At 28.1% G+C, this 243793-nt stretch overlaps 8 protein-coding genes across 10 annotated transcripts; 4 read left to right on the forward strand and 4 right to left on the reverse strand.

Annotated features, from left to right (window-relative positions):
* Window positions 1-55457: 55457 nt before the first annotated feature.
* On the forward strand, window positions 55458-56591 carry LOC123298272 (nuclear envelope phosphatase-regulatory subunit 1). Its single transcript, XM_044880233.1, has 4 exons — window positions 55458-55618; window positions 55676-55747; window positions 55820-55954; window positions 56290-56591. The coding sequence occupies exons 1-4, from the start codon at window positions 55591-55593 to the stop codon at window positions 56436-56438; spliced, it is 384 nt and encodes a 127-aa protein (XP_044736168.1). The 5' UTR covers window positions 55458-55590; the 3' UTR covers window positions 56439-56591.
* A 4472-nt stretch (window positions 56592-61063) lies between these two features.
* LOC123297590 (CYFIP-related Rac1 interactor B) lies at window positions 61064-63507 on the reverse strand. 2 transcript variants are annotated; one of them, XM_044879318.1, is made up of 5 exons: window positions 63491-63507; window positions 62615-62826; window positions 62280-62543; window positions 61709-61980; window positions 61064-61504 (listed from the first exon to the last, which is right to left on the reverse strand). In XM_044879318.1, the coding sequence occupies exons 2-5, from the start codon at window positions 62795-62797 to the stop codon at window positions 61240-61242; spliced, it is 984 nt and encodes a 327-aa protein (XP_044735253.1). In that variant the 5' UTR covers window positions 62798-62826; window positions 63491-63507; the 3' UTR covers window positions 61064-61239. The 2 variants fall into 2 exon arrangements, with proteins under 2 accessions (XP_044735253.1, XP_044735252.1); XM_044879317.1 differs by lacking the exon at window positions 63491-63507 and having other exon boundaries at window positions 62615-62901.
* Window positions 63508-70472: 6965 nt separating this feature from the next.
* LOC123298366 (protein FAM135A) lies at window positions 70473-81101 on the reverse strand. Its single transcript, XM_044880352.1, has 11 exons — window positions 80986-81101; window positions 79252-79394; window positions 78267-78746; window positions 77094-77123; window positions 76538-76859; window positions 75479-75905; window positions 73198-75435; window positions 72258-72618; window positions 71529-71740; window positions 71293-71452; window positions 70473-71020 (listed from the first exon to the last, which is right to left on the reverse strand). Exons 2-11 carry the CDS (start codon window positions 79326-79328, stop codon window positions 70747-70749), a joined length of 4581 nt encoding a protein of 1526 aa, XP_044736287.1. The 5' UTR covers window positions 79329-79394; window positions 80986-81101; the 3' UTR covers window positions 70473-70746.
* Window positions 81102-86483: 5382 nt separating this feature from the next.
* On the reverse strand, window positions 86484-225522 carry LOC123299247. 2 transcript variants are annotated; one of them, XM_044881574.1, is made up of 5 exons: window positions 225391-225522; window positions 158813-159232; window positions 96520-96623; window positions 87291-87399; window positions 86484-87220 (listed from the first exon to the last, which is right to left on the reverse strand). In XM_044881574.1, exons 1-5 carry the CDS (start codon window positions 225497-225499, stop codon window positions 86976-86978), a joined length of 987 nt encoding a protein of 328 aa, XP_044737509.1. In that variant the 5' UTR covers window positions 225500-225522; the 3' UTR covers window positions 86484-86975. The 2 variants fall into 2 exon arrangements, with proteins under 2 accessions (XP_044737509.1, XP_044737508.1); XM_044881573.1 differs by having other exon boundaries at window positions 86484-87223.
* LOC123299244 (FAD synthase-like) lies at window positions 210065-234138 on the forward strand. Its single transcript, XM_044881571.1, has 4 exons — window positions 210065-210161; window positions 232042-232817; window positions 233393-233749; window positions 233807-234138. The coding sequence occupies exons 2-4, from the start codon at window positions 232056-232058 to the stop codon at window positions 234077-234079; spliced, it is 1392 nt and encodes a 463-aa protein (XP_044737506.1). The 5' UTR covers window positions 210065-210161; window positions 232042-232055; the 3' UTR covers window positions 234080-234138.
* On the forward strand, window positions 228465-230104 carry LOC123299246 (tRNA (guanine(37)-N1)-methyltransferase). The gene is made up of 3 exons (XM_044881572.1): window positions 228465-229821; window positions 229893-230009; window positions 230073-230104. The coding sequence occupies exons 1-2, from the start codon at window positions 228522-228524 to the stop codon at window positions 229949-229951; spliced, it is 1359 nt and encodes a 452-aa protein (XP_044737507.1). The 5' UTR covers window positions 228465-228521; the 3' UTR covers window positions 229952-230009; window positions 230073-230104.
* A 2078-nt stretch (window positions 234139-236216) lies between the features above and the next one.
* LOC123298181 (opsin, ultraviolet-sensitive-like) lies at window positions 236217-238993 on the forward strand. Its single transcript, XM_044880110.1, has 4 exons — window positions 236217-236316; window positions 236375-236569; window positions 236727-237246; window positions 237971-238993. The coding sequence occupies exons 1-4, from the start codon at window positions 236276-236278 to the stop codon at window positions 238361-238363; spliced, it is 1149 nt and encodes a 382-aa protein (XP_044736045.1). The 5' UTR covers window positions 236217-236275; the 3' UTR covers window positions 238364-238993.
* Window positions 238994-240815: 1822 nt separating this feature from the next.
* On the reverse strand, window positions 240816-242754 carry LOC123298041 (glucose-fructose oxidoreductase domain-containing protein 1). Its single transcript, XM_044879915.1, has 2 exons — window positions 242033-242754; window positions 240816-241476 (listed from the first exon to the last, which is right to left on the reverse strand). Exons 1-2 carry the CDS (start codon window positions 242676-242678, stop codon window positions 240947-240949), a joined length of 1176 nt encoding a protein of 391 aa, XP_044735850.1. The 5' UTR covers window positions 242679-242754; the 3' UTR covers window positions 240816-240946.
* Between the last annotated feature and the right edge of the window lie 1039 nt (window positions 242755-243793).

Consider the following 243793-nt stretch of genomic DNA (forward strand, 5'->3'; position numbering starts at 1 on the left):
AGGAGCAACTTGTCATTTTATTTATGGGAACAATACAGAAAACGCTGAACATTTATCTTCTACTTTTCTGAGTAGATCACATTTTCCGAATCTACTGAAAAATATTTCAAGTAACAAGTAACGGCAACTCTATATAAGGTGAAGATGTAGTTTAATTGACACAAGGTTTCTATTCTTTTAGTCTTGAATTGTTTTATGGTTAATTGATTTGTATGCAATATTATTTTTTTTTAATTAAACACCTTACTGAATAACGACAGCATGCAAAATTTAATTAAAAATTGTTACACAACTGTTCATTACAACATGTAATATGATTACGATTCAGTTTTCTTAATTGTAAATGTAAAAAGCTGAAGTGACATCATTGTTGTCATTCTTATCTTAATTAAACGATGTTAAATAGTTAAGGTAAATGTATTTGTAATGAAATGTAATTATTAGTAATAATAATGAAATTAAAGACAGAAATTTTTTATTTTAAAAACGATCAAATTATTGTGGTTCGAGAAAATACAAATAAATGACGTTTTACATTAAATGATATTTCTTAGTAGTAGGAATTGTATTGGAATGTAATCCCATACAATATTGTACAACGTCCAAAAATTTTTCTGGCATATGGCATTTTTTAGCAGTTTGCAGTCTAGCTTATGTACACAAATAATTCGCTCAATTCTGTCGCTCAAGGACAAAATTATTTCTAAGATCTAATATCCAGCTAGTACGAAAAGCTAACATTTGTAAATATAGTTAGTGTTAGAGAAATAGTTTTTTGGAGCGTCAACTATCTCTCCTCTGTCCCATTCAAAAATTTTGTTTGGTTTCGCGGTTTTTATCTTTTTGATCATCTCTGAAACTATTCCAAATTAGTGTCGGCTGAAAAAGGTTATACAAGACTGCGTAGACAAAAGGTGGCAAGTTTATTGACGTCACATAACTGTTTTACGAAAAGTTGTACACATTTAGGCGACTGATGAAAATCGGATAGCTTGTTTAATGCAACAAGATATTCTGAATTTATTTGAGTTATATACAACCACAAAAATCAAACCAATAAATCCTTAATAAATTTTTTCTATTAATATTAGTCACAAAACTTTTATAAGCCAAACGTCAAACTGCATTGAATCCAATAAGTTTTATGTGTTTATCACATACAAAAATTTAATTTTCTTCTGACTGTCATTTCGATGTATTGAATTTGATACTGATATTTGGTACAGCAATCACGTTTACATTTTCTTTCGATTTGATAAAAAAATCCCATGCAGTCATCGCACACACAAATTTATTAGACTGGGAGATGCTGTCACAAAAATCTTTCGTTACAATTATAACAACCCTCAAAAGTCCATTTCTCTGAAATTCTGAAATATAGGTACAGATAGTTTTTAATATTCTTTACAGCCAAGTATTCATAACTCATGAGTAAAATTATTTCAACTCACACATTCTCATTTGAAAATAAGTTCACTTTGAGTAAATTAAATTTCTCTTTCAGGTGGCTTTTAAATTAAAAATTTGAAAAACATACAGGGGGAATGGAACACATTGGATCAAGTGGTACAGCGGAAGATAATATAATATCTGAATCTTATTCCAAGAAAATATCGAAAAGTATTATATAGAATTATTAAATTAAGATTGTACCTTGATATTTCTGATGTGTAATTTGTTATGAAATTTTCTTGAAATAAGACACAATTATTATCTCTTATCACTATTCCCCTCATACTCTTCGTTATTTTTGTTATGCTCCAAATGAGAATAACGCCCTCCTCTGGAATAATGAGTTATTCTCATTAATTAATTAAATTAATTAAATTATTTTCTCATTGTAAAGGACCAAAAATAGCCAAGATATAGTATGAAATTCGTCTACAAGCTATTTTCGAAGAGTCTTTCAAGAAAATCATCAAATCATACTTCCTAGACGACTTAAACTATCTAAATATATCGCTTTGAAGCTTTTGACTTCAAAATTAGTGGTCATTCACATATTCCAACATTTAAAGTTAAGCTCTTTGTAAGCTTTAATTACCCTGCCATAACAATCCGACGACTAGCACTGTGACCATTACTTTCGTCTTAATATTTCGTAAATTGACCGATTAATGAGCATCTCCAAGTCTATATCCATCTTTATTGACAGTACACTGCATATATGATCTAATAACTTCACTTACACATTGGTTTTCTATTCAATGTACGACATACATATTATTTGACAAGGTGAATCCGAGAATTGATTTTGTTGTCACATATTATTAGTTTCAATATTATTATTTTGCAGCAATCTTGGAATGTTAGAAAAAAATGTTTACATAAGAGACGCATGTCGTTTTTTTCTCTAGAGAGAAGATAATTGAATACATGCATATTTCTTTTGATCGACAAAACAGCGTGTAAATCACCCGGTGCCAATGTTTAAGGCCTCGGCTTTTAAACCTATAATTTGTCGTGAAATAAATGGTCATATCTTGTTGGTAATTATCCTCTGACCAACGGTTAGCGTGTGAATATTTAAGAAGTGAGTGCGTGTTTATAAACAAGAGCAATGTCATTTCTTATTGTTGTTGTTTACATTTAATCATGCACACGATATTTATAATTAAGAACAATGTCGTTAATTTTGGTAGGCAGGTTTGAATACCGCCCAGTGCATCAGAACACTCAATGCTGGGGGAAGAGTAGATTGAGCTTCTAAAAACTACATACTGAACATGACTGCCAGTGTTAGGTAGTTAAATTATATGTTCTAGCTTCACAAGGCAATTAATTTGACAATATTTTTTTCAACATACTGCCCACCAAATCACTCTTACTACCCACCAATTCAGGAAAATTATGATTTCAACAACAGTTGCAACTGTTCTACTAAGGACCAAGTTGACCAAGGACCAAGGAAAAATTATTTTGACTGAGACCCAAAAAAAAAAAATAGTTGCAAATAATTCCATGTTAAATGCAGATTTTTTATTAATTCCTAAAAAGTAATTCCAAAATACAAACCAGTAAACAATTAATTTTACTTTATTTATCGGCTCTTTTCGTCGAGTTTTTCATTGAAACTAATCGCTAGGGCAATTGAAATCGCTCAAAAAATTATCAAAATTGCGGAAAGTATTCAATATTCAAATCTATTTTTAGTTAACACGAATTATTATCTACGGAACCTTGAAATAGCAAAAAATAAAGTGTGATAAATGAAGTATAAATCGAATGTCATGTTACATCAATTTAATTAACTTGGGTGTATTTTCAAAAAGATCAATTTACCGTTATATGTATGACGATAAAGATAATGCCATCATATCATTCATGGTTTCTACTTTATAAATAAACTTCTATATAACTTTCGGTTAGATGGTATATTCTAGTTAGTAGAAAACAATATTATTAAATTTTAATTGTTTGTCTTAGATTAGTTTACTCGTAGTGTGGGAGACATCTTTATACAAAACTTTTATATTTACTTAAAAACAAATTATAAGGTTTAGTATTTTATCTTGGCGACGATATACAAGTAACCACGCTATTTTTTTAACCTCCGAATCAAACAAGGGATGTTATGAGTTTGACCGTTATATATGTCTGTCTGTCTGTCTATGGCATCGTAGCGCCTAAACGGGTGAACTGCTTTGGATTGTTTTAATTTCGTTTGAATGAAAATTTGATGGGGAGTGTTTAAAGATACGTTTCTAGGGCAGGCTTAGGATTCCGTCCCCAAAAAATTTTCCGGAGTTTTTTTAAATTTTGAAAATTTCACTTGTTATTCACCTTTTTCGAAGGATATTTCTGTCTATAATTTCAAAACTATATGAAGGCAAGATTTACTTACTAGACTGGCTTTTGTTTTCAAATAAAATAGAAACAATATTTTATGAGTAAGAAATTTACAGGTTCACACTATTGTGAACTATGTTTTAAATCAAATTTTGCCTTAATCGCAACTGTTTTTATATGTCATTTTTTAGGTTTTAACATGACGTTAAATATTGAAAAGATTCAACTTAATGCTACAATTATTTTGACCACATTCATTTGTTATTGCACATAGATTAGCGTAGTACTAGAAGAAAAAATATCCTGATGCTCGACAATCAGGGAATACAATATCTTAGAAACTCGTACCGTTTTCAATATTTCAATCCAATACGTTCTATGATGCTGTTCTCCAAAAGGATTTTTGAATAGTGTGTACACACTCATTCATTAGGGTGTGATCCATGGTTCAATATGATCTAGTACCATATTTACGATGTTACAAAATTATAAAAAAATATTTTTTCCCGCATGTTTTAATTTAAATTTTCAAAACATAGAGCGCAGAAAACAATAATGCTAAAGAGAGCAGTTATTTTGAGTACTATGTCAAATAAGGCTTTAAAAGCATATAGGTATAAATTGTGATCCGAGGTACAACACTCTATTATATATTTACTTAAAAACGAATTATAATGTTCGAATATAAATAGGCACTATGACGTTAGTTTTTGTTGTTTATATCATTAATCTTTTTTTGTCTTCATAATAAACAACGAATTTTACCTTAGAATATTTTTGTATTTGCTTTTTTTCTCCATCCTAATAATAATAAACACTAGAAAGTCAGCGTCGTTTGTCTAGACGGTTGAATAAACCAAAAATAAATAAATTTTTTTCTAACTTATAGTTTAATTTGAGGTATTTATTTCGATAAATTTTCATTAAACTTGTATTATCGTTATCATCATTTCAAAGTTTTCAAATATAAATACAAAATTCTAGTTTATTTAAAATACCCTCAAGTAATAACATCTACCAAAAAGTTTTCTTAAGCGAGAATTGGAATAAAGGTAAATAGCACTTTTATCATTAATTCATAAAATAAATAACTTTTTCGTAATATTCACACAACTCAAAATGAAGTATGTCTAATTAAACTTAGACCGTTAGTTCAAAATGACGCAAAAATTGAAAGATTCTTGGCACGTGCATTTTAGTGAACAGTAAAAAAAATCAACTTCTATCATTGTTTTATTTTTCGACTTTTACTATTTTCTCTTTATATACATATATATATATTTTAGAAAGTCAAAAACTGACAGGAAGTTTGCTACTGTCGGAAGAGTTGGAAAATAATTTTAATTCTTACAAAAGCCAGGTAAAAAGAATAATACAATTTTCTCTCGGCAGTGTTTTTCAAGCGAATAACCTCTCTAATGAAATATGTCTACAATCGTGTTTGTGACGCAGATTTTTAAACAATGTTAAGCAATACGGTGTTAGATCTAGCAATAATCAAAAAAGTTGATGTTAAGACAACTGGATTCTGAATATTTCTTTTCTTTTTGGAAATGCATTTGGATGAAATACGCCTGGCTCCTGAAAACGATTGCCTTACCTCAACAAGACGTACCTACTACATCTACACGTTAATTCAATAAAGAAAGACAATAAAAAATATGCGAAATTGAGCAAATTTAGCCGTCGTCAAAAGAAAACTCATTAACGTTACCAGCTCTCATTCTAATATTTTTCTTTGATTTTTTTGTAAATATCAAATTCTTATTGATCGTATAAGTTTTTTGCAACCCTCCAGGCACAAAAGTAGGATAAGTAAGATGTATAACATTATAAAATGTAACACAATTTTTATATTAGGATAGACTTGTTTCTGCTCCAAGTTTATGATTAATTATTATTTACAAAAGGGTTTTTAATTATTTTATAAGAAAATTTACTTATTTACAAAGCAAAAGATTTAGAATAATGTTTGTGTGGTAAGATTTGGAACCGTCATAAAGTAAGTAACTTAATCGTAGTCTTATTAATAATATAAATGGCTTCAAAATATTAGTTAAAAATGAAACGTTCCATAGAAGATATATTTTCATGAAAATCATTTGTCTTGTAATCCAGTAAACATATTATTATAAAACTAAGATTTATGAACATGTTTTAATACTGTCAGATGTAAATTAACACTCTCACGGATTCAGCAGCCATCATAAAAATACAGAGTTTTCAAAAAGTATAGGAACTCGAAAAAAATACTATGTTTTGAATAACGATCAAACCATCACAAAAACAAATTTTTTGCTATTACAGCGTTAACTAACGCGGATCTGAACTAATTCCTCTTAACTAACGTGAATGAGTAATTTTTCCAAAAATGTCGCGACAAATTTTGTTTGCGATTATAGCAATAGCTAACATGAATCGAAAAAATTTTGTAAGCAAATCTAACTTTTTTTAACAAGGAGAATCAGAACCTGGATTAAAAAATGAAGTTTTCTATTTAAGATTTCAAAGTTAATCCCTACCCAACTCAGAAATTGGACGTGATGTTTCAATGTTCATTGCATTAGATCGATTTTTTTAAATATTGAACATTTCAAAACAAAATGTTTTTCTAGAGTTCTTTGACTGTTCCCATACTTTTTGAAAACCGTTTTTAACACGAAGCTTCAAAATACCACATTTCCTGATAGATAATTAGTTCTCAAAATAATATATATATTCCAACTTGATAATAAATAGTATAATAATAACTGCAATATCAAAACTATGCAACTAATTATTCCAACAAAGGGTGGTAGCTGCAGCAGGTTCCAACTAATATACACCACCTAATATCGGAAATGTTCAATTTATTTACTTAAAGCTAGCAAATAAATTACAATACGTTCTAATTTAAATGAATGGATTTGTTTTATTTAACAAAAATACAGATTGGTTCAAAAACGAGTATATTATGTATCGAGCGTCAAAAGATGCACTTCAATTTTATTCACTTTTTTTTAGCCAATCAATAGTTAATTGCCCATTAAGAGCCGAAAATTTACTTGCCACACGCAATTAATAATATTAATTGCGTGTGGTTGAATATTACAGGTAAATTTGGCGCACGCAGTTGGAAAATGGCATGTTGTCTCACGGAAAACGGTACAGAAAGAGAGTATTTATCTCGCACGAGTAAAGATTATAATTATTATATTATTATATTATTATTAGCAGAAAGTTGTCATAAAAAATATACTTCAGAAATTAATTTCAATTCGATCCACTTCTATCCGAAATCTTTCAACGAAATCCTGGAGAAAACCTACATGAAGAAGAAACCCTTTTTTTGGATGCTCCCTTCCAGTCTCTTCCTACTGTTTCCTTATAACCTTAAGAAATCAAGTCAATCATTTGGGATATCAATAATAAAAAGGCTCTCGGGTATGATCAAATGTAGCTGTTCTCATGCAAGTATTTTAAAATAAATTTTTTGTTTCAACATTAAAAAATTTACATTTTAAAAGACATCTTTTCGCGTTATGATTTCATATCTACAATAAAGTAACAATGAGTATATAAAAAGCAGATTTTTCTCGAAATTCTACCCACCCTCCCTAGAATATTATGAAAACTCTCGGTATATATAAACTAGTTTATATTATACTTGTGCATCTGATTGAAACTATAATAGAGAAGTAGTGTGTGTATATATAGAAAATCAGTTCATTAAATTCAGAACGAACACAATTGGTGCAAATTACAATTTAATTACATACCACATAGACAAGACAGACGGACAAACAGACAAGCAAGCGCACATAAATACATAGAGTTAATCTAAGCATATAATAATATAAAATGGAAATTGATAAAATTTATTACATTATTATAATTAATGTTTTAAACATTAAAGTTTTCATACGATAAATCGAAAACAGTGCGCTAAGACTTACTAACACATAACACTTTAATACATAATAATTAAGTTACAAATCCTTCAAATGTTTTGTGTGAGTGTGTGTGCATATAAACGAATCAGTCTATTAAACATTTCACACTTGTTTTTAGGATGATGTACCAATGATTTCTTCGAGAATGTTTTTGTGTTTTATGTTTCTTGCATATGTTTTAGATCCAAGCAATACTTTTGGAACTATTTACCTTAAAACGAGTTTAACGAATGAAGAATGGATGGACCAAATTAGCAATGAGTAACATACAAAGGGTAGCGGGTTCAATTCCCGCCGTCAGAAGGAAAATAAATTTTATTAATTGTTGTGATAGGCTAGTGTAGTGTATGGTATATCCATGAAGAAGCAGCACTAAGCCAATGAAAATAATTGAGGAGCTGATAAATGAAATTATCAGCTATAGCCTAAGTGTCAACCAATATAACCTAAACTCACCAAACATTTAGCTATTTATAGCTTATTCATACTGATGATAACTACTTGGTAGTCGAAATATGTATTTAAATAGTAAAAAAATTAATCTAGGAAATTGAGTCAAAAATCGAAATTTATTAAACAATTCTGATTTTGTACTTTTTAATATTTTAAAAGAAAATAAATTATAAAATCAAACTACTATCTATTTAGATAAATAAAAAAAATAAACCACTTAACAATTTCCAAGTACTAGGGGTATAATTCCGATAAAAATAATGGGAAACACTATTAATATAATAAAATATATAACGCAATATTGTTAGATTGATAAGGTTTCATATCTTGACTGTGATTTATTTATTGTTTTACTATCAATATTAATAGTCAGTTTGTTGACATTCATCAAGTGAAAATTTCAATTTAAAAAATTTGACTGGCATAGGTTCGATATCGTAAAAAAAAAAACAAAGTACATTTAAAATCTTCGATATCTGGCAAAGAAATGTGTTATTTTGAATACGTTGAGAAAAGATTACCATTTAATTTTCTTCGTCATACAATTTTTACGTTACAAGTTTTAATACGAGTTTTATTTTCGGGGAGTATGAAAAAATCCGTCTACTTTTTTTACCGAGGGCCCCATTTGGGTCAAACAGAAGTGAACGTCGTTTTGTTAAATTAAACTACATACTTTTTGTAGTCGATTCTGGTTCTTTGTTGCAACAAAAGCAACAAATCAAGTACCCAAAAGCCCTAGGAAAAAACTTCATACAAAAGTTTTTTTTGCTACAAAGAACCAGAATATTTACCAAAAAATAAGTAGTCCTATTTAAAGAAACGAAGTTGATCCCTGTTTTACCCACAGAAAGTGCTCTCGGAAAATAAAACTAGGCATGTTTTTTTTCATTCTCCGAAAATAAGACTTGTATTTTACCGTTTTTTTATATTCCAATTCGGTTTTAAAAAAATTAACTGAGACTTTAAACAAAATCACCTTGTATGTAAAAGCTTCAGTCGTTCTGTTTAATATAGCCGTTATGTACATAAGCTTATATACGGCGCAAAAAGGCTGGAGGTTGGTCATAAAAACCAAATAGAAAAGCTTTGTGCGTTCTATGCTCAAATTCAATATACAAAATAAAAATAAAATTTATAATAAAAGAAAATATTATTTTACTATTATGTTACTCTTGCTGCTCGCTCGCTTACTTATGGTAAGGATGTTCTACATACCATAATACAAAACTATCACTTAGAATGGCTCATATACTTACTTCATATTGTAAAAGTGTATTTATTATTGTTATTGCAGACGTATACTTACAACAGTACAACCCAATTCAGTATTTTATTTATCTTCAGTCTTTCAAAAAAGAAATCAACATTTTATGCTAGTAGTTCTAAGGCCAGAAATGGTCGGTGACTCTGAAATATCTAAAATATCGAATAATAAAAATCTAAATTGAAAGAATGAATTTTATTACCGAATGAATAATTTCTTATATAACATGTAGTAACCATGTAAACATAATAGAAACAACAACAACTCACATGGTATACCATAATATGGTAGACCATATATACAATCAATTATTATAATTCAATAATAGATATTATGGATAAACGTTTAAAACAACTTTTTTTCGGAGAGTATACTTTTTTTGAACGAATTTTCATAGTCAGAACAAAATTCATTGAGGACGATACTCTAGGAAGACAAATAAAAAAAAAAAAGCATAAATCATTTTATCCGACATTCCAAAAAGTACACGGATTCAAGTTCCGAATTCGGTTGTATCGTTTCTTCTGTTTTCTTAAATAAGAATATGTGATGTGCCGTTAATTTATTATAGTTTACAGTCTCGTCCTCATATCTTATGTGGTTTAATTTGGATCGATTTTAGTGCGTATCTTAAAAACTATTCGACCAGTCAACAAATGCACCCGATTTTTGTACTTTTTGGGTCAAAATTACCTTATATACTGAATTTTATCGATATTAGAGATAATTTCAATTTTTTTATTTTTTTCAAAGGGTAACCCCATTGAAAAAATCAAGAAAAACGCAAAAATAAATTTTGTTTTGCAATTTGATGAAACTCGGTCGATGGGGTAATTTTGATCCAAAAAGTATAAAAATCAGGTTATTTTAGTGCTTGGATGTAGAGTTTCTGAGATATCGCAATATTTGGATCGATTTTAGTCCGTATCTTAAAAACAATTCGACCAGTCACACCATATATGTACTTTTTGTGTCAAAAATGCCTTATATACTGAGTTTCATAGATTTTGTAGATACATTTTTAAATCGATTTTTGCAATTTTTTAAGAGGGACCCCTTTGAAAAAATCCAGAAAAACGATGATTTTAAATCATTATTTCATATAGAAAATATTGATGTTCGTTGTTCGACACTTTGAAAATTACAATTTTCAAGGTGCTGGACATCTGACAAAATTATTTGAATCGTCTGAAATGAAAATTCATCAAATTTAAGCCTCACGTGGAATTACAAATATTCTTAAAGGGAAAAGTTTTTGCCACGATAGCTTCTCAAATTTCAAACGCTTATTAAACATATACTACACCTACATCTAGCGCTAAAATTATATGTTGGTATTATATGTGTATACTAAAAATATTGTAGCGTCATACTTATGTACAAAGTGTAAAAACATATCTGGCATCTAAAGCAATAAAATTTTAACTCCAAATTTTAACTTATAAGAGATGGAGAAAATTTTTAAACTAAAAAGTTATTATGCAATTTTCTAATTGAAGGTTTTCCTCCAACCAATTAAAAGTTACAGCTCAATTTTCAATGCAAGGGGTATAGAAATTTTTTTTACACACTGTATATATATACTATAGTAAGTAGGTAAGTAAGTAGATGATACCCTCGTGATAACCTACTACATTGATCCATTTTTATTATAAAGAGTACCTAGTTGAAAATTCAATCGATTACAAACACATCAAGTGTAAGATATATAACAACGTCTGAAAACAGATATCAATCAATGTACCATATATTGTACGAAATATGTTACAGCTTATTAATTGTCGAGAGCTTTACTTTGTAGAACTTCATAATTTAGGATTTGCAGAAAAGAATTCCAATTTTCTTTGCTTAGTCCACTTTAATATTATATATAGATGTATTTTATTTTAATATTATAGTAATTTAAACATGGCATGTGTCTTCTAATATAGACATTTTCAAACTGTAAAGTATATTTCAATATTTTCTTTGCTTAGCCCAATTGTATTTTATTTTAATATTTTACTAATTTAAACATAACATGTTTCGTCTAATATAGACTTTTCCAAACTGTAAAGTATATTTCAGTCAACCTGGTTTATATATCATAATTCTGATAACGTATTTTTCAAGAATGTGTTACCAAATTCAGCAAGTATAGTTTTTTCTTAAAACAAAACATAAAATTGTAAAAATCGTTAAGTAAAGATAACCTTGCTTAACAGGTTAAGTAAAGTTTAACCTTTCGTTGCAGCTTATTTACTGTTAAAAATGTTCACGTAATATGAATCTAGACGGTGCTAGTAGTTACTAAAATCGTGTTTTAATTATATTTCTCGAGATATCAGCATTACAATTGAAAAAGCAACGAACTAACAACCGATAAAAACAGATTCCAAAATTTTTAGATTATTATTTTAACAAACGATTTTCCTTAATATTAATAGCATTTTAAGATAGCCAAAACAGGCAAATTTTTTATTGGACGCTCGGATAAGAAAGTTGTTTCTTAGCTGGAGCTGTAAGGATTACATTGAGTGAAAGTGAATGAGCTTTCAGTTACAATAGGTGAGCTCTGCAATACCAGAAAAGCATATAGAAAATGAACTCAATATAATATTCACTGATCTACACTTCTTTTCATAAAGATGGCTACTCTGGTTGGCTCCTAAGAATAATTTAGAATTAAAATAATTTTTTGACGCAATTGCTATCAAAAGTGCATAATTCTCAGGAACCTGTCCTTCGAACAAAATCTAGTAAAAAGTTTATTGAGATTTATTTACTACGACATTTATATTATAAATTAAACAAAATTATAATTTAGATTTAGTATTTTTTCTTGAGATATATTATAAACAAAGAATAACACCTATCTTTTTGACGTGTTGACGTGTGAATAACACCTAGCGTGTTGTTTAGTCAGTCCGAGATAGTCAGTGGAAGAAATCACATTTTAATCAATCGAGGTCTGAGAATCTAATAAATATATTTATTTACTTGCGAAACAAATAAATAATTAATATAAGTAATTATATCGTTTTGACATGTAAGATGATCCGTAAAGCATTTAATAAAATTCGATTCAGTCGTTTAGAGACGGTCGAGTTTTTAGTTTTTAATAACTTTTTATTATGTTGGGAAGTTATTCATGTGGACCTCAAGAGTCGTACCAGACTCTAATTTCTTTGAATTGGTCATAAATCTTAAACTTTAAATTATTTTGACTCTTCCACTTACAATGGCTAAAAAACGTTATATTCTTCATATTAGAATGAGTAGAGTATTATCGTTGGTCAAATATAAATCATGAAATTTGAAAAGAGTTAAAATTTATGTAAAAATATACTTAAATATTCTGGTTTCGAGTCATAAAAGCACATTTTTCTTTTAAAATATTAAAATAAAAAATTGTAATTTTTAAACTGTATATAAACTGTATATCACGTGACCAAAACGCGGGTAAGCTTTGCTGTGATGTCATAGCGATATGAGCCATAAACCATCAGTTGGTTCAGTGTAGACAGCTGGGTATAATATATACATAGATAATATGTATTTATTTTTATTATAATCAGATGTCTATGAATATATCTGTCAAACTTATTTGTGTTACTTCGTATAGTGATACCCATATTACGTCATCAAATTGGATGCCCGCGTTTTTGACAGTTTAAAAAAGGTTTAAAATTTAATTTAATTTTTGGCAAGAAATCGTCTGTATTTTTCCGAAATAAATTTTTGGTGGCTTTTTATTACCAAAATCAACATTTTGAAGTACTTTTTCTAAAATAGTGGAATATCCTATTTCGCAACTGGAATATACAAAAAATATCTAGCCAAAATTAGACTCATTTTCTTTCTAAGTTTATAGAACAATCTACAAAGATATGGGTTATGAAACCATGCACTTTGAAATTGAATGATATTCACACTCCACCAATAAGACCATGTATCTACGTAGATATCTGATAGATAGGTATAGCTCGTTTACAGATATTTCATACCTATAGCTATGTGATGTAAACACATATGTTATAATGTGTATTCATGTGCATCAAATGTATATTAAATGTGTGTTGGAATTTTACAATATTTTATTAATTTAATATTATTATAAACATATTTTTTTCCTTTTTCTGAACATACAGGATGATCAAATTTAGTAAACTCTCTTTGAAATATGTTATAAATTGTATAGAAATCAAACATGAACAATAAATAATCATCCACTTACATCGTTTCACTTTATCCCATTCAGGTTATTATGTACATGTCAGTCACACTGGATGCTTTTTATATCCTGTATCCTGTATATACTAAATTTATATCGAGGTATACTAATTTTAGGCCCAAGTTGGTTACGCTTAAATTAAAACAAAAGGAGATATAAAAACGAAAAATTTTATATGTATATATCAATAGTATTCAGGGCGTAAAAAGTGAGGTTGAGTTCGCAAATGAGCAACATTGGGTCCGTAGGCCCTTGTAAATCGTTAAAGATAGAACAAAATGTAAAAAAATTTCTTATAAAAAAATAAACAACTTTTGTTAGAAATATTTTTTTGTAACCTTTAGTGGTCATGGGAGTTGAAAATGGCAGGCAGCTCCAAATAAGGACGCATTGTCGAAAAAATATAGAAAACATAATAACGTCGGTTTCTTAAACTCTTCTAATTTACACAAAAATAATACAAGCAATGGCATTTTTCACTTGTGCTCAAAAGCAGTTGGGAAATGTTAGTTTTAGCTCATAAAAATAACAAAATAATTTCAAATTTTTAAGTTTTTTAATCAGTTTTTTAACGCCGGTAAATGTAATAGTATAAGATAAAAATACGATAATATAAATTAAATCAGACGAATCCAAGCTCGAAAGCAACAAAGCAACCCAGAGGTTTAATTTACTCATATAGCCAGGCTAAAAGATAGTGCATAACGGTTATATAACTATTAAAATCGAAGGATGTTAATAGTGATGAGTTTTAATGGGCTCAGTGCTAGATATGCCTGTATATGCGCTAAGCACCCCTGCCAATCACCGTGGTGTAAAAAGGTATTTTTACATAGGCAAACTGGTAAGGCAAACAGCATTAAAGGAACATGTGAAAATTTTTAAGTTTATCCCTATCATTGATTATATCGCAAAGATGAACAAATAAAATAAAACAAAAGAGCGATGGTCCGATCAAGTGTTTATGTCATAGTTCGAAAGCTGTGGCTGCAATTTGATGAGGCAACGTGACAAATCATCAGGAGAAACTTTCCTATATATGAGAGCCCTAATTACAATCAATCTCAAATGAGGGATAAAAATGACAAATTCTGCGGTGATTGCGGTTTAGGAGAAGAAATATTACTATTAAAATCTAGGCATCCCAAAATTATAGACAGAAATGTTGAAAGTATTTGAGGAATATCAATGTATATTTAAAAAAAGTACCGAACAAAAGGTTCAAATATCTCAGAATTAATGTCAGCAATTTCGACTAAGCCTTGTCAACGGTCCAATCCGAAATACTATATACAAAACGAACGAAGTACAATTTGTGGAGCACTCAATATCTCTTGCTACAAATTTTAAATATAATAGCTATAAATATGTATAAATACTATTTTCATATTAAAAGGGAAAAAAATATTTTACGCACGTAAATTATTTTTGTACATATACAAAAGAAAATATATTCAAAATAAAAATGACAATATCGTCATATGAAAAAAAAGTTCAAAATAATCATGACAATATCGTCATATGAAAAAAAAATTCAAAATAATCATGAAAATCTCGCCTGGGTCGTTTATATCATAAGGGAAAAAAATATTCTGCTTTAATAATGTCAAAAAAATAAAATGTACTTTTAATGATATCTCCTTGCCAACAAAAAAAAAATTCATAGCGCAGGAGCTGCGTTAGCTAAACGAATTCTCTCGGATATTGAAAAAATAACACATTTTTCTTTAAATCGAATATTGTATTTTTAATTTTAATTTTTCAAGAATTTTTATTTCGAAAACTAAACGTCTAGATAAACATCACAGGAATCATTTTTAACTTAAAACTGAATACAAAAGTATTTTTTATTTTGAAAAACTTTGTACTTTGATGGGTATTACAATCTCCACACAGTCATCTCGCACTAATTTTTCCCTTGAAAATTTGTTTGAAGTTTGATACATCTTCTGTACAATAATAAGAGGTAAAAGAAAAAACATTTAAAGCTATTAAAAGCTTGCAAATCAAAAAAAAACTGCAAATTATTTTTTATACTTTTAATTTCTCCACTCTATAAAGATCTAATTATTAAAAGAAGTAACTTGAAAACTTTACCAAATGTCTTTTTTTTTAAATATGTTCTTTAATTCATTTGTATAAATAGATTAAACAAATTTTTGAGATACAATGCCGAAAATTTTAATTTAAAGATCAAAGAGGTGCTATCAGTGATGTTGTTGAATCAATTTCTACGAAAATCTTCTTTCTCTTAGATAAACTGTTAAATTTAGATAACGTCTTTTATGTTTATATCTTAACAAAGAACACATTTTCAGATTATCACATTGGTCTATAACATTAATAACTTCAAGAATACATCTCCGCATTGTATAAGATATTCTTAGAACATAATAAAACTAAAGCTTTTGCAGATGTTTTTCTTTGATATTTTTTCATTTTGGTCGTATTTTCTCCGATAATATAGACTTATGCACTATGCCAAACAACAATGGATCATTATTCTATTTCATGAACTCATTACAAATTAATGAGTTTTTGGGAATACTTATTCTGCTACTTTTGGACAAACCCAACGACCCCCTTAGTATAAAAGGTTGTTTACTAAGTGGGTCAACTTAAGTACAACCTAACCAAACTAGATCGCTTAAAGCCGGTTTTTAGGTCGAGATTGCCTTTTAGTTCGATATCCTTGAACAGCTGTACCTCCTCTCCTATTTAAACTAGATGGTTGAATTTGATATGTTATTTCAGCTAGTCGTAAGATTGTGTCAATCGGAGTTAAAAACTTTCCAGTGCCTGACACAATGCATGTCAATGAAAATTAACTTTTAACAAGTGAAAACATACCATTGACTAAGTTAATTGTTGAAATACCATCTATAGACAGTGTTGATTACGGAATCGTTTGTTTTTTCACGTCACGTAAGTAAAGAGAGATAGCCAGCCATACATACATGCCACACACACATGACTGATATTCCCATATAATACACACTATCCAATATTCGAACCTAATAGGGTTTTATCGTTAGTCAAAAATAAATCATGAAATTTAAAAAAGTAAAAATTTATGTAAAAATATACTTAAATATTCTGATTTCGAGTCATAAAAGCTCATTTTTCTTTTAAAATATTAAAATTAAAAATCGTAATTTTTAAACTGTACCTATATCACGTGACCTAAAACGCGAGCAAGCCCAGCAGTGATGTCATAGCGGTATGAGTCATAGACCATCAGTTAATTCAGTGTAGACAGCTGGGTATAATATATACATAGATAATAAGAATTTATATTTATTATAATCAGATGTCTATGAATATATCTGTCAAACTTATTAGTGTTTATATAGTCATACCCATAAAAAGTTTAAAATTTAATTTAAGTTTAGCAAGAGAGCGTGTGTATTTTTCCCAAATAAATTTTTGATGGCTTTTTATTAGCAAAATCAACATTTTGAAGTACTTTTTCAAAAATAGTGAAATACCCCATTTGCGCCTTAGCGGGTAAACAGTGATGTTTTCGAAAAAATGTTTCAAACAACAATTGTTTATTTTTTATAAGAAACATTTCTTACATTTAAACTTTTGTTCTATCTCTAACGGTTTACAAGATGAATCCTAGGGACCCAAGACCCAATTGAGCTATGTTGCTCCTTTACGAACTCGATCTCACTTTTTACGATCAGAGCATGGTGAAAAATTTCAACTTGATATCATTTTTTCTTTTTTGAGTTATCTTGATGACAGACAAACAGACAGGCAGACGGATTAAGTGATTTTATGAACCTCTACACCAAAATTTTGTTCATAGCATCAATATTTTTAAGCGTTACAAACTTGGGACTAAACTTAGTATACCTTGATATATTTCATATACATGGTATAATTAGAAGTATATATTGAAGGGGAAATATTAAATGATGGTACTCCGCTGCTCAGGACTTTTTTTGTGCTGTTTTATTACAACATATCCTACAAAATGAGACGTGACTTTATTTTTGTTTGATAATATTCGTACTTTTCTTACGTGATGATACGCACTTACTATTGTATTACAAATTATATTAGGTTGTTAGTTCAAGCATTAAACTTTCATTAAATTAGACTTTAACTTTTTAATGTTTGCCGTTAAAAATAAAATTTCAATGTCACGCCATAAAATAAAACCAGGCAGGAGCTATGAAGTGCATTTTCATGAAAAAAATAATTTATAACAAGAGGTCTGTCAGAAAAAATGTCAGCTTAGCAAATTTTTTCAAAAATGGGAAGTTATTTACTATACAGGATATGTTTCGCGCCCTTGTTTTGGAGAATAAAACTTTTTTTTTAGCTAAATTTAAAACGTTAAATAAAAAATAACAATAACAAATTCTTAATAGTCTGACGGATTGAACATGTTTTTCATTCATTTTCACATTATAATTTTAAGGTGTTTTATAGGTACCTTTTTTGTTATGGGCTCTTATACCAACAGATTCTTGATTTTGGTTAGAAGAAAAATGGTAAGAATTCAAATACGTTTTTTCGAATACAAAATTTGGAATAACTTTACGATTGGGCATACAGATACTGAGATGACAAAATTGTTTACAAAAGGCGATCTCTTGATGGTACCTTTTCTCTGTATTTTTCAACAGGTTTTATAAATTCGCAATAAATTTCTAGTATAATATCCTACTCGGCTTGTTGCCATGTGATAAAATTTGAATAATTTTAATTAAACAATATGAAAATATTTATTTAAATAAATGTTTATTTAAGTTAAATGAAATACCACAAAACGTATCGATACGATACCGGAAATATATATTGTATTTATATAAATTGTCATAAATCTTTAATTAAAATATTATAATTAATTATAGAAATATAATCAAAATTGATTATGAAACATTTAATCGATTTGTTTGTGCAATTATATGAAATGCTGTAAGGTCACGCATTTTACTATTAATTATACTTGATGGGATTTACTAAGACTTTTTATACGTAAAAACTGTTTTATGAATTTAGGTTATGAAGAGCGTCCAATTAATATTGTTAAAATCTAGTATAAAACAAAGTATATATAAAATAAATTGACTAGATTTATATCTAGTCAAAGACATTTGGTTTTCAGTATAAACGGTGGTAAAGTTTCGAATATAAATAAGCAAAATAGATAGTAAAAAAACTGGTAAATATCTTTTTTTAATTGCATCTGAAATTATTTTCCTAAATATTAGAAATCATTTACGAGATATTGGATGAAAATATTAATTCAAAACAATATCATCGTTTAAGTCAATTTTTTTTATATGTACTTTTTGTCTTATTTTCGTTATAGGTATCCTCAAAATAAGAAACGGAATGGAGTCCAACCGTTAATTAATATTATTATCAACGAGGGTGTGGTCCCTTGGTTAGGAAGGTCGCTCCTCATGCGGAAGATCGATATATATAATATATATCGTCATCTTTCGCAGTAAATGCGGAAAAAAATTATATTATTCCAGTTAATCAAAAGATAACGTAAAATGTAAAAAAGCTGAAAAAAGCTTTTTAAAAAGAAAAATTATTTAGCCGAAAGTTGTCAAGGGCAATAGACGACATCACCTGTACCCATGATTTTGACCTTCAATTGATAAACTTTAACCGTATTTTTTAGTCGCATTTCCTCCGAAAGCTAGCGTTTTTCGAAAAAATGTTTAAAGAAAAATTGTTTAGTTTTTTTTTTATATTAGATCAACTTTCTTATCTAAAGTGTTATTCCATCTCTTACAATGTAGGTTCTAAATTGGCTTTTAAAGAAACCCGAATAACTAGGGCTAATGTAAAAAAATTATGCTTCCGATCAAACTCTGCAACATGGCCCACCATGTATATATTTATATATCCACCTTCGTAATACATTTTTACAAAATAACTTAGCACAAAATAACGAAGGCGTTATTTTGTGGACATTTCACTCATTCTAAAAACAAAGAAAAGGTCACAGAGTATTAATTAAATTTTAATGAAATTTCTCTACTTATTTCACTTATCTGTATATCTGGAATATATATTAGAAAAAAACAATTTTAAAAGAAAAAGTGGAAAAAGAAAGTTGGTATTGTTACAATACTGTAATGGAAAAACTTGCATTCCAATATCTAAATCACTAAATATACTATTTTACGGTCCTGTATAAAAAACGGAAGGAAGATTTTTTCATGTTTTTTTTTTCCGTAAATTTACAAAGTTTTTGTAATTTAACGAAAAAAAGCAAGATTTTCGTATAATAAAATATTGTCAATTTAAAATGAAAACAAAAAAAAAGAAAGTTAGAAAGTTAAAAACATAATATTTTAAAAACTTTCACATATATAATTACCCTAAAACTTTATAATGAATTTAATAGATTTTTACCATCTACTCACATTTGTGAGTTATATTCTTAATCTTGTTTTAAGCATCGTACAAACGCAAATCAATACAGACATTAAATTAAAAGTCGAAACTCGTTGAAAAAATACGCATGCAGGTAATTATATATCTGTTGAGATCAGTAAAAGCGAATGATTTTTCTGCAAAAACAAAATACGCATATTGGAGGTTCTGTTTCAAAACTTATGTAAAATTGGGGTTTTGGAACCTGACGAATAGATACAGTTTACGCCTTAATAAATCATATTAGTATGATTAGTTCCATTTAATGAAAAATTAACGCAGAGAAAGATTACTCTTTGTACAGTAGAGTGTGTTTATGTTACCGTATCTTCACCACTTAGGTACTATAAAAGAAGCTGAAAAGAAAATCCTCCTTTCGAAATTATTTTAATAATTATGACTGTCACTGTAATAGAAAAAGGTCGTTTAAAAAGTTTTTGTGATCAATAAAGAAATATAATAGAGCTTTTCGGGTAAAGCCAATAAAAATTTCAAATTTGCCATGCGACCTTTGGGAACTAGAATAGTACATATTTTTCCATAAAAATTCCATTTTTAATAACCGTAGGTAAAAAAAATTCTTTTTTTCTATATTTGTAAAAACAAAACATTTTGGCCACAACATTAATTTTTACAAAATATCGCAAGGATAGAGACAGGTCTCTAAAGAAACACGATCTCCATATGACACATATTAAAGACATTATCACTTATATTACTGGATGCGTTTATTGAATTAGATAAAAAAATAACAGGATTTACGTAAAAAAAAAATAGAAGAAAGAAATAATCTATCACTTGAATCGACATTTTGACACAAATTCGAAAAATTACCCAATACTAACACCAAAAATATAATTTAAAAAGTGTCAATTTATGTAATAAGAAAATACCTTTATCATAATAACATTTATGAAAATTTTTTAACTCGACCACTAAAACTAAACTGTAAAAAACAGATTCGATAAAAAAGAAAACTTTATTAAATTTTAGTTCAAATACATGTAAGAAGATTCCTGAAACGTTATTAATTTCAATTTTCAATTTATGAAATTTTAATTGTTCATTATGTAATTTATTAACAAATTAAAAAAACCCAATTATTCCAAAGTTTTAAGTTTTCACTTCTGCCGGAAGTCCCCCTGGCTGTCAATAAATTTTTTTGTCAGAAGAAAAGCCTTGTCTTCCTTTTTACACTCTCAAGTCAAGAAAATCATTATTTCTGTGATTCAATAATTTCACATTGAATGTTTTACAAACTAAATTATTTTTCATAGTAAGTATATTCATGTTTGGCGAATTTGAATAAATCCAATACGAAATTTTTTACATGTGAATAACTTCAGATATTCAAATTCATCATAATATTTTTACTATCTGTCGGATTGTTATGAATTATTTCTTATACCTTATACATACGAAAAATCAATAAGAATCCCCTGATAAAACCTTTAAAACATGTAGATATTTGGAAAATTTTATTTTAAAAGTAATTTTTAAAATATATTTTTGTATTATTTTATACCTTTTTTATTACCTTTTATACCTGACGTATTCTAGAAATTCAGGCGATTCTACACAATAAAATTGTGCAACAAATTCATCTTGGTTTATTTTATAGGTCATATTCGAAAACGAGCTTAAAATTTTTCATGTTACCAATTAAATCGCAAGAAACGCAAGAAAGTTATTAGGAAATAGTTTTCATAATGATCAACACACGTGCAAAAACGTTAGAAGTAAGTAAGTTGAACCAATCATAGGTCTAATGTCCTGCGTTTTGACAGTTAAGAAGATAAGATACTTGACTCTGATTGGATAAATGTTGATATTTATTTTCACTTCGTCTGGGATAAGGACATATATAATTCAAAGCATCGCAAGCACACTTTGCAATTTTTTAGTAGAGGGTAAAATAGTTTTTTAGTAGAGGGTTGTCATACACACGGTGTTGAAATCATAAGTGTATATTTTTAATTTTATGTTATTTGTAAGTTGTGTTTGCTAAAATAAAGTTCACGACCGATCACTTAAGTTAAACAATATTGGGTACAGTCACTACTTGGATTTATAAAATTTGGATTTGTAAAACTCGTAGTTAATCCAAGTAGTCGATGGATTGACTTGAAATTTTGACATATCGTTGCATTGATACCCAAGAATGTTTATACAAACTAAGCATCCCGAACTCTCACTGTAACAAATATTTAAAAATTAGTGAAAAGGGGTTGAAAGTCATATTTATATCAAACACATTGAAGCGTGGCCTGGTTTAACTAGTGTGTCAATAGTTTCAGTTTGCAAATGATATTTTAATGATTCATACTACAATTAATTTAAAAAAAAATCACAACTATTTCATGGTTTAAATTTGTATTTCTATCGACAGTTCCCACACCTGTTTATTTTTTTATTATAAAAGGGTTATTTCCTGAATCATCCTACAAAGAATATTCAAACTACGTACAAGAAACGTCGAAGACTAAGAGAGTAACGAAACCTAAATATAAGTCATAAGTATTGAAAATTGTATGTTAGGTAGGGTTTTGATCAGAATATTCGTTCAACAAAATGAAAACTTATTTCTAAAGTGTTTTGAACAGATAAATATTATTATTACAGATAAGTATTTAAACGTTCACTGAGACAAAAACTTAAGACTCTCAGTAAAAATGGCTGTTAACGTAAAATGCAACTAATTTATCTGAAAGTTTTGTGTCATAATATTCAAGTCATTTTCATCCACTTAGTAATATTAAAAGAGAATTGAATACGAAATAATTCCCATTATTTTTTGTAAGTTACATTTGTTTTTTTTTTTAAATAAATAAAAAAACTTTTCAAAGAAAAACAAATGAAAACTTTGGAGTGAAAAAAAATATATTTTCATACATAGACAGGTATTAACTCCTTTGGGTAATCTGTTTTTATTATGATAAATTCAATATTTTTGAAAAATTCTCCCAAAAAAATATGACATATTCACTGGAATCTTTCTCTCATCATTATGGAAAAGATACTTTTATTCAATGAATATAATACAAAAAAAAATAAAATAAATAAAATATAAAAAATACATGATGTGATCAGCACCACGAAACTTCCTTGTACGATTTTAAATTAGTTGAACTAATTCAATAATAACAAAAAATGATATTTTTGTCTAAAAAGCACAAATTTTCAACATCGCTAGAAAAGGAGTGGCACATCTAAATGTTACAACAGTCCTAAATCCAAAACGTATTCAAAGTTTCTATTATAACACAAGACCTGGCAACCATTAGTTAAATTTCGTGAATTTCTTTATTTATTGAACTTAGGTAGAAATGAAGCAATGTCTTTCGTCTGAAAGCGTTTGTGGTAACTAACGCAATTAAAGCACGCTTGCAAAGCAACCAAATTTCTTTCTGAAAAACTAAAATTATAAGGTACTTAATTAAAAAAATATTCATATTAAGATTAAAGCCACACTTAAATGGTTTAAAAACTTCTTTTTTACTTATTAGAATAATATTTAGCGCAATGTTAGCCATGCCAAAACTGCAATTATAATTTATAATGCTAAAAGGTTACATCAAAAGAATTAAAATCCTTCTAAATTTTGATAAGCATAAATATTTTTCGTGATTTATCCTTTATATCGTTTCTTTGTACAAGGAAGTAAAAAAACAGAAAACGAACAAAACACAACCCCAAGTTCATCAACACTGTTGAAATAATGGAAAAAAATCATTGATATCGCTTTCAAAACGTTTTTTTTTTTTTAATAAAAAAAGAAATAGTACCATCATTCAAAAATTTAATAAAGAGATATGGAAAAAAGAAATACAGAAAATGGAAGTTGCAACTTCGTATTAAATAGATAAATTATCTATTATTAAATATTAAATGTAGGCAGAAGGACATTTAGTCAATTCTCATTATGTTTTAAATAAGTTAGAACAATTTTTAAGGTCAAATTTTTGTGAAGAAATCTTTACAAATTCTTTTCAGTTTTTAAAAGCGGGAAGAGATGGCAAACCGAAAATTTTAATATGGTATTTCAGACCAAAAAACTGAGCAAACAGAACTAATTTTAAGTCTACCAATTTTGACACCAAAATCAAATCTTTGAACCATTAGAGAATAGTGAAAGGAAAAGCTCAAAGACAAACTGGTTCTTATAAAAAATCACTTTTTAGTTTTTCTTAGGCTCATATTTTTCAATAAAAAATAAAAATTGATTTTTTCTTTTTGAACCATTTTGTCTTTAAGCTTTTCCTTTAACTATTCCCTAATGGTTCGAAGATTTTATTTTTGTGGCAAAATCGATAGCTTGAAAATCAATTTTACTCGCTCAGTTTTGAGATCTCTCATGCTTTCTGCTTGCTATCTCTTTCCGCTTTTAACTAAGTTTTCGTAGGAAAGGTATCATAATAACTAATTACATGAGCTACTTCTTTAAGTCTCCTGTTATGTTAATTTTGTGTAACTACGAGCGATATAGTTAACATATTATAATTTAACATTTGCTAGAAACATCGAAGTATCCTGTCTACTTATAGTTATATTTAGACAGATAGATAATAATATATGGAGAGATGAATTTCATCATTTGCCGTTGGCATCCATATACATTTGATTTGACGTCATCAAAATATTGAGATCACTGGAAAGGAAATATTATTTATTATTTCAATTTATTATAAAAATGATTCCTTCTTATAATAAATTATAAATCATCTAGCCTATGTTTATACTTTCCACTGATTGAATATGTAGGATAACCTAAAACGAATTCAATCAGAAGAAATCAATAGAATCAAAATTATCAAAGGCATGTCAATTTCTATACAAAAATTCATTAAAATATGATATTCTACGTAAAATGTAAAAACGTAACAAATGTTGTACACTTAAAATAAAATTTAAATGAAACACTTTAAAATTAAAATTTGATTTCTATGCAAATCCAAAAAATATACAAAATGGTCCTAGCTATAACAACAGGACTTCTGGGACTGGGAAAGCGTCTGTTCCAAATACAAACTGTTAAAATTTTAGAAAAAAGGATACTATTGTGGATATTGCCAAAGTAACTGCTAAAATGAGAATGCCCCATGCTTGAAGTTTTTGAATTTGCAATAAAGTCAGTGAAATATATTTCTAGAAACGGGGTGATGGCACATCTATATATCTACTACCGCTGGTTTTGGTAATTTACCACCAAAAGGCCCAACACATGAAGAATCCTTAGTTCATCCTATCAAATTCCCAATTTTTCTAAGCAGGCTTTTTGACAACTTTCACACAAGTATTTTTTTTCTCATTTTCTGCTGTATGTCTTAGCTTTTCAATTCACTTGTTCTCATTAAGTTTTTTTAAGTAATAAGTTATGATATTAAAATAATCTCTATACTAAAACTACTGAATGGATTTGTTAGCAATAATATAGCGCATACGTCAGTGTAACACAGCAAAAATTTATAAAGATATATTTTTTTTTAAATAATAATTAATTTTTAGTCTGACATTTTACTGCATCATCATTTTCATAAATTCAAATCTGTAAAAATGGTAAACGTAAAAATTTAAAAATGGTAGAAATGCAATTCATGGCTATCTGTTCTGATATACTCAATGAATTATTTCTATTTAACATTTAATAAAAAAAAATAGAAAACTGTACATATATTTTACCTGGGTAAAACAATCCCTATCCCTATTTCGAGTTTTTAAGGAGCATAAGTGAGAGAATGGGGGATGAAGGCTATAGCTAAGTGGTCTTTACCACTACATTTAAACCCAGCAAAACGGGTAGGTATCAAGCTAATAGGTTTTAAAAAAACTACATTTATTTTTTAAATAGATGGAACAAATCATATGTAGCTCCGTTGCACTTAATAAATAGCAAGGAGAGTTTCTACGAAAACAAATATTCCTTGTCAGGAATAAATGCTATATCTTGAAATAACATTAACGATTTCCACCGCCCTCAAAAACTAGATAAATATGTATGGCTAAAAAAGAAAAAAATACTGTAGAGAGAAGTGAACTAACCTTCCATCTAATGAACCTTCTTACTGAAATTATTCTTACTTTATACCTCATAAAGTTAATTATAAATCAAATAAGAAACAAAATTTTTCGCATGTTTTATTAAATTTTTTCCTATTTTTTGGAACAAAGACGTTTCCAATATTAAAACAATGATAAATATCAATCATTACTACATAAAAAATAAATTTGCGGATATCAATGAAACAAAAAAGTAATAAGTATTTTAGATAAAAGAAAAATAAAAAATAAAAATCACGATCACAAAAGTAACACACCATCAAAAAAAAAAAGAAAAAAAAATTGTAACATAAACATTTTTTATTAATTTTCAAAATAAACACAACATGACTTTATTTATTTATTTAGATCTAATAAAATTCAGTAAAATATTATAATTAGTCAAAACTTAATGTTCATTTACAATATAAATATTTAGTTATTTTAAATCATTTTATCGTTTTTTTCCTATGCAAGGTGTATAGTAATTCGATGACCACCTTGAAGAAGCTTTTACAGAAGGAACATCTCTCGAGCAATCTTTAAGTGTTTCCATATCAAAATTCAATCACTATTTATTTAATCCCTTTTACTTTTTTTTCAAGCAGTGTTTTGAAAGCTTATGAGTTGAGACAAGTTTTGGATATTATTCTTCGAAATATTCGAAGACTCGTATGATTTGTTGCCATATTTTACCCCAGCGTGTGTCGTTTTGAGGCATGCGTTATTTTTAAATGGATCACTAATGGTCTTCTTCATTAGCTTTTATATGCCCCAAATGAAATAGTTTTTGCACTGCTAACTGTCTTTTTGTAAGAAAATTTGAAACAAGAAATAACTTTAAAGTTGCTTTTACTGGAGATTTGTGCTGTTTTTGACGTGCACTTTAATGGTTTAAGAAAAAAATCCCATCAAGGAAACCATTTAATTACCAAACACCCTATATATAAATTTGTATAAACAATACGTTTTTAAAGCTATTATCATTGATATCCTGGATAGTTTTTTTTACATTACCGTACAAATTATTTGCGTGTGAGTATCCCATGTTTACAAGTACATTAAATGGCACAAAACAATAGAACAAAAAAAAAATAAAAGGTTTTTTCATACCTTTCATGGGAATTTTAGCGTTGATCCTTCGATATTACAGATATAAAAGCTACGAGGTTAATGAAAGTGTACACATGTACATTAGCATGTAATGCAATAGAAAAAAATCACAACTAAAATGGTAAAAAGATCAGGGAATAAATTTATCAATGTCATTTTTCGAATCCTCAAACAATTTAAAAAAATAATACTCAAACAATTTTTTCAGCACATTTTCAGTAAAAATATTTTCTTAGTATAGAATCCTTGGACTATTATTTTTCAGTTTCAGTAATTTTATATAATTTTTTTAAGTTTATCAGCAGAAAAATAGAAAGGTTCTTATGCTATCACTTTTACCCATCAAACATCTTAGGACACGAAACTGTATTCAAATAGTAAGTCACATTTAATTGTATCATTATTGGTGTAATTAAAATGATTCATTTAATCGAAAAGCTTTTACGCACTTTCTACTTAGAATTTCATTCACTATATCACTGTTTCCGAATGTGCTAAATTCAATTAATTTATTTAAACGTATCTAGGGTAATTATTGGGATTTCCATTTCGACTTTTACGGAATATGAGTATTTAACTACTAAACTAAATAAAATTACCAATATTTTTTCTTCGTATGCTCATTTATCAATTTTAACAAGTACCCATTTAGAAAATAGTAATTTGTATAATAGTAGTGGAAATGTCGTGGACTGATACGAGAAATCTACTTTCCCGTACTGTTATTTATTTCCTTGTCAGGGTACAATTTAAAATTACAGAATAACAAGATTTCTGGTGTCAAAACGCTATTATTAAACAATTTCAGAAGGTTTTAGGTACTCGGCAGCAATAGATATTTTTCGCAAAAGTTATTTTCGCTGTACAAAACTTGGTTTTTAATTTTATATACCGTTCAGTGTAAATTACGTATATTAATGTTTATAAATCAATATAATTATTGTCATAAATTTAGAAAATTTGAACAAAAATAATCAAATTTCTATCTAATAATAGACGAATATTTTTCTATTATAAATATTCGTCATAAGTTTCCAAAGAAAAATATTTTAATATTGATAAACTATCATTATTTAATATTTAATATTTCAGATCCCTTGAATATGTAAGTTATATTAAATAGCAAATTTAAATTTATTCGATACCTTGATTAAATTCTGATAATATTTTAATACAAGTGAAGTCGCTTAAACTTATATATATATATTCATTTTAAATAGCTATTCTAAAACTTATTTTGGGTAATTTTTAACATTATCACATATAACGGGTGTTTTTTTATAACAGGATAAACTTTTAATTGAAATTTAAATCAAATAATATCAACTAGATGACCCATGCGAAATTTTCGCATCCCCAAGTAGATACCACCGCAAAGGGCCATTGAATTTTCTACAGTCAATTTGTTAGATCTAAATTTCTTGAAACACAAGTAAATTTTTTACACAAATATTTTTAAAATTATAGATCTAGGTCTACCTAGCCCAAGCAATTAAAATGGGTAAAAGTTCTAATGAAGCAGCTTCCAGTTTTTTTCCTAAATCAAGCCGAACCACATATCTAAGAACCAGAGGCAGAAAAAAACAGTAATGTACAGAAAGAAATCGTGTTTGAGTAAAACTTGAGAAGGGTAATAGTTAGGCGAAATCTAATGCTTCGCGACAAATCTGTCCATCAAAACCTTTCATTTAGAAAAAAAATTAGCAATTCGGTTGGATAGAACTAGACGGATTTGTAATTGATTTCATAAACTTTATAAATTGCATAGATTGCCATGATATTTGGTTTACTAGAAAGTTAATTTTATTCCATCTGTGTTTTAATATTATTTTGATCCTATTGACACCGCCGAATCTTATTCTTTTTATAGAGCAGTTAGGGGTGTATTTCTTTTCAATACCATGAACTTTAAGGTTTCAATTAGTCTTTTAGACAATATGTGTGGTTTATTTGCGTAATTTAGGTATGAGGTCTATAGGCGCCTAAGTGCGAGATCACACAAAGGATGCAATTTTTCACATCTATGGTACGTTATTCTTGCGTAGGTGTTTTAACGGTGGAATAACAAAAGCACATTTAGAAGAAATCACCTGTCAGCTTTCAAATTGTCACTCCAACTAGAAACAGTGTGGACCAGAAAGTTATATTTTAAGATTAATATTATTTTTAAATGTATAATTTCGATTTAAAGTTTATTCCCTTTTCTAAGCTCGTTTTACAACCTTTAGCCCATCTCAAATACTTCTAAAACTGTTAAGAAAGCGGGCATATTCAAAATAAGTATTTTTTTCAAAAAAATTATCCATATGGATGTATGGTCAGCAATCTAGATGTATTTTGGAGATATTTGAAATCATTTTATCAAAAATTTGTGTAGATATGGTGTCACTGTTTTAGTTTCAAAGGCACTGTTAATTTGAAAGATATTGCCGAATTTTTTGGGGTAATATAGGGCAAAGTATGTGTTTTTTTCGACATCCCCTTAAACTCAATTATTCGATGGTTGAATATTTAATAATTTAATCCGGAATTATTTCTGTATAATTAATGGAAAATAACAATTTCTATTCCGAGTATAAATAATATATATTCAAAACAACCGTATTAATATTTCCGAGAAAATTGTAATCCCTTAACAACAAATCTCGTATTTGTGTTATACCTATAATTTTTTTTTCAACAACACGCTAATAATTGAACAGTTGCGATAGCAAAAAATCTCTAGAGAATAAACATCAACGCCAATATAAATTTATTGATTTAAACGCGGTATTAACATATTCTTGATTAAATTCAGTTTATTATCAGCGTATTTTTAGAATGTATTTATTTTAAAATCATTAAAAAACCAACCGCCACTATTTAGTATAATCATCGTAGAATTTCAACTCTAATAAAATACATACAAAAAGTTGTTGGCAACATGATTAATTTTATGAAAACCAATCAAAAATTACGAAAATAAAATTCAATTATCTTTCTTGTTTCATTGAGGAAAATTAAAACTTGTTGTGTTTTTAATAATAGTCAACACTGCTTTATCAAAATATATTATTTTTTAGTAATTTATGGTGTAAAAGAAAAAAAAAGTAAATAAAAAACATGCATTAACTTTTATATATTTGTTAATTAATGAGACTGAAACTAAAATAAAAATTAAGTACCTATGTATTACAAGAAGCAAAGTTTTTTTAGTGAGTGGAGTAAACCTTGTGCTTTGACAAACAATGGTCAATATTTGGGGTCAATTCACTGAGGTTAAATCTTTAATCTCCTCGATTTGCCCTGTTTGTTTCGTTTGGTGTCACGAGATGGGTAAACGAGCTGAAACCTTTTTTCACCAGATACAAAGGTGCAAGAGAAGCAATTAAATACTTTTTGGTAATAGTCCCTGTATTGTGGTAAGCTAGAGATAAACTTTTGTTTCTGTTGAAAATTTTCTGTTAAAATCCAGCTTGGTAAACGTTAAAGTAAATTTTTTTGTAGCAATAAATTATTTTCTTCAGAAAGCTTTATTTTTTTCTTAATTTACATTATTATCTTTTATTGATGGTATAAACCATTTTTCTCAATATGGACCTCAAAAGTCCACGATGATCTAGAAGAGGTTCATGTGAGCGAAAAAAGAAATGAGGGATCTGTGGGATGTAAATTGGGGCCCACAATGGACGCACTTATTTGAGCAGGTTACGACTTTAACTTTCATTTATCGAAGAATAACTTCCACGAAATCTAATTAACCGTCGAACAAAGACTTATGGCGATGTCTAAGCTATTTGGCGTTTCGTACCAAAAATATTAATTTAACTGCTTTTGATTATAAGATAAATTTCAACGTAAAATTTCTTTTTTTTTGTTTTCGGCAGCTGGTTGTTTTATTCCTAGTTTTTGTTGGCTTTCAATAATATTATAATACATTATGATAGACGTATAGTAAATTTTAAGGTAAGTTTTTATGAGGATATTCAAATATGTCGGGTAAAATGATCCCCATCATGTGAAGGGTCTTCAATATGTTGGTTAAGATGATTTTACCAGTGATTTTTGTGTTCGTACTAATCGTTGATGCAATGTAAGAGAGAAATTAATATTTTATGACTGTTTGGTGAATAAAATGGAATTATTGTACCCACAAAAAAACTGGTGAGAAAACTTGAATCATTTTATCAAAAGAAATATGCATGCCAATATAGCAACACATGAATAAAGAAAGCAAAAATATTCCTACGTTATACATATCTCGAATAGTTTGGCTATTACATTTTTTCTTAAGGGGATAGGAGTCCTTTCCCTAACTATTTTTTGTAGGGATTCCAACAATTGATGTGACTGGCGTAAAGATCAAAGTACTGACCAATTTTTAAGCTATGAACTGATCTTATACGTAAAGTTATATATGCTTGAGTTTTGAGAGATTGATGACGTAAACCGTTTTAAATAACTGAAGTATACCGGTCTAGTTCAAATTAAAATGCTTTTCGAAATTCGAAAAATTAAAAATTCAAAATCAAAAATGAAACAAATATTACGTTTCAGTTACGGATATGCATAATGCAAATATTCATTTCAAATTCACATATTAATTTTTATGTATCCGATACAGTATTTTAGTATTACTGTAGGCTATAGCAGGTCATGTATACAGAATGTTCGATTTACATCTAGGCATATAAATATCACGAGTATGACAGAGTACATGCGTTAAGCAATGCATCTAAGTAAGAGGTATTATAGGTGTTATATGAAATTGCAAAAGTGACTTGTTTCGTGGCCTATCTGTTCATCTATTCAACTAAAAAACTCCCACTCTCCAAACGTCTTACAACTATCTCAACGCATATTGAAGCTTCAACACATGTATATAATTCTTCTCACTTAGATGCATTGCTTAACGTATATATTATGTCATATTCGTGATATTTATATGCCTAGATGTAAATCGAACATTCTGTATATACCCACCCATATTTTATAGATATTTATTCCTATAGAATATTATTTGTTATCATTAAATCGGAGATTTATTCAGAGTCTCAAATTTATTGAATAGAAAATTATTGAAATTCGCAAATAAAAATTATCAGAGTAAACTGATATGAGTAGCGTCAAGAGTTCACGCTTCATTTTTTAAGAACGATCTTTTATGATAACTTTAAAAGCCTACGATAGCCTAATAAATCTTTTGATTAAGATTATTATATTTTTCCTAAGGTCTAAATTTTCAATTTAATAAAAGTTTTATTGAACTGGTTCTCTTTAAAATATACAACACTATAAAAATAAAAATATGTTATAAAAAACGGTCCTATATAAAACACTAATTAGAAAAGTAAAGTTTTCAACTTTTTCTAAGAAATCAATATGGCCTAAAGAAAAACTTTTTTCAAGGATAAATGATAATTCTAAGAAAAATAAGATAAAATATTTCCAGAGTGTATTAATTTCAAGCCGAAGCGAAGAATATCAGTTGTGTTACGTATAAATATAAGTCAACAGTGCTTTAAAAGTATAGAAATGTGTTGTGTAGCAAGCTACAGGTTATAGAACATATTTTGTTTATCACATAATAAACAAACATTTTAGATTTGAAGCTTTTAGAAAATTCAGTAAACAATTTTTTTAAATAAACGAAATAAAATGATTATTTGTTTGATAAAAATGAAAAAGGTAAAATTTTTAAAAATTTACCTTAAATAGAAGAGGAATTTATGTAGCGTAGATACAAAAAGATGATCATTAAGAAACATTCAAGCGATAGAAAAAAGTCCAAAAGCTGCCACAAACATATAATTTTAAATTATCTCTAGAAAAGTTAAGAAACATAAAAATACGTATATTATTTGAAAAATAATCACGTGTCTTACTTATGATCAAAAAATAAATAAATAAATCGCTTGAATGCTTCTCAAATAATAACAAAAAATATATATAAAAAATATTAAATAAATATAAAAAAAAGCAAAATAAAATAAATAAATTTTATTTATATAAAAATTAAATATACAAAATATACTTCATTTTTTTTAAAGGGAAAAATTTTTCTAAAAATATTGAGGGAGCATGTTGGTTTGTTTTCTAAAGCCAAAAAATTATTCACTACTAAAATCTATAAAAAAAATTATTTGAAAAGCATCCAAGGGATTTTGATTAGTTTTAAAAAATATTTACAAAATTTGTTTAGTGTCCTTTTATACAAAAATATTTTTTTATAATTATATTTTAAAAAGTTTTTTTTTTGTAATTTATCTTAAACACATTTTTAAACATTGATTTAAATTTTTAAACATTAATTTTTAGTTATAATAAAATAAAAATAAAAATAAATTATATTTTTTATACTTTTGACATAAATACGTAAACATTTAGTACAAATGATATTTTTGTTATAAATATTATACACAGTTTTAGGATAAAAACGTTATACACCCAGATTGTAGAACTGTTTACAACTGACAGTAACAACTAATATTTTGTTAAAGTACCATACACAGTTTTCCATGAAGAAGCGTTATTTGATTGGAGCGCAAGCGTCTCTCACACCTTCTATTATCTCGGAAAACTACATACAATAATTTTATTACAGCATACCTTGTGTGCTTGGCAATGTTTTGTTGTATATATATGTCACCGGGTTTTTGTAAGAATCGTTAGTTTTTAATAAATCTAGTCAGATTGTAACCCTTTGAAAAATTCGAGAACTCCAATTTCGATAAAAACTCTGCATCCAATCTTTAAATTAACCTGATTTTTATACTTTTTGGATCAAAATTACCCCACCCACCGAGATTCATCAAATTCCAAAACAAAAATTTTTTTGCGTTTTTCTCGATTTTTTCCAACCCTTAAAAAATAGCAAAAAATTGAGAAATTTTTTTTATCTCCAATTTCGATAAAACTCAGTATTTAAGATAATTTTGACCCAAGAAGTACAAAAATCGGGTGCATGTGATGACTGGTCGAATAGTTTTTGATATACGGAGTAAAATCGATCCAAATATTGCGATATCTCAGAAAGTCTGCATCCAATCATTAAATTAACCTTATTTTTACACTTTTTGGTCCAAAATTACCCCATCCACCGAGTTTCATCCAATTCCAAAACAAAATTTTTTTTGCGTTTTTCTCAATTTTGAATTTTTAGTTTTTCAAAGGGGTACTTAAAAAAATTGAAAAAAATCAACAAATTGTTTTATCTCCAATTTCGACAAAACTCAGTTTATAAGGTTATTTTGACCCAAAAAGTACAAAAATCGCGTAGAATAACAACTTCTTCAACCAATAAACATGCACTTAACAATAATTACAAAGCGCATTACAACGCTTAGTTACAATTTGACTGGTAAGTATCGTTAGTTTATAAAGATGTTAGATTGTAAACAATTTATCAACAGTTTACAATCTAACTAGATTTATTATAAAGTAACGATTCTTACAATAAAACGGTGAAATTTATATATTTTATGGGGAGAGAAAAAAGGAATCATCAACATCATCCTCGACGTCCTGTAACTGACGCCTCAAGGCAACATGTTAGATAATAATAATTCGAAAAACAAATTTATGAATTTTATTTGTAATAATAATAAATTGTACATCTAGACAATATCATTTTTCTCAAATGGATAAACATTCCATTCCATTCGAGATGAGTTATTAATAAATAGACCGTGAGCCTATGACAAAGCTAAATTTTTATGATACGTATATTTGTCATTTGAAGAATTGATAAAGTTAAGTAATTAGTAGAGAGTGTAAGTAATAGGGATTAAAAAATATTTGGGAAAAATCAAAGAATCTTTTCAACTCCTTTTACAGCAAAAACTTTCCTGCCATTTCTATGTATGTAATATTTCTGCTAGTTGATTCAACTTTCACGAGTCTCACGATTAAAACCTTGATTTTCTTAAGTCCCAAAAGTGAGCAAAAACTATACCACGAAAATTTTGTTTCATTGTGACCTCATGGTCTAATAAATGTTTCAATATTTATTATTATTGCAGTTAATTTCAGGAGTCTCATTTTCTCTGAGACGTTCTTTCTAATATTTTAATATATTTTATTTGAATTGCAGTGAATTAACTGGCTCGTTAATTATATTATAATGTACAAGTTACTAAGCTAGTCTTCTCGTCGCGTCCACCATTAGATATATTATTTGTGAGATATTCAAAGCCTTAGGGTGGCCAAAAACATTTTATTCCTAACATTTCGTACTTTAAATAAGAATTATACATAAGAATTATAAAAATTATAAATTTCCTATAAATCCATTTTATTTTATTATTAAAGAACATGAAAATTTGCTATGAAATACAATTATAGTAAAGGATGAGAACTGTTGCATACTCTTGATCGAGTCTTTTGTTAACTTCCCAGAGGAATCGGCCCCATTACATTAACAATGGGGCCGATTTTGAAAATCTCCAGTTTTACATATTTCCGCAGATTCAAGGCCGCAATATCCGAATCAAACCTTTTCAATGTGATGTCTGTGTGTGTGTGTGTGTGTGTGTGTGTGTGTGTGTGTGTGTGTGTGTGTGTGTGTGTGTGTGTGTGTGTGAGTGTACGTATGTGTGTATGCTCGTATGTTCGTTCGGATTCTTTCGCCTCGATTGTCTCGTGAACCTGACATTAACACGTGCCTGGGCTTATTCGACGCGTAATCGCGTATTTAACAACTGAAAGAGTTTTCAGCAGAATTAGTTGAGCCGTTTTTTAATGGTAATAAAAAAAAACTGGAAAATACTGATTAAACAGAACCTGAAAAGTGGATAAAACACAACATTTATCTATGGGGATAATGATCGTTCCAGGATAAGCTACAGTACATGTTCGAAGAATTATCTGTAAAGGCTAACAAGACCATTTTCTTAATGTTTTTCCCTCTCTGGGAAGTAAGTCGTGTGGACTACAGGGGCCGCACTCACACGACTTCAGTACTATACCAACTATGTACTGCCTATTTTAGTTTTAGATTCAACAGCTGATTAATTTGACTTTCGCAAGACTCGAAACTATTGTCTAAACTTATAAAAATAAATAACTAAAGCGTATCGATACTGTCAATTTTAGTTTTATTGTATTATAGACAAAATCCGTGAACAACATTTTAATGGATTAGAAAGTTTTGTGAGTAGTCTGTTTCAATAATTTCGAAGTGAAACAATAAAGTTTAATGTTTTACAATGAAGTAAAACTATTTAATAATAATAATAATAACAAATAAAACAAAAAGTTTTTTACCCGCTACTTTGTTTTTATGAAATACATGTGTAAACAAAAAGAAAACATTCATAGATGTCTAACAATGTATTTACAGCAATAGTTTTTTGTTTACTCTTATTTTAGATTATAATAATAAACTATTGTAATTCAATTAAAGAAAAACAGATCAAGTTCAAACAATTATTATTGAACTAGATTGATACCCGCCCGCTTCACTGGGCTTAAAAGTAAAAAAGCAGCCGCTTTATAGCCTCCACCCTCTCTTGATATACACAGTCATAATTCATTGAGTGTATCAGAAAAGTTGGCCATGATTTGTTTGACATTTACTATTTTAAATTTTTACAGAATTCTTTTATTTCTGGTTCAAAATGTTGGTCATATATCTGCTCCTTGTATAATCATTATTTTGATCCATAAATTAAAGATTTCTGTAAAAATTTAAAAAAATGGTAAATGTCAAATTAATTTAAATTTTTTTTAATTTTTTTTAAACATATCTATATAAATTATAGCTCATGTGCTATTCTGATATATCAGCAATATTGCTGTACATTTTCATTAAAAACCATTCGCTTAACCGTAAAAGCGTAACAAACAAACAAACAAATATGCTTACTTTCACATTTATAATATATATAGATGACTGATATTCAACTTACGTATAATATATGTGTTCTGCAAGGCTTACTTTGAGATTCTTGAATTAGTTGACGATTTCCTAGCTGATACCTCCAAGGTTACTGAAAGACATGTAAAACTATTAAAATTAATGTATAGATTTAGGAGCCACCATGTAACTTTCATCTAGAAAAGTTACTAATTTCACAAAATTTAACAGTTTTATCGGTACTATGCCTTATCGATTGTATCGAAAAACGTAAGACTAATATAAGATCAACTGATTACAAAACAATTGATGAAATAGAAAAATTGCATCGTTTAAAATTTGTGACAAATTGGTATGTCCGTCAGTTTTCGCCGATTGTGTATATTCCGAAGTCATCAAAAAAAATTTTATTTGCAGATGGCATGACGTCAATTCTACACTAGGTCTGTTGTGATTTCAAATTCTTACGAAAAACAGTTTCAGAGAAAACAATAAATTTTTGAAATAATTAAAATCATTACAACGAAACAAAAATAACTGATTGTTATCTATATATAGCTTTGCTCATCGATATATATCTTAGTACAAAAAGTTTAACTAACAACGAAAATTGCAGTTTGGCTTCGTTACAATACGTTTAGAATTATTCTAAATTTAAAAAAAAAATTGGATTAAAATTATTTTTAAATACTTATAAACTCTGGTGAAAATCTTTTGTAGTGTTTTTTATTTATAAGTATTCTCGACATTATTTGTCGCTTGTATGAATACATAATTTATTATCATGAGATGAAAAATATGTAGTAAGTTTTCACATCAATATTAATTTTTTTTTTTAATTTCTTAATTAAACTGTCCGTGTTTTAATCGAATTCAAAGCAAGAATTGGATTAATTTTTTTATTTATGAAACCATTTTTATATTTATAGATTCTTTTTTATAAAAAAAAATGTAGTTGAACAATTTTTTTCAACAGATATTTTCCGATGATTAAATAGACCAAATGATACTTCAAAAGGTTACATTTTTTGAAATATAAATACTTGATAATTAATAATTCAGAATATAAGTTAAGTTTGCATATCCAAGTTTTCACTTTTGGATTATTTAAAAGAAATTCTTTAATTTAGACAGTTATTCCTTTAACAAAACTTCTATTTTTCAAAAAAATAATAAATTTTTCTGAAATTAAGTATAGTTTTGACAAAAAAACGATCAATGATTCACTTCATTCGTAATCTTTTTGCTAGTTTAGATGCATGATCACATGTTATATTGTCAATTAAACCCTGTGTATATGTTATATATTTCAAGGTATACGAAGTTTAGTTCCAAGCTTGTACGATAAAGATAATAACATTTTGGTATAGTTGTTCATAAAATCACCTATGTAGTCCATTTCTGTCTTCCTGTAAGAAGTAAAAACGAAAATAAAGTTCGTAAATGAGCAACATTTGTAAAGGTCTTAGGCCTCATCTTGTAAACCGTTAGAGATAGATAGATATTGCCCATTTACGAACTCGACCTCACTTTTTGTGTCCGGAGCACGGTGTAAAATTTTCAGCTTTATATCATTTTTCGTTTTGAGTTATCGTGTTGACAGACAGACGGACAGGCGGGCAGACAACCGAAAATGGACTAATTAGGTGATTTTATAAGCACCTACACCAAAATTTTGTTCGTAGCATCAATAATTTTAAGCGTTACAAACTTGGGACTAAACTTAATATACTATGTATATTTCATGCATATATGGTATAAAAATAATGGAAGCATTGGCATTCAACACTTTCTGTACGAGGTATTTCAACAATTAACTATGTCACTTGTTTGCTTTCACCTGTCTCTCACTATTCTGAATACAATTGAAACGTCTGCTGAAAAAGAATATGAAATTAATTATCATTGAACAAGAAACACGCAACAGTAAATTTGTTTACATTTTTTATATTATTTACATTTTTTATTTATTTACATTTTTACATTCCAGTTTCAACTCAGATATTCATTTTTAATATCCTTGAATTCGTTTTGACTACCTTCGATACGTATGCACGTATTTCACATAACTAAGAATCTATTAGCCTTAGAATGTTCCAGCTATTGTACTTTCTTATACCAATCGTAAAGGACCTCGCACAAATTAGATGTAATCTGAATTTCGGTCAAATTTTGGCAAATGATAGTTTAAGTCATTCTAAAGAAGAGGTCTCATTGTCACAAGTCATGAAAATGACCGGATTTCATGTTATAGCTAAATTAAAGTTGGAAAATATACTTATTTGTATTATACTTATTTGTATATGCCTAATTGCCTATGTGTGTATAGGCAAATACATATGTTTTTTCATGTATGGGTGTTGCTTTTTAATTCTTGTTTTTTAAAGAATATGTTACGAAAATCAAAGAAGAAGGAGTGTTAAATGTTCAGTGGATCAATAATATGAATTGTTAAGATCAATATTTTCAGCTACGTATATACGTACATGATTTTTGACAATTAAACTACTATAATTTTTTGTATATAAATGAGTACATTTTCCAGTTTAGCGATAACTTGAAATTCTGTCATTTTCATGACTTGTGACCATGGGGACTTTTATTCAGAATGACTTAAACTATCATTCCCCAAAATTTTGACCGAAATGCAGATTACATTTATTTTGTACGACGTTTTTTGAAATTTTCGATTTTCAGAATTCAATAGATATATCTTTGAGTAGATTTTTTTTCTCCAAATAAATAAATATTGTTTAACACCAAATAGTTAATGAAAAAGTGTTTTATTGCATTACTTTTTGATTAAAAAGAAAGATATTCATTCAATATGTTTCATATATTTTATACTAAATTTGGCAATACTATATTATTTTTTATATTAACTTTTCATAAGAAAGATAAAATCGATGTGAATTATATGAAGTGGAAATATATGTTATTTCCAAATGATCAACTTGAATTTATGTTACTCAAATGCATTATGTTTACACTTGATCACGATCATTGTGGTCTTATAGGTGGAAATTTTAAGTTTTATTGATAAACTAAATACTAAACAAAAGTGTTTGGTGGTCTCAAAAATATTTCTACAAAATAACCTAAGGAATTGCATGTAGCTCTTAAGAATTTTATCCCTCTCTGTAAAATGTTAATTATCTTAGAAAGATAATCACTTATTTGAAAATATTTGAAATTTTTCTAAATTTATTCACCATTAATTACCATCACTATAACTTGTTAGTAATGAATATACACTAAAACTTTGTCAAAATGTAGGTATATGAAGAAATTTTGCAAAATTTGGCTAATATTTACGTTGCGTTATCATTGCTTTGGAGGCAATTTGAATGTTTCGAAACAATAAATGAAAAATTGCACAGAAGTATCACTAATCATATTCATGAATTTAATCACAGAAGACTATAGAAAGTTTCAAAATGTAATAGCTCTAACGAATGTTCCATAATAGCATTCCAATTTTTAAATAATTGTTTTCATATTTTTTTTATTCAAAGATTACTGAAGATCTGCTGAGAATCTGCTATAAAAAGATCCTCAACGAATATTTATTTCGAGGTAGTTTACTCTGAGACCGACATTGCAGATCCGACACCCAAATGAGATAAATTATAATTAAGTAAATATATATCTTTCATACATCAATAGATGCAGTAAATTACTCAAAAGAATGCAATGAAATTCAGTATTTAGTCAATGTTCGCCACATATGCATACTCAAGCATTTCCTTGCACTTCCACCATATTTAATAAATGTACTTGTTTGAAAAAAACCTAATTCAATTATTCCAGAATATTCTGGGAATAATATATTACACAAGACTGAAAATTGTTTAGAAATTTTTTCACCAAATTCCAGAAAAAAATCTTAATCTATTCGTAATGGTAGGTATTTTCAAAGTTAATCTTAATTCTTATATAATGTAAGAAATCAGGATATTAAGTGAAACAAACAATTGACTGAGTTAATTATTGAAATACCATGTTAAGACGAAGTGTTGATAACGCAATCGTTTATTTTTTACGTCATATAAGTAAAGAAAGATACCCAAACATACATACATGCCACTTAACTGATTATTTTTTTATAAAAAACATTTTTTACATTTAAACTTTTGTTCTATCTCTAACGGTTTACAAAATGGGTCCTACGAACCCAAGACCCACTTGGCCTATGTTGGTCATTTACGAACTCGACCTCACTTTTTATGTCCTGAGCACGGTATACAAATTTCAGCTTGGTATCTTTTTTAGTTTTTGAGCTATCGTGTTAACAGAGAGAGGACGAACAACCGAAAATGAACTAATTAGGTGATTCTATGACCACGTATACCAAAATTTTGTTCGTTGTATCAATATTTTTAAGCGTTACAAACTTGGGACTAAACTTACTATGATATATTTCATATATATAGATATAAAAAGAAACATTTTGAAACGGGTTTGCCATACATATCTTACAACAATCAATATGTTTCTTTTCAACCAGGTGTAAAAATTATTTTTAATTGTATGTTTTCCACAATTTCCTACATATAAAATTTTTTTAAACATTTCATTTAGAAAATTGAATATTTTATTAACATAATTGCTATTATCAATTTGTGTTTCGCTACCCCCGAGCCACCATCCCTTAAATTCTATTCATTGTTATATATGAATTTTGTAATATAACAAAAACTGAACAATAAAAAAATTATTACTCAGCATTTTTATTCATAAATCATTTAATTTATGTTCCAACGTGTCTAGTCAAATATATTTTTGTAATTCCGCACCGGCCTGTAAAAATTTGTCAATTCAATCTGAACAACTTTTCTGGCAAAGAATCAGTAATTGTACTGAATAATCACAATTTTGTGACAGACATGAAGTGCTTTAGGACAATTTTTAGAGAAAAAGCATTTATCGTTCTCTAGTTTCAATTACAAATTCTAAAACAGAAAATTTCAAATTGACGTATGTATGCATTTCATTGACCTTTTCATGAAATGTGTTAGAAACATTTGTGCTAGAAACTTTTAAAATGGTTTTAATTTGTAACATATAACTATTCCCTGATAAATTTGATTAATGAAAAGAAAATATTCGACTCAATAAATAGGAAATCAATATAGTATTTCCTATTCATTTTGATTGATTGATTATTAACAGGATTGAATCGGGCGGCTTACAGATGTGTTAAAACCTAAAAATTGCATATGCTATGGAACCTCAAATGAAGTCAAACAAAATGTCTTGCTAACATATTTCATTTTAAAATATATTTTTTTATTGTAACATACGTTACCGATAAATTTTGTAATATGTATGTACGAAAAAAAATTGAAAAATGATCATCTATAAAATGTTGTAATTGCGTCACATGATTCACTCTAATATATTATCCGGTATAGTCGATTTTGGTCAATTCTTTTACTTTTTACGTACAATGCACGATAGAAATCGAAATTTTTTCACAAAAGCCGTATGAAGAAAATTTGTCTTATTTCTTGTAAAATTTACAAAATTTAAAAAACCTCCGACAAATGCGTTTTATTCCTGAAAACCGATTTTTGGAAACTAAGCAATAAATTGTTCTCAATCAAGTCGGTTCGACCGTTTGGGGGCTACTGAGAAACACACAGACGCACAGATAAACACTTTAAACTTATAACACTCATTCTTAAATCAATATCAAAGTGATGGTCAAGGACATCAGATGAGATGAAAAGGATACTTAGAGAGCTATCATTTTTTGGGACTAATTTTTGGAAATATTTTAATTAAAATTGAAATATTTGACTTTTTTTTTAATTATTGTTTTGAATTACCTAATTATTTTTTCGCTTTTCGAAATGAATTGAGCCAGGTTTATTTGACCATTCATTTCCATAGTAATTATTAATATGTTCCAATTATATGTCATGCCTTTTCCAAACTGAATCGATTTTGAAGATCAGCGTCAATTTTTAGTTTTTCGGGTACGGAACCCTAAGCAGCTCGCACTTGAAGTAGAACACTCTTCGGTAAATTACTTTTCATATGAAACCAAAAAAATTAAAATTGGTTCATTCGTTTAGGCGCTACGATTCCACAGACAGACACACATAGCGGTCAAACTTATAACACCCCGTTTAGTTCGGGGGTTCAAATATTCTCGACAAATTACGAAAAAAAACAGACACTGTCTAAATTCGTTTATTGCAAATAATATAAATATTGTCACGTGCAATCACAATTTATAAAGTGGTATCGACGTTAAAAAATAAATTATTAATTTTTTTCGAAAAAATATAATATTTACAGTAAAGTCAATAAATATAATTTTCGCTTTTAGATTTATTATAAACTATTATTGCAAACACAAATTTTGAAATTAATTAAAATTATTAATACACAATTAATGTTTAATGTGTATCAATACATTGAATGAATTTGAAATGAAAATTAATTTTCACAGTTATCTTTAATCATATGGATAATGAATTTAATGTTTTGTTTAATTATTTCCGTATAATTAAATTTTAAATTATATAATAGGAATATAAAAGTTTGTGTATAGAATCTTAGAGAATTCGACTGTATTTTTTTAACCGACTTCAAACAAAAAAAGACAAGGTTATCAATTCGACTGTATTTTTTTTTTTATGTGTGTTACCTCAGAGCTTTCGACTGGGTGAGCCGATTTTGATGATTCTTTATATATTTGAAAGCTGATGCTTTCCGACTGGTTTTATATCATTTTGGTCCAGTTCTGACAACGGCATCCATGAGAAATTTTTATCGAAATAGGAGATAACAAAAATTTCTCGATTTTTTGCAATTTTTTAAGGGGTTAAAAAATCGAGAAAAACGCAAACAAAATTTATGTTTTGGAATTTGATCAAACTCGGTGGATGGGGTAATTTTTATCCAAAAAGTATAAAAATTAGGTTAATTTAATGATTAGATGCAGACTTTCTGAGATATCGCAATATTTATATCGATTTTAGTCCGTATCACAAAAACTATTCGACCAGTCATCAAATACACCCGATTTTTGTAAAAGGGAGAATAAGTGAGGGCTATAACGTGATATTCTTTGTTTTTAAAGGAGAAATTGTTCAGAAAAGCGGGCTAACTTTAATTAATAAAATTGCGAAAATTATTTATTTTCCTTCGGGAAAATGATTTAAAGATTACATTCTCTAAAACTAATAATTTCAGAGCTTAAGTATTTAAAGTTCAAAAAAATTCGAAAATGGTCACTTTCAATCCTGAAAAACAATATGAAAAACCAAAAATTTTAATGTTGCCAAAGTGCTTAAATTTTTCGATTACTTTTTAACTCTGGCGTTCTCTAGTTGCATAAACTCTTTGTTATACTATGAATTGTCATAACAGATCAAGTCATGATTCATGGCGCACGATTCTGAAGTGTTTTAATACCACAATTTTTTTTAAGCGAGTATATTTATTGCAAAATACTTTTAAATGTAAATATTTTATTATAAGAATTATGTTTTTGGTCCCTACAATCGATTCGACTTGTTTTTTGTGCATCGAAAAATTTGCTGGAAGTATCTATTTTGAAAAATTGATTCTTTTTAGGGCATTTTAAAAATCACATACTTCTTTGCCCCACCCAGTACACTTGATTTTTAACACTTTTAAAAATTTATGATAAATATTGTGGTTATAATCTTGAAGGTAAATTTATGTTTATTACGAATGCACTTGTTTATTCGACTATTTCCCTAGATGTATCGAATTTTATACACATTTTGCTACTCTTACATATAATTGAAATATTTTTTTAAAATTTCACAATTCTTTTTATTTCTAGATAAAGAAGACATTAGTTGAAGATGTCACATATGTTTTACACCCATACCGTTTTCTAAACAAATCCCGTGGGAAATTAATGAAAGGATGCGCTTAGAATTGCAATAAGATTCCCTATTTATACATTAAAATAAAAAAAAAGGTTCTCTACACTGAGAAAAAAGATATTTTGAGTCAAATGATTTTCTATTGTCTCAATTGCGTGGTAGAGTTGGATACGACGAAGCTCGCATAGGTGCTTACTCAATTCCCTGACGCAGTTGACCGGTCAATATTGTCAAATTCGTGAGAATTGAGATACGCCATTAGTAGTTCGTTCATCATAATAATTATTAATTAAGTTAGATTATTATAATTATTGATTCTAAGAAAAAAATATTTGGTTCAATTGCAATACAATAATTACTTCATTTTTTCTCTAAATTTTGAACTTTATTTAAAAATCCCGATTATATTCTGGCCATGCTTGTCTTTATATATAATATAGCGGGTTCTTTAAATCATTCTAACCAACCCTAACCAATTCCTATCCATATATATTTTATATGTTTCTCTATACAAGTCAATATTATAAGTTAATTATACTGCAGGAATTATTGCAATTTTACATATTTTAAATCAAAATATTTTTCATTTATGTTCAATGGTAGGTAATATGTTTCAAGCAATCACCCGTAAAAATTAGAATCAAATCCTTCAATATTTTAAATATATTTTAAAACAAATTGATTAAAATGTAACTACATAGTTACTTTCATTCCGACAAACTTGTGTGAATCATAATTCTATTGACTCATTTTCGAATTAGTCATTAATTTTTCTCAGTGTATGTACATTTACAGAAAAACTACTCAGTGATATAAAGGCATATACAGCATTGAAATTTAAATAAAAAATGATAAAAAAATACCTTACAGAGCAGACGATGCTACAAGATTAGTATCGAATTTAAAGTAGGATTTATTAACTTTGTATAATACACCATGTTAACGATAAAACCAGTCGTTTTTGCATTTAAAATTATAAACTAATTTGAAAAGAAATTTAAATTTCTACTTTCATGCGCAGTGTTTCAATATCAAAATAGTTTTGCATTAAATTTTCGAGATAATACTTAACTACATTTTCTCGCTTATACTTATAAAGCTGGAGAACAAATTCATTCCAGGCAAATTGCGGGAAAAAAAATTGGTCTGTGTGTGTGTCTATCTATGGCAGTAGCGCCTAAACGGATGAACCGATTTTAATTTTTTTTTTTTCATTTGAACGGTAATTTAACGAAGAGTGTTCTTAGCTATGTGAAGTGCGAGCTTATGATCCCGTACCTGAAAAAACTAATAAATTGGCGATGATCTTCAAAATCGATTCAGTATGGAAAAGGCATGACATATAATTTTAATATATAAATAATTACTATGGAAATGAATGGTCAAATACATCTGGCTTAATTCATTTCGAAAAATAATATGGTAAAATAATTAGGTAATTCAAAACAATAATTCCAAAAACAAATTCAACTCAAATATTTCAATTTCAATTAAAATATTTCCAAAAATTTGTTCCAGAAAATGATAGCTCTCTAAATATCCTTTTCATCTCATCTGATGTCCTTAACCATCACTTTCATATTGATTTAAGGAGGAGTGTTATAAGTTTAAAGTGTTTATCTGTGCGTCCGTGTGTTTCTCAGTGATTGTAGCCCCTAAACGATCGAACCGACTTGATTGAGAATATTTTATAGCTATGTTTCGAAAATCGGTTTACAAGGAATAAATCGTATTTGTCGGGGGTTTTTCAAAATTTTGTTAATTTTTACTTGTTACACATGAAAGTAACTGGAGGATTTGTACACCATATACTTTTTACATTCTTTTAATTTTATACACTAATGAAGATAGTCTATTCAAATTTGACTCTACGATGATGATAATACACTAAGTAATAAAATTATACACGATATTAAAATAAAACCATAAAATTTTTAGCACATCATCATATCACGTCATCATCTTTGTGTTATGGAACGTATTCCTCATCCACATACAAAAAAAAATTGAAAATGCCAAAGTAAAGAGCAAAAGACATTTTCTGTTCAAAGAATAATTTAAATATTATTATGTCTATTTACTTTTAAAATTCATTTACATAATATTATGCATGTACTAACAAGCCATTTTTGTTAATAGTAAATTTTGTAGGATGGCACATGCTGTATTCTAATCGGTTAAAGTGCCACAAACAAAGGTCAAAAATTTTGGCACGTACAGGATTGACAGTTCAATCGATAATTTTGAAAATTTTAAAGGCATTATAGTATTTATTGAATTTTAAAAAAAGTAGCAGAGAAAAGGTTTTTTTTGTGTACTTTTATTGTGTCATTCGTCAAACACTGCAAGAGTTTTGTTTCCAAAACCCAGTTTCCTTTCGATATATAATCACTAGTTCACTAGATATCAATGGTGACTCAATAGCCATTATCTCAGAAATCAAGTGTCGTACATAAAATTAAAAAAAAAAACTAATATGGAGCTAAAGCATTTACAATTTTTTTCTCAATATTTTATAACAACACATTTTAGGCTACAGCTTTTCAAAAATCACCAAAAATATGCTCCTTTAATTATTTGAATGAGTTTACACTTACCGGTACAGAATTTCACCTCAATAGGTATTCACTTTCAACTTTTTGTATACATGCAGTTCAATAGTTATTATAACTTAGTTATTAGCGCTTTTAGTAGAGAAATGTACAAGTTGGCCAGTAATAATATCGGTTTTAATGCAAGCTCGGTATTCAGTTTCTACCTTCAATAGAGAAGTCATTTTCAAAAAATGAAGGTAGAAATGCATACATTTGATTCAGATGTATGCGATAAAGGCCGGATCATTTATCATTGAAATACAAGTTTATGTAATTAAGTCAATTTGGTTCAGGCTGTTGTCTCGCTATGGGCACATTGAAAGAAATTTCTAAATTTGTATGCACTTATTAAGAATATAATAATACGTTTACCATAAAAATTGGAAGTTAATTGACCATCTCTAACTCGAGATAAATTCATTTAAAGTTCGGATTATTAACATGGTGAGCATAGGGAAGTTTGTGTTTATTCATGATAGAAAGCTTTAATTTAAGGTATTCCATAGTATTAAATACGTTATGTAAATAAATAAATTTAAACCCTTCAATTTTCGCTTGACCACTTTATTATATTTTATTTTTATATGATGCGACATGTTTCGGATATTACTCCATTTTCAACTGCAGAGTAATATCCGAAACATGTCGCATAATATGTTATACAGAATGCCTGATGTACAACAGTAAATATTCTGAATGATAATAGATTAAATCTAGTTTTTTTTCTAGAATTAAATAAATTAACTACTCAAAATTATCAATTTTTTAATATTGCCCTGTAATTCTTACGGCACTTTAATGACATTTTCTTGCGTACCACTTGTGGCATTTTAAAATACAAATTCTTTTTCATGTTGTAATATTTGCTTCGAAGCAATATCTTTTTAACCTTTGTGTGATGTTGTTCTGAATAATTTATAATGCAGTTTATTTACATTAATTAAAAACTGTTTAAAATTGAACAGTTCATTTAAATATCAAATTCTTCTTTATATATATATCTAGAGCACACAAGCAAAAAATAAGGATTTAACAAAATTTTATATTTGGCTTTAAGAAAATTACTATAAGATGTTTCAATGAAAATTAATTATTCTTCAAAGGTAATTTAAAATATTTTTAGAATATATAAACTTCTTAGAAGAATGAGGTTTTGTAGGTACATAAGAAAATAGAAAGATCTCTCTGCATGTGGTAAACGCATGTGATGTGTGGAAGAATTTTCCTGTTAATAAGAACAAAACAAAGCATTAGAAATTAAAATCTATAAAAAGAAAGTTCATAAACACGTCTACAACTTGCTCGTGATTAAAGGTTTTATAATCAATTATCCATTTTCCATTCATTTTTTTCGTGAAATAAGAATCAATTATTCATTTTCCATTAAATTTATTTAAGGTAATTCTTCAAAAGCTAGTGTATTATATTATTAAAGACTATCGATTCGAATTCTTCTGAAGAACATTGAAGCCTGATGTTATAAAGGAAATTATTATTCAATAGAAATACACTATTTAGCTGGCACAAATGAGATTCATATCATCAAAGATAATACTTCTTTATGAAAAAATAAAAATAATCGCTTATTGAACATAGTTTATGGAAATGTTATAATTTTCTTTACGATTATTTTATTTTATCATTCTACCATAAAATTTTCGAACTACTTGGTACATGAATCGTTAATGGATCTAATTACGTAGAGGAAGTGAAGCATATTTGAAATATCAGTTTTTTTTTTAATAACTAGAAAAGGAAAAGAATTAGCCTTATAAAAAATTCATAAATTTTTTGGAAAATTATTCAGCTTAATATAAACAATAAAAAAAGAAAACAAAAATTAGGAACCTTCTCAAAATTACCATCAAACAAAAAATCTACAAAAGCGTGATTTTACTTAGGGTGCAGGTAATTTGGAATATAGTATGCCAAATTATATTCGCCTTTTTCTTTAAAATCTAATTACTAAATCTAAGCACTTCTAATTACTAAATAAATATATTTTTGGTATGACTGTAATGGGCATCGAGAATTAAGCTTTAATTTATGAATTTAACAATGATTGAACTACATAATACCTGCCCATTAATTATTAGTGGTGGTTTAATATTTCGTTAATAATGATTTTATATATTAATTAAAATAAATGAATAAATTAATTTTATATAATCAATTAAATCAAAACGTAAACAAAGAACATAGATAATATTTTAAGTTTAATTTTACTAAAATTAAACGTGACTTGTTTGTATTATTTACTACTAGCTGTTACACGCTCGTTTCCTACTTTTAAGCAAGCTATTTATGAGTGTGACCCTTGGTCCACAAAGTCAAATTTCCCGACGATAAAATAACTTTCCCTAAATTATATATTAATTATTTAAAAAAAAAAACCAACAATTGATTAAGTTAAGTGTTGAAATACCATGTATAGGCAGTGTTGATTACGCAATCCTTTGCATTTCTACGTCACGTGTAACGAAACATAGCTAGTCTTACATAACCACACAAACATAACAGATATTACCATTTAATACATACTATATAATTTGCGCCTAATTTGCTAATTTGCACCCTCACAGGTAAACAGTGTGGTTTGCGAAAAAATATTTCCAACAAAAGATGTTTAATATTTTTATAAGAAACATACTTAAACTTTTGTTCTATCTCTAACGTTTTACAAGACCCAATGGATCTAGGTTGATCATTTACGAACTTGACAGCACTTTTTATATCCCGAGCACGCTATAAAAATTTCAGCTTGATATCTCTTTTCGTTTTTGAGTTATCTTGTTAACATAGAGATATCAGATATCATTAATATTTTTACGCGGTACAAACTTAGTATACCTTGATATATGTATATTACATATATATAGGGTATAAAAAATAAAAAAAATCAAACATAAAATGTATACAAAATACAAATATTTTATTTCTCAAAAATTTTCTACGTCTAAAAAGTTTTCTGGATCTACAAATAGGTACAACCCAATAATAAAATTCTAGCACATTACAGAAAGATCCAGATCAATACAGAAGTAGTCAATATATAAATAAAGAAAGAATTGATTTAGTCAAGACAGATTCATCAATATTATAGCACATGTAGATAGTTAGTAAACTATGTTCCAAAACTAAAAGCTTTTATCAAACCGACAAACTTTCTATAACAAAGTAACTTTTGAGTAACTTTTGGAACCAATGTTATTAGGTATAATAATCCTATTTTTAAAAATAAAGTCATTGAATTATTTGAAGCATTTAATACCAAAACTGTACATTAAACACAATAACTGTTTTGTTGAATTTCTAATTTAGTGTCAGTGATATGTGATAGCTAGGAGTAATTAACATAAAAGCTTTTATTGTGTAACAATATACAGGTATGTGTGTGTGTGTTATAGAGGGTGTCTTATCAGATATGACCAATCGAATTTGTGATAAAAATGAAGATCTCTCTAATAGCTCCCGGAATTAACTACATAAGTGATAGGTAGCGAAAAATTGACATCACAGCTGTAAAGAATGACACAAATAGAGTGGATATCAAAAAAAATTCTAATAAAATCGGATCCAATTCGCCTGTGTTATCAAAAAAATCGAATTTTTTTAACTTTATGACGTCATCAAAATCCAAAAAATTTAATTTTGCTCTGTCACATTCAAATTTTATCCAATTTTTATAAACCAAGTATGTAATCGTACTAAATTTTAGATACACTTTTCAAATTTGCGATCATAGTTAATCTAGCTCTAATAGTTTTCAAGAATGTGGAGTCTTGGCCCCTGAATTAACAACATAAGTGATAGCTAGCGAATAGTTTACATCACAGCTGAAAAGAATGACCCAAAATTAGTGGGTTTCAAAAAAATTCCGATTAGATCGGATCAAATTTGCCTGTGTTATCAAAAAAAACGAATTTTTTAACTTTATGACGTCATCAAATTCCAATAAATTTAATTTTGCTTTATCACATCCAAATTTTATCCAATTTTGATAAACCAAGTATGTAATCCTACCAAATTTGGATCATACTGTAGGCGCATACCCAGGACTGATAAAAATTCTGCTGAAAAATACACCCAAGGTTGTTTAGAATTAAGAAATTAATTTTCTGATATGAAAAATCAAAAACCTCACCCAACTGCTGAAACTTTATGAATTATTATGTTAGTGAATGGGAACGACGTTGCATCTGACATTTGCTAAGCGTAGTTAAACCAAATTTGTCGTTATTTCAAAACTAAAATAAATGCATTCCATATGCATAATAGTATTGCATTGAATTTTAAGTTGTTAAGTTAACTCATTCTTAAGTTTCGCGTACCCAAAGAAACACTCTCTATGTACGGGAGCAAATGTATAACATCTACATGCATACCTAGTGACATATATACAGAAGTTGTACGTTCATTTTAAATTGGTAGATAAATCGTTTCACACAATTCATTCATTATTCATGATTTGGCTGCCATTAATTTGGATTGAATTGTATTTTTTAGGGCTACGTATCCAAAAGCCTCCGATGAACCTTGTCTGTACTTACAACTTTCAATCTTCATTCTTTCTTGACTGAGTCGGCCATCGTCAGTTCTGAACTCTTAAACCATCAACCTTCCCCGGTAGACTTTACTTACTTCTTAATTATAGGGATTGAAATGATTTCTTCTCGAAATTCTTCCACTTAGTCATGCACTCTACATGTATAAGCCATCTAAATGCTATGAAATATTTAATAATTGACGATTGTCAATGAAAGCTTTGGATTGGCGTAGTAAAAACGTAAAAATCACTGAAACTGTTTTCCCCTTGAATGCAAATAGTTTTTTTTAGATTTATTAAAAAGTAAGAAATTTTGTACATTTGTTTATCTATATATTTAGTAATTTCAGATATGACATCTTAAATATTTCAGACCAGATTTAAGTGCGATATTCAAAAAAATTTATCTTCAATTAGAATGAAAATCATTTTGTTAGGTAATTACAGACCATTAGATCCCAAAAATCTTGTTCATTTGACTACGTGCCAGATAGATTTTGATGTATAACATCTTGATTATTTCAATCCAGATTACTGAAATTTTTGTATGATTTCACCGAAATCTCGGCAACATCATATCATGAAAACAATTCGATGTTCATTGGTTCAATTCTCGTATTAGGTAGGTTTTATGGATACGATCAAAACCAAGATAATAATTTTCTCCCAAATTACTTCAAAGTTCAACAAACACCGTAGTACAAATGGAAAAAACGAAAATTCAATATAATTTTTTTGAATGATTTTTTTTGTAGTAATACAGAACCACCAATTGAGAACTCCAACCCCTACTTACTATAAAATTTTTCTTTTTTTCAGTTATAAACACACAAAACCTTATTGGTAAATTCAGATAATTTTGTTTTTAATTAAAAGTTAAAATGGTTTATCATCACACAATGTTTTAGTTAATCCCAATATATTTTATAAATAAATGGACACACAAACAACCGTTGATTGTTTATTATTGAGATAATTTGCATTTAATTACATTTCAATGTGTTTATTATTAAATTAAAGGTTGTTTCATTATATATGGCGTGCACATACTTCATGCGACACGGTGTTTTTATACCATGTATATATGAAATATATCAAGGTAAGTATACTAAGTTTAGTCCCAAGTTTGTAACGCTTAAAAATAAAAATCACTCAATTAGTCCATTTCCGGTTGTCCGCCCGTCTGTCTGTCTGTCTGGATAGACACGATAACTAAAAAACGAAGAGAATATCCATCTGAAAATTTTATAGCATCCTCAGAACGTATGAAATTAGGTCGAGTTGGTAAATGAGCAACATAGGTCAATTGAGTCTGTCCCATCTTGGAAACCGTTAGAGATAGAAATAAAGTTTAAATATGAAAAAAGAAAAAAAAAATTTGTTTTAAATATTTTTTCGTAAACACCACTGTTCACCCGTGAGGGTGAACATTATGTGTATGTGACATATATGTGTGGCTAGCTAAGAGTGACTATGTTTCTTTTCTTTCATGACGTAAAACTATCCCTTTAAAGTTCTCGGGGACTGGGTAACAACTTCAAAAGGGCTGTAGTAAGTCAATTCGGGAGTTATCCGTTGTTGCTTATCGAAGTTTCTTTTTAGACCATTACCTAAACTCATGTACAACAAGTGAAAACAAACAATTGACTGAGTTAACTGTTGAAATACCATGCATAGTCAGTGTTGATTTCTTTATCACATTACACATACAAACATGTGACACATACATAACTGATAATCAAGTATAGTACATATGTAAATGACTTTATAGGTTTCTGCATTACCGACCGACATTTAGTGTATAGTTTGTACCATGAAGGTTATAGAACAGGAGAAAGATCGCTATGTACTAAAGCATTAGCGTATCCATGAAGGTTATAAAGAAGGAGAAAGATCGCTATGTACTAAAGCATTAGCGCACCTGTCCCTGAAAATTTGTAGAATTTATAGTTAATTTTTAAGCCACCAGCCGCGCTGTCATCAAGAAGTAGTATCTGCGAAGTGGATGAAGTTAGTTGCATAATGTACAAATTGATATATCATTTCAAATAGCGCACAACAGCCCGCTTTTATTGATACTTCTTAGCGGTCGCAGCGCCTCACTTATTTTATCCATATTTCGGGGACAATATTTTCTATAGCGATCGTTCTCCTTCTTATAAGCTTCATGAGCGTACCTGTCCCTAAAAATTTGTAGAATTTATAGTTCATTTTTAAGCCACCAGCCGCGCTGTCATCAAGAGGTAGTATCTGTGAAGTTAGCTGTTGTTGTTAGCATAATGTACAAATTGATATATCATTTGAAATTAGCGCACAACAGCCCGCTTTTATTGATACTACGTATTGATCGCAGCAGCTCACTTATTTTATCCATATTTCGGGGACAATATTTTCTATAGCGATCGTTCTCCTGCCTATATGCTTCATGGTTTGTACACATATTATAAAATTTCCGCCTAATTGGCGCCCTCACGGGTAAACAGTGATGTTTACGAAAAAATGTTTCAAACAAAAGTTGTTTAATTTTTGATAAGGAACATTTTTTACATTTAAACTTTTGTTCTATCTCTAACGGTTTATAAGATGGGTCCTACGGACCCAAGACCCAATTGACCTATGATGTTCATTTACGAACTTGACCTCACTTTTTACGTCCTGAGTACGCTGTAAAAATTTGAGCTCGATATCTTTTTTCGTTTTTGAGTTATCGTGTCCACAGACGGACGGAGGGACGGACGGACAACCGGAAATGGACTAATTAAGTGATTCTATGAACACCTATGACAAAATTTTTTTCCTAGCATCATTATTTTTAAGCGTTACAAACTTGGGACTAAACTTAATATACTATGTATATTTCATATATACATGGTATAATAAACTTAATTAATATACTATGTCATGGTATAATAATAAAAAAAAGTCTAGCGGAGGCTTGTCTAATCATAGATAAAATTTGTCCGTGGTCCCTCTATAATTTGATTTCACAACTGTTGCTAGAACGCTACTGCCATCTGTATTGGATTGTCTTAAGCATTAGCAAAATAAGCTACCTAATTTTATTATTTTCCTAATTAGGTAAATGTAAACAATTTAAATTTATTAAAATAATGTAAAAGGATGTAAACTACTTTATTTTAGTTTTGAAATATTAATTTTAATTCTTTTAAATATGTTCGTTTAAAGATGATACCTCTGATGATACTTAGGTTTGGTCAGATGGCGAAACGTTTATTGAAGAACTCATCTGAAAGTCCAAATAATTAATGATAAACATATAATTCATTGCAAAAACATTAAATTTTAAAATTTATAAATTAATTTATTGCTTAAATGATTAATTTTTATTGAAATTAATTGAAACGAATTTCCAAAACATACGATTCGTACATGGAATAACCACTATCGAGTAAAAAATGAACCAAAATGAATTGAACCGGCATTTTTTTAACATATTGTCAAAATTAAATGTAAACATAAATATTCATATCACAGCATAAAGTTCATCTAGTCGTTTAGTAATAATTACCATGTCAATGGAGCAAACAGCATGTGAAGGTATATTATTAGTTAAATAACTAAAAATTTTATAGTTACATAACCTTTAAATTTTAGATTTGAAAGCTTTTGAAAGACGATTAACTGAAGTTATTGCCCACTTACAACCTTCAGCAACTAGATGGAGAAGTATGTTGCCTTTATTTTTACATATTTGTTAAAATAAAATGCTCATAACTTATCATATGTTTTTATTTTTAGTAATATTGGTGATTATATCGATATGCACAGCAGCTGGAGCTTGGCACTGGCTTACAGATCCTGATACCGCTGCTGTACCGTTTATGCAATCATTATGGAATCATCCGTTCTTTGCAATTGCATCTCTTAGTTTAAGTAAGAATTAAAATTATAACTACGAATAATACTGGTTGTAAAATTTTATGCATATAAAGTAACAGCATATTGTCCCTTGGCGAAAGTTATGTTAGGTATTCTAATGGAGTAAACTTTTTGTTTTCATATATCTCAAGAGTTATAGGATAACTGTCGCTAAAATTTTCGTAAACATTAATAACTAAATTAAATATTGAATGCGACTTCCTTTAAGTGCCAATACTTGATTGCCAGTGTCTATAAGATTATAAGATAAATTATGCTGTTGCCTTATAATCCTAAACTTTTACGAATAGTTATTGGACTAAATTGAATAATAATAAACATTTTTCCAGTGGTACTTTTTGCCATGGGCATCCATAAACGAGTGATTGCACCATCAATTATAACAGCACGAACTCGAACAGTCTTAGGCGATTTTAATATGTCATGTGATGAAACTGGAAAATTAATTTTAAAACCTCGACCGACAGTAACAACATGACAGCTGTACATGGCTTAGAAAATTGTTGAGTGTTTGATGTGTATAAATTATTTTATTTCATTTAATTGTAGTTATTTCATTTTTACATATTGTATCATGATTGTTGAGACAACTATCATTTTGAATATTCGTACCTACTACATAAATATAATAATTAAGGAAAATTTAAGAAATAATTGTTGAACTTTGAATCGTGTTTTTTTTTTCTTTCCAATGATAGCTCAGATAATAAGTTTTGAGATTTCTAAATGGAAATATTTCATTATTCACCAAGAAGTCTTAAAATAAATAATCAAAATATTTACATTTCGAAGAGAATATAATTTATAGTATTACGAATTTAGAAAAAAAATATGTCAATGTCTAACCGGAAAAAAGGGTGGTGATTGTAATCTTGACGCCATTCATATTATCAATAAATCATTCATTTTTTCAGTTTCTTGTATTATGATAGGCATCTATTTCTTCAAGTATCACAAAAAACTACTTAACAGATATTGATGAAATTAAAGTTAAGAATATTATTTCGACACGATCCGGTGATTTTACACAAAGTGGAATAACGGATTATTATGATTACAAATGTTAATATTTTTTAGGTATAAGTTTGGGTAATGTTAGTTGTTATCCGCTAGAATCCCCATTCCCCTTCTTTCCAAAAATATAATAGTAAAAATATAGCTCAAAACATCGAAATAATTGTGAAAAAATATTACTCAAATTATGTTCTAAAAAAACACGTCTCACCCAATTAAGTGGTAACATCTTTCGAACAATGTGTCTTTCCCATTCAAGTGGTAACATCTTACTGAAAAACCTGTAATTATCTGAAAAATACGATAATAAAGTCCAGTAATTCTGGACACTTATGGAAATTTTAGGTATCAAAAGGAAATAAAAATTACTTAGAATTCTTTTAGAAAATTTAATACAAAACAAGAAGCATTGTAAAAAATGCAAGAGAGCAAAAATACAAATTTGTGATAAGTCTTATAAACATTAACTTTTGTAAATAGTTAAAACTTTAATAAATTATATTTTACTACTTAATGAAATCAATTAGACCTGTTTTAGGCAAAATACTTTTGTTTAAAAAAAAATTTCAAATATGTAGTTACAAATATTCAATAATTTTTTTATCGCATCCATGATTCGAAATTTTTAATACTTAATTTGTCTTTTATTATTAATTTACCGTAATATTAAAATAGTTTATTTTTTCAAAAAAAACAATACATGATTGAGATCGCCGTTTTCTTTTGAGTTCAATGATAAATTTAAAAATACAACAAAAATTTTCATAAAACAGGTAACCGTTTACTGTAGTTTTAACATTTTTTTGTTATTTTTTTCCAAATAATACATCTTAATTTAATACTAGTCTGAAAATTAATATCTAACTAAAAAAGTTTCGATTTTATATTATTATAATCCCAGAATGTGTGAACACATATATTATTTTATTCAAAAAGCCAACAAAATAACAAAATGTTGGGAAAATGGGATAAGTATTTTCTCAGTAAATAACCATAAATAAATACTGTTAATTCTCGCGATAGAATTAACAATTTTTTTTCAGTCAACGAAGAATGTATCAAAATTAAAAGATTGGAAGAATGAGTTGTATTTGTGCAAAATTAATGATGCTGTATAAGCTCAATTTAAGAAAGGGAGTAAATTATTGAGTGAATTAAACACAATAATAAATCATGATCCTATAAGTTTTTGGTATCGATTATGCAACCTCGATATTTTTCACTTTCTAAGACACATTATTAATTAAATGTCCATTTCTAATATCAATTTTCTTTCAATCCAAAGATTATTTAATCGATGTTCTAAAAATAATAATTTACAAAAATCCTATCTTTTGATACGCCAGTAAAATCAGCATCACTACGTGCTTTAAAAAAATTTCTAAAATCTGCAAACATCACTTTTATTTTTACATTGAAATGAAAGATTAAAGTTAGTCTCACTTTTTTATCTTGTGAGGAATAATATCAAATTTCAGATATTTTCAATTTTTAGCTTTTCTTTGATTCTTTGATGCTTTTAGCATTAATGATTATTAACAATGTAAGTTATAACACTTTTTAGTCTGCCATTCACCCAACCATAATAAATTCATGTTTTGACGTAAATGAACAGCAGCATTTTAAAAATTCTATAGGTAAAAAGAGGCAAACTTTAAACATATTTATTTCTATAAAAAAATAAGAATTCCTAGCACTATGAGAGTTTAAAGAAAAATCCTAAATTTACTGGACCATCAAAAACATAGGTGTGAAAAAAATTTATTTAATTCTTAACAAGCAAGAAGTTGAAAGACATCTGTGATGTAAACAAAGTTTTTACATCGTTTATGCATTAAATTATTATCATTATTATTACATTATTGACTATTTTAAATTTCCTAATCACGATTTTTCTATCTCAGCAACAAAACAATCTTATCTATGTGTGCTGATAAATAATATTCCATTTATTAAAATTGTGTTTAAATAGATTTGATTAAAGCATGCAAAATATTTACGTAGAGTTGTCACATCACATTTAAGAAATTCACGCACAAAAAATGTGACTGTATTATAAAAATGTTAGTACGTCAATAAATAATCGTTATGTAAACGGTGGGATATAAACGCAATCCTTTCCTATAAATAATGATATTAGGGCTGCAAAAGGATCTTTGGTTATGCGCCTTGCATCAAACTATTGAGAATCTTTTGTTCAAATCCAACTTAGTCTGATAATATTCATTCACTTTACTCTCTGAAATATTTTTATCGATAATTTCTTTAAGTGTATTTTCATTGCAAACAATTGCAATTACAAATAAAATGAATTGTAATTTTATGTTGAAACGAAGTTACCATCGAAAATTCCTGGTTAATTCAATGTAAAGTAATTAATTCTAAGTACATTTATAAATTCGTTTCAATTATGTATTCTTTTCGAATTATATTAATAGTGATCAGATCAAATTTTCAAAATACAAATCGTATTTTCAGGAAAGAAATGTAAAAGAATGTTTGATGGAATATGAGGCCAGCAAGTCGAAATATGAGGCGCATAAATCATTAGCAAAGACCTTTTTCAGACTAGATATCAGTCCATTATAATTTTCTACTGACGTTCGAAAATAATAGAATAGTTGCTGAGATAGCAAATGAAATAAGACGCTTCTCAATTTTATTCAATTACGTATACAATTTAATCTAGATCAATCTTTATCGGGGGATACACACAAAAATAGGGTCACTTAGAAGCGTCTTTATTATTGTTCTTTTTTGCTTACTATTCTCTATTTCGTTAGAAGTAATATCAATATAGTTAATTTATTTTTATTTTAGAAAGGTTATTTTCTAGTACAATATAAATAGACAATACTTTCTTCTATGAAAATTTAGGATTGTTTGTTATCCGTGAATATGTACATCTTAACAATAAAAATACTGAGACTAGCAAGTCTTAGCATTTTCAATTAAATTAAAAATATTTAAATATATAAATAATTATACAAAAATTATTGCAAATAAAAAACTTGTTTCAGAAAAAAACAATTTTTGAAACATAGTTTTATTTTTAATAAAACTTGTCGCTTTGCAACCCGTTTCAAATTTATTTTCAGTAACTATAAAAATGTGCGCAAAATTGATTGAACTATTAAAAAATTTAACAAAAATTACGCTAAAATAATTCTACTTACAATTATTTTTTTCGTGCCTTATTTAATACAATTTCGTTTTTTGGTGTTATTATTAAGGCTTTATTCATTAGAACGTTAATCAATATAAAAAATACTTCGTTGTTATGAAGACTGAGTTAATATTATTTTCTAATACTAGAAAATGGTATTAGAATTTTCCAAGTTAGTTCAACCAATTCCTATTAAGGTGTTTAGTAGGAATAAGGTAGCGACTCTTTTTCTTTTTTCGTTATCTGACTACTTTTGAACTTTACGGTAGACGTATAATTTCGATAACCGAATAATTAAAATGTGAGAAGCATTTCATAAAGAATTATTATACTTTATAGTTTAGAAGCATGGTGACTGAAGAAGGAGACCAAACTTCATGTAAATAAATGGCCGTTACAAATAAAATGTCAGTAGTTTTCCTTTTGCACTGAAGTGAATAGAAGATTTTTAAAATACTACATAGTTCATATTCACTCCTATTAATTATGCTAACTGTAATTTCTACGTTTACTTTACTAAGTTTGTCAATTCTCCCGCTTGAGTTCAGCCTCCTCTTCTAATCTACATGGTTTGGAATCTCTGCAGCCGTCATCAGAAATTGAACATGACGTACAGTCGTAATTTTCAGCCAAAGTATCAGAAAGAGATACAAAATCTAAAGTTGAAATTCAGTAGCCCATTATATTCTTAATTTTTAGACGTATTCCTAATTTTTAGATACAATAATGTTGAGTAGATTTTTATTACTTTAAACGAAGTAATTTTTATATCAGAATATCGAATGTTCTAAGTTGCACATTAATTTCAATTATAAAAAACTTTCAATAAAATTTAAAAAATCAGTAAAAAATTGTACAACTATATATAAAATATCTTCACAAAAATTTTTAAATCGAAGATTTTCCTTTTTTTTAATGCCAATTTGATTTTTGTTTTATAACTAATTTTTGTATTTTCATATAAATATATTACGATTACTGGCAGTGCTTTATGTTACGTAATATATTTGATTAAAATTATTTAAACGTGTGCATATTATTAATTTTGAAAAAATTATTAATTAAATAATGTCTAAAGAGCGATCGATATGTAAAACAGCTATGCTGCTAAAAGATTTTTAATATTCTTTGGTGTGTTTTCTTCATTTAAATGTTTTGTAGTGTATCGAAGTGCATTTAGAAGTGGTTCAGCGCGTGCAGGTGGCTGTGATTGTAGTAAACGTACACAGCCTTTTACATCGACATGAGCTCCACGTGCAAATGCTCCAACTGGATGAACATGGTCGTATAATATCACTAAACCGACCATCACCCGCAATACAAGATGATACGTTTCTTCATGTTCGAATTGACCAACTAATTTTCTGTAAACCAAAATTTAATTTACAATAAATATATTACATTTCTACAAATTCGCCGAAACAATCACACATTTCCAGTGACGATAAAAGAAAAAATGAGTAAAATTTTTTCTGCATGATAAAACTTTAAAATGACAAAGCAGAAATTCTATCCATTGAATTTTTTTTCGTCGCTGGGAATCTTCCTAAATGTGTAATTCAACTTACGGATTTTCTAGCATTCTTAAACAAACTTTGGCCATAGTTCCTAATGTTTCAGTCGTATTTTCAACAGGAATATCTGCATTATCTTTTACAAACGTAGAAGTTGCTTCACTGAGTACTTTTAACATAGGTGTCGGATGTGCATAAAATAATGACATTCGATTGGCCAAGTCCGAGTTAATAGTTCCAACGTTTGCAGCACTTCCAATATTTTGTTGCCTAGACACAGTTCGTCTATAATAACTAAAATCATTTTGTATTGCTGGAGTTTTCATCTGAAAATTTTTTAATTGAGATATTAGTTCTTTTAAAAGTAAGTATGAACATTAAAAAACCACCGTGGTTTAATCGTGAAAATATGTCTTGAAAGCATGGGATTTTTCTATTTAATATAATAGTTCAGTCGAAAAGACTTCTAGACTCAAGACAAGATTGTTTAATAAAACGAAATGAATTCTTTAATGATCCTCCATTTTATTTCTTAGGTGAATTTTTGGTTATTAGATTTCCCTAGTTACTAGACGTCTCGAATTTGATCTTTTAAAGTAATAAAAAAAATCGTTTAGGTATATACCTTGTATTCATCAAATTTTAAAACAAATTCTAGAATTTCTGCAAGTTGTTTAACTAGAGCTTGTTGAGTTTCTAAATGTTGAGTGGGACTCATACTTCCACCACATAATTTTCCTAACAATCTCGGTACAACTCTTTCTAATTCTCTTGAAAATTCATAACATCTACGAACTTTGGCCACAAGAGGACAGACTACACTCCAAGCACGCTGTTGAACTTCAGGTACAGGCATAGCTATCGCTTCTCGAATTTCCTTTCCTGCACCCTGTATATTAGATGAGATTTAAATAAATATTTTCTGACCCGCATTTGCTTAAACAAAAGAATAATGTTTACCTTATAGTTTTGAATTTCTTCAAGAACGGATTCGGAATCTTTAAGTACTCGTTGAACATCTTCATAAACATCTCGTTCCGTATCAGTTGGTGCAGCATTTTCAAAATCTAAAAACACTTCATACCTTTGAGGTGCACAACATGTTGAATCATCACGAGCTAATAAACTCAGCAATTTTCCCATGATTTTCAATTATTTTTTTTCAAGTGTCACTTTCATTTACAATCACGAACATAACCAAAAACAATAAATAAATAAATATTTTTTTACTTCGATAATCACAAAAATAAAAAACTGATTACAAAATAGAAGGTTTATTAAAACATATTTAATAATTTATTTGATTATTACATTATTTATTTATTAAAAATTTCAAATTTAAAACGATAGTGTTTACGCCTACTTTTAAAGATAATAAAACACTAAAAATAGCACCAATTGCACAGCCGTATATTATGCGGTTTCATATACATTATTATTTTACATTTGAAATTCCCCGTAATTATGGCATATAATCCCTAGTGATGACTATATTGTAGCAAATTGCTTGAATTAATCAACAATTAATGTCGAATAACACATTTATTTAATCAGTTGGAATAATTTTTATTAATAAATAACGTTTGTTGCTTCAAGGTTTTAATAGTTGACAGGATGTTTGGCTTTATGACAGTTTATATGAGGCAAGGGAACCATTCAATTCGTCACATTTAAACTGATTAATAATTATTTGAATTTTTACCAATCTGCATATTTACATATAAAATAATGAGTGCTGATCTAAATAAACTACAATCTAAATTTTAAATAATTCCAAAATTTAAATAGTATGTGAGATCATTATTTTAGTACCCAATTATAAAGATATTCACTTACACAATATTTATTGATTTCCAATAGCAAAACAATAATTGATTAGTTATTAATTTTCACATAATAACAATATTTGTAGATACATAAGTCTTACTAAGTTAAAATTATTGTAACAACAAAATACGTAAGAAATAACATGAATCATAGAAATTATATCCCACGTACACGGAAGAATTTACTAATGTTATACAATGTTCTTTTATCACTTTCAGAAATAATATGAATCTATGAAGTAACTTTTATTACAAGTTACAGGAATTTTTTGTAAAATTAGTTGTAGGTAAATGTTAAAAATTTGTCAATATTAGTCGGTCGTCTTTCATTTTTATTTCAAATCCATGTTTGGTTTTTGATATACCAAATTGAAAATTGGCGAATTCCCAACTTTTTTATAAAAACAAAATTTTAACATTCCATAGAACCGATGTTATATACTAAAAACGTATTTTATAAACAGCGTTTTAAACTTTGTTTTTGTATAAGGGTCGCGGTCATTTACATTTTTTATACAAATAATAAGAATGACTAATTATGAATGATCATCAAGAGCAAATTAAAACACCTACTATCCAAGAGAAATTTAGAAAATTTAAAAAAACCCCGACAGATACAAAAAAATCAAAATCGGCTCATCTGTTTAGGATCTACGATACACGTCTCATATATTCAAATAAAAAAGGCGCACTCGTTCGATAAACATAGAAAAATCGGAAGTGAATATTTTCATCCGAATTTTTTTTAAGGAAGGAAATTCAATCCAAACAGTATTAGTAAACGTCAATTAAAGAATTTTTATTTTTTTGTAGGTGTTAATTAAAAATTTTGGATTTCTATTTTTTCTGAATCCTAAAATCATAAAAATCTATCCATCTAGTTCATTTGACGACTAGATGAGTTGTTCTTGAGATATCGACGGAAATTCTTCAAAAAAATACGGACTTCGTATACGCTTCGGACCATATCATGAGGAGTATTCGTTTCATCACTAAATGGATCAGACTTTTATACCATGTATATGAAATATATCAGGTATACTAAGTTTAGTCCCAAGTTTGTAACGCTTAAAAATAATGACGCAATCGTTTTTTTCAAACCAAAGTTTAAATGTAAAAAATGTTCCTTATAAAAAATATACATCTTTCGTTTGAAACATTTTTTCGTAAACATCACTATTTACCCGTTTGAGCGCAAATTATACAGTATGTATTCTATGGAAATATCAGTTAACTGCGTGTGACATACATGTATGTATGTTTGGCTACCTTCCTTTACTTATATGACGTAAGCGATTACCCCTTCAGAAAATTGTAAACAAATCGAGACAAATTGATGTTTCCAATGTCGATAAAATTCAGTACACGAAGTAATTTTGATTCAAAAATTAACAAAAATCGCATTCATTTCTGCGTTACATATTCATAGCTGCGTTAAATAAATTCTGAGATGTTGGCCAAAATCCATTTCGAATTTTTTTTAACATGAAATAATTTTTAAAATAGGAAATCATGAGCCAACTTTTTGAATTACTTAAATAATAAAATAGATATACAAAATAAAAATTTAATCAAAAGTACCCACTAAAGAAGTTTTACTATATTTAATTATGAGTGGATGTCTCACACGATGCTTTTAAGCTAATTAACATAAGTACTAGTTGTATGACTCTAAAAATATTCTTATTGCGAAAGTAACTAAAAATTAAATTGTTTTTATAAAATACCTACTGTTAAAAACGTAGTTTACTTTTCGCAACAACAAAACTAATTTAAATATATAAAACTAAATTTATAGATACAATTTACAACAAATCCAGTTGGGAAATACTTACAAGAATTGTTTATCAATAAAATTCAAACCACAGTTTCCGGATATTTTCTAAGATAGTTTTTTATCTAATTAATATGTTAATAAAATATGAGGATTTTTTTTTTAGTGTACACCATATTATGTGATTGAATTTCCCATAATTAAAGTGATTAAATTTCCCATAAAGGGTAGAAATAGACGGAATGCAAGCGCGTTCGCTTTTTAAATTTTATCGTATAAAATTGTCGTGCCTAGCGGATAAATTCTTTACTTTGAAGACATGCCATTCGTACAACAATAATACTGTCTAGCAGAAGAAAAGAGCGACCAACCTATTGCTGAAAAAGACCAATAATGCAATTTAGTTAGCAGCACAAATCTATGATGATTAGAGACCCTCTTTTGATCACGCTCTAGCTAGAATGACCTCTTCCGATATATTTCAACATTAGTAATGCGAATATTCAACCCAAACGTTTCAAAATATGTAATTTAATACTGTTTTGTTTTAATTAAGAAGTTATTTTTGTAAAATATGCAAATTAAATTTTCTAATTTTGTAAAATATACAATGTTTGTGTTGGGATGACCTGAGCCACCAACATTTGTTTTTATTGAAGCAAAAAAAAACACACGTTTGATTATGGAAACAGTTCGGAAGTCATATTAGTTGTCATCTATGACACTAGGATACGCAAAAATTCGCTTTGGTTTGACGTCACCTAACGTTTTATGTCGCTTGACGTCTCGATTTAGCTAAGCCTTTACTTTTCTGAACATTCTTCAAGCATACGGCACCCCATATATCTTTAAGAAAAATGATTGTCGATTTATGGGGTGCCAGAATTAGCTAACCGAACGCTCAGCGGTCAAACGCAAACCACTGATCTCTATACTTATCTGATACTGTAAATCAGAGAATATTTCGGTAAAATCTGCTGTAAATTGTTGGCACTGTTTCAAAAGTTTTCATCAGCGCCTCTTATTACCGAAGAAATAACTAAAATAGATCTGAATGGGCTTGAGACTGACAGTTGACACTTTGACAGGAATTATTGAGAAGTTAATTTTTAGAAAAAAGTTAAATAGAAATGTTTAAAATCATTTTTTTAGGCAGATAATTTGTAAACTGTCTTAGGGTAAGTTAGTTAGTTAGGGTAAGTTGCCAAAAATAAACAACCAATATTTTACAAAATAGAAGTGATATATATTATATGTTATAATTTTTAATCAATACATTATTTATTACTTTTTCTATACATAATTATATTTATATTTTGAAATGAGCAAATTTGTTTGGACTATTTTATATAATTCTTTACAATATATATATTTTATTTATATATAATTTAATAAGTGTTGTTAGTAATTTGCAGCGATTTTTGTATTACGTAATATTATATATTTTTTAAGGGTAAAAGTTAAATGTAACATTAAATTTTATAAATATCACAAAAATGTATTCAGTCTATGAATAAATGCTTTATTTAACAAGTGTGTTTTGATCATCATACCTCCTTATTCTATATTATGAGGGTTAGTTTTGACTTTATGGGTGAGAATAATTTATGGTTTCTGGATTTCAGATTTGGATTCTGAATTAGATGTTGTGTGTAGTGTAGGTATGGTATAAGGTTTTAAACTGAGCGATTTTAACTGAAATATTAAATGGCAAAATAGGGTCTACCCTTTTGAATACTCAAAACAGAGAAAGTACACATCATTAATGCGGAATGCGGAACTGGTAGAAGATATAGAAAAATTTATATTAAAACGTTATTCTTTATAAAAGAACGGCTAACCTTTTGTTCGAAACATTTTTCCATAAACTTAATAAATTTCAGTGAAGATCAAATACAAAAATATTTTTTATACATTCGACTTCCGCCAAATTTGTTAAGTTTACGGAAAAATTTTCTTGACGAAAGTGATCTGTTACTTTATAAGATTAAATTTAAACTTATAAATAAATTTTGCTTTGTCTCTTACTAGCTACGAACATGATCTATTTTTAGTCTGCTAGATACATATCACTACATTATGTAACAACTACGCCCGCATAAAATTTCGAATTCTGCATTAAGAACTATCTCTATTTTTAGTATTCAGCAAAAGGCATGGACTTTTATTGCTATTCCATTATTTGTGTTACAATCGTTCGGCCTATATTGTTTTATGGATGATGTTATTAGGAAAATTAACAATGGCGTACGAATTTATATCAAAAATTTATTTCAAAATCTTATAAAAACATTTTACATTTTATTTTTATTCTGGGCATATCGAGATCAATATTTATTAAGTTCTGAATAATTTAATTTCCGTCCTAGGCCAATTTTATATTTATGTATATATTTAACATTTTAACGTTATCAACTTGTGCATAGGCCGTAGAATAGTAACTTTTACGAGTTTTTAATAGTTAAGCCTAATCCGGAAATTTTTTTGTTATTTTAATTATACACATAACCGCTCAAAGAGTGCCTTTAGTCTACTTTATGAAAATTTAAGAACCTCGTAACTACCTTTTTGAAAGCTAAAAAGAATCAATTCTGATAATTAAGACTCGTAGAGCAAAAGTTTGAAAATTCATTTTGCAATATTTTTTGTAATGGCTATGGACTTAAGTTAAAAAAACCCGAATTATTAACAACTTCAGCTAATAAAAATTCTCCGACTTCATAAAAAATGACGCAGATTCTTTTTTCAAGAAGACAGTTACGTAAAGACTTCATTAATTTTTTTAATTATACAAAATTCCAAAACTACAAATAATTGTTTATTTATATTCATGGCAACATTTATTTTGCAATTATTTATTTATTTCAATTATTCGCAAAATATTAAATTACCCTCAATCTCCGATTTTAGCATGAATACGTAAAAGCTATTATATTTTTGTTCAAAACTACTAAGTCGTTGTTGTGAACTCTAAATTTTTCTAATAGTTCAAAATATTCGTTAAATATTTATACATCTTTGAATTTTATTCAAAATAAGAAAAAAAAAACATTATTTTAATATTAAACCGGTTACACATCAGCGGATTTTTCTGGAACAGAAAATTTATTGTTGTCATCGTTTCAACAGTGCAAAGAGGGCTTGGACTGCCTGTAAGGTTCCAAAGCTTCTCGCGTAGAAGTTGCATCAAATTAGATACGTATTTCTCAAGATAATTACGATTAGCTAATTTATACTGATACTATCTACATTGTATTCGAAATCTCTAGCATTAGGGCGAATTTGCAAATTTTTGAAAGCAAATAGCTATGGTTTTCAAGAAATTTTTAATTCAAATCGTGGGCAGAAATAAAATAAACTACCAAAAACCAATGAACTGGCTTGATGATGAAACTATGCTTCGTAAATTTCCTCGTATAATCGTTTAAATTAAAGTGAGTGACGATAATCCTTTATTGTTGTCCACAGAAAAATTTACAGAGGGTATAACCTGTTCTATAATTAAAATTGTGCATTTATTTAATATATCGTGCATTATGTAATCTCTTCGTACCTACATATTTTTATATTGCTTCCGTTAAACTCGAATAAAGATTATACTACTAATTACCCTGAAATTCATAGAGCCGTGCTTCAATATAATATAGTAGTTAACATTTCAGATAATTTGTTTTCGATTTATATTTAACTTGGTACGCCACTGATAATGTATGGAGACTATTTAAAATAAATTATCTATCTACTTTGCATAAACTGAACTTGTATATAAATTTCTATCTTGACAGACATTTCAGACAGTTTTTTCAGTTCAAATTATGAAAAATAGATTTAGCATACAATAAATTGTTATTGATGGTATCTTAACAGGGATATTACGGACTCACAAGTTCGATTACCAAAGGTCTAAGATTTTTGCTCTGGATTGTCTTGAAACCATCCTCTGGATTTCTAATACTTAAAAAAAAAAGCATTTATCTAAAAATAAGGGAGTGATAAGGCGAAAATTGTGATCACTGCGTAAAGTGTGTTTATAGCAACTAAGTTTTATTATAAAAGTTGACAGTTTTTTAAATTTACGGATTTCTGATTTTTTACAAGTTTTTTTCTTTTATGTGTAAAAATTTGTTTCATAGCAATTTTAGAATTTCAGTTGTTGATATTGTTGCCATTTAATTGCAGAAGACGATTTTAAATTAAAAAAATTGTCTGGCTAATTAAGAGGGGTAGAGAAAATTCGGGTCGAATGATGAAATTCCTGAATATGAAAGAGTTGAATTCCGATTATTAAATTTTCCCAAAACATGGTAGTGGGGAAGCCGGCAAGGAGGTATAAGCCCAGTTACCTTGTTAGGGTGATTTTGCAAGGCCTCTCTCATTGCAAGGCCTAACAAGAATATTGAAGAACACTCATAAAGTACTTCTATCGTAGATAACTAAATCAAACCTTTTCCGTAATATTCCTGATTTTTAATGCTATTTTCGGTTATATCAGCTTAATTTATGTGGCTTAATTGTTAATAAAACGAGGAACATTTTTAATTTGATTTTTTAAATATAAATTTTTAACTCTCTAATGCCAATATTATGGTGCCATGATTACAGAACTCTTGCAAAAATGTCTTATATCACTTCTTTAAAATATCTTTGTGCCAACGATATCTTTGTAAAAACGATGTAGAAATAGCAAATTGTATATCTTAAAAAAATTTGCTTTACTTTGATTTATTTATGCTGAGAAGTATTTACTTTCTTTCCGCACGGTACTACAAATTTATGATTGCACGAAAATCGTGCAGATAAAACTAGATAAGATAAAACTAATACAATATTGGTTAAAAAAAGTTGTGTAAAACTCGTACCGATTGTCTCTTACATATTCGAGGGATTAAAGCACTTAGTTCGTGCTTTTAAATCCGCTTTTGTATGCAGTTGGTAAATCCTGCCCCTGTTGTACAATACACTAATATATTATAGTATCAAGTAAATCATTTTTTTGTTTAAAAATATTCTTACGAAGGGTTATTTTTGACTAAAGACATTTTTATAAGTATAATGTAATTTAATCTTCAGATAATTTGAATAAATCCAATTTTGTAACCAATTCCCACACATAAATTATTTGATTTTAATAATGGAAATTGATATTTTGCATAGTGCTAGAATGCCTAGATTTAGAAAGAGAAATTTAAATATCGACATTTTTTTAAATTCATATTTATTGCATTGGTACTTTCTATGAAAAAATTCCATGGAATTAGACAGCTTCATAGAAAATTTTATATATTGCTCAAATTTGGAAATAATTGACTTGAGTAAATCGGTGTACACAAACTATCTGAAAATTTAAACCCCATAATGTGTGATTACCGCCAAATACATTTTTCCATCAATAACTTTTTAGGAAATTATAAATTAGTAGTCAACATATAAACTATATCTGCAAATTCTAACAACTTTCATAAAAATCATAAGACTTTCTTTTTTAAATATATTCAGCGAAAATACTTCAATCCAGCAACCACCAAAAATTTTTCAATAAATAATTCTGAATCTAAAACAGCAATATGTGCTGCTCTTCCAATTAGAGCATTAGCCGTGTGTGGTAATGCGTGATGTACATCATATCGCACTAAAGTTAGTTCTCTTCGCGCTAGCATTGGTGCTACAATATTATGGACCATTTCTCTATAAGCTGTACCCAATAAGGATGTGTCTCTAATCGCTGCCTTACACAATTCTAACCTCGCTGAATGAAGTGGCACGTACCTGAAAATTTTTAATCAAAATTCATTACTCAAAATGATCAAAATTTATGGCTAACTAAAGATTCGACCCATTTAGGATAGGTACATTAATCTGAAACCTATTAGTATTTGACTCTACAAGACTTCTGAAAATCTGATCATTGAAATTTACTTTAAATATGTTTTAGAAATAGCTCTGTAGAAATCGACTATACAGATAGACTCTACGCAACTTCTGTTACATTAACGGAATTAGCTTATGGGTTTTAAATAAAAATCACAATAACATGTTACCTGTCCTGACTCGATCCACACAGTAAAACATTTTTAAAATGATGCAAAGTACTCTTTTGACTCAATCGATATAAAAATGTTTGTCGTACATCATTTGCATCTCGCATGCAAAGTTGTAATAACGATCCTGATTTTTTCCATTTTTGCATGAACCACATACCTAAAAATAATATTTGATGCAAAATTTAAATATTAGAAAAAAAATATAATCAGTATATTAAATAAAATATTTTTACCCATATTTACTAATCCGCTACTATTATATAATGTACCCAAATGTGGACCCGATAACGACAAAAAAGTATGCAGTCTTGATAAAAGTGGTTTCATTTGTGGTCGTGTTAGAGCTGAACGTATAATTATGTTACCCAATGAATGTCCAACAAAACTAATTCGCGTTGGATTCAAACTACATGTTTCTATTTGATAGAGTATTTCTGTAACTAATCTGGAAATGAAATACGGATGGTAAAAAAATATGAGAATTATAAATATCCAAAATTAACTGTCAAATAACAAAGTTTTCTCGAGCCCCCAGATAACAAGTTTTCGTGCTTAACATGTAGGTATGCATTTCCCTGATTAATTTTTCCAAAACAAAATTGAAGTATATAATGCCAATAATTGAAAGACAGCGCAAAATTTTCGAAACAAAAAATAAAAAAATAAACGAAATTTTGAAAATTCGTAATCAAAATTCAAAACACACAAAGCATTATCATCGCAAATGCTTCGCTGACCCTTTTCCTGTTTCACTTGTTGAAATAGGAGCTCTAAAGTTAGATTACTAAATAATATCCGACTATTTCCTCAATATTATGGAGGTATCAGTAAGAAGAACTAACAGGATGAATTGAGAGCACTTGGTAGAGGGATAAATAAAATTGAACTCATGCGCCGAAAAAATTTCGAGGTAATATATATTCACTCAGTCTTGTTATTTGAAAGTTAAGTATGATACTTACCGATCAGTCATTGTATCAAAGTCACTAAACGTATCACCTTGATTTTGTTCGGACATTAAAAATTCCAAATGCGCTCCCGGCAATCCTAATTCTAAATACGTTTTTACTAATCTAAGATCGGCAGAATTACCATCAAGGCCATGAACACAAATTATTAAATGTAAACCTTCTGGTGAAAACATTCGATATTCATCACTTATATGGAAGTAAGGAAGAGTTGAAGCGTAATATGGATAATCTGAATATAAACTACCAGAAAAATTTATCTGTCGTTTAAATTCACTTTTTGCTTTTGCAAATGCTTGTTCAGCCTCATCAATTAATAATTTTTTGTGTACAACATTTTGTGGTTCTAATGAAGCTAAAAATGAAAATAATTAATACATTTTAAATTGTCATAAATAATTATCTATTATATTAGGTAGATTTCATAAATTTGGATAATTTTCGAAAATGACACGGGGATGTTCAAATCCGTCATCGAAACTGTATAATTTATAATAGAAATGCTGTAATTGTGAGACTATAAGGGAAAAATTAGATTATAAATATGTATAGTATCACCGATTAGATGAATGCGTCATGGCTCGAATCTTGTGGGGTTGGCGGTAATTGAACCAAGCGACCCCTAAATATTATACAAAGACAGAAACGATTTCTCTATTATAAGGAATTAAATGAGGAAAACAAGATGATAGAACTAACACTATGATTCTTTTCCGATATCATTTTCTGAATTCTAGGGGAATGCTTTCAATTCTAAATATCTACATAAATTATACTGTTCCGACGACGGTTTCCAGTATTAGTAACATTTAACGAAAAATCTTTGTGAAATGAATATGACGATCATACAACTTTGAATATTTTTCTTCCACTGCTCCGGGACTTTCTACGAAATCTATCCAAACTACATGACTTCAGCGCAAATTGTATTTACCTATCCGATCAGTTAATTCATTTGTAGACTGAGATTTCATCATTTCAGGATGTTTTTGTCGACGTTCTCTACTTCGAACAGATTCATATACATGATACAATAAATTATCAACAGGAAGTGGTGGCGCTGGAGGTGGATCTCGGAATGGTTCAGGAGGTGGAGGTACATCTCGAAATTGTTGTGGTGGCGGTAGACGTAATTCTTCATACGCATGATCGAATTCATCGTCGACAATTGGATCTTTTAATTCTTCGCTGTTGAGTACTTCTTCATTTTGTAAGGGTGGTATTCGTACACATTCTTTTCGTATATATGGATGTAATCCAAGATTATTTATTGATGTGGGTGATTTTGAACTATTATTCCTATTATTTGGTAAACTCATATTATAAATGTCTAAAATAAATTCCTTATCTGTTCCTAAAATTGACTTTTGTTCATGTCCATTATAAATATTTGTAATTTTATTATCAACATTATTACTAAGTTTTGCGTTCAGCGAGGATTTTTGATTCGTACTGCGAGTTCGTTTACGAATTTGATGATGTCCAGCAATTAAATCTAAATTTTGTGTTTTATTACGTAATGTACTAGTTTTATTACTATTTTCTGAGGCCAACTTTTGTAATTTTTCACGTAACTTTTCACCATTTAATATATGATTTTGTTTGTCATGACCGTTTAGTAACGTGTTAAATTTTTGATTTTCAATTGTGTTATATAATAGGCCGCCATTTATAAGTTCCGGTATAGCATATTTATCACCGTTTGAAGCGTATGTACTATTTGTCGAACATAACGGTGTTCGAGTGGCGACATAAGGTGGTAAATCTGGACTTGAGGGATCCGAGCTACGTCGTGATGAAACCCAACCACTTTGTTCACTTGTTAAACTTGATGTTGACGCAGAACTACTTAGTGAACGATTATTTGAATGTAGCGGCGATGAAACAAATGCTGGTGGAGGTGGTGCTAAATTTGGCAACGATTCACTTAACGCTGAAAGTGGTGAAAATGAATCTTCTAAAACATTTGCAGCACTTTTTGCATGTCGTAATGCTGCCGCTTCATTATTAGCTCCTACTGTTGTTCGTGATAATTGATTTGGTACACTAATCGAACCTTCTAAACGTTTATACATACTATTTAAATGTGACTCACTATCTGTCGATGAACTATTCGGATCTGACGATATTAATTTATGTACTCGTTCAGTCAATTTTTGTCGATTTATCTGATTGGACGTTTTAAGTGAATTGCACTGGTAAGTATTAAATTGGTGTATTTCTGAAGTATCCTTACGGGATACAACACTATCTCTATGAAAATTACCCTCATTACTTAATTCTAATAAGTTATTAGCACTTTGAGGTAAAATATTCGATCTCTTATCACGATATGCTGATGCGGATGATTGTGAGTGTATATTTCGACGTGGTACACGTGTTGATAAGGTATTATTCTGGAATAGTGTATCCATATCAATAGATACAGTATTCGGGAATATATGGGTAGAATTTGAACGAGGAATGTGTTTGGTTTTGGGAGCACTATGCATAATTAATGGATTAGGTGCTGAGGATGATGCATAATGATGGCTACTAGTTGAAGGACCCTGTTTATTAGGGTGTATAGAGTATGGATTACACGGTGGCAGGATTGGACGTGGCAAGGTTAAATTATGACATTCACTCACAGCACTATTTTTATGTTCAATATTTTCCAATAAATTCGAACTACTTTTACAATAAAAATTTCTTAAATTTTGTTGCATATAATATTCGTCACTTTTTTTAGTTTTCTTATCACTGTCTCGTCGACTAAAATAATCACTATTGTTATAAACTAATGAAGTTTGTATATCATTGTTGCACATGTAGTCTTTAGCTTGATGTTGTTGATGTTTGTTATGAAACGATGCTTCATGATTTGATAGTATCGATCGTGGCAGTGTTGATGTATTCGATATTGCATTTACACGTAATTGATCTAATGATTTACTATGGCGGGCTGGTAATGTTGATGTTTGACGATTATTACCATTACTGCTGCTGTTACTTGGTGCTATAGTTAATGATGCTTGAATCATATGACCTTTACGCATTAATTTTGTATCGCTAACTTTAGCCATACTAGCCCTTGAATTTGAACGTGATTCCAATATTGCAGCTATACCACAGGAGCAATCTTCTTGTGCGATCAATGTTGGTTCTAAAATATAAGAAGATAACAATGAATCTGTGATTATTTAATACTTTTCATACCTTACAAAATATCTTACCACTGCCAGCTTTTCGACCTGCAGCTACTGAACGTCTTCTGGCAAATTCCAATGTATCTTGATATTGATCTTCAAATATAATTGGAATTGTATTGACGTCTCCATCAAGGGCAGCACAATATACAGGTAATGGTGGTAATAATGCTAAATATTTTGAACGTCGTGCTAATTCAGATACTGCCAAATAGTTTTGATAATTTGCATCATAACAACCAGCAGCGGAATGTCGTGGATTATCTAATAAGAAAAATGCCTCAGCAAAACGTTTAACTCTTAGTGTATGATGTTTTTTTGCTAAATGTTGATGTATTGCTGATTTACAACTAACTGCTGCTAAAAAATGTTGCCATTGAACTATATTTTCGGCACATAACTGTGCAACATCACTATTGGCACGTGCTATAAAATCTTCTTCAGCTTCCAAATGCTAAAAAAAAACAGTTTTTTAAGTTTTGTTATACTTAGCTTTTTTGAATTCAACCGGTGAAATAAAGTTCTAAATTTGACTAAAAAGGGTCTGTTTTCAAGTGCATCTATTTACTTAAAAATTATAAATGAAAGTTCGGAAAAGAGTTAATTGTTACCGAGGAGTTACTTGCTTACAAAAGAAGGTGATCCAAATATATAATCTCACTTTAAAATACTTCTGTAAGCAATATTGTTGTAGCTGTTACAAGATATTAGCTAGTTGGCAAACTAGTTGGACAACATTTGGCTCGATCTATCAGTGCACCACGAGTATTGATTTAGCTTTCACGAAACGATGACTTAGCTTATTCTGTCGTTGTCTAGCTTTTGCTATTAGAAGATTGTGTCATCAGCCAATCTCTGGCGTCAAAGCGTTCTCGATATTAATTAACTTAAAACGCTTCGCCAGCCATCCTATTTTCCTGGACCAAATTCCTCCAATGAAGATTTTATTGATCGTAAGACATGCTTCGTTTGGAACATCGTTAGCATTTTATTATGTCAGCAGAAATTATATCTCTTTAGTTTTATTCCTACAGTGTTGCTATTTTGGACGGATTTTTGTATATGATTGCTTTGTTAATAATTTACCTTTGCCATTTCACCAAGTTTTTTCAAACGATGAGTAATATCATTTGGATTTCCCAACTGTGATTGTTGCCATTGTGGTAACAGCAACAAATATTCACTAAATGCTACACGCAGCGCCTCGTACGATTCCAACAATACCTCGCATACAATTTGGTGTAATAAACGTGTTTGTGCTAGTTTCGAAGCACTTGTACCACCGCCACATTTTGCTGAATTTCCACCAAAAAACACAGCATCAATTGTTGAATGGACTGGTGTTTGTGGTGTATTACGAAAACTAAATTTTCCTGATCCTAACCACGGTTTTGCACTACGTGGAGTACTGAAAATTTTTAATAATGAAACCAAAAAATAAAAAGTAATTAGTAGGGTAATTTTTGAATATTTTTATTGAAATTTTGCACATATAGCATATGAAACTGATTGCGTTCAATAAATAAAAACTCTACCAAGTATTCAAAACGAAAATCGAGGATCATGAAAGTACTGAGTACTTCAGAAAAAGCGTTTTTACTAACTGAACGCATCCATTTTTAATGAGTATGGAAGCACTTACCAACTTTGAACATAATGCATTATACTTTTCCTGAGCAGCAAAAATATATTGATTTTGTTTAGCAATGCAAAAAATTATAAAACATTTTTATTAAATAATAATAATAATTTCAAAATTAAGGCCTGGAATTTCTCAATATCTAACAATTTTTTCTCAAAAAGATTTTTAAACTTATTAATTAATGAAATTTTGCTTTAATGATTGCTGGTGCGAACATCATTCTACAAACCTACTCTACAATGATCGCTAAAATGTTCTTATTTCGTTAATAATTAGGTAATTATTAACGGAAATAGTTTTATTAACTTTCCGAATCTTACTAGCAATTTAAATGTGTTTCCACTAATTTACTCTCCTACTATATTATAATATTTCTTATTGGCGGATTTCGACGGGCGGTGATGCGCCCTGTATCTATTAATAAAGCCACTAATATTTCGTATCATGATCAATTTTACGAGAAAATTTTTACAAGAACATGTTATGGCTTAATATAGAAAATACGAAAATTTAACATTAAATAAAATTAGTTTGAAATATTTCTACATCACCAAAAGATTCGGAAAGCCAAACTAAACGGACTTTATAAAACTTTAGAAATAAAGCCACACTTTAGAAACATTCAAAATTATTATTGAGTTTGTTTTGTGGAAATAATTTTAAAACTTTTTCGTGAATACGTTTCATTTAAATGAATGTTTTTAAAGTGTTTCGTCACCTAAAAATTTGGAAACAGTACCAAATTAGATGTGAAATTTTTGAAAAATTTTTTAGGGTATGAGTGAGTAATAATGACTTTTGTTTTGCATTTCAAAAATGTAGACAACAAAGAAAATATAAACAATTTTTGAATTATTTCCAAAATTCAAGGTGTTGTAATGATTGTTTAAAATTATTAGTTCGTGATCCCATAATGAAGTGAGATTTTCATGATTATTTTTCTCTCTTTTTGGAAATTAGAATTTATGAGAAAATAAACAATTTTTCAATCTTGTCCTGCCATTTATTTTCACATGTGTTGTCAGTAACTTTTAGGTAAAATAGTAAAATCGAAAAATTCGATTTCCACAAATTGGACGCTCAGTTTGGCTTCATAGTGAGATCACGGTTAATATCTAGAACATGAATTCTACTACAAAAATTTAAAATTGATTCAATTTGTTTGGTACTCACTTGATATACGGTTGATGTAGAGCCACAAGATTTGCATGAATTGATAATGATATTGCTGATAAATGAAAATAATCGAATAAAATAGGTAAATGATAGTGTAATCCTTTGGTTGGTGAAAAGTTTAATTGTAATAACCGTGTGGAAACCAATGCCATTCCAGACAAGACACCAACTAAACTACTATTTTCCATACCAGGTGGTAGCTGTTCGGTAAACCATAATTCTAATACAATTGAAAAATCAGCTCGTTCTAACGATTCCTTAAGCCTACGACTATCGACTAGCATATGTGCACGAAATAATATAACATCTTTTAATGATACTTCTTCATTACGATACAAAATTTGAAATGGGCGGCAAGCTCCTCCTGAGCCTGTAAGGCACGCTGACCCCAGGCCCCTTCCGGGTTCCGGAACATTGACTTCTATTTGAACGGGGAGTTTGGGTGATACTCGTAAGGAGCACCGTACTTGATAAAATCTTAAAAACCAAATATTTTATAATTAAATACTAAGAAGATTTTCATATTTATTTTATCGCGACATTAAAACTTCGTTCTTGAGTTTTCCGTTAATATATTATATCCTTTCTCAATTTAATTTGATTTAGGGGCACAACTCAAAATGATCCTCGTAAAATTCTGGGTATATCTTTGTAAAGATATACCCACCAATACCACACACGAAATAGTTTTCTTTATTCAGATTTATGACTCATTTGGTTGAAAAACTTTTACCATTTCCCAGTTAAACGTGCAAAAAATTGTGAGCCTTTTAGTTTCCCAAATCATTATAATATTGGAAATACATGGTAGGAATTGCATGGCGTTTATTACAATGCTGGTATGTCACAAGTTTTTTTTTTTAAATATTTATTTGCTATAATAAAACGTTTTTCATCATTGATTTGAAAAAGTAGAAAAACTTTTTTTTTGAAGTTTTACTGTCGCGATATTTACTTCATAATTGTTGTTTAAAAAAATTACCCTCTTTGAAATAAATCAACATTGTAGAACTTGTACAGTTCTACAGCAAATTCTAATGTTGCTTGCAAATCACTCATCCTGGATCAGGACCTACTTGAAAGCATCGATTTTTTTGTTGTAATGGTTCAATGATTTTTTCTTTTCTATAAAAAATTGGAAAGTTTTCAAAATTTGTAGAGTGTGGGCCATAATGAATCGAAAATTTTATAATACTTTTTTTTTTAAATCTGCTTTTAAAATAAAAATCATAAAATTTTCGTTTCAATATAAGCTCACGGTCTATTAATTGAACGATTTTTATTCAGAACAATGAACTTATAACAATGAGTCCTATATATTATATAGTCCTTCCTATAAAATTTCATAACTAGGAAAAGTAATCTTCATTATTATAATATGGAAAAAGGGAACATTCGATAAAGATATCAGATACCGGGTGTGTCACGTAAAATCAGGCAATAATAATGTGTGACTAAAGTTTCAATGAAGCAAATACAGTAGACATCCGGTAATCCGACAAATATTTTGCAGGGCAGTGTCGGACAAATGCATTATAGAGTAACTAAGATCCCCTATCCGAAATTTTGTACAAAAGAGTACCTTGTAATCCGATAAATCACAAATCCAATGAGAATATTCTATATGTTATACTCTGAAGTACAAATCATATCGAAATACGCGCCGGATTTCCCAGGGATCGCATTACCGGGGGTCCACTGTATTTTAAAGGTACCTATTTTACAGAATAACCAGCTAAATACATTTTAAAAGACAAAAAGATCTATTCAAGTTTTTCCACAGGCACCTACTTGCCTTCATTTTATAAATTCATTTTCCTGAACATTTCAAACTTAAGTGCTACAAGTTTATCTTCACATTGTTTTTTTTATATTAACATAATAACAGGTGCAAGTGGGTAAGAAAATAATTTATTTTCAAATTTTTAGTGCTCTAAATTTACTTTCAAGCCCATCGAACTGCGTAAACACTAAACGTTTGACTTTAAATTGAATTTTTTACTTAATTTTTTTATATTGGATAAATGATACCATAGTTTTGTATTTGTTACCTAAGATAAAGCTGTGTGAAAAACTTTTAAAGTCCCTCGCTAAATTAAAGCTAATCGAAATTTTGATTACCATCGTTTTACAAGTTCATATTTGGCTTGTGCAAGTTTCTTTTCATAAAATTCGTGTTGATTTTTTGATAAAGAAAACGGCGATTTATTTATTCATTGTCCTCGAAAAAGTCTTATTACCTACGACCATTATGATAATAATAAAATAGTTTTTAAACAAAAACAATTTCAAGTCTCAGATCGTCTATTACGAAGAGATAGCATATCTCGAAATTTACTTTATTATTCCATAACTTTTAAATTACGTAAAAATTGATTAGAAAATTTGAAGTAATTAAAAATTTTAAAGAAATAACTCTGATCTTCTTCTACTGAATATAATAATTTAGTCGTTTTGGAGATTAACGACAAAATTGTTTTGAAGCGAAAATTACTAGTTTTCATTTGTTTTTTCTTACATTTGCCTAAAAGTCATTTTTCAGAATGGTGATTGACTTAAGCAAATTTAACTGCAGCTAACATGTGACTATTTGTGACACATTTTTATACAGAGCTAATATTTTTTCTGATAAATATTTGTGATACTTGAAGCATTTGCTGTGTTGCCACATAAAATAAGCAAGTGTAGTACCTATCTAAAGATAAGGAATACTGACCTTTTTCGAATATCACCCAGTTTAACTTTGATCGTCCTAATATCTTTGAATACTATAAAATATATGTAGCACATTCTTCTTTTTCAAAATAAAATTTCAAATGGGATAACAAAAACATCACATTTAAGTATGGCAGTTGATGCACTTAAGAATATTTATTATTTTTTGCTTCACTTAATTTCTTTTTAATTATAATAAATTAATTATTTTTTTATTTTTTTAAATATATATTTTTTTAAAAATTTATTTCAGGCCTTTTTTTATAGGATAATATATTTTATATTTTAACATTTGAATAAAATTAACATTTGTATGCCCTAGTTTTTTTAACACTTTCACTACAGTTCGTTTCCTTTTCCGCATTATATCCCGCATTTAAAAAGCTCATTGCAATAAGCTCCTATAATTTGTTCTATATACAACGACATCACACACCCATTTGAAATGAGCTAACTGACACAAAGTATAACAACGCGCGTATATACAGACGTAGTGGTGATCCCTATCGATTATCACTGGCATGACATGTATATACAGTTCGTCGTATTGTTCCGTCTCGACGCCTTACGTTTTTTTGTTTTTCAAAACTCGCATTACACATGTCGTTTTTATAGTGCTCTCAGAAATAAAATAATTGACATTTCCTCATGTTGAATTTTCTAGAGAGTATTTTTCTTTAGTGGCTACGAAGCTCGATAAGTGTATGTATATTGTTGGGTTTAGATTCAAGTGTTGAAATACTCGAGACAGTTCAGACTGCAGCAACATGATTTTCCATTCTGGTTATGAATAAGAACGGCGGCGCATACTCAACACTCACACGGTCTGCTCGGTCGCCTAGAGACGTCTTCCTTATATTATAATTTTATAAATATACAATTTTCCTACTGTTGTCTAATGAAGTTCTTATTTTATGACAATGTAAATAAGGAACGTATGGAGTCACAAACCTGTCATTAACAGTGTTTTGTACGTGTTGGGTTGTAAATTAAACCAAAAGCTATTTATAGAAAGTATAAAAGTTTTTTTTTTTTTTTTTTATAATTAAGAGTGTACAGTTTTTCTTTTAAAATTTATAACAATAAACATTCAAAACATAATACGATACTGATTGAATTTCAATATATACTGAAAGGCAGAAAAAGTAGAATTATTAACAAATAATTAAAAAATATCCTCCCAACATTAATTCATATTTAAAAAAATTATTATACAAAAAAAGTATCTTACATCAAAAAATTCAAGGTAAGGAGCGTTCTTTTCACAGGACTCGGAAAAGAAATTTTGATTGCACTGCAAGAGAGATAATCAATTCTTATCATTCTTATAGAAAGATGCTATTATAGTACCCGAACTTGCTATTATTGAAGATGCTATTATTGACCGACAGCTTAGAAACTAAAAGTCGGTTTATCATCTTAGGGTTTCAACTTGGAATCTAACGGATTAAGCTGAATATTTGTACTAACCTTTAATAATACAAATGCTGTCTCAAAATTCACATATGATCACATGTGTGAGTCCTTAGATATTCAAAGACAAAGATTGAAAAAATCAGTTTTTTGAAAATATCAGGGTTCCCTTTGAGGATAAAATTTGCTATAAATTTGCCTGAAAGCTTTTTTAAAATTTGAGCCGTTTTTGAAATAAACGTTACCGAAGATGGAGTGCTCAGCTATCCGTACCTTAGTGCAGGGTCAATATTTATAAATACAAGGTATTAAATAATTATTTATGTAGTATTTATTGAATAATTATGTAAAAAAGTCGTTTAATAAACTGGGTAAATCGTGAAGCCTTGTCTATTTTGCGATATTTTTACTTGATTATTCATTAAATACTCCTTAAATAATTATTTAATACCTTATATTTATAAATGTTGATCCTGCATTAAGTATTTCTGAGCGCTCCATCTTCTGTGCTCTCTATTTCAAAAACGGTTCAACGCTTAACAAAAGGTTTCAGATAACATTTGTAGAAAATTTTATCCTCTACATCTTTTATAATAAATGTAAATAGAACTGAAGGTAAAGGAAACCCTAATACTATCAAAAAACTTATTTTTGCAACTTTGATTTTCAGTATATAAGGACGTGCACACATATCATCAGATCATATGTGAATTTTGAGACAACATTTGTACTATTAACAAAATTTTGTACAAATATTCAGCTTATTCCGGTATATTTCGAGGTTGACCTCTTTTCTTGACTGAGATGATCGAGTTAAACACCCTGCTATATTGATGGTCGAGCAATTATTATTATTTTTTGGTTATTCCACTATCTTACTATAAGAGTAACAAAAAAGGATAACCTTCCTTCAATTTGAAGCTTCGAGGCGCAATCCAAACCTTTCTCAGTTACGTGAAAAAGAATTCCTCGCAACCGAGAATTTTTCTTATATAGGTAAGTCGTTGATTGCTAGGACATAAAGAACACATGCATAGCCTCAACGGTGATGTTATCAGTAAGTTTTTTGAGCGTGTACCTGTGGATATAAACAAAAATTGTATTGATTGTTATTTATAAGCGTTTGTACATTCTTTTGGATTATTCACATTTTGTTGTTGCATACAAAAAATTTGCTTTATACTCTAGAAAACGATTTCGTTTGAAATTATATGTTTGTAGCTTTTTAAAAGCCCGCTGCATCACAGTGCGTGAAAATAGGAATTTGCATTCATTTGTTTAATTATAATAGACAAAAATGTATGGTTTAATTTTATTTGTACAGAAAATTTTCTGTACAAAATGACGAAAATAAAATGTAGTTAAAATTATTATTATTTTTGAAGTCGGTGTCAGCCAAGGAAACAACTCTGATAGAACAGTTCGCTACATTAGCTTGGCTGACACCGACTCCAAAAATAACAAAAATTTTAACTGCATTATATTTTCGTAATTTATTTTACTATTTAGTGCATATTAATTTGTTTTGGAAAAGTTTTTCTTTTGAAGTCGGTTTTCTTTTTGTTATAAGTTTTTTTTATTTTGTGATTTTTAGTGAATCTAAAGTACACTAACTAATTTGTCACTAAAAAAAGAATCATCAAAATCGGTTGGCGTGGTATTGAGTTGTTCGTCCTCTTTTCGTGCATACTTAATGCAAATTTAAGACTTTTATGGTTTTCTTATTTATGTTGATGTCAGAACTGGACAAAAATGAAATGGGACCACACGAAAAACACCAGCTTTCAAATAGATAAAGAATAATTAAAATCGGTTTACGAAGTCAAAAGTTCTGAGGTAATACACCTACAAAAAAAAAAAATTACAGTCGAATTGATAACCACCTCCTTTTTTGGTTGAAGTCGGTTAAAAACACATTTCTATTTGTGATTTTTCACATTCTAAAACTAGTATGGGAAAAATTAAACTCTTAAAATATCGCTCTTCATAAAATATTCAGGAATGTATAAAAAAAAATTCAGAGCATTCTATCAAATTTTATAACATTCTACCGTTGAGACTATTACTGTCGAATAGATAAGTATAGAATTTCTGCCGTGATCTGTAGATTATGGAAAGAATAGAAAACGTTAGAAAAATCTATCTAGTTTTCTTATTTCTTTTATCATGAATATTGGTATAAATGTATGTAACAAATACAGGTTGACTCAAAATGGTCTCACCCATTTAAAATTTAAATAATTTTCTATATTCCATAAATTATTCATTTTAACATATGAACTTCAAATCCTCAAAGCATAAGCCTGTGGAATGGTTTTTGGTACAAGATTAATTTATTCGTCTTGTTGCCCGAATGTAAAAGAAGGGTTTTGTTTTTTACGGGTATTCATGTGTATATAGTATTCTACATGATTATTTCACACGTAACATCCAAACAACTGAATAAAAATAATTTATTTAGATATCATTTGGCTCGTCTTAGCAGGGCAGGTGTCTTAGATTATTTCATTTAAAAACATAATGGTTGTTCTATTCCATTTTTTAGAGCGAATGAAATAAGAGCTTTTTTTTTCGCTTTAAAAAAATCTTACAATCGATATCCTTGTTTGTATTTTACGGAAAATAGCGAAAATATGTAAAATTCATTCAACCGTTACTATTTTACATTACTTACAAGCTAAAAACAAAATCTTTAAAATAAAATAGTTCAGCAACCATAAAATATCACAGATCTACGCTTTAGAAATTTGAAGTTAAAACATTAAAATTAATTGTAAAAAGTCATTTGAATTTTAAATGGGTCGCAGTTTTAGATCACCGTGTCTTACATCACAAACCGTTCTCAATGGTTTTTTATAACAAAACACAAATAGATGCAAAAATAAATAGAATTCACTCAACATTTGTCCTCATTTTTGAAGTTACACAAATATATTATTTACCACCATTGCTAAATGTTTTTTAAGAGTAAAATTTTCTAAAAACTTTTTCTATAATTCCACTTTCTATGCCTTTCATTACATTCAATTTATTCAACAATCAATTAACAAAGTAATTAATTCATTAATTATGTTTTATTTTATTTTCTTTACAACAGCGCAATACTAAATCATTCACACAGATTCAACATTTTTTTTAAATTTAAGATTAGATTTTTTTTTTACTACAAAAGAAATTAAAAAAATAACTACTTTTTAATTATTGTCGCGATTTTATTTTAAAAAATTAATTAATCCAATAATTGATTGATTTATACACTTAAAAACAAAAATTAAACATATTTTATACAAAAATAAAAATAATAATTAAAAAAAAAAAATATCGGAAGTGTAAAAGAGAACATTCACTGAGGTTTCTGAACTACTACTGGCTAAACATTCTTAAATTAATAATATAACGTAATCTTTGTAAAGTTGCCAAATTGTTATCATTACTGCCAAAAGGTGATAATCATTTTGTGTATAAACGAATTTGAGCAACATATTATAATAGTTCTTTAACTAGAGTCACAAACCTTGCAAATAATGTTTTTATGCTATGAAATTTGGTATGATTGTCTTTTAAACCTTCAATTTAATTTCTTTTTATTGTCATTGCCACGTCCGTTTAAGGGACCATTTACAGAAAAGATATGTGAAGAAAAAAAAAAAATTAATTTAAAATTCTTTAGAAAAATAATGCTTACCAAAATATTCGTAATTTTTAGAGGAATTGAAAAAAATGCGATTGAAAAAGTTGTATATATTTTACTTTTAGGATGTTTAAGGACGAGAACCAAGGCAATTTTAAATAGAAAGCTTGACTTTTTAAAAAATTGGACTAAGTCTAGGGGGAGGGGGGTTGCCCGATTATTTTAATAAATAAATGACTTCAAAAGTAGGCAATACAAGACAAAAAGTAAGAATAAAACTATTCCATATCTGGGGTAATTTTCAAAATATCGAAAATTGAAAATTTTGTTTTAGTTATTTAGCTTTCAATATTTCGTAAACCAAGGCAGATACCGAAAAATTTTATTTTTATTTCTCGTCTATATTCATGAAGTTAAAACAAAATGCTTAATCAAAGTTGAAAGTAAGGCACAAATAATTTCAATCCTAAATCTAAAATTGCCTTGGTGCTCGTACTACCTTAATGTGAACTAACTTAATGTTCTCGAATTCGATTTTTTCGTAATATTCAGAATTAACAAAAACATCTTTCTTAAAAATTTTCAATTTTTTTCCTCCCGAGTCCTGTAAAATCTGAATATAGTTGTCGATTATTTTTGTAAGAAACTTTATTGTCTTCGTTTGTAACGTTTGCAATCAAATGTTTTTAAGGGTTAAAGGTCTCTCGTCGAGATCTTCTCGAGTCGTTACCTTGGAAAATTTCTTAAAATCAATATAGAAGTTTAAAAGATAATCCTACCATGTTTCATTGATCAGTCACCATTTGCAAGGTTAGGGCTGAAATTGGTCATTAACATCCGTACTATAAGTGAGGCTACTATGTACACACAAATTGTTTTAATAAATCACTGTTCAGCGTTCGCACACAAAATTTTATATAAAAAACAATGTCTTTATTTTTTGTCTCTCATTGCACTTCGCATACAAAGTATGTTTCGAATGAACATGGTGAATCATTCCATCCTAAACCTTTACCATCACGATTCCATAATTCTAAGCAATTCTCTTCTTCTCCATTCTCATATCGGAAATTATTTGGTTCACCTGCATTCCAATTGGTGAATGTAATTGGACGACCGGTTGCCATCCAAAAGAAATGACCCTCATCGGCTAAATCAGTTCCGGATGTCCAAAAATGTTCGTTACCCAAACCTTCTTAAAAGAAATTCATTTATAATATTTTAAGAACTTTTGGATTTGATTTTCTTTTTTGAATACTTACCAAAATCGCGAATATAGGTTTCGAGTTTATCATTTTCTTCTTGTGATGAAATACTTGCTAAGTGCATACCATGGTAACGGCAGTATTGGTTCGCTCTAAACCAATTGGCCTGGAACAAAATAATAAAAACTATTAAAATGATTCCGAAATATAAAAACTTAATAATATTTGTTTGAAAAGTATCCCGAATTCGAAAATAATTCTGCCAAGAATAGTAAAATTAATTATTATACTTCATCACTATTTCAGTATCGAAGTGAACGCCATACTGTATACTGTATTCAGAGAACAGTAACATTGGCAGTGGACGAGTCAATGCAGTATGGGTGTCTCTAAATAATGCAGTTTGAGAGCATTGTAGTAAACGCCATGCATTTCTTCCCGTTAGGGTTGCCATCTCTCCAGTTTTGAACCGGAGACTCTGTTTAATAAAACTTTTCAACTTTTCTCCGTTATCCGGACGATTAATAAATTCTCCGAATGAAAAATAAAATTCAAAATAATTTTGCTTAAACAAAATTTCTGGTATTCTAGAACCGATTTACGTTTGCGTATTTAGAATTTCTAGGTAACTTTTGTGTTTTATTAAAGTACTAGCTTGATACCCACCCGTTTCACTGAGCTTAAAAGTAAAAACCATCGCTTTACAGCCTCTACCTTACTTGATTTTACTGATCACCCTTCCATAACACTCGAAGGGTTTATTTTTCACAGCAAAAATATATATATGTACAAGTGTTACTTTTTAATAAACCTTCCTTCTTTATTTATTTCGTCAAGCAAGAGGCACTAGATAAAATAATTATTTAAGTAATTGTTGTTTTTGGATTAGAAACGTATAATATTCATTCTATTTCAATTACTATTAGATTTATCTTCTAGCAATTAAATAATGCAAAATTAATAAATATTTTATTAATTAGTTTTAAATTATGAAATATATACCTTCTGTGTATAAATCAAGAAATAATTTAGTATTATAAACAAGAAAAATGGATTGTATAAAACAAAATAGAAAATTAGTTGACCATTGAGCCTAACTCACACACCGAGGGCTCCGTTACATATAAAAAATGATTATTCCTAAAATATTGATATCATTATCGTTTAGTGTATTTACAGCTTTTCATTTAAAGCATATCGGTTCTTTTAGTTACAATAGAAATGTTGGCCAGTATCAACTTGTATCGAAAGTTTTGACCTCAGATTGATAACATTATGACAACCTATCGGAAGTCTAGGACAACTAGATAATAATAATAATAAGAACCCTGTCTGAAAAGCAACTGGGGTAGTTTTAGGAACTTGGGGGAGGATCAAAAATAACAATTTTTACTAAGAACGTGCTGATGAAGATTTGGTGTTCCGCACTGATAAGTTGACGTTTTAAAGTTTAAGGTCAAAGATACGTAAATAGTTTCTATGTGGTAATATCGTGACAATGATGGCTTTACTATCAACGATACAAAGCGAAAGTTTAAAAGAGGATAATGAGTTTTTTTTTTATAAAATTCTTTACAATAGGCCTCATAAGGAACGCCAACATTGCTCTTTGAGTACTTCAATCTAATCTGAGGCAATTTACTGAGGTCCAGTATATTCTCACGGGTCTCATGGGTCCAGTATATTCAGATGAAGTTAATGTTTCTGTTCCTGGTTTCAATCAAACTTCGCTTATAGACAACAGGTATCAGACATATAACGGCCTATAGAGGATTCTTCAACATTTTATATTAAAACTAATTTTCAAGTGAAATAAATTTATGTTTAAGATAAAATAATTAATCAAAATGAAATATAATTTGAATATACATATTTTATACATTTCCTTTCTTTCATTCTGCAATTACCAATAAATTGCATTTTGCATTTTGCATCACATAGCATTGCACTACTACGTAAGTACGTATATGGACTGTGTAACATGGAGGTATCAATTGGATCATTAATTTGTTCAGTGATGCAAGACCAATACAATTATTTTATAAAAATAATAATATCGTACATAAACTATTTATAATAAGTCTTATTAAATTATTGAAAACGTGATTTACAAAAGACTTTTATTACTTATATATTGCGAATTTTTATTCTAATCTAAATCCGTTTTGTGAATTTTATGTTTTATTTAACTTGCAAACAGTTATCCGTAACCGATTAAGCTGAAATATTGTATACACGTTTAACTTGGATGCCAATGCATGTTTAGCTAAGTGACATCATTCTAAATTCAATTAAGCGGAATTTCGCTTCGATCATGTTTGTTATGTTTACCTTCCTTGGTTTTAAATTAAAAATATTAATAACAAATATTTTTTAAACGGCAAGGTTCTACTGTACTAAAAACTGATAATAATTATTTCTACATATAGTCTATGTCAAAAAAACGCTCGTTTTAAAACATTCCAAGTGTTACTATTATAACATAACATATGATGAGTACGCTTAGAATGTTTTAACTGTGGCGATTTTTATGGAATCAAGTATACGTGATTATTTAAAAAAAATGAGGTGTACCGAATCATCTATTTTCTCCTCTTTCTACTTTTAGTATAATCAAAGCTTGCGCTTTAAAAAGTATTATCTATAAATTTTATTTATTTATTAATTAATTCGTAATTAGTTAATTAGATTTGTTTGTGTATTATTGTGTACTACAACTTTGTTATCGACAAGCGTAATTTCAAGCATAGGAAAATGGTGGGAGCGCAGTGAAGAATATATATCAATTATAATCTACAAATTAGAACATCAGTTTTTGTACGAAATCGTGACTATTTAAAACTTTATTTACTATTCAATCATTGTTTAGTGTTATTTTTATAGAAAAGTCTATAATTAAGTGGAAAAAAGTACCACATTTGGTACTTTAAATATTAACGCCTCAAATGGTTCTTCATGACTTAAGGGCAAATTTATTTATGTTCATTAAAATTTGCTTTTTTAATTTACTTTTTATTCGGAATTTTTATCTTCCTGTTTCAAAGTTACAAAACTAAAAATTTGAAAAAGTGCCAGATAAGGTTTTTAAGAATTTTGCTTAAAAAGGAGTGTGAGGTCATTTAATATATTTTGAATAGTTCGGTTTAAATTCTACTTAAGTACTGGATTTATTTAAATACTCTGGAAAATATCGATGCAGTAATTCCAATTAAAAATAAATTTCTCTCCAATTAGCAAACGTCTGGTGTTTTGTTTACTACTAAAACTATAGACTACACAAGTATATGTTTTTTCTTTGAATTAATTTATTTTACATTAGGTTCGTATACGTGTATATTCGTATAGGATCTAAAATACTGATAAAGAATATAAATCATTTTATGTACAGTTTGAGCTACTAAAAAGTAAAAATGAAACACTAAATACAATTAATAGCTCGATTGTGCATAAAACCAAAATTGGTACAAATTTCGACCAATCTTTTTATTTTATGCATTAGTTATGATTTTCGATACATTAGTTAGGCCTTCTGTAAGTAGATTGAATTGAGAATTTCACGTTTTACCATGTTTTTTTTTAGCCAAGAAAATGCTAACTTTCGAGTTTGATTGTCTAGAAGTAGTACCCGTAAAATGTCGTGATACGGTAGGTGGAAACGGAGAAAATATCGAGACCTTAACCTAACCTGAACTTCCATTTAAAGAAGGGCAAAAATTTCTTTAAAAAATGTTTGTGCTAGAGTTAACCAATGTTTTTAAATACATTAGTTAGGCCTTCTGTAAGTAGATTGAATTGAGAATTTCACGTTTTACCATGTTTTTTTTAGCCAAGAAAATGCTAACTTTCGAGTTTGATTGTCTAGAAGTAGTATCCGTAAAATGTCGTGATACGGTAGGTGGAAACGGAGAAAATATCGAGACCTTAACCTAACCTGAACTTCCATTTAAAGAAGGGCAAAAATTTCTTTAAAAAATGTTTGTGCTAGAGTTAACCAATGTTTTTAAATAGGGTAAGGTATCTTATGATGATCCCCCTTAGAAAAAAATGTAATTTATAGCCAAACTATTCGAGATATGTATAACGTCGAAATATTTTTTGTTTCTTTATACAAGTGTTGCAATATTCCAATTTTTTTTTTATTTATTTGAGAATAGATGTCTCAACGTCTCAACGATTAGTATATAAAAAATCACTGCTAAAATCATCTAAATCAACACATCACTTTACGTATTATAATTTTTCGCACAAAATAGGAATCATCTTAACGTATATAAAAGGGATCATTTTACCCGTAACGACTTAACAATACCACCTAATAAAAGGAATTTTTTGTTGATTTCAAGTAGAAATATAGTTTCTTAGAGAATCTAGGTTCTGGAAATAACATGCTTAAACAAAATTTCTTCTTTTCCGCAATTTTTCAATTAAGAAGTGTATACAGCAAGAAAACTACAGTTTAAACACCTTTTCCGGCTCACTTTATATATTTTTATGATCATTATCATTTTAATAACATTCATTTAGGTATATTGATTTTAATTAGTAATGTTTGATTGTTTAGACAATTAACATTCATATATTTACTTCTAACTTCTTAGGTCCTGTATATTCATAACAAGTTTAACCTTGCTGATAGGCATAAATACATATTTGATGAATATATATTTTGTTCAAAGCAATTAATTTTATATTAATTAATAAATTACCAGGTATCATAGTGTATTGCTTACATTTTTTTAAACTGTCAAAAATTATTAGGAGTGTTTATTATTTACTCACCTGAATAAACATTTTTGAGTAGCATTGTGTTATTTAGGGGTGTGAAATTTGATACAAGGAACGCATAATTTATTTAGTTATATCTATAGCATTTCAATCTGGTGATATTATGGTATAATTTTGCAAGGTTTACGTTTCCTGCTTTCGTATAACGCTTCTCTTTCATATAACTCTTTTGCTTGGTAGGTTCTTAACTTTTGGTTTACTATCAAGTATTAAATGCCCATAGAAAAATTACAATTAGATATTAATATTTCGAATTGAAAATGATAAATGGTTTCAAAATAAAACTTTTTGTATTTTTACAATCTTACTTTCAAGGTCATGCACAAAATTTCGACTAATTCGAAAGATTTAAATTTTGTTTTCGAGTGTGGCAGATTTTAAATTTTGGACGGATGAAAAAGGTAAATTATTTTTGTAAAATAACGGAATCAATTCTTTCTTCTCTATATCCTGAGTATGAGTATGAAATAAAAAGGTTTACGATTTGGATACAACGAACTGTGACTCCATTTTTCGTCTTAATACAATACATGTATTTTTGGAATAGAAATTTTAATAGACTATTTAGTTCTAAATATTGTAATTGAATAAGCTTATACTAAAATTTAAAAAATAAATATTTTTTTAAATCACCTTCATGTGATTTAAAAGAAAGAGCTTGAGGTGACCAAGTTATAATGGGCATCATTAAATAAAATTTAAGTACATAAAGATTATTTAATTTTTCTGAATATATTAAACTTGAGTGCCTTATGCTTGCAGCTACGATTTTCTTGTTTTTAGTTCATCAAAATAAAGTATTTTTTTAAATATGCAACTTTATAATTTATAATTAGGTTAAAGTCTTGTACCTCTTAAATTTTAATTAATTTTGAAAGTGATCATGTTGGCTAAGTCATAGGCAATATACTAAGTCATGTAGATTTTATCCTCAAATCAAATTTAATTTAGTAATTTTATGATTACTTTTTATATTAAAAAAAAGTTAAAAAAAAATATATATTTAAGAGCTTGGGAAGGTAAAACGAGTAAGTTCATTGTCCCTTGCTCTAAGAATACATTAGAAATAGACGATGAAAAATGCTATGAATATAAAACACCAAGCCATAGGAAGACATGAAAATGACAATTTATAATGTAAACAATCAATCCATTATATTTTCTTGTCAATCTAACGGGTATTTTTTCATTATTTGATCCTTGTCTTACTTCTTACTACTTACATATAATATGTCAATAATGCCAATCAGTAACTAACAAATAGCTTGACTAACTAGAAAATAGCCTGCCGTTATAATTATTATTAAAACTTTGTAAATTACAATCAGTTGTGGGTCCAATAAAGGTTTATTAACATCTATTTACCATTCTATAAACATATGATTACTACGAATTCATGTTGATTGCAAATATATTTTTCTTTTAATATCAAAGGTTTCATGAACTTTCATTCGAGGAATTTAATGGAGATTTATTTTTAAGGAAATGTAGGGTGATTCACCTTTATAATATATAATACTAAATTAGTATCAAATGGTGTTAGAATGCGCAATTATAGAATTGGAAAATGTGCCCGAATATAAGTAATCGGCAGAAATTTTGGTTAAATTTAAAAAAAAAATGCATTTATCATACCAAATTTCTAATAATTAATTCAGATACAAAAATTAGGATTTAATTTTGTATATCACAGTAAGAAGTGCATGGCGTTTATTACAATGCTGGTATGATATATGCCGTTATTTACAATACACAATGGCGTTATTTATACTACTGTGGCAGTATTTAATAATAATAATGAGGTTTAATTTCCGTCTCTCATACCGCGTCTATAACAGAGGACACCCACATCATTATTTTTAACCCCCGAACTAAAAAAGGGACGAACGTTATGAGTTTGACCGCTATGTGTGTGTGTATGTCTGTCTGTAGCATCGTAGCGCCTAAACGGATGAACCGATTTTAATGTGTTTGATTTTGTTAGAAGGTAATTTAACGTAGAGTGCTCCGAGCTATATTTCAAATGTGAGTTTAGGGTTCCGTACCCGAAAAATTTGTCGGGGATTTTAAATTTTGTAAATTTCACTTGTTAATCTTTATTTATTTCTTGAACTACATTCGAATATACAATTAATTTTATGATGTGGGCTGAGTCGGTTACTTTGTTCTGGGGTAAATCTTCGTGGCGATATTTAAAAAACACTATAATGGCTTCGTGATAATTATGTAATAATATTATATGTATTAATTTAGTAATTTTTGATCCAGAAAAAAGACTGAAACTGCGAATGGCACATACTCCACTCGCGTTTTCATGATTTTCTTAAGATGTTCTTGAAAACAATTTTGTTATTTGGAGCGAGTATTCGTCTATACTTAATATACTGCTTCTTTAAGAGTTTTTAAATTTTTTTTTACATCATTTTGTTTACTTCAAAAACTGCATTGAACTGAACATAGAAGTCGTGTGAGTGTACAACATTATTTATTTTTCATTTTCTTTTTTTTTTAATGTTTAAGAACTAATAAAAATATTTGAAATAATTTAATTCAAATAAATTATTGAAGAGTAGGTATTATTTAATAATACATACTTACTTTTTTTCCCATAATAAAAATACACTAAGAAAACATTTAATTTTATTTAAGTAGGTATGTAATATATAAATGAGATAATTTACTTAATAAATAAAAAGCTAAATTACTGTATTTAAACATAAACATTTATACTAATGTATATTATTAATTAAATTACATTGAGGTCAAGTGTAGCAAGGTGTACCTAATAGTATTTAGTCTTTACTTACTAACACAAAATTACATTAAATATTTTATGTAAATCTCCATTAGACCACTATACGAGGATTTTAGTTGCAAATTTTTTAAATTTAATTTATACATTATTTATATCTATCTCTATATATTATAAATGCGAAAGTTAGGATGTTTGTTTGTTTGTTACGATTTCACACTAAAACTCGCGAATGGTTTTTAATAAATCTGTACACCATTATAGCTCATACTTCAGAATAACACATGAGCTATAATTTATAAAGATATATTTATAAAAAAAATAAAAAATTTAATCTGACATTTACTATTTTAATTTTTACAGAAATATGTAATTTATGGTTCAAAATGATGATTATAGATTAATAAATTAAAGTATTCTGAAAAAATTTAAAATACTAATGTCAAACTATTGGCCAACTTTTCTGATATACTCAATGAATTATGACTATTTTACATGTAACAAAACAGAAAACTGTGCACATCAAGAGAGGTGAAGGCTATAAAGCGGTGTTATTTATTTCTAAGCCCAGTGAAACGGTATCGTATCAGGCTAGTAAAAATATAATTAGAAGGAGTTATGCTCATTGCGAGAGCTTCTCTTAATTTTTATCCTCTGATTCAACTTTTCACTCAACAGAAGTTGTATATTTTTAGAAAATTTAATTTTCGAAGTAAATTTGTTAGGATACTTTTGATTTTTGCTCATAATCTTGTGTTTGCAAACTTATATAAGATACGAGACTCTCTCATGGATTTTGAATGTTCAAAATGTACCATTTTATTCCCTCGCAATAATCATACACATACACAAATTAGTGCATAAATCCAAGAAAGTATGCGGTATCGCTTAAAAATCGAATTAGATTTCAACACAAAACTGTATCGAATTCTAAGCAGAAAAGTCTATGAAGCTCTTTGATCTAATGTATCAGGCCAGGCTTTTTATTTGCCTACGTCTTTGATTTTCGTATAGGGGTTATTTGTAGCTGTAGGAGACAGAAAAAGCCTTCATTCTTTTATCATTTTATGTGGATAGAAAAAAATATTAAATAGAAACTTTTGGTTGTCAGAACTTTTTTGCTTATTTTTTTTCTTTATATAAACGTTGAGGAATGTCCGTGGATATGTGTGAAAATTCAAAATAAGCTTAGGAATAGCTATCTTTTTTCCACTTATTTGGACTCTACAAACAGTCGTTATTAAATTATTTAAATTTTTTTACTAAATTTTGTATACAAATTTTAAACGTCAAAGTCTTTCAATTATATATCGATTATAAGTGTTTCGTTTAAAATTAATATACAAATTTAGCAAACAAACATAAATCTGATATATATTATAATCGTAAAAGTTTGGATAGATGGATGTTTGTTTCTCAATCACGCCAGGAACGGATCTGGATGAAACTTGGCACAGAGATCGATTATAATCTAAAATAGCACATAGGCTACGAGTACAATTTTATCCCTACTGTTACATGTTTATCCCGGTAAAATGGTGGTATGACTCCAAGATATTTGGATGCGATTCCTAGTATGTATTTTTTTTTCAATTCTCTTTAATTATATTCTAGTCTGCACATGGAGGTATAAAACTATATTATCTTTTGTCTGAATTAATTTTATCACTTTGAGTTGACAAATTAAATAATAGATGCAAAAAAATTAAAATAGATTAACTAATAATTATGTATATTTGTGCTACTTACTTTAAAGAATATGCCAAGGTAGTATCGTTTTTCGCCCAATTTTAACAGTGGCATCGTCCATCGATTTGGTGCTGTCGTATTTTCATCTACACAATTTGGACAATCTGGAAATAAAAATGAATAAAATCAGCAAAGAGATTATATTAATCGAAAATGGCTTATTTTTAAAATAGGTACTAGATTTTTCGGTACAAGATAGATCTTCAAAATAGTTCCCCCCTTAATTTAATAAAAATTGTAATCTTCAGAGATATTATCGGCCTCAAGAGAATTATGAAATGGTCGTATAGCTTAGTTACCAACCGTTGTACTTGGTTTCCCAGTTAGTTAAATCGTTTGGATAAATTTAAATTATTTACAAAGATTTTAGCCAAACAGTCCCACCCACTCAAAGAAAATGCTACCAAACTTTCTTATTGTCGAGGGATGTTCTTAGCTATTCGATATCTGATAATTTTTCACAGTCAAAATTTCGTTACTCTTCAACTATTTGAGCATTTCTTGTAAACTTTCACTTTTATTTGAATAACTTATTTATCTTATGCAAATAATGTGTTTGGTGCGAAAGTTATTTCAATTATTTCAAAAATATGCAGATTATTTGCATATTTTTCCAAATATAAATTACCTTAAAACCACCAATTCAAATAACTTTATAGGATCAAACATAAAACTTATTGATTGATTATAACTACTTTTAAATTTTAATCTGTAACTAGATATATATTGATTTATTATGAAATAAAACGACATTCTAATACATTTATTATTATAAGAACCGCCTACAATAACTTATGTTTAGATAAGCTATAAATTTTAGTATTTAATGCTTACTAGCCTATGGATATTGATTTTTTTGCTTTGTATTACTTGAAACAAGGTACAAAAAATATCTTTGTATACTTCATACAAAACTGATATTTCAAGTACATTTCAATACTTAACAGTTATTAGGTCATTATTTGATCTTTACCTTCTAATCGTAATACATAACTTTATTGAATGTCCCATTTATGACAAACTTAAAATCTGAACGGTTTTCTTCCGAAAATTTTATCTAATCGTAACCACATTATTTTATAACTTACTACTATTATATTATGCTCTTAAAATACACGTCGCACCCATTTAAGTGGTAACATCTTGTTAGACAATGTATATCTCTACAATTTTAGTGGTAACACCATTTTGGATAGCTGTGTATATTCTAAAGGAATAGAGCTTGTGCTTGTTACAATATTTTATAATCTAGGAAATCTCTTGAAACTTTAAAAGTATTTAAAACGAGTAATATAATTTTATAACATTATACTTAACTTCCAGAAAAAAACAAGGATTGTCATAAATTTAAAACGTTTATTTGCGGTATTGTAGCACGTAAATAAAAAATAATTTAAGCTATGTTAGTTTAATTTGTTTATGTTATCAGCTTTTTATCTGAATATCAAAGAGTGGATATGTTTCTCGCGCGTATCTTGTATGTATTTATGTATGTGTATTTGTTCGTAAAACTCTTTATAACCTTGTATCGTCCAAATAACTTGATGGATTTCGATATTTAAGGTATCGTCATAAAAGCCCAAATGTTCTTAGGTTGATGTTTGAAAAAAATGACGGATTTTTATCGCAAAATAGTAATACGTTAATAAAAAAAATTAACCAAACCTATCGAGTAGGGCGTCAAAATAAAGGAAATTAAAAAAGGTTTACAAAAATAAATATAATACTTATAATAAGAAGTTATATTTAGGAATAGTAAATTGGATTAAAAATGTTAATATAATATCATAAGAGGAGTTTTTTATAGATTAGAACCGGGACACTAAAAAGTCTAAAACAATCGGGGCCCATTGTTAAAGTCGCTATGTAAACTACTGGACTTGTTTCTTTCTTTTCAAATTTTATTTAACACAGTCGGGTTTTTGATTTTTTTAATTATTTATTTTATTCTCATTTACGTTATTAGGATATCTGGAAATTGTATGGTATTGTAAAAAGTTGTTCATGGCCTTTGATTTCCGGGATTTTTGAAAATATGTGTCATTTATTGAGCCCATTTTTTTTTCTGTAAGTGTGCAAGAGTTTTAAGTGTTTTTGAGTTGATTTATGTTACATATTATTTCGAAAAATAGATGGTTTTTTTCGAAGGATGATTTAATGTGGAAGACTTTTAGGTCTTTTATAGATTCTTGAGGAACATCTAATTAGCCGTTTGAGAACGCTAGTTCTTATCTTATTTGGAATGATTATTATTAAAGTTTATTATTCAATTTGGAGTATTATTATCGTGAGAGGATTTTAAACATCCAAGATAAAAAAGGTATGCTCTTTCACATCAGTGGTTTGGAAATTTCACTTTTGCCCTTTGATCGTTACAATTTTTTATTAGTTTTTGATTGGAATAAATCATTGCAAATATTGATGGTTTGAATCGCATGTGTAAAAAATGACAGATTTATAGCTATCAAATCTTACGTGCTTAGAAATGATTACAAAATGCATTCAAGCATATAAATAACTAAATAAACTGATTAAATCAATCGAGTATATATTAAATTGATTTACGATTGTATGTTCTATACATGTAAATCGAAAATCGATTACTCACAAACAATTTAGAGGCTACACATATATTATAGCTAACGTAAATTATTCAATGAAAGTAAACTAATTAAAAACAATTTATTGTTTAATAAGTATGTTAAATAAAAATTCGATCAAATGTCAATATTATCGATTTTTTATTCTGAATAAAAATTGTATTTATTAATAAAATTTAAAATTTTAATTAAACAATGATAAAACTTTGCATATTGTAAAGTGTATTAAAAAATCATTTAAGTGCTCTGTCTTATACCTTCATAAAATGTACAATCAGAGGCTTATATAAGTTTCCAATAAAATCTATGTAATGTGCTTTATAACATGAAAATGTTAACTGATTTATTACATGAAAACTTTTAATTTTTAGTTTATTAATAATATTGTTTGAATAAACCTCAACTCAGTAGCTGTACAGTTATTTAAAACTGTAAAAATTGAGTGTCTGTTATCTTCTACGGTTTTAAAAAATCAAAATGACTCTTGATAAGTTGGTAACTTTTCGTGACTTTGTCATCGAGCTGGCCGAAACCAAAGTTATTAAGGACATTAAGTTAATATCACTGAAGTAATTGAAATTAATAAAATTCGATCAAAAATATTAAATGGTTTTTTTTAGTGCGATAAAGCGTCCTAAACTAAACAAAGTTATCTTTTAGTTCAAAATTTAGAACTCTTTGGATAACAAAGTAGAATAAAATAAAATTTATGAACTTGTATGAATTTCCACCTTACGACCTTCTGCATGAAGAGCAGGAACTAGCATCATTACACCATTTGACCGTACTATTAATATTTCAGGATAATATTATTACAGTAATAAAGATAAGATTATCAATCATATTTCATGGTGATACTATCCTTAAGTCAATTGAATATAAATCATGCTTAAGTAAGTACTTACAAGTTAGGAAAAATTGCGTTGAATGATTACGGTACATACATACATAATTTATAAACATACATGCCAAGCTAATAAATGCGTGTTAAAAATACCATGGTTCTGTACAAAATGAGATTAGTGCAGATTCCTCTTTTAATATAATTGAAAAAGGTAGGACTATATGACGCCACCCTTAAGTTCCCCTAAATATTTCAGAAAAAAATAAAATTCTGAAATTTATTTCCAGAAAAATCCACTTTTACAAAAATCTTTTATGTTATCTTTTTTTTTTAAAGATTTTATATCGATTTTTTTCGCGTGGAATATCATCATTTTTTTGTTAGGCGATGCTATTCACAGCTTTCATGGCTTATCTTCTGAAATTGAAGAAGTTTTTTGTTCGCAACCCGTACATATACACGAATCTAATAGCTAACTTAGTACTTGTCGTTAAAATAGTGTATTGATTTTATTTTCAAATACAATTACTATAAAACTAGATTATCTGACAGGGTAATAGCATATAATTTTTAATCGTTTATTGATTACATTATTCATCGTTTTAATAAAACTCTCTCTCTTCACATTCTTAAACAATAAATATGAAATAGGTAACAAGAAATATATCCTTGTACTAATTTTCATTCATTTTTGTTAAATATTCTGTGTATGTTTTATGATTTTTCCACGGAAGTTGTATTTATGCAAGAGATTAATAATTTAATATTTTTTGGAAATGAGTAGGTGTTTACTAACGGAAACATTTTTTTTTGCTTTATGATTTTTTGAACAAATTGACTGTCCATATTATTTTATTTTCTTGTAAAATATGAATCATTATTTTCTCACTAGTGGACTACTTCTGTGTTATTGTTTTAATTCCCATTATTCCTAAAAAATTGCTTATTGATAAATGTTTTTCTATGCCATTGAGTTTCAAACATAATTTAAAATGTCAAGGAGAAAAAATTAGAAAAAATCACGGTCATGTACCTTGGATCAAAACAACCAACCTTACGATTGATCAATGATCAAAGTTAGGCATCAAGTTAACAAATACTATAAGTATTTTTTCCTTTGCTATGGATAAGCATGCATGCAATTGTCCTTAAAAATGAAGAAACGATATTGCCAGATAGCTGAAGTTGTTACTGGACGTTCAGAGAAGGGTCTCTAAAGGGTTTTTTAATATTTCCATCACATACCTTTTATAATGCGAATCTCTAAAGTAAAGTGTAAAAATGACATGTGGAATAGAGCATCTTCAAGTATGATTATTGGAAATGATTCAAGGTACATTAGGGCATGATTTATGGTACATTGCACTATGACTCATTTATTTATAAAATATAAATGTAGTTTATATTAATAGCTGTCTCATATTCAAATCTTAAAAAATATTTAAACCGCAGGGATGATTGTGCTAAAAAAGATACTGTTTCTATTATTATTATGATAAAAATGGCTTTAAAAAATAATTAAATATAACTTTGATCCAAGGTACGACACTCTCATATAACCTTGTACTAATTCCATTATTTAAATTTCTTAAATTACTTTTTTTTTAAAGCAAAAATTACGATTTTTCCAAGGAAGTTTTATTATGAAAACAATAATGAATTAATATTTTTTGGAAATAGTGTAGGCGTGTTTATTAACGGAAACATTTTTATGCATTATGATTTTTTGAATAAATTTCTAATTTGTGTGAAGTACATAATTGTATTTTTATTTTTGAAATAAAAAGAGTATAAAATTGTTTTTATTTTGTAACAATATGTGTGTATGAACATGTAATAATTTAAATAAATTAATAATTATTTGTTTATTTTGAAATTTTGTTATTATTTGTAAATTTTTTTTAGTATTATTTAAATATATTTCACGGTCGACTTTATTTACAATTATCAGAATATGTGAACTAGATTAATGTTGGAGGTCTTCTTTATGCATGAAGACAAGCTAATGAAGTTAGCAGCTAAAATTATTTTATATAATTATACCAAAGGTATGATTTTTTATCTAACAATCCGTACTTCGAAGAAATTTTAGTCTAAGAATAGTTAAAATTATATGCTTTATGGCTTTATTTAATAATTCACGGTTCGAAAAAATTTCAGTATAATAATTGTTTTTAAATCGATGTGGATTGTTGTATATTTTGACAAATTTCAATAATCAAAACAGGGAATGACTATTAGCCAGTGGGATCAATTTTAAAATAATATCATAATCTAAACAGAAAATTATTAAATAGAGTTACAGTAGAATTTGATCCAAAAATTACAAAAAAAGTCTATTTATTTTCTTCAACCTCTACGCTGATATCTTGAGGAATATAATTCGGAAGGAATTTTAACAAGTAGCATCACTTTCGGCATGTTAGATTAAAACAAAGTTTATCAAATGTTAAAAACATTTATTTCCAATTAAATTTGACTTAAAAATTTCGATAATCCATTCTTTCCGTTTATTGGATTTTAAATTTGTTCCAAAGAAACTGATATTTTGTGACTTCAATTTACAAAATAAAAATTGGTAAAACATTAAAGCAAAAATTGATACAAAATTGATATAAAAATGAATATTTATAAAATTACAGATCAATTAAATAGATTGACCTGTCATAAATGGAAAATGACAATTTTTAAAATGCGAAAATATACCATTTTAAATACCGTAATCGGCAGTTGATCTGACGGAAAAAAATCAAAAGTAAATTAAATAATCATAATACAGTGAATTAATAAAACAGGTATTTCATTTATGTCTAGACTTTAGAAAATTTTTATATATTACTAGCAAAACAACTTTGATTACTGATGTGTAAGTAAATTAATATATTATACATTAAGCTTTTGTAAATATGTAATTTTTTTTTTTCATATTGTAGTTTTTAAAAGTTTCTTCACTTTTTTTTTTTGACAAGGACACTTCAGATTGTATTTATGACATTTAAATTTTTTAATAAGTTTTTTTTAAGTGCTTTAGGTAATTTTATTTTTATAAAATATACATTTCAAAAGACTTAAATGCAGATATTTATCACTGACAGAAAATTGTTATTAAATTTCAATTTTATATTTTGATAATTAACTGAGAGAGATTATTTTTAAATGCACTCTTTATTACAACATTCTTGAAAAATTCTTTTAAACAAAGTAGATCCAATTTTAACAAACCAAAGTTTTGTCTCTGGGGAGAGAATTATATTTCTAGTGACGTATGAGTGAGGATCCATATAACGCGTATTTTTACAAGATTTTGGGATAGGTTTAGGAGTACAACTAGGTATTTTTGGAGAAGGCAAAAGATTGTGTGTAATATTCTATTGGGGTGTATTTTCTTTAATTTCTTTTAAATTATACATGATTTATTATTTCCTTTTTTGGTGCCATAAATTCAAAGAGAATAATTTAATTATCATCTTGGTCGATTGGTTTTGGTCTTATACGGGAGAGTCTTGCTAGAGTCTTCGCATTTTCTTCATATTTGAGATTTAGAATTTTTCGAAGTTGTAAGCCTTGCAAATAGAGATCAAATTTTCGATTGTAACAGAAACACTATGGTGAGATATATGTCTGGTAACTGTGTAATAAGAAAGTTAATTAGGAATGCCTAGTTAACCTTAATTTGAAGTCTTGCTACCGTAGACTTAATCTTGATCTTAGACTTGCATTTCTTCCGAGGCCAAGACTAGGATTAATTTATATGTACACAATATACACTTAATGCTTTCATAAAAAACCTTAATAAGTAGAGATGATGACGTAATTTTTTTTTTTACTTCAAGCGATGCATTTTTTTCCACGCCCAGGAAAGTAAATTTGATTTCTGAAGATCTTTAGAAATACACAAAATATGAACGTTTAAAACTCTTAATTAAACTTAAAGAGGCAAACATAGTAAAATTGTAAAATGTTAAAATTGTGAATCATCGATCATCGATAGAGATTTGATATAATACCGTTTCGTAATAAAAAGGCGGGTATAAATCTTTGAAAGTTGATAATGCCTCTGTTGTCTTTTTGCAAAGTTTATATGGGGTTAAGACTAGTTTTACACTTAGAAGTGTAATGTAATTTTAGCTACACAAAGAGATGAAGACTTTTTTATAACAAATAAAGATGTTGATTGGCCATAAAATCATTTTTCTTATTCCTAGGTAAGTAACTCCATACATCTTGAAGCTATTATAAATAATAATTAATTTTATAATCTGATGTTATGATGATTGCGATAATTCAATGTTAATGATGTAACAAAAACATTTATGATTGAAATTAGAAATTTTTATGCACACAAAGGTCAAATATTAATAAAAAATTTAAGCAACATTTACATTTAAAAAGTAATAATGATACATACATATTTAAACGAATATTTCATGTCATTAAAAACAAATTTTTTGTTTAGAGCACAAAACTTTCTCACGTCGTTTTCATGCAATTTAGAAATTATCATAAATAAAAGACCTAATTTAATTTCGAAGGAGAAACAGATAAAAAATTATTAAAATCTAGAATTCCGTTCTATTCTCTTATACGTAACTACGAAATTGAAAATTACTAGGATCTATACAGTGCATATTTCTTAGAACTAAGAAATTATTTACTTGAAACGTTAAGAACGTTTTTTTTTCAGCTGGTATTTTTTATTGCGTAATTATTATTATTTTATAGTCTTCTAACTATGGAAAATATAATTAAAAAAAGTATTTTTTATATTATTGAAGAGTCTTTATTTTGGTGGGAGCGCATGTCAGTGCATTTAACATATACCTAAGTGGCAAAAATTGTGTGTACCCTACGCTTTCACCATAATTATATTAGAATAGCATGCGTTATTGTGGACCGATTTTTTAGCGTTTATTTTTCAATTTGAGGGCTGGTCTAATTGGTATGGTCTTTACCTATGTTTGTTTTTGCGTTTAAAAAAGTTTAGTAAATAAAAATATTTTTAGTTTTTGCTATTTTAGTCGGAGAAACAGAGGTAGTTTCAAGATTAAGGAATTTCATAAAAGAAGGAGATGCTATGCGTTTTTATAGATGAAGGTGGGCTCTTTTAGAATCCATTAGATTATCGGAAAAACTTTTTGAATAAAAATTGTTAAATGAGATACGTATTTTCATTTTAAAACTTTACTCACGAGGCTACATCTATTTGAAATATTTATAAAAATCCGAATTCGTAATTTTATATTTTATTCCTCAAGCATTAAATTAATAATGTTAAAAAGCTTTGCGTTTTGGGGATAAGTTCAGTGGAGGAGGAAATGTTTTTATATTCGTGAATTCAGAACCATATTTGTATTCAGTCAAGTGTATTGAGATCTTAAAGAACTATGTTTGGGTCAACTTAATAATTTGCAGATAGATTCGATACTGTAAGATAATACGTACTGTTAATTTATTAACGTGTATTTTTCGGATAATTGTAAAAACAGTTTACATTGAAAAACTTTATGTATATGTGAGTTTTATATTAAAACAACATATTAAGCAAAGAAGCCTTAAGGTATGTAGGAAAGTTTATGATAACCCCCAACTCCATGAACAAAAATAATAGGTTATGTAAGTTGAAATACAACACTATTTCTAAATATATTCTAGAGAAATAAATCTATATCACGTCAGGTGTCAGTGGCATTGACACCGTCAACCCCAAGTAAGTGGTGGCGAAATGCGCAAGTGATTTGTATATGATATTAAATGTAAATATTAAAGTTAAAAGCTTCTATTTAGAATAACAACATACATACAGATTATTCTGAGAAACCTTAGAAAAGCTCTCGTATTTATGTGGAAGATTTTAATGATTTTCGTTTAGTTTCTATTTTTATATTTTAATAAATATTTTTAAAAACATGTGAATGTATACTTAGTGAGTCCTTACGTTTTCCCAAATATTTGGAATTAATTTAATAAAAACTTTCTCTTAGATTCATGCATCAGATTTATGATCTGTAATCACCCAGATTTTTTTTGGTCAAATATGATATTAACACAAAATTAAATTGTTTGATCTTGGATTTTCCTACAAATTTTTACTTCATTGGAAAAACTAACAAATTTTTAGAAAAAGTCCATTTTATCTTATCTGAGTAAGGTTTACTTTGTTATAATGACTAGAACCAGCAGTAGATAACATCTTAAAAAGTTTGCGCAAAAATTATAATAACCACGACGATTACTTGTGATAAGACTAAGCATAGATAGATAATATGAAAATTGACATTGTTTCTTTCAAAAAATTAAGTTATAAATAATGAGTTTAAAGTTGAAAATAAGAATGTGGATAACTCTTGTTACGAAATCAAGGTGTCCAATAAACAAAGGTAAAATCTCCTCATTAATAATTAAAGAACCCGGGTAATTGTTTTACTTTTATTTCGGGTTAAACCAGAGCCCTGAGGCCTTTTATTTAACAAAGTATTCAAATTCTTAACATTCATTAATGGTTTTACAAATCAAAATACACATTCTTCACTAGTTTTAGAATCTCATAAACATAACTATTCAACAAGTATACACCTAGTTTCTCTATAATAGCAAATATAGACATATCTTCTATTTATGGTTTATAGATAAATAAAAAAATATAAGATATATAATGGTCCGGGAGGTGTATGGAAATAATACGTGGAAAATGGTGATTTTAATACCAGTCAAAGATATCGTATTGTCTGTTGTTTTGCTCCTAGGATCGGTCTCGTAGCCCCAAATAGGAGAGATCTTTCCGACACGGTTGCATTAAGAAACCAAACGTCCAATTAACTTCATTGGTAAGTTTAATATTTGTGAAAAACTATGCTGGGTGAAAAACTATATTTCCCCTACCCTAAAGCTACCTATCTGTTGCAATACAGCTATATTGAAAAAAGTCTCCTTGAAATATGATATCTGGAAAAAATATTGTCATAATTTGTGATAAATGAGCCAAAAGACCATAGGTTTAAAAATTTACTTGCTGTAGTTTAACAAAAAAATTAATAAATTATTTGTTTTAAAAATAAATAAATTTTTTTAGCTTCTTTCACATGATAGAATCGCTTCAAGAACTATTTTTTAAAGTTTAAGGATTTATATTCCACTCTTGATTAGGTTACGAATTCGAATTCTGGTGCAAAACGATAGATAGGACGACGTCTTCCAAAACTAGTATGCAAACCTCCACGCAATCATTTCATATGGATTATTACTCTGCACCTCCCGGACCAATATATAAATCTAAAAATGAATATAAAAGTGTAAAATAAAAAATAACAATAAAAAAATGTTACTTATTTTGCAATCATATTTGAATTGTAGATTGTACTTTAAGTAATATAAAAAAAAATATTCGTCTCTCTTAGGTATACTCGTACGAGAGATCTATCAACATAAATAAAATGATTTCCGTAATTAACTTGATTATTATTACATTGTTGTCATAAGGATATTACATAATAAATATTATATTAGAGATAAATAATAATTATCATAATAAAATATAAAATAGTAGATTTATTATTTATAAATATAGTGCGCTATCATTTTATATTTTGTAAACATTTTTTATGTTCATAATAATAATATAGTTTTTCTTCTCTACCTTCACTATATCGCACACTTTCAGTTTCCACACAAAATGTTAAGTATATAGGGACTTGTTTCTTCTTTGTGGAGTATGCGCTTTTTTTTGACACATAAAATTAATTCAATTTATCGGATTTTTTATATTTTAGACAGTCTATCAAAGAAAACTCTTTATACATAATAATTCTGGCCCATTTTAAAATCCGTTCCAAATTGAATGTAAAGTTACTAATTCATATGATGTTTATCAGTTTTGAAACCCCTCGAAAGCTGGATACAATAAAACATCACTAAGTGAATTCTTTTAAAACTCTTCTATACTTTACTGCTTAAAACAAAGGTAAATTAATTGCTCCACTGTAATTGCGCCTGTTCACAATGACTGTCCAAGGAGGATTAATTTAGTATTTACGCAGGACCCATAACCACACATTTTCATGTCTGCTGTTTACATTGAAACCATTTTTTATTTTTCTTATTCACACAGCCACCTTTATTGTCAGAATTAATGCCGTTGTCTTCTAGAAAAGAGCCTTTCCTTCCACCCACGGAAAAATAAACAAATTTTTTATGTATTTTCAGGTAAGCAAGAATGAAAACTATCGGAGTAGACTAGAGATCCCAACAGTTGAAATTAATTTGGTCTAGATCGATTTTTTGGCCTTGGGCACGCTCTGTTATAGGGCGTATATGTCAGAGAAACGGAGGTTATACTCCATTGTTATCCGTATGCTCTGTCAGGAAGTTAGGAAAAAAATAAAAACAGAATTTTGACTTCAAAATTTAACCACTTTATTCCTTTTTCAGAAGTTTCTTTCGACCCTGTTATTGTGCCTTCAGACGGCAGAATTGTTAGAAGCTGCTTACGAATATCGTGTGTTATCACATGGATGTAAATAAAGTTTATTTTGAAGTTCATCCATTAATTTGAATTTTTCCTTTAAACAATAAAGAAAATAAGAAAAACTTTTAACAAAAAGAAAACCGACTTCAAAAGAAAAACTTTTCCAAAACAAATTAATATGCACTAAAAAGAAAAAAATAACGATAATATAATGCAGTTAAAATTATTGCTATTTTTGGAGTCGGTGTCAGCCAAGGAAACAACTCTGACAGAACAGTTTGCTACATTAGTTTGGCTGACACCGATTCCAAAAATAACAATAATTTTAACTACATTATATTATCGTTATTTTTTTACTTTTTAGTGCATATTAATTTGTTTTGGAAAAGTTTTTCTTTTGAAGTCGGTTTTCTTTTTGTTAAAAGTTTTTTTTATTTTGTGATTTTTATTGAATCTGAAGAACACTAATTAATTTGTCACTTAAAAAGAATCATCGAAATCGGTTGGCTTGATATTGAGTTATTCGTCCTCTTGTCGTGCATACATAATGCAAATTTAAGAATTTTATGGTTTTCTCATGGATGGCGTTGTCAGAACTAGACCAATCGCACACGGGAAGCACCAGCTTTCAAATAAATAAAGAATCATGAAAATCGGTTCACCCAGTCAAAAGTTCTGAGGTAACAAACATTAAAAAAAAATACATTCGAATTGAGAATCTCCTTTTTTTGGTTTGAAGTCGGTTAATAAAACCAAAAATATAAACATAAAGGTTCACTTTCTTAGTTTAAAGGTTAATTTTTTTCGTAAACTCATTGTTCCACAGTTGATTATACTTACGAGTTTTGTACTGCGGTTTGTTTCAACTATTTTAAATATGAACATATTATTTAATACCTGTATAATAATCTTTTGAGCCATTCTTTAGAAATTGAACGTAATTATTATTTTTGAATATCTTCTTTATGTTAACAACGAAAGACTACACAAATGTATTAAAATCTTCTATCGACATTTATATATATGTGATAAGCACGTCATATTTTCTATACGAATACCTTCGGTTTAAGAATTCTTGATTTAATATAATGTCAGTATATATATAAGGGGAGACCGCATATGTTCTATTCAATCTTGATTTTAATAAAAATGTTAATACCTACTTTGTATACACAGTGGTTCATAAAACTGAAAAATGGCTCATAAAAATTAGTACAGCCTTGCAAACATAAAGGAAACTTCTTCCGTGCAGTACGCCACCAAATTAGCAAAGAGTAACATTCATTATAAGAGTAATCACGAGTAGCTAATTCTTATTGATGATAACTACTTGGTAGTCGAAATACGTATTTATAAAATACAAAAAACTGGAAAATTGGGGAAAAAATCGAAATAAAATATCCTAGAGTTCTTATTTATTATCTTCGATAATATTTATAATAAAGGGAATTTGTTCAAAATATTATTGTATAAGAAAATAGTTTAAGAACCGTATCTTCTTGAGCGTCTTCTTGTTAGAATAGCGAAAAAAGGATTATAATTAATTTCAAGATTGTGCGATCAATCAAATATTTTTGGGTGACCTGAAATACAACACCGTGCTATAATACCGAAAATCTTCTTATCTAAGAATTTTGTCTTACAAGACAACATAAATTATGTACACATACAAAATTTCAATAGAGAGGTAATCAGGTTTTCTAGTTCGTGTGCTCTTTCTGGGATTTCATTGATGATCATTAAACATTGGGACAGTTTTTAAAAAAGTTCTGTTTTTTCTATTTTTGTAAAAAAAAAGTTATAAATATTTTCTTTACTTTTTTGTTATTTTCTGGAGACAAGGCGATCTTGGGGAAAATTAATTCCAAAATAAGAACTCTTTAGTTTATATTGGTATTGTTACCCAAGTAGAAGTATTGATTTGGCGTTTCGTACACTTTTTTAAGAACTTTCACAAATAAAATGGTTAAGCCTCGTAAGAAAGTCACAGGCGAAATTATTGCTGGATTTTAGCATAATGAACAGCAGCTATTTGTCAAAATTGTGATTGGTTCATGTGATCAATATTAAACTGTTTTAAAACGGTGTTGTGAATGCAACCATTATTATATAAAAACATATATTTGAATATGTTAACACCTATAATTTAGGAATGTAATTGTAAAGTATTAAATTACAAATTTTATTTAATTTTAAATAACTAGGTGTAAATTATGTAAATTGTTTTATGCAATTATCTATAATTGTAAATTAACTGATTCTATTAAGTAGCTTTAGAAAAATTTATTTAAAGATATTTAAGATAAGCTACAACTGAAATTATTTGTGAAATATCGTTTTTATAAAAGACTAGGTGTTATGGATACGGTCTTCATAACGTGAATTTGGATTTGTATTTTTTTCTGGAATTCCATGGAAACCATGAAACTAACCATGGAAATCAATCCGTAACTTTGAACATTCATTTAAACAAAATGGTAGTGTTTATAACAATAAAGGCAAAAATGACATAAAAAGTCAAAAAGTCATTCGAAAAAATAATTAGTAACTAGAAAAGTTTTTCGATATAATTGTAAAGAAATAAAAAATTTGGTAAAAACACACATAATTATTTAAATCGTCAACGATAATCAAAAAATAAAAACTGGAAACTTTTTTTTCATAGTTATAATAGTGGTTTGGCCCGTCCAAAAATTGGTCTTTTATATCAGCTGAACTTTTTACAGCAGCCGGAAAATTGAAAAGCTAAGGGTAGTGGAAATTATTCAATATCTATACTTTTGCTACTCTAATAACAAATTAAAGAATAGCAATAATCACTAGTTAAAGAAAAATACATTGTATTTTCGAGACTCAAAATTATTTCAAGCTCGATGTAAGACTTCATGAAGCATTCCAACTAAAATATTATATTTAATTGAACACAGCGCTCATAGCACCTAGTCCAATACAATCCTAAAAATAAAATAAACGCACAAGTACCACATACGTGTAGACCAGAATAAAACAGCTATTACGAATTTCAATATCAATAAAGTGGATAGCCTTGATAAAAATTATCATAAGATCTAAATTTAAATTTATTTTTATTGCAAGAAGACTTCAATAAATTTGAATATTATTTTTAGCAACCAAATAAGGCGTTACTTGTCAAAAACTTTTGAGAAAATAATAAAAGGGTCTTGTGTGACACGTTTCGGCGAATTGGTCTTTTTTTACATTGCAGTCGATTCATACTATAATGAGCATTTCATAGTGTTCAACTATATATCCGTGTTCTAAGATACCATAGAAAGCAATGGCGGTTTAGAAGGTTGTGAAAATTACCTTAGAATATATAATTAAATGAGCAAAAATTGGATTTCTTCTAAGAACTAGGGATGTGAATGATATACAATAGATTTTATGTTCTATGATTTTTTGTTTGTTTTTACCATGGAGATAGATGTTTACACCCTTTTCATTTACCAAAGTGGTACCTATGGCATCTTGGAGTCGCGAATCGTGTTTCACTTTTCATGCACGAGTTAAAGGAACATTTTGGCATAGTTTTTTGTCCCACCTGGAAGTGCGCAAGTTTTCGATTTATTTATATTTTAAAAGATACCTTATCATAAGATATTTATAACAGTAAAATTTTAAGTTTGGCATATGCAAAAATAATGGACAACCTTAGAAGTTCATTTTTATAAAACTTTTTCTTTAATTTATAAAAATCTATCCAATGACAATCTCCACATAAAAAGGTGCGTAGGACACACAAAAAGCGATCCTATTTTGAATAATTTAGAAACGTTTAATTTTACAAAGTTATGAGCTTTATTTTGACCTTTAATATTTGATGAATTAATAAACACCCGTTATAAATTTTGTATTTCAATAAAAATATTTTGTATAGATTTACAAAAAAAAAAAAAAAAATATATACGTATGTAAATTTTCATAATTTATGTAAAACATCCGTTATATGCTTATTGAAGTCAAAAGTTAAATCGAGCAATTCATATTATGAGAAGATTATATGCCCATTTTAGACAAGCTGGATATATTTTAAAGACGATATAACGAAATATCATTTTGTGTGTAAATGACGACTATGTTCATCTAATAAATAAAAATTATACATTTTGTGTTAGATAAAAAAAAAGTTTCAGGAAATATTGTGAATTCTTTGCAAAAACTCAAAACTTGTTTTTTATACATAGATATGCAGACAAATAGACGTGGAATCATATAAGTAAAAGTAATTTTTTTACTAATACGTGGAGGTAGAATTGGGTACAAAAATTGCCAACTTTTTGTAACTTGTGGAATCTATTTAAAATTTTCATTTTCATTTTACTCTATGCAATAATGATCCTTTTTAATATGTATATATTTTTTTCAATTTTGATAGGGAATTATGTTATAACTTGATTACATAAGATGAAAAGTAAGAATACGTAATTTTTAAAATATTGAATATTTTCTTTAATTATTCACAACTTTCGATATTTCGAAAACCAAGGTAGTTATAGAAAAATTTTATTCTTACTGTTCGTCTAAATTCATGGAGTAGACGAAAATGATAATAAAATTCTTCATGAAATTTGAAAATAAGATAAAAATAACTTCAATCCTAAATCTACCCTGCTCGTATTCCCTTATTTGGATGGAAATACTTGGCTTTTTCTTTTCTATGTTATAACTAATATGTTTACTTTCTATTAAGATTTTTTATTGGTTTTCATTCGTTCCAAGTGAAAATTATCAAAAATTTTCGAAATAAGACGTTTTTTGAGATTTCTCCGTAAGATCAATGTATTTTATATCGATTTTTTCTTAAAAATTTGCATTTTTTGACTGAACGAAACAAGACCGAAAGTGAAGATGAAAGTTCTCTACTCTAGCGTGGTTTTCGAGACATTTGGACTGGAATTATATGTCTATATCTCGAAAATATAGAAACGCGCTACTTTAAATCACTCAAAAAATGAATAATTGAGACAGCACAAAGCAGATTTATGTCAAAAATTTCATCGGTAATAGTTATAAACAAAAAAAAAGTTTTTTGAAAATTTGCTAAATACAAAGGAAAAAATGCATTAATTAGAAAATCGTTCTTTCGTAATCATATTTAAACTTTTTCAAGAGCGCAATCTATCCGTTGAGGTACGTGATTAAGATGACGTCATATGTAGGTTGAAATATCTTTTGAGAAAGGCAGAAATGAGAATATTAATTGCACTTGAAATTATCGATTATAATTTTTTTTTGAAAACTTGAAGTAATCTACTGCCCTATTTTAAGTATTTTCACCCTATTGAGATGAATATCCTTTGAATCTATTCTCTAAAACATATCAAAAATTTACATTTTATAAAAATGGATAAAATTTCCATAAAAATTTTCATATTTTATCCATTTAAAAAAATAATAATATCATCATAATATCCTAATGATTTTTTAAATTAGTTTACAGTTTAACTTATAAATTAAATAGGTCGACAAACATTTAAGCTTTTAAGTAAAAATATTATACCTCGATTCAATGTTGAACTCGACGAATATGTATGTCCCGTTAATCCTGCTGTCTGCACATTACAGTCAAATGTCAACAACATTGCAATAATCAGAAGCACTAAGTACACTTGATAAAGAAAGTTTTCCATGTTTGTATTTAAAAAAAAAAAAAAAATTAAATTGTAAAAAAAAGAAAATTTATGTTTTAAAAATATTTAGAAAAAAAAATCACTGTGAAAAGTATGTACTGTCTTCACTTAACACTTTGATAAGATGGTACTCCTCATTACAACTAGTATTTTAAAACTAAGACCATTAACTGATATACAAATTGTTCATTGTAAAAATCAAATAAATTTAAATTTTTATGACATAATCATATTTTTTCAGGGGTAAAATATCCACAAAAAAAAATTAAATCAACAAAAAACACCATCGTAGGATGGGATCACACACGAAACAACAAAAAATTTTAATTTATTTTTAAATAAAAGAGATAAGTAATTTACTATGACTTATTATACCACGAATAAATGCATTTTCTATTCTTAACTGACAATCATCGAATACCACCTAATTTTTTTTCAATTATTCCCACCATTAAACTTGGTAAATAAAGATATTCATATGTAATAGTATTATTTCTCTCTTTATTTATGAAAATCATTTTGCATTTAATTAATAATTTTTAACAGTTTGATAGGAAGATATTATATTAATCTCGAAAATTGGATTTAAAAATTGATATTCTTACTATTACTTTTTGTTTTTGTTTACTTTTAATCAAGTACGATATTTTACATCATGGTCTCTCGATTATAATTGATGATTTGTAATATGATACATACAGCGTAAACTAAATATTGACAAATATCTTGTCTAGTAATCTTAATTAAAGAGAGTTAAAAAAATACACTCGAACTCGGACTTCTTGGATTCTTGTCAAGCGCCCTACCAATCAGGCCATTCGAGTTCTAGACACAGAGTGCAATTTTTTCTTACGTTTTAAGTCTTAAATGATTTTACATTGTTAAAAAAATATAATTCTATAACTTTTAAAGAGATAAAAAAGTGATTACTTTGAAAATTTGACTTCGATCACAATCGTTTAGAGAGAAGAGAAAACAGAAATTCTAGAAATTTTATCAATAAAATAGAAATAATATTAATTATAAATAATAAGTTTTATTATAATTTATAACTTATACTATATAAAATCGAAATATTTACCACAAGAAAAGTCGAAAGAAATAAATGTGACTTTAATTTACCATTTGATCATATTTTTCAAAGTCTAATACTTAATATAATAAGATATTTCCAACTGTTGTAAAACATTAAATTTAGAATTTCTCGATTAGTAAAACGGAAATACAGGGGCGCTATCTATTTTAGACTTCAAAATGTATTTTGTTTAAAGATTGACTTGTAGCAGAAGTAAAAAGAGAGAAAAATGAAAATTGGATTTCCATGTTAATCCATTTCGTGATTTTCTTCAGAACTAGCCAGCCAAATTAGAGCCTGGTTGAACGTTCGGCTCAGTTAGTGATATTTAAAAGAGTGGTAGGTATGTTTGTTTAATACAAAAATTCACAGTTTTGAGCGAAAATAATAAACAGAATTTCGTTAAACACAAGTTGAGCTTTTGATTTTTACGCAATAATTGAAGGCCCCATATAATACAAAATGTGCAAACATTGATTGATTTCAGTCGAAATAAAGTCAACACTTAATTTCTAGAGATAGAAATTTAACTTGGCTAAATCGTTCAAGCGATATAGCGTCGCTCGATTTTTATAACATGTATATGAAATATGCCAAGGTATACTAACTTTAGTTCCAAGTTTGTAACGCTTAAAAATATTGATGCTATGAACAAAATTTTGGTATAGGTGTTCATAAAATTACCTAATTAGCCCATTTCCGGTTGTCTGTCTGTCTGTCCGTTTGTCGTCACGTTTACTCAAAAACGAAAAGAGATATCAAGCTGATATTTTCATAGCGTGCTCAGGACGTAAAATGTGAGGTCGATTTCGTAAATGAGCAACATAGGTCGATTGGACTTACAGACCCATGTTGTAAACCGTTAGAGAACAAAAGTTTAATTGTAAAAAATGTTTCTTATAAAAAAATAAACAACTTTTGTTTGAAACATTTTTTCGTAAACATCACTGTTTACCCGTGAGATTGCAAATTATGCGCAAATTGTATAGTATGTATTATAGGTGTATATCAGTTATATGTGTGACATGTATGTATGTGTGATGTGATAGAGTAATCAACACTGCCTATACATAGTATTTCAATAATTAACTCAGTCAATTGTTTGTTTTCACTTGTTAATATAGTAAATAAATATTGGTAATTTATGAATGAATTCAATTAAATACTCAATTAGAAAGTAAGTGATCCAGCCTATGATGATCATATTCATTCTGGTTTGTTGATATTTTTAATTTTTTCATATATTAAATAAAGAGATGCATATATTTATACACAGTAAATCACTTTTATCGTATTCTTTTTATTTATTGTACTTTTGGTTTGGGTTTTGGTTATTGTATGTGATTTAAATATATTGGTATGTTATGTGTTCGACCTTGCTTAAGGTGTGATGTAGAGAAAGTAGTTTTGTTATGGTATAGTGGGTAAATCATTCGTCTGATGTGGTATACACAGTTTTTAATTCATCTGTTTTTATTTGAGACTGAATTTATTATTATTTGAATTATTGAAGAGATCAGTCAGTTGCTTAGATATCTCTGAGAGCAGTAATCAATTATTATCTTCACCTAGGACTTATTATGAAACAAATAGGCCTTGAGCTCATAATTAAACGTTTGTTTGATTCTTTTTGTCTGCCATTTGGAGGATTGATAAAGATAGGTTTGTTAATTAAGAAAAAAATTTTTTTTAATTTTATGGAAATTGAGTTTTTTAACTTTTGTTTTCTTCGACTTTTTGTATATTCTGCAGTATATGTCAAAAGAAGGTTCCAGCCAGGCCAAAGGCCGCAGGTCAGGCTAAAAACCGAAATCAGGCAAAGGCCGAAAGTCATGCCAAAGGCCAAAGGCTGAAAGAACAGATAGTGAACACAGTTATTCCAAAGTTTTAAGTTTTCACTTCCGTCGACAGAAATCTTTTATCAGAGTTTTATCAAATTTTATAAAATTAATAAAATCGACAAAATTGTGAACAAAAGAAGGATAAGTGACGACATATGAAATGAAAGTTATAACACAATAATCTTTGTATTAAAAATTAAAGTTTCCCAGCGAAGCGGGTGGTTCACAGCTATAGTTAGCTTAGTCAAAAAATACGAAAATTGAAAATCTCGAGTAGCATAAATTCGACAGCTGAACCACTTTTAAAAATTCATTTTTCTTTGTTACTTTAACTTTAATTTTATTAATCTGCTAAGTGGTAAACGAATAATAATCATAGATATTTCGCTTTATTATAAGCCCACGGTATAAGATAATCGAGGTAAATTAGAATGCATACCTTGTTATTATGTATGTGGTGTTATGTGTTATTATGTATTAACAACGATATGTGATCGACATATTAAATTATATGCCTCTGATTGGCAAGTTGCATATTGAAATATTTTAATGCGCGATTTTTAAAGACGCCGATTGAATTCTGTAAAAATATCTATCAAAAACTACTGAAAGTAATTATGGAGAAATTATAATTATAAATTTATAATTGTGGCAAATTAAACATACCCATTAAAAATGAAAACCTGTCCGGAGCGATTCTCTTGTGTATTTAAACACAACTTAGCTGTTGGAAATAACTAAGTCTAATAACTATAATGACTGAAGTATTTTTGTGTTTGTTTCATATTTAAATCGAGGAAATATCGTAAATACAATTTTTTCCGTGAACTGCAAGTTATTTAGGATTATTTATCAGAGATGTGGATTGAGTTTAGTGCAGTAAATGTTATACCTAAAGAAGAGAATTGTACTTTAGTTGTTAGTAGAAGTCATACAATTGTACTTAGCTGATGAATAGCGCTGACTTTTTTTTTTACAAGATATTTTCTGAAAATTTAAGGTGTTAATTTTAGAAGCCAAATACTTCTTTCATTATTTAAAGAACTCAATTTTATAGCTACCTTAAGTTTTTACTGTATGAATTAGTTGTAATATTAGTTTAAGAAAGACACACTTCTGATTTAGTAGTCAATCCAATATGTACGTACATTATGTTTGGTTTGATCAGGATATTTATTAGGACATAACATAAATATTTCCTTGTACATACTTTAAATTATCTCTATTATCTTTAACTTCTGATAACTTTCACAATTCAATCTCTTAAAATAATTAAATACCTGGATCAAAATGGTCGGATTTTGGTGTCGCTCAGAACGAAAACGTGCGATAAGGAATAGAGTAAGGAACTATAGTGATTATCACTACAGATGTTGTGACACAAAGATGAACATTAATTTTTTTAGTTATTTTAGAAGTCTGTGGCCACAAAGATGGGGAGGTTACATTTCCAGTTAAAAGGAGAGTTGCATTTCCAAATTATGTTTTTCCACAAGTAATTTAATAACTTAATTGGTCTTTTTCTTTAACCTACAATCCAAAGTCGACCTGAATGCTAACCATCTTTCTACGCATAAAAGTCAATTCTCAGTCTTGGAACTTAGAGATTTCAGCTCCATTTTCATTTTGTGCTTTTCAATTCTTAGATTTCGTATATTTTCCATACCCTACACACAGCGTGGCGATCCCTTTTATTAGCTAATAATAAAAAACGCTATTATTACTCAAGCAATGTAATGTTTAAGATTCGAGTCTTAATGGTTACCTTATTTGTACCATATAATAAATCACATAGTTTCACATATAAAGTACACACAATGTATAAAAAAAAGTCCTTCTAATATCCAGGAAAAAAATATAAAGAAGTGCATAATGCTATATCCACATTAAGATAAGTATAAAATGCTTTGTTGTTTACAAACATGCAGTAAACACATACATATATTACAAGAAATTGTAATAATATGCAATGTATTTTCCAACAACAGTCAGTCAGTCCTTCTTGCCACACTCACACAAAGTTCAACATTATTTAAAGATTGAAAAAATCCTGTACTACTAACGAATAATAATAAAAGTGTATATATAGAGTATGGAGTCAGTACAATAAAACGAGTTCACTGGATATTCATGTCAACAAAAAAATTAAAAGCATGACTTGAACAATAAACAGGGTGAAACAATGAAAAGAGTTCTTTTCTTCCCACAAAAATAATCTTTCCGAAACAGGAATAAAATTTCATAGAAGCAAGACAGTTGAAGATATGAAAATGAGAGTTAGTGTCGACCTTTTCGTATCTGATTAAGATTACGTGGGTGTAGGTTGTTGAGTTCAACCTACCTAGTTGCATGCCAAAGCTTGCTAGGATTATAAATAAAGGTTTACTTATTGAATTTTTTGTGATTTTGTTACTTTAAGAAAAAATTCTCGTGGATTATTAACCTTTCTGCCCTTTAAATCTCTCAAGAAATTGATCTTAAATTTTTAACGGAAATAAGAATTTTCAAACACCTTTTTTTTTGCCTACATCAATAGTCTTGGCAAAACCCGTCAACGAGCATTATTATTTTTCGCGTGGAAAATTTTCGCAGGATCCCGTTTAAAACATACTTCTGAACGTAAAAGTGCAGGTTGCCGGTGGGTACTAATTCGCATCGTATAATTGGTATCAAAATTAACAAAAAAATGTTCTTAGATGTCTCTAAGCCCTCCAATTTTCGAGTAAAATTTTTGAAGAAAGGTGATTTTCATCCCTCAAAAAGTGTATGATGATAAATCAGACCATTTGTCACCATTGCACCATTGCCCAAGAGCGGCGCTTTGACTAAAACCGGCTATGCGTCCGACTGTTAAAGTCGTTATGTGACTGTTAAAGTCGCTATGTGATTGCTAAAGTCGCTACTGTAATTGTTTTTTTCGTTTCAAATTTTATTTAATGTAGTCGGATTTTACTTTTTAATTATTTATTTTATTTGTCGTATTTTTAACCCCCGAACTAAAAACATAGGTGTTATAAGTTTGACCGCTATGTATGTGTGTTTGTCTGTCTGTGGCATCGTAACGCCTAAACGGATGAACCGATTTTGATTTTTTTGGTTTTGTTTAAAAGGAATTTAATGAAGAGTGTTCTTAGCTATGCGAGTTTAGGGTTTCATACCCGAAAAATTGGTCGGGAGTTTGTTAAATTTTGTAAATTTTACTTGTTTTGAATTCATTCTTAGAGTTTGACAACTCTTTTTTATTAGACTCTGTATAACTTTGCATGCTTTGTAGTAAAAGAAACTCTTTGCATTATGTGTAGTTTTGTGTGGGGAGGAATGATAACTGATGACTGACTGTTATTTAGTTGAGTGGGCTGGCGTTGTTTGTCAACTTTGACGATAATCGAAATGGATTTTTCTTTTTATTAAGACATTTTTTAAATGTTACAGAACATGTGATTTATGTTTTATGCGAATGAAAAATTAGCCAGATTAAAAAAAAATTGGAAAATAGTAGATTAACTATCTGTAGTTTGTGACGATTCACCACTTTTTCATCTCTTAATGTACTTCTTATTTATCTTATCAAAATTAAAAGTTTGTAAAGTAAAAGAAATATCTAATGGCGAGAAAAATCTTACGTTATTGAAATAATGGTATTGATAAGCTTAGGTATTAAAGCTTTTAAACTTTTCAATTTAACTTTAAAAATGATTTATGAACTTTTAATATTGTACGAAAAATGTATGGAATTATTTTGAATTTTGTTTCGCTTCTACAAATAGTAGCGAAATTTGTATGCTCCTTTTTGTTTACATTTTCGAGGATTGATAAAAATTAGCTTGTTAATAAAGAAAAACAAGTGAAAACAAACAATTGACTGAGTCAATTGTTGAAATACTATGTATAGACAGTGTTGATTACTCTGTCCCACTACACATACATACATGTCACACACATATAACTGATATACCCATATAATACATTTGCGCATAATTTGCGCTCTCACGGGTAAATAGTGATGTTTACAAAAAAATGTTTGAGACAAAAGTTTCTTATTTTTATAAAGAACACTTTTTATATTTAAACTTTTATTCTATCTTTAAAGGTTTACAAGGTGGGCCCTACGGACCCAAGACCCAACTGACCTATGTTGCTCATTTACGAACTGTACCTCACTTTTTACGTCTTGAGCACGCTGTATAAATTTCAACTTGATATCATTTTTCGTTTTTGAGTGGTCGTGATTACAGACGAACAGACGGACAAAAGACAGACGACAGACAGACAGACATCCGGAATATGGATTAATTAAGTGATTTTATGAACACCTATACCAAAATTTTGTTCATAGTATCAATATTTTTAAGCGTTACAAACTTGGGACTATACTAAGGATACCTTGGTATATCTTATATATATAGGAGACTTTCTATAGATATAGATAGATAGTCACTCATCACGATATCTCTGAAACTATAAGACCTAGAGACTTGAAATTTGGCAGGAATATTCCTTTTGCCAAGTAGAGGTCAGCTAAGAACGGATTTTACGAAATTCCACCCACAAGGGGGGTTGCGGGGGTGTTCATGAATAAAAAATTCATATTTTTCAATTATGGCTTTTAATAGTTCAAAACTTGCTCAGAATGTTTTAAATTACATTTAGAAATTTTTTTAACCTTCGGAGGGTAGAAAGGTGTAGCGAGAAAGTGGGAAGGAAATATCGAATATTTACAAATATACCTAAGTGGGGTATCAAATAAAAGAGCATGACGTGTACATTACAAAACTGTTATCCAACGCAAGGAAATGTGGAGGGAGGGGTGCAAGTAGGGATGTTGCCCAGCAAAGCGGGTAGTTCCCAGCTAGTCTTATATATATAGGAGACTTTCTATAGATATAGATAGATAGTCACTCATCACGATATCTCTGAAACTATAAGACCTAGAGAATTGAAATTTGGCAGGAATATTCCTTTTGCCAAGTAGAGGTCAGCTAAGAACGGATTTTACGAAATTCCACCCACAAGGGGGGTTGCGGGGGTGTTCATGAATACAAAATTCATATTTTTCAATTATGGCTTTTAATAGTTCAAATCTTGCTCAGAATGTTTTAAATTACATTTAGAAATTTTTTTAACCTTCGGAGGGTAGAAAGGTGTAGCGAGAAAGTGGGAAGGAAATATCGAATATTTACAAATATACCTAAGTGGGGTATCAAATAAAAGAGCATGACGTGTACATTACAAAACTGTTATCCAACGCAAGGAAATGTGGAGGGAGGGGTGCAAGTGGGGATGTTGCCCAGCAAAGCGGGTAGTTCCCAGCTAGTTTCATATAAATGGTATAATCAAGTTTTAATTGTGGAAGTATCGAACTTATGTAGATTGAGTTTTTCAATTTACGTTAAATTTTCGAATATTTTTATTTTGTCTACCATTTACCTGTAAAAAAACCGTTTATAAGGCAATACCTTAAAAAAATTGCAAGACGAAGGGGTTGAAGGAGGTCAAGATGAATATGAACCATATGACAAAGTCAGAATGGTTGCGTATGTGCTTTTGTTTAGAATAGATATTTTTTTATAATCCGATTTAATTCGGAATATATTTCGGGATAGTGAACATCCACATTGATTACATAATTTAAATCCAATTTGCATTCATTTGATTCTTATATTTAGCAGAATATGTAATCAAGTTTGCATGCTTTCTATAACATTACAACATTTAATAAAACTGACAATAATATTATAATGACAGAAATATGTTTATTGTCAATTATCACATAATATTTATTTATATTATGTAATTAATGGGATATTCTTAAAACAATCAAATATATAATGATAATAAAAGAAACTAATGTAATTTTAATTAATTTTTAGAGTGAGTAAGTACCCTTGGATATACATTAAAAATAAAAATATGAATTAATGAAATTACACAATTGATTTCTGATGTTAAAAATTTTATTTTTATAATTTTTTAAAAGCGTAATATAAAATTTGACAACGATCAAGTGGGTGTTCGGATGTATCCACCGATAAGATAAATGGTTATGTAGGTAAAATTTCAAAATTCCATTAGTTACCTCGCTAGAAGAAAATCGTAGTATCCAGATCTCTTGATCTTTTAATACCATATATATACATATGAAATATATCAAGGTATACTAAGTTTAGCCCCAAGTTTGTAACGCTTAAAAATATTGGTGCTACGAACAAAATTTTGGTATGGGTGTTTATAAAATCACATACTAAGTCCTTTTTCGGCTATCTGTCTGTCAATACGATAACTCAAAAACGAAAAAAGATATGAAGCTGAAATTTTTATAGTGTGCTTAGGACGTAAAAAGTGAGATCGAGTTCGTAAATGAGCAACATAGGTCAATTGGGTCCGTAGGAGCCATCTTGTAAACCGTTAGAGATAGAACAAAAGTTTAAATGAAAAAACATGATCTTAATAAAAAAAAAAAAACTTTTGGTTGAAACATTTTTCCGTAAAAGTCACTGTTTACCCGTGAGGACGCAAATTATTTAGTATGTTTTATATGAGAATTTAAATTATATGTGTGTGACATGTATGTATGAATGGTTACCGAAGAGTTTCTCTCTCTCTTTTTACTTACATGTAAAAACCAAACGATTGCGTAATCAACACTGTCTGTACATGGTATTTCAACAATTAACTCTATTGTTGGTTATTACTTGTTTCTATTGTGTACGAATATTATTAATGATGCAAATGTGAGAGCGCTTTAGAGATTCAATTTTTCGTTGATTATGCTCGATGATAAAAATATTTGACACTCATGACGTGTTTGCTAAAATAAGGCTAAACAATTGTACGAGTTCTGGGTTAAAATCGATCTAAGCAAATTAAGCGATCTATGAGTGAGGACAAAATGGATGCTAAGGGAAAGCATATGCATATGAGCGAAGTATGGTTCGTGAGGAGTTCAAAGGAAGTCAACGACGTATTAAAGATCTTCAAGAGAATGGAGCAGCAAGACAGATGGATAACGGCTAGTATTTATATAAATTTATGTTTATAATCAATTTAATATTTAAACTACTAGCAAAATAAAATTAAATTTGGAAAAAAACCCAAAAAATACTTTTTTATGTTTGGCGAAACCCATCCATGGAGCTGGTTTAAAAACAAGTAAAAAATTTGTATTATACAAGTTTTCGTACAGATAAAAAGCAAATACAAATTAATAAAGTCATAATTTCATAATTTGGAAACTCCGTCCACCCGAAAGGGTAAGAACCGAAAAACTTAGAAAATGGTGTTTTCAAGTATCTGTATACTTAGATATTTATCATTAATCGATTAATTTTACTTTGTTTTCGTCTGTGTTTATAAATTATTCGTACAAAAAGGATATGGTGAGGTATTCTAAGAGAGCTAACCTCGAGACACAAATAAGTTTTGCTTAATTTGATAAAAATAATATAAAAATCATCAACCCTCAATTCCGTTTAATCATTCTGATGAAAATTTATTTAAAAAAAAAGCCATAAAGAAAACAAACAAAAACATCTTATGAAATGTTTGTCATTTTATTAATAAAACACATTTTGTGAAAGTATATGTATATACAGAAAGGATGTTTTATGAAATAAATTATTATGATGGGTGTTCCTGAGTGAAGAACAGAAGTAATAATAAAATATTTAATTATATTGATGTAAATTACATTAACAATAATGCAATTATAGTCATTTATTAATTACTTTAGTAAAATAATTAAATTTTTCTCCGGTTTGATTTGTTAATCATATTTTTGTATACAATTTATTATTGTGCCAGGCCTAGTTTTACGCTAGCGATTATTTTCTGAATCAAGTTTTGAAGTAATCACGATATAAGCTCTAATTTCTTTGGCTAACGGAGTATGATCTTTATTATATGATTTTGGAAGAATTTATAAAAAATGGGGATGGTGGTTTTAGGAAATTTTGGATCAACAATCGAGAACAGTGAATTAGAAATCAAATACGCAGGCGAAATCACCTCGATAACTATTTTACGTTCAAAAACATGATTACCAATTCCATGGCCACTTTTTCCCGGAAACAACCTCGGCAATAATTTTATTGAAATGTTCGGCGACTATTCTTGTTATTTGAAATTACAGAGTTTTGTAAATTTTTCAACTGCACTTTTTTTTCTTCCTGTCTTTCAACATATACACTATATACACTGTTATCAGACTTTTCCTAACTAGACTTGTAGAAAGCTCTAGTGCGATTATAGTGTGTTATATGTATTTTTTGAACAATCAATAATTATGATTATTTGCTAGCGTGTGAACGAATTTAATATTATTGTTAATGTTACGTTATTGTAATAAAACAGATTCGTATTAATAACAAAAAGAAATGAAAATATTAAAATGCAAAAAAATATTTTTGTATGTCATTTTTATTTCTATAATTATTTTAAATATATATTTTTTTTCGAAAATTATTTTTAAAATATTGCAAAATAATTTGCATCAATAATTATAATGTTCATTTAACAGGCAACAATTTTAATTTAATCAAGTTTTGAATATATTGTGAGATTTTTTTTGATAATATTTTTGAAATTAAGTAAAAATGTAAATATTAACAAGAAAATGGGAAAAAATTCTAGAATACTCATAAAAGTTTTACATCGTCCCATTTTGTACCTATTTTTCAATTTCTTTTTTTCAAGTTTTTTAGCGCATAGCTGGGTAGGTCTGTGTGTTTGCCTGTTTGTGGTATCGTAGCGCTTAACTTATTTAACGTAGAGTGTTCATAGTTCAAGTGCGAGCTAAAAGTTCCGTTCTTGAACAAACTAAAAAATTGACGATGATCTTCAAAATAGATTCAGTTTGGAAAAGGCATAACGTAAAATTTCAACATATAAATAATTACTTTGGAAATGAAAGGTCAAATCAACCTGGCTCAATTCATTTTGAACAGTGAAATGGTAAAATAATTAGGTAATTCAAAACTCAACTCAAATATTTCAATTTCAATTAAAATATTTCCAAAAATTGTCCCAAAAAATGATAGCTCTCTAAGTATATCCTTTCTTTTTCATCTAATGTCCTTGACCATCACTTTGATAATGATTTAAGAAGGATCATTATAAGTTTAAAGTGTGCGTCTGTGTGTTTCTCATTGGCATTGTAGCCCCTAAACGGTTGAACCGCCTGATTGAGAACATTTTATAGCTAAGTTTCCAAAAATCGATTTACAAGGAACAAATCGCATTTGTCGGGGATATTTTAAATTTTGTAAATTGCACTTATGAATAAATAAAATATGATGTTGTTATGATTTAATAACTATAAATATTTAATCATAATGCGGTATTATCATAGTTTTGTTGCAATATTATTCAATAAATTAAATATGTGAAAAATGACCTCGTTAACTATATACGTACCCTTTGTCACTATAATATTTCGGGTTTCGTTTTTATTCGATCGTATAATATGTATATATCTCGAATAATGGATATAACATTTCATATGCAATTCATTCATTTGTTAGTTCGTACATAGTCACAAATGGTTTTAATGGTTTTCATGAATAAAACATGAGTCAAAATTATTTATTAACGTTTTTTGTGGTTGCTTTTATTAAATCTGAATTTGGTTGATACTTTTCGTAAGCTCGAGTTACTAGGGAGCAAAGCATACACATAGTTAAAAATATTTCTGTAAATTACTTCTTTGAATAAAATACGTACAAAATTTGAAAAAACCTCGATCATAATCATCGACAGGAAATTATTTTCGAACTAAGTTCCTTATCACACGTTCCTTCATGTGATTCTGGTCTTTGGTAACTTCTGACTACTGTTCATAGATGGTAATTTACTTTGTTAATTTACTGAAAAAATTAAAAAGGTATCCATCCATGCGTAGGTAATATAATTTTATGCCTGGATCTACAACTGTACTGTATCATTTTATTACAATTCCTTCATTGTGTTAGTTATTCAATTATATGTAATTTATAACGATAGGGACATAGTTTATACCGGGTGTTCCACGATACCTATCGTTCTTTTTGTTTTAAGGAATCGTAGAAAAATAGATTTTCAAATTACCGGTATAGAAATCCAAATATTTTACTTTTTTGCTTCCTTTACTTATTTTGTATTTCATTATTTTTGTTATTTTTTTTTTCAATAAGTGAATGTTCATTTTATTATCGGCTTAGCTAAATTATTTTGAAGACTTTAAAGCGTGACTAGACTCGATCTGTTAAAAATTGTATTCATATAATTTTTTATTTATATAATAGTTAATTAATAAAAATTGTGTATTTGTTTTATAAAACATCACGAAAACTTTTAAAAGTTTATGGTATTTTTTTTTATTCTTCCTAAAAGTGATTAAATATTTTTTCACAACATTATTCTTTGATTAAATTAGAAATTAAAAAAAAAAAAACCAAAGGCATATAAGTATGCATACTTTAAAATTTAAGGATTCGATAAAATGTTATAAAAATGTATCGAATATATAATACAAAGTCAAGATCATAGCTTAGAACGTAGTCTTGAGACGACAAAAACGAATTCTAGTTTATCTATATGGTTTTTTTTTATCGAAAATGACGAGATAAATTAAATTGAATTTAAATTCTTAAAGAAAATGGGAATCGTCCATTAAATTGTCAAACTTAGCTACTCCATATGGGCCTCAAGTTTTTAATGCTTTTGAAATTGAGACGTACATGTGTAAGGCGTAGGGTTGAGTAAACGGCTCATGGAATATGTAGGCCAGTATGTAAATTTAATTTTACTTATTTAACAATTGTGTAAAAATTAGCCTGCTGTTCATAAATTTTCATAACCCCGTTTTTCCAACATGTTGGAGGTGGTGGTCACACCAAACGACCCAATATTTTTGTAGATCACTATTATTCTCTCTTATTACATTCATATATCTTGCATTCAAGAAAAAAGCAAACGGTTGTTCATATTTTTCAATAGGTCGATTAATTGACATGTTCCCCGTCTTCCCCATATTGAAAACTCCCCAATTTCAAAGTTTTCGTAAATGTAAATGTTGTAGATTACACTGAAATGAAGTCACTCACGAAGTTTCGTAAGTGTGTTAATCACGAAACTATACCTCCTCTCTGTACTGTAGACTATAATAATTTTTTATCAACAGAAATGATTTGGTGAAAGATGAAATGGTGGTCGCTGAATATTGCTCACCGTAAAATACCTTATTTTTGTTCCCCATTTTAAATTTTTACACTTTCGTCAGATTTTATCTGAGAAATCTTTCGTTGGCTCATTTGAATGCAGAATACTGTCATAAGTAATTTCGAATATTTTAAGCAAATTGGAATCTCGATTTTTTCAAGACTTCAGACGTAACATTTGCATTAATTTTGTTTGCATCATGCATATAAAATAAACATTATATGGAACCCTAAATTTAAAATAAAAAATTAATAAAAAGATTTAATAAAATTGTAGATGATTAGACAATATAATTTCTGTTAGTTTGATTAATGAATGAATATTTATAGTGAAATGTGGATGTGAGTTGAAGAGATGACAAATCTTTTATTCGACCCACTTTTATGAAGATATAAAAAGTAAGATTACAATAATATAAAGAATAAGATGAATATTATTATTATTATTACACTTTACACATTTATTATTTAGATAATATTTTATTTAATTCGTTACACATTTTATTGTTAATCATCAAAACTATTGAGAAATAGTAAATGATTGATTTTTATAGTTAAGATAAAATTATATATTTATTTTTATTTTTAACAATTGAATGTATCTTAGTTTGGATATTGAAATGAATTGTTTATTTAAAAAGTTTTGATTTGAAAAAGAATTAGGTGAATGATTTCAAAATCGGTTTTATTTATGAATTGAATTGATTTTTGATACAAATACATGTATTAATATTATTTACTGAAATATATATATATATTTTTTATTCTGTATTTTGATTAAACGCATAAGTTTAAAACCTACTTTGTAAGTCTTCTTTTTCGGTTCAAATCTTGTATTGAGTACTTCTGGAAATACGAAATTTAAAGCTGAAAATCTTAGGACTTTATGAAATCACGACACATTTCGTATATATATGCTCTATATAATATATCTTGTCTCTTATTAAAATTTGAAAAACTTCATTGAAAACTTAGTTAGAACTTGAAAAACTTGGTTGATATTGTTTGGAATGAACTTCGTTTGGTGTAACTTTTATAATAATAGTTCAAAAAAACTAAAAAGCACGCTTTTGTATCTAGCTGAACTAAAAGTAGAAAATAATTTCTATAAGTTAACAAAAAAAAGTGACCAAGAAAAAATTATTTTACCGTTAAAAAGCATGGGGTGCTAAATATTAAGTATTGTAAATATTTGGTTGGTAGATATTGATAATATTGAAGTCATTATCTTAAAAAACCCCCTACGCTTATTACGATAAAATAATTTCTTTCTTAATAACTCCATAATTTTTTTGAACTTTGAGAAATTATTCACAAAAGGGTGTTTTTTTAGTTTTTTAAACTATTGCTATAAACTATTTATTTATTATATTTATCAAAAATTCAGTATAAATATGTTGGGAGCGCAAACAAATGTAAATATTTTCAGATATGGAAATTGTAATCCTGCAGATCCTAATCAGGATAATCGGACATACTTATTAAAATATTGAATTGTCATCGGTTTTGGAGTGAGTTAAAAACACGTCCTAGATTCCGTTTCATAGTTACATAGATATATATCAAGCTAATAATAATAGCAATATTAACAATTAATAACTCTCGGTAAACCTGTATTTTGTTTTCTAAAAAATGTATTTGTAACGTAGTGTGATATTTGAATGTATTTTATTAAAATTAAATATTAAAATTGTTTCTCATGAAAATGACATGAAATTGACAGTTGTATAATAATGTATTATGGGTCCTTATATAATAAAAATAATTAGTCGCGAATCATGTAATAAAATATTGCGTTTCTTGCTTTAAAAACGTTAAGGAATTTTTAAAAACTTGCCAGTAAAGGGGTTATTATGCCAAATCTTTGCCAAACAACGTCATAATTCAATACAATCATCAATATTAAACATGTACTTGTTAAGAAAGTGATCAGCAGGAGGTTAATTCAGAATATAGTAAATATTCATAATTTGTGCCACTATCGAAAATGCTAAAGGAAAGTGAAATATATTATTTGGCAATTGCAAAACTAAATGATTAAACTCTATAAAATTATTATTTTGTGTACGTGAAACGATAATTACAAGGTTTTTGGAAATTATCACACGGTCTTATTATAGTGTACTCTTCTGAAAATAATTGAAGAGATTAATAAATGATCTATCAGGAGATATCACAGTGAGTCCATTGGCCTGGATATATCCCTCGTGGACAGCGAATATAACCTTATCTTTGATCTCCATAAAATTAGGTAAAGCGCTGCTGAATTCATATTGGTGCTTGTCTTGTACATGGCTACAAGAAATGCACAAATATAAATTTGCCATCTTTATTCCCTGCTTTTTAGAGGTCTGATGAATGATAAAATGAATGCATTTGTAATAAATATATATTTTAATTTTTTGTTACACTGACTCTTATTATCTTAAAGAAATCTTACTTGGTATATGAATGCATGTATACATGCGTTGGCCCAAATTTAAAAGGTAAAAATACATCGTTTGACCTATAATAAATCTACCAAAGTTTATATTTATTATTTTTATAATACAAAAATATATTTTTATAAAGCATGTAATTTCACTTTAATGTTTAAAACAACAAAATAACAACAATAAATTGTAATAATAAGGCCACACAACTGATACTATAATATACTTAATATTAAAATGCAAGAAGAAGGTTGGATCAATATTTCAAAACAATATTTTTGTTCAACAAAACAAAAACCTACAAGCTGTATTGTTTGTTATAATTGTTACAAGAAGAGATCTTTACTATATTATTTAAAAAAATTCATGCACATCAGAGCTCCAGTACCAAAGTCATATTTCCCTCTTATTGCGCATTTTTATACCATGTATATTTGAAATATACATAGTATATTAAGTTTAGTACCAAGTTTGTAACGCTTAAAAATATTGATGCTTCGAAAAAAATTTTGGTATAGTTGTTCAGAGAATCATCTAATTTGTCCATTTTCGGTCAGCCGTCCGTCCGTCTGTCAACACGATAACTCAAAAACGAAAAAAGATCAAGCTGAAATTTTTACAGCGCTCTCAGGACGTAAAAAGTCATTGGGTCATCATTGGGTCAATTGAGTCATGGGTCCTTAGAACCTATCTTGTAAACCGTTAGAGATAGAACAAAATTGTAAAAAATGTTCCTTGTTAATAAATAAACAACTTTTGTCTGAAAATTTTTTTTGTAAACATCACTGTTTACCCACGAGTATAGGTATATGTGTAATGTGGCAGAGTAATCAACACTGTCTATACATGGTATTTCAACAATTAAGTCAGTCAATTGTTTTTTTCACTTGTTTCTTATAAAAATTTGTTTATTGAAATGGGTTTATTTGTCTTTACGTGTTTTTTGATAACATAAAATGGCACTTCCTCAATCAGAAAATAATTTGTATACAAATTTTTAATTCTCTAAACTAAAGTTGGAGAAGCTTTAAAAACTATGAAAAAGTATCCTTTAGTTAAAAAGGGAAAGAAAAATTGTGAAAAATTTCCCACTAAAAGACTAAAAGTGTGTGAAAAGACTAAAAAAGCAAAATTTTTCGACATAAACAGGGGGAAGGATGCTGAAAAGTAAGCCGAAAGCCCCACCCCCAAGGCATATCCTTAGCACTTACCCAAGCTACTTACCGATTTTCAACACTGTCAAAAAAACTTCAAATAAATATTCAAAGTCATAAAATTATTTAAAAAAAATGTTTTCCCCTGAGAATAACCCATTGTCCTCCCAAATTTTTGAAATAAGCTTCTACTTTAATAATTTCATATCATTTGAACTTAGAAAAGATGTTGGAGATGCCAAGAAGTGACGGCGATGAATATGAATGTATCATACATTTTTAAAACTCATAAATCGTGACCGTATTTTTAACACTTTTCTGTTAACTTCTGATACAGTGTGTAAGTCTTTATTTTCGAGGAAAATATGACAACAAAATTATTTATTAATGATAATATTCACGAGATAATAAATATCACACTTGCAATGCATTATGGTACGAATATATCTCCTGAAGAAGTGTATTAAATACATGTCTACAATATATCATAATTATTACCTATATTGCAATTGGTTCTTAAAATAAATATTTAATATATAATTTAATTATTTATTGAATTTATAAATAAATGCATTTATAAATTATTTATTATGTAATTGAATTTCGATTAAATTAATTATAAAATGGGTTCATGTAACAGTTTTTTACTTGTAATTTCAAGCATATTACCCAGTTATTTTCATTTTTAAACAAGAATTTATGAGGATGGGCTGTATAAAAAGAGATCGATCGAAAGTGAGTTGGATATGTATTTTGTTCTAGTTGAAGAATCGAAGATTTTGTTAGAGATTCATTTCCATAGTAATTATTTATATGTTAAAATTATATGTCATGCCTTCTCCAAATTGAATCGATTTTGAAGACATTGCCAATTTTTTATGTTTTATGTTTTTTTCGGGTACGGAACCCTAAGCAAGCAATCAAAATAGGTAAATTAAACACTCCCCGTTAAATTACCTTTCAAAAGAAACCAAAAATTTTAAAATCGGTTCATCCGTTTAGGGGTCAAACTTATAAAACCCCTTTTTTTAGTTCGGGGGTTGAAAATTTCGACAAAAAAAATTTCTTAAATTCTTCTTTGATCTAATTGAAGTAGAAAAAGTTACGAAATGAGCAAAGTTGTAAATATTGTTATTCCTACAAAAAATAATTTTCTATATTTGACGCTACTACCTACATCTTCTTTTTAATTACGCGGTTGTATATTTAAGTACACCCTTATTGAAAAGAAGGATATTTTCAAATAAATTTTTAATAGCAACTCTTATCACGAAACGTTAAAGTCCCTTCATTTAGAATGTTAAAACACACAAACAGAATATTAAAATTATAAAAACACTTAACGAAATCTTATTAAGCAATTTAGAATTTTCATGTAAACAACACATTTACATTATTACAAGGTGTTGAAGAAGTTTCATCCGATAAAGCCTCTTAGAAATATAGATAAATGATGTGTTTTATCCACTTTTCAGATTCTGTTTATTCAGTTTTTGTATCACCATTTAAAACGGCTCTACTAATTCTGCTGAAAACTCTTTCAGTTCTTAAATACGCGATTACGCGTCGAATTAGTCCAGTCACGTGTTAATGTCACAACTGGTTCGCGAGATAATCGAGGTGAAAGAATCCGAACGAACATGCAAACATACGCACATACGTACACACACACATTCACACACACAGACATTACATTGAAACGGTTTTTTGATTCGGATATTGCGGCCTTGAAACCGCGGAAATATGTAAAACTGTAGATTTTCAAAATCGGCCCCATTACATTAACTTCCTCTGGGAAGTTAATAAGCTATGTAAAGAGCACCGGAATTTTTCTGCATCCTGTACTCACTAAAAAAAAACAAATTAAATGTTAAATAATATTAAAAAATAATGAATAATAAACAATTTTTAATATATCATATTTTACAATATAATTATATTTGCGAGAGAAAGAGGTTGGTTATAAAAACACACATATGAACTATTCATGTTCAAGTTGCAACATATTTTTGATTTATTATAAATATGTATTTTTATGTTAATATTATATATACAATAACATAATTGCAGTTAATTCGCATTAAATACATCATATATTTTTACAATATATTCATAATAAAATATATTGTTTATTTATTTACATTTAACCCTGAAAAATGGTATCATGCATTTATTTTATTTATAATAAAATAATAAATAATGTTTTTGTTATTTAAAAAAGAAACATTTACAATTGCCTAAAAATTGTATGCGATATTTTTAAGAAATTTGTCATTATGTCAAGTATTTTTTTACGTGTATTTATCTAATAATTATGCAAAAAGAAAAAAAATCTGAAGAAATGTTTTGTGCACGCATTAATTTTGATACTGAGTGTCCATGATAAAGGTTCTCGATCATTTTAGAATATGAAATCAGAACTTTAGTTAGATGTTAATTTTTAGTTCAAAACCAAATAACAAGTGAAATTTACAAAATGTAAAAAAAAACCCCGAGAAATGCGATTTATTCCTTGTAAACCGATTTTTGGAAGCTATAAAATGTTCTCAATCAAGTCGGTTCAACCGTTTTAAACACTTTAAACTTATAACACTCCTTCTTAAATCAATATTAAATTGATGGTCAAAGACATCATATGATATGAAAAGAATATTTAGAAAGCTATCATTTTTGGGACAAATTTTTGGAAATATTTTAGTTAAAATTGAAATATTTGAGTTGACATTGTTTTTTGGAATTATTGTTTTGAATTACCTAATTATTTTACCATTTCACTTTTCGAAATGAATTATGCCAGGTTTATTTGACCATTTATTTCTATAGTTATTATTTATATATTAAAATTATATGTCATGCCTTTCCAAATTGAATCGATTTTGAAGAACATCGCCAATTTTTTAGTTTTTGGGGTAAGGAAACCTAAGCTCGCACTTGAAACAGTGCTAAAAACATTCCCCGTTTAGCTAAAATCACTCTCCGTTAAATTACCTTTCAAATGAAACTAAAAAATTAAAACCGGTTCATCCGTTCAGGCGTTACGATGCCACAGACACACACACACACAGAGCGGTCAAACTTATAACACCTTTTTAGCATTATACAGAACTTTACGGTTAATGCAAGCTCTGATTCAGAAAAGTTTTTGGTAGGGCAACCTTAACTTTGCGTGAGCATTTTTCAAGTAGTTTTTTATTTGTAATTATCATAATTTTCTATTTTTTACGTGTTAACATCCTAACATGTTTCTTTTAGGTCAAAATTACTCTAGAGAGCAAATCGGAAATTTTTTCTTCTCTGTTTTTTTAGCAATTTCAATAACCTGTTCGTTCAAAATAATGTTCAAAACAATCTTTGTTTTGAAATTTGATGAAACTTGATATAATTATTTTTTACTTTTTGGAGAGGACAGTTATCTCGATTGATTTAAAGCCAACGAACTTCTTAATAAATTTAAATGCACTCTTTCCTATCACTATTTCCTAACTAAAATAAAAATTCAGGATAGCTCATGTAAAGCTTTATTCTGATCAGTATAAATATAAATTTGTTTCATAATTATTAACTCTCAAAACTACTAACTCTCAAAATTACTAACTCTCAAAATTATTAACTGTTAACATTTAAAATATGCCGTTCAAAATGATTTTTACTAGTTTCGTGTTCTAAATTAAATCAACAATATAATACAAAAAATTCAATTTTCATACCTTGAAGGTAGTTAAATTAGCATGAGTTACCAGACTATACTATACTATACTATACTAAAATGGCAAACATATTTTTCCCTAACCTATTTTCGTTTGGCACGCACTGTAAATAATGTAAATTCAACAATTTGCATGCAATAATACAAAAAAATAAATATAAAATGATTTAATCAGTTTTTAATTTTTTGTTATAGTAATGTTAAAAAGAAAAATAAAACATATTTCAAATTCCATATTGAGGCGTTGTCAGTCAAAGACAAAAGACAATTTATATTAAGTTTGCACTCGTAGTAATTGTTATTGAAATATATCCTGAGTATAATTATAAAGAATTAAAAACGATTTTTAATTATACATACTCTTTTAATTATGAATTGTTCAATAACCGGAAAATAATTGCTTCTTTGTCTTGATATCTCAATTCTATAAAAGGTGGAAAAACATCATGGTAATCTCTTAAAGTTTAAGATTTTAAAGTGTTTGTCTTAAAGATGGAAATCGTGAAAATTTAATTATGTTCTAAACTGAAATGAACCCATACTTTTATGAATTTCTGGGAACAGTGGATTGAATATTCAAATATTGTATTCACCATGAAAAATTCCAGGATATGTCAATTAGACCATAATTCTATAATTTTTCCCAGTTTACATTAATAAAGAAAATTTAGGTTTTAGTTGAACATATAGTTTATGGGAATTCAATTTTTCAATTTTCGTGGCTTGATTCTGGTTTGAAATACATACAAAAAGGCAGATTAAGTTTTTATCAATTTTCCGAAAGGCAGATTAAAAAATCATATAATATTCGATTCATTGGGAGCTGACGGTCATCGGATCCGATTATTGGGCGATGATAGACACAAAATTTTTAAAGTCTAAGATAACAGGTCAATGTCAAAGCATATTTTCGGATTATTCGGTGTTGAAATATTAATAAACTTGATATAAATCATTGCTCATTAGGTAGAAAACTTACAGAAATTTCGTTGTATTTTTCGTATAAATATAATTATGTTTTTGGATTGCATTTTATTATTAAAAATAAAACACCAAGCTATTTAGAGAAAACAAGTGATTGGCTCATGAATTGAATATGAAACTAATTTGATTTTTTATATTAATATAGGATTTGATTAAGATACGATAAAAAATAATGCAAATTAATTATGAAGACGAAAAAGTAATTCGATTTTTTATAGTATAAAAACTAGAATAAAAGCGGAAAACTTAATATATGCAACGTTATATGCACCTGCTACAGTGTTATTAATTAAAACACTCTTTCATACGTGGTAATATCCTCACGTGGAGCTTTATTAGTAGGAAAATTATTTATATGCAAATGAGATTTTACTGTGCTCTAATAATATTACTCATTACTTTATTCTTTTAATTATAGAATAATTTTTATTTAACAACACATAAAAAACTATACTGCTTTTCAGGTTTACACAAGAATTTGGTTTGTGATTCAGGATTTTCTTATTTATGCAAGAATTCAATCACTTTGTCAAAGAAATATTTTTTTATTAAAATAAATGTCACGGACAAAATTATTGAAGACCCGTCATTATTATAATATAGGAAACATTTTTTGTAAAAATCGCTAATACATCTAAAATGGTAATTAATGTAAAATTATTTTTGCTAAAAAATTTTAATGAACAAAGAGCCAGCACAAAGCTGTGATCCTCTATGGACAACTCTGATAGATATTCATTAGATTACTAGCAAGTAAAGATCACCACGTTATAGTCTTATAGCTCCCTTTCTGATAATTATCCCCTTCCATAACACTTGAAATACAGATAGGGATTGTTTTACATAGGTAAAACTTATGTAGAACTTTTAATTTAAAAATAAAAAGCTAAAATAGTCATAATGAAACCTCTGTGCCGAAAAGATGACCAAAAATTGTATCTCGTTCACCCTTTTTACAAAAAATCTTTAATTTATGTTTTGATGTCGCAATGAAATGTCAGAAAAATTAAATTTTATTTATTAATTTATTTTTTATACCTTTTTAATAAATAATAGATCAGGTATAGGAAAATATCATTAGAATCCATTGAGTAGTTTGTGTGAACAAAAAATTTTTTTGTTAAAAAACAAAGAAACTCATTTTCAGATAATAATACATAAGGATTTTTGTATACGAATTAGCTCTGGAAACAGCTTCAAAGTGGTTTTTTATTTCGAAATTTTGCCTCACCTTAATCTTTTTTTTAAATATGTAGGTCATTTCATTCGTTTAATAAAAACAATGAAAATTATCTTCGAGAGTTGTTCCTCAAAATTTTTCACAAAACAGGAAACGGCTAATCTAGATCAACCTTTCAGGTGGTCGCTTGCTTTCAATAAGTGAGCATAAACTTTTTACCTTTATTTTTAAAAATAGTAACAATCATAAATGTAAAGAAGCGGCCAGACACTAATACGAACACCAAATAACAGTGGAAATAGGCAAGTTTTAAACAGTTATAACATAATAAAGTGAATATCGTATCCATTCATTATGCGATATTATATACATATCCATTTGATACTTTTCTCTATTAATTGTTGTTTTTTGTTCTCCTTCGTGCCTGGACGCATAAGTTAGAATTATAAACTTTTTTACCTCACATTTTTTTATAGAAAATTTTTTACAAAAACAAGTTTGTGTGAACAAAATAAATTTCCTTGTGTATAGCTAATCAAATAAACTTCAATAACTGAAACTGATCGGTAATTATTACGCACTGAACAAGTTTATCTAATTAACATTCATCGTAGAAAAAAGTATATATTTATTAGAATTAAAAAAAAAAAACCTACATATTTTTTCAGGGGTCAATATCCAATAATAAGTATAACAAACAAGGTCGAAATTATCAAAATGATGTTTAAAATGATTATTTCAGATTAATTTTGCTTTTAATTAAGTAGGATTATGTTAAATGGCAAGATGAACGATTGCTCCGAGACATAAAAACTCTAATAGAAGGTCACAGTTTTTTAGTGATTACTTGGAAATTTGCGACTGAGGACAAATAAAAAATATTTTTTTAGAGACAAGCTCTTATTGTACCAAAACTCGAAAATTATTTTTCTGCTGAGTGGCTCTTGCATGACCTTTTGAAAAGTTTGTCCCTGAGAAATATTTTTTATTTAAATTTTTGATTTAAAACTAAAGAACGTATGTATATAAAAAAAATAGTTGAATCGATAGGAAATCAGGTCATACTTAACATTAAAAATGCATTGTCTTCCGATTTACATAGGTATGCAAAATTGCACCTCAAGGAAACCGAGGAAGTTGGACAATATGTGAAACGGACAGATGAAACTAAATAAGAGCTTGGAAAATTAAGAAACACTTGAGAATATGCCTATACATTAATCCTTTTTTCCTTTAATTTAATGATAAATTATTTCAGACTCTAGTTCCTAAACACTGAAACGTTTTCATTCTATTTGCGGTAAAATCTAACAATGGTTCACTTATTTATATAAGCATTCTTAGTGTATATTCGCTACTTGGCAAACTATTTTAAAATAATTTAAACATGTAAAACAATTTAAAAATACTTATATACGATTAAACGAAAGTCAGGTATAGTATTCTCGACAACTTTGTTTTTTTATGGTCATCTAAAATTCCGGTAGCTCAGTCACGCATAAAATAATCATAATTAATTTTAATGGCTTAAAAAAAATTTTGTTTTTTACAAATAAAGATATAATAACTGTTAGTCATACAAAAATTAAATATTGACAAAAATAGTTAGTAAAATATTCAAAAAACAATTTCAGTGAATACAAGAATATTAAACGCTTGTATGAGAATACGATATTAATATTTATATTATTAATAATAATAAAAAAAAAGTATATAAGAAATCTACAATTAAAATTGACAAAAAAATTATATAAAGGTGCGGTAATATGTGAAAATATTTCGATAAGATAAGTATCGTTATAAACAAAAAATATATATAATTTGCATACCTATACATACACAATCTTGATGTATTTTTTATCAATTGATCTTAAATTACAAATTCTTTTCAGAGATCAAATTATTTTTATAATTTAAGATTCAAACAAAAATAATATTCTTTGTTTGTAATTCATAAATCCCAGGTTTATATTAGTTTGGGTAATGAAAGATCAACAATTTCGATGGTCTCTGTTAAAGAATAATGCTTCAATCAAAATATTTCTATATGTGAACTGATTATATTGATCGGGAGACAAGTATAACTCAGAAACGTATAGTAAACCTTTAAAAGCTTTCCAACTTCATATAAATAAAGGAAAATTATAAAACGGTATTTTGTTGATATAAAGTCAACAGCTTTCAAAGAAATATATGCTATAAAGTTTATAATAAGAAGAAACCTTTCTTTTTTTGTTGTATACTTTTCTGCGTATGTATAAAAGTAAAATTTTGACTCACAATATGTATTCTCATTCCATTTATTAGTAAAGCATGTAAATTGTATGTGCGATTCCAAAGAAGCTAGGAATTTCTTTACTACATCGTCCAAGTAATTGCTCACTATAACTTTTTTGGTTTCATTTGAAAGGTAATTTAAAGGAGATGTTCTTAGGTATGTTTCAAGTGCGAGCTTAGGGTTCCCGAAAAAACTATAAAATTGGCGATTATGACAAATAATTACTTTGAAAATGAATGGTCAAATAAACCTGGCTCAATTCATTTCGAAAATTGAAATGGTAAAATAATTAGGTAACTCAAAAGAACAAAGTCAACTAAAATATTTCAATTAAAATATTTCCAAAAATTTGATGAGTCTCTAAATATCTTTTTCATTTCATCTGATGTTCTTGCCCATCACTTTCATATTGATTTAAGAGGGAGTGTTAAAAGTTTAAAGTGTTTATCTGTGTGCCTGTGTGTTTCTCAGTGCCCCTTAACGGTCGAACCGACTTGATTGAGAATATTTTATAGCTAAGTTTCCAAAAATCGGTTTTAAGTTTCCAAAAATCGGTCTACAAGGAATAAATCGCATTTGTCGGGGTTTTTTTAAATTTAACTTGTACATGTTTAGTTTTACTTTGTATTTAGTCACGTTTGAAACACCATAAAACTACGGTGACTTTCTAAAAATAAATCACTAATTATAGAAACACGAATCGAAATCAGAAAAATTAACAAGAAAAACAACTTGCTTTTAAAAGCAAATAAAATTAACAAGTGCGGGTGAAGTCGCGGCTGTTGAAAGCTGATCAAATATAAATAAATTGAATTATACTAAATTTCTAATCTTTTAAACCCCTAAAAATAAAATTTGTTTACCTTTTATTTTTTTCTTTAATTTTCGTGTTACATAATAATTATGCTTATCACAACTGATTATCCATTTTTATAGTCGTACCAAATAAAGTCTAATAAAATACCTATATCTAAACATTTATTTGATTTTAGATATAAAATTGTTTTGGCAACGCGATATACACAATATAATTTTATTATACCTATCTGATAATATATTATTCAAAGGTAAACACAACACGTGCTAAGTACCTTAACCCACCTTCTAAAACCGTATACCATATAGTCCGTCAAATACCATTGAAAAATGTACCGACTTGATACATTTGTGCCACCATTTTAAAACGATGCTGAGTAAAGAAGAGAATAATATTACTAATGTTATTATAAAATATTTTAAAAAGTACCCCACGCGTTTTTACGATAAAATGACTTTTTCGAATTTACAGAAATTATTTTCTACCTTTTAGTTCAGCTAGTTACAGAAGCGTGTTTTTTAGTTTTTTAAACAATTTTTTTTTTTTTGTATTTTTTAGTTTTTTAGACAATTATTTATTTATCAAAAATCCAGTATAAATATGGTGGGAGCGCAAATAAATGTATATAATTTCAGATATGGAAATCGTTATTCCTGAAAATCCAGATCAGGATAATCAAATAAACTAAATTATTATATTGTCATCGGTCCTTGATAAGTATGCCAAATTTCGAGTAAATCAGCCGTTTTGAAGGAGGTTAAAATCATATTCAAATTTTCTATTACATACTAGCATACGCATGAAGCTTATAAAAGCGTGTTAAGAAAAGTCACATTCAACGAAACAAAAACTTCGATATCTTCCGATATCTGTAACATTTGTCAAAATTTATTTACGGGAAAATAACTTTTTACCATAAAAGATAATATAATCAAAATTGATCACTTTTTGCCTCTGAATCGCTTTAACATTGTGGAAGTGCCTCAAATGTGTACATTTTTTGATAGCATGTGATGGGCTAATACTTACCTAAAAGGTTCGTGCATAGTCCCTTTAGACAATTCTTAAAATATTATACACTTGTGGCCTTGTGGCGTGATGGTTTTCATATGGTGTGTTTTTTTTTTTTGTGGTGGAGTAACTAACTTATTGATTTATTTCGATTAAATTTTTTATCGTTTTTCTTAACATTCATTTTCACTCTGTAATTAAATTAAATTACCAATATATATTTGTAAAGGTAAGTTGTTGTTTTTTGCATAATTAATTTTGTTTGTTGCATAAAAAATTTAAAATGATATAATTAGTTTATATTATCATAAATTAATCTACACACATATAGCTAATTAACTAATTACTTTGTTTTATTAATTGAAACAAAACATTATTTAACACAAAAAAACTATCTCATCCGTCCGTTATTTAATTGAGTAAACCTTGTGCGTATGTAAATTGATTTTTTCTTGTGACTAGTAAATTTCTATCTGTAGGCACGTGGATGATTTTGTAATTAAATTTTTTTAATACCATTGAATTTGTGAAAAATAATATTATTTTACAAAAGAAGTAAAAATGATTTATTAGTAACGCTCTAAAAAACAAATTAATATCAGCAATTATCTCAACTGAAAGCGTTTTATTTTGAAACTGAAGTTATCCTTTTGAAATGCAAAAATGGCGTAGGTATAATAAAAAAGACAGTCATGGGGACTGTCGACGGAAGTGTAATCTTAAAACTTTGGAATAACTTGCTTTTTATTAATTTTTTAATTAATTCTATTAAGAATTTTAAATTTCATACACAAAACACTATTATAAGTGATAAAAAACACCATCTATGAACAGTCATCAAAAGTTACCAAAGATCAAAATCACTTAATTAATATGTAATTGTACATCTTTAATGTTTATTACATGGGTGTCGTTTTTTCGATTGGAAAAAGTTTTAGTTTCCTAGGTTACGGTGCTATATCTGTAGCTAATTAATAGCATATTGATGACGCGAGACCATAAAATTTATCCTACCAAATATTACTTATTATACATATTTTATATATCGTTTAACGCGCCTTCCATTTCTCTTACGCTTTGTAATACGACAGCTGAGTATAATTTGGTAAAGAATTTTTACGCGTGGCTCACCTGTTACATAGTTTAATGATTACCTTACTTGTTTTTGCGAATGTTTCACCGGATAACAGAACGTGTACCACTTACCTAAAAAAAAATACAATTAACATTAATTTAAAAGGTTTTAAAAAAAATTCTTTTAGATGCTTATATAATCGTTTCAATCACATTTTCCAACCGTACATATTTTTTACTATTCACCTATAACTATTTTGTTGAATCTTATACCACCAAAATATAGCTGAAAGCTGTTATAAAATTAATTGATAAGCCCTTTTTGTATTTTTCAATGAAAATATTATAGAAAGGCTATTATTTTATATATACAGGAAAAAATGAGCTCATGACATTTTTTTGACGTGGAAATGTCTATGTTTTTACTCGTGATAAGCAACATTTTGTGAACAGGAGCTTATGCTCGAACGCCATGTGTTCAAGAAAATAATTTGCATATATGTAGAGATGAAATATTTCAATTTACTAATAAATGAAACTAATACAATTTATTTATCTAATATAATTTATCAGTGTTAAAAAATATATATTTCCGTTATGATAAAATAAGCTATTTAGTTATCTATTATTAAATTACAATCATGACATTTTATGATATTCAATTACACATATAGTATATACACATTCCACGTACAGTCTCTATGACCTACGTTATTAAAATCGTATCAGTTAAAATATAATTACATGTGCACTGATAAGTACACATAGAATCTGTTTTATCTGGTGCGATTTTAATGACAATAAAAAAAATTATTAAAAAAATCGAAAAACCCGACTGAGATGAATATAAACTGAAATAATAAACTTTTTTTTAATGAAAGATATAATTCCAATTTCAATGAATACTCCTTCGTGTTTGATTCGATCGTGTAATCTTTGCCACAAAAATGATCGGATATTTATAATGCATAACCGTTATGAGACAACATTCATTTAAGGTAATGCGAGGATTCATTATTTCTCACAGTTTTGATAAGAAGGGAATAGATGTAATGTAAAAGCTATTATAATCATCAATCACTCAGTGTAAGAGGTAAGGTACCTTTCACATTACATAATGTTACGTGGAATTAAATTATTCTTATTATTTATACGGATGTAATCAAAATGCGTTCAATTTACTAAATCATATATCATCAAGTATAGAGATGATATAGATGGATATGAATTTAATAAGTTCAAACATGGATTTTCACTCTACATGACGAAAGGAAAATATGTTTTTTTATGTTGCAATAGTACGTTAAATTAGTTATAATTTTGTAAATCGAATCATATACAGAAAATCTTCTGTTCGCTAAAGCAAAAAAATGATTAAAAAAATTTTTTTTAGTTTTATTAACCCAATTTCAATCCAGGCGGAATACAGAAATTGTTAAAAAGCAAAAAGTATTACTAAATATCTCTGTTTCTTTTGTCTTGTTTAATAAAAATAGTCTCCTCAAAGAACACATATGCTACTTCTTAATACTACTACTTCGCACAAGACCCAATTGACCTATTTTGCTCATTTACGAACTTAGCGTCAGCTTTTATGTCCTGATCACGCCATAAAAATTTCAGCTTGATTTGTCGTCTTTGAGCTATTGAGTTATGGAGGAAAATGAATGGTACTTTCTTAGTAAATTGTTTTGTGGAAAAAACTACTTTCTGGTGCAACGTAACTTTGAGTATAAGTAAAAAAAGGGGTCTTGACCATATTAATGATCTAATTTCTCGAAAACGCGACATGTTGGGGAATTTTTTGATGCATCATCTCGAAAATCTTTCCAAAAGTAGACTCATATTTATGTGGCCCTATTTGTGTCAATTAGTGTTGTCAACCAAATATTTTACTTTACTCGTTATAGTTCAAAAACCTTAAGGAAGATTTTCACCTGCTGATGTAAAGCTATTATTTAAATGAAGCTTTTAAAATTATAAAAATGAATTCGTTATTTTAATTCTACGTGAAATCATTAAACCGTTTCACGTTCAGGATATAATGTTGAACATCGAACGGAGAAATGGTTCAATCAATAATTATAATAATTTTCACATTAAAATAATACTAGCAGATACCTGCCCGCTTTGCTGGGCCATTTCTCCTTTAAAAACAAAAACTATCACGTTATAGCCCTCACTTATCTTATCTTTTCTTCACAATTTTATGGATTCTAATTTTTTGTGGGGGGAACTCTAAAATGAAGTTTTGCCTATGATACTCGATGATATTGCAACTTTCTATACGTCCAATGATTATATTAACCTGAATTTTATACTTTTAGGATCAAAGTTACTCCATCCACCGAGTTGCTCAAATTTCAAAATAAAATTTTTTTTTGCGGTTTTCTCGATTTTTGCAAAAGCGTATTCTTTAAAAAAATTGCAAAAAATTGAGAAATTTTGTTTATCTCCAATTTCGATAAAACTCAGTATATAAGGTAATTTTGACCCAAAAAGTACAAAAATCGGGTGCATTTGATGACTGGCCGAATAGTTTTTTAGATAACGACTAAAATCAAACAAAATATCGCGATAACTCAGAAACTGCATCTAATCATTAAATTAACTTAATTTTTATACTATTTGGGTAAAAATTACCCCATCCATCGAGTTTCCTCAATTTCCGGAAAATGCCTTTTTTATCGGATGCTTACGTTATACATAGAATACACCCTCCAAGTTTTAGATATTTACGATGAGTGACTTAGCAGTAAAGCATTTTATGTGTATAGATAATTTTGAATTGCATTGATATCAACAGAATGTAAATATAATGAATGTACATCTATAATTAAATTTTAAGTGCATTTATTTTTAGAAAATTTCATAAATATGTATGCAAGGCAATATTTTAGTATCTAATATTTAATAACATTATGAAAATTTATAAAAATAACACAATAAAATGCTTTGGTGTTTTCTAAAATACCTTAACCCTTCAGTCTCCGCTCTAAAGTATATCTTATATTAATATCAAAAATATTAAAGTGTAAAAGACTGATATTATGTCGATTATTGAACATTCAAAGGCATAATGCCTTTACACTGTACCAGAAACGGGGAGTAGGCCTAAAACATCCAATGTTTGTAATCAAGGCGATTAATAATTAAACTACCGTAGCGTGCAAAAAGAAGCTGTGGAGTATTCTCGCCGAGGATATACAAAACTTAAATGAAACAACCATCACTACATTTTCGTCTTATTTTGCAAGGATCCCATTCCTATGGCTGAAAAATGCTGCTGCGGCAGTTCTCTGTGCGTACAATTATCTTTATGTTTATTATAATAAAATTTACAGCAACAATTATCTTGTTGCTGCTTGTACTTGATTGTTTCTGCAAAAGTGCTTACTATCATAACAAGATATAGCTTTTACAAAATAATGCTTTATACAAGCCACAATAACTACTGACCTACACAGCTTCGTGCTGCCTTGGGCTCGACTACAAAAAGCTTCTTTTATCAAAATCATACAAAGTGAGGCGACAACTGGTTAGATACTTAAAATGACATTATCATTATTATTACCAACTAAGATAAGAAGAAGGTGATAACCAAGTTGGTATCCACATATCTTGGTAATTGTTCCTGTTTTCCTTCACAATCGTTCCTTTTAATAATCGGCATTAATGAGCAAAATGAATTATTAAAAAATGAATCATAAAAAATAGAATCTAAAGACTTAAATAAATGAATCTTGAATTACAAGCAAAAAGATAAATAAAAACGAAATAAATAAATATTTCATGCAAATTAATAATAAAATTCAATAATTGCTTGAATAATAATATGAAATATATATGTATTGTTTAATTTTAGTACAATCATTATTGTTAGTGATTTTATAGTATTTTAAAAACCAATTATCATTTTACGATATGTTTAATTTGTATTTTATCACATACATTTACGGACGTAAACGTTAAGATAATGTAATGTTTTCCTATACAATCATAAAAATAACTATTAGTTTAAGAAAACACTTCTCTAGTCTATACACATCTCTTCTTTATACAAAGTGCACCAAATATAAAAGACAATTTTGGATATTTAAATTATCGCTTTTCTGTATTTTTCTTCGTATTTTTATATCTTTACTTGCTTGTTTTTTATAAGGAACATATTGCGTGTTCGGCAGATGGGAGCTACACAACATAAAAAGTGTTCGACCGACCGACTGTTTTTTTTTTGTTGTTTACTTCCATGAAATATTAGTAATATTCTCAATGAGACCATGGTTTTGTGGCTACGGTGGTCACTCCACATGAGAAAGGTCCTTAGATCGAAACCCATTCACTTTAATGAATTTTTTTAATTCTACTTTGTTAATTTATTAATAAAATTAAAAGGATATCCATAAAATAATTTTATATCTAGAAGTTGGCACTCCAAATTTATAATATACTAGCGGCCCCGACGGACGTTGTCCCGTAAAAACGTAACTCCAATTCATGAATACCTATACTACGTTTAGCCTGTCCGCTAAACCCATCCCGCTAAACCCCAATTGAACTCCTATTTATTGGAGTTGCCTGACCTTCGACCTTTGGCCTGACCTTTGATAGTAGAGCTCGCTGCGCTCGCATATGGCTCTAATAAATGCCTATTGACAATACCTGAATACTATTAAAAATACATAGTACACATAGTATACATAATGTGATATGATTTATATGCGCTCCCACCATTTAATGAAATTTCATTTTTTTGGTACGGAGCCCTCAAAAACAGTTGTACTGGACCAAATTGTAAATCTAAACCATCCTCGAATCCCCTTGAACTCACACAAAAAATTTCATCAAAAAAGGTCCAGCCGTCTAGGAGGAGTTCAGTCACATACACACGAACACAAGAAATATATATATTAAGATACATATTTGATAAAGAAAGGAACATAATTCCTACCGGGTGTCTCACGACAGCTCTCTTGTTCGTTTTTTTCATTAAAAACAGGGTACCAAATGCAAAGCAAAATCAATTTTTTGAAATGAAACTAACAAAAAACTTTCTTAAGCTTGAAGTGTACGAATTTTGGAACTATGAGTGGATGTAAGTGGCTAGGGTAATTCAAATGTGGCTGGTCCAACTTCCGATCACTCTGTATTTACGTAGAATCACTAGCCATTATTTACGTCATATTCAAGGTAATAGATAAGCGAGCATCGTTAATTTACTTAAAGATAATAAAAGCTTACAATATTGGGAGCTTTAAACGAAATAAAATATATTTAAAGGTGAGACAAAGGTTAGTCATAAAACTACATAATATTTTTATAGCATTTTAAAAATAAAACAAATTTTTTCGTCGAAGAAAGTAAGGTATTTTTGAAGCGTTTGATTTTTGTAAATATCTATAGTTAAATTAACCAATCAATCGATATAAAAATAACCAGTTAATCGAAATTAATCCTCAAAATCACTTGTTGCTTATTTGCTGAATATTAAATTACAATCAAATAATAATTATAGAAATTAATTATTTGGAATGAATTCATCGTAATCATCAAACCCAAGTCAAGGTTAAGAATACAGACAAAAAAATTTTTAATTTAAATTAAACATAGTGTGACGATAAAATTTAAATTAATATATGCTAATAATATATTGAGAATTAATAAAAATATAATGTAAAAAATTATTTTAATATAAAAAACCATAATAATGTTTTTATATAATAATAAGTATGTACTTGAATTTTATTTAATTAATTTGATTTTAATTTAATAATTTGTTTTTATAAAATTTTTTTTTTATTATTCTTTATTTCATTCCGCCGTGATCTTTATATATTCATCAAAGTTGATAGTATCAAATCAATTTGTATACGGGAAATATCAAACGATCGCTTTACATCTGACAGTGTAATGTCAATTATTTTACAAGTTCTAGCCAACTAAATATTAGTAATTAATAATTATCCGAGTATTTTGAAGACATGAAAGACAGAAAATTTTTGGCAAAACTCATTTGGGGCGGTTACCACATTCTTTCTTTGAATTCCTCTGTAGTCAAAGTGGATTCTTAATTTGTCAAAGCTCTGATAATAATTTTTAACCAAAAGATGTGTGCCTGTTACCACAGGCATGCTCAAAATGGATATGTTAATTGAAAGTTTAACATTTTTAGCAATTAAAATTAAATTTACCGATATTTTAGGAATTAAATTTTTAACAAACTTTTCTTTCATTTATGGGAAAAAATAGTTTCAAAGTTTGACCGCAATACTTGCTGTATCATCTTCTCTTCAAATACTTGGCTAAGTGTTTCCGGAAGGATTTTCTCAATTGCAACACTTGTATTTGCAATTGCACAATGTGTTTTTTACTCCTGTTTATGGCTGGATAAAATTAAAGATTTAATCATCTATTGAAATTCCTCAACTTTTCATAGATTGTTTTGGAAATTCTTTTTAAAAGAAAAACTGAAAGCCTTATTTATAATAGGTAATCTCTATATATTATAAATGTCAAAGTAAGCATGTTTGTTTGTTTCTTTGTTTGTGTGTTTGTTTCGCTTTCACGCTAAAACTTGTGAATAGTTTTTAATGAAACTATACAGCAATATAGCTGACATATCAGAATAACACATGAGATATAATTTATAAAGATATATAAATTAAAAAATAAAAAAAATTTTAAAATTAATTTTTGACATTACCATAAATTATAGATTTCTGTAAAAATAGTCAATATAAAAAATTTCACGGTCATCTTTCTGATATACTCAATGAATAATTACTATTATACATTTATAAAATAGAAAACCAAACATATATTTTATGTGTAAAATAATCTTTACCATTATTTCGAGTATTATAGAAAGGAGATAATCGAGAGCAATCTTTATCAATGTTTACTTTTAAACCCAGCAAAGCTAAGCGGGTGGGTATCACTCCAGTATTTATTAACAACTTCAACATATTTTATAAAAATGAATAACTATCATGAATTCAAGATCTATATCAATACTTTCCTCTAGTCTAGTATCATCTTCAAATAGTTTTCAAAAACTCTTTATTTTTAATGTATTTACCTACATTTATTTTTAAAATTATGTTGACTAGGTTATAAAATATTCAAAACGAATCCCAAACAAAATTATGAAAAGTTGTTGGCATTTATAGAAAATATACCATTTATATGCAGAATATTATTTCTGTAAAACCAATAATAAGCAGAAAAAGTTTATTTTAGTTTATAAATAATTTTTTTTAGAAGATTTCAATGATATTTTTTTTTTCAAAACAAAATATATGTATTTTTAATCTATCTGATGGCCAACTATACCGGGTGTTTCACAGTAAATTTTGCATGCCGAATATTTGTAAACTTCTGGGATTTGAGAAGTTGAAGTAAAATATTTTTAAATTATGAGAATTTTGTGAATTTATAATAATAATTAAACAAGTAAAATTAAAAAAAATTTCAAAAATCCTCGACAAATTTCTTTGGGTACGGAACATTAAACTTACACTTAAAACATATACCATGTGTGTGTGTGTGTCTGCCTGTCTGTCTGTGGCATCGTAACGCCTAAACGGATGAACCGATTTTGATATTTTTGTTTCGTTTTAAAGGAAATTTAATGGAGAGTGTTCTTAGCTATGTTTCAAGTGCGAACTTAGGCTTTTATTCTCGGAACAACTCAAAAATAGACGATGATCCGCAAAATCAGTTCAGTTTGATGAAGGCTCTAAGGGAAAAGGTAATTTAATTTAGGGTGTTCTTAGATGTGTTTCAAGTGCGAGTTTAGGGTTCAGTACCTGAAAAATTTGTCGGATTTTTTTTAAGTTTTGTAAATTTCACTTTGTTCTTAGAGCCTTATCCAAACTGAAGCGATTTTGAAGAACATTTTTTTATTCGTTCCGGGTATGGAATCCTAAACTTGAAACACTTGGCACTTGAAACATAGCTAAGAACACTCTTTTTTATATAACCTTTCAAGCGAAACAACAACATTACAAATAGGTTCATTTGTTTAAGAGCTATCATGCCACAGACAGACAGACAGACACACACACATAGCGATCAAACTTATAACAACGTTTTTTTTGGTTCGAGCGTTAAAAATTTTCGTTGCAACACTTGCTATATTTTGACAATTTAAGAAACTCTTCTCTATATAATAGATATTATGGTATTACGTAACCTTCAAAATAACATTTATATTTTAATATTTTATTTATAATTCACCTATTTCTTAAATTCCTTTTTTGTTTTGTTAAATATGTTAAAGTTATACAAAAAACAATTTAACGGAAAAGTGGTATTAAGTTAAAAAAAAAAACAAGTACTGTTAAATAAACGGTACTTTTTAACCGACTTCAAACAAACAAGGAGGAGGTTATCAATTCGACTGAATTTTTCTTTATGTATGTTACCTCAGATCTTTCGACTGGGTGAACGGATTATAATGATTCTTTATCTATTTGAAAGCTGCTTTCCGTGTGATCCCATTTCATTTTGGTACAGTTCTGACAACGGCATCCATGAAAAAACCATAAAAATCTTAAATTTGCATTAAGTATGCATGACAAGAGGACGAATAACTCGATTACCCAACCGATTTCGATGATTATTTTTTAGTGACAAATTAGTGTATATCAGATTCACTAAAACTCATAAGATTAAAATAGCTTTCAACTAAAAGAAAACCTACTTCAAGAGAAGAACTTTTCCAAAACAAAATAATACGCACAAAAAAATTGTTATTTTTAGAGTCGGTGTCAGCCAAGCTAATGTAGCAAACGGTTTTTTCAGAGTCATTTCTTTGGCTGACACCGACTCCAAAAATAACAATAATTTTAACTACATTATATAATCGATACTTTTTTACTTTTTAGTGCATATTAATTTGTTTTGGAAACGTTTTTCTTTTGAAGTCGGTTTTCTTTTTGTTAAAAGTTTTTTTTTTTTGAAAATATTTTACGATAAAAATATGTTAACTAGGTAATATGGATGAATCACTTACATCCTAATGTAGGAATTTTTTTATCATTATTTATTTTTATTGTCATATCAAAGTATGATTAAATTTCATTTGTGTTCACACAAATCAGTTATGGAAAATCAAACTTAATGTCAAGGTAAACTCTTTCTTTATATGCATTCTAATGAATATTCAATCGGGTTTTTTGTTTGTCGTGTTTAAGGTACATCAAAATTTTTGAAGGTTTTATTATTATCTTCAATAAAATATTTCTTTAAATATTTTACATTCACAAATTGATTTCAATCGAAGGACAATTAATTCAAGATTTATGATAATTTTCTTAACATTTTAATATTAGAGATGTACATAATTATATGGTACTTTATGTATTGGATTTAGCAGTATATGGGAAATTTTTGTACCTTGGATCAAAATGGAAATCGTCTTTCGTTAAAGCACGATTATATCTTAATACTGCGTGTTTTCGAGAAATTAGAAAACTATTTTTTAACCCCGCGCTAAAAAAAGGGGTGTTATAAGTTTGACCGCTATGTGTGTGGGTCTCTGTGTGTGTCTGTCTGTAGCATCGTAGGCCTAAATGGATGAACCGATTTCAATTTTTTGCTTTTATTTGATTCAATTTAACGGAGAGTGTTTTAAGCTATGTTTCAAGAGCGAGATCAGGGTTACGTACCCATAAAACTAAAAAATTGGCGATGGTCTTCAAAATCAATTCAGTTTGGAATATGCATGACATATATATAATTACTATGGAAATAAATGGTCAAAAGAAATTATTATGGAAATGAATGGTCAAAAGAAGAAACTCAACTCAAATATTTCAATTTCAATTAAAATATTTACAAAAATTTGTCCTATAAAAATGATAGCTCTGTAAGTATCTGTTTATTCTCTATCTGATGTCCTTGACCATCACTTTGATATTGATTTAAGAAGTAGTGTTATAAGTTTAAAGTGTTTATCCGTATGTCTGTGTGTTCGTCTGTTCTCAGTGGCATCGTAGCCCCTAATCGGTCGAACCGACTTGATTGAGAACATTTTATAGCTAAGTTTCCAAAAATCGGTTTCCAAGGAATAAATCGCATTTATCGGGGGTTTTTCAATTTTGTAAATTTCACTTGTTTATTATATTAATATGTATATCCTTAGTATAAAATCGTAATGTACCATGAATTAAAAATATAATCAACATGTAATACATCCCAGGAAATGTTGAAAATTCTGCAAGTTTCTATTGCTTATTTCATTAGCTTAGTTACACGTTGCATGTTGATCTCTTTTAATTGATCAATGATAAAGAACAATGATTGACATATTGATTCAAGGTATATGATCGTGCGATTATTGAAAATGTACTTCCTAGACATTCGACGTTTTATTTAGTAAAACCGAAATTAGTTATAACAAAAAAACTCACCAATTAGCAGTGATTTAGGTAATTTGATTATAAGTATAAAACAAAATAGTAAATTTTGTAAATTGATAAACAGCAAAAGCCAAAGTTTTATAGCCAACTGTACATAAGCAATCATTTTCTCGTTTGCTGGCCCTTTGATAAGATACTTTTGTCTTCATTAAATTACTTTCTCGTAGATAACGACATTGTTCAAGAAACAGAACGGTGATCCAAGGAACACACTGGTCAAGATACACCACATTACCCCAATGGATAGTTTTTATTACACGAATGATTTATTGGTTATAATTATAATTAGATTTCGTTTGTGAGTTCTTATTAATTGCATTATCAATTAATGCCTGTCGAAAACATTTTGCATCCTAATTATAAAATTCCATTCGATTTTCTCAGGGTGCGACTATGAATTTTAATTTTTTCAGGGTAAAGCAGAGGATACATAATACATAGAGACGTGCAAATAAGAAGAATGTAGTATTTTTATAAGAAGGTAATCAAATGATACTAATTAGTAATAAATAAAATTAAAGGGAAAAAGAATAAAAAGCAGAGAAATATCGTATCTTTTATTTCAAATCGGCTATTCATATAGCTTGGAGTAATGTAGCAAACTTTTTTTGCATACTGGTATATCAGATTGCCTTATGCTTTGCAATTATCCATGATTTTTGTTCGAATTTATAAAGTTTAAATGCCAATTCGTTAAATAAGTGAATAATACTCTACCTTTTTCGTTTGAAAAATGTTAACCACTTTTTCACTTCACACGATAATTGCAAACATTGCAAGCTGGCAATTGAACAGGCGCGTAGCTACGTAGATTTACTGGATGATTTATTAAAATGTAAAGATCAATTTATAGGTTGAAATTTTATTAAGTTGCACATTTATAGGTACACAAAAATAAATTTTCAGAAGTGTAAACTTGAATCGAAGTACCCATTCAAATATAAAATTAGTAGTTTGAACATTTTGCAGAATACAAGGAATATTGATCGAAGAAATTTTATATAATTAGAAGAAAAGCCTTGATTTTTAATAACTTTCCTGTCTCGTGTGAAAAACAACTGTGATGTGCAATCTGCCCTTCTAAAAAATGCAGAAAAACTTGTTAAGATAAAATATGCAACTGAAGGCATAATTCAATTCATTTAATAATGCTTTGTTCTTTAGTAATAAAAATGATTGGTGGCGTACTTGAACAAATAATCAAATGAAATCAAAATTTTATTTATAGCTCGCCACGCAACAAAACAATTTATTATCGAATATATTAAATAAGTTATTGAACTTCTGTTTGATAATATATTAATATATATAAAAAAGTATATTTTTGTTTTTTTTCTGCTATGTTTATTTATTGATTAATTGTTTTCAACTTACCAAGTTACCTTGTATTTTTTTGTAAATCTGAAATCAAGGTCTGTGTCTTTCAATCAAATATATGATACCTGTTTTAGCATTCCGTATTATAAAACTAGGGAAAATGTGATTATTTTGCTCAACAATGAACAACAAAAAGGCATTAAGCAAATATGTTAACGGGCAAGAGAATTGTGCAGTTTTGAAAACGTGGTTTGCATTTTAACAAGGCCAGAAATTTGGTAACTATTTAGGTAAAATCTTAGAAGAAAATTAATTGTATTTTTTAACTAATTTTATCTTGTTTTTAAGTCAATACAGTTTATCAAATGGAAAAAAGTAAATCAGGTTTTCCTTTCTGGTTACGTTTTTCTTATGATTAATTAAGTCACCCTGGGAGTCACCCTAGGATTGCGCTGTACGCGGTGAAAAGCTTTTATTTAAACAATATTGAAGCACTGAAATAGGGATTCCCAAGTGGTTCAAATGGCATTGATTAACATTTGAAGTAATTTCATCATCGGTACAGCCTGATTTACGGAATAATTAATATTCACTGACAAGTAACACACTTAACAATAGTTTTGAAAACATGATTTAAAAAAAAAAAAAACTTACTGTTATATTTTTGACGTTCAAACTTTATGATACACAATATAAAAGTGGTATCTCCAGGATATAAATATTACAATCTAAAAATCAAGTTCTATATGGAATAAAATTACCGGCCACGAAAGTGAATTTTTTATTTAAAAGTATTCAATTTTAATTTTTATGCGAATATTATTTTTATAGTTTCCTTCAAATTAATACATCCGTTTTATATCAAGAGTAAATCAAGAATGACTGCAATTTAAAAAATGTTAATTTAAGCAGGTTTTGCAGTGCAATATGGTATATTCTTTTGAAAAGTATACTAAACACCGGAAAATTGAAACAAGCTACTTCATAAAACATGAATAAAAAATAAATTATTACTAGAGCAATCAATCAGTAAACTTCTAATAATAATAATAATAATAATAATAATAATAATAATAATAATAATAATAATAATAATAATAATAATAATAATTAGTACATCGGATCAAAGATGTGACTTTCACCGATGTTTTTCTTTTCTTTTTCATTTATAAGCAGCATTTTATCCAGTTTATGTAGTGATGAGCAATGGAAAATATATTTTTTGGCAGTTCTGAATAAATGAAAATAGTAATATTTATCTCACATTATTAATATTTCCAAAATTGTTCCTCGAAGATCCAGAAGAGTCGTAGGTTTGATAATAAATGCATACAGGACAGGAAATGAAAAACTTTGTGTATTTGTTTATGAAAGTAGTATGAGTGTATCAAACACAACCGTTAAAAAAGTATTGGAGCAGAATTTTCAAAGAGTAAAATGACCATGGAAAAATGTTTTCCTTCAAGAAAGTGGGGGTGAATCTAAATCAACTCATGTTTCAAACTGATAAAAAATAGTGGTTAAAGAATTGAATTTTTTTTTCCTCATAGTACTTCTCAGATAATTTTTGATCAGTTTCCATTTCGAAAATATCTGCCTGCGCTTTCTACTTTGGCAGGAATAGTGGCAGGAATAAATAAATAACAAGCAGTCATTGTTTCTGTAAAAATACTGCACGAAGAAGATAGCTGAAATTATAATTCAAGCATAAGGAATAAAACTCAATCAGAAAAAATATATTGATTATTATAACTATAATATTTCTAATGTGTGATCTATGGAAAAAATCTAAAACTTTTACAATGAACCAAAAAAAAATCGCATTCGTGTTTTTCAAGGAGTCTCTTCAGATCACTTGGGCTCGTGTTTCGTGTACTATAGTAAACATTGGTAGTTATTCAACTGAATTTCTATCACAGTTACATGTCCGATACTTTTTTTAAACCCTGTATGCTACGTAATTGAATTGAATTGAATATAATGTCAATAAGGGTGCAGTCAGAATATACATAATTTTGGAATACTTAATTAAGTTTTTTATTTAATTAACGAAATTGTTTATTTTTTGGTCTGTTTATTCCCTATGTTTATTTTCAAACTATATCTCTATATACAAACATTTACGATCAAATTGTTAATTTATTAAATTCAGGGTGAGAAGAGTTGTGGTTGAATAATTTTCAACCACTGTCAGTTTTATACGTAAACAGTATTTTTTTTTTTTGTACACAAGTGTTTGTATTCTTTCCATATTTTCGATATAAACAAAATTGGAAATCAATCGAATGTGAACATTCGTTTACAATTACAGTGAAAACTGTTTTCAGTAAAATCATCTATCGTTCAATGACATAAAATCCAAATATGGGTAAGTTTTCGATATCAAAATTTGTTAATTTTAAAAATAGTTTTCTGTACGATTAAGTTAAAATTACAAAAGGTCCAACAAATACATAGGCTAGTGCAACAACTCGAAGAACAGGAGAACAAATCTTTATATTTGGTGGAAGCGCATGGAAATCATATAAAAAAATTAAAATTTTTAAAAATAATGGATTTAGAGCCAGGCCCAAAAAATTTTACGTTTTTGTAGAAGTTATTGTCACTATTAAAATATTAAGAGTTTGTAACACATTTAGCGCTATAATCACAATGTTTTAATTATATAAATTGAAAATATTATAAAATAAAAGATGTTTTGAAAAAACAAATTTTCGTGACTAGAAATGTAACTTTATTAGCATAAATGTTGTTAACAACTATTTTTTTATATGTAATTTAATACGTCATAGATTTCATTTCTTTATTAATAAACCAGTTATACAAAGTCTATTAATTATTATCAAATATTGATGCTTCTATATAAAAATAATACAATCATTAATAAAATACCTACACATAATCAAGGACGTCATCTTTATTAAATATTAATCAAAAACGATGAGGAATTTTTAATAGATTCATATTGATTTTATTTATTAGTACAGTGGCGTATTACATATAAATATCTTGTATACGTGATATGAATCTATGTGTTTGTGACAACACCGCTATCTTGGTTACATCATTATTTATGCTAAATTCATTAACAATGTCTTGGAGGTGAGAAACCTTTGAGGCTTGTTTACAGATAATCATTAAAATATAAAATGTATTAATATCGAAGCAGTGCTTCAAGAATGAGGGAGTACAGTTACTTGTGCAAATACTTTTTAACGGAGTTCTGTTGAGCCGAAGCTGAAAATTTTTTATTGCACTGGGAGTACTTTCTTAAATATTTTTACAATCCTTAATACACAAGAATATATAGTTTAACTATAAAAGTAAAATTTTCCCTCGCGGGAAATTTAAAAAAAACCGATTTCAAAAGAAAAACTTTTCCAAAATAAATTAATATGCACTAAAAAGTAAAAAAATAACGATAATATGATGTAGTCAAAATTATTGTTATTTTTGGAGTCGGTGTCAGGCAAGGAAACAACTCTTACAGAACAGTTTGCTACATTAGCTCTGCTCACACCGACTCCAAAAATAACAATAATTTTAACTACATTATATTATCGTTATTTTTTTACTTTTTAGTGCATATTAATTTATTTTGGAAAAGTTTTTCTTTTGAAGACGGTTTTCTTTTTGTTAAAAGTTTTTTGTTGTTGTGATTTTTAGTGAATCTGAAGTACACTAACTAATTTGTCACTAATAAAAGACCTCTTGTCGTGCATACTTAATGCAAGTTTAAGACTTTTATGGTTTTCTCTTGGATGCTGTTGTCAGAACCAAAGTGAAATGGGACCACACGGGAAGCACCAGCTTTCAAATAGATAAAAAAATCATTAAAATCGGTTCACTCAGTCGAAAGTTCTGAGGTAACACGCATTTAAAAAAATTACAGTCGAATTGATAACCTCCTCCTTCTTTGATTGAAGTAGGTTAAAAAATATATATCTTAGTCGACAACGAGATCAATATCTCTGATATTTTGGACCAATGTTGCTCAGTTGATAAGAACCTGCTCCTAAATGCTCTCCTAGAGATCGTGATCTCGAACTTCGCCCAGGTAAATATTTCTTCATATTTATGTTTAACATACAAATACGTTTAACAAAAGTCAAAAAATTTGTTTCAAGACTCCACTGATCCAATAAATAAAATCTTTAGCATAATCATATAAAATATTTAATTATATTTCTGCCACTTAATAAAACCGTAATTAATAATATTAAAAAAAAAACATAAAAATATTTTCACATGCCTTTCTGATTGTTGCTATAAAATGAGGATACATGCTCACTTTCAACAGACTGCAATGAATCACCATTATCGCCTAAATCATCATAATCAGTACCATCCTCCCCTCCATCGCCTCCTAAATCATCTTCATCTTGACCATAATCTGAATTATATCTGGCTTTGTCATTACTATTATAAGATTGAATTCGTTTCGGCTGTTGCTGTTGTTGTTGTTGTGCACCAAACAACGGTGATTTATTATATTTATTTCCATATTTTTGAAAGAATACTGGAGTACGTGGTAATATTTCGGATATTGTTGGTACACGCGTTGTACGATTTAAATTTGGAAATAATCTTCGTTCCAAATACTGTTGCAGTATTTGTTCAGTGATTTTATTCTGTCTCAATAGTTCTCTTAAATCCATTTCGGATAATGAGCCTGTGGACACAATAAGAAAAAAAAACGTTATCGATTTTCGAATTTCGATTTTTTTACTGTCTGATGGTTCAAATGTCATTCATCATTTCCATGATTGAAACTCGATGTTGATGATATAGAATTCCGAATTTACAGTTTTGATTTTTTTAAATATATTTTCAAAAATGTTTTGAATGTCATCCATTTTGGCTAATTTTATTACTAAATTACGAATTTTTGGAATCACGAGTGAATTCATTTTGACGAAACATACAATGAATTGAGCTAGAATTGGTAACACAAAGTTCATTTTAAACTTTTGAGTTTTTTTTTTTTTTTTTTTTTTTTTTTTAAATATTATACTGCGTGTTTAACTACTATGGTCATATACGCAGTATCAGCAGGAATGAAAACTTTTGAGTTTCTTTATGAAAAAGTATCATTTTTAAGCTAACACTTCTATTTCCCGGAGCCACATGATTCTAAAAAAAATTAATTTTTTTTTTTTTTTTGTACCGACGGCGAAATGTAATGACAAAGGATTTGTTTTTGCAGTGTCAACATCGTCGATATGTGACCTAGCTAAATTTTATCTCACGATTAGAAAATAATACTTCATATACAAGCTAAATTCCAAAATTAAAGTATCCAGTTGACCTCAAACGTAAAATTTTTGCTTGTTTTTATAAAAACCGTCTTTCATGTGATTCCAAGATCATCCGAACAAAATTTTTTCTTTGTAATGTAAAAATTTAATCGATTTTATAGATAGTTTTTAAAAGGCAGTCTTAAATTAATCGAAAATTGATTTGATGGAAATTAAATGAATGAATGTTTAATTAAGATTAGAGGAAATGGAATGACATTTGAAACAGTTTTGAAAATATTTACATATAATTAAAATTAAATTATAATAATATAATCACAAAATTCATACTATAAAATATTTACTTTTGAAAAGTAAAATAAAAATTATTATTATCAATAAATAAAAAATATTATGTAAATATTCAAATATTTAAATAAAATATAGAAAATAAATAAAATAAGTTTTAGGTTTTCATTTTACAGTAAATATGTAAATTCATGTCAATACATGATTATATAATCGATTTCAATATTAGGATAAGTGTTTAACCTGAAATTGTCCTACATCTAAAGTAATACATTATAAGTGTTGACAGTTACCTAACTTCAGTAATATTGACTAAATCTATAAAAAAAAATTAATTGTTTATTTTTAAAACGAATTAAGGCAGGCTTTTCTTTGGGTATAAAACGTTAGCATTATTAAGCCAAAAAATTGAATATTTCCCTAAAGTTTATTTTCTTTGACAAAGGAAAATAATTTGTAGTGAATAATTTATGAATGTGTAGAAAATATTATAAGAGGACCAGCAGAGTGATATGCGATTTTGAAAAGGCTGTAAAAAGAAATCGTTCAAAATTATTAGTCTACAGTACAGAGAGGGGGTATAATTTCATGATTAAATCACTTACGTAATTTCGTGAGTGGCTTCATTTCAGTGTAACCTACAACATTTATATTTACGAAAACTTTGAAATTGAGGGGAAGACGGGAAACATGTCAATTAAACGACCTATTGAAAAATATGAACAACCGTTTGCTTTTTTCTTGAATGTAAGGTATATGAATATAATAAAAAAGAATAATAATGGCCTACAAAAATATTGGGCCGTTTGGTGTGACCTCCAACCCCAACATGTCGGCAAAACGGGGGTATGAAATATATGAACAACCGGCTAATTTTTACACAATTGTTTGAAAAATATAGGTAAGGTTAGGTTATATTGTCTGTCCACGAAGGACACACTTATGCTATAGAGCCCATTGTGATACCATATATGTGTTGGTACCCAACCACCTTTCCGCTGATAATTTCATTTATCAGCTCCTTAATTTCAGAGGCTGAGTGCACCTCATTCATGCATATAACATGCACTACACCAGCCCATCACAACTATTAATTAAATTAATGTTGTTGCGACGGCGGGAACCGAACCCGCTACCCTATGCATACCGCGGACGGAATTAGTTACGCCTTAACCAACTGAGATATACGTAAAATTAAATATACATACAAGCCTACATATTTCATGAGCCGTTTTCTCAGACCAACGCCTTAAGTTTAACGACTATACGTTTTATTACGCTAACGCCCCAACTTCCAAAGTTTTCGTAAATATAAATGCTGTATGTTACACTGAAATGAAACCAATCACGAAGTTTCGTGAGTGTGTTAGTCACGAAATCATACCCCACCCCTGTACTGTAGATCATAACGTTTACCGCCTAATCTACATAAAAAAATCTTTTAAGAAGTTTTTTGCATTTATCGAATCTGAAAAGAGGAAATTCAAATTCTAGTGGCAATTCTGTAACAAGTAATTAATAACTTCTATATTCGCCTGGACTCTGGAAGTATGTCTACGCTAAAATAATCGTTGTATTGTTAAAATATGCTGTCTATTTAAGGTGACAACTATAATGATTACGATCAAAAAATGTGAAAATGTTTGAAAATTTGAAAATGGCACCACCATACTCCTTAGCGCCTATGCACTCATAAACACTTAGTGCCTATGCACTCATAAACACGAAATCGATATTTATTTATAGATTTGACTATTTTTAAATAAACCATACATAATTTTTCAAAAATGTCAAACAAATACATTTGATATGACAAATCTTGGCATATTCTAAATTTAAATATCGATTATTTTCAATACATAACACACAAGTCAAGTATGTTTGTACACACACACTCAGCAATAAGATAGCTACTTCAAATAATTAAATATTTGTTTTGGCTCTAAATTATTTCTAAAGATTTCTATAATGTTTATACAAAAAAATTACACAAAATAATATGTATATATTATGGATATTTATATATACTTAGGTACTTAATTATGTAATAAATATTATTATTAAAGACCATATTTTTTTTTGAATAAATATACCATTTTATTTAGATAAAATCCACATATACCGCTTTCACTTATATAAAATTATAATTATTTATTATATATTTATTATTAAAGTGTACATCCTCTGTCCAATATTCGGGTAAACGAAGAAGTAAGTTATATTAAGTAAGCTTTAAAATAAGAAAAGCCGCTTTTGAAAAATTCATTTTTCAAAGTCTTTCCTAAAATAATACAAGTGAAGTTTACAAAATTTAAAAAACCCCTGACAAATTTTTCGAGTACGGAACATTAAACTCGCACTTGAAACACATCTAAGAACACTCTCCATTAAATTATCTTTTTCCTTCATGCTTTTTCCAAACTGAGTTGATTTTGAAAATCATCACTAATTTTATAGTTTTTTGTGGTACGGAACTCGCACTTATAACGTATCTAAGAAACTTTCCATTAAATTATCTTTCAAACGAAACCAAAAAAATCAAAATCGGTTCTTCCGTTTAGGCGCTACGATGCCACAAATAGACAGACACACACACACATAGCGATCTAACTTATAACACCCCCTTCTTTTTAGTTCGGGGGTCAAAAATAAAAGATAATATCAACGGAAGATACTAATTTCTAGCTCGTTAAATCGAGTTTAGGTGCTGAGTTTGTCATTTTTCATTAACCAATGATTTATATCAATAGACCTTTTCATCGATTTGCGTTTGTTTCGGACAGTTGTTAAAAAACTATTCAACCTAAGAAAGTTAAATATATTTTATCTTTTTCCAGCAGCGCTTTTTGACAATGAAAGAAGTTATAAGATATGTTTTTACTTGATTGAAAACTGTCCGAAACAAAAAAGAATTATTTTTTAAATGAAATGCTCTATGTCTCACAAACGTCAGAAAAAATATTTCAAGAAAGATGCGTGCATCTTTAATCGAATTGGGAAAGCCGGCTTCCAAAAAGGGTCGCAATAAATGATTCTCTTTAATCATTACGTCAAACTTTGTTAGGAAAAATTGAAATAACTATTAGACTTATAAAAGAAAAACTATTTTGCAAAAAAAAGAGTCAGAGAACGGTAATTGATTTTTTAACGGGTTTCTAAGTACATAGATGAATTTTCTAAACGGAAATAGATATTACCATAAATATTATTTACATTGAAAATGATATAGTTGTTACAATTATGGCTATGTTGTATAAATGTTTTATTAATAATATTTACCTATGTACTTAAAATTTCTTTCTTAATATTTCAATTTTTATTAGTTACCTACTAAATAATTGTAGTAATTAGGAGAGTTTTTCTCGTAATTTATTTTTTATTAAATTAAACCTCTGATAATTATTATCAGTAAAAAACCGGATACAAGTAATGACGACTTTCGTGGATAAAAGTAGTGTGCGCAGGTATATTTCCAAATAAAGGTTGCATTATTATACCATGTATATATGAATTATAGCAAGGTGTACTAAGTCTCAAGTTTGAAACGCCTAAAAATATTGATGCCATGAACAAAATTTTGTTATAGGTGTTCATAAAATCATCTAATTAGTCCATTTCTGGTTGCCCGTCTGTCTGTGAAAACGATAACTCAAAAACAAAAAGAGTCAAAAATGATTTCGTAAATGAGCAACAGAAGGCACTTGGGTCTTGGGTATGTAGAACCCATCTTGTAAACTGTTTGAGATCGATCAAAAATTTGAATTTTTTTTTTCTTAAATAACCATTTAATGTTTGAAACATTTTTTTCGTAAACATCACTATTATTTACCTGTGAGGGTACAAATTAGGTTTGGATATTATATAGTATATATTATATGGGAATATAAGATATGTGGGTTATATATACACGACTTTGGTTATCTAAGAGGGACTTTCTTTGCTCACATGACGTAAAAAAACAAACGGTTGCGTAATTAACACTGTCTAAACATGGTATTACAACAATTAACTCAGTCAATTGTTTGTTTCCACTTGTTTGTATAAAAATTGATTTTTATATTTATCTGACATAACTTCGTAAATCACTTTTTCTAAAACCGATAAGGCTTATCATAAATACATCGCTTATTTTTGGGCTATGTTTATCATGGTAATAGTAAAGTGGGATTTCGAGGTAACAATAATGTTATTGAAATTATTGATTGAAATTGTGAATATTGAAATTTGAATACAAAAAACTGGCCATACATATTACAACAATTAACTCAGTCAATTGTTTGTTTCCACTTGTTTGTATAAAAATTGATTTTTATATTTATCTGACATAACTTCGTAAATCACTTTTTCTAAAACCGATAAGGCTTATCATAAATACATCGCTTATTTTTGGGCTATGTTTATCATGGTAATAGTAAAGTGGGATTTCGAGGTAACAATAATGTTATTGAAATTATTGATTGAAATTGTGAATATTGAAATTTGAATACAAAAAACACTGGCCAATGTATGGCCAGTGAAAACAGGAAATCTATTTGGGTTTTACTTTTTTTATTGAAACTCTTTTCAAATGTTATAATTTCATATACATACTATCATGCCAGTGGTTCCACATTTTTATGATCCGTCAGATGTCTTCTCAATTAGTGTTTTTATCCTATGATCTTCAAACAGCTGATTAGATTTAAAAATATTATCGACCTATTTGGACACTGAAAAACGCATCCGATGATCGAAAGAAATATATGTTAACTTCAATTTTGCTTTCTTTGGCGCAGCAGTTTTGCTCAAACAATCCCTTACTTCCTTGTTATTTCCAAGTGATATGATACTTCTTTCTTAAAAATATTGATTATTTTAACGAAAAAAATTAAGACATTTCGTGCATTGGTGTAGCCAAATTAAACAAAGTAATAATCAGTAAGTAATTTTATCATGATGAAATCAATAATTAATTAAGATGTGTATTACGTGCCTTTATTGCCGCTGGTCACACCTTAGTGACCCCATGCATGCATACACATACAACGAACACAATATTTATTTAAGATTTTGTTCTGTTAATCACCATTTATGTCATTTTGAATCGCCGTCAGATATATAAGAAAATTATTACACAAATCCAATCAAATTAAATGTATATAATCATTAAATGTTGATTTTGATTAAGCATATGATGTGTCTACATAATTGAATATTTTTTTACAGGAATTTCCAGTAATATATAGGGTGAACCATATCTTTCATACATATGCTAAGAGACGCCACTACGTACATGTGCGAATGACGTTACCAATTAAAAGATATATTTCGGGCGAAACAAAAAATTTAAAGCCTAGCAGAAGAAATAAAAATTAGATTATCCACAATATGTTTACCTGAGAGTTGATATATATGAAAGTGTATAGGTATTTAAAGTACAAAGTATGAAAAATAATCGAATGCGCTAGAAATAAAAACGTTCAAGCTAGAATGAACAGGTCCGTAACTAGGGCGCGGCAAACGAAGCACCTGCGACCAGGGCTACAGAAATAGAGGTGCAAAACGTCACTTAATTGTGCTTAATTTCAGGATCAGGACTCCAAATTCTTGCAACCAATTAGAGCTAGGTTAATTTTTTATCACAAATTGGAAATATATGAGCCAAATTTAGTAGGATTTCATACTTGGTTTATCAAAATTGGATAAAATTTGGATGTGATAGAGAAAAATTAAACTTTTTGGATTCTGCTGACGCTATGAAGTTAATAAATTCGATTTTTTTGATAATACAGGCAAATTTGATTCGATCTTATTGTATTTTTTTTTGAAACCTATTAATTTTAGGTCATTCTTTTCAGTTGCGTTTATCATATCTATACATATATATAAGGCGCAACCTAAATACTTGCCATGGGAAAAATCAAAAGCTGTTTTGAGAAAATTTAAAAAACTACGAAATTTTAACGTTAAGTCCCAGTTCCGTTTGATCCTAAACCGTAATTTACAGTATTTGTTTGGAAAAATTCATCCACATTCACGCATTTTTTTGTAAAAGAAATGTGTTTTTTGTAAACAAGATAATAGAGAGGTAACAAGTGTATAAACCGTATTATAAAGACATTTCAAAATCTTATGATACAAGTTTATTTTTTATTTTTTGGGTAGAATACTAGTCTCATAAATTACTATAACATATAAATTAACATTTTTTACACCTTACGGAATTTTTGTCTATGCAGGAGGTCATTTGATATAATACAGTAAAAATGTGAATAATTCCAGTGAGGTCAAATATTTTATATTTTTTGCATTCCACTATAATAGCTTAAAAAGAAAGCTGCATTTTAACTATTTTTATGCGATTTAAACACTACTTTTACGAAAAAGTGAAATTTCCAAAACTTTGTTTGTGGTAGGTCTGCTTTAATAAACGACCTAATTATAAAACAATTAATCGATCTTGTCATAAAAGAATAATATTTTGATCAATAAAATAACAATAATATTTATAGGTAGGTGATATGACTGTATGTCACTCAAAGTACACGAATTCACACGTTACTTGCATAAAAAATGGATGCATTTATTTAAGATTTCCAAAAATGTTATCATACATTCAGTGAAAAGCGTATTATAATTTCATGTTTCAGCAAAAATTTTACCATTTCTTTTACTTAATGGCGAACTTCCTTATAAGTTCCAGTTCACTCTAGATTTGTAGTTACAGGTACTTAATATGAACAAAAATATGGTCGAGAGCAATTTAGAATGACGAAAAATTGTATGAAAGGTTGATGTTCGATCATAAATGGTTTTAAAAATTAACCCGTTAATTATTTGAAAACAATGGCAGTTTATTGCGAAACATACCTTCCAAGCGATATAGAAATACAAGCTTTAAATAAAAGTTATATCTTTGAGTTATATTCAAGAGTTTATGATAAAATTACCGATTTGTCTATTATGCGTTGTGTAAAATTTAAAAGGAATTGTGAGTTTACGATATGTTTAGCCTCTAAACTTTCCGACCAATATAGACTTTGGAATATTTTATGCATGCAAGTTAAGTAATCAATTAAGAAAATTGAAATTGGATGATTTGTTTCTTTTTCTGTTATCATTTTGTGGGGAAAACAGGATATTAAAAAGTGGTTAAGTTCAACTTATTACGGGTAAAATTACAAGCAATGAACCATTTCGTCTATTGCTCATAACATACATACAACAAGTAGGTAATTTTACATTATATAAATGATATCATCATATATTTAATATGAATTAATTAATTACAATATCTTACAATTAACCTTGGCATTTTATCTATAACAGTCGATAATATAAAATTACTTTTTTTTAATAAATTAAAACAAAAATACATTTATTTTTCTGGAGGTTTTGGTATATTATGGAGTCGCGACTAATTGATGACAGGTACTATGACAGATTTATTAAATATATGCATGCATTAGTAGTTTTTTACAATTTTAAAACTTGACGTCATGCGGGCTTACCTGTTTTCAATAAAAAAAGGTGGAATTTATTAACAGTTATGAATTTAATGGCTTTTTACCTAAAATTTAATTATTCTTTTTAGATTTATTTTACGACTGGAACAGTTGACGGTATTTTTTGCATCTAAGCTTACTACAATTTTGTCGTGAAAAGCCTTTTCAAATGCAATATGTAAATGTCGTAATTCTTTAAATCACATGTTCGATAGATTTTCATCAACCATTGATTATGGCACTAGTCGGGTTGAATTCTTTTGGATAAAAACCAAACTGGAACCAGTTTTTTCGTTTGGGAGCTAATATTCGATAAACAGGTAAATCCTTAAAACTTATAACTGTATTAAGGTTAATTAACTTGATACAAGAATGGTCTACACTCTACAGTGCTAATCCTTACTCAGATCTTAAGACTTCGTCATGTAACACTTATAATTTTTTTCTAATTATTCTAATCAAAAATTGTTTCCTTGAATAGCAATAGTAAATTTTTAAACAAATATTCTCTATTTTAATAGGGGATAATTCTGATGTCGAATTGGCCAGATTACTCATAAAAATTTAAAACTAGACCATGACAAAATTTGAAAGTGAAATTTAAATTGATTAAAAAACGAAGAAGTTATAAGAAATCAAAGATTGCATTCAAAGGTTGCCCATCTTCTTTGAGCAAAACAAAGTTTTATATATAATCTTTATGGCGCTACCCACGTATGGCGTCACTGGTAGGTATCTTCCTCTTTGTTTAATTCGGAATATTAAAAGTTCATATCTTGCATACTAGTAAAGATTTTTAAAATCCAACTTGCCTTTTCTATTCGTGAAGTGAGAATTCTTCATATGAAGTGATGTAGTTCGATCTCCTATTCCACTTGCTTTTTAAATTAAAAGAGATTGTTAATGAAATCTTTCTATAAAAGAAATGATTAGCGATACCTTGAGAGACGACAGAAATGAGACGATACGAGAATACGTATGACTTGGAATCCTTGTTCAAAGTACGAACTGGTTCTTTTTTAATAATCATATTGAAAACATAATGATACATTGCGAAACATAACAGGCTGACCGAAAACGTTTGCGAATCGAGATAATAGAGGAGGCAACACACGAAATGACCATTATTGGAAGAGAAACTTTATTAATTATTTAAATATTCAATGGTGTTGAAACTGGGTCCTAATAATAAAATAAGGATAATACTGAGTCTCTAATAGTGTTTATTTTACCTTAATTAAAAGAAATTTTTTTAATGATATTCTATCAAATACTAATTATAAAAATTTATACTTAGTATAATTAAAAATAGCATTTAATAAGTGGTTTTTATTTTATATAATGAAATAATTATTAAACTCATGAATGTTTGTGTTGACTCGGCAACAATCGTGTGCATAATATATTTAAAACTATTATTATATAATATATAAAATATTTTTTTCTATATTAATGACCTAATTTAAAAAATTTTTTTTTAATATTTACCTCATATTAGGTAAAAAAAACTTACCTACGTACAGAGCCTAACTGTTTAAAACTGTTTTAATAATAACTTTTTAACAAGTTGTTAAAAGTGGGTAGAAAAGTGTAAACGCTATTTTATTACCGGGTATTTTTTAAAGCAATGTACCTATAACCATAATAAGTGCCAATTCATTAATAAGTGCCTTGTGTTATTGGAAGGAAAAGGATCAAAGCCGCTTATCGTTGAAATCACAGAATAATTTGAAGAACTTAGAGTACCGGACTTTTGTTTATTTTTTGAACAGGTTATTTTTTGTATGCTTATCAATTCTAGCTATCAGTCATAAAAATCATCACACCATGCTTTTTCAAGGAATCCCGCTTTGTTTGATAATTTTTGTGAATGACGTCTGTCATAAGCTCTTTTAATGTACACTATTTATCAATTTTTGTCAACTATTAATTATCAGGGCCCATTATAGTAATAGTAATTTATAAAAAGGTATCCAATTTTATAAATCATGCTAGTATTCCTATTCCTGAATATTTTGTTCACGCACTTGCAGGGTATTGAGTTTGACATTTTTAGCATTTTCGATCAGGTTTGTTCCGTCTCTAACAGATAAAACAAAAATTTCTCTTTATCAAACAAACCGTTAATGAATTAAAACAGAACATTCAATAACAAAAATATTGCCAATAAAAATACCAACAACTATTGTTACGAAAACCCATCAGATTTGGCACAAATTCAAAAAGATGCGTGAAATTTTGATGCCTATTGCCGATCATATGTTCAATCATATCTTGTAATATTTCCTATCCCTATCCGTATATATATTATAAATATGAAAGTAAGGATGTTTGCTTGTTTGTTTGTTTGTTACGCTTTTACGCAAAAAACTAGAGATTCAATTTAAATGAAACTGAACAACAGTATAGGTAATACATCAGAATAACACATAACATACAATTTAATTTAGCCAGACATTTTACTGCTACATCTATGATCATAATTTTAAACCATAAATTACAGTTTTCTGTAAAAATTTTAAAATAGAAAATGTCAAACAATACACTTAAAATAATTGAAAACTGTGCATATATTTTAGTTGTGTAAAACAATCCTTTCGAGTGCTATGGAAGAAGGATAAGTAAGATCATGGATGATATGAAGCGGTGGTTTTTTAAGTACAGTGAAGCGGTCGGGTATCAAGCTGGTATATATATAAAAGCTCGTTTTAGTTTTCCCTACAACAACTTCTTCATTGTATACACCCTGTATATTACAAATATACCTGAATAAATAATAAATAGAACGTTATATTATTATTAATAAATTTTTGTAGTTCAACTTATATGTTCGAGATAAAAATTATTATATTTATTTATTAAAAATTCTATTTAACTTTATTTTTTATTTATTTATTTTTATTTTTTTAATATAAAACTTTATTTATAAAATAATGAAATTGTTATCATTATATATACAAAGAAATACAAAATAAATTGTAGCTAATAATAAAATAGAATATAGAGCTTGGTGAAAGGTTCTCTTTACCTTTGATACATATAACATATTCGTTAATATTATATTACCCTGATGATATATACAGATCATGAATATAAATATTAAGTATATTTGTTCATCTATACGTCTCATCTACTCATTCATCCAAGTTCATGTTGAAGGTTTTTCATCAAAATACTATTTTAACAGTTTATCTATTTTTGTGTATAATTTTTCAATTGTTTGTTTTGTATCAAAAACAACAGTTCAAATATGAATCTATCAATTTGCTTTTTATAAGTGAGCATTAATATGATGTACAGGGTGGATCATTCTAATCTATAATGGCTAATAGCTCGTTTTGTAGTAAACCAATCAAAAAATAACTCAAACTTAAGTTGCAAAGTTTGATGGGGGATATCAAGTTCTGTCATCAAATTGGACCTAGTTCTTCGTGTTGCTTTAATAGCCCAATTAGATTCTAAACGGTAAAAGATAGAGGAACACTTTAAATTAGAAAGTTGATTCTCATAAAAAAACTAACAACTTTTGTTTAACACATTTTTTCGAAAAATCTTCGAAGAAAATGCGACATAAAATATGTCATTATTGCATTTATTTGAAAGAAAATACGATTAAAGTTTATCGATAATTGTTGGTCAAAGTCATGGAAGAATCTCTTCTATTGCCCTTGACAACTTTTGGCTAAAGTATTTTTCCGTAGTTAGCGTGATTTCTTTCGATTAAATGCAATAATGACATATTTTCATTTTTAAGAAGCCAACAGAAACCATGAGTAAAACACTCATTTGGCGAAAACTAGTACAAAAATCACTTGAATTTGATTTTGCCTTGAGACTTTTCCCAATAATTTATATGCTCATTTGAAGATTTCTATCGACAAATATAATAGATGGATTTAATCCGTCTCTTAAAACAACAAGAGTTAATTTGACCCCAATCTCCCCAGAGCATCGTATCTAAAACACTACTGGTTAAAATTCTAGCTATTAAATAAATAACACCGTAACTACAACATTTTTCTAGGAGCTTTTGACATTTTTTTGTGTGTCAAACGTCAATATTTTGAAAACATACTTTCATCTCATGGTTGTCTAAAAAGATGGTTTATTACATAATAATATACACAACCTAAGGGAATATGCATATGTTTATGAATATATTTTGTTATAAAACCGCAAATCAGACATTTTATTACAAAATAAAAATAATTTAAATATATTTTAAAAAGATGTTATGAATAAAAAGAATATTAAAATAATTGTATTTATTTATTAAATTAATAAGTAATTTCATTTAATAGTACAGGATATATCAATGTTAGTAACGAGCAAAATTTTTGTTATTCGAAATTTGTTACCCCATTATTTCGGGCTTAAACTTGAGCTTCCCACACGATGATTTATAAATGAGTCTTTTGTTTTATTTGAAGGTTAATTAAATGCAAATCCGCAGAAGGATAACATAATATTTATGTTTAGTGGCATCTCTCAGCTTGATTACGATAACATCAAAAGAGGTGCTCAAATAGAAAAGACGGGCGTATTATTGACTCCAAATAAACGTTTTTGATAGTCGTAAAAAACAAAACTAGATAATTGTAGTATAAATTCATTATAACAGTGACAACGCTACATAAATATTTCAAATATCAAAACATTTTTATCAGAAAAAAATAACTAAAAGTATTTCTTACGACTTATTTATATTCTTTCGACAATATGTTAAACAGAAAACGCTGATTGTAAGCCAGACAATAAAAGAATAACACATTAATTAAAATTTTAAAGAAACCCCCGACATAAAATCAGGTCTTATTGATTGAACTTATTACAATTTGTTTGTTTTTAAAACTCACTTTGATCAAGAGTGTTCTTAGCTATGTTCCGAAATAATCAACACAGCTTTTCGAAGATCGTCATTTCTTTTCTAGTAGTCCGACACGGAACCCTAAACTCTAACTTGTAACATAGCTAAGAACATTCTCGATCGAATTTCATTTCAAACAAACAAAAAATCTTAATTCAAACAGACACACTGACTCATTAAACTTGTGACACCCTTTATTGTAAGTCGAGAGTTAAAATTGAGGAAGCCACACTGTATAACCTATAAAAACAAGTAATCATATTAAATTAAAAAGTAACAATATAATAATGAATTCATATTAAAAAGATGATGTTTTTGAACCTTGAATTTAACAAGTTACCAAACCCAACAATTTACTTCTTTCAATTTTCATCTTGTTTCTTTCATTAGATAATAATCCGTGTTGGAGAGATTATGTAATTATTATTATTTTCATAATCAACTGTAATATTTACAAGGATTCCGTAAGAAGTTTAATAATACCAAGTCGTGCAATTGAGAATTAACCCATTTGCTATAATAATACACTTAGTTCCACATTAAAATTTGAGCTTTAAGACTCAAAAATACAATGTTATAGCAAAAGTTTCATGATATTTCAACAATGAACTCAGTCAATTGTTTGTTTTCACTTGTTTTGAATAATAATTACCACAGAGCTTTGTTACGTTTTAAGGAATTTTTTTGCATTTATAAATTATTGTATTATATTTTCTTGGTTACAAAAAACATAGTTATATAAAGATTCATGCTTAACCGATTCTATTACTTAGATAATAATACGAATAATGAATATATTCAGTCGAAAGTATTCATTAAAATGATTTAATCATATACTATTATTACTATTATTGTTATTTTTGTATGCAAAAAAATTGTTTTAAACAATATAAGTATTATTGTTGTATTATATTTATTAAGTAGCATGAATATTCATTTCCGTTAGTGACCTCCGTTCATTGATTTAATTCAAAATGAAAAACTTTTTTATATTTTTAAATACAATACCCATAAACTTTTACTTCTTCTTTTTGCATCTTTGAATTTTATTATGTAGAAAGAATGAATATATGGTTATGTGGATACCGACCCTCGAAATTGGTTACCTACTTTATGAAAAATGTTCAATAATAAACCTCATTTCAAACACTTAAGGCCGACTGAAACCTCGTATTTCAAATTTTATTTCGTTTAAAAAAACATTATTAGTAATTTTCTTAAAAGGTTTCCATTTTCTTAAAGCTTAGACCAAATCGAAAAAATTATAAATAACCTCTTGTTTCATTATGCAGTTTATAAGAAAATTTTGTCCTAAAGAATATAAAAATCTTGCCCATTTGAAAATGATCGCTTTTCGTACGAGATTTTGATATCTCAATAATTTTTTTTGAATAAAAATTACCCTATGTACTGATTTCCATGGAAATTGAAAACAGGAATTTTTTTTCGATGATTCGCAATTTTCCTTATACCCAACGACCTTTTCTTATACCCTTTTGAAAAAATCGAAAAAATCACAAACAATTTTTTTGAGTTTGATAAAATTTGCAATGTAAGCATAATCATTTCAGATCATTTTGACCCAAAAATGGTACATGCTTGACGATGAACCGAATATATTTTATAATATCGCCCAAAATCGATCTCAGAAAAATCGCTCTTTCTTCGAGACTTAGTTTGATATGTCATAAAATACTCACAGCCATTAAGCAAATTATTTATTTGAGTATTTACTGATAACTTGTTTTGAGCAATTTTCCCAAGCAGTATCCAAATTTGTATATCGATGCTTGGGTACTATAATACCTATATGTAGCTATAAATAAAACTATATTATATTTATTCGTAATTATAATGAGAATCAACATTTTGAGGGTTAAATATAACAAAAATCAAATTTATTCAAGGTAAACCGCAATATTAAATGCAATATGAAAATAACAATGCAACAACAAAAATAACTAATTATATGAAATAAGTTTAAATATAGGTTTTAAAATGAGTGCAAACGCATTTTTTAATAATAAATCATTACTAAAAATTATAAGTTTTAATTTTTGCTGAAATAATATTTATGTAGGTACTCAAATTATAATTGTATATGATTAATTAATAGGTGTATTAAAACAAAATTAATTAATAAATGCACATTCTATTCCTTAAGAGAGTAACTATATTGATTTCGAAACAACCCATGCAAGTGCAGAAGAAAGGTCGTTAATGCCAGCAAATTGAAGTGGGTCTATATCGATCAAGAAAAAAATAACCACGAACGTACGAGCGTACACACATATACTTCTTCTCCAAATTGGTGTTAATGCATTGTCCTGGCCATGGAATGTAAAGATATGTTGGCCAGTGTTAACCCAAAACATGCCAATGTTGACCCCTTATCGTCTACGTTGCCTCATAATTGAAAATCTATGAAAAATAAATACCAAAATAATAGGGAATATTCATGTATTTTTTTATATTTTTAATTCATTGTTTACATCATTATAACAAAGTAAAAAATATAAATACTGCTTAAAAATGCTGTAATTAAGTGTAAAAAAGTATTTAAAATTTACCTTAAATATTTTAAAATCAAGTAGTTTTGAAATACAGTGTACATAATTTGTAAATGATAATGGATCCTAATAATTAATAAACTAATTTAACCAGTTTTTTTTCTGAAAATAAATCGTTTAAACTAGAACAATATATTAAATGCATTTTTTGTTAAATATTGTTTTTTTTTCTTGTATTAGAAAGTGTTTTAAAAAAATTTTGAATTTATGAATGGTTGAATAATTTATTCACATGTCAACAAAAATTAGTAATTGATTGAAGGTAATTAATTTTTTATATCGTTATATACAGGTGTAGATATTTCATTTCTTTTAACTTTTAAAAAAATTGTATTTGGATATTTAAAGGAACTTACTAGCGCATACGTCGGGAAAAATACTCGAATTCGAGTTTTTTATACATATTCCGTCCACAAAGATCCAGAGCTGGCCAGGCGAAATTTGTTTCAATTTTTTACAAATCAATTTTTCTTTTTGGCATCTGTTAAATCTTAACTTTTAGAACCAAACAAAGTTTTGTTAGGTCATTGTACCTGCATTAAAAAGGTCTCTGATAATTTTTTTGTAGATTGCACCAATTCCTAGATATAAACAATTTAATGTTTGGAAATACTAGCCATTTTCAAAGCTGAAAAAAAATACTCCTAAATAAAATTTTTTGGATACCTAAAAACACATATTTTCATCTAATCATATTTCCCCTTGACAAAATCCTGAACAGATTATTTCGTTCTTAAACAATAATGAAGTATTTAATAAGCTCATATATTGTTATATAGGAAAAGCCTATTTTTTCCCCGTACTAAAAAGAGGTCAATCACTTTTCAGGATTTTCTTCTGAGATGTTCAATATATGATTATTTTTAGATTTTGGAAACCTCAAAAGTTTAATATTTAGGCGTTTAAATTTTTTCCTTTGAAAATTTATTTGATCAATATGAATAAGATGTCGCCCTATTAGCTCAGTTGGTTAAGGCGCAACCAATTCCATTCGCGGTATGCTTAGGGTAACGAGTTCGATTTCCGCCGTCGAAACAAAATTAATTTAATTAGTAGTTGTGATAGGCTGGTGTATTGCATGGTAAATGCATGAAAGAGATAAATAAAATTATCAACAGAAAGGTGGTAAAACACATATATGGTTTCACAATGGGCTCTTTAGCCTAAGTGTGTCCTTCGTGGACAGCCAATATACCCTAACCTAACCTAATATGAATAAGATTCTGTTAAATGATTCTGAAAAATATTTTTAAGGATCTTTAAACGAAAACGTTTTGTTAAACATTTCAATCAATAATTTCCGTAATCCATTTAAATTAAACAACGATATCAAACAGCGTTATATAGAACTCAATAAGATTCATCATATATTTAAGTATAAACGCGATATATTTCTTGGAAACTATGCCACGCATTTATATTTTTGTTCAGGAGTTTTTAAATGAAAATAGACACTGACCGAGAAAGCATTCAGAAAAGATATGAGTGAGGTCGGCCGTATATGATGGGGTAATTCTAGTACGATGATCTCTTTTGTGTTGTGTTTGTCCGTCGATCTGTTATGTCTATATTGATATTTATTTTGTATTTTTTTTTTGTCTGATAGAAAGTCTTTGTTTATACCTCAAAGTCGAAATTAAAACTCTACATTATGCTTTTGAATTTTGTTCGCAAATTTTGGTTAGGTTAGAGTTTGTAAGAGAAAGTGCATCATCGACAAAGTAATCAAGAAAAGAGAATATTTTGCATTATATTGCAAATTAATGAGTTAAAAAATAATAAAATAACAAAAAGGCCAAAATTATACTAAATATATGTTGGTTGGAATGATGCAGAAAATTACGTGCAGAGTTAATTGGATGAACTTAAAGGCCAAATTAGTAGAACTATTCGAAAATTCAATTCAAAGTAGTGAAATAGTTCGCTGTCGTATTCCTAAAATTTCGAGGAAAAGTAGTTCATGCTAGATTTTACGACCTTTTTGTGGCTCTCGATGCCTCGTCATATCCAAATGGGAAACCACTTAATTTTTTTATATCATTTTCGACGTGCTACAACAAAATACGAAAAACCAGTTACTACTGTATATAAAGTCGCACCTTTTCGACAACAGTATTGTCTTTAACACGTTATTGGAATGGAATTACTCGCTTGAACTCGCTTTAAATAAAAAACACACCTGGTAGATTTTTCCTTGCAATTTTTCAATTTACATACAAGCTATTGATTTGACCAATGAAAATCGCATACACCACAGCTTATTTATTTTGTATTTTATTTTGGTTTTTGTGCGATATTTACAACAACCACTGTGCTACTATGTGTTAAATAAGATAAAAGTGTTACAGTTTTGGCACGTTTTCATCTAAATTCGTATTAATTCTAACGCCATTCATTTAACTTTGGTTTTATTTTTATTTTTGAAAGATCTCCGGTCGGTTTGTGTATGCATCGTGTTCAGAATTTTTTTACAATCATCCTTTTATATTTTATTTTTCTTCATAAGTTGGCCATAAATTTATTGAAATGAACAAATTCAGTAGGATTACATACTTTTCAGAAATTTAGTAGGATAACATACTTGGTTTATCAAAATTGGATAAAATTTGGATGTGATAGAGCAAAATTAAATTTTTTGGATTCTGATGACGTTATAAAGTTAAAAAATTCGATTTTTTTGATAACACAGGCTTTAATCCGATCTTATTGGAATTTTTTTTGAAACCCACTAACTTTGGGTCATTTTTTTCAGCTGTGATGCCAGTTTATCGCTAGTTATCAATTATGTGCTTAATTCCGGGACCAGGATTCCACATTCTGGCAACCTAGTAGAGCTAGGTAAATTTTGGTTACCAATTTGAAAAGTATGACCCAAATTTAGAAGAATTACACAGGCTTATCATATTTGATTTATCAAAATTGCCAATATGGTACTTTTTGATACATTTTAATTAATAGCGAATTTATTAATAATAATTACAATTTTAATTCAATTTTGTTTGTATAACTCTGTATTATTATTTATATTATTTATTATCAACAAAATTTCTTCCTCCTATTTCTTATGCAAAATACCCCAATATAATTTAGGAGAGTAATGAGTTTCTTGTTTTACTCGGAAATGTAGAGAGAAAGCAATACTTTAATTTGATACTCTATCATTTGAATAAATTTAAAAAGTTTATCTATAAAATGTACAGACTCTTTAAGGTAAAATGACACGATCATAGCGTTTATCTCCCTTGACGAATTTCATCAAAATCGTTAGAGCCGATCCCGATATATAAAAGGCGCAACCTAAATACTTGCCACCGGCGATGTGAACCCTCGTTACGACCCTGTCATCCATACAAAAAAAAAAACTGGGCATCGTTAAAATCAACTTAAATGAATGGCTTTCCAATTATATGGTATTTTTGTTTAATTTATAAAATTAAAACGTTAAATATAACAAGCTTACTTATGTTGATTTAGTTCACATTTAATTCCGATCACATATAATACCGATTGTTGTAGAATAGGTACAGTGTGTACCCTTTGAAGAAATTGCAAAAAATCGGAAATTTTTTCTTGCCTTCGATATTGATAAAATTCATTATATAAGATCATTTTGACCCAAAAAATTCAAAAATCGGGTTTATTTTATGATTGGATACATGGCTTTTGAGATATAATCCAAAATTGGACAAAAGAGCGATTTTCTCAGAAACTGTGTATCCAATCTATACATAAACCCAATTTTTGTATTTTTTGAGTCAAAAATACCTTATATAGAGTTTAATCGAAATCGGAAACAAAAACTTTTTCCCGATTTTTTTAACTTCAGAAAATTGCAAAAAATAGAAAATTTTTCGTTTCAAAGTCAGCGTAAGTAGACTACCTATACACCTTATATCAATTAATTATAATTTTATGTTGATATAAATGGCGAATAATTTTTAAAAAAGCTCAAACCGTTATATTTCAAAGTAAGCGTGAATGAAAGTTTTCGCTACAACAAGAAATTTTGATTAAAATAATCCAATCTGATAAGAAGGGTTTCAGGATTCCTGACTCATTTTCCTGGCTGAATATATAATTATTTGAAAAGTATATTAGCATTCGTAATTTTATATAAGTTTTGCTTGAAGTAAGTATCAAAAAAAAAGTTAGTGGTAAAAAAATTATTGCTAGAAAAATCTACACGTCTATCTGACTATACGTCGTCACCATCATTTGAAATGGAATTTCGATAAAAAATAAAATTTTACCTTGTAGACTGCTTCTATTGAAAAATATTTTTTTTTTAAATAACCCATTTTCAGAAAATACACTCACCTGAAACAAAAGAAAAAATAACATTATTAAAACTTTTTTTTTGTATGCAAATTTAAGCTAAATTTATTTGTAAAAGCTTGAAGCGCTTAGTTGTATTTTGTTTTGTATTATATTTTGTAGTGCTTCTAGTCTGAGCCCATAATTATTGGTAGCTCAGGAGAAAAAATTTTTTTTGTAATAACATCTACTTTAAAAAGTAATTTTAACTTTCTGGTTGATATAGGTTGTATATTTTGGTAAGTTTTAAGGAAGAAAGTACTCTTGTGATTTCTTCTCTAGACGCTTAGTTTTCGAAATAAAAATTCTTGAAAAAATAAAAAAATGTGTTATTTTTTCAATCTCTTAAGAAGGTATTCGCATAGCTAATAAGCTCCTGCGCTACTTTTTAATTTGAAATATATGCACAAATTTTTGTGTGTTGTAGTTTTGGTTGTAAGAAAAATATTTAAATATTTCTCAAGAAGTCTTATCCGATAATTTTTAATAAATCTACGTTAAAATATAATTATCTATATTCTTCAACGAACCTCTTTTATACAGCTTCCATTGTCTTATAAAACCTGAACTGTTTATATAAATAAAATAAAAAGTGAAAAAATAGAATCGACTTAAAATAATTTACAAATATGTAAAATAATATTTTAAAGTAATTAATCCAATCAATAATTTCTTTGTACGCGATTACGTTTTAAAGTCGACGCCAATAAATCAATTTTTAGATTATGCTATGGTTGGCGTCGACTTTAAAACGGAATTGCTCATAAAGAAATTATTGATTCGATTATTTACTTTAAAATAATTTTTTATATTTTTGTACACTTTTCGTAAATCAAATATATTTTCTGAATTTTTTTTCGGCGTGAATACTTTTTTTGGTATGTTTATTTTGTGTTCGCGTGTGTTTGTAATTGAACTCCTCTTAAACGGATGTGTGTGTCCAAGTGGATGCAAAAATGATTTAGATTTACAATTCGGTTCACTAAAAAATATTTTTGTGGGTTCCACACCAAAAAATTAAAACCCATGAAATAAATGGTGGAAACGTATATAAAATATATATCATTACACCTATTTATTCAAATTTATCTATTTTTGCTCTCACCATATTTATCTAGAATTTTAAACAGCTATTTGAATAATATTGAAGTATTATTTATTATTATTCAGGTATTGGAATAGGTATTTAATAGAGCTTTATGCAAGTACATCAAGTTCCACAGTCGAAGACTCCAACCAGGCCGGGGTCCAGTCCAAAGGCTCAATGCTAGGCCAAATGCCAGAAATTTCAAAGTTTTCAATTCCGTCGACAGTCCCAATGATCGGCTATCTTTTTTTAAGACATCTACTTTCACACGTCTTATAATCCAAAGTGAATTTAAACCTAAAATTTGTAACTTTACAAAAAAAAAAAATTACCCACACTAGGCTTACTACCCCTTCCATCCTTAAATTTGTGAATTTCCTTCCCCTTGTTAAGGGTGAAATTTTTGTTGGGATGTGTATGAGACCATCCGAAAACATCCCCTATCTAATAGAACAATTATAAAAATCCGTTCATAATAAGCTAAGACATTTGTGTAAACTACTAAAAAAATGTTTTTTTAAATACAATACAATTGTTAAGCTCCTTGTTTTTTCGTCGGTTAATTATTATAATTTATTCCTGCTAATTCAATTTATAATGCAAATATAAATTCATAATAATCAAAACTTAAAAGTTTTATGGAAAGTTTTTCATCGAAAATTTTATTAATTAAAAACAAAAATAAAAGTAAATATTAGAAGAATATAAATTTTACAAAAGAACATTTTTTTTAATCAAAAAAGCCATATTAAAAACAGGATTTTTGGTACAGTTCAAAGGTTATAAATATATCTATATTTAACAAAACTTGACAAGGTGAAATTATTAATAAATATTAAATAAACATTTTTTAATTTCTCTTTCAACAAAAATAAAAAACATTTATGATATAGATAGATATTAGATATATTACATTCAAGTACCAACAAATCAATTATTCAACTAACTTACAGATTATTTACCTAACGTCTAGTTGGGACGGAGCAAACCAAATTCGTTGTACTATTTGCGTCGCCATTCCCTAGAGATTCATATTTTCAAGTTTATTCAATGAATTTTGTACAACTTTGCTGATGAAAAGTATATTTCCAATTACAAATACGAAACGAAAAACGATGAACACACGCGAGAACCGGAAGAAACTATGTCCTTTCTACTATAATTTATGTATTTTTATTTAATTAAAAAATTTTCAAAAAATCTATTGACGTGGCGGGATTTTGATATGGCTAATTTCCTTAAATTGAGCAAGCACCGAAACCAGAAGCCCACAGTCTTATTGAGAATATTATTAATATTTCAAGAATGCTATTAACAATTCAAGCCATATAAAAAAGCGCTGGTTGGTCGATGTTGTACACTTTTTCTTGTCTATACCCCATCCGCCGAACGCGCGATAAGGTATATAGTTCCAGCATTGAATTAATAGTAACCCGAAAATATTAAACTTGCAGAAAAAATTATCTGATGGTAAATTTCAGTAAAATAAATTTCATCGATTCAGTTTTTTTTGAACGTGAGACTTCATCCCGTTTTATATTATTCGAATGTGAATGGTAATAAATTATTATCAATAAACCACTTCAAGCCAACTACAGTCTTGCAACTTTCTACTTCCAATAATTTTGGCAACAAGTCAAAATTTTTGCATTTACAATTTTGATGTTGGAAACCAAAAATTTCAAATTATAAAAGACGGTGAAACGGACTCAATTACCATTATACATTTTTGATACATATAATAATGAAGTAATTTTGTTTTTGTTGAAAGAAACGGAAAAATTGCACAGAAACCGGGAGTGATTTTTTCGTTTCTTGAAATTGGTTCAAAATGAAAATACGTAAAGTGCGTTTTCCATTGAAGTGTCCAGTCGTACCTTCATATGTTAAGTTTTATAATCTGTTGGATTTTTTAATTGTTTTACCTAAGTATATAAAAAGGCAATTATATTCATTCATTTTCAGGCTAATTCAATTGATATAAATAATTTGTACGTACGTTCATGCGTGATGGTATAAATTTATTTTTATTAGACAAATAATTTTAAAAGTATTTAAATACTGCAATTAACTTATAAAGTGTATCATTAGATTTAATAATATATTATTTATTTTAAAACACTTATGAAAATGTCAATTTTGTGGATATAATTTAAGGAGACATGTCAATAAAATCTTACTTTCCAATATCTTATTAATCTAGATAAAATCTTTAAAATATGTAAAGATATTTAGGTAGATAAATATAGGATGTTTTTTAACTTGAAATAAAACACAGGAAAATTATATCCTTGAAATTTGCTTTCTTTGACAGATAATTTTACAGCATTAAAGATTGAATATGTATCCGTCATATAGCCATCGAGGATGGCGCGTACACGGCGTAATTTAAAGATCCAATTTTTCCATACACTCAGTAAATCAGGTATGTATTTCGGCAATAATGCATCGAACGTTGACTTTCATGTGCACATTGGATTCTTGTTTATCAGCGTAGATATGTGGGCCTACATATCTCTATAGAGAAAAATAATAAAATGGTCTCAAATAGCTTGAACGAGATGCCCATTTATTGAATTGGATTATCGTTCGCTAAATGTTGCTTTCAACATTCAAATTGTATCACGCACTCCAAGCGCCAACTAAGTAGCTATATAAGACCGAAATTATGTTCAAACATTGATACCATAAATTTATCTATTAAATAAAGCCAATTTAACTTGATGATTTATAAAAACATTTGTCTGCGTTTTATTATTTCAAATTATAGTTCTTCGCCTCATTAAACCCGTTATATTTTCAATTGCTTGAAACTATTTGAATATCTTCTTTGTGAAGCTAGGAAAAAATAAGGAAAAATCATAGCCTTTAAAGTCTTTGTGCCATTCCTAGAAAAAAGACACCGCAATGATATTATTAGGTTAAATAATTCAAAAAACCATTCCGATTTTACAGACCGTTCAAATTTTAAAAAATTCCTATTTTTAAATGTTTTACACCACTTAGCAAATAAAAAACACCTGACAACCCAAATTTTACCTACAGTTTTTAATGAACTTCATTTCGATGAACTATATAGCATCGAGTTTTAATTTCGTCGAAATGTCACCTTAAAACACCAAAATTTAAAAAAAAAAAATAGAGAATATAATAGAATCTAATTATATTGTTAGTAAATAAAAAATAAAGTAATCAATTTCTAAAATATTTGGCCTAGATCTATAATTTCATATTTTTTACAGACATGTCAATTATATATTAAAAGCAAAATGAACCTGTTATTTTTTTGTTTGTTTTTTATTCTTCCATTACTCATTGAAATAAATATAATAATCATATCAAATAATAATAATCTAATAATTTAATATATAGACCGTGAGTCCATAATGAAACGAAACTTTCATGATTCTTTTTGTCTTTGAAGATTGATAAAGTAAATCGTGTTTATCGAAGCTTTTTGTGTGTGTAACTTTAGACATTGCGAAAAATGTTAAAGATGTTGAAAGAATTTTATACTTTTGAATTTTACAAACATATTCTGAGCCAAACGTATAGTTTTTAAATCCTGATTCATACGCTTTCTGAAATAATGACCAATTTTTACGCATATAACATCGATAAAAAAGTTCAACTTGCATATGTATTTTATTATATCGGAACTAGATGAAGATACTTAGAACGGCATTTTTTGCCATTGCCCAAGAGCTGCTCTCGACAATTTTAAACTTTTTTCACGTATCCTGTTCTCAATAACTTTCTTTTAATATTGAAAAATTACTAATGACGTCAGGCAGTCAATATGGTCTTAAGCTTGAATCTTTAAAAAACAGCAGTGGTCAATGAAATGATTAGACCATGACAAGACTATTTTTATGAGGCAATTTATTCATACATAAGAACAGTATTGTTGCAAATTAATGTGGTTTCTTTATACACATCTATTAATTCAACTCTCACTGAAATCCAGATTTTCGTAATATTCAGAATACAGAACAAAATCGTCCAAAAAAACGAAAATCGAAAAATTATATATATCTATAAATTCTACACTCGAGCCTCGATTAAAGCTTTGAATTTCTGTTTTATCAAATTTACGTTTATCAATGCTCAACAAGACGGATAAAAGCATGGCAATTTCACTTCATTTTGGACTCACGGTCTAATAATAATTTTTTAATTTTATAATATTAATACTTTCAAATATTGTACACCAACATATGCATTGTTAATCATCATATTATTAACAATAGGCACTTATCTGTTCCTACTGTTAAAAATTATATATCTTTTATAACCTAACCATATACCGTTTAACAATTAATTTATAATAATAATATAATATTTTTGATGAAAATAATAAAAGTGAAAATAAAAATATAATGTTCTAATAATCTTTTTAATATCATATTCATTTGACTTCCTTATTAGTGACTGCAATTATTGTCTGTTTTTTACTTCTGTGTTCATGCCAAAAATGACACTTTTTTACTTTTCACTATATCGGGTTTAATGAGAAAAATGGAATGACACAATACAATCTGCTCTTTTGAATACCTACTCGAAGATTGAATCCAAATAGAAATTTAGTTTTTCTTGTATCTTTTAAATTGTATCTTTTCGTTTTTCATCTGTTAAAAGACAAAAACTAGAGGGTTTAGTTATACGTAGATCCGTATGAGACATACATATCCAAATCTAAGTCTCAAAAAGACACATTATTGACATTGAACTGGATATCTAGTCAGCAAAGTATGCCAATTCGTGGCAACTTTTTGAGATGTACAGAATTGTAAAGAAAATTAGCATAATTCATTCCCGTTAAACATTTTTCTGTTAGTTTATAACAAATATGGCACGTAAAAAAATCCATGTACCTTAACTTTCTGCCACGTGGTAAATAAGGTCCTGAGTCGATGTGCAGCATTTTCTTTCAAAAGACATATATATGGCAGAGTGGCCATTTTCGAGATAGGGGAAAGAGGAAATAAAATTAATTAAAATTGAGAAAAATTTCTGCTCCTTTCCAAATAAGCTTCCTAGGGATCGCACAAACGTTACATACTGCTGGCAGATATTTTCCCTTTCTCTCCCTCCTCCCAAAGGCTCGAAAAAAGGTAACATGCTTTTATTGATAATTTTCAGGAAAAGAAGGGAGCTATGTCTGCTAGGTAATATTCGTTAGGGAACTTATTTAGCAAACACCCGAAACATTTTTCAATTTTTGTCATATAAATATCCTATGAGAGAAAATGCACCACATCGACTCAGGAGCATATTTATCACGCGGCAGAAAGTTAGGGTTCATGGATTTTTACGTGCTATATCCTAGAATAAAATGATTCGAGATTTTACTATTTTTATATAATATATATGGAGGTGGCTTCAGTTTGCTATTCCATAGATTTTTGGTAAAGAAGAAATTTTTTGCTACAAAAAAATGACATTAATCTGCTTAAACACAAAATATTAAATTGCATTCACTGATTCTGTTCGTCGATCTATATCATAACTAGTTTATCAAATAACTGTCAAAAATCACCTACATTAAATGTTTAAACAAATGAAAGTAATTAAAATGCTACATATGTAAAACAAATTAACACTCTTGGTTAAGTAATAATTAATAATTAATCAATAATAATTATAATTTATTAATATTTTTGATTAATAATAATTTTTTACTAGTGCATGCTTTTTTTGGCAAATGATAAATAAATTTCTTTTCAAGGCTACTGTAGTTGTTCAAATGTTATTTTTTCTTGTTTGACCTATTTTAAATAATCTAATTTTAAATCAAATTGAGATTTGAATTCATGACGATTTTATTTACGTAGACGAATCACTGTTCATTTAGCTTTCATTATTTGAGGAATTTTTCTTTTTATTTAGATACAAACAAGTTGTTCGGTTCGTACAAACTTACTCTCTTTTAAAATACTCTCTATGGAAAACAAGACTTTTCAGGTGTCCCGGAAAATGATAAATTCATCGGTATCGCTGGGCTAAACTTGATGAATATCCGCTGAGAACAATTTTTAAATCAACAGATAATTTAGTTACAACTGAAAACATTTTGTAACACGATCGAAAAAACCGATTAAACATGCATTCGACTTCTTGGAATAGCAACGGAGAGAATCAAACATAATTATTTTTGCAATTTGTTAATAAAGAATGTACGAGCGCCAGGGCAATTTTGTATAAAATACGGCTTGATTTTTTTTGTATGAAGTTGGACTAAGTCAAAATCAATTTAAAAAAAACTATTTAAACTAAAGTTAAAACCTTAAAAAATTATTGAAAAAAAAAACTCGTTGTGTCCGACTAATTAAGGATGTATGAGAACTGGAGTGGGGACCTAAAATTAAAAAAATATATGTATATTTTCAATTTTGGTGGAGGTAATTTCAACCAGATCTAAACTTGCCTTGGGGCTCGTACAACCTTAATGCTTCTTTTATTTGGATGTTGTCATCAACGGATATTTTCCATAAGAATTTTTCATAAAAGAGTAGAGGAGTGTGACGAAAAAACAACTGGGTACAATTTTCCTATATCTTGACCTAAATTGCCTAAAGTAAATTCGATTGCCTGATCATACCGTTTTTGTCTTTCATTTCTTAAAATTTGAAGAAAATATAATTATTAAATATATTATATGCTTTATGCCAGAATACTATTGAATTTAAAATTTTCCTCCCGCTAGTCCAAAAATTTATGTTTTGCATCGACCGCCCCCCCATGATCTAAAAGCTAGGTACACCCACGTATGTATTACATAAGAAGTAATTACTAATTAATCACTTCACTGTTTTAAAAAAAAGCATATAGTAAAAAAAACGAAGCTTCCATTATCTATTATTAATATTTTTTCTTTTGCTTTTAATTTTATTTTACATAATTTGTCATTTTAAATGTGTTTCTTGTACTTATCATGAACAACATAACGAGTCTGATGAACGATACTAACAACCGACCCATTAATGGTTGTAAATTATTATTTGATGATGAAAATCTTTAATTAAAAAATCTGTCACTAATTATATTTTCACTTTGTTAATTATTTTCTCATTTGTTTTATCATCGTGTAAATTAATTGTTTTTCTTTTTTTTTTTTAAACATAAAAATTTTGTTTTAATGGTAAATTTAGAATACAAAATATACCTGAAGTTTTTCTGTACTGATTTTCTGTACATATTAATGTGATTTAAACTCAGATCCTAAATAGTTAATTATCTAATTCTTGTCAATCACGGCTAGTGATACAAATGTGGAAGCACTTGCAGCAATAAAAGAGTAGCTCATTATCTGACTTCACCTGAAATATATTTAACTAAAGTTAGGGAAGATTTTCAGTAAACTGTGTAAACAACATATCGAAAAACTTTATATTCATTGATCCGAAACACAAGGGTCGAAAAAAGGGCCCGATTTTAAAAGAAAACATGACAATTGTCCACGTTTTAGAATTTTTTTTTAACCGAAATGAATATCCCACAAACAAATATTGGTTTATGCTTTGTGAATGATCAAGCAACATTAAAGGGTTACCCTCACGAGTCATTATCATACGATCCAATTTGTAACTTAAAATAATGTTATACTATGTACAACTAGTGATCCGGTCCGGATTCACACGAGAAATTTTTACACCCTCATGGAACCATCAAGTATGCACCCAACTTCCCCTCAAGTAGACACACGGCTTATATTTCAAACTCCAAGCTATTAAACTCAAAAATAAAGCATACAGCATACAAACTTTGATCCCTGATTTTTCAAGAAAGGCGAATTTTTAAAAACCCTGCAACAAGTGTTTCATTATTTTCACTGTAAAGTATTTTTACAAAATTTCTAGTTAATCGAATCAATAATAACACATTGCCCACACAAAATCAACCCCTATTTAACACACTTAGGGGTATACTTTTCAAACCTCCTTTCTTACGTTTCTAGTATCCAAATTCTACTATCCGTTCTACTATCCAAATTTCATCGTTATAAGTTTAGCGGTTTCGAATCTACGTTGACGAGTCAGTCAGTTAGGTTCGCTCTTTAAAAAATAGTATAGATAAAGATACTGATGATTTGTTATTTTACGACCAAGTTTTTTTCAAATGTAAGTTTCAAATCTCAAATGTTATAGTAAAGAAAGCGTATAGTCAAGAGGCAATAACTAGAAATGTAGATAGTGCAAAGATGCATAACATATGTATGTAAGCAGTTAGTTTACTTGTCTTTTATGGAAAGAAATCATGATAGAGTTCTATCAAACCAAAGTAGCACTGAATAAGAGATATATATGTATGTGCATTCATATCTACACTCTCTCTTCCTCAGTACCACTTTGGTTTGGTAGAAATATATACATAATGTATTATAAAAAAATTATTACAAATAACTATTCTTAGTATAAAAAACATTCTTGACTTTGTCAACCATGTGTATTTAAAAAACAACCAAATATTTTTGTTATTATAATGAAGAGAAATTTAATATGTTTTAAAAAAAAAAAACTTATTATATCATAAACAAAACATAAATTGATAAAGTTGTGTAATAAATAACAAAAAATTTTTTCCTAAAACTCATCGCGTATCACGCAATATACATACTCAAAGTACTTACAAAATGAACTTATTATTAATTTATTTCAAACAAATTATATGATGATAAATTCTTTATGATCATGTAATTTTTTATGAGTCTAGGATCATGCGTAGTATTTGATAATCATTTCTGATTGGATGGTTTAACACCACTACTTTACTTTTGTACTTTTGTCAAGGCCTTGAATAGTGACTTTTTACATTACACAAATTTTCACGGCCGAGAACTTCTCCATCAGGGGAATGAAACTCATATGAGATGTACAAAACCCAGTTTGTCAAAAAAATCTCAATCAAAAATATAAGATTTCGTTGTCCAACAACTTACAAAACACGATTTTCAAGATGACAAACGGCGGACTTCTTGCTTTGCAAAGTATATAACTAACTTATAAGGCAAACTTGTAGTGTGTGTTGCATAAGTAAAAATATATACTACATGATTGCGCATCTCTTGTTTCTTCAACAACATTTTTTTTAAAGCGCTTAGTGTTATATCTTGCAAAATGGTACGGAGCCCTTTCTATGCGTGTCTCACTCACACTTAACCAGTTTTTTTAAATTTAATCAGCTTCTTATTTATATAAGGTACTCAATGCATATTCATCAATTTTTAGTTTTTTGACTTGTTAAAAATTTTCCGATGCTCATGAAAGAGACGTACATTATTATGAAAGTAGCCATATAAGGAAAAAATTATAAGATATGATCTTTACAACAGTCTTTCAAATCTCCGCACGTTCTAAAATGGCTGTCAAATATCACGTCTGGCACTTAAACAGTTTTAGTTGCTGCTCAAATGAAATAAGTTTAAATGAAGCTCACCAGAAATTGTGTATATGGTATTTAAAAGGGTAAACCAAGTGTTGCCCGAATCAATTTTCTCTAAACAAATCATGGTTTCATCAATTTCAATCCAATTTTCCCATACATAAGTGTGTTTGGCCTTAAAGATCTATAAAACTGGCAGGTTTGTGAAATATTCTATATGTTAAAAAGTACATTTTTATTTTCAATTTTATATCCTTAATTAATGATTGAATCATCCAAGCTGATAGGTTCTCATGCAACACGGTCTATGGTACGATAAAAATTTAAATATTTAATTTCATAGGTGATTCACGGTCACAAATTAGTGTGTGAGTCAGTCTTAAACGTATTAATCAATAATTTTAACAAATTATAGACAAATAAAATTAAAAATAATGTTATTCTTTACATTATGAACTTAAATACAATTAGTACGAGAAATTCTCCATGATAGATCAAGGTCCGGCAAATAAGAAATTAAGAATTAAAAAGATCTAAGCAATATTTTCCACAGTAATAGTATCTAATAAAATGAAAATTTAAACTACCATCAAAACGGAAGCCTGCATTTTTGAATATAGGTAAGTTAATTTTGACATAATTAATTTGAAGTATGCACAGTTAAAAAATATTGAATTATATTAAGGCGGTATAAAAACATTAAAAACTACCCTCCAAATCATTTTTTGAAAATATTTCAAAAAAAATACGAAGATATGGAAAAAAGTTTTTGATAAAATAATATAGATATCAAAATTTTTCAGCAAATTTCTAGTTCCATTTTGCCTGTCCGTACCCCTCTGTCATGGCAGAACGATAAAACAACCCTCACAAATATAACACTGTATTTAAAAACGGAAATAATTATTAATATATCTTTCCCCCTAAGTTTATACACAAATAAATTTAGCTGACTATGTTCCGGTCGCTTTATGTAATAAAGTTAAGAAATAATAACATGACTCCCATTTTATAAATATTATAAACATGTCATACACCCACTATTAAAATGAAAAATAATATTTTAATTTTGAAAATTAATTAAAGTTTTCATAATTTATTTTGATTTGTATATTTTTAACATTCTATTTTAACTAAACGTAAAAGGCTAAAATTTTTACGAAGCAATTCAAATTTACCTTAAAAACAATATAAAAGGGAAAATGACATTTTGTAGTTTAAAATTATCGTTCGGCTTAAATATATGATAAAAATGAATCAACACCCAAAAGTAAGTATGGCAAAATACTTAATAAATGTGTGATGTAAATAGATTATGGATTAAAAAACTGAAAACACGATTTGGCAGGTATCAAGCACCCATCTCGTTGAACTTTTCACAAAATAGAATTTAAAAAAATATTTTTTGAATTGGTCTCGTTCTCCTGATCTTCCAAATGAGAAGAGAATACCATCGCCTGAATGTTGAGAGTACTAGTAACGTTTTAAAGTAATAAAGATAAAATTATCGATCGTTTATCCTGGTGATCCAGGTCAAGATACTAGGATAAAGTTATTAAATAATTGTATGTTTATTGGTCCTTGATAAGAGTGCAAATCTTCAAGCCAATCAGGAAGTCAAGATTCCGTTACATTCTTGAATATATAATGTAAAATCTGATATTAAAATCTATAGAGTCTATATCTGTTATCTGAAAGTTTTTGTCGATAGATATTTGAGTCTATATTTTAAAAATGAGTCTATATTTTAATGTTTTCGTCTTAGGTATATATCATTTTCCCACCGCTTTCAACAATATTCCATAATTATCATCAGAACTGAAAAAATAGTAGCCAACACTTGACTCAAACTTTTAATCACAAAAAATTCGACATTTCAAACAACTCGTTAAAGATAATCGGATTTGAGTCACTTCCAGCTCATTCAAAAGCAGCTACTGTCGCTCTCAAATTATTTGCTCAATAATATGTATCATATCCTTAGCTTTGTGCTGAAGGTGAAAAGAATATTCCAATTTATTATTTATTATTTAGGATTTGTAAAATTGTACATAAATCGAATAAAAGCACTGGAAAACTTGTTCATATTACTTTAAACTCCGTTTTCATTCATTTATAAACGACTTTTTTTCGTTCGAACAGTTAACAATCAAAACAAAACAGACTTTTTGGGCTCAAAATATTGTTCTCCTCATAATCACACCGAAACACTTCTAACATTATATTTACCAAAGGTTCAAAACGAAAAAAAATTTGATTTACCTCAGGTTTCTTGCTAATAGTTTTCTAATAAATAACTTGTTCCAAAAATTAAAATTTCCCATATCGATTTGGGTTTTGTCAACAAATTTTACATGTTCTTGTAGTATACAAATTAAATATCAAAGTTTAATTGTCTATCAGGAGTTTAATATTCATGGACCCTTGTTAAAACAACATTCTACATATCAAAGGATACATAATATACATCAAAGTCAAAGGTAGAATAACTAATTACTTCTTTACCAATTATTTAAATAGTCGTGGGTGTATCATTTCTACTTGAACTAAATTTTTATCCAATTCATTAGGTTTTCTGAAAAATGTTACAACTAACACGTGCAAACGGTTTTTGCAATAAAATTCAATGTTATAATAATAAATATTTTAAGTTTGCTACAAAAGTTTTTATTTTGATTCTATACAAAACGTATCAGATTGGCATTGATGCCAACTTACCGGATGGCGTGAGTATTTCGTACCTAAACACGGAAAGGATTGTTTATTAGAAAACATACGCCAATAGTACACCAATATTATGAGCGAAACATGTGGGCATAATAACACTCATTAAAACTTGTGGAAATTTATACAGCCCGGCCAATAGATACTTTTCTAGCACACTCTATGTACAGGCACCTGAAAATAACAAGAAATTTTACGCATTTTATCATCAGATCAACAAATCATACCTGCATTGTTCATGTGCAAAGTGCTCATTCCTTGTCCAATATTATTATTATCAGTTAACAATAAAGTATGAGTAATAACTTGCTATCTTAACACAGTTTTGAGTAATTTGGTAAAGATCACAAAAAAGAATTAGCGAAATCTTACACAGGTGTATAAGAATACGCAAGAATACGCAAGAATACGCCTACATATGCAGTGCATATCTCATGCCACCAAGTTTTACACCCCAAACACTCAATCCAGTCTTCTTTCTAGCATGAATAGAACTGAAAAACGTAATTTTGTGAAGTGTTTTCTTGGGGGTTTCAATGAAAAAATTGACGTTTTCCCGCAGGTTTAAGACAATTCCGCATCGAATTAAAGAATACGAAAACAATAATCATTTTCTATATGAAATACATTACACTTTTAAGTTGTAATACTTTAGAAATGATGAAAATAAATAGCAAATTTCACACAAAAATTCAGACTTACGTAACTTCTGCGTTTTACTGCTTTTTAAATTTTCTTTTTTTCATTATGCACTTTTACGCTGTCTGGTGGTCGAAACACAATTGAAGTTAGCTTCAAGTCGCAAACCGTTTGGTCGCTAGCTGCGTACTCTTAAAACAGCAACCTTTTTTCTTGTTTGATATATTTACCCTGGATGACTTAGTATATTATAATAGGGTCTTCCAGAAAAAAAATGACCTATGATTTTTTTACATAAATTGAAAGTAAACAATAAATAAAGACATTCTGCGAAAGAAACACTTTTTTTTGTTAACTAGATTTTTGTTAAATAACATTTAAAGTTTAACACCGTTTGAAAAGCCGAGAATGTGCCGCCATGTTGCTGTGACGTCATGATGCACGTTTACATTTCGGAGCATACGGCTTTAACATGGAACTCGGTGAAAATAGTCAAAATCTTTGCGGAAAAAGTTCGTACAAGTATTGTTTTGTACCCCAATGCAAAAACACATCGAAAAGCACCCCAGAAAAGCTGTTTATTTCGGTGCCCAAAGGAGATAAACGAGCTAAATGGGTAAAACAAGTTCGATGCCCATTGGATGTTTCAGCAACATCACGATTGAATTGTTGTGAAGATCACTTTGACGTATTTATTTATTTATTTATTATTATAAAAATGGCATTTCTTAACAAATTCATTTTTCTCAATTTTTTTTTATTTAAAAAAGTGCATAAATGTAAACATAACCTCTAAAATTTGACGTAAGTATTTATTTATTTATTATTATAAAAGTGGCATTTCTTAACAAATTCATTTTTCTCAATTTTTTTTATTTAAAATAGTGCATAAATGTAAACATAACCTCTAAAATTTGACGTTAGTATTTATTTATTTATTATTATAAAAATGGCATTTCTTAACAAATTCATTTTTCTCCATTTTTTTTTATTTAAAAAAGTGCATAAATGTAAACATAACCTCTAAAATTGGTTTTATTTTTAGTTTGTTACATTTGTTTTTGGTTTATTGTTTTTAAAAATTTCGTTTGCCAGTTTTTCTAAGTTTTTGGTTTCATTTAAAAAACTTTTTGTTGTTTAAAAAACTCACTTGGTGCAAATACGTAAGTTATCACACACGAAAAGCAATGTCAACAATGCCTCACAACATGCATCGTGACGTCACGTCGGGGCCGTCCAATGACAGCGCGTTTTCGTCCATTTGAATACTTCGCAACTTTAAATGTTATTTAACAAAAATCTAGTTAACAAAAAAAAGTGTTTCTTTCGCAGAATGTCTTTATTTATTGTTTACTTTCAATTTATGTAAAAAAATCATAGGTCATTTTTTTTCTGGAAGACCCTATTGTCTCGAATAGGTAGAAAATATCATTATACATAAAGGTTAGACAGTGACCTTTTCGAAAGATATTGACATTTATTCGACAAACTTTTATATCGTTAATATTGTTTTTCCTCCCACACAACTAGTTATATAAGATCGTTAAATTCTCTCGTGCTAATAAACACCATCTTTTATGACAATATATAAACATACCTATAACAAAATTACTAAATCTAATTATTTTTCTTGCATGATGAATGAGAATTTAATATAATGTTACCTAATCAGATGATACAACATAAAATTAGATGAGTTTTCTCTCTTAGTTAACAGAACTGTAATCCTATAAGTAATGAAAATCTATAGTGATAAAAATGTTTATGAATAAAACATAAACTTTTTTTGTAAAAGCCAACGAATATTTTCTGAAATTTTTTTTTAATTGCTAAAAATTTGTCCCGAAAGTTATGTAGTTCAATAAGAGAGGTATTCAGAGAGCTGCACTACTTAAGGAGATATGCAAGCATTGAATAAAAGTAGGGATTTCAATAAAACTTTATACATTTTTTGATTATTAAAGTTTCCAAAAATCACAAAAAACTCCTAGGTCACCGGGCTTTTTATTATTATTTTATCGTTCAAAGTTGTCTGGAAAATGATGTATCCTATAGGTCATACTTTTCAATTGAATATTTCTATATCAAAAAATCTGGAGAATGTAATAAAAAACTATCTAAAATATTTAGACAATCTTGTTGTTTATGATAATACCATAAAAATATAAGGTTGCCGATGATATAAAAACAAAATTTTAATTTAGTTATGAGTTCATCGAAGATCCATCATTTGATGAACGACTATAGTTAGAGTATTGATGGTTGAAGAGCGATATCATCTTGTCAAATTTATAAACATCACTTGCACACAATATATTATAAATTTTTGTAGTTGCGTGGTATTGTAAAGCAAAAAATAACTCATTACTTTACTACCAAGCATGTATTTAATATATATGTATGTACCGTGTAATAAACCAAAACTTTTTTAAAATAGTGTTTACCATCACCTTAAATCTTAGACCAGGCAAATTTCTTATTGCGACGCGAAAATAAAATTTTTTTTTAAAATTATTTTAATAGTATGATAATCGACTGTACGTCACTATAAAGTTTAGCCCGACACTTAATGAAAAGAAGCGTTGTAGAGCGAGACTTTGTTTGATTAACAAAGTAAAATTAAAACATTTTGGAATGTTAATAAAATATTGAAATCATTATAAATTATTATGTTTATATATATCTCAGAATTTTAAAAAAGGAATGGAATTTCTCAGTTTAGTTTAGATATAATATAATAGATGGGTACCCATAATTGATCTACTTTTAAACAATTATTATTAAATCTACTACTTAAATTCATAATACATTTTACAACTAAATATAAATCAATAATCTAAACAGCTTTCATATAGATTTAATTGTATCTATTATAGAAAATAAGTAAAATATATATTCAATTAAAGATAATATATTTCTATTAAAAGTATATGTAGACCAATAAAAACACGGCACAAATTTTTTGTAGAAACGTGGAAAATTTAATCTATAGATAAAAATGTAATAATACTGTACCCTATATTCGAAATTTTTTTTAAATAAATTTTAAGCAAAATGAACAAAACAATCGCCCATTTTGTCAGGGTCGAAATTAGGACGGAGTGAGCCATGGCCGCAAGGCCTTCATCAATTGAAGGCCCCCACCAATTCGGATAAAATAGAAAAGCTATTGGTGTATTTTTAAATTGATCCCAAATTTGAAAACTGTTTTGCAAAATTATTTGCAATCTACTTTTTCTAATGCAGAAGTGGTACTTCGTATTTATTTCTCGATGATTCGATTTATTCTGAACTAATTGCAGTGGGGAAAGATCATTTTCAAAACTAAAGATAAAAAAGAACAGATTGCGAACGTTGATGACTCTAGAACGCTTGTCAAAACGCATGTTTCTTAGTTTGGAAAGCGACATACTCCGCGATATGAATTTTGACAATAATGTCAACACTTTTGCTAATAAGAAATCGCACTTTTTATTTAATTAGAATTAATAAACGGTTGTCAGTGTGCAAATATAATATAAAAATAAATTTTTTCATACGCTGTACATAATCATATTTTTTAACTTAGGTATGTACGAAAAAACTTAATATATAGAAAAAAATTTAGGGGGATCCATCAAATTTTGATCCTAGAATTCTAAATACAACCCTGCATTTTGTTTAAAAATAATTTGAAAATTATTTCTCGTGTATTTGACTTAAAACCATTTTTTAAGATTAGAATTTTTCAATTGGCAAAATAATATTAAAATGAAAGGCTTCCATTTATACTACCTAAATATGACTAAAAATGTGATTAACTTCTTATTGCATTCATTATCAACCATAGGTAACGAAAAAGCTTGACAAGATTTTTCGGCACACAAAACGTGATATCAACTTAATTCAAGTTTTTTAAACTTTAGTGTACCTACATTTACTAATTTTGCAGATGTCAATTTATAAATAAAATTGAATATCCTTGCACGTAGAAACTTTTAACTCACGATATTAAAAAGTACTTTTAGTACCTATGAAATTAGAATGTTAGAAAATAAATAGATTTAACAAGTTATATTAATACTACTTTTGCAATAGTAATTAAAACAATTATTATTAAGATCACGGAATCGGAATGCATGTAATTGGAGACATTTAAATCGTTAACAAGAAGGCAATAGGTATGTTTTAGAAAGAGGTTGTTGTTATATTATGTACGAAACAATAATATCTTGATATACAAAAAAAATCAATTATTATATGGATTTTTTGATTTTGATATGGATTATTTGTATTAAGTAGTTACTCTTTCTGTACATAAAAAAGACATTCATATAATGCACCGATTTTAAATGCAAGACTAATCAATTCAATTATATCTTGCATAAATGGAATATTAAATGTGCTATTGATTTGAATAAACTGATTAACTCGCTGTTTTTTCTTTAATATTTGCTTATACTTTCTTTCAAATGTGACGGTTTTTTTTAATTAAATCTTAACGCTAAGCGTGCCATTTTTGCAAGAAGTAAGATTAGCTATTGTAATTCGTTTCATAACTATATTAACGATCAATCCTCAATATTATTTTAGATGTAGAAAGGTTGAAATAACAACGTTTACCGTTTTAAAATTTTTGATAAGTGATACGATGAAAGAAGGTCCATACTTTGCCCAATCTTTTGTCTCAGGCTTCAATATAAATAATTTTTGCCTTTCAAAAATGTGGGTTTTTACATCAAAATGTTGAGTTTTTCAACATTGGAAATAATTTTAATTTATTAATTGTTCATATTATAAATAGAAATAAAAAAGAAATCTTGGTATTTTATACATTTTTCAAATAATTTTGTTGCTATTTTAAAATGTTGTGAATGAATATTGTAATTATTACATAATTACAGTAGTAAAGAGTGTTTTTTATAGGTTTACAACTTTAAATTAATAAAAAATAAAGAAAAATTTGTTTAATATCATTGAAACTGGCTTTATTGGAAAAATAATTTTATGCCATTAATGTTTCAAAACTTTCATAAAATTTTTTCCCATTTTTTGCAAATTTTTGCCAAATTTAAGGAGTAGTTTTTGGGAGACAATCGTATCCCAAAATTCATGCAGGTGCCTATTCATATTTAAAATTTTATAACACTAGAAAAATTTCATTTGTAAAATGAGTTTCATTAATTAAAATACATTATGAATATACAGTTTAAATCAATTACGACGACATCGGTTATAACAAAAAACTGGTTATAAAGACGAAATTGAAAGGCTCCGAATGAATTCCTATATAAACACATAGATATGTAAATGAATCGGCTATAACAACATTGATTATAACGGCTATAACGACCAATATTCATTGAAATCATAGGTCAACTTATTTTGAACCTAATCAACTTATATATCGGTTAAAGTGTCCAATTATCATTAAATTTAGTCAGCAATAACGCGCAATATGTGTATATGTGCACACTCTGTCGCTTAAATATAAAAATGTACGTTTCGCTTAAAACGACTATCGGTTTTACCGATTTTACCGATTTTTTACAGTAAAATATAGTTTGCGAGAATTATAGCAAAGTCTAACGATTACAAATCACATCCTTACCTCGTAATAATTTAAAAAAAATATCATAATTTATTTCACTCGTTAATCACAAAAATTAAATTATGTGTAAATTATATTAAATTCAATTAATAGCTATGACTTCAATTGCATTTACTTATATCTACAGAGATACGTACAATAATTAAATTTAATTATCCTATCAAAATTGTATGTTTTCTGTAATAAATGTCATGGTACTGTCATGTCAGTAATTATAATTTGTGTTATGTAATATTTATGTATCAATTATATTTGTACACAATTTTTATTGAAAATGTGCGTGATTTTGTATGAATTTTATTAAGGTATTTAAATCGATTTCTCAACAAGTGAAATTTACAAAATAAGGTTTTTTAACCCTCAACAAATATTTCGGGTACGAAACCCTAAACTCGCACTTGAAACACAGCTAATAACACTCTTCATTAAATTTCCGTTTTCCTTATAGCACAAACTAAAACAATTTTGATGATCATATCCTCTTTTTAGTTGTTTTGGGTACGGAACCTTAAACTCGCACTTGAAACATAGCCATTTAATTATGACATTATCCACTTAATTATGACAGGAATTATCCATTAACTTATATGACAGCAATTAAATATTTTCTTTATTTAAGAAAATTTTTATGCATTCATATACATATTTCCTTGAATTAAGGCAAGTTTTCTGGTCTAGAAATTTAATGAAATCAATTTTTTTTTGCATATTTTTAAAGGTTAGATCCTTAAGAAAATGTCCTTTAGAGAATTTTTCAAAATTTTAATTATTTTCGGAAATACAGCGGATTTTTGGTAACAATTTTCGAATTGAACGCTCTATACGCGAGCTTCTGCTGCTTCAAATGAAAGCAAAACAGCTCGGTCAGCAGAAATAACTTATAAAGTAGAAGAAGTCCTAATTACAATTTAATTTAAATATTTAGAAATAAAACTATGTATTATAATGATTTATTATTTTAAACGAATGCAAACCGGAAATCTTTTAACAAAATAAATGTACAAAAATAATAAATGAATAGCTAAATTAATTCAATTGTTTTTTTTCTAATTAGTTTTATATGCCAAGGATACGTGTTATTAATGTGATGTTTTGAATTTTTTGTAATTTATGAACTATAACTTTACATGTTAAAAATTGATGATGGATAATTGTTTTATGATGGGTTTTTACAAGGAACTAATATTAATTAATTTTATTCATATTTTGTAAATATTTTACACAAAAAGTGTTGAATTCTTCGGAAATTACTTCTAAAATTTAACCTAAAATTGGCATCATTGCATCTTGTAAATAAACTGCATTAAACCAGATAAATGGCATAAACTAGATCCATCAAACAAAAAATATTATGTTAAATTTATTAAAAGCAATAAGAGAAGAAATCTATTGTATATGCTCCAACAGGTTATGGGCCCATTGCCAATAATGCTATAATTTACTTTATGAAGGTAGTAATTCTTTTCTTCCTTCTTTTTTGTAAAAATATTGAGTTTTACTTGAGTTTTATTTAGTAAACAGACGCCACCCACATTATTGTTTAAAAAATAAATAAATATCGTAGTTTTCAATTTATTCCCTTGTCTAGGTCCAGTTTTTTTGACTTTAAGCAAGTATTTAGACTACAATGTAATCACCATCAATATGAATTAGATAATCGTAATTATTCTCCTGAGAGATTTCTTTCTTGTCTCTAATTCGGTGACTGTTGGGTGAAACAATAACATTTGTTTCAGGAGAAAATAGACTGTTGAGTGTTTGTGTGTTTTTTCAAAATTTGATTATGTAAGTTTTTGAGTTTTATTAACCGTCTAGTTTTTACGAAATTAAAATCAATGAAATAATGTAAATTTTTTATTTTTACTACGTCACTTAAAAGTAATTGGATTGTTGCTATTTAAAGAATATTGAAGGTCTCCTGTATCATCCTCTTTTAGAATGCCAATAAATTAATATTTTGGTAATGATAATACTAACAACCTATTTAATAACCATATTTTTAAACTTTTTGATTAATGATCAATGAAAATATCTAATACATAATATTTCATAACATAATTATCTTCATTTAAAATCATTTTGTGGTTATAGAACCGGAGCTTATTGTACACAAATTATTAGGGAGCACAAATCGGGTAGGATCCTTAGGTAATACAGTTACAATAAATATAAGGTTAATTAAGATTTTTATTATAGCGAGACTTTAATCGAACATAATTCAAAAGATATATCTACTGATGTTCATAATGATTGGACTAGTAGCATAATTTCAACAACAAAAATGAATTTGTTGATGTTGACGCAGGGAAGTAATCTAATTTTTTTTTTTTAATTCATACATGGAAATAACAAATGTTCTTCGAAAGAAATGCCGAAAGGTTTGAAATTTTAGTAATAATTTTAATCAATTTTAGTAATTCTTTGACTCATGTGAATAAAATTTTTGTTTCCAAAATTTTTCTATATATGTGATTTTTATCATCTATGTGCTTTGCCCAGTAGGAAAAATTCTGATGGGATCCATTATCCAACTTCATACTAAATAACTTAAGTTTAAACAAGAGCGAGAGGTGTCGTGGATTTTAGGTTTATCAAGCTTATCATGAAAATAGACATTTAATTATTAATTTTAATTTCTAGTATAAAAAAAAAAATCATAAAATCTATCTTTGCACAGTAATAATAAATCTGGTCAAATGAACTCCGGTTCTATCATGTTTATGTTATTGAAATGATTTGTAGTTTTTTCGGTAAATTAGGATCATTAAATTATTTTTTCTTTTACTTTGATCAATCGTTGTAAAGCAAAATAATGAATATGACTTTTGTTTAACTTTAAATTACATAGAACGTAGGTATTTCATAAAAAATGATGATTTTTTAAAAATGTCAATTATTTTAAAAATAAAAATTAATCATATTTGAATCTTTAGAAAAGGTTCCGTAGCATCTCTTAAATGGGCTTATAATTTACAATTTGACAACTTAGAATGAAGCTAAGGAAATACAAATCCAATGAAAAACTAAAGCTTTTCAAAGTGCTGAAAATTAATTGCTTGCCGGTTTTGTGAGAACATATCTATTTCGACCCATTATTCTAGACATCTGCATCATTTTATTTTATAAATCTAATATACAAAAAAAATGTATTATATAAAGTTGAACGGACATAACTTACAATGATTTTGACAGATTTTATCGACAGTATTCGTTATCATCCCGTGATCTAGCTCTTATTTATCTTCAACTGCTATTCGGCGTGAAATTCTTGAGACAACGGCGTAGAAAACTCAGAAAACATTGAATAATACTCATAATACTATTTCATATTTTATGATATCCAGTATACATAACTTATTAATTAAATCAAGTAATTTTAAAATTTGATAAGAATATGAAACTCATATCCCATATTAATACTAACTTTTATACATCCGCCCTCGAGTGGAAGGAAATAACACTACATAAAATAATGTATGAACTCATAAATAACGACCTGTCAAAACAATTGTTTATTGTTAGTACACCTTCAATGTATGAATAAATGACAGGATGATCCATAATATCTATCCGTAATTATGAGTTTCATAAGCATGCTGATAAAAAAAACTTCCAAGCTTAACAGATAATAAATCTGCAAATTGCATTAACAAATCCCAAAAAATTTATCGGAAACTTCCGGAAGCTTAGATGGTAGAATGTCTAGAAATACTGGTTTAAAAAGGCTATACCTTTACTAACGGAGATTGCTGGCGCTTACTTGTTCATAGTTTTGACACCAATGGTAGGCATGAAGAAATACGCCTAAGCAGAAATTGAACTCACAATCTTTGATGTATAGACAGGCATCATCTATCTGATGACTTAATTAGTAGATAGTCCTAAATGACACTTTCGATTGGTACCTGTTTCTTGTTTAATTGATAGGTAATGTAAGAATGAAAGTCTTGGTTGACACTCACTCAGGGACCTATGACTCATTTCGCTTTGTATTGCTTCAAAGTTGCCACTTTCTGACAACTTTAAAAACGCCAGTTAATCAGTGCCAAATATCAACAAATTAGTTGTTTTATCCTTTCTTCTTCTTAATCGCATTGCTCGTAGTGCATTTTATTTATGATCCGCCAATGCAACACGTTTCAACTCAGTTTACGATCATTTCCATTCCAATGGAAAACTCTAGTGGTTCCGTCAAAACGAACAAATAGAAATTATACTGGAACTTTCTGTATAGCGTAACGCCCAACAATATGAAAGAAAAATAAATGCTTATACCTATACTATAATGTATATAAAACAACTTTTCAACAAATAAAATAAAATTTATTACATTATAAATGAAAAAGAAAGTTTAATAATCATTTTGAACAACTCCTCTCTTATGTATTATAACATTATTAACAAAGCCTGCAAGTAAAGGCTGAAACAGTCAGTTCAACATCATAGCATCATCACCAGATCAGCACTGGCATCAGCTTTACATCGCATAACCGTATAAATATTTTAAATAACAATTTATTTTACCACTAACCAACCATTTTATGTATTACAAGTTGGAGATTGTCATTGACATTGGATTTGGTGTACTTATAACAATATGGGTTTTTTTATATTTTTTAATTGTAGATCTAGAGCTGGACATATCCGTGCGCGATATTTCTTTTATTGTGGGTTCCGCTCCCGACGCACGTTATAACAATAAATATAGTTTAAAAAACACGATTGTTGCTTGCTCTAAGTATATTCTAAGTATACGTATATTATGGTTATCGGGAATATAATAAATGTATATAACTGATGATGTCCTATGCATGGGTATAATATTAGAGAGTAACATACCAACATACATACATACAGGTGAAGCCAATATAAGCGTGTTAAAAATTAATTTAAATAGTTGCAATGGGATGCTGTATTGCAATACTCTACCTTGAATGGCATATAACTAAACTATATGGGTATTTACGCTGTTAAAATAAATGAGAATCTGAAATAATCAGCGAAATAGATAGATATCACTATGGGCCTTAACTTTTGAAGGTTTGGAAATTTGGGAGGCTGTTACTAACACTTGTTGCGACTAACACTTTCTTTCCCTACAAAAATTTTAGTATCCGATAGCTTTCTCTTTTAGAGATTCTGGAAAATTTTTAACTATGTATCCAGCTTAAAATTGATGAATATTCATTGAGGGCGAAATGCAAATATGAATACAAGGTTCTTACAAAAATCATTTTATCTAGCATTCAACTAAGCATTTGTTTACTATTTTTTGTGTACAAATTTTAATATCAAAGTGAATTTAAGAGTATTTTTAATGTATATGATACAAAGTGCTAGCCGTGAAGAATAGCCGCGAAAGAGAATTAATAAAAATACATATAAATGAAAAATCTCACGCAGGTCTCTTGGTTTCATGCCAAGCGCTTGGCAATTCTGTTTACTTAAGATATCTAGTTCTTTCGAATGTCGGACAAAATGATTTTTGAACTTTTTATTCAATTTCATTGTTATTTGTACACGCTGAAAGTGAAACCCCCAGCTATGAAACTTATCGTAAAGAAAATGATTCTTGAAATGACTAATCCTGGCCCTAGAGATATAAATGCTTATTAAACAAATATGTGTTTTTTTTATTTATTTACTTTTTTATTTATAAGTCACAGTTCCTTACCTTATATGGTTTAATTAAAAAAAATGTTTAATTTAAGAGTGACAACATATCAAAATGTCTTGTTCAATTTACATTTAAGATATTTTGATTGTATTAATTATTAGTGCTTTCTTTTTTATTCAATTCGTATAGGAATGCCTTTATATACTTTTAATATTTCTCTATAGAGAAATTCCATAATTCCATAACGATGGCCATCGTTAAGCTCGTGTAACGACAATCAGGCTTAATTTTAACGTTGCTTGATTTTTTTGATAATTGATATCACGTCCAAACTAAGCCTGTGTTGACAACTCCACCGAATACCACTGTTGAATAATTAAAGGATATGGACACTAAAGATCCGTGTTCGTTGTATGTGTAGGATATCGTTACCATGAAATCGTCTCCGATAAAAGTCATGCATGGTGTGAATAGTTCTAATATTCTAATATAGCCTCAAGTGTAGGGTAAATGTTTGACGCCTGGTGTAGAATTTCGAGAAATTTAAAAAAGAAATTGTTGAATAACAGTTTTTTTTTAAAACTTATAAAGTAAGGTGATTAAACCAATAATAAATCATCGAATAACGATTTTTGTTTATAGACCAATCAATATTTTGGATGGCTTGGTACATTGCACCCACGTAGCGAAATCAGCACGCTGACATATCTGATATTTGTTTCGACAAATAGGCTTTATTCAAGCAACCTGAAAACTGAACAGGCTCCCCTTTCCGTACTTTTACTTCTTTTGGTTGGTCCACTGTATAGTTTAGCTGAAAAAAAATTTATACGGTTCTTAACTCGTCAAAAGTGCTTTTAACTAGCTTTTATTTTAGATCTAATACGGACTGTAATTACCAAAAAAAAATATTGATAAATGTTTTGCAGTTTGCAATTTACCAGTTAACAGTTCTGATTGCAACACAAATACATACTTATTTAGCCTTCACTCCATTATAGATACTTATTTAATTAATTATTGTAAACATTATATTTTGATTGGTTATAGATTTAACAATAGAATTAGAAAGCTTAGTAGGCGTACAAAATTTAAAAACAATTTTCTTGTCATCTAACAGCGGGACAAAATTTTTTTCAGAAAAATGTACATTCACGTGAAAATTTAATTTAATAGCATGACTCTTAAAAATTTATTTGATCAATCAATTATGAAAATATCAGAAACTAAAAGTTAAAATTAATATAGGCGCAAATTAATATAACCATAAAAGTATTTGCATACAGATGTTTTCGTCACATTATGTAAAGACAATTCATTAAATGTTGAAAGTGAGTTCTGTATTGAAATCTGATCTGTAAAAAATCGAATGTATAAAATGCTTCAGTTTTATTTCTAAACATTTCCTGTCATTTTGGCTTTCATAAGCCAAAAATTTTATCATTTATGGTATAATTTAATGTTTTCACTTTCCTGATTTCTTCAAAATATAGAATTTTCTCTAAGTCTACCTCGTTTTCCTTTGAGTGATTTTCAGAGGCTTTGTGGGATATCCTCCATGAATCAACAACGATACTGCCCGCGCTTTTTTATTAGTTTTTTGTATTAGTTTAGTTCTAAAATACACACAAGCACCACAAAGCAATGGATATAAGTCCACAAGTAAGTAAACGAATAGATAAAAAAAAATTTGGTAAATCCGATGAAAATTTTCAAAAAATTAAAAAATGATTGTAGTTTAGCCAGTAGTTTAAATTTTTTGTTTACTTTTTCGTGTATTTTTTCGTCAGTTAATTAACTCCCTGTATAAAAACATTTTTAGTTTTCAATTCACAGTAGAACCAAAAATGCAAAATCAAATTTTTCAATTCTACCTTCAAAAATTTTCAAACGTTTCATACAATGAAATTTGCATTTATAGTTTGTTGTACACATTCAAATCTTTGTATAATTTTTTTTAAATTTTAATTGCAATTCATTTATTATTATCATGTTACTTGACAGTAATTAATATGTTATAAAATGTGAGAATCGATTAATATCATTAAAACATATGAGTATATAAAATTTTAATTATTTTATTTTGTGGATTCGATGAGTAGTGCGTTGTTATAATAACAACATGAAATACCATAGGATCAATTTAAATAAAAATAAAAGTCAATTTTATTTAATGCTGCATCATTCTATAAACTTTATTAACAATCAATTAGTTTTTTATGGTCACAGATTTATCTTTACATTCATATAGGTAAACTATCAGATCCTCCTTTAAAAACAAAGACTATCACGTTATAGCCCTCACTTATCTTCGCTTTTGTTCACAATTTTATGGATTATAAGTTTTTTGTCTTAAACTCTAAAACTTTATTGAAAATGAAGTTTTGCCGATGATACTCGCTGACATTTCAATTTTCTTAGGTCCAATCATTAAATTAAGCTGATTTTTATACTTTTTGGATCAAATTTACCCCATCCACCGAGTTTTATCAAATTAAAAAACAAAAATTTTTTTCCCGTTTTTCTCGATTTTTTCAAAGGGGTGCCCCTTAAAAAATTGCAAAAAATCGAGATATTTTTTTCATCTTCAATTTCGATAAAAATCAGTATATAAGGTAATTTTGACTCAATATTCCAGTTTTTTTAATTAAATTAATGGTTCAGTGTCCGTGTAGGCAACGAAAAAAAACAACTAAAAAGTGCATGATAACTATACAATTATTTATGTTTCTAGATTTTTATTTTAAAATTTTACCTACAATTCATTTTACTAAGTACCTAACATAAATAAATAACTGTAAATTTATTGTCAATGTTACCAGAAACGGAAATCGAAATCAAGATAACATATCAACAGCAGACAGACACTTTTAATAGATAAAAACAATACAATTGTATCATTATGTAAGTAAATAACAATAATAATAATAATCAACAAAAATAATTAACGACCAGATAATAAAAATTAATAACTTGCACATTTGCAACAATTCATTACACTCATAATTGAAAAAAGTAGTAGTTAATGTATATAAAAACAAGTGAAAACAAACAATTGACTGAGTTAATTTTTGAAATACCATGCACAGACAGTGTTGATTACTCTATTGCATTACACATACGTACATGTCACACATACCTAACTGATATCCCAATATAATACATACTATAAAACTTACGCCTAATTTGCGCCCTCACAGGTAAACAGTGATGTTTACGAAAAATTGTTTCAAGCAAAAGATGTTTATTTATTTGATAAGGAAGATTTTTTTGAATAAAATTTTGTTCTATCTCTAACGGTTTACAAGATGGGTCCTACGGACCCATAGGTCAAGACCCAATTGACCTATGTTGCTCATTTACGAACTTGAACTCACATTTTACGTCCTGAACACGCTGTAAAAATTTCAGCTTGATATCTGTTTTCGTTTTTGAGTTATCATGTTGGCAGACAGACGGACAGACAACCGAAAATGGACTAATTAGGTGATTTTGTTCATAGCATTAATATTTTTAAGCGTTACAAAGTTGGGACTAAACTGAGTATACCTTGCATATTACATATATGCATGGTATAATAAAATTAAGAATTATAAAATACTAATGGCGCTTTCAACAATTTTCAGTTTTTAAACTCTGATAAAAATTCACTGAACATTAATTATTAAATAATATTTTAGGGTTCCGTAGAAAAGGAATCGCTGAAAAAAAATTTTCCAACCTTCTGTTACTCGTTTGTTGGCCTTGCGGAAATCCATCATCTATTATCTGAAAATTTTTAACTTCTTTAAGTTAATGTAATGGGGCTGATTTTCCAAATCTCCAGTTTTACATATTTCCGCTGTTTCAAGGCCGCAATATCCGAATCAAAACTTTTCAATGTGATGTCTGTGTGCGTGTGTGTGTGTGTGTGTGCGTTTGCGCGTATGTTCGTTCGGATTCTTCCGTCTCAATTATCTCGCGAACCAGTTATGACATTAATACGGCTTATTCGACACGTTATCGCATATTTAAGAGCTGAAAGAGTTTTCAGCAGAATTAGTTGAGCCGTTTTTAATGGTAATAAAAAACTTGGAAAAACAGAATCTGAAAAGTGGATAAAACACATCATTTATCTATGAAGATAATGATCGTTCCAGTATAAGCTGCAGTACATGTTCGAAGAATTATCTATGAAGGCTAAAAAAACATGTTTTCAAATTTTTTTTCCCTGGATAGTTATTCGTGTGGACTACAGGGGTCGCACTCACACGACTTTAGTACCACACCGACTATGTATTGCCAATTTACACTGTACAATTTTTTACTTAATTTTTACTCGAACGCATCTTAAAAGCGAATTCGGTATTTTTTACTATAACCGATGAGATAATTTCCATTGATTAATCTAATTTTGCAAAAAGAAAACTTTACAACATGCTCTTTCAATTAAGAGACCCATGAGAGTCATGAGAATAGTCACCGTGTTCGGTCTACGAGTAAAAAAAGAAGAAATGCCCAATGACAAAACAAAAAGGCAAATGTTTAGGTTTCCTATCGACTAATCAACAAATAAAGAGGAGTATGGAAGTATATTACGGATCCGTCACTACGGAAGTCAAGTTCGCGATTGTAAATTTTTTATTTTATCAAATAAAACTTTGCTGTGAATTTATTTAACCTAGCATGAAAAATTACAGTACCGAACTAATAAAATGTAATTTTTAGTTTAAGTCAAATTTCTGAGCCCAAATTATAACGAGCTACAATTTTGATAGCTAAAAATTTAAGTTATATCATGCAAATAGTTCTTGGGCTTATTAGTTTCTCAAAAATTCATCTTTCGCATTTAATAAAATTTAAACACAAAACTTTAGAAAAATATGGATTATGGAATAATTTAATCCATACACCATTCGAAAAAAATTTAAGCAATTAATTCTGTTGGTAGTTTAGATTAAGCTATTGGTTGTTTGAATCAATATTTCTTTTTCGAAAAGAAAAAACAACTATAAATAATACTACTCTGTATAAAAACATTTTTTATCACTGTAATTATAAAGATAAATGGACATACAATTTTTAAAACTGAAAGAGATTAAGAACATAATTACAATTAATTCTGTTTTAAAACACAAAATATTGTCACGAATCCATGCTATTTTACAGTAATTTTTTGAAAACTTTTAAGGCCCTTCATTTAGTGGAAAGTAGTTTTCATAACAATATTTCGTACGTACTTTATGTGGGATGCAAATAGTGAATAAAATGGTGGAAGCGCAAGGAAAAGGAGACAAATTTGGGCTAAATTGATACCATCTAAGCATTATGAAGGTATCACAGAATGAAGTAATTAATTTATATCATACTTGAGATATTGAATTTTTCTGTTGATAATTTTAATTTAAATTAGTTCAAAACGCTTTCATGATAAAAATTAAATAATTTTTGATACTCGTCATAAAAAAACTTTACTGATTTACGCCGTTTCAAACTTTAGGTAAAAATGATTTTTTTGTTAATAGAATTGCTTTTTCACATTTTCCAGTCTATCTAAATTATTGGTAAATAAGAAGCACAATATTAAACTGCATCTTTATTGCATATTTGTAACACAACTAAATGAAATTTTTTTTAACAGGATATTATTTTTAAATTTAAAATAAGCACTTGATAATATTTTCTATACCTATATGATAAAATTAATATGGCAGTGTAAATAATAGTAAAATTATGTTAAACTTAAATTTGTAAGGAATGAAGTGTTTTGTAGTGTGAAAATTGTAGAAATTAACATAAAGTGGTAAGTTTGCTATTAAATTTACTAGGAAATCAGCAAATTTTTATCATTTAAGTCAGAAATTTTGGTAGGTTTTTAAAAAACTAATCTAGTAGACATAAATACCAAATATCTTTTACAATTGTCAAACTGAGTCATTCGAGAACCGTCAACCGGTGTTTCAAATTAGTCTAAAACAAACAATTGTTTTAAAACCATTTTGTTTTCTAATTTGAATGAAAATCATTTACTCCAGTAATTTTAATCCAAAAAGTACGAAAATCACAATTTTTTTTAACCCATTATCTTTCTATTTTAATGTGAATCGTATTGAAAAACAAATGAAATTTACAAAATTGAAAAAACCCCCGATAAATGCAATTTATTCCTTGTAAACCGATTTTTGGAAACGATGTTCTCAATCAAAGCGGTTCGACCGTTTAGGGGCTACGATACAACTGAGAAACACACAGACGCACAGATAAACATTTAAAACTTATAACACTCCTTCTAAAAGCAATATCAAAGTGATGGTCAAGGACATCAGATGAGATTAAAAGGATACTTAGAGAGTTATCATTTTTTGAGACAAATTTTTGGAAATATTTTAATTGAAATTGAAATATTTGAGTTGAGTTTGTTGTTTTGAATTAGGTACCTAATTATTTTACCATTTCCCTTTTCAAAATGAATTGAGGCAGGTTTATTTGACTATTCATTTCCATAGTAATTATTTATATGTTAAAATTATACCTCATTTTTAAATTAAAATCTATAATCTGTGTACCTCATGCCTTTTCCAAACTGAAGCAATCATCGCCAATTTTTTAGTTTTTACGAGAATAAAACTCTAAGCTCGCCCTTGACACCCCTTTTTTAATTTGAGGGTTTAAAAATTGACTTTTGATGAATTGCCAATGAAAATTTAAAATTTGTCTAAATGGAAAGAATCTGAAATTGAAAATATATCTAATTCGATCTACTTCGTTTTGTTCATCATTATCTGAGTGACACTCCAATAAAAATTTTTATATTTTCTGTTAATGTGAATATGAACTAAAATTAAAAACAAAATAATATTAGGTTTTCTTTTTTACTGTTATTTTGAAAAATTAAGACATAATGTACCTATATTATTATTATTTGTTTGGTTAAAACATTTAACTGGAACGTAATTGATTTCATGTGTATTATTAACAAATCAATTTTTTAGTGTAACGAATTATAACCAAAATAAAAAAGTGAAAATAAACAAACAAAAAATAAGTCGAATTTGAGGAAAATTAAATTAGACAATATAAGTATAATAATGAGATTACAAATACATTTTTTTTCCTGCAATAAATATTTTTTTTACTCTCTGATAGAAAGTTTCTGTTTTCATTTCGAAAAACAAAATCAAAAAGTTTATATTACGGCTATTTTCGGTTTTGCTGTTGTTACAAAAATGTACGAGTGTGTTTGTTGTATATCTGACTGTTTCTGGTAAAATTTGTACCGAGCGAATAAACAAACAATACTTACTCAATGTGGGATTTTAATTTATGAATATTCCATATGCTATTTATTTTCGCATAAACCAAACTTCGTTAGAAAAACAAGTCAGCAAAAATATCCAAAAATTTTAGTCTTGATATTTTTACCTTTTAACCGACTTCAAACAAAAAAGGAGGAGGTTATCAATTGGACTGTATTTTTTTATGAGTGTTATCTCAGAACTTACGACTTGTTGAACCAATTTTGATGATTCTTTATCTATTTGGCTGGTTCTTTCCGTGTGGCCCCATTTCATTTTGGTCCATTTCTGACAACGGCATCCATAAAAAGACCATAAAAGTCTTAAATTTGCATTAAGTATGCACAACAAGAGGGCGAATAACTCAATATCACGACAGCCGATTTCGATGATTCTTTTACAAATTAGTTAGTGTACTTCAGATTCAATAAAAATCACAAAAAAAAAACTTTTAACAAAAAGAAAACTGGCTTCAAAAGAAAAACCAGCCAAGCGAATGTAGCAAACTGTTCTATCAAAGTTGTTTCCTTGGCTGACACCGACTCCAAAAATAACAATAATTTTAACTACATTATATCATCGTTATTTTTTTACTTTTTAATGTATATTAGTTTGTTTTTGAAAAGTTTTTCTTTTGAAGTCAGTTTTCTTTTTCTTAAAAGTTTTTTTTTTTTAGGAACACATTGCAGTAATATTTGTTAACATTTTATATTTCATAAAAAATAACATCGATCTAAATTCGGCCATTATTTACCAAAAGATACTTGAATTTATTTCTTTAAAGAATTGTGGGTACTGTCTGAACTCTAAAAGTTATATTCACCATTGCTTCTTAAAACTTTCTTTTAAAATAAAAAAACATAAATATCTCAATATAAAATTAATATGTGAGCACCTCTATATTAGCTTAAAAATATTAAAGAAAGTTGATTATGTTGTGGAATTGGTGTATGAATTAACACATACATATAGGAATCTACACTTGTTATATATAATTCCTTGAGAAAGTAATCAGATTTAAGTTATATGTTGACAAAGTGTTTTTATTGATTTTATTTTAAGATGAACAAAAAATGATCCAAATTTTATTTATTTTTTTTTTAAAGCACTTTCATTCTTTAATAAGTGTTATTTCTGGTGTTAGGTATATGATTATAATAGTTTTTGATTAATTTTTACTGATGCGTAACGATAATTTAATTAATTTAGTGGTAAAAATAAAATATATAATAAAAAGAATACAAAAGAAATAATAGAAATGAATTAAACAGATATTTGATCTGAATCTATCAAAAAAAATGAGAAAATTAATTTTTCCCGTACTCATAAAACAAAATACTTAAATGGTATCCTATCTATCTAATATTCATTTTAATTAACCCCCGAACCAAAAAAAAGGCTGTTATAATTTTGACCGATATGTGTGTGTGTCTGTGTGTTTGTCTGTCTGTGGCATCGTAGCACCTAATCGGATGAACGGATTTAAAAAGTAATTTAACGGAGAGTGTTCTTAGCTATGTTTCAAGTGCGAGCTTAGGATGGTTTCGCACCCGATAAAACTAAAAAATTAGCGATGATCCTCAAAATCGATGGTAAAATGGTAAAATAATTAGGTAATTCAAAACAATAATTCAAAAGAACAAAGTTAACTCAAATATTTCAATTTCAATTAAAATATTTCCAAAAATTTGTTCCAAAAAATGATAGCTCTCTAAGTATCTTTTTCATTTCATCTGATGTCTTTGACCATCACTTTGATATTGATTTATGAAGGAGTGTTATAAGTTTAAAGTGTTAACGTAGCCCCTAAACGGTCGAGCCGATTTGGTTGAGAATATTTTATAGCTAAGTTTCCAAAAATAGCTTACACGGAATAAATCGCATTTGTCGGGGGTTTATTAAATTTTGTAATTTTCACTTGTTTATGGAGTTCTATAATTAAATAATTTTTGCACAATTTTCACAAATTAGGTTCTTTAGTAATGGCTATTAGTCATTCTTTTAGTTAAAAGGGGCGTTTTAATGACTTTAAAATCATTTTCAATATACTTCCGGTTATTTTCATGAATAAATGTATTTTTGGTAAGGACATTTTGCAATACAGTTATAGCTTATGTTATAATTACAATTTACAAATTTTTACAAAATGCATGTTCATTATAAAAAAATACAATTACATAATCGATGTAAAAGGAAATTAAGACAAAATAATATTATTTGTGATGAGAAATTTTTAATTAATTCAAATACAATTCTTCAATTTTTCTTTGAAATATAATTATGCACTTAATTATTTTAATGAAATTTCTTCAATAATTAAGTTAGTTGTACAAATTAAGAAAAAATAATATTATTACAAAATTCGATAAATTTTGTATCAACAAAAAATTTAAGTAAGCAAATAGTGTTTCAATTGTGTTTCATACATAAAATATAATCAATGTCCTTGGCTTCAAAGTAAATCTAATTAACACAGTTTTAATTATTTATGTTTGGCTGCAGTGGAAAGTGTTGACTTAAATCAAAGGCGTGACATTACTGCTTTTTTCTTTTTTTTTTGTATTTGTTTTAAATTATTTAATTACTTATGGTAATGTAATAAATTGTTATTATTCCTTAATAATAATTACTTAATAAAACAATACGAACATTACTTGATTAAAATATATAGAAATTCTTAAAGAGTTGATGTTCTTTAAGCTAATTAAAGATTGCTTCTTATCTAACAGCAATCGTATTACAACAATCTACTCATAGTTTATTACAAAAATAGATGACAATATTTTAAAATAATAAAATGAAATCAATAGTCCGTGAACCGTGAGTCCATAACGATGCAAATTTTCATTTTATTTTTTCTTTTGGTTAAAAATTTGGGGGGTTGATAAAGGTCACTATTGGCATATTTCTAATTATTGTATCAATTTTATTATTTAAAAATATGGGATCCCGTAATAAGAACTCTATTTCTACGAAAAACCTTTATTTTTTTAGTTAATTACGAAACTTACTTTTATCAATTCTTCGAATAGCAGGTAACAATAACCATCTCTGCAGTGGAAATTCTATTTTTTTCAATAATTTGGTTGAAGTTTTGGGAATGTATTATAGTGGAATTACTAGTAGGTAAATTAATTTAATATTTAAGCTTATTTTTTATCAATTTGCGTTTAGCAAAATTATCAACGATATAACACACAACAATATATATCACGATCTTGGAAATGGCTCCAACGATTTTCATGAAAATGAGTATGTAGTGGTTTTTTGAGGCAAAAAACTGAAACATACACTGCAAAATATGACTCCTCCTGATATCTATTGGTGTATATCGTAGTTAACGAAATAAAGTACATTACCGGGACATTCAAATTGGTATTTATGTGGAGTTTAAAACGATTCTTATATTAGCGATAAAATTTGTGTCTTTTTAATTAAAAAAATACCGAGCTAAGCTCGGTCATCTAAATATTATGTTTTTATTCTCAATCCAAGTAAATTTGCAATAATGATAATTTATTTATTTAAAAATATGATATTTATTGCAATACTAATGGTCTGTGTTATAGTCAAAATAATTTACACACACAACAAGTTTAGGCGATTTTGAAATCGCACATATTAAAATCATTTTTGTATAATTTTAATATTGCATTTTATAATAATAATTATAATCATAAATTTTATAAGAAAAAAAATCTCTCATCGTTTAACCACATAGATAATTATATACAAAGTCAATTTAAAAATCGAATTCACTGCTAATCGCCATAGAAGTTGTTAATATATTTTGTAAAATAAAAGGTTGTATACATGAACCGCATTTAAAAAAATTATTTATTTTTCTTTTAAGACAACGAAAAAGATATATGTATAAAAAATTTCAAATGAATTTATTGACTTTGTTATTCCTACAAAAGTTTGAATATTCAAATTTTGTATTCAATACACGTTGGTCAATAATGTGTTGTTTGTGTCATATAAAGTGGAAAATTTCGCGGAAAACATTTTGTTGCTCCACCCAAGAACAAACTTGAAAATTGCGATTAAACGATTTTCCTATTAATTATTCGATCTTCTTATGAAATGTACAAATCAAAAATTTGTCAGTAAGTTTGTTAGACCTATGCCTACGTATTATAAGTTTGTTTAATTTTTTAATGAGCAAAATTTTTTTTTCAAACCTTGAGTTTTTTATCATTCTCGTATCTGATGCAGCTTGTGTTTACTGCAGTGTACATTATTAAGTTTTTAATCCGTGTCTTTAATTTCCCTTTTTTTTGTTTTTTTATCCCGACAAATTTTTAATCCCCGAAGCCTCCCAGCCGCCACAACACGTTAAAACACCTTAACAAGCTCGGCCAAAATATTTTCTTGTTTTCATAATTTTTAGAGCGTAATTTTGTAATCGGGGTTTAGTTTTTGAACTTTATTTTATTCGATTTCCTAAAATGTGGTCAATTTATACCACCAAACGAAATTACAGCTAATTTTGAAAAGAAATTTAAATTTAAGGTGGTCGAGGACACTTACCTCTCCTTTTATGACTATTTTATTTTTTGATACGTTTTTATTTTTATTAAGACTGTCAAATTGCAAATTATTTTTTAATCTGAAAGAGAAACTTGTTTGACATTGAAAGTTTTCTGCTTCCAGCAAGAAGATTAATTTATGATATATAAAAAAAATTATTTTAATATGTTAATTGAGGTGTTTACATAAAAAAATGATAACTTGTGTTTATTTTTATCATATAATCAAGAAACCTGTAGACGTATAGAGATTGTATACACGTGCTTAGAAGTGGAAATTACATTTTCAAAACTTAAAATTTTCTTACAAATAAAATCGTACCTTGTATGCAGATGATTGATCGTCTCTCAAGAACCACTAAAATTATCAAGATAGAATATCTTACTAAGTAATTCACTGATTTGCTTTATATACCCAACAAACAAAGTGTTAAAGAAATGATACGTTTTTTTCTGCCCAATCATCTTTTTCCCATATGAAAAAATGGAAATACAGAAGAAAGAAACTGTACACTCAAGTACAATTTAGTCAGTGGCGGATTTAAGAAAAAAGGCCCAATGGGAAAAATTTTCCTCTGAAACTATAGTTTTTTTGGAGATCCAGTGGAGGGAAATCCACCTGTTCAATCCACCACAGAATGTAATATATTTTTTAAACGAATGTAGGATATTACGATTCTAAAATTGATAATAAATCGTCCATAAAGTGATAATAGCCAGGCTGAAGCTCGTAAGACTGGCGTGTTTTTCTACGGAAGATTATAACATAATTCATAAATGTAATTTTACATTGCATACCTTTAATTAACAATTAGTTGATAATTAAACAATTATTTCTCATTTCTGTATTACTTATCAATCAGGAAACTTCAATAAAATTTTTCCCATGTGAAAAAAAAAATCCACATCTCTCGGATAAAAAGAAATTACAAGGTATAAATACTTTTTAATTCGCCTGTACATCGTACAATACCACTAATATATAATTTAATGTTACTGTTTTTAAAAACACAAAGCATTACATTTATTAATTAAGAAATATTATTAATTAATATCTTAAGTATTAACTCAAAGCATTGTATTAATAAAATTTACATAATAGGGTAAGATATACTACCTTGGATTACTTGAAAGATACCGATATCTATGAAATAATAACTATATGAAGACAAAATTTACTTACCAGAAGACAAGATACTGTCAGAATGATTGTCCATGTGCATGCAATTCGAGTAAAAAAGTGTTTCAAAGAAAAAAAATTATTTTTTACTATTTATTATTATTATTGAAATTTGTCTAAATCACTGCTTATTTTATCACTGCTTCAGTTTTAATCACAACGTAAAATATGGAGGTTGTTCTAATAGATGCGTCATCATGTACCTTGAATAAAACAATGTGATGTACCACTAATCAAAAATAACAGACAGTAACTAAATTTTTCAATTATTATTCTTACAAGTAGAAAAGTCTTAATTACTCCAAGTCTATAATAAAGCAGTTAAAACATTTACTAAATGGTCAGAAAAGTGGATGCCTACAGTAGAGTTTTCTATGTTTCAGTCACATACATTCTGTGACACTGTTAAATAATAAGGAACTTCTAAGATTACATGTTGGAAAGAGCGTCTTGCCGCACAATCCTTGAGGTGATCCTAGGTACGTGAATTAGATTCATGGTACATTATCATATCAAATTAATAGAATATAAATACAGTTGAAATCAATGTAATGTTTCAATGTAATGTTTTAATATATTTATTTCTCAAAAAATACTCAGTGTGTAGGAATTATAATGCCATAACCCATAAGAGAGAGAGATATATAACATAGAGACTTTTTCCATTGTTATATATTTTAAAAATACCTTGAAAAGCAAATAAATGTAAATTTTGATCTCAGGTACTACACTCTCCCCAACTTTTTTTACATCTGAATACATGATAGAAAGTAATGTAGCTTTTACTTTCAATAACGTTAATGGATCTGTAGTACAGTAGTTAATCTTCTTGAGCACCTGTTTTAATATTTTATATAATCATACTCTACCTGTTTTTCCCGGAATAACTAATGTTAAATATATTTTAATTTTTCAAGAAAAAATCTTATATAATCATAACTGGAAATTGAAATGAGTCCGTCCATATAGTAGTAATACAAGTTTCATAGTTTTAATAACAGAAACTCCTGTACAAAAGCAAAATACACCTAAATACCGGCCTTGATAAGAAAATGCCTTTGAATATATTACAAATGACTATTTCTACAAGTTATTTTAACCGTCATCGCTTAAGCTCAGCAACGTTTAAACTTTAATTCCTCAAAACCGGAGTTGCAGATTTGTGATATGAAGTAAATAGAATAGACTCTATAAATATTTTACATTCATCTAAGTTTAGAGCCAGGAAAACTTATAATAAAGCTTAAAGCCTAAAATTGTTATTTGAATATCGTTCACCATGAATATTCAGCAGTTTTAAGCTATCCGCGCAAGTAATATTTTTCAGGACCCCTAAAAGTAGAAATTTTAGTTCAGGAAAAAATTGTAAGACACGATCATGTTTCCAGTTTTTCCAAAATCACTATTAAATATCTGCTGCATTTGACCCTAAATCTATTTTAAATATCAGTAACCCAGCAAAATCATATATTGTGAAATTATGAGAAGAATTTTCTCAGTTTCAAAAACAATGCCGGTTTAATTTTATTAAATTTAATATTTTTCAAAAGAAAAAAAAAAGCAATTATATAAAAATCGTGACTTGTTTCCATCACTGTTTTTGATACGTTTTGTAAACCACAAATTATAAAACACTGCTTTTTCTATTTTATTTTAATAAAAATAGATGATAAGCGCAAATTAATTTTTAATTTAACCATGATTTTTAATTTTTATACAATATTCAGGAAACTATAAAAATTTCATTTTGAAGAATTGTTTCACTTTATAAAAAACCAGTTTTTTCTGATTTTATAAAGAAAGATTATTGCGATAGTCAAAATGTTGCCATTAAATTGCCTAATTTTAACAAATCTATAAATTAAATTAATAAACGGACATATACATTAGCTAATTTTACCTAATAGTTTTAATTATCACTAAAAGATTACTCAAAGACTTTATACAGGGTGTCCTGATTAAATATCCAAACTGAAAATGTATATTTTAAACCTCATAGCAGGCAAAAATTTTCTCTTAATATTGAAAGGGGATGAAAATATAAATAATCAAGGTTTATATTTTATCCTCTTTTACCGTAACCAAAATTTATTATTAATATTTTACAAATTGTATAACGCTTCATTATGTCGCTATATTGTTCTCTCCCGTTGCTATAACTTAAAACGTCATTATCTCTTGAACGAAGCGTTTCCGATAAAATTTCTTATTAATCTTAATTTCCTGGTTATTATTGCTTGTTTCGAGGCCCTAAATACAGGGGGATACCCCGTATGTAAAGTATATCGTGCAGAAATTATGTGCATGAATGTAAATACAATAAATAATTTAATTTTTTATACTTATTGTTTACCTAATAGGTTTAAATTACCGCAGAATTAATTTAACAATAATTTATTCAATTTTTTTCATCAGAATATAAATTTAAATTACTTATTAGGTGTTTAACACTATTTTGAATTGGTTACTGTAAAACACATTAAATAAATCAAATTTAGAAATGTGAAGGTATTCAAGAAAATATTTTTTTTTTTTTTTGGCAAATATTTTGTATAAAATTTTCAAATTATTTACTTTCAAGAAATTAAAATATAATTTTATTTAAATTACCAATTAAAAAGTGAAAAATTATTTTAAGAAAAACAAGTTTTAAAACAACTACGGAAAAATTGACAAATGCAAAAAAATTTTTTGGTAAAATTCTGATGTAACCATTGAAAAAATTCATTAACATCTTATAAAAATGTGGGTATTGGATTTCTTTCTTTGTCAAAATCAAGTTTTAGAAAAAGGAAAGACGCAATTTTTATACCATATGAAATATATCAAGGTATATTCAGTTTAATCCCAAGTTTGTAACGCATAAAAAAATCATAAATTAGCATCATAGGTCAATTCAATCATAGGGCATCATAAAAAATGTTCCTTATAAAAAATTAACAACTTTTGTTTGAAACATTTTTGGTTACCCATGAAGGCGCAAATTATATAGTATGTATTATATGGCAATATCGATTATGTGTGTGTGGCTATCTAAGAGTGGCTATCTTTCTTTACTTACATGACGTAAAAAAAAACTATTGTGAAATCAATACTGTCTCTAACTCTTGAATTTAACGAATTCATTTGTGTAAGATTTCGGTAGTGCGGCAAGATTAAGAAAGTTTGCTATTAAATAGAAGATCGGCAAATTTTGTAATGTGTCACAACTAAAAATTTGGGTCCGTACTCAAAACTCGTAGCTTGAAATTCGAAAATATGCCGCATGTAAAATTTGGTATTGGCGATGGCAAATATATTTAACACATTATCGGTAATAAATTTTACTTTTACCTCTTTTTTTGAAATTAATATTTAATATTCATGTTAACGCAGGAATATGATGTCTTAGCAAATTCATACCTTAAAGCAGACCGTGTAAGTTATGCCCGAAGCCCGATTTCAAACACATAAGTAAATGCCATAAAATTTTTCTCTTCTGATTTTTCTTCTCCTTTTCTATGTTAGTTACTATGTCAGTTAAAATAAACCTGTCGAACTAGATGTAAATTTCTAAAATTTTTTATCTGTGTAAATAACACAAATATTACAGAATATCAGATTTTTTTTATATTGATTAATATCTTTTGCGTGCAAATACTTCGAACATAATAATTTTATAAAATAAATCTAAATAAATACGATTAAATAGATAAAATTGTAAAACTTGTTAAATGTTATTTGATGTTTTTTTTTTATTTATCGTTTATTAAATTGTGTTAAATTACACGATAATTTAAAACGATATTTTATAGCGAAAATTACGAAAATAAAAAACCATATCGTATTTAATATGTGATATTTTAAGATCGTGATATTTATAAATTTATTCTGATATATTATCAGAAAAATCAATAAAATTATTGAAATAAATAAAATCAATCTTGATTTAAATTTATATGATAATTGTATATAACGTTTTTATTATGATATTAAAATCAGGATAATTGACAATATTAAATAAAGATGTATCAAAATGATTAAAGCATATAATTTTATTTCATTTAAAAAAAAATTAAAAACAGATTTATAATATTTTAATTTAAATCATATGTTTCACATTTTAGTGTTTTTATAATTTAATTTTTATATTGATAACATTCCAAAGCTTCGTATAGAGAGCGTTCTAAAAATTTATAAAACCATATATTGTCGGAAAAAGTTCCTAATTTCGATCTATGTAAAAGTTTTACACATTTATTTTACTATAAAGGCTGTTTTTTAACCCCCGAACTAAAAAAAGTGTTGTTATAAGTTTGACCGCTATGTGTTTGTCTGTCTTTGGCATCAAAGCGCCTGAAAGGATGAACCAATTTTAATTTTTTTGGTTTCATTTGAAAGGTAATTTAACGGAGAGTGTTCTTAGCTATGTTTCAAGTGTGAGCATAGGTTTCCGTACCCGAAAAAACTAAAAATTGACGATGATATTCAAAATCGATTCAGTTTGGAAAAGGCATGACATATAAATAATTACTATGGAAATGAACGGACAAATAAACCTGGTTTAATTCATTTCGAAAAGTGAAATTTCAATTAAAATATTTCCAAAAATTTGTCCCAAAAAATGATAGCTCTCTAAGTATCCTTTTCTCATCTGATGTCCTTGACCATCACTTTGATATTGATTTAAGAAGGAGTGTTATAAGGTTAAAGTTTTTATCTGTGGGTCTGTGTGTTTCTCAGTGTCATCGTTGCCCCTAAACGGCCGAACCGACTCGATTGAGAACATTTTATAGCAAAGTTTCCAAAAATCGGTTTACAAGAAATGAATTGCATTTGTCGGGGGTTTTTTAAATCTTGTAAATTTCACTGTGACGAACTGCTAATCTAATTGAGTTGCTGTAGTCATTGCTAAAGCTGGTCTTCAGCAAAAGCCTTATAATTAGGTTTTTGTTTCTATTTTTTGGCAAAACTTTTTTTACCAAGCTAACTGGCTATTGAATATATTCTGAAACTCTAGGTATTGAAACTGAAAGGTATTGAAGGCTAATTTAATCGATATAGTTCTATTGGAAAAATGATTTTGGTAAAATCAAACGATCTAGTTATTCCATTAACCACTGCTGCCTTTTTTGAAGAATTAAACCTGCCCATGACTTCCCTGTTGACTGCTTGAACTGATTTTCCCAATATCATATTTTACGAGGGGGTTTTCTGAAGGCATGAACTCGTCAAGTTAGAGTATTCTGTATACCACTTGGAAACCCTCTCGTTATCCATTTATAATATATGAAGTAGGAAACAGTTTTATGGACGTTTTTATGTATTAATAAGAGGGAATGTGTACCGTGTGTGATTCCCGCTGTATCGTATGTAGTAAACATTCCCTCTTTGTTTTATACATAAGAACGTCCATAAAAACTCCTCTTACTTCATATACTATAAATGATTAACGAGATGGTTTTCAAGTTGTTTAAAAAACAAATTACACCTCAATCATTGTTTAGTCATATTTTTGTTTCCATAGAATCAATTTTTGGATCGTAAGCGGAAAATTTACACAAAAGATGATTGCATTCATAAAGAAACGAATGCATTAGACACACTTAAAAGTTACTTACTTATAAAATGAAATAATATTTTATAATACAAAATTGAATAGGAAATACATTTTTTTTTTATAGGCTCGGTAATGCTATCGGCTGTAAAAGTATTCAAGTTATACATTTATATTAAACAAGAGACACATATTATTACAATTAGCTATTGGAAGCTGGAGAAAGTACCGCTAAATATCCATTAATACAAACATATCGCTATTTGTATGTAAATACTATCATACATAGTTTTTTTATGCGTCATATTATTAAGACAATCATTGAGATTAAAACTACAATTACTACCAAATTACAGCTAATATAGGTGTCTTTAATATCTAAATTTAACCTAGTAATTAGATTAAACAATTATTATAATTTGTTTGTGAGAAAATTTTTTTTTGTTCTTAAAAGGTTATCATAACAAAATTTTTAATAAAAAAATACTTTTTAAGAGACCAGGTTTTATTGTACTAAAAAGTAGAAAATAATTTTATCTAAGAGTCACTCATACCCGACTATTTGTAAAAGCTTGAGGCGCTCAATTTAAAATATCAAAAATGAATCGGAACGCCTCATCTACTCCACATGTCTAATTATTTTTCGATTCATTCTTGATATTAATCGCCGGTATGAGTGACTCATAGATAAAATTATTTTCTACTTTTTACTACAATAAAAGCTTGTCCCTTAAAAACTATTTTGCATAAAAATTTTTTATTTGAGACAAAAAAAAATGTAAATATATCAAATATGCTGGAAACGATGGGAAAATCAGCACGTCATAACCTTACCATGCATTGTCACAAATGCTACGATCAAAATTTAAACTAATCACAAGTGAAAACAAACAATTGAATAAGTTAATTGTTGAAATACCCTGTATAGAAACTGTTGATTGTCAGTGCTTGCATTATTTTTTATAAATTAGAAGAATTTAAAAAACCAACTAAATTATGGCGACATTTATTTGGTTTTCGAGGAGTACGAAAATTTTAAAAAATATTTTTTAGAATTGTTTTTTGTTTTTCGAGAATGTTTCACAAGATCACTAGTTGAAGCTACCTGCTCCCTATCCTTTATAGTTTTGGAGAAATGGACACCAAAGTTTTGATCTAATTTGCGCCCTGACGAATAACCAGTGATATTTCCAAAAAAATGTTTCAAACAAAATTGTTTATTTTTTTATAAGAAACATTTTTACATGTAAACTTTTGTTCTATCTCTAAGATGGATCTTACGGACGCAAGACTCAATTGATCTATGTTGCTCATTTACGACTTCGACCTCACTTTTTTTTTATCCTGAGTAAGCTATAAACTTTTTAGCTTGATGTCTCTTTTTGTTTTTGAGTTTTCGTATTGACAAACAGAAAAGAAAGGGAATAATAAGGAGATTTTATGAGCACCTATACCTAAAATTTATTCGTAGCATCAATATTTTTAAGCGCTACAAACTTGGGTCTAAACTTAGTATACCTTGATATATATTTCATATATACAGGGTATAACAAGTTTTTTCTATATAAAAATGAATTCTAATTTTATTAATGAATCTTAATTTTATTATAAAATAAGAAATACATTTAATTGAATACTAGTTGTCTTTTTGATTAGAAAGTTGTGTTCAATGGACCAAACTGTATTACAAACTGTTTTGAAATTCCTAAACATCGTTTTTTGTAATTTTTTTAAATGTGTTTTTTAAGTCCTTCTACACATTTCATAAAATTCAATTTACTTTTTCAAAAGAAAAAATGCTCAATTTTGTTTTCAAATTTTATGGTAATTCAAATTAACAGTACATTGCGGCAACAAGTGCGATATGTTATGCAACCTTAAATGGAATTAGAAGCACGAAATAAGTTTTTTTACGCATTCAAGTTACGCATCGACAATTTTTTGCCTTGAGTTATAAAACTATCAAAGTTCATCATTCATCATGTTGAAGTTGCGAAACACATCTGGAAGTGGATGCTACACCTTTATCAAAAGTGAATTTTTGTAAATCTGATATTATCTAAAATCAATATACCCACGAATTCTAAGTAAAAAACGTCCCGTAAAAATAAAAGAGAAAGCTTATTGCTTTGGAGCCCATTTATGCAATACTTTGCTCATTGAATAAAGCCTTTTCGAAAAAAAACGTAAATCGCTAAAAACTTAAACATGAAACACATTAAAAAAAATTTTTAAATCATATCGCGATAAGAATTTAATTTTTCTTTAAAATTATTTGGAAGTTCACAACAATAAGTTTGTTTACAAACAGCTTAGGCAACTTACCAAACACGGATGTAAACATACTTTTTGATACCGATATAATCATCGAAATGAGAATATTAAAAATAATCAAAATATCTTGTAAACGAAAGGTGGATCTTAAAATAACTCGAGACTACCCACTTAGTTCGAAGTTATTTATAAATTAATTAAATAGCGTGACTTACCGGCATCTCTAAGATTATGCGTGGTTCGAATATTTTGTCCGACAGCTAAAAAACAACAACTTAACACTACAAAAACTGTTGATGGAGTCATATTTATAAACAAACACATTTTAATAATTATTTCTAATATATAAACGAAATCACAAAAAAATAAAAATAATTAAAGTCCTAATCAAACTTTTTATTCAAAAAATCATTTCAAATTATTGAAAACAATTCAAGTTTTTTAAATAAAAAAACAACACAATTCTATTTCTACTTTTTAATTGGTTTTTTTTTTTTTTTAATTGAAAGTAAAAAAAACTAACTGATAACAATCAATTAAAAAAAACGATTATTATTTATTTATTTTGCATGTGGAATCCTCTAAATCAGGTGTTGAGGAAACAGACACCGTCTTACAATCAAAAGATGTGACTGCTGTTACCGTGGTATCATACATGTAGGGCAACCAATTCATTTCTCCTACTTAATACGATCTATAGATCTTTGAAAATTTTTTATTGCAAATCATAATAAATTGGCTTTTAATAATGAAATTTACTTTAGTATTTATATGCTATTATATTAAGTAGTGTCTATTTACAAACGAGCATGTGAGGCTATAGTTTTATTAATTACTTACGCGATAAAATTTTATTTCGGTATTATTATCATGGAGATAAGTTATTATATTAAGAGACAATAAAATACACTAGTAAAAAAATATATGTTTCCTGTACGAAAGGCGATATCCTGGCAGTATCCAATTTCAGATAATAATACCTACAAAGTCGCCAAGATAAGCTTTTGTCACAGAATTTTTGATGGTCCTCAGAATTTTTTGGGTCAAAATAATCCCATATTTTACAACTTTCATCAAATTCCGAAACAAAAACCTTTTTGTGATTTTCTCAAAGGGGATACGTATCCCTCAAAAAAATTTTCTCCAGCTTGGATAAAAATTATTTTCTAGAGTTTTAATCCACAGAATTCAAAATCCAGCTTCATTTAACGATAGATTATGTAGTTTCTGAAGCGTCACCCAAAACCGTACAACGCAAACGAAGAGCGATATCTCAGAGGACTTTTAATCCATATTACAGAATAACACAATCGCAAAGTAACAAGATTTCCGTATTTTTTCAGTAGACTTTTTCAAAAAAAGTCTAGTATGAAAGTATCAGTACGAAATGAACCACGGTTAAAAGTACGAGCTATCAAATTACTAATTAAAAGTTCATAGTGTTCCTATTCCCCTAAAAAATTTGCAGGTTCTGAATATTGTTTTTAATTATTTTAGTATTTATTATTGTTGAATAAGTATTTAAGGGAATTTTTTCATCTAAAATTTTCAAAAAATCAATTATTGTATAAAAATCTTCCTTAGTATTTATTATAAAAATATTATCCTAAAATTTTAGGAAGAAATTTGAAGTACAATTATAGCTGTATACGTGTATGTAACCGATATCTGCGTTTGTTTCGAACCAGTTTCTGTACAAAACGACCCTTGGTAAAAAACCAATGCATTTTTCTCGAAACTACGTTTTTCTCGTAGTCAACGCGAGCGATCTTCAAAAGCCAAAAGTTTTTTATTCTTAAGAATATAAAATGTTTGTGTTTATGAAACTTTTAGAAAACGTGTTTTAAGTCTCGCCACGAATCAAATCAAATAATTTTAATCGCGTTTGTATATTTTCAAAAAAAAAATTTACAGAAGGCATAGCGTCATGTCAACACAAATGGACCAAAAATGCATACTAAATTTTTTTTATTAATTTATATAAAACATCCAAGAAGGGCTCTACTAATAGTCATCTTTTTTTATTTAAAAGTATTTTTTCGCATTCTAAATGAGAAAACCCCCTTAATAAATTTTATAGATCAACATCAGAAATCTTGAAATCTACGAGAGAAGATAATATATGTTACTTATTTAAGATAAGATTGGAAAGTATGACCCATGAATATAATATTATTTTTACATACTAAATTTCTTAAAATTTGATAAATTTATTTTCATAAATTCCGATGAAGTCATTTTTAAAAGATCAAATTTTTTAGTAACGCAACAAATCTTCATTCGTTCTTATAATGAAATTATTTTTGAATTCACCAATTTAGTTAATATTTTTCAATGAGATTTTGCAAGTCCGAAAATTTTGTTGTTTCGCTAAGTAGTAATTAAGCCATTGATTAAAATATATTATTACGTAAACGAACAAATAAACGCTCTGATATTATTTGTTGACAATCAAAACTAATTTTTATTTCCAGTATTTAAATAATAAATCATAAAAATAGATTTTTTATCAAGCCATGATTTTTTCTATGCTGGAGAGCATTTTTAGACCATATTTATACATATTAGAAGCAAAATACATCATATTTTTCTATGTAGGCAATGTTTTAATTTTAGGCATTTTAAACCAGGGATAATATTTTATTTCATTGTCAGCCATTACTAATTAAGTTTATTGGCTGTTATAAAATCGATAAGATTCATTTTCATATTATTCAAATTTTATTTTTCCTAAAATGGATTTTTTTATATTTTGAATTGAATTAAAATAAAAATTAAATTTTTTTTTCGAAATGAACTAAAATTTTTTATTCAAAATAAGAACAATAAAATTGTAATAACTATTAAAAAGTAATTAGATAAGTTAGAAGTCCAATGTCCTAGTTTCTATCAACAAGCGTTGTACTCCGTTAGATTTTGTTGTTGGACGCTATAATATTTGTATACTGACGCGACATGTTTGTAGCCTTTGTATCGTATTTGTGATTTTTGTAGAAAATCTGGACATCTAAACAGAAGTATTCGTGACATAAACATTGTATTTTGTGCAATAATTGTAAACATAAGTGGTGAACTTTATTTAATTAATTGAAAAGCGTAAAGAAATAGGTAAGCCAAGTTTATAATTTATGAATCGTTTTATCTTAATTGAAATAAAGTGAGGTTATGTACGAACGTATAAATGAATATATAGGAAACGCGTCATTTATTCAACAAATTACCAAATGATTTTTTTATTTTATTTTTAAATAATTTCTTCTTTATGCAATTGTATATCTTTAATTTAAATAAATACGTATTTAAAAAAATACTCCGACAAAGTGATAAACATATTCGAAAATTAATTATGGAATCAATGTTATTGATGCCACCAAAATCAGTACGAGGGATGACTGAACTTGATCGAAATAAATTTAATAAATCTATTAAAGTTCCAAAATTAGAACTTGGAAATTCAAATACATCATCTATTGTACCATATATTAAGAAATATTTTTTGAAAATGGAAAATTTAAAACCTATACAAAATGGTAACAACACATCTGATAACAGTAAAACTGCTTTATTAAATCCACTATTAATAAAAAATTGGGTTGATATAGAACCCACAAGTAGAGAAAATCTAGTGGCCTTGGGTGTAAATGAAAAGCATTTTAAAATAGAAGAGTTAATTTTAACGTATGATAACTGGCGTCCTGATGAAATTTTTAAAAGTGTTTTACCTTTAGACAAAGAAGGGATTTCAAGTTTCTCAAAAATTGGACACATTGTGCATGTAAATTTAAAAGATCATTTGTTGCCTTACAAGACGTTAATTGGACAAGTTCTTCTAGATAAAGTCAAAGCATGTCGCACTGTTGTAAACAAAATAGAATCTATAGATACTACATTCAGATTTTTTAAAATGGAAATTCTTTGTGGGGAAGATAACATGCAATGTCAAGTTAAAGAGAATCATTGTCGCTTTGAGTTTGATTTTTCAACTGTTTATTGGAATCCACGATTATGTACAGAACATGAACGCATCAGTAATATGCTTAAAGAGGGAGATATTTTGTACGATGTTTTTGCAGGGGTTGGCCCATTTGCAATACCTTGTGCAAAGAAAAAAGTTGTGGTTCTTGCTAACGATTTAAATCCCAATTCATATAAATGGTTAAACCAGAATGCAAAATTAAATAAAATTAATGAACATTACTTAAAAACATTTAACAAAGATGGCCGTGATTTTATTGTAAATGATTTAAAAAATGATTTAGTAAAAAGATTAAAAGATAATTCAGTTGATAGTTCGAGCAGAATACATATAACTATGAATTTACCAGCTTTGGCCGTAGAATTTCTAGATGCGTTTCATGGATTATTTTCAACTGAAGATTTATTCGATATTAAAGCTTTAAATCCACTAGTTCATGTTTATTGCTTTGCACAAAATGATTTTTCAAAAAAAATTGCCCAAGAAAGAATGGAAAATCATCTAGGACATCCAATTGATAAAAACTTATGTGAATTATTTCACGTACGAAATGTTAGTCCGAAAAAAGATATGTGGCGTGTATCGTTTGAATTAACTAGTGATATACTATTTGGAAAAAATTCTAAGAAAAGAAAAAGTACAACAGAAGCAATTACAGACACTAAAAAAAGTGTGTGCAAATATTTAACTTGAATTAAATGTCTTTATGGATGGTTCTTGAACAATTTCTCTTTGTTACAGATTGCCATGGCACGAAAGAAAAAGGGAGCAATTCAAGCGAAGAAGAACAAAGTGTTTAAAGTTGGTGGCGCAAAAGCTAAGGCTAAAGCTAAGCCAGTTAAGACTAAATTAAAGAAGGTGCATTATTTAATTCTAAATCACTTAATAAATTGAAATTGATATTTAATAAATTATTTACAGATAAATGTAAGCAAAAAAGTAACGGAAATTGACAAAACACTTCAAGAAGTACAAGACAAAGTGCGTCAAGTAACTCCAAAGAAATCTCCACCGAAAAAAGCAGCTACACCAAAAGCGGCTGCTGGTGCAAAAACTACAAGACAAACTCAAAAGAAAACAATAAAAAAATTAAATTCATTAAAAGTTTAAGATTTAAAAAAATGTTTTAAATAACACAATATCTTTTTTGCAATATCATTTACTCTTTTTATTTTAAGAAATAATTATAACCATTATTTACAAAATATATTTTTCTTTTTTTACATTATATCAATGCTGGAATACACAAAATATGACTTTTAGAGTAATGTCTTTATATTCTGGATCGATCCTAATGTGGAGCGAAAGGTACCCTTGAATCAGGCGCCGCCTTAAAAGGCACTGGAAACCTGACGAATTTTTCAATTATTTAATTTTACAAGTATTTCACTACTTTTTTAGTTATTTTTTAAACAATTAAAGCGCCGATCTGTTTATACTGCAAGACGCTGAGGAGCTTAATTACGAATTTAGTCATTATGTAGTAACTGAAGGATAAAGCTGCGCATAAAGAGGGTTCCACTGTAGGGCGGGGGTAACGGCGGCACAAATAAACTTTCGTACCACCCTTAAAACTTGCTAGGATCGCTCCAGTTTTTATTCAAGAATTTTATACTTATTTCAATTTAAATATAATTTTTAATACAAAATTACAAACATTTCATGTAAATAAAACTTTTGTAACAAATAAAAATCCTAATGGTTATAACTATACATTTTTTATTTATTTTAATTATACATTTGCCAAGGTGTTTTCAGTGGTGTTTTTCTCTGGTTTTATGGTATTCAAATTTTATTGCAATAATTTACTATACTTCTTAAATCGGAAAATATGTAATTTTTTTCATATTTATGCGTTTCAGTTACATTGCCTTCTTTATTTCGTTTTAATTTTCATAAGTCTTTCATCTTTAACAAGGTATGACAAACTCATTTCATTCATTTAATCGAATAATTAAAATGCGTTACCATGTTGGTACATAATAACTGAAGCTTCACATAAATGAAGTCAATCAGGGTACGGGTAAGATAGAGTCTCAGAAAAAGCAACTGTAGTCAATTGCATTCCATTTTGGTCCTTTCATGAGTTTTGACATGCTCAGCATTCAGAACTTAATACCATCATACAGCAAAAATATTAGAAGATTGCAAAGAGTAAGGTTAATAATGAAAATTAACTTACACGGCTGTGAATTCGTTTGAAAATCGATTTTTCACATATTTTCGAATATTTAAAGAACAAGTTGAGAACTTCATATCCATGTAACCTTAAATATTAAAACATAATGAAGCAATTACTATTACAAATAGCCGGTGGTTAGAAGCTCATAGAAACTAAACCAAAAATTTTAAAAATTCACCTACTCGATGCGATCCAAACTGATTTTCTACAGTAGTCCTCCTTTTGTTTATTTTAATTATGAAATATTGAATATAAAAATAGTGCGTACTGTGCGTTTAATCGGTAACAGAAAATATCTCCGTTTTTTCTAGCAAAACAAATTCAGTCGAGTGTATATACCAATAATGCTTGATTATTACGAAAACTCAGTCCAAAATTTAGACCAAACAAAACTCTTTCTATTATTAAGGCTAAATCAATGTATTCTAACCTTAAGTTTCTATCGTTGCATTTTAAGCCCAGTGTTAAACTATTTGGCTATCTCTAAGTTTAAAATTTTATAAATTATAGATAGCTTGTAATGATGCTGTTTTTTAATATTAGGAGTTTAAATCATTTATCTAGAATTGTAAAAAATAGAAAACTGGTTATTAAGCGTAGAAGTTCTTGGAAATTTCTTAAAAACTTTTTTAATTCATTTCTATAAAATTATATTATATACGAATTCAGTGAAAAATTTCAATTACGATAGTTTTATTTTTATTACAGATCAAATCAAAAAGATGAAAGAAGCAATCGTTTGTTTACTCGAAGATGATCTTATTAACGGTCTTAAGTATGATTTAAACAGTAAATATATAATAAAATTTTTACACCGTTTTAATATTAAAGTACCGAAAGTTAATATCTTAGGTACTTCTAAAGCAAATATTAGTGAAATTGTGAATAATAGAGACAATTTAGACATCATTATCGTATCTGGCGGAACTGGGCAAAAACATTCAGCGCAAACTTACGAAACAATAGCTGAATGTTTAAATGTAAAACTTGTTGAATCAAATCTAGTCGATGAAACTTGTAAATGTACAAATAGAGTTTTTGTTCTGCCAGAAAATGCAATCATTTTAAATTGCGAATCTGGTAAATTTCCTATTGTCAAAATGGATAATATATATTTTTTACCTGGATGTCCGGTTCACCTGAGAGCAGCTTTAAATCAATTTCAAAAGCATTTTTTAAGCATCACCGATACATTTGTGTACAGTCGCTATCTGCATGTTAAATCAAATTCTCCTAAAATCCAAGAATTGTTTAATGAAGTCGTAGATGCTTTTAAAACTGTTGAAGTATCTATAAATTCTTCTGAAGAGAGAACTAACTTTACAATCACGTTAGAGTCTACCATTTTAAAAGATATTATTTTTGTCGAAAATTATATAAAAGGCAAACTGAAAGAATTGAGAATGATACAAGAAATTAGATGCGATATGCTTGCTGTATACGATTTTGCTCGTACATCGAATGTATTTTTAGAATCAATTAAGGTTTGTAAAATATTTGATTACTGAAGGGGATTTATTATATTGATCTTTTCTAAAATTCCAAATTCTTTTCTGGTTGCCTTACTTAATTTAAGAATCTAGCGTCAACTAATACAGGTGATACAGTACAGTAATTAACGTTCTTACAGGTGCAATAGATAAATGAGATATCTAGAGTACTTTCCAGCGACAAGAATAGACAATCAAATCAAATATCATAAGTTCAATATCAAATAGATACCCGTCAAAAGTTCTGCTCCAAGTTTGGTATATGACGAAAACCATTAAACTAAATGCATGAAAAAGTTTCTGCAGCGCATGATTTACAAGGCATTCATTTGGCTCCCGAAAACAAAAATTTGTGGCTGTTGTTGGTTTACGTGCACTTGTCGAAGCTGCCATACGTATTTTGCGTTTCGTTTCACGATGATTTCCTTCGAATCAATGATGATTGGACGTTGGATGTTCATTAATTCATAGCAACAATTACCTGCGATATTTTAGTGTAATAAATCCTCTTAGATCAATATTAAAAGTTCTTTAAGGATTAAATGATTTCATAAAAATCTTGATTACAGGTTTTAGAAAAATGTTTTGTTACATACAAACCAGACGAAATATTTTTAAGTTTTAACGGTGGAAAAGATTGTACAGTATTACTATATTTAGCTATTGCAGTTTTTAATCACCGAATTTTACAAGAAAGTTCAACAAAAATTCAATGCGTTTATATTCAATCGAAAGAAGAACCATTCGACGAAATAGTTCAATTTATTGAAGAAACTATTGAAAGCTATAAGTTACCATTTATTACCATTAAAGGCACAATTCAAGAAGCATTAACCGACATTTTGGAAAGTGAACCAAAATATAAAGCAGTATTAATGGGTACCAGGCGTTCGGATCCTTTCTCTGAGACACTGGAAGCTTTTCAAGTAAATATTTCTTAAAAATTTTTCTTAAAACCTTTACTTTCATTTTTATAATTTTAGATGACGGACAAAAATTGGCCACAAATAATGCGGGTTAGTCCGATTTTGGATTGGTCATATTCTGATGTCTGGGATTTTTTACATCAATTACAAATACCATATTGTTCATTGTACGATCAAGGCTACACATCTCTTGGGCATAAAAATAATACCGATTTTAATTCTGCGTTACATACAAAAAATGGATATTTACCTGCTTATTTTCTAGAAGATGGTTCTTTAGAACGACAAGGTCGAGCTAATAATAATTCAAAGAATATTCAATCTAGTTAATGCTTTCAATTGATTAGTGGTTTTTAATTCGTTTGTAAATAAAGAATCGCTTTAGAACATCACTCGTTTTGATAAACATTTTTCAAAAAAATTTTTGAGATAAGATTACACCAAATCTTTTGGAAACAAAAAAAACTACAACTTCGTACGTAATAATATAATAATGCTAATAAACAGCCGAATGCCCTTTTCCATGTACGATATAGTTGAATATATTTGGGTCTCGCTTGCACTCATTTAATACAACCAGTCTCGCGCATACATGAAATTCTTTTAAGTAACAGGTTCTATTAGATTTGAGGAAAACTATTTGAAGATTGTAATTAGATAAAAGACGATGTAGAACATCGAACAAGTTTCAGACTTTTTGTACATATCTGCCTATATAAACAGTTCCAAATACCATGCGTAACCGTTTCTTCATTATCCATACATACTCTACCTATGAAATTATCAGAGATCTTCAAATTGTGTAAATAATTATAATGTCGGATCAAACGATCCACTAATCCTTCTCAACTCCAGATTAATTAATCTTAACCGAGCATATGGTAGACTGAACCTACCAATTTCGGACTCTAGATTATATTCACATTCGTTGTTTTGAAGTTTTATTCCTCCATTTTAACCATCTCTATTTGAAGAACTATTTTCTTTATTCTGAACCTACTCGACGTTTTTGTACGCAAATGATACTACTTGAATTTCATTCGCTAATAGTCAATTGTATCGTGGATTATTATATCAAAATTTGTAATTTTCAATGAATCGGTAGTTACAGGGTAGAAGGTCAATTTTGAGGAAATCGCTTACGAATATCGTTCATTCGAATATTAGAAGTATGATATACGCATGCATTTCTTTCAAAAAATTTTGGTTCTTGAAGAAGTTATCGAACAAAGTAAAAATATTATCAAAGATAATAAATGAGAACTCTAGGATATTTCGAAATAAATTTCGATTTTTTGCCCCAATTTCCTAGGTCAGTTTTTTGTATTTAATAAATACGTATTTCGACTACCAAGTAGTCATCATCAGTATGAATTAGCTAAGCGTAACTGCACACCAGTTCGCCACCAAATTAGCAACGAGTAACATAAGAGTAATTACGATTAGCTAATTCATACTGATGATGACTACTTGGTAGTCGAAATACGTATTTATAAAATACAAAAAACTGGTCTAGGAAATTGGGGCAAAAAACTGAAATTTATTTATATCGAACAAAGCTTAAAGAAATGGCGAAAGAATTTATATTAAAAATCCCTAAATAGGACTAATATTTTTACTTTCTGATGTGAATATGTCATACAAAGTTAAGATTAAGGTCGCAAACAATTGAAGAGCTTAGTGGATGAACATGTTAAGTGACATTTTTGAGGAAATCGAGATTTTCATGTGGATGAACATGTTATGCTCTCCTTTAAACATAGCATGTTTCCCCTTTTCGCTAACCTTTCAAATAAAGCTATTTTCAGTGGATGAAGTTGTTATGTCTTGCATAACTTGTTATGCAAGTTAAAAACTTTACAGCTGATTATCTCGATTCCACTTAATTGTCTCATAACATCTTCATCCACTAAGCTCTTCAATTGAAAAATTCAAAAAGGTAAGTATTTTCGATTTGGAGGTGATATATTGTACTCAAAAACTAAAGGTCAATCGACATAATGAGACATTATCGTTTATGTTAAAATCCGTAAGTCAATTTAACATCATTTAATAAAAAAATGGTACTTTAAATTTATCTTGGCATAAACAAACAAGAACAAGAGGAATCTACGGAAAAGAAACGTGTCTCCTGCAAAAAATTTCTACCTTTGCATAAGAAAAGCTTTTCTTTTTATTATAAGCTAGAAATTTTTAAAAGCTAAGAAAATTAAGTTAAAAATAGGTGATGCTGAGTGAAAAATGTTGAATTAGGTCATCATTTGAAACCATAATATACATAATTGGTATTAAAAAGGATTATTCTGATAACAAACATATCTTTAATATCAATTTCTAATCCAATAAAATATTCAATCCTCCATTTGATTATAATTAAATTGCTACGCTAAGAGAAAAATACAGTTAATTCAATTTGAATGAATCAATTTTTTATTAGAATCGTTTCACATATAAAAGCATGATTTGTAAAATTTTCATTGTCAGTGGACAACATTTGTTGTCTAGGGCTAACATCCAACCCCAACAATGGACCGGACGTGGGCAACTTTAAATTTAACTAAACCTAGGTATGTCTATAATATTTTTATTTGCAATTCGTTTATTAATATTGATTTGATTTTTTAGTGCTCTTCGGGCAGAGGAAGAATTACATTTACTAGGATGGAATGTTCCCCCAGAAGAACTCATTCATATCCCAGAACATTGGCTCACTTATCAAGAACCACCGGCATCCGTTAATTATTTGTTAGGCCTCCTGTACATTTTTTTCTTTTTTGCATCAATTATTGGCAATGGTTTGGTTATTTGGATATTTTCAAGGTATGTAATATTTTATGTATACCCAAAACTGTTCCTCTAAATTAGAATCTAAAATAATTGTATTTCACAAAACTTACATAAAAATCCAATCTAAAAACAAATTTTTTTAAATCAAATTGCGGGACACTAAAATAGTTAATTTTTCTTTATTTTCTAGTGCGAAAGCGTTACGGACTCCCTCTAATATGTTTGTAGTAAATTTAGCAATTTGTGATTTTATGATGATGTTGAAAGCTCCAATTTTTATTTACAACTCATTTAATCGAGGATTTGCAACGGGTCATCTTGGTTGCCAGATATTTGCCTTTATGGGATCGTTGAGTGGTATTGGAGCTGGTGCTACAAATGCCTGCATTGCATACGATCGGTATACAACAATTGCTAAACCTTTTGATGGCAAGATGACATCAACAAAGGCGCTAGTCATGATTATTGCTGTTTGGATGTATACGTTGCCATGGGGAATTTTACCATTATTAGAATTTTGGGGGCGTTTTGTGCCTGAAGGATATTTGACATCATGTACATTCGACTATTTAACTAAAACGTTTGACAATCAAATGTATGTTGGAGTGATATTCGTGTTTTCGTATGTTTTACCAATGTCTTTAATCATATATTACTATGGTCAAATTGTTAGCCATGTAATTGCCCATGAGAAGACACTTCGAGAACAGGTAAAAATTTTGATATTTAGTTTAAGGAATTCACCTGAAAATATTAATGGGCATTTAATGGTTCATAGAGTCGATTTTTTAAAAATATTTCTCGTTAGTTCATTTAAAAATATTAAACTTGACTGTATTAAATATTTTTCTATCTGTTACAACAAAGGTTTGTCGCTCGAATAAAAGACCTCTCGCTTAAAATCCAAAATGTATTTCGCAATAAAATAATTTTTTTGAGGTATTCTACTCATTGGCGAAGTTAATTGTTGCAAGGTTTCTGGCGGCAGATGTTCGCCAGGTCCTATTCTTTGTGCGAGGTTTTTATTCTTTGCGAATCTTGTTTCTTCTACACGTAATAATAATTCTTTGGGCGACCACTCTGCTCGCGATTGGTTCTATTAATTCAAAATAAACAATTTCGTTTAATAAAATAAAAACTTATGTGAAATTATTCAAAATTCATTGACTCTTTTAAAAATCAATCGATTAAACTTCAGAACGCGCGCATTGTAAAAGATTGTGAAATAATATCTAATACAGTAATTGTAACTTTTTATCGTAAATCAAATCTACGGCCATGTGAATCGAGGCTATTCATTCGATTTTGAGATCATTAAAAACTTTTATTTTATGTGAAAATGGTCTTTGAAGTGATCATAAACCCATTAATATTAACGGGACCCAGTAATATTTATTAAAAAACAAAAAATAATTTAAAAATTGTTTTTCTCAGGCTAAAAAAATGAACGTAGACTCCTTACGAAGTAATCAAAATCAACAATCACAATCAGTAGAAATACGAATCGCAAAAGCAGCTATCACAGTTTGTTTCATGTTCGTGGCGTCTTGGACACCATATGCCGTACTTGCTCTTATTGGAGCATTTGGTGATACAACTCTACTTACTCCAGGTGTAACGATGATTCCAGCTTGTGCTTGTAAATTTGTTGCATGTATAGATCCATACGTGTACGCTATCAGTCATCCAAGATACCGAATGGAATTACAAAAGAAATTACCATGGTTAGCTATAAAAGAATCTTGTGGTGATGATTCAACATCAACGACAACCGAATCAACAGCGGCAACTACACCGGCAACCCCAGCAGCGCCTGTAGCTACGTAAAAATTAAACGAATCTTATCAAATATAGGATATATTCCGATATATACTTTGTGTATTGATGTGTATAGCAGCTTTACAAAAATAAGCTGTAAATGTCGATTCTACAAAACGATTTTTGATCATCATTCATCAAAACAATCAATACTCGCTGTGTATATCGGCTAAATTCCATAATATAAGAATTATTTTTGCCAAAATTACTTACAACTAAATTCGTTTCAAATAGTTTCAGTTCCAACAAAAAAAGAAATTGAAAATTTTTATAAACGATATTTTATGACGACTTCGATTTTACTAAGGTATTAAACGATTTTTGAATATTTTAGAATAACTTTCAACCTTCCATTTTTATGTTAATTTTTGTTTATAGACAATCCATAGATGCTCACTGTATTTATCTCCATGTTCACTGTTCCTTTGTTTAGGGGCCTAATAATTATGAAGAACTTTGATTACGAGTATTCATTCTCCCCAATATAATGTTTGTGACCTTATGCGAGTTGTTTCAATTTTTAATGTTTAATGTGTCCTTTATTCAATTAAAGAATAATGAACAAGAGAAAAAAACATTGAACGTTTGTGGATCGCTTTAGATATTTTTTAAATTTTATTTAAAACTGGTAAAACTAAAAAATTCAAGCATAAATTTTTTTTGTATTTTATTTTTTTCCTTAACATAAATAAAATATATGTATAATAAATATTAATAAACAAATACATTTCAGCATTAAAAAATTGTTTTTAATTCTGATGAATAAAAAATACTGTTAATCATAAATGCCATAAAAACACAACCAATAATAGATGTTTAAAAAAATTATGCATAAAAGAGAGCTAGACTAAAAGATCATAAAAAGTAAAGTTTGTTCGCATTTGGTACAAAATGTCGAGATTAGTAACATTCTGAATATTTTGTAGCCAGTTATCATTTTTTCAAAAACCGCATCAACTCGTTATAAATCAACCAATTTTGACTCAAACCAACTTATTAGCGTTGGAATTGATGTAATACGGGTTGACTTAGATCAGGTTGGGGTGATTTCTTGTAGATAGTTGGTAGCTGGATTACAATGTAACTGAAATCACATAATGGCTACAATAAAAAACTTATTGAATGAGAACCAAAATTGGATAAATACAGGTTCCCTCAATACGAAGGAAAGTAAACGCCAGTTCAACCGTGTTCTTGTTTTTATCTTTATTTCGGTAATTAAAGGTTCGCCATTTATCGCCATGAAGTCGTATATTTGATAAAAGAACGGATTAAGGATAAGTTTTTTACTTTTAATTAGACTTCGCAATTAGTCCAAATAATGACATAAATGCTATTGAAAGTTAGAAAACTTTTCCCAGTAACCAAGAACGAAATTTGAGACACCCAATCCAAATTTTTGTCATTTACTGGTCCAGATTATACAAAATGTTAGATATAAGATATCTATTTGATAAGTAGCAAAAATGGAATGTTTTTCAAATGCAATATTATTATATAAATTTTATGCGCGTGCAAAATTGATCAAGTGCATTGCTAAATTTATTAAAAAATAAGCGCCCTGACTTACTTTTTATAGAATATACACATAAATTTTTTTAAACGTATGTGAAAATTTATAAAAAATTATTTTTTTTGGGTAATTTTATATGCCGGACACTTAAAATAAGCTGCGGAAACGCAGAGTTTTTTGTCAATTTATTAGCAAAAAAAGTATTGCAAATATATTGATTTTAAAGAAACATTTTTGGCCTAAAATTTTCCTTCTCTCTTCTTAGTCATCAGATAAGATTCATGAATTTCAACGTAGAAAAAACTCCCTTAAGTTCACCACCTAATCTGAAATAGTTCAAATAAACCCGATTGTCCTCTTAAGCAAATCGTAAAAATTCTATAAAAAAATTTCTGTAATCTATAAATTACGTCACACGATTTTCAAAATTTTTAGGCATGCTTATACGAATTTTTAGAAATTCTTATATGGTTTGACGCAAAGCCTACGCCTTCAGGAATTCTTATAGTGTGTTAAAAGCTAGAGTTTGTTTTTGTTTTCAAAAAATATTAAACTGTTGCAATTTTTAATCGTGTTATGGTTTTTAATAGGGTCACTAATGTGTGACATAATTTGTGGATGACTTCTTATGGTTTTCGAGGTACAAGCTTCGATTTATTTGAGCAAAACAACAGCTTAAAATAAACTTTAAAAGAAATCGTTATGAAATCACTTCGATATTTGAAAATTTTCAAAACGATTCGGTATTTGAAAACTTTCTCGTAAAACTAATAGCAATTTGAAGCATAAGCTTGAATTAGTCTCGAGAAATTAAATCAATTAAAATCATAAAGCAATTAATTTCTATATAGAAAATTTACAAAAATTAACTAAAGTCAAAATAAAATAAATATTTAAAATAACGAAGATGAATTGATTATAATTTAAATGCAAAAATATGGATGAAGTTTTAAAAACAATAAATAGTTATTATGTTTAAGGTTTTAGAAGTACGGGACGCAAATCGAAAAATATATAATTTAGTTTAAAAAAAACTTAAATTAACAGTCTCAAAAGTTTGATGTCGAAGCAAATACGTTTTAAGTCAATGATATCGTAGTTCTTCTTACTGCCGCACTTAATAACGGATTAGGATCGGGTTGTTCTTTTAAAATACTAACAATAGTCCATTCTCGATTTTGTGATGATTTTTTAACGGCCTCTAACACAGCTTGTACATACAAACCATCTTCAAAAGTTGCTGCTAATTGAACTGGTTCTTTCACCCAACCAGCTTGTTCACGAACCGGTAAGAATGCTTCTCTAAGAGCTCGTATCATTTTACATAAACCTTTAATGTATGGTCTAGGTATTACAGATACGGGTGTAGGACATTGTAAATCCTCTACATCTAAATATAAAACTTCTTCTGCACTTTTAATATCGTTATGTTTTCTACCAAAGAGATCCCCACCACGAACTGCTAGATGTCCACTTTTACCGCAAACAAGAACTTCTTGATGAAATCCGCTACCAGCTACGTGATTATTTAAAGTAGCTGTGACTAGAGTACCATTTGCAAGTTCCATTTGAAAAGAACAAAAATCCGGTGCTGATATATTACGAATACCTAAAGAAAATTTATTTAAATTAGATATAATTAAATGACCTAAAAAATATAAACATAATAATTTCTGATATGTCACTACAAATAGCTCCAAAAGAAACAATTCGCCCTACCGTCAACTCAACACTATTTGAATTTTTTAAATCGAATTTAGTTGTTTATAAACTATGCGCTGCGATTTGCGATTTGCCATGCGATTTGAATAAAACACAATATTTGTATGAATAAGATAATTTTGACGCAAAAATTCATTTGAGGATAAGACGAATAATTTGCGGGATGTGAGCGTTTTAAAGCGACATTACGAAAATTATTCGTCTAATGATGAAGTTAGCTTAATATTTATGTTTTTGGACTATAATTGTATTGTACCTTCAATATTCCGTCAGTAGACATTAGTCATAATTACTTTGTTCTTACTCTTTAGACCAGAATTCAATTCTTTAGAATGATCGATAGAAAAACAACCAGAAAGGAAATTAGAGACAACTAAAATCTCTCGAATACTTAAGATTAAAGATACTGTTTAACTTTTCTGAGTTTTGCAATTTTTTCGCACCTTTAATTTTGTTCGTTGTTTTCGTAAAAGCTCGAATAATTCCATGAACACGTACAGCTTTATGACCAACTAAATAAGTAACTAAATCGATAACATGGCTTCCAACTAATGTAAGTGTTCCTCCACCCATGGTTTCATCACATAACCAGTCAAAACAATCATTTAATAGAGATCCCATTTGGACTCGAATATCAATCAATGAGATTTCATTGATTGACCCCAGATAGCCTTCATGTATAGCTCGTCTCATTTGTGAAAATGCAGGTAAGAAACGTAAGGAATGATTAACTATTGATATTAACGATGGATAATACTGTGCCGCACAAACCATTTTCAATGCTTCGGATTGAGATAAACCAGCCGGTTTGTCACATACTACATGTTTACCAATACCCAATGCTTTAACCGCTATTTGGGCGTGCAAAACTGGAGCACATAATATAAAGATTAAATCGACATCTTTACGAAGTAGTACATCATCTATTTTATTTGTATAAAATGGTATTTGTAGCTCTTTTGATGTGTCGTGTGCTTCTTGTAATGTTCGTCCCCATAATGCTTCAATTTTAAAACCTTTTTCACGTAAAACAGGCACTAATACTTTCACAACCGCTCCTGTTCCAAATACACCGATTCCAGGCAGCATGTTTTCACAGCCAAATTTCTTTTGACATTTGTAATTATGAAACTACTGTCAATTTGACAATATTTTTGTATTTTTTATGATGTATACGTTTTTGTTCTGTAATGTTGGTAATACTTGGTAGTACCTTTTTTAGACTAAAAATCAGCCACCTGGTGATATTTATACAGAATTAAATAGTTGAAAATGATGGCACATGTACCATTTACAAAAAGGTTTGTAAGTTTGATTATGTCAATCCTCCTTGGAATAATCCAGAGACTATATCAGTAAACGATATATTCTCTGGAATAATCTATCTGGAGCTTTCGTGTGAATCACACGTACGATTGGTATACGCTCAGAGTCTCGCGGTTGGTGGAGTTCCCTACTTACTGCAAATCAGCGGCCAAAACCAAAGAGTTATAAGATAGAGGAGAGGTAGCGTATGCAGGCACATTGTAGGTACTTTGTACAACAATACAAGTGTTTCAGACTTCAATTTCTCTAGCTCTTTCGATTTTTGTAGAATTATGACTGCATCCAAGGCAAAGTAAGCGCCCTGTATTGTTCAACAAGTATTGGCACCCCATGTACCTTAAAAAAATGAGTTATTGATATATGCGACGACGGTACTAAACTGAATAATAACGAGCGCTCAATTCATCTACACTCAGCCAGTTAGTTTGTGATATAACGACTAAATGTTTTATACCATGATATATGAAATATATCATAGTATATTAAGTTTAGTCCCAAGTTTGTAACGCTTAGAAATACTGATGCTACGAACAAAAATTTTGGTACAGGTATTCATAAAATTACCTAATTAGTCCATTTCCGGTTGTATGTTTGGCCGTCTATCCGTCGACACGATAACTTAAAAAAGAAAAAAGATATCAAGCTGAAATTTTTATAGCGTGATTAGGACGTAATAAATGGGGTCGAGTTCGTAAATGAGCAACATAAGTCAATTGGGTCTTAAATGTAAAAAATGTTCCTTAAAAAAAAAATAAACAACTTTTGTCTGAAACATTTTTTTTTGTAAACATCACTGTTTAACCACGATGGTGTAAATTAGGTGCAAATTTTATAGTATGTAGTATATGGGAATATCAGTTATGAATGTGTGGCTATCT

Source organism: Chrysoperla carnea, chromosome 4 (genome assembly GCF_905475395.1).
Source record: "Chrysoperla carnea chromosome 4, inChrCarn1.1, whole genome shotgun sequence".
Classification (NCBI taxonomy): domain Eukaryota; kingdom Metazoa; phylum Arthropoda; class Insecta; order Neuroptera; family Chrysopidae; genus Chrysoperla; species Chrysoperla carnea.

Coding starts and splice junctions, on each gene's coding strand:
- LOC123299246 (XM_044881572.1), top strand. CDS start 228,522: ATGGAATCAATGTTATTGATGCCACCAAAATCAGTACGAGGGATGACT. Junction 229,822..229,892: donor AATTACAGACACTAAAAAAA/GTGTGTGCAAAT, acceptor TCTTTGTTACAG/ATTGCCATGGCACGAAAGAA.
- LOC123298041 (XM_044879915.1), bottom strand. CDS start 242,678: ATGCTGCCTGGAATCGGTGTATTTGGAACAGGAGCGGTTGTGAAAGTA. Junction 241,477..242,032: donor AACAACGAACAAAATTAAAG/GTGCGAAAAAAT, acceptor AATTTTCTTTAG/GTATTCGTAATATATCAGCA.
- LOC123298366 (XM_044880352.1), bottom strand. CDS start 79,328: ATGAGTGATTTGCAAGCAACATTAGAATTTGCTGTAGAACTGTACAAG. Junction 71,741..72,257: donor TTTGATACAATGACTGATCG/GTAAGTATCATA, acceptor TTTCATTTCCAG/ATTAGTTACAGAAATACTCT. Junction 71,453..71,528: donor TAGCGGATTAGTAAATATGG/GTAAAAATATTT, acceptor TATTATTTTTAG/GTATGTGGTTCATGCAAAAA.
- LOC123299244 (XM_044881571.1), top strand. CDS start 232,056: ATGAAAGAAGCAATCGTTTGTTTACTCGAAGATGATCTTATTAACGGT. Junction 232,818..233,392: donor TATTTTTAGAATCAATTAAG/GTTTGTAAAATA, acceptor TCTTGATTACAG/GTTTTAGAAAAATGTTTTGT. Junction 233,750..233,806: donor AGACACTGGAAGCTTTTCAA/GTAAATATTTCT, acceptor TTATAATTTTAG/ATGACGGACAAAAATTGGCC.
- LOC123298181 (XM_044880110.1), top strand. CDS start 236,276: ATGGACCGGACGTGGGCAACTTTAAATTTAACTAAACCTAG. Junction 236,317..236,374: donor TTAAATTTAACTAAACCTAG/GTATGTCTATAA, acceptor TTGATTTTTTAG/TGCTCTTCGGGCAGAGGAAG. Junction 236,570..236,726: donor GTTATTTGGATATTTTCAAG/GTATGTAATATT, acceptor TTTATTTTCTAG/TGCGAAAGCGTTACGGACTC.
- LOC123299247 (XM_044881573.1), bottom strand. CDS start 225,499: ATGTGTTTGTTTATAAATATGACTCCATCAACAGTTTTTGTAGTGTTA. Junction 87,400..96,519: donor ACCTTGGCATATTCTTTAAA/GTAAGTAGCACA, acceptor ATTTTGTTCCAG/GCCAATTGGTTTAGAGCGAA. Junction 87,224..87,290: donor AACCTATATTCGCGATTTTG/GTAAGTATTCAA, acceptor ATTTCTTTTAAG/AAGGTTTGGGTAACGAACAT.
- LOC123297590 (XM_044879318.1), bottom strand. CDS start 62,797: ATGGGAAAATTGCTGAGTTTATTAGCTCGTGATGATTCAACATGTTGT. Junction 62,544..62,614: donor AAGAAATTCAAAACTATAAG/GTAAACATTATT, acceptor TCTAATATACAG/GGTGCAGGAAAGGAAATTCG. Junction 61,505..61,708: donor TTAAGAATGCTAGAAAATCC/GTAAGTTGAATT, acceptor TTTGGTTTACAG/AAAATTAGTTGGTCAATTCG.
- LOC123298272 (XM_044880233.1), top strand. CDS start 55,591: ATGTCAATGGAGCAAACAGCATGTGAAG. Junction 55,619..55,675: donor GGAGCAAACAGCATGTGAAG/GTATATTATTAG, acceptor TTTAAATTTTAG/ATTTGAAAGCTTTTGAAAGA. Junction 55,748..55,819: donor TTCAGCAACTAGATGGAGAA/GTATGTTGCCTT, acceptor TTTTATTTTTAG/TAATATTGGTGATTATATCG.